Source organism: Caretta caretta, chromosome 2 (assembly GCF_965140235.1).
Source record: "Caretta caretta isolate rCarCar2 chromosome 2, rCarCar1.hap1, whole genome shotgun sequence".
NCBI classification, from domain to species: Eukaryota; Metazoa; Chordata; order Testudines; family Cheloniidae; genus Caretta; species Caretta caretta.
In genome coordinates this window covers 180,744,036-181,032,393 of record NC_134207.1, presented here as the reverse complement: position 1 = coordinate 181,032,393, position 288,358 = coordinate 180,744,036, and the positions used below count along the sequence as shown (strand labels likewise).

The 288,358-nt window shown below is 41.5% G+C and overlaps 2 protein-coding genes across 6 annotated transcripts; one reads left to right on the top strand and one right to left on the bottom strand.

The window, feature by feature from the left end:
- Positions 1–48,761: 48,761 nt before the first annotated feature.
- Positions 48,762–145,934, bottom strand: HERPUD2 (HERPUD family member 2). Of its 4 annotated transcripts, none has more exons than XM_048839073.2 (9): positions 145,828–145,934; positions 76,469–76,821; positions 68,307–68,384; positions 64,162–64,275; positions 61,194–61,351; positions 53,285–53,407; positions 51,707–52,030; positions 50,155–50,272; positions 48,762–49,695 (listed from the first exon to the last, which is right to left on the bottom strand). In XM_048839073.2, the coding sequence occupies exons 2-9, from the start codon at positions 76,613–76,615 to the stop codon at positions 49,534–49,536; spliced, it is 1,224 nt and encodes a 407-aa protein (XP_048695030.2). In that variant the 5' UTR covers positions 76,616–76,821; positions 145,828–145,934; the 3' UTR covers positions 48,762–49,533. The 4 variants fall into 4 exon arrangements, with proteins under 4 accessions (XP_048695030.2, XP_048695031.2, XP_048695029.2 ...); XM_048839074.2 differs by lacking the exon at positions 145,828–145,934 and adding an exon at positions 145,734–145,752; XM_048839072.2 differs by lacking the exon at positions 145,828–145,934 and adding an exon at positions 77,058–77,161.
- Positions 145,935–165,990: 20,056 nt separating this feature from the next.
- Positions 165,991–270,109, top strand: SEPTIN7 (septin 7). Of its 2 annotated transcripts, XM_048837215.2 has the most exons (13): positions 165,991–166,093; positions 219,004–219,110; positions 230,801–230,901; positions 231,787–231,921; positions 237,703–237,820; positions 239,467–239,559; positions 247,233–247,329; positions 251,181–251,232; positions 253,797–253,922; positions 261,332–261,352; positions 264,280–264,415; positions 268,383–268,522; positions 269,094–270,109. In XM_048837215.2, the coding sequence occupies exons 1-13, from the start codon at positions 166,084–166,086 to the stop codon at positions 269,131–269,133; spliced, it is 1,176 nt and encodes a 391-aa protein (XP_048693172.2). In that variant the 5' UTR covers positions 165,991–166,083; the 3' UTR covers positions 269,134–270,109. The 2 variants fall into 2 exon arrangements, with proteins under 2 accessions (XP_048693172.2, XP_074981723.1); XM_075125622.1 differs by lacking the exon at positions 261,332–261,352.
- Positions 270,110–288,358: the final 18,249 nt, after the last annotated feature.

Genomic DNA, 288,358 nt, shown 5'->3' with positions numbered 1-288,358 from the left:
GGGGGGGTACATTAATAGTTTAAACATGCACAAGGGTCTGTCCACAAATTACATAATACATTAGGGGATTGGTGGGTCCCTCATTTAGCATGTTTGTTTCAGTGTTATAAGGGGGGAGGTCTCGAAAATCACCAGAAAAATGTGCTACGTAATTTATGGACAGCCCCCAAACACACTGCATGAGGAGTGCAGAGGAGAAGAGAGTCATGCAGCAAAATCGGATGGTGATATGAAGAGCTGAGTGGGACTGACTAGGTGATGCTCCAGGGAGGTGGAATCAAAGGTCCACAAAATTAGGCACCAGGAACTAGGAAAGGAAGACCCCACTAAAGCTCTAAAGCTAAAACTAGGATCTTGGTAACAGCCAATGCCATCTTTTTTTTTTTTTTTCGTTTTTTTTTAAATGGAACCTTAAATAGAAACGCGGATTTTGAGCCGAAGTAGCATCTAGATTGATGTCCATTCATCCTGCCAACGCTGACCTACTGTGAACCTACAACTCACACGACACTCACAGTGTTTGGCCTTTAGGGAAAGATCAGGCTGCACTGAAATGGTGTTGACCATTTAGTTGGTGGCAGTCTGTTCTTTGAGGGTCTGACTCCACTGCAAAAAGAAGGTGTGTTCTTAACTCAGGTGAGCTACCCAACATTAGCCAACTCAGGTTAAAATGGCGGTGAAGGAAGCCAGGGCAACTTGACTTTTAACGCACATTAGCAACTCCAGTAAAAGCCTGTGAGGGCACTTGGGATTGGACTCATGCTGCTAGCCCCAGTTAAAAGCCAAGTTGCCATGTCTTCACTGCTATTTGAATCTGGGTTAGTGAACCTGAGTTAACACCAGACCTTTTTTTGGAAGTGTAGACATAGCTTGAGTCAGCACTGAACCAAACCACCACAGCCTTCCCTCCAAGCTGGGTACTCGGCAGCACTAACTGCTGAAATGAGACATAAAACTGTACCTCACCCCTGGTGGTCATTAAAGATCACATGACACATTTGTAAGTATGGAATATGTTAATCCTGGCATCCTAGACAAATTGTACATTGGCTGGTTATATTTTGTCTACTTTAGTTCCCTCTTTATTTTTAACCGAATACAGAATTCTTCACTTTTTGGCCTAAACTGTTGTGTAATGAGCTACTAAACAGCTGCTGTGTTTCACCCCAGCAGTGGCTGCATCGTTTCCCCTATATACAGTATATAATACATACAATGTTTCCAAAGTGTGTGTTGGGCTGAAAGACATTATATAAATAAACAGAATTCTCCTGCCCGGTATAGCCACCACCACAAACAAAACCACATATTGAAAATACAAAGCTCCAACCTGAAATAAAGAAATGGAGAGACAAAAATCTGTTTTCTTGTGATGCAAAGTAAGAGTAAGAGATTATGGTAGGACCATAATGGAATGCAGTAAGATAAAATTGTTAAGTTTTCATTTTTATTTTATGTTTATGATATGTTTTATTTTGGGGAAAAGCCAGTCTTGGAAGGGTTGGAAAAGTCAAGTTAAATTAATTCTTCCATAGTTTGTGCATAAGGGAAACTGATATTGTCTATAGAACTACTGCAATCCTGGGATGAGCTCAGGGCCATTAAAACTAGGTGATAAGGAAGGGACAGCAGCTCAAAACCAATAAATCTCCCCTCCAGATGGCATTTTATCTAAGAGTGCCAAAAGAAGCTAGACAGGAAATTTGTGGACTTATAGTAGCTATCATGGAAAACTCATTAAGAGTAAGTGAGTTTCCAAAAGACTAAAAGCGAGTTAATCTGGTGCCTGTGATTAAAAACGAACCTCAGCACTTCAGCTCCATCAGCCCTAGTGTTTATAAAATAATTTAATCCAGATTGAGGAACTGGATGGGGGAGTATCTGTGAAGGACATACTGCAGCTAGCCTGGGTTTTATAAAAGTTCCTAAATTGCACTCTACACTTGATGATGATGACGACAAACCAGACAACAATGCTTCTTTGAATGTCCAGAAACTGTTCCCACTCATCACATTTATGGGTATGCTAAACACTTCAAAGATTTGAGGTGAAATCTGACAATGGATAAAAAAACCGCTAAAGCACAAAAAACTCCCTTTGCAGCAGGGATTGCCCAGCCTTATGATGATGATGTGTGTACAGCACCTTGCACAGCGGGGCCTTGATCCTTGATTGAGGCCTCTGAAAACTATAATAAATAAATAAAATTAAAATAAAAAAATAATAAATAATAATAATTAACTGAAAGAACATCAGAAATCTGCAAAGCCCAGATCCAGCAAGGTATTTAAGCACTGCTCACTAATCTCATTGACTTTAATGGAACTACTCATATGCTTAAAGTTATGCACATGCTTAAGTATCTTGCTGGATCAGGGCTGGAATGGAGCCGGGGTGATTGTTACAGGGGTGTAAGTGAGAATACAAGTGTATGTAAGATTGTGTATGTGATTGCATATGTGTGACTGTGAGCTTTGGTATGTATTGACTCAGAATATCTCTGGCTCAGTTCCACTACTGTAAAATAGAGATCATAATACCTCCATACCTTACAGGTTGCTCTGAGGTAGGGTGACCAGATGTCCCGATTTTATAGGGACAGTCCCGATATTTGGGGCTTTTTCTTATATAGGTGCCTATTACCCCCCACCACCGTCCTGATTTTTCACCCTGGCTATCTGGTCACCCTACTCTGAGGATAAATATATTAGCTTTTGTGGTGCATCCAAATATTACTGTAATGGAATCTGCGTAAGTATCCAGATCTAGCTAAGAAGAACAGTCATTTGGCTGTTCTCGGTTCCAGTGAACACTGGCTTTTACACGTCTAAAAAGTCAGCCTAAGAACAGACACCTATCAGGGATGATCTAGATATACATGGTCCTACCTCAGCACAGGGGCCTGGACTAGATTACCTCGCGAGGTCCCTTTCAGCCCTACCTTGCTGTGATTCGCTATGTTGCCACACTGAAGCCATGTACTGTATATCTGAAACAAGGCAGAAGCCATGTGTTTAGCCTTTGGGTATCCTATAAACAGCATGTTGAACAGAGGTTTATTTTTCAAAAGTGCAGTGACAAATATTCATTGCTTCCAATCATCCAGCATTGCAACACTGATTTTCTCTGGAACAAAATAATACCCAATATTTATAATCTTCTATCTCATTTTAAAACGTTCAAAGCTGCAGTTAACAATATTTGTCAGGTACTTTTGCAACTGGCTCTATAAAATATTTGTGCAACAAGGACCTTATCTTTGGCAGAAGCAGCATATTTTGCCCCTAAAACAAGTATTTAACTAATGCTCAGGAATGCCCTTCTGTAATCTGTGCTCAGTTACGTTGATGTATTACTAATGAAATTGTAGCTCTCTGAGAAAGTAATGAATGTAAAAATGGAGCTGGAATCAGAATCCTATAATGCAAGAAATACTGCTTGGTCAGCTGGACGCAGAAGGTGCATCAGTGACTTGAGCAGGAACCATAATGATAATGACTTACATTATATTTACATAGTGCCTTTCACCCAGAAACAGCTTTCTAAACTTTACAGACTCTCAACCCAGCCCTGTGTGGGGCTGAGTACTGGATGCAAGATGCTGAGCAGCCACAACTTCCAGGGGGAATATGTGCATGATCAATGAATAGTAAGAGCTATTTTGACTAATCAGTTCCTGGCAGTGAAATCTAATTCATCACATAAAACCCTGGTGTTTGGGCTCTAATATGGATGAGTGGCTGAGGAAGTGAAATCCACTCCCTGATGCAGGGCCAGGTATTGGGCGCAGCACACTCCCCAGTTGTGTAAGTTACTGGTACCACTGGATCTCCATAAACATGGGTCCATGCCCCCTCCCTTATCCTACCCTGACCTACTCACAACAGGCCCTTCAGGGAGAGACTTTTTGCCTGCTACATGTAGGTGGTTCCAGACACCCCCGTGTACACACTCAACCAGCAGACCTAGCATAGGCCTCATAAGGGGCATATGGCGCAGAGGCCTTTGCAGTGTCCCACCATGCTGAGCTGAATTTCACCCAAAGTGAGTAACAAATTTAACAAATGACTTGAAAATAAGCATGTCGATCACATGTGGAAATTCATGACAAAAATAAACGCAGATTTCCTTCCTCAGGTGATTACAGCACAGCTTAAACTGCTCAGGGGTTGTTGTTTATTTAATAGGAGCACCTGAAATGCAGAAGCTTGGAAATATTGTTAGCTAAATAAAGACAAACAGGACGGCTGATACTCACTTCAAATCTAGTTCCTTGATTTGTGCAGAGCCGGCTCAGGAACAATTATGGCCCAGGGAATTTTGAATAATGGCTGGTGATCTGGGATTCAGATCATGTTGGGAGGCAAAGTCTTTTAATTTCTCGATGGTAATAGACCAAGTGTTTTCTACATTGTAATACAGCTAATAGCAGGAGACTAAAAAGCTAAGAGAGAAGCAGTGCTTACTGAGGTTTTCTTACATTATACAGAGTGTTGTCAAGGAAAGTTTTCTGGTACTCTAGAGATCACTGAAGCTTTTTTTCAAGCCCTAATCTTCTTTTATTTTCCATGCATGAGGGGTCAGACTGAATTGATAGATCTGTTATCACATGCAAAGGGTCTGGCTTACAGTTATTGACTGATAACTCTCTGATTGCCCTTTTCCTATGCACTCGTTGCAACAGCTGAGATCAGATGCGGGGCTCTTGCTTACAGAACCTAGCTTTGACTGTCTGGAATCTGGTGGAAGGAGGTTTGCTACAGAGTGCCCAGCGTTCTGGAACTGACTTCTCATCCCTTTTTCTTCCCCTCAGGCCAACAGAACCTGAGTTAGATGATATTTAAGGCAGATTATCAGGCCCATGTAAAGACTTGTATCCCGAGGTGAGAATTTAATAAAGTTATTGTTTGTCAATAATCTATGTCCATTACTTTAATTCCTGTGCCTGCTCCCAGAAACCAATGATGGAGGCATATTACTAATAAGAAAAGGTGCATAAGGCTTGTATTGCTTTGCATTCAGAAGGCGACCTAAATAATACCTCCAGCAGCAAGGCAATGTGCAGGTGCATGAAAGTACATTAGCAGAAAGTGTATCCTGAGCACAAAAAAGCAAACCATTTAATGTTGCTTTATGTCAAGGCAGCCAGGGAATGGTTGTCAGTGTAGAGCCCTTGAGACAGTAAATTGAATTGGCCATTCTGCAAATACTAATGGGAGCTCAATGTTAAGTTAAACAACACCCTGGGAATAAGTGATGTTGAGAAGCAGGCTGTTAACAAGAAGAGGGGATGGGGGTGCTTTCCCACTTTGAATGTTCTCTAGCAGGTTCCTTCCAGTCTCAGGGGATTAGTGCAATAAAAGGAAAGGACAAGGATTTGTTAGGGACCTTTCAGGTGGCTAATGTATGGAAACAATGCAGATTGCTGGGGTCCTATTTGCAGATTAATCACTGATGCTGCTCTTGCTATTGAAGAGGGAGATGGCACAGAGTTCCACAAAGCTTAAATTATATATAGAAGCTCTTACACTTAATTTACATACAGAAGAGACAAGGATAAACCTTCATTCAAAATATCACAAAAAGTGACAGTGATGTAGCATTTCAGTTATATTTTTCATGAATACAACCCTATTTGTAATAGAACCCTAACTCAAAGAGGAAACAAAACACAATGGAAATCACAAAATGTAACAAAACAAAACAAAAAGACATATGTTTGTTACATTATATGTACACGTACATGTGCCCCCACAGCTCTGCTTCTATACTTCCACTCTTGGCCTGAAGTATCAGACTCAGCCCTGGTCTACACTAGGACTTTAGGTCGAATTTAGCAGCTTTAAATCGATGTAAACCTGCACCTGTCCACACGATGAAGCCCTTTATTTCGACTTAAAGGGCTCTTAAAATCGATTTCCTTACTCCACCCCTGACAAGTGGATTAGCGCTTAAATCGGCCTTGCCGGATCGAATTTGGGGTACTGTGGACACAATTCGACGGTATTGGCCTCCAGGAGCTATCCCAGAGTGCTCCATTGTGACTGCTCTGAACAGCACTCTCAACTCAGATGCACGATTGTTTGTTGTTGCTCTGACGCAGGGAGGGGCGACTGATGACACGGCTTACAGGGTTGGCTTACAGGGAGCTAAAATCAACAAAGCGGGTGGCTTTACATCAAGGAGTATTTCAGGCAGGACTTCACGAAGGGTTCCAATAAAAAATGGTGCACCTAAGTTATTGTTCTTATTGGAACAAGGAGGTTAGTTTGGCCTCTGATTGATACATGGCTAGATTTACCTCGCTGCACCTTCCCTGTGAGTGACTGCAGTGTGACTTAGAGGAATGAGTCCCCTAGACGGGGGAGGAGGCAAATGAGTACAAAACAAATCTGGTCTATTTCTTGTTTTGATCCACTCCATCTTTCTTTTACATCTTTGGCTGGCAGCAGACGGTGCAGAAGGACTGCATGCCATCCACATCTCATGGCTGCTCGGCAGAAGATGGTGCAATAGGACTGCTAGCAATCCGTATCGCCTGCCTGCTCACCATAAGACGGTTCAATAGGACTGACTGCAGGACTAAAGAGAATGACCTGGTCAAGTCACTCCAAATTTAGTCCCTGTGCCCATGTCTGTCCAGGCGCTCCCGGCCGACGTGGCCAGGAGCACCTCGGACATGACAATGACAGCTACCAGTCGTATTGCACCGTCCGCTGCCACAAGGCAATGGGTTGCTGCTACTGTGTTGCAATGCAGTACCGCGTCTGCCAGCACCCAGGAGACATACAGTGACAGTTACCTGAGAGGGCTCCATGCTTGCCGTGGTATGGCGTCTGCACAGGTAACTCAGGAAAAAAGGCGCGAAACGATTGTCTGCCCTTGCTTTCACGGAGGGAGGGGGGGAACAGGGGCCTGACGATATGTACCCAGAACCACCTGTGACAATGTTTTAGCCCCATCAGGCATTGGGATCTCAACCCAGAATTCCAATGGGCAGCGGAGACTGCGGGAACTGTGGGATAGCTACCCACAGTGCAACGCTCCGGAAGTCGACTCTAGCCTCGGTACTGTGGAAGCGCTCCGCCGAGTTAATGCACTTAATGCACTTAGAGCATTTTCTGCGGGGACACACACACTCGAATATATAAAACCGATTTCTAAAAAAACGCCTTCTATAAATTCGACCTAATTTCATAGTGTAGACATACCCTCAGAGACTTACTGTCTGAACAGAGAGCTCTTCAGCACCACAGAGTCATTGCTAAGGACCATTGCCTAGCTGAAGACAATTCCAAGCAGTCAGGGATAAAAAACCTAATGTCTAACTGTTCTTATTTACAAAATGCATTTCCTCACCTGCGTTAATAATGCTACCTTTGACTATAAAAAATTAAGTCAATGTTTCTGGCCTGATCCCATTGGAACCAATGGCAAAACTCCCATAAACTTCCACAGGAACAGGTTAGGCTCACTACATTGTTTCTCTCAGTTTCACTTTCTGGTTCTCATGCAAGGCATTGTGTCTGGGGTCATAGCTCTGCAGGGAGAATTATTTTAATTGAATTATTTTTAAAAAACACAACTATTCATGTTAGATTTTGCAAAAAGACCTATTTTTTACAAACTCTAAACTGAAGGCCTATAACTAGCTCACATTGACCCTTTAACTCACGTGCAAACACAGGACCCAATCCTGTAAGCACTTGGAATGCAGACCTTTAAGTGCTCAGCATGGGAATTCCTCATACAGCCAGCTTGCTGGATAAGAGTCAACAGGAAGAAGCGTTTTCTAATGCAACATGTTTACGTGTTACTGTGCATTTTTAAAATCTTGGCCTTTGAAATATTCTAAACACACTGGCACTGCTGAGCCATCACCCGAGCATGGAATGATGTTCGGATTTGCTCTTCTTCTGTCTCCGTCGCGATGGATGGAGATGGGAACCTCAGGGCACACTCAGACCAAAGGTCACAAGAAGGGATACAATGGACAGTTATTGAAGGGAGGCTGTAGAGGTAGGGGGTTGTACTGGGATAACAGATCCTCTCCTTTCTAGGTGGTGAGTATTAATTTGAACCATGTCAGGAGTGAGCAGAAGTAGATCCCATCTGATTACTGTTCAGTGGCCCAGAAGTAATGACTTGGAGATATCAGGCCAGTTCTTCCTATACAAAGCACTCCATTATGGCACCATCTTTGTTGGATGCCTCAGCGGAGAATGAATAAGGATTGAGAATGAACCACCCTCTTAGCATTGAGACAGGCTGGGAAAATGGTGGGAGAAAGCTTGTACTATAACCACCGCCCATGTTGCCCTAGTAATGTGGATAAAGGACTTGAATCTCTAGTTCTGTCCCTTTGGAGACCATCGCCGCATCCCAAGGAAGGTGTCCTTGATATTTTAATGTGGTTTCTTGGGGGATTACATTTTGGAACCTGGCCAATGGCCAGTTTTATTTTTTCACATCCAAAAATTCAGTTCACAGCTTGATTTGTTGATTCGATACTATGTGAGTTCTTTCTAGAACAGTTTATGCCTCATCCCAAGTCAGTTTTCATTTTTTTACTGCGAACTTTTCATTGCCTTACAGATAAGGCTTTGCACTCTAGCAAAGTTAAGCTGTACTCACATAATCATCTTCTTGCCTTTCCATTCACAGCCCTCTGTGTAATTCTCTCATGTATTAATAGCATCTGCAAGATATTCAGACTCACAGTTTTTAGAGAGCAGTTGCAGGTCTGTTACAATACGATCAAATGATTCATTTGCCTTGGGGGCACTATCCTGCTTCTGTTGATATCAATGGGGGCTTTGCCATTGACACCAATGGGAGCAGATGCAGACCCTCTGTTCACAAGTGTTTAACACATGATGCTCAAACATGATATTGTTCTCACTAGTGAGTGCATTATCAGCACTCCCCCATCTTTATTCACCACTGTGTTGTAGCTCACGCAGATCCATTCTGCTGAATGTGAAGCTCTCTCTGTTGTACCCATATGTTTGTAGAACTGCCTGTACCAATTCTCTCCAGTTCTTCAAAATATTCTCTTCCCTCATTGATGGGTGAATTGCATCCATTTTTCTGTTGGTCATTGAACACCAGGTAATATATACCCAAAGCATAGAAATACTTGTCAGTTTAGATATCTTTATTCTCCTGTTTCTTATTAAGATAGCAGTGAATAGCAACAACACACAATGGGCCAAATTCATCCCACGAGTAACTTCATTGATATTAACTGTGCTACCCTAGACATGAATTTATCCCTCTCTCCTGAGTAGTAAGGTTCCATAGATGATTATTAGATGTATCCTTAAAATTGTTCCACTTTATTTTCCCTGGTTCACAAGTAGGGCCTGATTCTTCACTACCTTGTATTATTTAGACATTTATACCTTTGCAAAGTGAGTGCAGAATGCTACCGTTCTGATTCAATTGCATTTTATATACACACTGCACTCACTCTGCACAGGCGTACATGATTATATAGAGGCAAAGCAGTGGAGAATCAAGTCCCTAATAGTTTCCTGTGGCTAGGATGTTTTCCAAGCTCGTCTTGAATCCCCAGGAAATCCTCTCCCTTACTCACTTACCTTCCAGCTGCTGCAATGTTACAATTGTCCTTCCAGTCACACAGACATGTTTCTCTTTAGCCTCACCAGTGCTACTCCTTCGCCACCCAGAGCGATTAAACAACTGTTCCCGTCCAAGGGCGGGTCTACACATACAGTGCTGCAGCTGAGCAGTTGGACCTGTGTAGCTGTAGCACTTAGTGAAGACTCTACCTACGCCGATGGGAGAGTTTCCCCCATCAGCATAGGTACTCCACCTCCCCGAGAGGCAGTAGCCATGGCGACAGGAGAAGAGAGTAATTTAAAGTAATGTTGTGTTTGTGCAGTTGGGCACATGGAAGTCTCCTCTAAAATTCATCATTCATTCTCCCTCCCTCCTAAAGGAAAGGAAACAGATTTAAATTTGTCTTCCCTTCAAAGTGCCACAGCCCTAATATAAACCAAAGTTCATGACTTTCTGTGCATGTGAAAGGTGGCATGTGGTGGTCATGGGGAAATCACTACCCTATTGAAATCAGTGGTAAAATTCCCATTGACTTGAACAGGGCCAGTGTTTCACCTCAGGAATACAAGGGAGGGGCTCGTCCTATGTCATCTTCAGTAGAAGAAAGACGTGTCTGGTTCTGAAATAAGGAGGTTGATCTAAAATAGCATAGACATCGGCCACAATGCAATTTTAATCAACAGAGAAGCATGAGCTGCTCCAGGATTAAGAAAGTTCCATAATTCAGAAACTAGTCTCTATCCATTTCTATTGCATCTGTCACCACAGTCTTTAGACCCCAATCATTGCAGTCACAATCACTGGCAAGCTATAAAACCTGAAAGCAGAGCCAAGCCCAACGGTCTGGTTCACCTCTACGTGTCCAAACATCAGCTAGCACTTCAAAGCTATCTCTAGGCATGTAAAATACACTGAGTGAGACACGAGAACACAGTGATTGCCAAGGAATAATGACAGTAATTATTTTCACTGGCTTGGTCCTCCTTGGCTTGTCCACATCTATAGGCCTCGAGATAAATCAGACCCAGGCAATGAACTGGCCCACCTTTAGTGGCTCCATTACACAGCCAACACATCTCATTGTATATCTGCCTCGACTTGGTGGTGCCAGGATCTATGTCTGTAGTGACCACACACATCACAGAGCTACAGCAGATGCTGCCAGCACCATCTTAATGAACCTCACAGCCCATCACAGAGACTTGCAAGTTCACGGGGAGAAAACTACCATTTCAAACCAACCAGTGAAACATAAAAGAAAAGAAAAATATTCCCGAGATTGGAAGCTCTTAGCAGGTAGCCACAATTCTCCCTTTCATATTTTCATTACCCTGGCTTGTCTCTCTCCCCTTAGCTTAGTCAATTAGGCTTATCTGTTGCTATCTGCTTTGTAATTAACAGACTGGTACCTGGTGGTTTAAAAACCTACTCATCTTGCTGGTTTAGTGCTTCAGAAGGGTTTAGATTGAAAAGACTATGTACATCTGGGTTGAATTCCACAAACATCTTCACATATCCTGAGCTGAGAAGAGCAGTCACGTATTGGATAAAGCTGGCGTCTGAAGGTTTAGAGCTTTCTGGTTAGTAGCTTAGTGAGATTTAACTTTTGCATTTCACTGTAACTTTCACTGAACATTGACTTCTGGGCTTATGCTTTCTGATGTCCTTGATGTTTCTTTTCCTCGTTGTTATTACTATGCCACTGAACAGCTTTCGCTACAGATCTGACATCAGCCTCTCCGAGTCTACCTCCCTCCCTCTTCATCTCCACACGGAGGGGGTAGCATGAATTTAAACTTAAGATGATCAAATTCTTCTTTGGCATCATTTTCTAAGAGCCGCTTGCTCCTGCATTACAAATGTGCTGCCCTTTAAATGACGTTGCCTGCCTCCCTCCGAGTGTGGTACCACTGGATGTACAGCGCTGCACTTGCTGGGTTTTGCTGGGTCTCCGATACCTTTTTGACCAGGTTTACAAGTTTCTGTTCCTGTTGTGAAATCTTATCGGTGTGTGTAGGGTTGTGTGACTAGGTTATTGTGGTGGGTGATAGCAGAAACTGAGAGATTCATGCAATGGTCTCAGTCAGCGGGGTAATGGAGGGTATGTGGAATATATCCAGTGTGGGCCAGATTCTGACATTTAGACAGAGGCACTTACTGAGGGCTATGTGCCACTGCAGAGACCACAGCAATGACCACATATAAATGACTAGACCAGGGAAGGGCAAAGCTTTTGGCCTGAGGGCCACATCAGGCTTCCAAAACTGTATGGAGGGCCAGGTAGGGAAGGCTGTGCCTCCCCAAACAGCCTGGCCCCTGCCCCCTATCCGCCCCCTCCCACTTCCTGCCCCCTGACTTCCCTCCTCAGAACCCTCCACCCATCCAAACCCCCCCCCCACTCCTTGTCCCCTGACCACCCCCTCCCGGGACCCCCTGCCCCTAACCACCCCCCCAGACACCACCCCCTATCCAACCCCCCTGCTCCCTGTCCCCTGACTGCCCCGACCCCCATCCACAACCCCACCCCCTGACAGGCCCCCTGGGACTCCCACACCTGTCCAACCCCCCCATCCCCTGACCGCTCCCCTCCCCCGAGAACCTCTACCCCATCCAACTGGCCCCTGCCCCTGCCTGCCCCCCAGGACCCCCTGCCCCTTATCTATCCCCCTCACCCAAGCTCCCCTTCCCCTTACCATGCCGCTCAGAGCACCAGGACGGGCAGCCACACCGCCTGGCCAGAGCCAGCCATGCCGCCGTGCTGCCCAGCAGGAGCTCGCCGCCCAGAGCACTGGCGGCAAGGCGAGCTGAGGCTGCGGGGAAGGGGGAATAGAAGGAGAGGGGCCGGGGACTAGCCTCCTCAGCCAGGAGCTCAAGAGCTGGGCAGGACGGTCCCGCAGGCCGTAGTTTGCCCACCTCTGGACTAGACAGACAAAGGAGACAAAGGCACAGTGCCTCCAAAGCTCCCTGGTGCACAGCGAGAGTGTCCCTGCTGCACTGCAGCTTAGGAGGGTGCAGCAGGCTGCGCTGGCTGGTTCAGAGTGCATGCGAGTCATGGCCCACCTCCCTCCTGCTCCCTTTGGACTGGCCAGCACCCCAGGAGACACTAGCAGGGACTTAACTGTGCCTCCTCTCAGCATGCAGGGTACAAGAAGGGAGAATCTCCCAGCATTCTTCCCCCAACCCATTGGTCACCTACACAAGGAGCAGGCAGAATCTAAGCCTTTGTACTTCTGAAGAGAGAGAGAGAGAGAGAGAGAGAGAGAGAGAGAATCTGTCAATTTTTGGCCTCTGTGAATACTGAAAGTGGCTGATGTGGTCTATCTACAAGTCTCCCTGTTTACCAGATCTGTGAACGGCAAGAAGTATGACACATCGGAATGTCCAGAATGGCCCCATTTTGCTAGGCACTGTAGAAATACAGAAGAATGGACAATTGCACCCTAAAGAACTTACAGTCTCTAAATAGACAAATCAGAGAAAAAGTGGGAAGGGACACCACAGGCCACAAAGGCAAAGTGCCTTCCCCAGGGTCATGCAGCAGTTCAATGGCATTGCCAGGTATCCTGACTTGTTGGTTAGTGCCCTAAGCACTAGACGACACTGCCTCCCTCTGATGAAAAATGTGCTGGTGGGTGATCTTTAAAAAAAATAATAACCCCAGAGAAAGAGCTGTATTCAAGAAAAAGAACTTGGCCCTAACTGGGTGGTATCCATCTTAATGGCAATTCTTTCCAGTAGGGTAATGAGTTGTTTTAGTTTTTTTAAACAACGGCTAAGAAGAATTTGCAGAGTTTGCTCTGAAATTACTTTTTGCCAGAACTCATGTCAGCATATTTTTAGCAAGAAAAAAATACTTTCCGCTTATTCAGCTAAATATATATATCTATTTACTCTGCTTAACACAGCCAGGACGGCACGGGCAAATGTTCAGGACGGTGTCTGGGGAATCAGGCACGCAGCCCTCACTCTAACAGCCTAACAGGAGATCTGGCACTTGGTATTTGCTCTCCCACCATTAATCTCTGTGTAAAATCAAATGCAAACATGGCACTCGAACATGGCATGAAACAGCCCATTGAAAGGTCTCCTGATTTCTCTGGAATGGAAATAGTGCTTTGTGGTTTGACAGCTTCCCCTTTAGCAAACACCCGCCATGCCAAGCCTCTTCTCGCTTCCGCAAATCCTCCTTTAAAATCCCCGAGGCCTCACTCTCCAGATGTCAAGGAAAGTCCAGTTCTTCAGGGAAATATTGTCATCTTGCTGGTACTACCCACAAGGGTGAATGTCTGGCTCATAGAAAACCGGGGTGATAGGTCTGCTAGAGAACAGGGCACAGCAACAATTTGAGGAGTAAAATTCTGCTGTCTTGTTTCAATCCTTTTGGCTGAGGCCCTGGGTGCACAAAGGGAGGAAGGTGCAAATCCATCTTCCCTGTCCTTTTGCACCAGATCTAGGAGCAAACCGTAATCTTAGCCCAGTGCTTTCTTAGTCAGATTAGGCAACTGGCCCCAAGCACAGAGGAAAGCATGCTGTAGCCCCCTGATGGAGTAGGGAAGCACAAGCACTCCCCCAGAGCACAAGCCAGCTCTAGGGACACTTTGTGGAAAATTCTATCCATTGTATTTATTTTTTTTTTGTTCTGAGATAAATGAATCTTCAGTTTTGTTTGTGGTGGACGTTGCTACCTCAGGTAATAAGCAACAAAGAAGTATGTATCCTGTTGGGTAATGTTTTAAGTCTGCTTTGCTCCTCAGAAGTAGCGTTCTAAATCTGACTGTAGACTATCTGCTGCCTTTTGTGTTCAGTCTGAGAGATAGGTGTAAAGATGTTTGCAGAGTAGACATTGAAATGCACCATAATCACAAATCCACCATTCCTTTTTTCCTGAGGTAGATCCCACCTTTGGTTGTCCCTGGTTTTCTCGCTCCCCAAGTCTTCAAAGGGTCTACTTTGTAGTGTTCCTCCCTTTCTCAAGGAGATCTGGATTCAGCTCCCTTCGAAAGCCCATCAGCATTTCTTCTTGAGCTAGCCAAGGAGGAGGAGGCAGCATGGCCAAGTAGACAGAGTGCTGGACTGAGGACACTGGAAATGAGTTCTAGCCCTGGCACTGCCCCGACCTGCTATGCAGCCTTGGGCAAATCACTTTGCCTCAGTTTCCCTTCTCAACCTATGTCTGCCTTTGCCATTTAGACTGTCATCTCCTGAGGGACTGTGTCCTAAGGAATGTCTACAGGGCAGCTGGAAGCGTGCTTCCCAGCATGCATAGACAGACATCCACTGGCTGTGCTCAAGCTAGTGTGCTAAAAATAAAAACCACAATAGCACGGGCAGTGGTTCAAGCAAGTCATCTGAGTAAACACCTGCCCGGATCCCTGGGTACGTACTCAGGTGGCTACCCAAGCCACTATCCCGGCAACACTGCTATTGTAAGGACACTAGCTCCAGCAGAGCTAGCATGTGTCTGTCTACCTGTGCTGGGAAGCACACTCCCAGCTGCGGCACATATGTACCCTTACTGTGTGTTTGTACAGTTCCGAGCACAATGGAACCCCAATTTCAGTTGAGGCCTCTCGGTTACTGCAATAAAAAGAATAATAATTAGGGAGCCAGGCGAGGTGTTGCTTTTTCACCCCATTTCCCCAGCTTGCTGCCTTTCTGGGAACAAGGATCCCCCTTAGGTCTGAGTATTGGGTTGGTATTATATTTGCAGTATTGCCCAGTCAGCCATTTGTAAATCCTAGTTCAGACAGGTTGCTGCATTGTACTTTGGAAAGGTCTAAATACCGTCATTTCAGGGAAGCAATAGTGCAATACACTTTTGGGAAAACCAGTGGTGGTGGCAGCCAAGTGTTCCAACTGGGAAAAGCTCAGGCACGACTGTGATCTGGCAGGTGTGTCTGCCTAACACTTTCCTTCAAGGACTTAACATGTCTAGTGTGTTGTGTCACTTACTTCAAATAAGAAGACTCCAACATTTATGCAACACTGCATGAATGGGACACTCTAAAAAAAAAACAAAAAAAAAAACCCTGTCTTCCTGGCTAAATCAACAAGCTACTCGTCTGGCTAGGACTTTTTCATTTATATAAATGAAAGAATATTTTTCCATTTCTGTGATTCCCTCCATTAAATTCATTCTTAACACACTGCAAACAATAGGAGAATACTTTAAGCAGAAACCCCGCTTCAGAAGCCACATTCCAGTGGCATTGAAAAATCACTTTCTTGTGGTAGAAATAGAATCCTGCTCTCAGAGATGTAAAGAAGTTTTTTTCTTTGCCATAGTTTTTAAAGTGGTTGAGATCTTGTATGCTACAGAACTGGTCTTATTTTAGATTCTGATGTACCTCATGAGCTGTAAATCTTTGTTCTTAAACAATTTAATCTCTGGCTTTAATCTTTCATCTGCTTGATAGAAGTGGTTTCATGGGGCCAGGCTGAAGGCCAGAAAGGAATACTGCAAAATGAAGATTTTCCCCCAGCCCCACACTAAATTTGATATTTCTCTCTCTCGGCAGTTGTCCTTGCTTGCTTTTGATCTTCTTTACTCATCACTGACTCTAGGACTTTCTTTCTCTTCCTTCTTTCCTCTCTCTCTTTTCCTTTCATATTCATTGTGTTTCCTTCCTCCGTATATAGTTAGTGGCTGTATTCTTGCTGTAAGAAGGGAGACAAACTACAAGGGAGCGTGAGCTCGGTAAACTGGAGACATTTAGTTCAATCAGTTAAATACAGGAAAAGAAACTCCCTCAGTAAAATGCAGTTGGCTCACTTTGGTGCTTTATTAACTCTATGTGCTTTCTGCTCTGCGGCTGCAGTCCAGCAAAGCTCTTTAGCACCTGCTTAAACTTTAAGCACATGTAGTCCTACTGACTTGACTTCCCTGGGAGGCACATTAGAGTTGGGGACTTGCTGTAGGGCTCCCTCCAGTAGCACCTCCCTCAGCAGGCTTATTTTGATCCCAAAGGGAGATCTTTGTTCTTCTCTTTCTATTTCCAACTGGTTCACTTCCATACAACTGACTCCATCTAGTCCAAGGAGCCTCTGTTCACCACAGAGCCCTTGAGGCTTTCTGCAGCCCAGTCCAAAAGAATACAAGGGGATGGCTTGCTCCAGCCAGTCTCTCTCTCCTCCAAAGAAACAAACCGAAGTGTCAAAAAACCAGTCTATCACCACTGAACACCTCCTGTTCCAGACCCGAACACCTGCCGTGTCCTTCAGCTTGATAGCCTCAAGCCCTTTCTTCAGGGGCCTCTTCATAGAGGAATGGTGATTCCTCCTGTTGTCACTTCCTGGTCCTGTACCAACCCTTTCCCTGTTCTCCACAAGCAAAAGTTTTATACACGCCCCCATCACAGTGACCTTGGGCAAATCAGAACCTCTCTGTCTCTCAGTCTGCCTATTTGTGAATTAGTGTATTAGAGTAGTACCTACCTAGAGTATCTCACAGGCTGTTATGGGGCTTAATTTATGTTTTTAAAGCACTTTGAAAATCTCAGATGAAAGGCACAGAAGTGAAGATGTAAGCACTGAAGGTGGTGGTGGATTTTCTATCTCCTGAAGTCTTCAGATCAAGACTGCATGCATTTCTGGAAGGTATGCTTTAGTCATACACAAATTGTTGAGCTCAATACAGGAGTAACTGGATGAAATTCTCTGGCCTGTGTCATATAGGAGATAATAGAATCATAGACTATCAGGGTTGAAAGGGACCTCAGAAGGTCATCTAGTCCAAGCCCCTGCTCAAAGCAGGACCAATCCCCAACTAAATCATCCCAGCCAGGGCTTTGCCAAGCCTGACCTTAAAAACCTCAAAGGAAGGAGATTCTACCACCTCCCTAGGTAACCCATTCCAGTGCTTCACCACCCTCCTAGTGAAAAAGTTTTTCCTAATATCCAACCTAAACCTCCCCCACTGCAACTTGAGACCATTCATTACTCCTTGTTCTGTCATCTGCTACCACTGAGAACAGTCTAGATCCATCCTTTTGGAACCCCCTTTCAGGTAGTTGAAAGCAGCTATCAAATCCCCCCCTCATTCTTCTCTTCCGCATACTAAACAATCCCAGTTCCCTCAGCCTCTCCTCATAAGTCATGTACTCCAGCCACCTAATCATTTTTGTTGCCCTCCGTTGTACTCTTTCCAATTTTTCCACATCCTTCTTGTAGTGTGGGGCCCAAAACTGAACACAATACTCCAGATGAGGCCGCACCAATGCCGAATAGAGGGGAACGATCACTTGATCTGCTGGCAATGCTCCTACTTATACAGCTCAAAACGCTGTTAGCCTTCTTGGCAACAAGGGCACACTGTTGACTCATATCCAGCTTCTCATCCACTGTAACCCCTCAGTCCTTTTCTGCAGAACTGCTGCCTAGCCACTCGGTCCCTAGTCTGCAGCAGCGTATGGGATTCTTCTGTCCTAAGTGCAGGACTCTGCACTTGTCCTTGTTGAACCTCATCAGATTTCTTTTGGCCTAATCCTCTAATTTGTCTAGGTCCCTCTGTATCCTATCCCTACCCTCCAGAGAACCTACCACTCCTCCCAGTTTAGTGTCATCTGCTAACTTGCTGAGAGTGCAATCCACACCATCCTCCAGATCATTTATGAAGATATTGAACAAAACTGGCCCCAGGACTGACCCTTGGGGCACCCCACTTGATACCAGCTGCCAACTAGACATGGAGCCATTGATCATTACCAATGAACTCAATGATCTAGCCAGCTTTCTATCCACCTTATAGTCCATTCATTCAGCCCATACTTCTTTAACTTGCTGGCAAGAATACTGTGGGACACCGTATCAAAAGCTTTGCTAAAGTCAAGGAATAACATGTCCACTGCTTTCCCCTCATCCACAGAGCCAGTTATCTCATCACAGAAGGCAATTAGGTTAGTCAGGCATGACTTGCCCTTGGTGAATCCATGCTGACTGTTCCTGATCATTTTCCTCTCCTCGAAGTGTCGTATGCCGACATAAGTTAGTTCTACTTCATTTTGTAGTGTAGACATGCCCTTAGGCATCTATCTCTGTGGAGGGGCAGGGCTTAGCACACACCCCTCTCGTCAGCATCTTCCATTCACTAGTTTAGATGCCTCCCCACTTAGCATGCTTGTTTTTGTGAATCCCATTTTTGGCACCTCTCTCTCCCCATACATTGTATAGAAAGTCTACACATCCTGCCCCAGGCTTTGTGGATCCTATTGTTGTTCCAGTGATTTTCTAAGCAAATCCTAAATCCCTTTGTAGCTTCAGGTCTCAGAGCCAAGGAGGCTGACTGAGGTCTGCTTCTTTCAGTGTCTGAGTCTAAGGCTATGTCTACACCACCACGGTAAGTTGACCTATGCTACGCAACTCCAGCTACATGAATAACATAGCTGGAGTAGACGTTCCTTAAGTCGAGATACCGCAGGGGCTACACCAGGGGGGTCCATGGGAGAAAATCTCCCACCAACTTACTTTACTCTTCTCGTTGCGGGTGGAGTACAGGGGTCGACTGTAGAGCAATCTGCAGTCGATTTGGCAGGTCTTCACTAGACCCTCTCGATCGACCACTGGTGGATCGATCTCAGGGCGTCGATCCCTGCCATAGTGTAGACCTGCCCTATGTGATTAGCACTGCATAGCATGAGCCTCTACATAAGGTAACAAAACCCATGCCAAATGGCTGTTGTCAGAGCATCTTAAACGTACAGCTCCCCACAACAAAGATCCCATGACACTTTTCATAAAAGCAGGGGATTGCCCCACTCTCTTTGGCCAATGTTTCCTCTCACCAAACTCATGAGTACCATGCAGCGCACTAGCTTGGGTGCCACTCTTCACCCAAGGGGAGGTGGCTGCATTTTAGTGGTGGACAAAATTATCCCTGCCTGAACACAGGGCTCCATCCCGTCACTACCAAGCTTCAGTTCAGGAAAGCATCCCTATTCAACAGAGCACTTGAGGACAAGCTTAAGTGCTTTCCTGAGTCAGAGCGCTAGTGCTTACTATCATGAGCAGTCTGAAGTCAATGGGAGTACTCACAGCCTCATACTACTAACCACTGTGAGCCTCACAGCCTCATACTACTAACCACTATATTTGGTAGTGAAGTTAGGTCCATATGCCCCAGATCAGCAAGGTGAACCCTGGGGATAATCTGACTGATTTTAAAAATCTCACCCATTGTTAGTAAAATAAAATAATCTCCTTAAACATAAATAGCTGACTTTTGAATGCTCTAGAATCGGGAACCTAAACAGGAACAATAGCTAGCAAGCACCTCCAGCCCTCGAGAAAATGAAGGGTTATTATATTTCTGAGGCGTGCATTATGCCGTTCATGGTACTATATTATTGCAAACAGAAGTCACAAGTGAGATATTCATTCTGCTCGATCTATTGATTTCTTTGGTCCTGTATGCAGTGAAGGACATTCAAAACTGCAGATTGTGTGTGTTTTAAGGGAAGTGCAGTCCTAAAAAGGTCAAAAAAGTAATTGGGAGGTAATACAATTGTGTGAGATTATATTAAAGCCTACAGTTATTCAGTTTATTACATTTTGTTGTGAGCCACTGAACTGACTATCTATCTAGGTTGAAGTTGATTCAGTTAAGTTTAGGAATACATGAAATGTTCATTGTCTAGTACTCTCTTTGGCTTCTGTTACCTAGGTCAGAGTTCAAGTCACTTTGTAACTTAAAATCTTGCATGCACAGCTGTACTAAGCCATTTCGAGGGAAAGCAGAAGTAACACATGAGAGCTGAAATAGCACCCAAACCGCTACCACAATATAACCGCTCTTTGGAAAAAAATGTCAATTTTTAAATGAATCAACTGAATAAGTTATTAGGAGTTTGGCTTAACATCCAATATTACCCTTTTTTGACTTTACTATCTTTCATTTGATGCTCAGGTATTTTTCGTTCCATTTATCCGCATTTCACTTAAGGATCTTGTCCTTGGGTCCTGGTTCAAAATATTCTCGATGAAACCCAAAAGCAGATAAAACGTGTTTGATTTTAAGCTCCATTGCAAACTTGAATATCAGCCCAGGTTCATTTAACATTTTCAGACCTCAGTTTCAAATGAGCCTGGATCCACTTTTGAGTGACTCTCAGCCAAGTATTGAGCAAATCTGCAACGATTTATGGTTTCATGTCAAAATCATCTGTTACTCATGGTTTCACATGCTCTCCAGGAATAAACCAGGTGAAACTTGGTTGTTTCATCTGAATTTGGTTTTGAGTATGGGATTTGTCTGAAACCAAAAGACAAGTTCAGTAAGCGCAAAGCCATGCATGTCAAAACAAGAGAGTTTCATACAGTTCTTGCATGAATCTCAAGCCAATAAAGAAACCAGCATCAATTCACAGACACCTGGCTTTTTTTTTTTTGTAGGGGCCTCTGCATCTTTATCTTACACTGCAGTCCATAGATTTTTCTTTACTAGGACCCTATCTACATTAGATGAAAAGGTAGTGCCACAAACCATTCGTTGGAACGGGCTCAAGCTTGCAACGGTTGTACAGAGCCTTGCATTCAAACAACTCCTTCCTGGGTGTTTTACATGCATTAGGTCTGTTGGTCAGTTGGAATTCCCTGGGACAAGCCCAGGTTTAGCTGAAGCACTGCGCTCTGCAACAGTTGCTCCTCAGCGTGAGCAGAAAGAGAATCATAGAATATCAGGGTTGGAAGGGACCTCAGGAGGTCATCTAGTCCAACCCCCTGCTCAAAGCAGGGCCAATCCCCAATTTTTGCCCCAGATCCCAAATGGCCCCCTTAAGGACTGAACTCACAACCCTGGGTTTAGCAGGCCAATCCTCAAACCACTGAGCTATCCCTCCCCCCTTGTGGGGAAGGCTTGTGCTAGGCTGGTTCATCCTAATTCCAAGCTATCTGAGACAGGGCATTGTGAACACTCTGTACCAGACATCCCTCAGCACTCTGTGCCTTCTGCTCCAGGTATCTCAGTTGACAGTTCTACCTTTCAGAGGGGCTACCGTGTTAGTCTGTATCAGCAAAAACAACGAGGAGTCCTTGTGGCACCTTAGAGACTAACAAATTTATTTGGGCATAAGCTTTCGTAGGCTGTGAAGCGCAGCTGGGCCCCACTTGCTTCTGCCCCTGCTGCCCTCACAAACCAGTCAGGGATGCCTCAGGTTGATGCAATCACCAGTGTACTTTATTTATATCTATTTCCCATCACCACCACCACCACCTTACTATCTATAGATAGGATTTTGCAGCCAGGCTTCACAAGCAGCAGACCAGAGCCACCAGTCCCTCTGACCTCTCCCTTTCTCTGGCTTCCTTCTTGACAGCCTTTATCTAGCCCCTGGCTAACAAGGCCAGCAGCTGTTCCCAGTTTGCCATTCAGGCCTGGGCTTACTAAGCCAGCTCCAATTCCCCTTTCTCCATTGGAGCTGGCATGACAGACCCCTGGCTCAGAGTTTCTTAGCCAGCACCCTGTCAAAATTAACAAGAGATTTCCTATTGGTATCTAATGCCCAGTAGTTGTTACACATAATCAGATTACACATTTGATCATCAGCATTGACTTGTGAGACAGCAGAACTCCAGTGTCTATTGTTTCTTACAATGTCTGCTCCAAATGAAAGCCTCTGATCAAGTTGTAGCTGGCCTGCAGTCGGTGTGATGCCCTGCATGAGATCTGGAGTGATAGTGGGGTCCAGATGGGACTCACACCTTTACAGCTACCACCTAACAGGTCTACACCGTGGCGGTGAGGAAGCTTTCCAAACTGGGTAATGAGTACAGTGTTAAGCAGTACTACAATTGGGTCACCAGGTGAGAACAGTCTGGTACAATCACTGTCCAACAGTAACTTTATGAAGGTGAGGACTGAGATGTTATGCATTATAATGAACATATATTGCCATCTCTCCAAAGTAGCCTAGTTTACTTTGATTCAGATTTATCCAGATATCACCAGGTAATACTTTCCCATTGCAATGATGCCTTTCCACAGCAACCGAGGACAAGAGCTTACCTTGGAGAAGACAATTAGGAGATTCCGCTACACTTACGGTACGGGTAAAAAAAGAACTGATGTTATTGCCATTTAGCTAACATGGCCTAAATCAGTGGTGTGCAGTCAGCGGCCCATTAGGGTAATCTGCTGGCGGGCCACAAGGCTGTTTGTTCACATTGGCTGTCCGCAGGCCCGGCCGCTCCGCAGCTCCCAGTGGCTGTGGTTTGGGACATGCTGGCTGCTGCTTCCTGCAGCTCTCATTGGCGGGGAACAGCAAACGGCAGCCACTGGGAGCTGTGGGTGGCCGTGCCTGCGGATGGTCAATATAAACAAACTGTCTCACGGCCCGCCAGCAAATTACCCTGACGGGCTGCAGATTGCCCACCACTGGCCTAAGAATTGTTTTAGTAGGAAAAAAGATAAACAATAGTCCCAGCAAGTGCTACTCCCAGTGGCGGATTAGCCACTGGGCCAATGGGGCCCATGCTCAGGGGCTCTGGCCAATTGGGGGGCCCCAGAAAAATGGGCACTCCTGTACCCCAACGTGCTCTGCCCACCTGGCTCTCCAACCGGGGAGGTGCGGGATTTACCCTAGGGAGTGGCAAGAGCTCCAGATGGGCGGAGTGAGACAAGCCCCCACGCCCTGACCCGCTCCCCAGCAGGAGTGCTGAGTAGGGGAGGGGTGGGACAAGCCCCCGTGCCCTGACCCCATTTCCCTGGCAGGAGCACCAGGGCAGGGGGAACTGTAGGTGGAAGAGGTGGGGTGGGGTATCCACTTGCTCTGGCCCAGGGCCCCACAAAACCCTGGCTACTCCACAGGTATAAGAATTTCACCAAAACTCATTTAAACTAAACCAGGCTTCATGTGATGAGATCTCTTATCACCCATGAGTGAGAAGTGAAAACTTTTGCTGACAATATCTGCAACAACAAAAATGTTAGCCTCATCTTCTTTACCAATGGTGATTTACAAGCCTGGGTCGACATTCTCATTGCCACACACAGCGATCAACCCAGTGTATAGATTTGTGCCAAGGCTGAGCGCCAATACCTGAAGAAGACTTCTCAGTTCCTTGCACAATGGGAGGTCAAAGCCAAATGAAACTGGGGCTGTAGTTCAATAAATAAAGCTGGGTTGTTCTGATATAGGTTACTGGAACCAAAATTCCAACGCTGCTGACTAAGATCAACTTAATATGCTCAGTGTTGCCAAACCAAAACACTAGATGTGCGCTCCCCTGAACCTCAGAGGTGAACTACATGCAAACTCACATCCACATCAATATTTTGCAACTATCACCTACCTTTATAGTAGGCCTGACCAAAATCCTGTCTTCAATCACCCACAAACTTTGGGGTGTTGAGGATATAGATCTAAAATTTGCAGCTTGAGCCATCTTGCTTTGCCTTTCAATTTGGAAAGCAAAGATACCAAATTGTAAATGTAATTCCTTTGAGCCTCTACACAGTCATTATTTTTGCGTGTGCAGAGAATAATATAAGGTGCATTATTAGCCCTCATTATTAGAAGAATCCTTAAGCTACTTCATGAGAAGGGACAGGAGGGCGAATGAGAGCTAGGTGAGTACTGTACATATAACACTATACTGTACTGTTCCCTATTGGCCTCTTCCCTTTAAAGAGAGCCACTGCCAAGGTACAATCCTTTCTCTCAAAGATCAGTCATAGCTTTTCCTTCCCAAAACAGAGAAATCAGTCATCTGTTTGGTGTGCAAACAAATTCTCCTAGTGTGGCCACAAGCTGAGCTAACACAAGAAACATTTCCTATTGCCCGACTTTTGCAAATGACGAGCTTTGTCCCAGGGCATTGTATTTAGTTTCAGTCTCAAGCTGTGAATCAGCCTGGGGCTGGGAATCCCACCCTGGCCTTGGTATGAAGGAAGCCGTGTTGAAAGCTCAGCATTTGGCTCCAAGAGAAAGGGTTATTTTTGAGGACTAAACATTTAGCTGTAAAATGTATAAACTGTGTAAAGGACTTCATTCAGTGGTATGTGTTAAAGTAAGAGAATAACATTCAACATTTCTCAGTATCTGCATATAGATATATATCATGTCTTTAGTTAATGACGAGAAGGAATGGTAACAATCACTACGGAGTGTCTAGCACTGAAAAAGAGAGGCCCATCTTTTAATATAGCTCTATAGCAAGAATGTTGTGTTTGCTGAAATGTTGCACATATCCCGTTGAAAAGAAAAGAACTCGTAACCAAACAAACACATTAAGGAGATGTTCTGGCACTGAACAGCTACAGCTGTGAAGCATTTACACATTCTGTACTTCTGAAGTACCCTGTTTAACTTACATTTCATTTATAAAATACCCACATACATTCCATGTCAAATATCCACCTTCCCAGCCCATTAATGCTGGTCTAAGATATGAAAGTATATGGCCAAGATTTACAAAAGTGACTTGTGATTTTTGGATGCCTAACTTGAGAAACCTTAAAGGAGCCTGGTCTTCACAAAGCGTTGAGCACCCACCCTCTGAAAATCAAGCCCTTTTAAAGGGACGTCTACACTGCACACTTCTTACAGTGGCATGTAGAGTACACACCTGGGTAGCCCCCCAGCATGGATATAAATAGCAATGTAGACAGTGCAGCACAGCTTAGGCAAGTTAAGACACAGCTGAAGCCTGTGGGTATGTACCCGAGTATATGCCCACCTGTCTCTCTACACTGCTATTTTTAGCAGTGTAGTGTTCCACTGCCTCCTCCAAGAGGCAAAGATTCTGGCAGCAGCAGCTGGGAAAGGCTTTGGCTGGGGGAGGCAGTGGAAAAAGGCTCCAGCAGCTCTCCTCTGTCAAAGCCGTTCAATGACACATGCAGCTACACCCCGCAGTGTGGCTGCAGCTTGCTTTTCACTGTGACTTGTAGCTATACGTACCTATGCCCCACCGCCACTGGTATGTAGTGTAGACGCAGCCTAAAATGTCTCAAGTTACACATCCAGAATCACTCGTGACTTTGGATAATCTTGGCCATATGTGTCATAGCCATTTGCATCACTGCACGTTGCATGCACTGGGCACATTCCATGGCACAGTGAAGCAGAGAATATTCTACTTTTCGTGTCCTCTTAGATTGCCTCCAGGTACAAAATCATTTCAGATTATCTGAATACTGAGAATCTCAGGGGTGAGGGAAGCCATTTTGAAAACATCATTAACCTTAATTGGTCGAATTTGCAAGGCCGTACACTTAACATGACAGCATTTTTCTGTTTGTCTCCAGCATGGAGGGAGACTGGAGGGAGAGCAGGGGACGATGGTATGGGGGAAGGGGATATGAGGGTGGGGGGACACAGAGCCCCTGGGAGGAAGAGGGGAGAATGGGGGAGTAAGGGGCATGGACAGTCCCTAGGATGGGGGGCGGAATGGGAGACAATGGTATGGGGGAAAGTGGCACACACAGAGATCCTGCAATGGTGGGAATGGAGAGCATCTGGAGAGGGAGAAATGCGGGGGTGGGGACACAGAACCCTTAGCATGGGAGAAGGGGGAAATAGGGAGAGGAGGAGGAGGAATGAGGAGGAAGGTGGCACACAGGGAGTTTGTGGGAAGGACTGGAGGGATGCAAGGAATCTCTGGTGCATGCAGTGTACTCGGCCTACAGAAGCAATGCAGTGACCCTCTAGTAATATGGGGCTCAGGCCTGCAGGCATATTTCTTGCTCAGGCAAAAGTCCCCATTTGGAATCTGAGGTACTTCCCTAACGCTACTGAGCACTGAAACCTTCTTCTTCTTCTTCTTCTTCTTCTTCTTCGCTTTCATACAAACGTGAACACTCTGGACCTGATTCTCATTTTCATTAAGGCCCCTTTGCCCCTCTCTGACAGCCTACAGGAGCCTTAAAGGGGAAGTCAGTTACAATTACATTCCTGTTAAGGCCCTTTCACAAAGCCAGAGCAGCATAACAGGGCTTTAGTGCAAAGTGGAATCAGTCCCCCTGTTACTTACAAAATATTTTAACCAATGCCCGAAATATGGGGAAAAAATAGTTTAAATGTAAACACTTTTTTTTTTAAATTTCAGAAGCCACACTCAGGAAATTAAGTTTGATCTGCATTACATCTTACGTGTATTTGTTATATTGTCTTGCAAGATTTTCAGGGCAGGTCCTCATTTTATTCTACATTTTGTAAAGCATCATAGATTAAATTTTCAAAAGCACGGCAGTGACATAGGAGCCTAAATCCCATTTTCAAAGGTGGCACTTGGGGCCTGATATTTAAAAGTATTTAGGAACCTAAAGATGCAGATGGACACAGAATGGGATTGTCAGATGTGCCTACGTGAATTAGAAGCTTAACAGCCATTGATTTCAATAGGACTTCATATTAATGTATTCATTTTTTACTTGAAATATCCAATCTGCCAACCTAATACTATTGCATTCTGGGGAAAATAGGGGAGCTCTCCTGCAGTTAACTTCATGTTTGTGAATTCCTAAGCATAATACCCAATGACTGTGTACTCTAGTGTGCATATTCTTTATAGGGCAAAAGTAATGAGTTCAAACCCTCTGGGGATGTGATTCTAGGAGAAAGTCTTCACATCTTTTATTTTCTCAGCAGCCAATACAGGCCTACATTTTCAGCAGTTCATTATCATCATTCCCCAGTACTCTGTGTTTTACTGAAGTATTTGAACAACCTTTGCTTCAAGAAGCAAAACATACTGTAGAACTGATGATTTCCACGAGGTTCTGCATGTGTCAGCCTTATTATGAATTAAGCACCTTGTCTGAGCTTTGTGGCTGAAATTCTCAAAGCTGCCTAAGGGAAAAAAAATGCATGGGAATTGGACAGCCAAATCCCCCAGCTGGCTTTGAAAATCTCAATCTATAGCCCTATTTTTTTAAATCATGTTTTCCTGCCAGGTCTCTTACTAGTTTGACTGCCTGAATTCTGCCCTCTTTCTTTCAAAACAGCTTTACTTCCCTCCCCCTCAAGCTGTTTATGCCAATCCCCGTCAACTCTTCTTTACCTTCACTTCTCTCCTTAAACCCCTTCCCAGCAGCCCAGCTTGCCAGGGATCATAGCAAACTTCTCAAAATCAAATTAAGAGGATCTATCAAAAGACAGCACTTTCTCCCCATTTTTCTTTCCCTTCTTCTGCGCTCTCAATGGCCCCCTTCAGTGAAATGCTTAAACACATGCTTAAAAGTTAAACATGTACTTAAGTCCATCCCTATCATCACAATACTTAAACATTCAATTAACTTTAAGTGTGTGCTTATGCCTCACTGTAGTCAATGGAATTTAAGCTTAACTGTGCTGCTGCCCTGGGGGCAACGGGACAACTTGTGTATAAATGTAAGCATATGTGGAACCAGGATCTATGTTTGTAAAGCCATGTGTAAATGTACAGAGAATTTATCACTATGGCCCTGATTCAGGGAGATACTTAAGAAAATGCCCATAGAATTCAATAGGGCTACTACACACGTACTTAACAGCATCTGATCCTGCACTACTGAAATAAATGGAAATTTTGCAATTCACTTCAATGGGACCAAGAGCAGGGCCAAAGTTAGTACTCAAGGCCCAGATTTTTAAAGGTATTTAGGCACTGTTATGCTCTTTATTACAATACCTACCTGATTTAGGAGCCTAAATCTCATTTTCAAAAGAAATTTAAGCATCAACGGAATTTAGACTCCTAAATGCCTAATCCCTTTTAAAAATGAGATTTAGGCTCCTAAATCAGCTAGGCATTGCAATGCTGAGCACAGCAATGCCTAAATACCTTTAAAATTCTAGGCCCAACTGCCTTGCTGAATCAAGGGCTAGGTTATGGTATTTAATAATAACAAATTAGAAAAATATTGGCACTCTCCAGCAGCCAAATGCCACCAAATTAACCGAGTGGGAGAATTTTAAAAGGAAATTATTTAAATTAGTTCGGCCTGATCCTACAGACACTGATGCATAGGACTAAACTTTGCCCATCCATGAGAGAACAGACATGACTAAAATGGTGTATTGTCCCAGGATAGCACAATACACAGCAAGAAGTTACATTTCACCCATATTTTAATATGTATGGTAGTTACTCAGGATCATTCATGGAAAAAAAGACATTTGCCAAAAGTACATTACTTCCTGGTTGCAAATATAAAACTGAATTTTAAAAAAGAGAGAGAAAAAGAAATGAAAGTGATAAATTGACCAATTTATTTGACTTGAATTTTCTCTTCATATGGGAAACAAATGACTATTTACATATTGTAAAGTCAAGTGTCTAGCCACCAAGGTAATGTCATCAAAAAGTCATCAGAAGAAAAATTTTATTATTTAAAAACATTTTTTCCTTCTGTGGTTTCTGCTTCTTAAAAACTAAATAAACATTAAAGCAGCAGCCACATTCCATCTATTGGGAGTTTGGGGGAGGTTGTGAGCCTGCTCGTTTAAAGTGTGAAAACTCTAGCCTTGGTAAACAGCATGCACAGGCCCACAGGGAGAGACTCACAGAACTAAACAATCCCCACATGCCTTGATTAAGATATGGCATTGTAGGATAGGAAGACTTTTGCAATGCACCTCAGCTGCAGCAGAAGGGAAGTGAGCACTTCTGAGCATTCCATCAGGCAATATGGAAGATGGCCACTTCCTCGTTACATATGTTACAAAATGTGTGATAATACTGGTTAGGTGATCACCACCAGATGAGAATCCTGTAATCAGGGCATGTAAAGCTACACACATCTCAATAATTTACTGGCCAAGGCAGTTGTTTTGTCATGGTACGTATTTGTACAAGGTGATGGTTTTATTCTACAGGGCCTCTATCTTGATAGGTACTGAACACCGCCGATTTCTTTTGACTCTAGTGGGAGCTAGAGGTCCTTAGCATTTCATAGGATCAAGTCCTAGATGACTTGGGACCTGCTTGCTTGAAAGACCTCCTCTCTCCGTGCTACCCTGCCACAGTTGTAGTCAACTGAGAGATGCTGAAGGTGGACTCCCCTCCATTTAACAGGCAGGGGGAGGGTGGTAGAGCATACCATATGAGAGGCCCTCAGGTGGGGAACAAGCCTCCCCTGCTGGCCCAAAAAATCAGGGTTCATTGCACACTGAAAAGCACATCTCTTTCTGCCACCATTTGAAGATGATGGTGCCTGGCCAGACTGCCGATGGAGGATAGAATTTTGGTGGAGAAAGTCCATCCAAGTGCGTTATGGCACGGGTGGAGCTTTTCTGGCGATTTGCTGTGGTTACGTTACATTGTTGTGTTAAATAACATCAAAGGCAACCAAAGGAGCAGGCTGACACCCTTTAAAAATTATAAACAGAGAACAATATTAATAAAATACAGTCACAGGATAGCACCATGGGAAACTCCTGTGCTGAAAGGAGCAAGATTAGTGATTCAGCAGTAGTTGGCTCTCTTGCCTCTGGTTCAGGATTGAGCCATTAATCTAGCACAGTGCTAAAGGAACTGTGTTGCTGCAGGTACCAATTTTCAGGTGAAAAGTAGAACTAAGGCCATGTTTACTGGTAGTTGTTGTAGATCCTTTTACAAGACAGCTCTTATAAGAGGAAAGATGTTAACTTGATGATCTTGGACAAATGGTAATTAAGTTACACTGATCTAACCCCCCCCCCCGCCCCTTGCAGTTTTACTTGGATAAATTCAACTGGCTTTTTCCACTTCCAATATTGGTTAGGTACTGAGTGCAAAAGAGGCACTGTCTCTCAGAACAGGAGCTAGTCTACAGTGGCTGTTGCTCAATTTTAAGCCCAGTTTAACTTGCATAAAACACTGTATCCCTCTTGATGTTTTGCTAAATCTTTGCTTTCAGACACACGCTTCCATTTTCAATGGATATGACCCAACATTGAGGCATCATTCCTCCAAAGGATCTTGTGTTGTATAGGTTCATATGAGACAAGGCAGCCTCACTCCCCATCTGGGTTGCCAATCCATTGTTCCTGGCTGCCACCAGTAAGCTAATGTAAATAATTTACCCAGCCTGATCCCATCATAATAGAGATTTTACCACCATGGACGTGTGAACATCTCAGATTTTAGCCGGGGCACCTCACGTGATACAAAATGAAAAATAAAGACACAAGCATTCCATTCATACCAAGCATTCTCCCAACAGCACATTTAAACAAATCTAACTATTCAAGGGACAGAGCAGAACTGGAGACTGTCTGCTTCCATTTAAATCTGTCCCTGAATGATGTCCATGAGTTAGCAGGGAGAATTACAAGGAAAGGAACAAATAAACAAGAAGAGAAGTAAAAATAAAAAGAAAACCAGACATTTTAAACAATCAGACTCCTAGACGGTTCCCAGGCTAGCATACATACATTAAAATATTCTCTTCATGAGCATACCACTGTTAGCAATTCAAAGAAGTGTAACATATCCATGAATGAAGACACAAATACTACAGCATCAGCTAATTGCAGACATGCAATACTGGAACCAGAACTCAAGTCTTCTCTTCCAGTAAACGAAAACCAAATACCCCAGAACTCTAACACTTGAGCTTTAGCTGCCATTAGCAATAGGTCTTATTTCACTTGCCAGGCCCAACTGTCCAGAAGGCAAAACAGCAGAGCTGGTTGGAAACTGCATAGTGTAGTCTTTGAAATTCTCTCTCCATATATATATAGCATCTAAACAGCTGCAGAGAGGTTACTTACCAGTACCTTTTGTCCTTAGTGAGTCTTTTCTGTGCATTCACTCCTGTGGGATAGGATACCCTTGGTGAAAAGCTGCACAACTGCCTCGAAATGCTGTGTCCACATGAGAGATCTCATGTGACAGTGACACCATTGCTTAAGGGAGTTCAATCCAAATCACCTCAGTTTTTTCTCCCTAAATTGAAGGGTCCTGATCTAAAACTCTGAGATATGGGAGAAAGTGGACATGCCCACTTGTAGAGAATAGCAGGCAGTGCTCCACCAGAAGGATGAGGGGGGAGGGGTTCTTCACTAAATATGGACTGTAGCACCTCTCTGCTAAACTGAGCTTCAGAGCATGATGCTAAAGTCAAGGAGCTGTGCCTGATGGAAGTGTGCACTGTCCTCCAAGTCACTGCTTTGCATATCTTCACCGGGGAACCCTCCTGATGCATGTCATAGAAGTTGTAATAGCTGTTGAGGAGTGGGTCTTTAAACCGCAGGGTACTGGCTTTCCAGTTTAGATGTAACAATGTTCTATATATCTCCTAATCCAGTAAGAGAGTCTCTGTTTGGTAGCAGGTTCTACCAGACATCTCTCCCCACATGCTACAAATAACCAATTAGATCTTCTAAAGGCCTTGGTCTTTAACGGGAAGAACAGTGTGACCTCTTTACATCTAAAATATGGAGACAAGTTTCCCAATGGGTGGGAATATTCAGGGTTTTTATGATCACCCTCTCCTTTCGAGCTGTGATCACTTGAACAGGAACAGGGGCTGAGGAAGAACATAGGGAGGGAAATACATTGAGAGAGGTGGAAATCTCAGATCAGTTAGACATGAAACTGGGATGAAGCTTCATAGTGACTTTGTTCTTTTGGATAGCAATATAAGATGGAATGGTCATCAAAGCACTAAGCCCACTGACCCTTCTAGCCATGTAATTGCTGTGAGGAAGGCTGTTTTGATTGACAAATGCTTGAGAGAGGCTCGAGCAAGAGGCTCATCAGCTAGGTCCATCAGCTTTATTAGGACAAGATTTATTTCCCATGGAGATGGAGCGCTCCACGGGGTGGACATGCATTTATACTGTCCTTACTGAACCTGAAGGCTGCAGGTGAGTTTGTCCTCAACATAACTATGATGATCAGATACTGCTGCCATATAGACCTTTAGGGAGGGTAAGGCTAAGCCCTGAGACTGAAGGTGCTCTAGGACTGCTACTGGAAAAAGCGATAACACGAAAGAATTAATCTGAAAAGCTAGTTAGCAGAGCATGCCAGAAACACACTGGGGCAAAAAAGTAGCGTGCAGCAAACAGCAGTGCTGCAGAGTGTCATAACAAATGCACTCCTTCATTACCAATCCTTTACCAGGGGCCTGGATACTAAACAGTATCCATTTTTGTCTATAATATTTCAGAGTGCAGCCTTTCCTGCATTGCGCTAGGATGGCCTGAACTCTCTGAGAGCAGAAACAGTCTTAGTTTAGTTAGTTAGCAGATCAGTTCTCCTCCCTTGCTCTTGAGACAGGAGGTCTGGGGGGGAAAGACAGCAGATACGGTGGCTCCTTGGCCAGCTGTAGGAAATCTAGTTATCAGCACTGATGAGGCCACATTGAAGCTGTTAATACAATCCTGCCTCTTTCTAATCTGATCTTCCTTATGACTCTAGATATCAGGTGAATGGGACGGAAGGTGTATAGAGGACATTGCCTCCAGTCCAGCAGTAAAACATCTGAGATGGCTTTGGTTTGAATGCTCTTGACTAACTTCCCATTTGGTGTTTTATTCAGCCACAAATAGTCTATTACTGGATGGCCCCACTTGGAAAATAGTGCATTGGACACTGCTGGTGTTGATCCTGAGATCTCCTGCTGAGCGAGTTTGCCTTAACATTCTCTTCCCCAGCAAGGTGAAGAGCTACTGGGTGGATTTGGTTCTGGATGCATCAGAGCCAAAATTTTCTTAACTCAGCAGTTAAGGACTGGGAGCTTGTTGACGTAGTACATTGCTGTGGTGTTGTCTGTAAGCATCTGCACTATATACTGCGGCAGGGATGGGCGAAAGGCCTTGAGGGCCCCCACTATAACAGCCCTGAGCCCAGTATGTTGGACTTAGCTGCCCTTTGAGACTTTGGAAATCTCCTCCTAGGTACCTAATTTTAAGTGCCCAAATTTGAAAACTTTTGATGATGAACTTTTGATGAAAGTGCCCTGATATTAATTAACAGTGATGAAGAAATGCAAAGCCTCCTGCGGCTACAAAATAGGGAAAACACCCAAAACCAATGACAGCAGGTTAAGTGATTTCCATATCCAGCACAAATCCAATTTTGCCTGAACCTCTTGACCCATGCAGTATAAAAATTGTGTCCAAGTTTAATATAGGAATTTTAGAGCTTGCGTGTAATGTGTGTATTTTATATCTATCTAGAAAATATTAAACAAAGTCAATATAATGAAAAGCTTTCCCCTGTCTCTCTCCTGAAACTCCTCTTCAGCTTAACCCAATTTTCTAAGTCACTTAGAGGCCTTTAAACAAAATGAAATCCTAATGATGTCGCTGCCATGAATAATTAATTGTACTTGTACAATCTCCCAAACAAAATCCATTCTCATTAGGTTAGAGGTTTTCTCAAGACACATGAGTTCATTATGGCATTTATACATCCTTCTTGTCTCCTATGTTTCTTTGTCTTTTCTTATCTATGTCTGAGATCAAGGATTCCATCACTCCTACAACCCTCCAAGAAGAGGTGCACATGCCCAGTTTGGCAATCTTTGAGAAACTGCACTTCAGCTGATAGCTTTTTCCTCTGTGGAACTGGCTATATTTTCAGGGCAAGGACTCTAAACACCAGGTGGTATAGCTATCAGAGGCCACTGGTACTTCTTTCTGTCTGGCTTTGTAGGTATTTCACAATCAACTTGTTTCAAACCTCTGGAAACTCTTATAAATTTGCCACATATCAGCTTGGGGAGTGATGTTTTTAGTTTTATGCCAAATTTTGTTGAAATGAGCTTAAGTATTTTTAAGTTACAGGAGTGCAAAAAAGTAAAGTTTAATATTCATTTTTTGGTGCATATTTCCATATTATTCACACAGATTCTCACTGATAATATTGATGCCATTTATAGTAGTCAAGCTAAGGATGGAGGATCACCCCCAAAGAAATGGGCACAACTCCAAAGGCAGTGGGATCTGCCTCTGCTTAGACCGGAGCTGGATTTTGCTCACAGGCTGAGGAACCAGAGCATCCCTCATAATTGACATGATAGGTCATTAGTCCCTGTCTAAGCAAAAGACCTGTGTCACAATCAGGGTCCAGACACTCGGAGGGGAGAACAGGGGTGCAAACACTAAAGAATAAGCAATTGAATCAACTGATTGTATACAATGTTACTGTATATAAAAATACATTGAGTAAAGTCTTTATGAAAGCTTGTAATATTCTGAACTTGGTCATTATGAGATAGGTATAGACTGGTCATGAAATTATGTATTTGTTTATAGAGAAGACTGTGCTCATAACCTGTACTACACTTTCAAATACACCTCACAGCAGGGAGGGGACCCTCCCAAGCCAGGTGTTTACACAAAACCAGACATAAGAAATGATCCATTTTACAATCCAGGAAAAGGCAACAGTGGACAATTAAAGTTAATGGCTAAACATTGAGGAACAAGAGGCAACATGGGGGGATGCAGGCTCACGTGTCCTCCCCCACCCCAGATTTCTACCAGAGTTTGCCAGCCCTGCTCGGTCACATGGTGCGGCTGGGCCCCCTCCCTGCAAAGCAGCTGCTGGAGCCTGGGGAGAGGCGGGAGCAACAGCTGGGAGCTGCAGGGAGGGACTGCTGCTTTCCAAGGGGTGAGGGAGTGTGACTCAAGCTGTTCCAGGGCAGCCAAATCTTTAAATTGTGCCCCACCACTATCAGCAGGTACCGGTCCTTTCTCTTGAGGGAACTAGGGATATCCCCCTTTCAATAGCTATGGCGACTGAAGGGGAAAAAAAACTCAAAATCCTATTTAAAATGGAAGGGGTTTGAAGTGAAAGGCATCCAGCAATGGAGGGACAGTGACGTGGCAGGTTGTGTCTGTGAAATGATGGATCCCCTCTGTGGTAGGGGGTATTCTAGGAAACTGTTCGGAGGCTATAGGTCACTTGTATTAGAAAAGGGATTTTATCTAATTTGAAAGTGTAAAGCCTGAAGTTGTGTCTTTGTTTGTTTTCTGGGTCATGTGTTCAGGTTTTCTATTCCTTACTATTTTATCTTTGAACCTGTGATTTGCCTATTACATAACCCTTTTATTTTTACCCCAAGCAGGTCTCTGTTGTGCAAGCCATGTGAAGTGTTTGTGCCAAAGTGAACGGACAGTTGAGGTGCTGGTTTCACTTCTTTGGGGGTGATGAACCAGAATGGAAAAGTCTGAGTAGTTAATAACTCAGGTAGGACCAGAGGTAGACTTACCATGAAACAAACAGGACGGTGGCATGGGGCCCCCAATGACGGGGGGGCCCCCAAAATGCAGGACAAATCTCATCTGACATCCTGCCCCTGAGTCCCAGCTGGCGGAACCCTCTGCTGTTGCCTTTCACTTGTAGTGATCTACGTGAGATGTGTTTGGTGCTGTCAGTCTGGTTCCCAGTTGGCAGGTTTCCACATCAAGAGGGGGAAAAAAATCACAATTCAAGCCCTTGCTAGTAGTCTTAGCAGAGATGCTAGTGATTTAATTGGGGTAAAAACTGGACCTCCCTCTCACTTCTAGAAGTGGCCCCTTGAGCTCAAACTCAGGGCATATTGGGGAAGCTTGCATTGCTGCTGCCACTGCTATGCCTGTTCTGTGGACTAAGATCTTCACCTTTCAAGGCTGTGAATCCAGGAACTTTCACAAACTAGATTCTCTCTCTCTCTCAGAAATATTTGGTAATATTTCAACTTGCTCAAGCACTGAGGCTGGGATTTTCCAAGCAGCCTAAGGGGGTATGTGCCCCTGGCACATAACCTCAACTTTATGTAACATACTATTGGTGCTGGGAATCAGGGATTCATCATTTTATTACTGTCTATTCAATTTCTCTGCCTCTTTCTTTTTCCTGCAGCCACATGGAATTGTAGCTATTGTGCAAACATCTTTCAGGAGTTAGATGTTCATGCCGGACTTGGACCCTTGTATGTTTTGTATTATTCTGAACTGCATCTTAAGTATAGGACAAAGAGCAGCATGGGTACAAATAGGAAAGAAGAAGGTTGTGCATGGTTCTTGAGAGCAAATGTATTTCCCTTTTTATTTGATAACTCTTAATATCAATGTTTACTTTATCATCCAAGTAACTTCTCCCCCTAAACAAAGTGTTGTGTGGTGTTGCTCATGTAGAATAACTGATGGATTTCACACACACCCCTTTCCCGCCCATATTGGTGGCTGCATTTCACTGGTGAAGGGGGGAATTCATATATTCTATTGTATTCAGGTTCTTATACTGCTCTCATCTTCACAGTGTCTGAGCGCTTTCCGGAAATGCATTAAGGGACATGACTATACGCCTCCCACACAGTATTGCAATAAAAATCATGGGATGGTTTCCTTAGAGGCTGTTTCTTCTCTTATAGTTCCAAAGTTCAGTTTAGGAACTTGGAGGGTGTAGTTTCTAGACTTCAAACTGTTCTGTATAATATTCTATGTTTCTGTCCATTTCAGAGGAAATTTGTGTGGACAACGGGCAAGGGTAGGCAGAACTATAAAAATGAACAACAAAAACCAAACCAAACCAAACGAGGGTCTGATCCTCAGCTGGTCCAATGGGCACAGTTTTATCGATTACGACCAGCCAAAGATCTGGCCCACAGTCATCTATCCATATGCCTGTTAAAGGTATATACTGTTATCTCTCGGCTGTCTCTGACTATGTGGGACCATTTCTGTGGCTAGACTGTGTTTCCACTGTATCCTGTTATATCTGATTTATGAGAGGTCAAACACACATTATGAGAAATAGATCCAAATTTCCTTCCATCCTTCAGTGTCCTGATACCTCCTCCCTTCTTGTTACTGTAATTTAATAACCTCTTATGTGTTAAATTTGAAAACCTGAATTATTGCTGCATTGGTTAATGCTCATGACGCTACTAATGCTTGTGTTTCTAATTTCCTCCCTCCTCCACTATACTAAGCATCCCTGTTTGATCTCTGCTAGGCTGACTAGTACAGTATGAAGGTAGGCAGTTATAGAAACAGGTTCAGATTATTTTGATGATGATACTTTAGGGGAACTTTTGGGGGATGGAGGCATTTTCTTTAGGCTTTATTTGTCCCACTTTATTGCCTGTATACAAGCATTCTAACATATCTGACATCTGCACAGGAACAAATACAATTTAGTGTTTCTGGGGAAAAGGGAAGTGTGTCTTGTTTTCTTTTGCTTTTTTCTTTTCAGTCAAGTTGAAGAAATGTAGCTAGATCACTCTGCAATAGTCTAGCCATCTTCCCCTTGAATCATTTTTATAGGGTAAGAATTACCTTCTGTTCTTTCATTCCAGCTGCCTAGTTGTGGCATTTCTTTCTTTGCCTAGAACAAGACTGTGGCACACCTAGCTCCTATTGGTGCATTCATATTGACTTAACGTGGATAATGATACTGCCCACCTTTGTAAAGTGCATTGAGAAAGACTGCTGAAAAGCACTATATCAGAGCTAGGTATCATGATGTATATCCAAGTTCCATGAATGCAATGATTGTAACCTGGGGAAATCTCTGCCCCTGTTTCCTTCCCCCCCCCATTTAGTAGCACAGCAGTTTGAGTGCTAGGCCTCTCCTGAGCTGGGCTCGCGGATGTTTCCACATTGTCCTGAATTTTATTGTTAGGGATTTGGTAAGATGGAATGCTACTGCCGGAGCTGGGGCTAAAAAAACCACATCACATAAAACATCAGACTAAACTCTATCTATGATCCCAGATGAGTGTCGATTTTTATCCACTTGTCCTGATTCAACAAGGCACTTAAGCACATGAATAGTCCCATTGACTTAAAATGTATCTCAAAGAGATTTGCTTGAATCCACAAACCCCAGGAAATAGTGAAATTCCACCTCAGACTGCACCAACTTGTGTGCAGCTGTACTCACCACTTAAACCCTTAAATGGCACAGAAATCCTTGCACAATACTAATTCACTGTGGTGAATTTAACCCTTTGTCCTGAAGCTTACACCGAGGTGCCTTGGTACTAATGTACACATATGTGCAGTTAGTCACTGTTCTCTGAACCCTGCTCTACTTAAACACAAATGTGTGAAGCTAGCTTGAGGAGTCATTATAGTGAATTTCTTGGGCTTAATTCAAATCTGTGAGTTTCTTTTAATTAGTTTGTGTTCAACTCCCAATTCTAAAACATTAACTGTCACTGGAATCATGGATGATGATGTCTCAAACCAATATAGTTTTGATTTTAATGGGTTCTTTCAAGTTTTTCCATTGATTTATGTCAACTACAAAGGATTATGAAGTGTTTTATATATAAACTATATATATGAGAAATCCTTGACTCATTGATGTCATGCAGTTTCACTTTAAAAAACAAACAAACAAACCCAAACATAGCAGCTGTTTGAGCCAATGGATCTACCCATCTGCTTAAAGCTAAGACTGTGTTTCAGAGCTTTGCAAGGCCTGTGGCTTAAAAGTGCACTGCAACACTACAAAGAATTTGTAACTGAAACCACAGGCGAAATTTAAAAAGGCAAAACAATTTCCAAAGATGGATACGTTCAGGATCCAGAAAATAACTCCCTACTCTTGTGAAAAGTCCCATTAGATTTTTAATGGGTGTCGGTGATCAGGACTTCAATTTTATGTCTCTTCTGAAAGACTGAGGTAGTAACAGTTGCTCAAGGGGGTCGAATCATTTCAGTGGTCCTCCATTCCTTAGCTCATTGTCACAGTAAAAAAAACAGCAACTCCATTGGACTATCTTGCATGGTTGAAGGCTATAACCTGGTGATGAGAACACTGTTAGGCCTCATCTACCCTACCGTTCTTTACCATGTTTAAATCGAGTTGTGACCTTTTGGGAATCATCTAGACCAGGAAGGGGTTCTGTCAGCACCTGCCCTGTAACCTTGAGTGCTCTTATGCTATGCAGCTTTGGTTCAGAGCCATGACACCAGTAGCCTCCCAAAAGCACTAGGTCTCACCCTGGCTTCTACCAGGCTGGTTACTCTTTGGAGAGTGCCCCCAAAAGCCCTTCCAGTCCCAGAACCTCCCCAAATCTGTCCTTCCCAGTGGTGGATTTAGAGTTAGTGGGGCCCTTTGCACAGCTTCATTTTTTGAGGCCCCCCTTGGGACTCAGCCAAGAAACAGAACATTCTCTCTCATCTCCCACCCCTGATTTTTCATTCTTTTTTTCTTCCTCATCGTCCTATATTATAAGTAATAGGAAGTAAATGAAAATAAAGTGAGGTACCTTGATTGGGGTAGGGGGTTGGGATGTGGGGGGTCAGGCTCTGGGAGGGAGTTTAGGTGCGGGATCTGGGCTGGGGCAGGAGGTTGGAGTATGGGAGGGGTCAGGGGGCCAGCACTTACCTTGGGAGGCGCTGCAGTTCCCAGCCAATGGGAGCTGCGGAGTCGGTGCTCGGGGTGGGGGCAACGCACAGAGATCCCCCCCCGAGGGGCCCCAGGGACATGCTGGCCGCTTCCGGGTGCGGCACAGAGGGAGGGAGGCAATGCAGGCAGGGAGCTACTTTAGCCCTACGGCTTGCACGTCTTTGCACGCCCCTTCGGGGGAGGGGGACAGTGGGTCTCTGTGCACTGCCTGAAAATATTTTACTCAGACATAATTAACCTGATTAACTCATTGCTACAAGAGAGAGCTGCCAACAGTTTATACATACATTTATATGGATCAGATGATCCATAATGACATTGTATAAAATGCATACATACTTAGGAAAGGGATATAAACCACTGAGCTAGGGACAAACTTCTACATGTCAATCCCCACCGCTCTATTACCAAAAACATTTATGATGAAGGCAGTGGCCCAAGACATGATCCTGGACTTGAATAAGAACATAGGAAAGGCGATACTGAGTCAGACCAGTGGTCCATCTAGCCCGGTATTCCATCTTCTCACAGTGGCCAGTGTCAGATGCTTCAAAAGGAGTGAACAGGGCAACTGTAAGTGATCCAATCCCAGTCATCTAAGTCCTAGCTTCTGGCAGTTGGAGGTTTAAGCACAACCGGACCATGAGATTGACTCCCTGACCATCTTGACTAAGAGCCATTGATGATCTTAGCCTCCATGAACTTATCTGATTCTTTTTTAAACCCAGTTATACTTTTGGCCTTCACAACATCCCAAGTCAATGAATTCCACTGGTTGACTGTGCATAGTGTGAAATACTTCCTATTCGTTTTAAACTTTCTATTAATTTAACTGGGTTACCTCTATTCTTGTAAAAAGAAAAGGAGTACTTGTGGCACCTTAGAGACTAACCAATTTATTTGAGCATGAGCTTTCGTGAGCTACAGCTCACTTCATCAGATGTTTACCGTGGAAACTGCAGCAGACTTTATATACACACAGAGAATATGAAAAAATACCTCCTCCCAGCCCACTGTCCTGCTGGTAATAGCTTATCTAAAGTGATCAACAGGTGGGCCATTTCCAGCACAAATCCAGGTTTTCTCACCCTCCACCCCCCCACACAAATTCACTCTCCTGCTGGTGTTAGCCCATCCAAAGTGACAACTCTTTACATAGTTGCTAAGAGATAAACAGAATTTGTCACTTTCTCCACACCCTTCATGATTGTATAGACTATCATAACCTTCCTTAGTCATCCCTCTTCTAAACTGAACCCCTAAACCTCTTCTAAACTGAACCCCTAATCATTTTCATTGCCCTTCTCAGCACCTTTTCCAATTCTAACACATCTTTTTTGAGGTGGGGTGACCAGAACTGAACACAGTATACTCAAGGTGTGGGCATTGCATGGATTTATATCGGGGAATTATGATATTTTTTGTTTCATCCTCCCTCCCTTTCCTAATAGTGTTAGCTTTTTTAACAGCCACTGCACATTGAGCAGATGTTTTCAGAGAGCTAGCCATAATGACTCAGAGATCTTTCTTGCATAGTAACAGTTAATTTAGACCCCATTATTAGCGGGGATTATTTTTTCCAAAGTGCATTACACTTTGCATTTATCAAGTCAGAATTTTATCTGTCATTTTGTCACCCAGTTTTGTGAGATGCCTTTGTAACTCTTCACAGTCACCTTTGGATTTAACCATCTTGAGTAGTTTTTTTATCATTTGCAAATTTTGCCATCTCACTGTTCACCCCCTTTCCAGATCATTTATGAATATGATGAAAGCACAGGTCCTAGTACAGATACTTAGGGGACCCCCCCTGCTATTTACCTCTCTCCATTGTGAAAACTGACCACTTACTCCTATCCTCTGCTTCATATCTTACTCAGTTACTGATATATGAGAGGACCTTCCCATTGATCATGACAGCTTGGTTTGATTAAGACTTTTTGGCAAGGAACCTTTGTCAAAGGCTTTCTGAAAGTCCAATTACACTATGGTGACCAGATCACTCTGGTCCACATACTTATTGACACCCTCAAAGAATTCTAATAGATTGGTAAGCCATGATTTCTCTTTACAAAAGCCATGTTGACTCTTCTCTTGCATATCATGTTCATTTATGTGTCTGACAATTTTGTTCTTTACTATAGTTTCAACCAATTTGCCTGCTACAGAAGTTAGGTTTACTGGCTTGTAATTGCCAGGATCACTTCTGGATCCTTTAAAAAAAAAAAAAAGTCAGCATTATATTATCTATCCTCCAGACATCTGGTACGGAGGCGGATTTAAACAATAGGTTACATACCAGAGGTCAGAAGTTCTGCAATTTCACACTGGAGTTCCTTCAGAACTCTTGGGTGAATACCATCTGGACCTGGTAACTTAGAACTGTTTAATTTATCAATTTGTTCCAAGCCTTCAGTTTACAGGCAGTCCAAGAATGGAAATAACTTGGTAACACAAAACTGAACTGTCCTGGACAAGACTTTGTGTAATAGAGCTAAATTTTAAAATGACATATTACTGAAGGCACACAGAGCCCAAACTAGATTTTTAGCATGCCTGGCAAAAAACAAAAATCATCCAGCCCTACCCCTCACACCTACCTTCATCGCATTCTGTTGGTATTTAAACAAGCACTATCCTCCCCAGCTGTAATTTAGACACACATTCTCTCTCTCTCTCTCTCTCTCTCAAGAGCAAGCATTCTCATATGAGAGTGTAAAATGGAATTTGTGCGATCTAGACTTGGGTGCAGTTGTAGTACCATCTAGTGGGAGATATGAGAAATGCTACTGCCCTCATTCAGTTCCACCAGATGGAATTCATATTTACATTCTTTCGGTGAATGAAGTTTGCTGAATTTCATACATGCACTTGTCTCCACTACATTTTAGGCCACTGGTTGAGACAGCCTGGTAAAACCCGCAACGTAAGCACGATTTGTATCAGTGAAGCTTACTACTATTAGAAACCAGATTAAGCTGCTCCAGTACAAATCATGCTGCACTCATATAAATTAAGTCTTTTCTAGGAGTTTACACCTCTGGCAAAAACCCAGTGTAGACAAAGTCTATGAGTTTATATTTCAGCTAGTCTTAGTGAAATTCTATGTCTACCATCCTTCCCCCCTTTTACTCCTCCAGCACCCTTTTTAACGGTTTGCGGGCAACCCTGGCTTATCTGGGGAAAAAGACAGCAGCTATCAACTGTGCCTATACTTCCCACCCAGTGGTGACCACAGTGTAGGATGAAAATCCAAGCAAAGTTCGGCATAAATAACCTCTATAAGTCTCAGCTTCATGATTCAACACACTGATGCCAATGTGTAGTAGCAAAAGTACACTAGCAGCCCAGGACCAGATTTTGATTGATCCCCACATAACTACATCTTTTTTAAAATGTGCACATTTACACGTAATAGAGATGTTTGTCTGTGTTGACTAATAACATTTCAACAAAGTGCAAAGCTTTGAAATAAGTGTAAGTTGATGCTTTAGGAAGGAAGAACAACAGTTACGTGTTTTCTCTTTTACAAGTCCAAAAATCACACAAGGTTGTCTATATTTTTTTATTTCTAGACTGTTTTCTTCCTGGACACTACTGTGTTTGACCTTCATATCTTCATACTAGTTTCCAAAAAAAAAAGTTTCAAGTTTAATCCATCTCAGCCCGATAAGATGAGACATCAGTATGGGGAAGCTCACACTACTAGAGTCCTTGCTATTACATATTAGTTTTGTGGATGGATCAATAAAGTATGTCAGCCTCCAGAATGGTCCAACCAGCATCCTTCAGGAGCAGTGACTGGCTGAGATTCTGCAAATGAACAAATCCAATGATGAGCAGTAAACTGCCTTAAACCTGAAAACCACTCAGATGACAATGGTTGGACAAGAGAAATAACAGCATCTAGAGGCTGGCTGCTAATACAGAATACTGCTGTGCAACAGAACTTTTTGGCACAGAGATCACAATTGGAGACATTTTATTGCCCATTGTATTGGAGGTGTGCTGCAATGTACTGGAATAAAGCATGTACCAATGACGTGATCAAGGCTAGTAGTGTCCCTGAAATAGCTAGGGGTTTTGAATGATGCTAGTGTAAGTGACAGAACTTGCGTCCCACATACCCCCCAGGTCAGAGTTTTAGAACTGATTTCTCACTCTGCTGTGGTGGACTGCAGCAGCTTCTTCCTTGCTGATCAGGCATGCTTCATGCCAGAACACTTTAAAATTCTAGCTTTCTAGGAAAGCAAGGGCAGATACCATTTCTTCAACATAGCAGGAAAATAAAGAGTGATTTCTGTGACAACTGCAGTTCTTAGGAACTTTGCATACAAACAGCAGTTTCCCTACTGAAGCGGTGATGGCTGAGGAGCTCACTAGATTGCTACTGTTGTTTTCAGTAAGTCTTGCAACACTCGGAAAGTTCCAGAAGAGTGGAAGAAAGCTCATGTGTCAATATTTTAAAAGGATATAAGGTAATTATAGGCCTGCCATTGACATTAATCCCAGGCAAGTTAATGGAGCGGCTGATATGAGACTCAATTAATAAAGAATTAAAGGAGGACAATATAATTAATGACAATCAACATGGTATATGGAAAATAGATCCTGTCAAATTAACCTGATACCTTTTTTTTAATAAGATTAGAAGTGTGTTTGAGAAAGCTAATAGTGAATAAGGTCTTAAAAAAACCCTCAAAATGTAACTGTGAATGGGGAATCAGCATCAAGCACATGCGTTTCTAATGGGTTCCCACAAAGATCAGTTCTTGGCCCAACACTAACGTTGTTAATCACCTAGAAGAAAACAAAATCACGACTGATAAAGTTTGCAGGTAACAATAATTGGGGGAATGGCAGATAATGAAGAGGACAGGTCACAGGGTGCAAGCAATGTGTGTTTTAATACAGTTTAATGTAAATGTGGAATTATAGGCCATCCTTACAGGATGGGGGACTCAATCCTGGGATACTGTGACTGAAAAAGATTTGAGGATGAAGGTGGATAATCAGTTGAACATGAGCTCCCATGGCAATGCTGTGGCCAAAAGGACTAACACCATCCTTGGATGCATAAACAAGAGAATCTCAAGTAGGAGCAGAGAGGTTATTTTACCTCAGTATTTGGCACTGGTGTAATCACTGCTGGAATACCCTGTCCAGCTCCGGTTTCCACAATTCAAGAAGGATGTTGATAAACTGGGGATGGTTCAGAAGAAGCAACACAAGACTGATAAGGATTAGAAAATATGCCTTACAGGGATGGACTCAAAAGAACTCAATCTATTTATCTTAACAGGAAGAAGGTTAAGGGGTGACTTGATTACAGTCTATATGCAGCCACATGAGGAACAAACATTTGATAATGGGCGCTTCAATCTAGCAGACAAGGTATAAAGAGTCAATGGCTAGAAGTTGAAGCCAGACAAATTCAGATTGGAAATAAGGCATAATTACCTTCATTGTTAAAAAATTAACTATTGGAACAAGTTATGGTCTTGGTGGAGTCTCCATCACTAGCAAAGAACTTGGATGTTCTTTTCTGAAATTATTTTGAGGAAGTTCTATGGTCTGTGTTATACAGAAGGACAGACTAGAAACAAGATAATCACAATGGCCCCTGCATTAACGTTGGCATCTATCCATCTACAATCGTGTTTGAGTATGCTTTTGTGAGACTGAAGGAGATCTCCATTGATGGTAATATATACATGAAGTACACTCTACAGCCACTGCTGCTTGTTGTGTGTCAGAATGTGTTATCTGAGGAGAGAGCACTGCATGGAGCGACGGGGTGCTCAGGCTGGACACGGCCCATTTCCCCAGCCAACTGGGAGCTTATTGACTATTACTGATCATGCTATCTAGGTGAACATGAAGAGGGATGCACTATATATTTTGTTCATGCAGATACTTAAAATGGAGGAGGAAGAGCGAGATCTCCATGTTCCTGTGCACTGGCCTTCTTTTAAGTCAATTGATAACATAATTTAGTTATTGCTGAATGAACTAAAATGCCCAGCTGAAGTGTTTCCACAGATTATACCCTGGGAAAGTGAACACAAAGTATGTATTTAGACTGCACACATTGGTCTTCAAGGGGAGGGGCAAATGATGTTCAGTGATGCTGGTGGCTTGCATCTGCCAGATTACTAGTGGTGATTGTTCTTGCTAATGTCCTCACAGAGTCCAAAGATATTTAAGATGGCATAGTCTCGTGTTACTGCCTCAAACATTTTAGCCAGAATTTTATTTTCTCGAGCAGTTGTACATGACACTGTGAAGTAGGGTTGTTTTTAAGAGGTGTAACGGTGTCCTCTCAGGGTATGTCTACATACCAAAGAAAACCCTGTGGCTCGCCCGTGGCGGCTAACTTGGGCTGATAGGGCTGGGGCCATGGGGTGGGAGGTCCCTAGAGCTCAGGCTCCAGCCCAAGCCTGGAAGTCTACCCAGCAATGAAACAGCCCGACAGCCTGAGCTTCATGAGCCTGAGTTGTCTGGCATGGGCCAGCCACAAGGCTTTCTTTGCTGTGTCGACATACCTTAAGTGTTCCATCCTGTCAGCCGACCTGAAAAATCGGGGGGGGGGGGGGGGGGGCTGACATTTTGTCTATTATATAAAACATTGGTGTGTAATGCATGTAAGTGTTAAACTGTATGTGCACACTGATATTGGGATAAAATTCTGTGCTGCCTTACAACATATCCTTTGACTTCAATGAGGTTGTTTGGGATGTAAAGTAGTGCAAAACTTGGTGATGCCGTGTATTTTGTGTTTTTGAGACCAGCTCCTAAAACAGAATAGACTATAAGAAATGTGAATAATTAAGTAGTTTATTAGTCTTCAGTTTTTCTATTATTTCCATTTCTCTATTCCATTCTGCCATTCCCCACTATTTATTTATATTCCATTTTCTGTTTATTCCTTCCCCTCCTCTTCCTCCTTTATCAAATGTGTCCTGCAACCCACCAATACCAGGTAATTGATCCTTCATTGACTATAGTCATCACCAATGGCTCTCTCCTCTCAACTGGTATTGAAAATTTTCTGTTGTGCATATCTCCCCAATCACTTGCCCATTCTCTTTCTTGTCTCTATCCTCTTTATTTTCCTCCCCTTTACCTCACCCTCAGCTCCCCATCTTTTACCTTCTTTGTGCACTCCCCTCTAGCTCTCCACACTTCTTTCCCAACTCTCCTCCTCCTCTTTCCAGTACCCCTCTGGCTTTCATTTTCCTTCTCATATCTATTTCCCTCCCTCGCCTCCTGTCACCCTCCAAGTTAGTTTTTCTTCCTCCCCTCCTTTTCCCTGCAAAACCCAAAGTTGCTCCTTTCCATGATCCACCTCACTCATCATCAGATTCTCCTGCTTCATTTGCCAGTCTCCAGTGTTCTTACCTTCCCCACATTCAAATCTCTTCTTTGCTTGTCCGGCTACAATCAAACCAACTCTTCTGTAGTGGCTGCCACTATTACTAGCACAGGGCCAGAATCACCGTGGGAGTGGTCCTCTCAATCCCATCTGTCAGCAGCAGAGAGCTGCCAGTACTTGCTTGCTGCAGCAAGAAAAAGGAGGTCTCCAAGCAGGGAGCAGCTACTGTCGGCATGCCACCATGTTGTAAGCACTGCAGATGTTAGACATAGAGCTTGTAAGATAGCAGGGAAGACTAACTGCAGGGGCAACAGGTAAGGAGGGTACAAGCTGGAGATTTGGGTGCCTCTGTAATGTAGTGCTGTAGGCTATCACAAATTAGTCCTACAATGTCTAGGGTTGCCACTGAGAGTCCTATCATTGTATTCAAGATCAGTGTGTTTGCAAACATTAATTTTACATCCATTAGGTGAGATTCAGGTACCTGTCAACTTGCCAAGGCAGCCATCGCTTGGGTAGAGAGTTTGGACACCTCTATGCTATTGCATAACAAGGACGTAAACCAAAGGGAGTTATGACTTCTGTCTCATTGAAAACAAGGGAACAAAACAGCCTACTTAAAAGTCAACCTATTATTTCTACAACAGGCAGTAAAAGAAATATTTTGAAGCCTTTAAGAGGGCATTACAAATGCTACAGCATTAAGAACATATGGGTATTTATGTACTGAGGGCTGATATTCATGGCTGGCTATTTTCTAGTTTACGGGCAGCTCCTTTTTACTCGTTTGTATCAGTTAGGCTGGTTTTAACATGTCAGAAGGGTCTTGAACCTTAGACAGGCACTTTATGTATTGTATAAATCCAAATAAATATAATAGTTATTTTAAGGCTTAAATACTTCCTTACTGAAGAGCTTTCAATAGTTAATACTGATGAGGGCAGGCCATTTTAAAGCCTTGTTTTTCACTTGTTCATAAATTCTCCTAACTTTGTCCTTTGGGTTGAAACTTAATGTTTGGGCAGAGCCAAGATAGGAATTCCTTATTTTATTTTATTATTAAGTGAGCATCATCTGTTCAGCCATTTCTGAAGTAATCAAGTACAAAACATACAAGAGTTGTGGGAATCCAAAAATAAAGTGTTAAATTTAACTGTGTAGTTCAACTATTAATTGGGTAAGGAAAGAGTTACTTCCTGACTTTAATGCATACAGTAAGGGATTGTGCCACGGATGTGTAATGCATTATTTCTCTCATTTAAAGGCTACTTACCATCTTTAGTTTTATCCCAAAAAGAATGCAAAACATTTTGTTTCTGCTATATTGAAATAAATAGTTTAAAAGTACAGAATCATAAAATTGATAAATTATCTACCACATTACCTCTGCCATTATAAATATATACCTTTATTCACTATGTGCAATATGGCTGTTGTAACCATATAATTTCAATTTTGTGATTCATGTGCTCTCATCCCTAATGATGTGTACATGTAGGGTTTTTGCACTTAAAAGGTTGTATTTCTAGGAATAAGCATCCATAAGGGTTACTGTAACTTGGTTTTTATTAAAAAACTAATTACATATGTCTATTTTCCAGTACATCTTTTTTTAAAAAAAGTACTGTATGTATCAAACATTGATGATGTACTTTATCACTGTTAATTTTCTTTGAAGAGCTGTCTAAAAAAGAAAATCACCCCAAAATGTATTGAAACTGGCTATATAGCCTCAAGATATTTAAACTTTCTAGCTTCTTACATGAGAGGTTTAGTACTTTATGGCATAAGAAAAAACATACCATTAGCAGGTAATGCTTTGTCCGAATAGAATTCTTTTGGGGATGCCATAAACACAAAACTCAGACAAGGGATTTATATAGTGATTAAGACTATTAGGAAGACTCACAGTTAAGTTAAATTTACCAGGAGGATAAATCTCATTTTTAAAAAGGTTTTCGTTGTTGACATTTATACTTTAACAGCTCTTCAAAGGAATAATCATGCACACAACCTACAAACTTCTTGTCTCAGTGTAATGTACAACTAAAATTAAGATAAAACATGGAAGACCAGTATTTTTACATTTAATCTTCTTTCGAAAAAAGAAGAACTTAAAAAAAATTAGTAGTCCACTTGTGCTTAAAATATTCATATGCATGAGAAAGCCAAAAGGGAAAAAAATACACATTTTTGTGCACCATGATCAAAAAGTTATTATAAATCTTTTGAAATTGCACTGTATTTAAAATACCCCCTAGATTCAGCTCCCTCTTCTATGTACAGCTGCTAATGCTGCCTGGCACAGTTCCTCTTGAGCCTAATTGCCAACCTGTGGAGGTCCTTCAGGGATAAGCGATGTGAAGAAGGTGGTGATGAAGGACCAAGCTGAAGCCATGAATCCAGGATGCTGCTCTGTATTGCCATCTTCACCTGCATCTTCTCCACTCTCTTCATCAATCCCATCGTCCATAAGACGCTCCTTTTAAAACAGAAGTTGTCTAAATGGTTTAATTGCTTTAATAAAGAGGCAGAATATATTAATGGAAATATTTTCCTACATAAAGTAACCCTATTAACAGGGCAATTCCCTGTGAAGGATCTACTAGCATAAACATACAACCCATTCAACAGTGAAGTAAATAACTAGCAATTCTCTATTAAATACTATAGACGAAGATGAGGGCAGTATTGATCTGGTTTCTCATAATAAGGCTTTAATCATTAAACATTTAAAAACAAACTCATTTCCTTTCTGCCCATCCCACGTATTAAGGTTACTTTTTTGTTAAAAAAAAAAAAAGAAAGCGAAGTGCATTTCTATCCTCATTCCCTTCTGATTCAAGCTGAATTTTGTACTACTATTCAGTTACAAATACAGATTATCTGAAGGTGAGCGAATACAGGAAAACATGGAACATCCAAGTTGACATTCACCTACCATCTCCTCAAGGTCAGGGTTATTTACATTTTGTTCATCACGGTTCACTTCTGCATTGTTATTGGCTGCCTGTTGCTGGCCTCCCTCTTGCCTAAAGGGGAACCATCCAGCTTGGTGTCTATTTAATAAAATGAACAATTAAAAGCCTTGTCTCTCTAAATTGTAAACTTGCTTATGAAATTTCTACAATGGGAAAATAACTGCTATCTACATGACCAAGTCTCATTAAACTTACTTGCAGATTAAGAACAGATAATCCATTCTTCATCTTGATTAGACTGTTGGGGGAATACTGGAGTCTGAGCATTATTTCTAAGTAACAAAACTAACTGAACAGATCCCTGTTAGCCCAAATAAAGAATAAAATGCTTCTTAGAACAGCTAATACCTATGTTATTTTAGGTAAGCACTGAAAAATTCTGCTCAGTTTTTTTTTTTCCTACTTGCCTGTCCAAAATAAACACAACAACAACCGCAACCACCACCACGATAATTTATTGATGTCAGTGATCATGGTAATGTGCAAGTGAATATTTTGTTCATGAGCTACTCAGTTTTAATGATGTTTCTGACAGGCAGTTTTAAGTCATTATAATTAAGGCTATCCTTGTGGGGGAAAAGCCGATTGAAAATTTAACCAACAGCTGTTAGCACAATGACGTAGCAGAATCAACCATATCTTAAGTTGAGAATTCAAAAATCTTAAATGCAGATCTTTTCAAGTTTAATTCCTTAAAAATTACCTCTTGAAAGTAGCCCAAGATGAATGTGCTATGTAACCATTAAGTATTTCTGGCACTTTCCACTTCCATCCAGATCACACTAAACGCCTTCACCCTGGCTGAGATGGTATTTTTAAATTCATTAAACCTCAGTGTCATTGTTAATGAAATTTGGTAGCAAAAGGCAGTAGCTTCCTTTTTTTTTAAAAAAAAATCTGTATAGTAAAGCTTTTCTTTTCCGGTATCTACAATGCCCCTGAATGTTGTATTCTGGAGTGTCTTCACTGAGCCCATACAAGTTACTGGGAGCATTTAGTAATTATATCTGTGCTTAATTCAAAACTGAGTTCAGCTGTACAGTTCACCTTTAAGATCTCCAACCAGTAACAATATGTAATTTACGCCAATGCAAACACATGCTTTGGAAATCAATTGAATGAAATTCAATTCTTCCTTCACTCACCTCTTAAGTTCTGTTCCCATAATTCTCTGTTTTCCCTGCAACAGTTGATAAGTTGACATCACCAATATCCAAAAAGCAGCATGTTCTAGGTGTGATGCCCGTCAGTTCTTACAGGGAAAAAGGGAATCCAGAACTCAAGAATTCTATATTTTGAGACTACATCTGTTTGAAAGCCAAGTTTCTGTATGTGCCCTGTTAATGATTATCGTTAATTCTTCTCTTTTACAAATTCTTTAGAGTTCACGTTTAAGTTGGAATTCTGTAAAGTGATCCAATATCACACCTTTAAAAGTTAACTTACAATGATAGTCATACACTGATAATCTAAACTACGCTAGCTATTCATAACTGAATATTTTTTACTCACAAATAAACCAGTAGCATGGCTCCCATCACCATGACAAACCGACTGAAGGAAGAATAAAAGTATACAATGCTGAGGAGAATAGCTGCTCTAGAGAATGTGTACATCCAGTCTAACCAGTCTCGATTGAAGTCCTCCTCATTCACCACTGGACCTCCTTGTGCATTCATTTGAACATTCTGGTTTACAGGCCTGTTCTCCTGTGCTGCTACGTTTGGCACTGCTGGGGGCTCATTTGCAGGAACATGCTCTGAATTTACAGGCTGCGCGATGGCTGATCTGACTGGCTCAGTGCTGGATGTCGCCTGGGCTGAAACTGCAGCTTGACTGAAATTTAAAAATATGTTTTCTGAAAAGCTAGCTTTGTATCAGAAGTAATAATATTTAAACCAAAGCTTCCTTCCAGCTCTTTTGTATAGAGAAAAATGCCAGCTGAAGCACCTAGGAAACTTGAGATCTTAACTACAGTATATAAAATATATGCCAAATTCCTCTTCTTTCGATAGTACCTCTGTACAGAGACCTGGCAGCTCTCACTCATCTTTTCCCTTCATTTTATACCAAATATAAACATTCTCAAATAAATTTAGATACATACAAGCAAAAAAACCCCAAAATTAATTCAACTATATTTTCCCTCTTCCTCCAGAAAGAGACGCACAGCATTAGTTTAAGTAAAAGCTCTTTACTTTTTGAGTAAAACATCAACGTTTAGAAAATAATACAAAATTTCATCTTTAAAGAACCTTTTTGTTATCCGGTAATAAGTAGGTCTTCACCAGGGTCTCAGATGATTGTGTGATCTAGTACAGAATCAAAGCTGCAGTATCTGGACACAACAAGGTGAAAGTAGGGGAGATTTGGCCTTTATTATAACCCTCTTCCCAGCTGAGGACACTGCTTCTGTTGGACAAAGACTATGCACACTGCATGCACTCAGTACCAGAGATTATTAGAGTGACACGTGGCATTACCCCTCAGTCAGCAGTTGTGTGCTGTCGCCATAATGTTCCAAGCCCTACCGCCAACTGAGTAAGGTGGGAGAGAGGAGATGATCTACCTCTGGGACCCAAATTCTCATTCAGCATGATGCACCGACATTCAACAGGGCTACTTCCCTTGCTTTTTGGCTTAAAAACCAATGGAATCCATTTTACTTGGCATGAGAGATTTTTCTGGGTCTTGCTAACCTCTACTTGAAGACAAAAAATTTTTAATGATAATTGTGATTTGAGCCTTTTAATAGCTAACCCCATCTCGCAGAAGTGTTACCTGGGCAGTACAAGAGCCCAATGAGTCTAATGTTTGTATCACAACAATTCCAAAGGTGAATGTTAATAAAGATACTTTCAAACAGAAGAATTCCACTCTCAATCATAAAACTTTAAAAGGAATACATTTTTAGAAGCAGGCTAAGTCATTTTTAATTTAATAGTCAAATTAAGTATAAAACAGTAAAACCAGATTAATAAAAGAGGCAAGGCACAGACATTTCAGTCACACAAACAGCAGCTATCTAGTTTTTTTATGGCAGGTTGTCATCGTGGTAGGTGCACTAAGACGATACATGAAATAACTTACTATTGCATGTAGTACTGACGTGCATACATTTGTTGCCACCATATCATCTGTAATGGGCTGAATGCAGGGTACATTGGAAATCCAGTAGAAACACCCTGACCTGGAAACTGGTTGCCTATGTTGCTACAGTGAATTAAAAGCAAAACAAAACAAAAAAACCACCATTCAGACTTTGGCTATTAATAATTACAAATGCATTTATTATTCTAAAATATAGATTACACTGGGTACCTTTTTCTTCATGTGCTCCATGAGACAATTCAATATCAATAAAATTGTGAAGACATCCTTTGGATAAATACCTGATTCTATCATCCATTACTGTGCAAAATGAAGAGCTCTTTGTCAGAGATAAAAGGTCACCACAATTATGTGATCAATCCTCATTTGAATGTACCATTATTTCCATTCTAAAAAACATTTGTTGCATCTAGAAACTCTATCATTACCTACATTGACTAATGGGTTTATGGTCAAATAATCATTGTTAGTTATTTCATTATTAGAAAAACTTCTTAAATCAGAGCTGCTGATCAAACATTGTGTATATATTATAGGGAGGGATTATCTGCACCAGAAGACTTCACATGTTCAGAACCCACTACTACAGGCAATTCAAGGAACTATCAGCGTTTAAAGCCAGAAAGGACTACGAGATGCTCCTGCATATGACAGTCCACCAACACCACGTGCACACTAAACCCAACAACTGAAATTAGACCAAAGTATTACAGTGAGACTGTTACGTGCCACAGGCAGAAAACAAAATGGACTGAGGTGTGCAAATATCCAATGCAATGGCAGGGAATTGATTAAAATGTACTTTAACTCTATTATAGCTTTCTCTTTTGGAAGCAATGATAGAAATATCACCATTCACAACCACCGAATCAGCAAGGATTGACTGGACATAGAAAGCAAGCTACCCTCTCACCCCCAGAGGTGGCCCCTTTGCATCCTGGTTGCAAGATGCTGGAAGAGCATGGTGGGTAACCTTACTCTAACACTGCTCATGCAGTCTCTTTTGTGGATAAAAGAACTTTGTTCCCTAGGGCAGAGGTCTCCAAAGTGGGGTGTGAGCAATACCATCCCTGGGAGTGCGCAGCAGGAGGAGCGCTGCCGGCACAGCGGCAGCAGCGCTCCTGGACCTTCGATTCTTCGGCGGCACCTCGGCTCTCCCTGCTCCATCTCAGGTGGCACACCGGCGGCAACTCTCTCTTTTTTTTTTTTTTTTTTGCTTCCCTAGAGCTGGCCTTGGGGGTGCGCGATTCAAAAAGTTTGGAAATCACTGCCCTAGGGAACCTTTCCCATGCATTAAATTCACATGCAAAAAAATAAAGAAACTCCTAAATGGAAACTCCTAGATTCCAAAGTCTTCCCAAAAAACTCTGGGGTTTCTTATGGCATCTTTCAATCGATTTTTCAGGACAGTATTATAGCATAAAGCAATAGTTTTAAAAAGTTTATTCATATTGCAGTTAGCAACAGTAGAAAATACCGCAAATACACGGCAGGCTACAATTCTGTCCTGGGTAGATCACTGGTTGGAAAAGTGTTACACCAAGAGATCTCACTAGCCCACCCAGGTATTCAGATAGGCAAGGAAAGTCAAATGAGAGGAAGGAGGAGTGGAAGATGCTAAAAACATTATTCTTCCCTGATATGAGAGGAAGGGTACCCGTGTGAACTGATTTGCTGTTAATCTGAGCACAAGGCATCATGCAATTCCCTCACCCTACCACATAGCCCATCTGACAGATTTGTATCAAGTTCTTTACGCTATTATCTAATTTACCCAGAGTGAACAAAAAGCAAATACTGCACAGAGATTGGAAATATATACAAATGTTCTCATTAACCAAATTAACATTCACACAAAACTGAAAATAGCTTTTTTGTTTCTTTATAAATTCCAGAAATTGAACTGGCAGGCTCCGTGACATCAGCAGGGTCAAGTTGTGCCTGTGACAATGGCTTAGCAAATCAGTACTTTTTTCTAAGGATGTCATCTTGTGTCCTGACAAATAAGCTGTCATTTAAGGGTAAAGTAAATATTTACCTTTATGAACGCAAAGATAAGTTCCACATTTTTAAGGTTGTGTCCACTGAGAATGCAAATAAATGAAAACCATATTTCTGAAAGGAGCATAAGCTATCAATATTTTTGAAGGAATTTTTCATCTTTGTTCACTGCCCAAAGCATTCAAGAAAGAAGAGATCATATTATGAAAATGTACAGAGTGGCGTCTCCTTTTGAAATCCCAAGTGAGATGAGTTTGGCACAGGAAGTAAACTTGGGAGAGTGTCATTACTCCCCCCTTCTTCAGAAGAACGGCCCTACAGACCAAAGGTCCATCCAGCCCAGTATCCCATCTTCTGACAGTGGCCAGTGCCAGGTGCCCCAGAGAGAATGAACAGAACAGGTAATCATCAAGTGATCCATCCCCTGTGGTTCATTCCCAGCTTCTTGCAAACAGAGGCTAGGGACACCATCCCTGCCCATCCTGGCTAATAGCCATTGACGGACCTATCCTCCGTGAATTTATTGAGTTCTTTTTGGAACCTAGTTATGGTCTTGGCTTTCAAAACATCCTCTGGCAAGGAGCTCCACAGGTTGACTGTGTGTTGTGTGAAGAAATACTTCCTTTTATTTGTTTTAAACCTGCTGCCTATTAATTTCATTTGGTGACCCCTAGTTCTTGTGTTATGAGAAGTACTAAAACAACACTTCCTTATCTACTTGCTCTACACAAGTCATGATTTTTTAGACCTCAATCATATCTCCCCTTAGCAGTCTCTTTTCCAAGCTGCAAAGTCCCAGTCTTATTAATCTCTCCTCATACGGAAGCCGTTCCATATCCCTAATCATTTTTGTTGTCCTTTTCTGAACCTTTTCCCATTCCAATAAATATAGCTTTTTTGAGATGAAGCGACCACATCTGCACACAGTATTCAAGATGTGGGCGTACCATGGATTTATATAGAAGCAACATGCTATTATCTATCCCTGTCTTAATTATTCCCAGCATTCTGTTCGCTTTTTTGGCTGCCGCTGCACATTGAGTGGATATTTTCAGAGAATTATCCACAATGACTCCAAGATCTCTTTGAGAGGTAACAGCTAATTTAGACCCCGTCGTTTTCTATGTATAGTTCATGTATGGCTCCTCAATTGAACCCCTGGATATCAGTGCTTCCTTGGTATTATGCTGAGACAATTTGTAGGAGTTTAGCAAGTCCCTTTTTTTAATATTTGGTATAGTTTAGTTTTCTTTTAGTTGTGCTCCACTCTCCAGTAATAAGCTCTGAATTTACTCTAGCAAGTTCTTCATTTTTGTGATCTGGAGCACATTTCAAGAAACCAAGCTTGTTTACAGTTTTAAAAATAATAATTTTTTTCCTCCCGCACAGCGGTGCTGCTTGGAAGTGGTGTTTGGAATTTGAGACTCCACTTCATACCACATTCGAAAATTTATGACAGTCTTAAAAAAATCTTGAAGGGAGAGGAAGGAACAGAAAAAGAAGATGGTCACAGTTAAGCCAAGACTACTAGAGACTTTAATAATACAGTGTCCTAAGCTATTTCTGCTTCTCTCACACCAAAACAATTTGCATGCTTTATTATTGATTACTGGAGACTACATTTTCTGAGAGGCAAGATGCACTTTCATACCTAATAATGTCAAACTCGGAGGCCCACTGAGTTTCTCATTTCTTATCACTCAAAGAAATCTTGGCTTCAGAGAAGCACTCTGCAGTGCTAACTTGTCAAGCTATATTTGATATACTTGGAAAACTCAGCAGATGCTAGTATAAAAATAAGTACACAGCCAACACATTTGAAAGCGATCAACAAGGGCATTTGGGGAAAATACATGGGCAATGCTTAGAACTCAAATACACTGCATGGCAGAATGGAAAAACAATATTTAACCAAAAAAGTGACAGTCCCTCCCAAGTAAAGAATTAGTGCACTCTCTCTGGAAGGGAGAGGAAAAGAAGGAGCATGAGAAGCTTCCACTTTTCCCTCAGAATGGAAGGGAGAAGAGGCAGGAAGCAGAGTCGTCCAGGAGTTTGGAAGCAGTGGAAGAGCATAAAAGCAGAGCAGAACAAGCTGGAACTGCCTCTGCTGCTATTCCCACAGCAGAGGAAAAGCAAGCAGAACAGAAGCAGCCACAGAAGAATGGAGTTGTATGAGGCCAAGGAGTACCAGCATGTCCATGAGTGACCGCAGCCTCAGAACATCCCTCCAAAGAGACAAGAAGCCCAAAACTTCTTAAGTGGTTGAGGGTGGGAAGAGAGCCCAGAATTCATTAGTTTGGAGGGACCCAGGTTTAAATTTTGAGTGTAAAGGAAAAACCCAAAATGTACTAAATGAGCTATGTCTGGGAATAAGGTTTTGGAAAAGGTATATTTTTTGCAGGGGAGAATAAGATTAGTGAATGGTGCATAGAGGAGTGGCACTGTTGATTTACTGGTGCGGGAATGAATATGTGGCAATAGGAATACCTTTGGTGGGGAAATGGCACAGGTAGTTTTCACTCTGGCTAGTAGGTTTAGTCTTAGGATACATCAAATATTTTTCGAGCCCTATGTAACTTTTATTCAGAACATGGTATTTGTTCTGAACTATCTTCCCAATATTTCATTTCGTGAAGCAATTGGTGAGCACCAATGGTTGTCCTGGATATAAGGGGGTTCTACCGCAGAGCTGTTAAAACTTGTTTTGTGGAGACTGCTGAATTATTTATTGTCCATAGGTTCGGGCGATATATCAGCCTCAACAGGTTAATTTCAAAGTGGCAATGGAAGGTTAGCACAAACAGTATGTGATCCTTATACAGCAACTCAATTTTTAGTTAACTAACTGCGATAGTCAGTATTATCAATTGAAGTAAAATGGTAGAGAGCATTTATCTGCCTTCTGTTTATTTAACCATTTGCACATGCAAATGTGTGCCTGAAGTTATTTGGCAATGTGAGTCCTGCTGCTGTCACTGTCTTCAGAGCTCAAACCTCATTGCAATAAATTGGTTCAGTTCACAACTTGCAGAGCTGTTTCAGACTAAGACAGCAATGCACCAGGTCATTTTTACACTTTGCAGAGTCCGAGCATCATGAAGGCCAGTTAAATACATCACACTAGCAAGGAGTTTGACAATCCTTTTCTACACCGGAGGTGCACATCTATACAGTATCCTTTGGCTCAGGTTTATGGGGTTCCCCAGCCTCCCCCACACACCATTTCGTCTCCTACATTATTCAGCCAAACTGTCTCTTCCCCAAACTAACAGGAAGCAAAACCACCTCCCCAATGTTGTCAGTGTCACCTCTAATCTTCTAACGTGCTTGGATATCAAAATGACAAATTTCAAATTATCTCCTCTGGTCCTTTTGTATATATTCTATATTTTGCTTTTTGGAAAAAAAATTTCTTTACAAGATGGGAGTTTTCTCCCATCATATAAAATCCCTACAAACCAGGAAAGCAAGTTGCAAATGGAGAGGATGCAAGATGTGTGACTATTTACACATTCCTGACCTAACCTCAAAAGTTGCTTTGAAAAAGCCACACCCCTACCTAAACTTACACACATTATCTGGGGGTTTGTCTACATAGCCCTACACTTCAGACTGCAGGAGTGCAAACTACAGCACACACCCACTGTAACTGCCCCATGTTTATGTCAACACCATTCACATGGGCAGTTACAGCACAGCACTTGGGTGGGGGGGAGGGGGGGGACATTGCAATTCACATCCCTGCAGTCCAAACTGCAGCACGGTGCGGACACAGCCTAAGTGATGGAGTTCAGATTGAGAATGGCTTCAAACAGAGGGTGTGCCTCAGATGAATGAAACTAGAAAGATTCTTTTCTGTGGGAAGAATTTGGATTTCTTAGTAAGTTTTGTAAGAGGCTGCTCGTGACCTACTATGATAAACATCAGAACGCACTTTATTTCTAAGTTGGATTTCCTTGGCCTGTCTGTGTGTGTCTGAAAGGTGACCATTGTGTTGTCCATGTAGTTTGTGTATGCATAGTTTGGAAGAGGATTTTGCAGTGGAGCAAAATACTGTCTATTCAAGAAACCAAAACAGTCTCATTTTAAGTAAGCAACTAGTAAGAAATCTTAAGATTTCCAACATAGTCCTTTTGTAATAAGTGTACAGGGTACTCTTATTTTTAAAGATATGTTGCTCCATTTACCTAAACCAGTTGTTTAGAATTATTAAAGAGCAATATGACTATTTTATTGTCAATTTATTTTGTGACTACAGAGCCACAGAAATAAGGGATTATAGGTGAGAGGGCCTAGCCTAATCGTAAGCGGTCTTTGATAACATGCTACTGCTACATGTACATAGTTATCTATGCTGATGACTCAGCTCTCCCTCTTCGCTCTCCTTCTGTCCAAACTAACATCTCTGCCTGTCTTCCTGACATGAATATAAGCTGATGCTTGGCATCCACAAAAGGGATGGAACAGAGCTTTTAACCGCTCTCACCTTCCTCAGTCCTTCCTCCCTCAGTCACTGTGGACATCATCATCCTCCCTGTCACTCAGAAATGTAATCAATGTACAATCTTAGACTCTGCTCTCTCTAGTAAAAAAAGAGGGGCTAATGGCTGCAAAGTAGCCCAAGACATTAAGAGGGCTTCTGTCTGCAAAAAGACAGCAGATAGGATTGGTACTGGTATGGAATAATCCCTCAGCAATTAGTGGGTCTGGTGTCCAGTAACCCATAGCAAAAGATTTTTTTAAAAATTTGGATCAACTTGACAATGTTCCATTAAATTATTCTTTAGAGAAAACATCAAATAACTTTTTACAGTTCACTTTGACTGACCCCTTAGCCATGTCTCTAGGTTTAAGCATTCCAAGTCACCTGGACTTCGGTATAAGGACTTTAGTGTCAGTCTGCAGGTGAGAGGGACAAATGATCCAGTTCATCATTTATTTAGATTGCACGCTAGTGAAATGTTTATGCCCTGTATGGAAAGTTCATGTGAAAAACTGAATTTATCCAACCTTCCCCCAGACTCCTCCCCCCGCCCAAAAAAAGATTTATAAGACAATCCCCTATGTATGATGAACATACCACAAGTTACCTTGAGAATGAGCTTATTGCTCTACATTGAGCAGTTTCCCTGACAGTCAAGCTAGCCTGATCCAGTTTCCTCAAAGGCAAGTACGTCACTATTTACCCAAGGAATAAATGTTCACAGTGCAACATAATACATAAATTTTCCTACCAAATAACAAAGCAGATCTTTTTCTTCCTAGCAGAACCTGCAAATAGTCTGTTAGGTTATGCTGCACACCAATACAAGACCGCCTCTTATATCTGTTATCCAGGATATCTGTGAATTACTTCTACAGTTCAATCCAATGTGGACCAGGAGCGAGGTGTCAAACTGCTTTTCTGGATGTGTGTATGCCATAAAAAAATTAAGAGTCAACATTGTTCTTGTATGAATTTAATGTTAGGTAATCTTGTTGATTAAAATACCAGCAATGAGGAAAAAACATCAGCTGATCCTTAGTGGATTTATTTGCTTGTGTTTCAACCACAAATGGGGATATCAGTCACACCACCCAAAAGTAAGAGAGCATCAGCAGAAGAGGCAAAGTGTACGAGGGCAGGACAGAAAAGGAAATCGCATGGAAGGCAGCATTGATAATGCTTACCCAGGGACTTACTCTTAGATAAACAATCAAAGAAGATACATAAGATTGATTACAGGAATTCTGAAAATCATAATATTAATTACAAGTCATTCCATCATAGACTATGGAGTAACCATAATTTCAACTAAAAACCTAAAAAGTGAAAAGGAGGTATCTACAGCAAAAAATATAAACAGCACTATAACATGATTTTGAGGATTACTTCAAATTCACTTACCCTTGCATTAAATATGGGAACTGGTGACTTTGCACAGGATTGCTTTGTGCTTGTGGAAGGTTACGATGCCTCACTCCATCTGAGCTAGAGTTTATAGATGTAGATAAAGATTCTTGGCTTGTGGGTGATGGAGTTGTCGATCCAGAATGTTCTGAATTCTTAAAATAAAATAGTTTCCTTTAATATTTTCACCACACTTATGGGGGACTCAGTATTTCTATATTTGCATTAAAGGCATGTTCTTAAGTGTGCTGTGTGAAGTCTCATTAATTATATATGGTGTATACACATGCAACAAGAAACTTTCTCCTTTTAAAAATAGGAGCCATGAGTAGGCCAGATTTTCAAAAAAAGCATGCAACTGCCCATCTAGGCACAGAAGTAGGAAGCCAGGTTTACAAAAATGCTTAGAATCCAGCAGCTCCCAAAGAAAAAAAAATTTAAATGGGAGATGGGTAACGAGCGCTTTTTTTTGGGTTGGTCTGGCTCATAATAAATCAACACTTAACGATTCTAATCAAACGTTTAACAGTGAAAGGAGATACTAGTGGACATCACTAACAGAAGTAGTTGTTGTCAGTGTCTCTCATTGTTTAAAAACAACTGCACAACCCAATTTTGTAGGTCATGCCTGTCCTTTAAGTGCCCCCTGCTGGCTGAGCAGGGTACTGTAGGAGTTCTCTGCCTCAATTTCCTTCCTGCAGACACCTCAGTAACTCCACGCAAAGACACCAGTCAGTTCTGGCATGGGTGGCAGGTATAACAGGCCAGTGGAGCACTGATGCTGATGCCCAGCTGCAGATTTGGTGGGGGAAGTTTTTGCTTTATTATGCCCCATGCAGGTTCCAGGGCGGCTGAGAAAGCAGTATCTGCTATTCAACTTCCTGGGTTCATCAGTAATCTCCCTGGACTCCAGAGAGACTGCTGATGAACCCAGGAAGCTGAGTAGCACATACTGCCTCCTCAGCCGCCCCAAAATCTGAATGGGGCATATCTAAAGCTCAGGTTCTTCTTCAGGAAGAGATGCTGCGGCTTTTCCCGGGCAGCTTGGGGTCTGGGGAAGGGGAGGCGTGGCAGGCCTAGGACTCCTCCAGGCAAGTGGGGGGCTGGCTCCTCCAGCCGAGGGAGGGGTGCACTCAGGCCTCCGGCCAGCCCAGAACTTCTCCAGCTGGGCGGGGGGGGGAGAGGGAGAGACTACTCGGGGCTCCTCTGGGTGGGGGGGAAGCGGGGGAGACATGGGTGGAAGGGGTGGAGCCGGGGGCTAGCTTCCCCCAAGGGGGGCTCTACCTGCTGACCATGAGTTCTAGTGATGTGGCTTAGCCCTCTGGCAAAGTCACAAACAAGTGTAAACCCTTCTGGGGTATCAAAAGTCCAACTGAAGAGAGCCAACAAAGAAGAAGATTCTTCTACCATTTGGGGGCTTCTCTTCAGCCTGCTCCCTGAGCTCTAGTTCCTAGCCCCTTCCAGGGCTACTTCTGAAAGACTTTCTGGCTCTAGGATAGAGCACTTGGCCCCCAAGTTCCCTGGAGTATGCAATCTTCCACAGATGCTAACTCAGAGCCTTCCACAGGATCCTGCCTGCTCCCTGTGATTCTACACCAGAGTGATCTCTCTGTCCTCTTATGAGGCCCAGCTGTCCATTAAGCTATCACCTGACCCCTTATTCCTGCCCTCTCAAGCTGGGAAGCAACTAATTATGGCGAGCCAGCCAGTCACCCTGACACTTTCAGAAATGAAGATCAGACTGCAGGGTGGCAAATGTTCTAGTATAACCAGCCTCCTGCACTAGAATTTGGTTAATACATACATAATTATATTAGCTTTCATAAACTCCAACTCCTAATATTAGCTTTTAAAGAACAGTGTTTAAATATTAGAAAAACCCATCCAAACTAAACTAGCTCTGAAGAACAGAAATTAGAACAAGGTCAACGTGCCACAGATGTCAGTATGGAAACAAACATCTATACAACCCCATCTGTCTGCAACAAAAAGCATGCAAGAGATAGTTTTACCTACTAGAGTGACAACTGAAGAACGGAAGAAAGAAAGAATGATGGATAAAGTCCCTCTGCTTTCTGATGGATACTTTTTCTACTAGATTAGGAATTTGGCACTGTGTACTAACATGATTTAAAATAATTACTCTGCAGACAAGCATACAGGTAGTTTATAAAGCAAAGCAATAAGAGTGGAAGCCAATTATTTCAAAAACTATAATATAAACCTAGACTTTTTGAAAAGAAATATTTACAAAATCCCTCTGAAAAATTCACTGCACTCAAGTATTGCCCAGAGGTTGGCTTAAGGTATTCAGCTACATGAGGAAGTCCCAATCTGTACGCTGTCTAGTGCGGGTGTGTCAAAGAGGGGACAAACTTGGCCTTCCAGTGAGGTGAGAATAAAGCAGACAGCTGATCACTGCCAAAGTGCTGTTTTTGCTTACTGATAGTTAATCAGCAGAACACAGGTGACATGTGCATATGTCCCAGCTAACCCTCAACAGCCTCCTGGAGAGCAGTCACATTTCCACCTAAGGAGAGGAGGCAGGAGGCTCACCATAATGAAGGAAAAGACGACTCTTAGAACCATTTTTACCTGCTATTCTATCACAGCCAAATACAGTTAAGAAAACCCCCACTTTCAGGCTCCAGGGAAGGATTTTTTAAATATAAAATACATAGCAGTTTTGAAGTCACAAATTTCATCTTCTAATGAAGACTACAGAGATTTCAGCATTGTTACAGTTACCAGAACAGGGTTCATGTTTTTTTCTATTACAATTTTAATATTTGAAGCACTGCCTTTGAGTTTAACTGTACAAAACAGTTTACATAAGGTTGTTTTTACACAATATTTTGCACTTTCATTGTATTGCTACCAGGTTTTAAAAACTAATGGGAAGTGCTGACAAAAAAGACCACGATCAAATGAGAATCTCCACTCCATATACCAAAAAACAACTCACTGAGCTGCTGCTGGATGTCGATGCTCCATGACACACAGAACTGGTGCTTGGTTTTGGAGAACTTGGGGGGGTCCGTGAAGTACATACTAGATGAACCATATGATATTCATCTTGCTAAAATTAAAGAAATTAAAGAGTTTAAACAACAGTATTTCAGAAATTTCTAGGTTAAATGGGATTAAAAACCTACTTTCAAAGTAAACTCACAATTAATAGGGCAGCATGATGCAGAATCTAGTAGCCATACACATCTATAACTTAAGCCCACTATGACAGAGTTCCACGTTTTGGATAAAGTATTTTCTTACCAATTCACTGTATCACTATGCACAATAGCGTACGTTCTGGCATAAAGACGTCTCTTATCCCTGCCTCTAGAACTGCAGCATGGTACAATGGGTATGATACCAGACTCGGAAACAGGAGACCGCATTTTGTTTCTAGCTTTGCCACTAACTCATGGTGACAAGTCATTTACTGTTCTGTGCCTTAGTTTTCCCATCTGTAAAATAGAAAATATGCTCTTAAATGGCTTTGAGATGTGTGAACGAGTGCTAAGTATAATTATTGCAGTCAAACAGCAAATACTCAGTACTTACGTAGTATTGTTCAAAGTGCTATACAAGCCTTAGTTCTGACCTACATGAGGTACAGAAAGTATCTCCATTTTATTTGGGGAAACTGAGGAAAAGAGCTATAGTGACTTGCCCAAAACCATGAGTCACTGGCAGAGTCAGACTTGGAAGTCAACAGTTCTTGATTTGAGCACAGAGTTGGATTCTTCAAGAGCATGCTGTTTCTCAAACAGGGATGTGATAAAGACTGCTCAATTTGCAGGTATCTATTTTATTCCATAGGAAAGAAACCACTAGAAATAAATAGCTTAAATGGCTATGGCCATGGCTATTTCAGATGTGCTGTGACTAGATTCAAATTGCACTGTGGGGTTCTCTCAGTATTCACATACAATAGCCTGCTACAATTCTGAAGTCATGCTGCAGCGCACACCCTGGCACAAATAAAATGTGCCATTATAATAATAGTTATCAGGATAAGTTTAGAAATATTTTATTTTTTAGACAAGGCTAAAGCTTAGAACGTTAACCCTAAATAGCCACATTTAATTCTTCAAAACAGCCAACAGAAAGGTTGCTTTTGCATCACATTCTCCATTACCACTTTTTTTTTCCTTTCCCAATCAAGCAAACATAACCACCCTGATGCTAAACCACCACCAAACACCACTCCCGCTCTAGAGAGACAAGGTTGGTGAGATAATATCTTTTTATTGGACCAGCTTCTGTTGGTGAGGGAAACAAGATTTCAAGCTTACACAGAGCTCTCCTTCAGGTCAAAAAGAGCTCTGTGTAAGCTTGAAATCTTGTCTCCCTCACCAACAGAAGCTGGTCCAATAAAAAGATATTAACTCACCTACCTTGTCTCTCTAATATTCTGGGACTGACACAGCTACACCACCACTGCATACTCCCACTCTAGTCAGCTCCATTCCTAGCCCCAGGCTCCTCTCTTGCTTCTACTCCCTAGCAGGTAGGTTCCTTCCCCTGCTATTCAGATGTATCACATTCAAAGAGCAGTGGAACTTGACCAACTTACAAAAATAATCTCCATATTGACTAATAAGGTTCCTCCCATACAGGTGCAACTTACAGAATGCTTGACATTATAGCATGTTCTTTCAAGCTTAGTATCTGCATGGCACTGACCAATGGCATTACCATCACATGTGTTATACACAACTGTACACAGGTTTTCAGTGTACATGCTCAAGAAGTTCCTAGACATCTCAACATGTGCGTAAATACTATTTTGGACAACTGATGACACTCCATGTCAAGAGAGCAAAATGTCAGAGACAAAAATTTCTGTAGATATTCATCAAATCCTTAGCTGATATCAGAACAGATGGCTAGTCAAAGTATTAGAGACCACGAGCTAAAGATTCGTTTCTTCAAAATCTAAAGCAATTGATGGCACAAAGATTTTGGGAAGAAGAATATGGTGAACAATAAAGAATATTTCACTTACCTTCTATCACAGCTTTTATTTCCCTTCCTTCCCCTCCACCCCCTCGCATTACAATCTTTTCTTAATTAGACTGATAAAGATGCCCCCAACTCAGTTCTGGGGTCATTCAGGGATACAAAATTCTCTAAGTAAAACAATTTGATGTACAGTAGCTGAAGACTGTTATGAAAACCTTTGTAGAATCAGGTCCACAGGGTTAGCAGGGTTTATTTATATGGGCTCTTCCTCCAGTAGATACGCATGGCTTGAATTTGTGTATCAGAGAAAACAGGTTATATAAACTCATCTATGCTTATCACAAAAATCCATAAGCCATGGAGCTACTGTAGATTTTCAGGGCACGGAAAGAACTGTATTTGTCTAAACTGATTCAGGCCTTTAGTTGTTACTAGTCAGCAATCACAGAAAATAAGGTTTTTGCACAAAGAGTAAATGCTACAAATTTTATGAAATGAGAAAAAAATGGATTTACTGCCAGTAAAAATAATTCCACATACAGTTTTCCACTGACCCTAGTCATAATCTACTTAAGTTTGGTGGTATTGGATCAGATACAAGTGATGTGTGCATTTCAAAATTACCTTAAATCAGGAGAGAAACAACACTATGAAGCTGTTGAGATTTGTTTATGGTTTTCCATCTCATCTTCAAGTAATATGACATCACACTGATTTAAAGGTTTAACAGTTGAACACACATTATTTGACTATTCATTGACCAGTTTTTTTGTTTTGTTTTGTATTTTAAAAACCAGCTTCAAACCGACTGAATGGCTCTTCGGTTGCATTTTCATAGCGCTTCTTATCAGTAGATCAAGGAATTTTACAAATGAGGTAAGCATTATTATCCCTGTCAGACAGAGAAACTTTTTTTCTGCATATCAGGCATATCCTTTTAAACTGCAAGGGTTGATAAATACATTGATTCAATACTTTAAAGAATTCCAGGAACAGAAGTTAGTTCATCCTCACTGATGTTCAGGTATTGCATATTAAATGGTTTGCATGTTTTTATTACACAAGAGTGTATTTCTTTATCCCAACAAAATAGCTTCAGGTGAAATCTTTACTGCTTTCTATGCATCCTAACCTCAGGAATGAGACTAAACTAAATGTATTATGGTTTCTACCACAGGCAAAATTCAGAGATTTTATTTAGAGTTCTGGTACAAAATAATCTCTCTAGCACATCATTCTGCTCAGTGCACTAATCCTACACTATTCTCATTTGATCAAGTACCTCCTGCCTGATGGTACTGAAACAGGCTATTCTCTCCAGACCAAGGACTACAAATTTTCTACGTTTAGATACTAAGTACTAAGACACACTATGTTTTTTGTCTTTGAGGCCTGAGTTCAAATTCAGTTTAGCCAGAGGAGCCTAAAATTAAACTAGTAAAACTAAATCAATCTGTAAGGTGAACCAGCAGAGAGAGAAAAAGGTGCACCAACCAAGTTAGTACTATCAAGCCATCACACGCAAAACAAAACCAGCAGCAGTTAAAAATGTTTAAAGGTTAAAACCAGGATAGGAGTCAGGATACTATGCAGAAAGACTTGTTAAAAGGGACAGATACACATTTCTACATATGAACAGCCATGTACTACTGTCAATTTAAACAAAGAACTCCCATTTTTGTCCAAGAGTTCTGCTGTGGATTGAGGGAAGCATATGACCCTATAAATATAATTGTTTTCAGATCCATACAAAACTCAGCATTGTGGTGAACGTATGCAGGATCCATGCTTCAAAGTTGCTGCAATTAAACTTATGCCATCACGCAACAGCGAAGTTAGCACTTGGGCCAGTTGTTAAAAAACAATCATTCTATTCCTCATGCTACTAGCTAAGAATTAATGCAAAATATTTTACCCTCTCCCACCAAACCTCTCGCAGTCCTTCAAAAAGCTCTACTCCCCTGCAGAGAGACATGAACTTTCAAATTAATTTCCCTGAACATATTTAGACTACATGTAATAAAATGCTCAATCTCAATATAAGAATGAAAAGTTGAAAGTTAAACAACGCAAGTTTAGAGTCCTATTTCCCCAAACAATGGTTTTACTTAAAATATCATATGGTGTTGATGTAAAGCTTACTTTTCTGAGAATATCTTTCAGCTGCAGATGATCAGGAAGCAGTCTGCCAGAATACACCAGTCTCTGATCCTTTGTAGACTACAAGATGGGACAAAGAGAGGAATTTAGCTTTTTTTCCAGCTGTACAGATTTACAGCTGGAAACATTTGTAGATGAAAAAAATCCCTTGCAAATTCCCACCACCTACTGTTAGTCTGCAAAACACATTTCAGTGGTTTTGTAATTTCAGCTGTTACGGAAAATTGCTGATAGTGCATAACAAAAGGTGGGGGGATCCAGGTGTGGGATGAGAGGGTTCTGTGTTGGGCAATCTGGGTATGGGTGGCTCAGTGGGGGGGGGGGGGGATCTGGGTGTGGGGGAGATCTGGATGCACAGGGGCTTGGGTGGGGGGGGGGGTTTCTACCTGCAATGGTAATGGTACTCTGCAGGAGGGTCCAGATGAAAGTGGGTGGGGCTCAGCAGGGGGGTCCGGGTGTGGGGAGCTCAGTGAAGGATCTGGTGCAGCTGGTTTGGGCTCAGTGGGGTGGGGATCCAGGTGCAGCTGGTTGGGGATCGGGGTGGCTCATGGGGTAGTCCAGGTGCAGGGGGAGTGAGGCTCATCAGGCGGTTCTGAGTGGAGGGGTGTGAGGCTCAGCAGGGGAGTCTGGATATGAGAGGATCTGGATGCACAGAGGTCAGGTGGATGGGGGAGCAGCTCTCTCTATAGGGATCACTCCCCCTGCAGCTGAGGAGCGATGGGTGCAGGAAGCACCGGGGTGGGTTGGTGGGGAGGTTTGCAGAGTTTCCTACAGCTGGGAGAGAAATCTGGGGGTGGGTCTAACATGGCCCCAGATGCTGTGCAGGGGAAGAGGGAGTCCCATCCTCCCCAGCCCAGCCGGGACTAGCAGCTGAGCCTGGCACAGGGCAGGAGCCACCAGCCAGGTCTTTCCTAGTCCTGTGCCCTTCCCCACAGTGATTTCTCTCTCTGCTGGCTGCCCTGGGCACCTGAAACACTGCTGGCGATGGTAGCATGACCGCTCTTGTGCCTTCCCTTTGTTTCCCTGCAGAAAAGTGACTTTCTGACTGGGAAACAAAGAAATCTGTGGGGGACAAATTCTGTGCATGTGCAGAATTTCCCCAGGAGTAGAAAGTATATGTGGGAGACCAAGTTACACTACTACAGCACCCAATGTGATTTTTATATGTCACCATTGGTATCAGGCACTTTATGCAGAAAAAGACTCCCTTTGGTCTTACCTTTGCTGGTAGGATCAAACTGTTTTAACTGAATTACTAAATCACGCTATAGCCTTGGTGAAGTTCACAGTATGGTTCCATTTACAAGGGCAAAACACAACTAGTTTTAACAGTTTCAGGATACCACTACATCCCTGAACAGCTTTTCTAGTTTAGATGGGCCCTGAAGCCTTATCTACAGTGGGATTTTTTTTTTTTAAATCCCCACCTTTGCTAACTTCACTTGAACAAGCACAAGCAACATGAAGAATCCTGGGGTAGAAAAGTTTATAACTGGCAAAGTTTTTCAGCACAACTAACTCAATATGGAGCAAGCCTTGCTGACATGATGCTTGATATAAACCACTCCCCTCCCCATCAGCTGAACCTGTTATCAGTGTAAACATTGCTTAAGATTCTGCATTTCTTTCCCCCTTCTCTTAATATGCAGCTAAGTAAACAGTATCATATACAGGACCAAAGATCCTGCTGAGATCCAGATTTCTAATGCAAAATATTATTTTAAATCCTTTGAGACCATCTTTATATGTCACAATGCAGCAGAAGGCAATACACTTTTTTTGTTTGTTTGCTTGCAATTACCTTTTATAGGCTCCCCTGTAATTTAGCAAACTGTACTCCGGATACTACACCGGTACAATTTTTCTTCTGGAATAAGCCACATCATGACAAATATTTAGAACAACACTGGGCAAAGAATTAGAAAATGTACTGTAGTGTACAGTCCTGCCCTATATTACCTTAAAAAAAAGTTTCCTTCCAACTCCAATTTCTGATGTACCACATTCAATACAGTCACACTAGAAGGTCATAGCGGCGTATCAAATATAAGCTGCCTCAAAAAAAGAAACCCATCGGTGACAGAGAAGAAAGGCAAAGTTTATTGTAGGGGCTATGGGTGGAGAACATTAGACATAAACGTACAAAACTAGCTATGTCCTAGTGCTACTTAGAAGTACAACCCAAACATGGAAACTGTACTGAAAAATAATGACAAAACAAGTCCTAAGTGCTCTCATCATATTGTAGAGTCCACTTTAGGTTACTAGCAGAAGACAGTGAGTTATATTGCCCAGTTGGTTATTGGCAAACGTGAGCAACTTTTTCCTGTATTGTAGCACACTGACTACATTCTTTCCACATTTCACTGCTAAGACTAATTTCTTTTCAGAAAACATTCATAATTTGTTAGTTTTACTCTCCATGCTTACAGTGCCCTTGGCTTTGACCCATCTTATTTAATTAACATTGTTTTAAATAGAGCTGAAAGAAAGGTGTTTGTTGTATAAGAACTTCAGTGAACATAGCATCCTATTGTTACAAAACTTCGGCTTTCCACATCACAGAAACAAGAATCACAGGAACAGAGTTAACTACCACAGCAAAGATAGTACAAGAGACCATATTTTTGTACTTACAAGATTTAAAAGTTCTTTGGAAACTGACAAAAATCATGTCACAAGAAAAATACCACAGAGGATTTTTAAAGAACCCAGAGGGCTTACCTCATAAGATTATAATGCAACATTTAAAAAAGTAATTAGTCCTAAGTATACAGTATATAGCTTGGGGGGTGAGGGGGCTGAAATCCCTTAAAATGGATAGCAAGCCAGTACAAGTTGCTTTCTATGTTTTTTTTTTTTTTTCCCTATGAGGTAGTCTCTCCTGCATGATCAAATACAGGTGCCCTGCTTTGGTAACTTTATATAAGAAGTTCTAATACATTAAAATTTGTTTTACATCATCTAGTTATCAACTGCCTGCTCAAAAGCTATATAATTAACAAACAATAATTCTCTGGCATAATCCTTAAACTGAATAGATTCTTAAGAACGAAACACCTAGAATATTTCTGTCTAATAAAAATCCAATAAATCCCCATGCACAAACTTAAACACATAACCGCACTTCTAATCAGCCTATGACAGTAAAAAACATTTACATCTTGAGAATGACATGAATATTTGCTAATCTGAAGTCTTCTAGTTCAGTAATTCCTAGTGTGGTTTATTCCTTTCTAGTTTTGCTTCTCCAAAAGACATGCAAATATTTTTGCTGAGTTTATTTATACTAACAAAAAGTAATATCTGGAGCACTATTACAGAGCTCAATTTCTCAACAATACTGTCTACTTTATATAAGTAACATACGGCAAAACCATTTCTGCACTATATGGTCAGAGTTATTTATGGCTAAGAGTAGAGACAATTCTGAGGATAACATCTATACAGAATTTGGTAATGGACTAAGTTTTCTAAAGGAAATTCCTCTGTTTCACATTGAGCATCTCTTTCGTGGGTGGTAGAAATTCATGTTTTTGACACACAACTATGGTTTTTCCCATCCCATTTTTCCACAGAAATTTAAATTAAAGTCCTTCAAGTGTGACTATTAAGAAAATATTGTCATCAACCTAATTTAAGCTTTGCCCCGTATACTCATAATTCATTTACTCCAAAAACAAGGTTAATTCACTCGAAAACTGCATTAACATGAAGTTAAGCTTGTCAACATCCATTCCTAAATAAACAGTAAAAAAAGAAGATGCCAAGTTTGGATTCTTTCATGAACCTTAGAAATAACCTTTTTCATACACAAGATATCAGTACTCAAATACAAAAGAAGATAGATGCATGCACTGTGATGGTTTGAACCTAGGATCTACGATACCAGAATAACCTTTTGAAAGCAAAAAGAAAAGGAGTACTTGTGACACCTTAGAGACGAACCAATTTATTTGAGCATAAGCTTTCGTGAGAGCACAACTCAGTTTTTTTAAAAGTATTTACACCTACGAGTAAACTTATCTATTTGGGAAGTTGTAATTCAAGTGACCTGCCTATAAAAACTGCACTAGTTTAAATCTGTTTAAAATGTACACTCACAAATCAATTTAATCCTCACTTAAATCCCTTTATCTTAATTCAGTGAATTAACAATGCAGTCTAGACTGATTTTAGTAACGGTTTAACTGGTTTAAAGCACTTAAATTAGGAGTTTGCACTGATTTAACTGGGACCTTTTTATAATAATATAAATTAGTATAACTGCTCTAATACAGACAACACCTGAGTCTTCAAAATTCTGGGGTCCTTTGCATCATAAGTGGGTTACTGACAATCTCTTGCTCTTCGCTTCCCATTATGCTACCATATGAAAAAATACCCAACAGTTAAAACATGAATTAGAAATGATATATTAAACTTATGACAAGAGGCAATACTCCTGATCGTGAATCAATGTTGGTTAGTCTCACATTTGTTACTTTTATTTTGAAAGAATTTTTATTTATAAAATTATTACAATGGCTGGTAAACCTAAGCAGGGGGCAACATATTTATCATTTTTAATATGCCATAAGTGTATGAATTAGCTAGTGGTATAACAATGATCTACGAGGGTCATATAAAAACATCTTGAAAAGTTTATAGTTGATCAGTAAGTGATGGCAATTGATTTCTCCTTTCCATCACTAATTGAAATTTAGAGAGAAAAATGTTATGCCGAAAAGCAGCACTTGTGAACTGGTGCATTATTACAAATATTAAATTATTTTATTTCTAAATCTTGTTTTTCAAACTTCTACAGTCACTAAAGTCCAAGAAAACAGTATCAAGCATTTTTATTTTACAAAGTTTTAGTAGTGCAAAAATTTAAATTGAACTTGGGAAAAAAAAGTTAACTTCCAGAATTTATTAGTAAATTAAACCTTTCCAAGCCTACATATAGCTATGATAAGTTTGAACAGTTTTACCCAACTTTTATTAGGGGGGTGGAGAAGAGAAACAGCCTCTAAAACCCAAATACTTTCCATGCTGTTTTATAGGACACCACAGATTTTTTTTTTTTAAAAGGCTCCTTTAATCTGTGACCATCAATCACAGCCAAAAACATATGCAGTAAATCCCACTCCAACTGACACTTGAACTTGCTGAATTAGTTAACAGTAACTGTATATAAGGTACAATGAAATTCTCAACACAAAAAAGCAAAACTGATTAAATTAGCATTCTCCCCATCCTCTTCAACCCAGCAGGGAAACATATTTAATAGGTCAGGTAAAATTTAGGCCTGGTCTACACCTAAAACTTAGGTTGACCTAGATATGCCACTCATCGGAGTAAAAAAAATCATCAAAGCCCTGAGATGTAGCTAAGCCAACCTAAGCCCCGGTGTAAACACTGCTAGGTTGACAGAATTCTTCGATTAACCTAGCTGCTGCATCTCGAGGCGGTGAACTTTACTACAGAAACAGAAAAAGCCCTTTCATCCCTGTGCTAAGGCCGGATCTACACTTAAAAATTAGGTTGACCTAGCTATGTCATCCAGGGCTGTGAAAAATTTCACACCTTGAGCACCATCGTCAGGTCAGCCTAACCTCTGGTGGTGTAGATGTGGTTAGATCAATGGAAGGATTCTTCCATCAACCTAGCTATACCACCTCTCTAAGAGGTGGATTATCTACAGAACAGAAAAACCTCTTCTGTGGCTGGAGGAAGTGTCTACATTTAGGGCAGGTCTACACTATGGCGATGGACGCTCTGAGATTGATCCACCGGTGGTTGATTTAGCAGGTCTAGTAAAGACCCGCCAAATCGACTGCAGATTGCTCTCCAGTCGACCCCTGTACTCTACCCCCGAGGAGAAGAGTAAGGTAAATTGACAGATTTTTCCCCTGTCGACCCCCCACGGTGTAGACCCCGCAGTAACTCGACCTAAGGTACATTGACTCCAGCTATGTTATTCACATACAATGCTGCAGCTGTAGAGTAGACATAGCTTAAGTCTCCTGGTAACCAGAGACCCATTGAGAAGGAATTTATTACTCAACTAGAATAAATTTTTTTCACTAATTTGCTCCGTCCCCTAAAAAAGTAATGATACAATGCATATATATTCTCTTATGCATTAGAGTTGTTTCCTAAAGACTAATTCAAGTCTCTGCCTATGTGAGATCCGGGGAAGATTTGTTGAACTGGTGTGTGAATACACATTTTAGGAAAGTGTTTTCTATTGATGAAAAAGTTGTAACCAATCAAAGGTATTTTTTCATTTCCTTTAAAATGGACATGCTCCTTTCATACATTTTATCTATTAATTATACTTTCACAAGTTTTACCCTCAGAGTACTTACTCCTCCAACAGATGTCAGTGTAGCTTTATCAGTCACAATATAATCATGTTGTAAGCTAGATAAAAAATGATCTGCACATGCCTGACAAAGCATACACAACAGTTCTATTTTCCTTCCAACTTTAATTCCTTCTCAAAAAATTTAGACCCTCTTTTCAAACATGAAACTACAACAATTTTACCACTAAAGAAAAATCCTACAATTGCACTTTTTGAAGGAGACTGATAAAGCAGCTGACCATTTTATTACACTAGCTCTATGCTAGCCATTTGCAATACACACTCATCCTTTGTTCTATTCTTTCCCTAGTATTACAGTAGCACCCAGATGCTCCAATCAGGCCTAGGACCCCATTGTGCTGGTGCTATACGAAGATGAAATAAAACTGTTCATGCCTCAGAAATTTAATCTATATAAGTTTCATAGATTCACAGAGTTTAAGGCCAGAAGGGACCATCAGATCATCTAGTCTGACCTCGTGTATATATAACAGGCCCTTAAATTTCACCCAGTACTGAATCCTTTAACCTGTTTTCTACAGGTTTCAGAGGAACAGCCGTGTTAGTCTGTATTCGCAAAAAGAAAAGGAGTACTTGTGGCACCTTAGAGACTAACCAATTTATTTGAGCATGACGAAAGCTCATGCTCAAATAAATTGGTTAGTCTCTAAGGTGCCACAAGTACTCCTTTTCTTTTTGCTGTTTTCTACAGCATCCAGTCTTGATCTGAAATCATTAAGACATGGAGAATCCAAAACTTCCCTTTGTATTTTTTTTCACTCATTTAATCATCCTCACTTAAAAAATATGTATGCCTTATTTCTAATTTGAATTTATCTGGTTCTTCTTATTCTTTTCTCTGCTAGATAAAAAGAGCCCTTCAGTATCCTGTACTTTTTTCCCAGGAAAATACTTATACAGTGTAATCAATTCACATCTCAATGTGCCTAAGAACCAAATACACGACTTCCTGCACATTTTAAATGGAAACTGAATAGCAAACAAGAATCATTCTGGATGTATTAAGAATGCACTTAATGTATTTGAACCACCAATTTTTGTTTTTTCCTTAGCCTTATAGGCGCTACAGTTCTTTCATTGTGCAAATTTGGAATCTAACAACATTCCAAGTTCTTTCAATCTGCAAGTCACAAAATTTCTTCAGAAGACAGCAATAAATAATTCTTAGTTATAATACTTTCCATTTTTACTATCAGGACAACCATCATCCACTTTTGCCCAACAGTATTTGCAAGAACTGAGAACACAGCAATGGTCTTCAGTGTTCAGAAGAGCGGATTTCTAAACCAAGATTGGAGGAAAGGGGAGAGAAGTTTTACGCTCTTTTTAAGCTTTGTCTTCACATTGTTAAGCATTCTTGCAGCCCATCCCTTCCATAAATATACTATATCTTATGTGAAACTTAGCAGTACCCCCCCCCCAAAAAAACACCCACCTCAGAGGCCTTCTGTTTACTGAAGTTTAGCCAAAAACATATACTGCTCTAGTTAGCCTAGAGAACTAACTAACTAAATGCACTGTGCTCTGCTTAGACCATGAAAAAGGAGAAAGATATTGAATACGCTTCCCGTTTCCCCAAAACATAAAGACAACTGCAAACATTACTCGGCTTACCAATTCTTCAAGGCAGGGACTTTTTGTATGTGTGCCATACCAAGGACGATGGGGCCCTCATCAGGGCCCCTAGAAGTTGCTGTAATACAAAACCCATAGTACCGGGGCAGGCAGCGTGGCCCTGGGCAGGCTGCTGCGGGGCAAGGCAGCGACTTACCGGCTTACTAGGGTAGACTTTGGAGAGGTGAGTTTTCAGTTTGCCCACGGTCCAGTCCAGGAAGCAGCTAATGGTCTGGTCGGTGTATTTCTGGTTGGGCGCTTTGATGATGAGGGTCACCGGGTGACCCACCAGGCTTTGGTCCATGCTGCTCGCACGGGCTCGCTCTCTCTCCCCGCGGGGCGAAGCCGCTGAAGCTCGACGGCCGGGGCCGGAGGATCAGTGTCCGGGGGCGAGTTTCACAAGGAGGCTTCGGCCGCCCATCCCCGCGGTCTCGGCGGGAGCCGCCCCGGCAGTACAGGGAAAGGGGAAGTAGACGGGACCCCGACGAGCCACGCCAGGGCGGTGTCCGCCTGCGGAGGGGGAAAGAGGGGGCGAGTTAGGGGCGTCACACACCGACCCCCCTCCCCCACGCAACAAGGGCCGCGACCCTCCTCCCCCCCGGGGGCCGGTAACCGGAGCAGACCGGGGAGCCCAGTGACTGGGAGCCCAACCCTCGGGCGAGGCATGGTCACACTCAACGACCCCTGGGGCGAGGCCTACACCCCGCCTCCCCGGCGGCAGCAGAAGGGCCCTGACCCGCCCATACCGAGCCCGGCGGCGGCTCGGCTCGTCCCGGAGCTGTTCTGCTGGCGTAAAATGGAGACCGGAAGTGGTTCGCCTCCCTTCGCCTGCGGCGCCCCGTGCGCGGCGCCAGGGGGCGCTGGAGGGCTGGCGGCGAAGGGAGCGTGCGCACTCCCCCCGCGCGGAGAGACCGCGGCAGTCCTCCAGGCCCGCTCTTGGCCAAGCCGCGGCCGCATCAGCACTGTTGGGGCCGGGAAACCCGGTCACTGCGTCTTGGCGCCAAGGAGACGGGCGCCCCCTGCTGTTGAGTGGCAGCAGGGCTTCAGAGGGGCTGTTCACACAGGCTGCATCCAAGGCCTCTGAGAACTGAGAAGGAGCAGCGGGGCACCTTCACTGGAGCTTTCTGAAGTGGTATCTGCTCTGGGACCGGGATGAGGGAAAAGCCCCCTGCTCGCTCCAGCCCCCAGAGCTCCATGGTGTCTGCAACAAGTGTTTGGCCTTTGGCTAGTGCTCCGCGCCGGGGGCGGCTAGGTACTATCATCATACAAACAACAGCAAAGGCGTCGAATACAACAGAGTGTGTGTCAGGGGAGCAAACTGCAGCTCTGTGTGCTCTAGAGACATTTGCACCAGCAAAGTTGTGTCCACCTAATTATTATGCCAATGCAAATTTATCTAAGGCACAGTGGGCAGGCTGTGCTTATATGACCAATGTATCAAATGAAAGTTTACCAGGGTCCCTATTACACTAGTTGAAACCTTGCTTTGCATCCTTGTGACTACTTTGATGTAGTTATACCGTTGCACATTTTGCTCATGTATACAGGGTTTGTGACACGATGCGAGTTGTCAGCAAACCTCATTGTCAGTATGCCATTGAACAAAATAACTTCAAGAATAGACTATATCAGGGGTTCTCAAACTTCCTTGCACCACAATCGCCTTTTGACAACACAAGTTACTACACAATCCCAGGAGGTGGTCCAAAGCCTACGCCCACTTGAGTCCTGCCACCCCAGGCCGGGGGGGAGGTGCAAAGTCCAAGCCCCACCACCCTGGGTGGGAGGGCCAAACCCAAAGCCTTCAGCCCCAGGAGGTGGGGCCTGTAACCTGAGCCTTGCCACCCAGAGCTGAAGCCATCAGGCTTTGGCCCTGGGCAGTGGGGCTCGGGCTTCGGTCCTGGGCCTAGGCAAGTCTAACACCAGGCCTGGTGACCCCACTAAAATAGGGTCCCAACCCACTTTAAGGTCCTGACCCACAGTTTGAGAAGCCCTTGACTATATTAAAGGGTGTATTTTTCAAATAAATTAAAAGAATTTTACCTGTCATAGTGTGATACAATGTACCCATATCCACAGCCTACCCCCTATTATAATAATCTTTGTACAAAGTATGCCTTTTGAGGTATTATTTGAAAACTCATAATTTGCTGGTCATTATTTTCCTGGTAAAATGTATGTGACAATATTGTAGTTGAAGTTATAAGATTTCACTCTATGGTGTTATTAACACATGTTCTAAACTGAGGTTGGCAAACAGGTCTGTCTCAAACAAGGAAAGGAATGCGTGTGCTGCTTAAGTTGCATTTAAGCAGTAAACTGAGTCATCAAGCAGAAAGGGAAACAAAGGAAGCTCAACCTTGTGTGGAAAAAGCAGCAGAGAACTTCCTTTGTCTCCTGGTACCTAGCTGGAAACGTTTTTCAAGAAGGGCACTGAAAATACAAAAAAGGAGGGACAAACACCCCAGTGCACCCCCACTCTGCCCATTGATAGCACTTGAAGCGACAAAGAATCATTCATTGGATCTTGGAAGAAGGGATCCTGACCTAAGAAGTATGGTTAGTAAGACTGCTGAAAGCATATGCCGAGAAAGCTTTGCTTTGACTTTTACATAGTTTGTTAAGTTAGGCACAAGTTGTGTTTTTTCTTTATTTTCCTTGTAAACATTTCTGACACTGATGCCTCATTACTTATATTCACTTGAAATCTCTCTGTAGTTAATAAACTTGTTTTATTTAATCCAGTGTGTTTAAATTTAAGTGTTTTGGAAACTCCATTTGGGGTGGCAAGTTGTGTACATATTATTTCTATTAAAGAAATAATGGACTTTATATAAACTTGTCCAGGAGAGGGCTTGGCAGTACAGGACATACATTTTGGGGGGGATGTTGGGGTCACCCTGCAGTATAACCGAGGCTGGAGAGAGCCAGAGTGCAATCCAAGTGTGGCTGGCAAGCTGCAGTTACACACAGACACTCAGGGTGTGGCTTGCATGGTGGAAGGTTGTTTGTAAATGGCCCAGATGGGAACTCCTTCAGGAAAGCATCATATGGCACCCAAGGTTACAGGGCAGGAGTGACATAGCTGCTCATTAGTCTAGATTGTATCCTGGTATGTCACACAGACTTGTACAGCTCCCATCACTGTAACACATGATCAGTTCACAGTCTAATATAGTTAGCTTCACCGCATCTCTGTGAGCGGGGGATAACTATCATCCCTTTACTGATGAGGAACGGAGGCAGACAGAGGGTGACTTGCCAGAGGTCTCACAGGAAATGTATAGTACAGCAGGGACTTTAACCCTCATTTCCCTAGTCCCAGCCTAGTGTCATAACAACTGGACCATCTTTTCCATTTCATTATTAAAAACATTAAAAATGGAATAGTTTTTATGACCACCTGTTACTGTTGTAAAGGAACTCTACAGTAAGAGACAACCTGACTGACTAGACAGGAAAACAGTAAATTGTCTATAGGCAAAAGTGCTGTCAAATACATATTATAAACTAAGAAAAAAAGAGTTTTGTTAACTTTTTGGAGTTATAGTAACCTTCACTGTAACTACAGAAGGTCCAAAATTTTCAACCAATATTTTCAATTGGCAGTGTCACTTTAATGCAAAGGAATTACACCTTTGATGAATCTCAACAGTATAAACAAGGACTGTAACACAGAAAGGTTTGCTGGCATAGAGGTGAGCTTCAGAAACTACAGTGCATACAGAAAGAGGTAAGAAAGGACCTCATCAAATAATGCAAAACACTAAAGGCCCCATTCTCCCATTGAAATCAAACCAGGATCAAACCACCATGGCTTTGAAGTTTTGCCAAAGAAAAGCAAATACAGATACAACCTTATTTTTGACATTCATTGACTTTCGACTATTTATTAGTACAATCTTAATGTTTAATACTGTGTTTCATATGGATTTGAAATTTGTTGTCTATAGTGCACATTGACCTTGTCTTCATTTATCATGCAGCTCATTAGGTCATAATGGGGGCTATAAGATATCTTAATGGTATTTTCAATTTTAAATATTTTCAAAGCATGACCTTTATTTGTACATCTGCAATCATTTGCACTTGCAATATTAAATATACTATCACCAGTGAACGTAATTTACAAGCAACATTCAAGCATTTGTGCACAAAAGGTATAGTACGCAAAGACCACTTGCTAGTTATGTATGTGCAAAGATGCATGCACAAAAATAAAAGACAAATTTTGGCTTAAACCTTTTTTAATATGGACACATTGTTTGAAGATTGGCCACTCCACATACATATTACAGGCTGAGAACTTGAGATTTAGGGTGGTTAAAATGCCTTCTGAGCCACTACTAGAGAACAGGAAACTCTCCACATAACTCCCCTGGAAATTGTACACTTTGATTGCCCAATCCTTCAGAGAGCTGAGTGCTGGCAGACCTCTGTGACAGCACAGAGCCCCACTGGATCAGGGTCCACTTATGGAGAACTCAGTGCAGAACTGGGGCATAGGACATCAGTCAATAAAATAGCCTAAATATGAATGTACATGCCAGGCAACATGCTATCAATATACATGATGTAGTATTATGAAGGTATATGTCAAAAGGCTATTTGATATTTTCATATACTATGAATTTACATAATTGTTCTTAATATGGATTTGTACTTGACAAATCTAAAGTCATGTTGAACTTTTGGGTAAATATGTAATGTCTTATGACATTACTGTGGTCCAAAGGGAAACATATCCATTTAAAACACTTTTAAAATCTTAAATGGATAATGTAAACACTTTTCTTTTAATATAGAGAATAGAAAATTTCTACATTAACTAAATTACAACATATCCATTTGCACAAAATGAGAAAATCAAGAAGTTATTCCAGATTGAGTCTCTTTTCTATTCCATGTTTCCTTATACCCCTCTCATAGATTTCACATTCTGACAATTTGTGGACCATGTTGTGGCTTTATTACTGTACCTAAGAGTAAGTCAGGTTTCTCTCAAGAGGACTTTTTAAAAACCTAGACCACAGGCAACGACAACAAGGACGCTCCTGCACCTACCTCACAGCAAATGCGTTGTGAAAATAAAGGTCAAAAATCACTGAAGGAATTTGTGTTCTAGTCTTGATCTCATACATGAGACACTTGATTCTTTCCAGGACACTTTGAGTAACAGATCAAGGAATTTACATTTTGGTTAGTAATTTGAAAAAACTAAAGGTGACTTCCATGGGTGGAAAAATGACTGTATCCTTTTTTGCTTCTTTACGTTGGATAAAGAAAGACTGAAAGGTTTAGGCTTTAAAAAAATAAAAAAAGTGAAAGGTGGTGTTCTGCTGGGTTTTTACAAATTCAGGTCTCATCTGCTCAGAAAGGGTCTGTCATAAATATAAAGGGAAGGGTAAACCCCTTTGAAATCCCTCCTGGCCAGGAGAAAGCTCCTCTCACCTGTAAAGGGTTAAGAAGCTAAAGGTAACCTCGCTGGCACCTGACCAAAATGACCAATGAGGAGACAAGATACTTTCAAAAGCTAGGAGGAGGGAGAGAAACAGAGGGTCTGTGTCTGTCTGTATGCTGCCCTTGCCAGGGACAGAACAGGAATGGAGTCTTAGAACTTTTAGTAAGTAATCTAGCTAGGTATGTGTTAGATTATGATTTCTTTAAATGGCTGAGAAAAGAATTGTGCTGAATAGAATAACTATTTCTGTCTGTGTATCTTTTTTGTAACTTAAGGTTTTGCCTAGAGGGGTTCTCTATGTTTTTGAATCTAATTACCCTGTAAGATATCTACCATCCTGATTTTACAGGGGGGATTTCTTTATTTCTATTTACTTCTATTTTTATCTTGTAAAAAACTGAATGCTTTTTCATTGTTCTCAGATCCAAGGGTTTGGGTCTGTGGTCACCTATGCAAATTGGTGAGGCTTTTTATCCAACATTTCCCAGGAAAGGGGGGGTGCAAGTGTTGGGAGGATTGTTCATTGTTCTTAAGATCCAAGGGTCTGGGTCTGTAGTCACCTAGGCAAATTGGTGAGGCTTTTTACCAAACCTTGTCCAGGAAGTGGGGTGCAAGGTTTTGGGAAGTATTTTGGGGGGAAAGACGCGTCCAAACAGCTCTTCCCCAGTAACCAGTATTAGTTTGGTGGTGGTAGCGGCCATTCCAAGGATAACGGGTGTAATTTTGTACCTTGGGGAAGTTTTGACCTAAGCTGGTAAAGATAAGCTTAGGAGGTTTTTCATGCAGGTCCCCACATCTGTACCCTAGAGTTCAGAGTGGGGGAGGAACCTTGACAGGGTCTATAGCAGTGGTTCTCAATCTTATTTGATTGCTCCCCCCTTCTTTTTGGCTTAAGTAGTTTGCCCCTTTCCGCTCCGCCACACAGCTATATATACAAACAACAAAAATCATGCAACTCTAAATATTAAAAATAGTAAGGCATTGACTCAAACAGAGCTATTTAAGTATATAGTCATGTACATTTAAGTGAGATACTGCTTACTGGCATCACACTGTTGTGTGGAGCAGAACAATTCCACAAATTGCATGAATGAGCCAACAATCCATTGTAATAAGAGACAAAGCAAAACGCAATTGTGGTCCATGCTTACAATTAAATGTTCACACTGCATTGTAGCAAACGGATTAATGTACAGATGGCAACGACTTTGTTTTATGCTATTCAAGCTTAACAGAAATCCATCAAAATGCACAGCGCCATCTAAGGACCTGATGTGTCTGGAGGAATAGCTTTGCTAGTTATTCACTGCTGGGAGTAAAATGTGTGCAGTAAGGTTTTTACCCCTTAACCTTCTCATATCCGCCCAGAATACATTTTCCACCCCCTCAGTTTGAGAACCTCTGGTCTATAGCATTGCCTACAATAAGGAATTTTACACAGGTGCATACAAGAATTCCCTACTGTAAGCAAGGCAGTAGACCCTTCCAGAGCAGACAACACCTGATTTTCTTTTTTTAAAACAAAAGCCTTTCAGGCCTTATTTATCCAACATAAAGCAGCAACAAAAAGTACACAAAGCAATTTTTCCATCTATGGAGGTCACATTTAAGTCAGAGCCCTTGGGTAGAAAAAGCTCTGGTGGCTTCCAGTGTTTTTATCACCACATTAGTAGGATAGACTAACAAGTTCGGCTACTTATCTGAATCCACCAACATGCCCAGAGGAAATAAAACTTGACAATCCTGATCTTTCTATGATAAAACAGAATACAAACAAAAAAAAACAAGCTGAAATGAACCCTTATTTAAATAAATGTTAAGAAAAGACTCTCTCAGTCCTTCAATTAGAAAGCTAAAAAAGGACAAATCCCCATATTTTTCATTTTCAGATCACCTTTAAGAAAATTATTAGGGCCCCAATTCTGCAATAGGTAGCATGAAGACAGACTGCAGCACACATGTGGAGTTCCAGTTGGGTACAAGGGGCTTTGTGTGGTTGCAACATTCCACCCAAGTGCTAAACATTGCAGGATCAGGACTATAGTCTCTTACTGTGCATGAAGACACTTTTACTGCTTTGGGGTCCAATCCTTAAGACACCTAGTATTGGATGTAGCACTTACTACCATGAGTAGTTACATTGATGCTCTGCAACAAGTTTTTGCAAGATTTAAAAAGTAAGTCTCACTAGAAAAAAAATGCATCATATGGAGAAGGATTGAAATCATAATCTTTGTGCCCAAGGACTTCATGCCATCTGGCTAACAGCACAGGGATACATAAGGGTTACAGAAATCCCTTGTCACACTCTGTTCTCCCCCCGCTTCCAGGGGAATGGCAGTCCACTGTTCAGCCACTTCCTCAGTGGCGAATGGGGGCAGGGTCCCAGGCCCGCCCATTACTCCTTGTCCCAGCCCAGGAACCCTGAAGATGGCAGCCATGTGCTGCGTTCCCTCCAACCTCATAGTCTACTTCTCTGGGCCACTTCCCCGCAGCCCCAGCACCTTCTCCACCCTTGTCTCAGGGCTTCAGCATGCCCACAGTCAGTCATGAGCTTGCTCTCGCTCCCCTGATCCTGCACAAGCTCTGCCCAAGTTGCTAGCTGCCCTCTGCCTGCAAGGCAGCCAGTCCTCCACCCTCCTCAAACTCCAGGGAGTGATTGACCTGTTCTGTCCTGCGGCTCTTCTTATATGGGCCTGTTCGGCCCTGATTGGCTGCTCCTCATAGCCCTCTCCAACTGGCTGTCTCCTGCACAGTCTCCCTAATGTCCTCCCCAAATGGCTACCTGTTGTGCAGCCTCTCTTTGTGGGCTAGTGTGGGGCAGATGCTCCATCACAGCAGGTTATTCCATAATTGTCTAGCATGGAGTTTCTTGCCCCTTCTTTCGAAGCTGGACATTGTCAGAGCAAGATTCTGGACTAAATGGTCTATTGCATTATAGTAATTCCTATGGACCCAATTGAGCACTTACATCACAATGCATGATTCTTAATAATGTATTTGCATAGTAATAGCCTACGTTTGGCCTTTGGGCTTATCATGTATTTAGAAAAAGAAATATAAATTTTTTCAGAATAGCACCACTCCGATTGTAGGTGTTAGGTCTGATGGCTTTCCAGACTAGAGAGTGATTGTGAAAAGGTAGACACTGTCTAGCTTCTCTTTTTAGAGCGGAGTTTTACACTCCTATTTATTATTATTTATACGACTGCCCCCCGGAAGATTGCTGAGTTCCATATAGACAGAACAGATACGTCTCTGTACAGAAGAGTTTATAGTTTGAAGCCCTGTTTCTGCAAGTGTGAGTGTGCCATTGTGCCTGTGTGGAGCCCCATTTGACTCAAAGCAGTAACTTCACACATGAAAAGTCCCACTGAGTTCAATGGGTCCACTTGCATATAAGTGTTTGCAGGATCAGCACCTGACAGGTCTGGAAACAGATATATTCTTGTGTAGTTATAATCTGTGGTTTTAACACAATAGCCGAAAAATTATGTCTGGCTGATGTGGTGCCATTTTTGAGTGGAAATAAACTACTTTTACTGATCAACTTTATGTCCTGCTCCTGACTTCTTCTGTCTGATATTTTTCTAGGACAGAAACCTGTGTCAGCCCAGCACATACACTGTGGTAGATACGTGAACTCCCCAGCGTGTGAGGATATTCCTGTAGCCCAGGGGTACGCAACCTATGGCACACATGCCAAAGGCAGCACGCGAGCTGATTTTCACGCTGCCTGGGTCCTGGCCACCGGTCTGGGGGGCTCTGCATTTTAATTTAATTTTAAATGAAGCTTCTTAAACATTTTAAAAATCTTATTTACTTTACATACAATAATAGTTTAGTTATATATTAAAGACTTAAAGAATGAGACTTTCTAAAAATGTTAAAATGTATTACTGGCACGTGAAACCTTAAATTAGAGTGAATAAATGAAGACTCGGCACACCACTTCTGAAAGGTTGCCGACCCCTGCTGTAGCCTTTTAGAATAGCATGTTATTTGTCTTTAGTATTCAACACTTACTTTCAAGTCAATTTAAAAAGTCCTCAAAGATTAAAGCATTAACAATGAAGTGAGTTTCATCAAACTTTTAATCATATTACAACTGTTGCTCATATGGTATGGAAGATCACATAGTATTCTGAGAACCCCTGATGGAGGCTCATGGTCATCTGCAACACCAGGGCATGATAAGATATGTTAGCTATGAATATCTTTGCTTTTCATAATTTTAGAAAGAGCCCACAGGCTTCAATATATTTTCTGTAAGCGATGGAGATCACACACCGTAAAAAGGAAACCCAATCTCTGCCAAAGTTGTCACAAAGAAAGATGCAATTTTCTGACAGCGACACTTCAAAGTCAAATGTCAAGCATATAATTTGGATGCCCTAATTCCAGTGAAGTTTTTTTCTTTTACAAGTGAATTTAGGTCTCTCAAAATGTAGTAACATCTGCAATCTAAAGTGACAGCACTAGCAGCTGCAGTCTATCTACAGCGTAATTACAGCACACACAGTACAGCAGGTTTCCCAACACGAACGGTCTAGAACTGAGAAGGTACATTAGGCTCCATGCACCATACAGTTAAAACCATGATTCTGTAATCAGTTAGAAGGTGCATTCAGCTTAATTGGTTACTCTGGACAGTTTGTATCCACTTAGCAGTTTTTCTAACAGCACAACTGTGTTTTTGCATTCATACCTAGCATTCGGCCTGTTTTCAGGAGTGCATTCTGGAATACAACTGTCTGAATTAAGAACTAGGGGGATATTTTTTTCAGAGCCCAAATCCACACAGTTTCTGCCTAGCAGTATGTGATTTTTAGTAACCATTTAGTATTATAGAGACCTTCCTGACATTCTCCAGCTTCTAGGGGCTGCTGTAATAAAAACTACAATAGTTGATCAGTGTACACTCTCTTCACATTTTCAAGGCTCTCTTCATATGCTTAAGGACTAGAAACTTTATTTTTAAATGAAAGATTCTGCAGAACAGATCTGTGGCAACAGGTGCATCCCATGGCAAATTCTATAGCAGAGAATATATGGGCCGTGCTGAACCTGGAATCAACGCTCCATTCATAACTACCACTCTCATCCCCATTCATGCTACGAACAGCTCTCAAACAAACACAGTAAAAAACCTTGCACCATTCCTGAGTCAGGCCTCATGTTGCCACACTGCTTAGTCGGCTTATCTTTACTCTTGTTCTCCATCAGCTCATCCAGTTTGGCTTCCCTGCTGTCCACAAGATGAACTGGTTCAGCGGTGAGTCTAGATGCAAGCATCCAGTCTAGCCCTTTCAAGAAAGGAACAGACTAGCCACTGATTTCAGGAAACCTTGTTTAAGTCCTTCACTTTATGGTATTGCACTTCCATGGACTACACAACAGTTCAGTTGATTATGCACTTCATGACACACCTTTGATTGTATCTGGCTGAATCTGAATCTCCTCCTTGGACCATTTGTTTCAGCTTTTCCACTGTCAACAGGTGGGAGTTGTGGTTGCTTAGAAGCTTTTAATGTGCAGCTATCCAGACAATGGTATGTTTGCAAACGGGGTGAAAGAATTATCAAACACTTACCGGTATGGGGGCCCAGCTCTGGGGCCACGGAAGGGGCGGGGCCTTGGGCGGAAGGGGCAGGGCTGGGAGTCAGCCTCCCCCAGCCAGCCCATCTGCGCTGCCTAGCCCACCCCACCCAGGGCTCTGAAGGCAATTTAAAAGGGCCTGGGCCTCCAGCCGCTTCTGCAGTAGTGGCAGCCGGGAGCCCCGGGCCCTTTTAAATAGCCAGCCCCGGGGCAGCTGCCCCTTTTGCCTGCTCCTGTCAGCAGCCCGGGAGTGAGGGGGCAAAAGGGGCAATGATGTTAAAGCTGGGGGGGTTGAGCTGAGGGGTTCGGAGTATGGAAGGGGGTTCCAGGCTAGGGCAGGGAGTGAGGACTCCAGATGGGGGTGCAGGCTCTGATGTGGGGCCAGGGATGAGGGATTTGGGATGCAGAAGGGGACTCCAGGCTGGGGCTGAGGGGTTCGGAGTGCAGGAAAGGAGCTCTGGGTTGAGGCAGGGTGTTGGGGTGTGGGGGTGTGTGAGGGCTCCGGCTGGGGGTGCGGGCTCTGGGGTGGGGCTGGCGATGAGGGGTTTGGGGTGTAGGAGAGTGCTCCGGGCTGGGACCGAGGAATTCGGAGGGGGACCGGGGCTGGGGTAGGGGCACGGCGGATGAGGGCTCCGGTTGGGGATGCGGGCTCTGGGGTGGGGCTGGGGATGAGGGGTTTGGGGCATAGGAGGGTGCTCCAGGCTGGGACTAGGGGTTCGGAGGGTGGGATCACGGCTGGGGCAGGGGATTGGGGCACAGGGAGGGGGCCTCAGGGGTGCAGGCTCCAGGTGATGCTTACCTCAAGCAGCCCCCGGAAGCAGCAGCATGTCCCCCCTCTGGCTCCTACACGGAGGCGTGGCCAGGTAGCTCTGCGCGCTGCCCCATTCGTAGGCGCTGCTCCTGCAGTTCCCATTGGCCGCGGTGCTTGGGGGGGGGGGCAGCATGCAGCGACCCCTGGGTGCCCTTGCACATAGGAGCTGGAGTGGGGACATGACAGCTGCTTCCCGGGAGCCACGCAGAGGCTAGCAGGGAGTCTGCCAGCCCCGCTGTGCGGAGCCGCCAACTGGACAGTCAACAGCCCAGTCAGCACTGCTGACCAGAGCCGCCGGGATCTCTTTTTGACTGGGTGTTCCGGTTGAAAACCGGACACCTGGTCATGCTACCCTGTGGGTCTCTTCTATTCCTTGTTCATCTTCTACAACATTAGCCCCAGAAGTGACTCCCTGGACACCTGTCTCCTTAGTCCTGGAGCCCACCCCAGGAGTTAGTTCTACTCCTGGGGCTCAGCTCACCAGCTCTGAACTACTGGGCCTTCCGCCTGCAGGGGAATCCTCCCTCCTGCACAGTCTTCACTCAGTTGTGTTCAGCTCTGTTTAAGTAGTCATCCGCAGCTAGGGTCAGTCACTCTAACTCCATTACACCTAGGTGGGGATCACTAATTTCCCATAAATGGCTAGATCATGGGCAAGGCTGAGGGGTAACTGCTAAGTTGTGGGCAGGGCAGAGCCCAGACTGCTTTCTAGGGTAAGCCACCCTATGACACATGAATATGGTGATCTCAGTTTACTAGTATAGGAACAAGACTGCTAGCTTCTTTTCATATCTAGAACAGTGAGGTAGTGCTGAATTTCAGTCATTAGAATCCAAATTGGATTTTAACCATTATCTGAATTATTTGACCTTTGAACCACTGGATTCAGAACCAGTTTCATTTTCTGTACATTTTTCCTTAATTCTCTTTTCCCTGCCTGATTTAAGATGCTGTGACCTGGAGAGTCCCTCACTGCAAAATGTACATCAGGCCTGACACACTCATTGACCCCAACTCATTGTGGACATAATCTGTATTTAAAAGGTGTTTCATAAGGTGTCGGATACAAACCGGTAACTGGTCATTAATATTATGTATGGGTGGTGTATAAAGAATTATAGGTGTGTGCTGGAAATATGTTTTTGAAAGATGTTTTTCAAGCAGTGCATAAACCCAGCCTGTCCTAGACAAAGGAATGTTATTTTGTGTGTTTTCCTGTGTCTCCAGTGTAAAGTCAGCCAAGTAATACGTCAGGGTACAATGAAATGTACGTCTACATAGGAATTAAACAAAGCCACCATGCTAAACAAGCGGGGGGAAGACTGCTTAATGCTCATGACCGGGGATGGAGCCTGTATCTTCAGGAAGCCTTCCTGGTTCTTCAAAAGAGACAGACTTTGGGAAATATAAGCAGAAAGAGAAAGCCATCTTGGCATCCGTCACCTAGGGGACAGAGGCAGAGGAGCGCCCGCTGAGCTAATGAAAAGTGGATCCTCTTTGCCTGAAAACCAAGAGTAACTGCAACTAACTATAGGTGAGAAACCTGCTCAGACAAAGATTTTAACTTGCTGAATTTAAATTTTAGTCACTAGAAGCGTGTTTTGTTTTACTTGTAACCTATCACTTAAAACTCGTTTTTTTATTAATAAACTCAATTGCTTTACTACAAAACCATCTTAGTGCTGTGTATTAAACTGATGTATGATGTCCTCAGCTAAACTAACAGACTGTCTCTTTGGAGGCAGTGAACTTAATAACTTCTGTGAGTATCCAGGGAGGAGGACTGGATACTGCAGAAAGACATCTGCTAGGGAACTCGGAAATTGGGGTTCACTGATTGTTACCTACAAGGCAAGGTTTAGACTGGCAGTGTCCTGAAGAGTTTTCTGGCAGGGCAGGACAGACAAGCTGGTGTGTCAGGATGCTGGCACATAGCTTAGCAGCAGCAAAGTTCATTCCTGCTGAGGCAGAGAAGTAACACAATGACTCTTGGTTCCGGGCAACCTGAGCAAGATATCACAACTACTGTGAATGACACTGTATTTTAATATCAGATCAGGTTTTTTAAAAAACTGTTTTCATATAGAGATGCAGAATCGGAGTACTGAAAATCAATGTTTCATTGGCTACAACTTTACACAGGAAACGGAGATTGAAAAAATGATAAATCCATAAACTTGCTGGGCTTAATCGTGTTATCCGCTAGATGTCTCTATTGCTTCACAACATTTGGAGGAGAAAATTTCCTTCAAATATTTTTATTGCCAGGAAGGGAAGAGAGAGAGGTTTCTCACAGCTTAAACAGCAATTGACATCTCATGAAAACCCTTGAATTTTAAGATTTAGAAACAGTTCTGCTTATACTCAAGATTATTTCTGTATTTTTCCTTCCCTTATTCTTTATTGCAGAGAATATTTGCAAGAATTCAGGACTTTTGGTGAGTAGGTTGTCTGCTTCTCCTGAATATTCCTCACCTGCAATTATAATTTATTCTTGATATCATCATAATTTTCAAAGCAACGAGTTGTGAAAACATAAATAAGCCATTATGGAGCGAACTGGCTGTCTCAATGAATTAGGAATGGGCTATGAGGCCTTCCATCTCTATGTTGCGGGCTCAGATCCAACCCAAGTCAGTAGTCACTGTAAGTGGTTACTGCTGATTCTTCTCTGGTGGTCGATGTAAAATGAGTTTGGTGGTCTCAGTCCAATTTGCAGTGCACAAGTGTCCACATCACAAAAACTGCCACTACAATTGTTTCCTTCATTAGCCTCAACAGAAAGGGTGAGAACTGAATGGGCATTTTGAGAGTAAATTATTCTCTCCTTCCAAGAAATAGTCACTCCAAATTGGGGTTGAGAGATGTTGTCAGGGCAGCCTGGGGAAGCTTGCCGTGTTATGTTGTATCTAGCCTGTACATAAATGAAGAACTTCCGTTACCAAGGTAGTCCATTCAGCAGCTCTCACAAGCATTAAATGCACACAAAAATGTATATCCTAAAAATACAGGCCAATATGATGCAAGAAGAGCACAGTAGCTGATTAATTTGTAATAAGTACAAATAAATGTACTAGATGTAATGAAGAAAAAAAGATTGCTTTATTTTTGCAATTGATATCAATTATTTGTAGTATGAGAATGTGTAGCAGATTTATGTGCTAAGAATTATTTAACCTTGCCAGAGGCTCACTGACCATATATGAGTGGGTTTATATTCAGAAGGAATGACAGGAAGGGTGAATTAGAGGATATTGGACTGTAGACTCAATACAGGGGAAGCAGCATGTAAGACCTGATCCACAGCCCATTGAAGACAGTGGGAGTGTTTTCATTGGCTTCAATGGGCTTTGGATGAGCAGAGTTCCTGACTGTCACGTATCACAATAATCATACAATGCATAGCCCCATCATGCTTGCCTGGATCTTCAGCCAGATCCTCAGCATCCAGTTGAGCTGCAGGAAGGGATTTGCCTGTAGTTTTGTCTTTTGATCGCTAGGGGCAGCTGCTGCACCCTTGAGCATGTAACTCTCCCTGCTGGATGAGGGCCAGGCCTCTGCAGCAGCGGGAGGCCCCAAGCTACCACCCTTGTAGCCAGCTGCACCAAACCCCTCACAGCAAACACCCAGCTACCCTAGTTACCCAAACAGCCCCCAGCATCTTCTGTTCCCCAGTAGTCACAGCACCCTCTGTTCCTCCCCAGCACTCTACCACTAGAATCTCTACGCCCAAGAGCCCTTTTCCCTCAGTACCTGCAACACCCTCCACCACCACCCATAAGTCCCCTGCCACCCAGCAGCCCTAGTACTCACCTACACCAACCGCAGTACCAACAGCCCCAGCAAATACTCACCCAGCTACCCTCTCTCAGGCACCTGGCACACCAACCCACCCAGCCCAGCCAGTGCTCCAATGTTTTGTGCTGCTCTCTGCCCTGCCCCTCCCACTGCTTGGAGTAGAGTGTATTGTTCATAAGCTGAAGTTTTTGGTTATAAGCAAATTGTTTGCAAATATGCACATTAGTTCATTAAACCACTTGGCAGCTATGGCTCAAGCCCACAGTGGGTATAAGGAAAAGAGCAGAAATAAAAGGATCAAAGGAACTGTAGCATCTAAACAGTTTTCAAATTTTCCATGTCAATAAAAAATGACTACAAAAATATGACTGCACAGCTCAAAGAAATGAATGACCAAGCTGTGGAACAAGAGAGAAACAGAGAAGGATTTATACTATGAAGGCTCCACACTGGGCTCTGTGGATAGTAATTTCTGTAAAAGGACTGAGCTAATGAGACAAGAATTTGTCTTCAAAGGGGAACATTTAAGAGTGATGATAGCACAGAAGGTTTGTAACTCAAAGGAAATGAGGAGCCAAGAGGGAAATTCAGCCTCTCAGAGCTGTGCATGCTTGAATAAATGGTATTAGAGAACTTGTAAGGAGAGATGCTTAAAAGAAAGCATGACCCATTTTGCTGTGTAAGACATTCTGATAGCTCACATGGAGATGTATTTCATGCCCTATGTAAATGATGGCCTGTATTTGAAAATACAGTTGGAAACAGAATGTCTGAACCTGCTTCTGGAAGCCACCGTATTCCAGAAAACTAACATAATTTGTAGTATCAGCATCTAAAGCTATAATGTAAGACCAGTTTCTCATGCTTTGATGCTTACCTAGTTGGGGTGGGGGGGAGAACACCTTTATTCTTATTTTAAAATTTAAGTTATTGATTTCAGTTAATTAAGATAATCTTGTTGGGGCACTGACCAGGAATTGATAACAGTATAATCCTCGCTCATCCAAATCACTGGCTCAAATAAGGTTCAGATAAGTAGTGATCAAAAGGTGTTAACATCTAACAGCTCTTTAGCTGCCTGTGTCTCAGTACAGTTTTTAGTAAAAAGGTGCCAATGTCACAAAATCCACCAATCACAATTAGCCCTTGCTAGCAGTGCCAGAACAGAGGCCAACGAATCAAGGAACATGGAGAATGAACAACTTGCTCTCTTATCCTGAATAGTTCACCTCTGTGGGTAAAGTAGAGGCATGTTACTAGGAGGTAGAATCTTGGAGGATTGCTGCCCATGTAGTCCCTTGTCCTTCGGTTAAAAGATTATTGTCATTCCAGGTGTATGTTCCAGAGCACACTGCATCACAAAAATCATATATTGTTTGAAGTAGCAGGTTCTGGGGTTCAGCAGAAAGGCTGCCAGAAGTATCATTCCTCTCCTGCTGCCATTTTAACACAGGAGTGTATGTGTGCTAGGGGTGGATAATTCAGGTATTTATATCACAGAGGGAATTTTTGGCAAGGAAATATTTAAGAAGCTGTTGGAAACACTGAAACTCATCCTCTTGAAATCTAAAGCAGAAAGAGGCACCACAGCCCCTCTGGTTAAGGGATGCAAAGGTTAGTAAAAGCAGTAAGCAGTAAGCTTTTAAAAATATAAATAATGTAGTATAAATAAGCTGGTAAGGAGAAAGATTGGGACATTTGTGAAAATAAGCAAAAGTAAGTTAAAAGGATAATTAGAGGACTACAGAGCATTGAATTCCAGACAACATTTCAACTAACAAAGAGCCCTAAAATATGTTTTTATTGGAAGCAGACCAAAAACAACTAAGAATTGGTCCATGGGAGCATAACTGGTTTGACTGTCACAGCTATTTAAGAGCTGTGCAATGCTGAAAACCAGGGTATGACACTCACACAACTAAAATAAGACTGCTACATCCACAAGCAGCTAACAACAAATGTAGCAAAAGGTTTGATTAACCAGTGAGAGTTTGTTCTTGAAACCCTGACTGCAGAGTTTTGGCACCTGGAGTTTACATGGAACCAGTCAGAACTGGAATTAACGATCTATAGTTTGCTCCTGCAGTTTAAATGAAACTCAGATTAATCTTTGTCTCTTATTAATGTAAGCTCTCATTCTAATTCACTTCAAGACTCTCAAGTCAGTTACGAACATACAACAAACTACCGGTACTATGAATTCAGACACAAAAATTATTTGTTGAGAAATATCAAACAGGACCATCTTTCACCAGTACAAATAAAGCAATAGCAGAAGAGAAAATGGTCATGACTTCATATTAATTTTAGCATGTCTAAGAATAAAGTGCACCTAATGTAAGGTAATACCAAATACAGGATTCTTCTTTCATTAGTTATTATTAACATAGAAGATCAATACTTTGCAATCATGTGTGTGTGATCCCAGCCCGTCCTTCAGTGCCAAGCAGCAGAAGGGTCCCCCATACTGTAATTCACATCTGGCCTGACACACTCATTGCCCCCAACAAACTGTTGTCATAATATATATCTCAATGGTTTCATGTAAGATATCATAAGTAAAGTGGTGACACGCTGGTCCCAAAAATCATTGTATGATGTATGTATAGAACATATACAAAGAAATATAGATGTTTGCTGGAAATATGTTCTTAAAATGTGTTTGGAAGACAGAGCATGAACCCAGCCTGACCTAGACAAAGGTATGTGTCTGGTGAGAGGGGCCGGACACTGCAGAGAGGCATCTCTGGGGAACCTGGGAACTGACTGTTACCTGCAAGGCAAGGTTTGGACAGAGTCCTCCAGAGTTTGCTGGCAAGGCAGACAAGCTGGTGTATAAGGGAGCTGACATGACTTAGCAGCAGCAAAACCTTCACTTGCTGAAGCTGAGAGGAGTAACACAGGAGCTCACAATTCTGGGTACCCCAAGCCGGATGTCACAGAGTGCTATGAATCTTAACAGACTGGACAAATTCCCAGGTGCATCTTAGAACTAGTGACGTTTACGATATTAATACTTACTGCTCTTCAGATAGCAGTTGTTCAGAAGAATGTGCACAGACTTGCTGCTCATAAATATTTGCCCTGTTCTCAATAGAGAAGTTCATAATTCCTGGCTTTGGGGGCCCTGTAACATGGGGGGGACACATACTGTAAGACTATTCAAGTGTAGTGGACATCCACCTGTTTTATGCTGGCTCCATTATAAAACATATTTCTGTGGGCGAGGCAAGCATCAGGAATATTTGGATGGCAACTGCAAGTGTACCAGCAGGAACCCTGGGGCACAGTATGTCTGTTGCAGTGCAGGATGCAAAGACTGCCAGAGGAGAAGACAGACAGTATGAAGGAGCAGAACAAAGAGTGAGACCAGACCAACTGGTTAATAGCAAAAGACTGCACCAATAGAACTTTCACTTTTCTCTTAAAACTAAGGCAAGGAAACTGTGCAAAAAACAATGTTCACTGCAAAATTATGACAGAGCATTTAAATTCCTAGAACCAAGGCTGAATTTGTAGTGCTGGCAGTAACATTAATTATTTTTTAACTTGTAAATTGAGAAAATTGAAATTATAATAAATGTTAAAATAATAACATCCAATTTATAAAATAATTTAATGCCTATCCTGCACTCAAAGTGCCTTTTAGAGAAATGCGGATAATGAAGTGCATATACAAACTGAGCAGTTCATCCCCCTCCAGAAATAAGAAAGAATCAACCCTGTCACAATTTACAAACTTATCCCCCTCTCACACACACAATTTACAGCTTATCCTCTCCAAAAATATGACAATCAACCTCTACAATTTAAAAAACAAAACAAAACATCATCCCTGAGCATACCGTTCCCCAGCCATCTCTGAAAAGCCTGAGAAAACAGATGAACTCTGTAGCATAACCTTGAAGGTCAACAAACTCTGACTATTAGAGACCTGGGCTATTTTGGAGTCAGATAGACAAACTTGGAACCTCATGATGTGAGTTTTAGACATTCACTTTTCCAGCAATAACTGTACTTTAATAAACTTATGGGACAGTTCAGTGCTATGTTAAATCTAAACATACACACTCATTTAATATTTCCTAATTACAATTCTACTCAGTAGCAAGCAGACTGAAATCCCTATGATCATTATACTAGCTGTTTTGCAGGCTTCCTTTATCTACATAAACATTTCCTGTTCTGCTTTCTCATCCTCCCCCAGAGCCCAATAATGGCTTCCGATTATAATTTTTTACCGTTTCTTTTACTTGAGTCCAACTTGTTTGTACACTGGTGACAAGCCTGACTATGACATTTCTTTGTTTAGACAGTATGTCCCTCCCTAACCTAATGGACATGTTTCCTCCTGTGTGGCTGAGTTTATCCTTTTTATAAACTACATATCCTGACATTTAACATTCTTGTCTGCTTCTTGACTTAACCAGTTCTCAGACACCTCAGTTTATAGTATATTATATTGCTGTGAGGAATGCTCATAAATGTTATATAAAAAAACCCACTGGGCTTTAAAATTAAAATTATTTCTCTTTTTACTACTTTGTTTTTTCAGACTATTATTAGAGTATTTCAACAAAATCTGCTTCCCAACAGGTTCTCCACAAGTAATTTTATATCCTCTTCCTGTTAGCAGCTTCCCATTTATTATTTAATTCATTTTTACAGTTTTGTATATTATTATTCATATAGCACCGTAGATATGCTTTATGCAGTATTATGTGCTTTATAAATATTCATAACTATTTATATAGCACCATGCATATGTAGAGAGCACTTCACAAACACTTAGAAAGACAAAGCCCCTACACTAAAGAGCTTGAAAACTAAATCAGAAAAATACAGTTCAAATGGCACAAGATCAAGTGCAAGAATGAATCATTATAGTGTCTGAGTGGAAGTCACTGTGGAATATCAAGCGAAGAGGTGGGGTTTACGGAGGTGGTTGGTTGATGCACAGAATAAGGGAGACAGTGCCAAGCTTGGAGGATGGTGTGAAAAAGGTATAAAGTTAAGAGTAGAATGAGACAATGGAAGCACAAAGAGGAGAGAATTGAATGAGCGTGGGCTGGTGCTGGGGGGGGGGGGGAGAAAATATGATTAGTTCTCATTGTTAATTGTAGAAGTCCACCTAACATTGCTAGTGGCTATGAACATCTCTTCTTAGCCAATTGTTTTCCTACCCAACACATGTATCTACAAATTGCTTACTATAGCAATACACTGGTTGTATGGGTGCATACCTTCTGATAGCCCAAGGATGGAGTTGGGATGATGTCTGGTAAGCATGCAGATTCTTTTAGTGTTTTTAATATGTTTTCTCTATAATGTTGTCACCTTAACAATAAAGGTGCTTGCTTATAAACAGTTATGTGGTAACATATAACTGAAGGCAATTCACTGTTCAGAGCCTCTGGAGAGAAAGTAAAGTGCAAATGTTGGCCTTTTAGGCAGTCTGGCTTGCTGGGGACATCACCGTGGAGGCAGGAAACTGTGCAGCCTGGAAAAACCCCAGTCAAGAGAGATGGACAGAGAGAAATGTGGGTATCTCCCAAAGAGAAGTGATGGCTGAGAAGCCGGGAACCTAGAGTGGGTGCCCTTGATGTACCACAGAGGGGGAATACAGGTGCAGTTGCCCTGAACTGTGACACCCATAATCCTGATCTAGTAGTAACAATTGATACCCACAAACATTGTCAGCTCCTTCTCACACTCAGTATTAGCCATTCTCCTTACCGATCTTGACCTTATTAGCCACTTCTAAGATCTTTGTTCCTTGTTATTTACCTTCCAGCCTATCTGCAAGATTTATGAAATAACCACTAACTACCATTGTCCCTCTCCTCCTTCCAAGTTTTACAGTCTCTTCTTCTTCCATGCTATGACCCAAGAATTCCTCAAAGCCAATTGGCAAGGAGATTACAGGAATGTCCTGATTTTGGTATGAAGGTTCTGGCTCAGCAACAAATGTCACATGAGGTCTTAAATCAAAGCCAGGTCACACTAGTCATTAATACCATTGTGAAATGTACATACAGATACTGTGGGAGGAGATGCGTATATAAACAGAAAATATGTTTTAAAGTCTGTATCAAGCACAGAGTTGGCAAACCGGTTTTCTGTCATACAAGGGATGTTTATTCATCTGTCTCTGTTGAAATGTAAATTAAGTATTGTCTCATTCACAATGGGTCTTTCATCACCCATCTAAGATGAATGCAGATGAAGGATTGTAAGAATTTCAGCAAGGAATGAGCAAGTATAGAAACACAGCAAGGGAAGAGAACCTTATTTTGAGATACATTTCAAAGGGTTTCTGGACTATATCTGGGAAACAAAGAAGGCACCCCATTATCTGGCACCTAGGAAGTAAATGGCCAGTGTATTTACATTCATGAAAACAGGATCACAATCAGCCATGGTTGAAGATACTGCAAAAGGCTTTGGATGAGATAACAGGTTAACCTCCTGCCGAAAGAAATTTAAATTTAGTCTCCAGAAAGCATGCTATGATTTTGTTTTATATATTTTTGTTTCCATTATCCTTACTCACTATCTTTTGAATCTCTGGTAAATAGATATATTTATAGTGAAACAAAGATAAGTTTAAGTGCTGTGATATTAAGCAAGGTACTGATCCTGAGTTGAATCATGCAAGCTGGTGTGTACACTGTTCCCTTGGGGACAGCCAATCTGGTATTTCTGTGAGTGTTCAGTGGATAAAGGGCTGGACACTGCAAGGGAATGTTTCAAAGGGACTCAAAGGTACCCCTATTGTTAACCTGAAAGGCAAAGTAAGGGCTGGCATAGCCCAGAAGAGAATGCTTGGGTGGCAAACAAGCTGGCAGTGTTAGGAGATAACACCTAGTTAAGCACAAGCAAGTCTCCATCTTGCTGGAGATAGGGTGATAACAAGTTTCAGAGGAACAGCCGTGTTAGTCTGTATTCGCAAAAAGAAAAGGAGTACTTGTGGCACCTTAGAGACTAACCAATTTATTTGAGCATGAGCTTTCGTGAGCCACAGCTCACTTCATCAGATGTGTACCGTGGAAACTGCAGCAGACTTTATATACACACAGAGAATATGAAACAATACCTCCTCCCACCCCACTGTCCTGCTGGTAATAGCTTATCTAAAGTGATCAACAGGTGGGCCATTTCCAGCACAAATCCAGGTTTTCTCACCCTCCACCCCCCCACACAAATTCACTCTCCTGCTGGTGCTAGCCCATCCAAAGTGACAACTCTTTACATAATCAAGTCGGGCTATTTCCTGCATAGATCCAGGTTTTCTCACTTCCCCCCCACCCCCATACACACACAAACTCACTCTCCTGCTGGTAATAGCTCATCTAAACTGACCACTCTCCAAGTTTAAATCCAAGTTAAACCAGAATATCTGGGGGGGGGGAGTAGGAAAAAACAAGAGGAAACAGGCTACCTTGCATAATGACTTAGCCACTCCCAGTCTCTATTTAAGCCTAAATTAATAGTATCCAATTTGCAAATGAATTCCAATTCCCTGACCACACCCGTGTTCCAATCTGCCCTGGAGGAAAATTCCTTCCTGACCCCAAATATGGCAATCAGATCACTTGTTAGAGTGTTTGCCAGAAGCTGGGAATGGGCAACAAGGGATGGATTACTTGATGATTACCTGTTCTGTTCATTCCCTCTGTGTTATTATTTTAGTTTATTATCCATTTATTGTGTGATGTTATGATTAATCAACATGTTATACCATATATATTCATTGTATGTTAATTAGAGTTAATTTGTAGTTATAAAAGTATAAGATAGATCAATATTTTGGAGAACCAAGTAGTAGACATGAGTGAAATAAGATGAAATGCAAGAACCTGTAAGCTGAGGCCTGCAAGGCTTTAGCTTAGCTATTTTGGGCCTTGGAGACAAGAAATGATGGTGTAAATCAGTGACCGAGAAATAACCTGAAAGATTATGGGAAAAGAGGTACCAAATGGTAATATTGTGAAAGTATAGCTGGGAAGATTAAATTTCAATTATAAAATGCCGTGACAGTAAATATTGTCTCCAACACGTGCCTTAACCACAAGATAAAGGTGGTACCTCAATGTTAATGACAACCTACACAGTCTATAGAATTCGGGGTCCCTTGTGTTTCTAGTGGACACAGACCAATAAGACATTTTCATGTACATGCACAGAATGTAGGTATAGACAGACTCACAGTATAAAAAAAGGTGCCCAGAGCAGGAAAATTGAGCTTCCTATGAGAAACTCCAGCAGGAATCACTCCTGTATGGATGATCAATCCATGAAAAGGCAACAGACTCCAACATCATCTAGGAGGATGTGAGTATGTCTGTAGGTACATGATACTTATCTTTAGGAATTGTATATGCTGTGACATTTATAACTTTGTTGGTAAACTTAATAAAACTGCTAAGAGATAGATGCTCTTGTAATTGTATGTGTTTTTTGTCTATGGTTTCATTGGTGTTCCAATGGGTTCTAGATCCAGAACAAACAGAATAACTCTGGCCTGGTCTACACTACAGGGTTAGGTCGAATTTAGCTGCGTTAGGTTGATTTAAAAATGACTGCATCCACACAACCAACCCTGTTCCGTCGACCTAAAGGGCTCTTAAAATCGACTTCTGTATTCCTCCCCGATGAGGAGGAGTAGCACTAAAATCGACCTTGCTGGGTCAAATTTGGGGTAGTGCGGATGAAAATCGACAGTAATGGCCTCCAGGACCTATCCCACAATGCTCCATTGTGACTGCTGTGGACAGCACTTTGAACTCCGATGCACTAGTCAGGTACACAGGAAAAGCCCCAGGAACTTTTGAATTTCATTTCCTGTTTGGTAAGCGTGGCAAACTCAGCAGCACTCAGCAGCACAGGGGACCATGCAGTCCCCCCAGAATCCTCCTCCAATCATCTCCATCCCTGAGGTTATCGCAGATTAGAAGGCGAAAAAAACCGCACTCACGATGACATGTTTTCCGAGCTCATGCGGTCCTCCCGCACTGATAAGGCACAGCTTAATGCATGGAGGCATTCAGTGGCAGAGGCCAGGAAAGAATTAAGTGAGCGTGAAGAGCAGAGATAGGACGCAATGCTGAGGCTAATGGAGGAGCAAACAGACATGATGAAGCATCTGTTGGGGGAGCAAATGGACATGATGAAGCGTTCGTTGGAGCTGCAGGAAAGCCAACAAGAGCATAGACCCCCGCTGCATCCACTGTATAACCACCTACCCTCCTCCTCATGTTTCATGGTCTCCTCACCCAGATGCCCAAGAACATGGAGGGGGAGGCTCCAGGCACCCAGCCACTCCACTCCAGAGGATGGCCCAAGCAACAGAAGGCTGTCATTCAAACAGTTTGATTTTTAGTGTGGCTACAATAAGCAATGTGGCCTTGTCCTTCCCTCCTCCCCCACCCCACCCCACCCGGGCTACCTTGTCCATTATCTCATTTTTTTCTTAATTAATAAAGAATGCATGGTTTCAAAACAATAGTTACTTTATTTCAAAGGGGGGGAGGGTGGTTGGTTTACAGGGAATTAAAATCAACAAAGGGGGTGGGTTTGCATCAAGAAGAAACACGAACAACTGTCACACCGTAGTCTGGCCAGTCATGAAACTGGTTTTCAAAGCCTTTGTGATATGCAGCGCGCCTTGCTGTGCTCTTCTAATTGCCCTGGTGCCTGACTGCTCAAAATCGGATGCCAGGCAATTTGCCTCAACCTCCCACCCTGCCATAAAAGTCTCCCCCTTACTCTCACAGATATTATGGAGCACACAGCAAGCAGCAATAACAATAGGAATGTTGGTTGCGCTGAGGTCTGACATAGTCAGCAAACAGTGCCAGCGAGCTTTTAAACATCCAAATGCACATTCTACCACCATTCTGCACTTGCTCAGCCGATAGTTGAACTGCTCCTTACTACTGTCCAGGCTTCATGAGCCATGGGAGCAAGGGGTAGGCTGGGGTAGGTGTGACCGCATGGTGCTGCCGGCTGGGAGAGCAGCCTGAGGCAGAAGCCTCCAGCTCGCATGGACTGAATCTCCATGAGATGAAACTTAAAGAAGAGAATGACCTGGAGTCTCTAGCTCCCATTCGGTGTTCTAAGAGGAGAATAGCCATGTCTGTCCAGGCGCCCCTGATCGATCTCACCGAGGTCTGCCAGGAGCACCCAGGAGACGTACAACGGCTATCAGTCCTACTGCACCATCTGCCACGAAGGCAAGGAGCTGCTGCTGTGTAGCAATGCAGTACCGCATCTGCCAGCAGCACCCAAGAGATGTACAGTGACGGTGAGCTGAGCGGGCTCCATGCTTGCCATGGTATGGCGTCTGCAGGGGTAACCCAGAAAAAAAGGAGTGAAACAATTGTCTGCAATTGCTTTCACAGAGGAAGGGAGGAAGGGGAGACTGACGACATGTACCCAAAACCACCCGCAACAATGTTTTTTCCCTATCAGGCATTGGGAGCTTAACCCAGAATTCCAATGGGCAGTGGAGACTGCAGGAACTGTGGGATAGCTACCCACAGTGCACCGCTCTGTAAGTTGATGCTAGCCACGGTAGTGAGGACGCACTCCGCCGACTTAATGCACTTAGTGTGGACACATGCAATCGACTGTATAAAATCGGTTTCTAAAAATCGACTTCTATAAAAACGACCTAATTTCGTAGTGTAGACATACCCTCTGTTGAACTTGAGACTGTAGCCGCCAGAGCTGAACCCACAGGAGTATAATTAACATTAAATAGAATAAAAGGCTACACCTCTGAAGCACCTGGCATTGGCCATTGTCGGAAGACAGGATACTGGGCTAGATGGATCTTTGTTTTGACCTAGTATGGCCGTTTTTATGTTCCTAAACCATCCCAGAAACTTGCTAGCAATGACAAAACATTGTTAGCACAGTTTCGGAAGTAGAACAACAGGGCTCAGTGTCATTTCATATGCAGTTCTGTTGCTCCAGTCATCATGGCATCTAGGAACCAAATAGAAATATACATTTTCAGCATCATCCTGGTAGGACACTACTGCTCCACCCTCAGTGGGATTGAATTGCATAGGTCTTTTCTGTGGAGGAATAACTGGTTAGAATAGTTCTAAAAGAGGAGATATCTATCAGTCAACATGTCACTCCTCCTATTGAGGGAAGGTCTATGTAAAAAGTATGTGTCTTGAACTAAAAGAGGCAAGGAATAAAGTGATCCTATTCTTCTGCAGTAAGGGTTTCCATAGCCAAATGCTCTTCACCAAAAATGGCTTGTCCTCTGCTCATATGAGCTTCATCCTGGATACTGCCAATTCCATTACCCCCTTTGTTTCATAGTATTCTTGGAGTGCAGTAGAGGGAAATACAGTATCTAACTCAAGCTGTGAAAAGGAGTATCATGATCCTAATTTAGATCAGGTACTGAATGGGGAGACACTGCAGTGCAAAGAGCAATGTTGTGATACACTCCTGCTTGCCTGTTCACATAGCAGATGAGCAGCTGTGTACTGGAGCAGCTTCCATGATCAGTCCTAGGTATAATGCATTTCAGCATTCCATCACAGAAATAAAGGCATGAATTGGTGTGATCAGTCCTAGGTATAATGCATTTCAGCATTCCATCACAGAAATAAAGGCATGAATTGGTGTGGACAGTTCTGCATCCAAGAGGAGCAGGTGAAATCTTCCAGTTAGGTTAAGATGGAAAAGGGTAACTGGCAAGTACTGTAACCTGGGTATCTGGGCACAGGGCTGAATTAAATGTAAGTGAAGACTGCACACACCTTAACAACTGATGGATGGAGGGGCCAGTCATGATTTCTGATAGATTTCCTAAACGTTTCCTTCTGCTTATCAGAGTTATCTATACCTCACTAAGGTTCAGCCTGATCTGGCTATTTTTTATTCAGATGTTCATTATTCCCAGACATTGAAGTAGCTGGGGGACTGCGTTGTCTGATATAAATGATAACGATTCTCATATCTGTGTGTTATTGAAATTTGAGCCCATATCACCACATGAAATCCCCTAGAGCAGTGATTCTGAACGACCAGTCCGTGGACCAGCGCCAGTCCCTGAGATTTCCCTGACACAGTTTAGGAAGGCAGCAAGCCGGTCCCTGATATCAAAAAGGTTGAGAAACATTGTGCTAGAGGACTACAGCAGATACAAAAATACAGGGTGGGAGACAAAGCTGTAGGTGATGTGAAGTAGCTGTCCATTATGACTACGGCTATGTTTTAGTCATGGGTATTTTTAGTAAAAGTCATGGACAGGTCACGAGCAGTAAACAGAAATTCACGGCCCGTGACGTGTCCATGACTTTTACTATATACCCCTGACTAAAACTTGGGGGGGGGGGGCAGGGACTTGGGAGGGCGGCCCTGGGGCACCGCAGGTGCTGGGGGTGGAGGCATGGCCTGGGGGGCGTCGCGGGTGCTGGAAGTGGAGGCACAGCCGGGGGGGACGGGGGCGCCACGAGTGCTTGGGGGAGGAGTGTTGGGGGGGCTGTCTCCCTGCCAGGCTCCCGGGTAGCGGCAACCCCAACTCCTAGCTCCACATGCTGCCTCTGCTCCACCCTAAGCCCCGGTTCTGCAGCTCCCATTGGCTGGGAACCATGGTGCCTGTGGGTGGAGGCAGCACATGGAGCCAGGAGCTGAGGGAGGGGAGTTCCTGTCACCCTTCCTGGGAGCCCCTCCCCCAGTAAGCACCACCCCACACCCGAACACCAAAACTCCTGCTGCTGGGTGACTGCCCCAGTAGCGGCTGGTACGCCTGGCCCAGGGGCTGCCTGAGTTGCTCAGGCAGCCCCCGGACCAGGTGCACCAGCCACTGGAGAAGTCAAAAGAAAAGGCGTATTTGTGGCACCTTACAGAAGGTGTTTGTTTGTTTACTGTGTAGTAGGTTCGAGGAGATCATCCACTAGTTCATCTAGTGCTGTCTGTATATACCACACAGTGGTCCAAAGCCCAACTAGGAAGGATTCAGGATAATGGTGAAAGTCTAAAGACAAGTGTTGCTGGAGCTAGTTAGCTACTATATTTTGAATACTCTGAAAAATATCAGAGAAATTCTTGGGGGTCCATTAATGTTTTGAGTATCATCTAGACTATCTCTGTGGAAAGAAAGGACGCTGCTTCTTTTTTATTCCATGACTATTTTACTACTTCTCCTCATATACTAGTAGTTATTTTGCTGCTTTATATTTCTCCCTTCTTTTCATAAGAATCTTATGTTGAATTTAAATTCCTGGATTTCCCATTCTGCCATTTTTCTTCCAAAGAGCACTATCCATGGACAGATTAAAAAACAACTAAAAACACATCATCACGCAATAAGCATGTTAAAAACAGCTGAGTAAAGCTAAGCAGATTGCAAATTCAGAGCGGTAAATAAAATATGCAGTAAACTCTGAAGAATGAGAACAAAGACATCAGTACGACAAATGCTATGAGAAGAGCAAAATAAACATTCAAAACACAACTTACAAGAAAAGTAAACATGCACTAAATATAATCAGAAAGGAAATGTCAGGCTGTGGCCATCCACACTTATTGAAAACACATGTGACAAATCAACATGTGCAAAATGCAGTTTTAAAAGTTACTTAGTGTATTTTTTATCTCCAGAATCTTCTTTCAGAATAGAATTTTCTTCCTCTCCTTTACAATCAGTGTGCTTTTTAAAAGCTGTTACACTCAGCTTCCCCAATCAAATCAACACTTACCTTGAAGTTTGTTTTAACATTTTCTCTGCTGAGGTAATGTACATTCTTACTAGGGCTAATTGGAAGGAGAAAGTTGTAGACCACATAAATGCTTAACATCTTTTATGCGTGCAACTCAGAGGGGTAAAAACTGCACACAGTTAATAAGCAATAGTTAATACAGTGAAAAGTTTCAGAGTAACAGCCGTGTTAGTCTGTATTCGCAAAAAGAAAAGGAGTACTTGGGGCACCTTAGAGACTAACCAATTTATTTGAGCATAAGCTTTCGTGAGCTACAGCTCACTTACAGTATGCATCCGATGAAGTGAGCTGTAGCTCACGAAAGCTTATGCTCAAATAAATTGGTTAGTCTCTAAGGTGCCACAAGTACTCCTTTTCTTCTTACAGTGAAAAGATCACTGACCAAAACATAGCATCCAATATACTGATTATATATCTATATATATCTGGAGCAACAGGCATTTTAAAGGTGAACACTTTTGTTATAATAAACTAAGATCTCAAAAAAAGAAAAGGAGTACTTGTGGCACCTTAGAGACTAACCAATTTATTTGAGCATGAGCTTTTGTGAGCTACAGCTCACTTCATCGGATGCATACTGTGGAAACTGCAGAAGACATTATATACACAGAGACCATGAAACAATACCTCCTCCCACCCCACTCTCCTGCTGGTAATAGCTTATCTAAAGTGATCATCAAGTTGGGCCATTTCCAGCACAAATCCAGGTTTTCTCACCCTCCGCCCCCCCCACACAAACTCACTCTCCTGCTGGTAATAGCCCATCCAAAGTGACCACTCTCTTTAAAATGACAGGTTTCAGAGTAACAGCCGTAGTCTCTAAGGTGCCACAAGTACTCCTTTTCTCTTTAAAATGTGTATGATAATCAAGGTGGGCCATTTCCAGCACAAATCCAGGTTTTCTCACCCCCTCTCCCCCATACACACACAAACTCACTCTCCTGCTGGTAATAGCTCATCCAAAGTGACCACTCTCCCTACAATGTGCATGATAATCAAGGTGGGTCATTTCCAGCACAAATCCAGGTTTAATGAGTAACAGAGTACATTTCAAAGAAGTTTAATTATAGTTTGTATAATTTTAAATCCACTACTGATTTGAGATCTCAATTTTTTGTAAATCTTATGAAGAATTGTCACTTGGTTCCTTACTCTGCAGGCCAGTGAGTACGGCCTTGCACAGAAGCAGTTGCACAGCCTGTGTGGGAGAGAGGCGGGGGAACAGAACATTAGCACCACACATCCATATCTAGAAACCTACTGTGACTGCCTGAAGGCACAGCAGAGACTACCATCTATATGCTGACAACTCTCAGATCTACCTCTCCACTGTCTGTTTCTGGCCAAACTAAAATGTCGGCCTGTCTCTCTGATATCTCCTCCTGGATGTCTAGCCATCAGCTCAAGCTCAGCATGGCTAGAGCAGAGTTTTTAATCTTTCCTCACAACCCAAGCTCTCCCTTCAATCTCCTTTCTTGATCACTGCAAACACCATCACCATCTTGCCTGTCACTCACGCCTGTACCCCAGGCACCATCTTCAACTTGGATCTCTCTCTAGGTGTCAGCCCTCGGCGGTGGGGGGCTCAGGCTTCAGCCCCATGCCGCAGGGACCAGGCTTCTGTAATTTATTGTTTATTGCCTACTAGCTGCCCATGACTTTTATTAAAAATATCCAGGACAAAATCTTAACCTTACTCATGACTTTGACCATGTTACCCCTTTCTTTGCATCCCTCTTCTTTATTGTATCAAACATAAACTGCTTGTCTTCATTTTCAAGGCTCTTCACAGTCTATCCCTACCCAAGCATCTCTCATTCACTACTGAGATATTGGCTCCTACCTCCGATTGGCCAATGATGCCAGTCTCTATTACCCACTTGTTAAATATGCAAACAAGCACCTTCAGGCTTTCCCCGGGCTGGGGGGAAAAGGTGCCTCTCCCTCGGCCACAGCAGGTTCGGGGCCAGGCAGGGTCGGGTCTGGGGGAGGGGCACCTGTCCCCCGGCCACGGCAGGTTCGGGGATGGACTGGGTCAGGGCTGGAACATCTCTCCCCCCAGCTGCAGCAGGGCTCGGCTGGGTCGGGGCTGGGGAAAAGGCGCCTGCCCCCTGGCCGTGGCAGGTTTGGGGCCAGGCTGGTTCGGGGCCGGGGGAGCGCCTGTCCCCCGGCCACAGCAGGCTCGGAGCTGGGCTGGGTCGGGACCGGGTCCGGGACACCTGTCCCCCAGCTGTGGCAGGTCTGGGGTGGGGCTGGGTCAGGGTCGGGGGAGAGGCCGCTCGGCTTAGAGGGAATTTAGCCTACCATGCTGACCAATATTGTCTGATGGCTTCCTTGTACTCCCTCACCTGCATGTCTCCATCTGTTGTCTCTTGTCTTATACAGGGGGTCCCCTGTATACAGTGGGGTTGCATTCTTGAAAAGGGCAATGGATACTGAAACATATATTGGGGAATTTTTCCCCATAAGAAATAATGGAATAAGGGGGAAGGGGGATGTGTTCACAACTTCACCACACTCGCCAATGTTTCACCTAAACAGTGTACCTTTTTACCATGACAGATTATATAGTATATATTTTATAAATAAAAATTGAATAAAATAATGTAGAACCCTACTAACATATAGAACATTTTAATAAAGTAAATACAGTACAGTAATACAGTATAAAACAGTGTCAACTACGCTAAACTTAGGTAGAGGTGGTGGCTGGTTTTTCCTGGGCTGGCTTTTCTGTGGCTGGCTTTTTGGTTGCAGAAGTCTTAAAAAAAGATGTTATCGATATCTGCTCTCCTGCATGAATCTTTGAATGACAGATCTCCCTGTAGCAAACGACTGCATCATTGAGAGCTCTGGACACTTTGGCAGACTGTTCATGAAAAGGATCACCACTTTGTATGATTTCTGTCATCATATCCAGCAATTCAAAGAAACGGGAGAGATTCTTTGTCATCAGAGTCCTGGCTTCCTGTCCTACATCATCATTGTCCTTGCTTTCTTTGGATATCCTTTGTTGGTCCAGCTCAATCAGTTCCTCATTTGTCAGTTGCTCAGCGTGAGACTCCAACAACTCCTATACATCATCCTCCTCCATCCCCTCGAAGCCGACATCCTTTGCCAACTTGACAATTTCTTGCTTGAGAGAAGGAACGGCATCAAATCCCATGAAGCTGTGGACCGCCTCTGGCCATGCATGGCACCAAACGCCGTTCATACATTGCGAAGTGACCTCTTCCCACAACGCGTCAATATTTTCCACGACGTTCAAGATGTTGTAGGACTTCCAAAACTCCTTTACACTGGGCTTTCCTTCACCTGCCATTTCCTTAATCAGCGTGGAGAACATCCTCCGTAGGTAATAAGCCTTGAATGTGGCCATTACACCCTGGTCCATAGGCTGCAGCAACAATGTGGTATTGGGTGGCAAAAATAGGACCCTGACGTTCGGGCAGAGGGCTTTGTAGTCCAGTTCGTGGGCACTTGTGTTATCCAGCAGAAGGAGAATCTTAAAGGCCAAATTTTCCTTCTGACAGTAAGCCTTAAATTCAGGGACAGCATGGTCTACAAACCACTCATGGAAAACACTGTGTCATGCAGGCCTTTCTGTTCTACTTCCAAATTATGGAGAGACAAGACTTGACATAGCCTCTCACTGATCTTGGGTTTTCACTGTGGTAGACTAAGGTCTTCAACTTGTAATCGCCTTCTGCATTTCCCCCAAGCTATTTTTGAGGCTTTGAATCCAGGAGCAGTCTTCTCGTCATGAGAAATATAAGTCCTCGTTGGCATCTTCTTCCAGTAAAGGCCCATCTCGTTGATGTTAAAAAACTTGTTTTGGAGAGTAGCCACCTTCCGAAACCATTGTGTTTAGCTGCGTAGGAAACATTTCAGCTGCCTCTTCATCTGCACTAGCCATGTCTCCTGAGAATTTTACATTATGTAGATTGGCACGTTTCTGAAATCTGTGGAACCACCCACGGCTAGCATTGAAGGTCTCCTTTTCTGCTGTTGAGCTCTCTCCCTCTCTTTCCTTTAAATTGTTATACAGGCTTTTGGCCTTCTCCTGAATCAAGCTTAAACTCACAGACGTTTTCTTTTCATGGAGGTCATCAATCCAATCAGCCAGCAAACATTCTATCTTCTCCATCGTACTGCTTCTCTGTTTCGTTATCTTCATTGATGACAATTTTGTAGCACTTCTGTGCTTTCACAAATTCGATCAGCACTCTTAAAAATTGAGCATACTGTCAAAGCAGGCAAACCAAGAATACGAGCAACATCAGCTGCACGCTCACCTCTTTCAATACGCTTTATAACATCTAATTTCACTTCTAATGTTACACGCTTACTTTGCCTCGTAGACACAGGCCCACTCTTAACAATTTGAACACATTTTGCACTCATGATTGGTACAGACAGTACTGTATTCAGGGCTGCCCTGCCTCTTCCCACCCCCCTCCATCCACACCCTGCGTCTTCCCACCCAGTTCCCCACCAAGTGCCCCATCCCCGCTCCTCCCTCTCCCCACCATGCCTCCTGAATGCTGCATAACAGCTGATCGCAGCAGGCAGTAGGCACTGGGAGGGAGGGGAAGGAGTTGATTGGAGGCCCTGTGAGCTGCTGGGGGACGCAAGTACAGTATTGTACATTAGGGGAACGTGTTCCAATTCAGGTCAGTCCTGGTCCGTGCAAACAATGGATATGCGGATCAGGACCAACGTGAATCGGAACACGTTCCCCTATTGATGAGCGGATGATATCTGAAACAACATATAAGGGGGAGATGTTTACCAGGGACCCCCTGTACTTAGATTGTAAGCTCTTTGGAACAGGGACCGTCTTTTTATTCTGTGTTTGTACAGTGCCTAGCACAGTAGGGTACTGGTGCATAACTAGGGCTCATAGGAACTATGGTCAGATAAATAATAAATAAGAATAAGAAGGGATTGGAACTCAGGAGATCTGGATTCAATTCTTGACTTACTGCAAACTTCCTGTGTGTTCCTGGGCAAGGCACTTAACTCATCTGGGCTTCATTTTCTCACCTGTAAAATGGGGATGATATTTACCTACTTTGTAGGAGTGCTGTAAATCTTAATTTCTTAATAGGCATAAAGCACTTTGAGTTTCTCAGAAATGCACAGCAATTTCAAAAGAACTGTGTTAAACAAATTGTCAAGGCTGATTCCCTACTCTGGCACTTTGAGTGCAGAAGGTGGGGGCTCGCAAGGATTCTAAAAATTAATACTAGCTACTTCAGGCTGGTATTAAACTCCCACGGTTACAGCTTTTCTCTGACCTTGGGTGGGTAAATACTGCCACCACTCAAGTGCAAAAAAACCCCTTCGGACCCAGGAAGGTACACTTGGGAATTCCTCCCTGTGGGGTACCCTCAAGCCCTTTCACCCTGCCCCTCCTCCAGGGAAGAGCTGAGAAAGAAAACAAAGGAAATCAGCTGTTGCCACCAGCTATTTAAACAAACATATGCACAAACCTCTTACGACAATCCTGTTCTTAAAAAAGGCGAATTTTATTAAAAAACAAAGAAAGAAAATACATCTGGAACTTAGGCTATTGCTGATTTAAAAAGAGGAAATATAATAATTAAGCAATCAAGAATGGTTTTCTTGAGGTCCAGTTTAAAGGTTATAAGCAAAACAAAAGCACCTTGGGTTAGCACAGAGGAGTCCACAATCCATAAAGAAATAAAAGAGATAAACCTAATCGCGCCTTCCTAGACATTTCCTGATCTACTTACATATCTGGGGTTTCAAATAAGTAGTTCTAGGTATGATTTGATGGTTTTTCATACCCGGCTTAAAGCTTCTTACAGCATAGTTTCAGCCCTGTCCCTGCTCTCCGGGAAAACAACCACAGACAGACAAAGGGAAAGTTTTTTCCACAATTTTAAAAAGTTCTAGCCCTCCCATTGGCTCTTTTGGTCAGGTGGCCCCTCCCTTCCTTTTACCTATGGGCTTTTTTAACCCTTTACACGTAAAGCAACAGGGATTTTATAGCTAACTGGTTGGGTGGGTGTCCATAAAAGGGGGCTACCCCCTTCCCCACTCCATTTATCACACAAATGCAGACTTTTGAGCATTAACTCAACAATGGGTTGTGGGAATGAAGGTGGTGATACGTCTGGCAAATTTTTTATTGTTATAGGATGTGGAGGACAGTGAAAAAACACACTTTTTGGCATCATCCCAGCAACATTCAGTGTGCACATCACTGATCAGCAGTGAATATTAAGACAAAGAGTGCAGTGATTGGGAAGCATGCAGCATTCTCATACTGTTTCCACTTACTAGGTGACACTTTTATAATAAAGTGACTGAAAATCCTATGACTGGAAAAATATTTGGCAACTAAAGAGTAAATTTGGGATTTTTTTGGAGGGGAACTGGGGTTTTATGGGATCTCAGGTAAGGAAATTTCCATGTTATACTATGGATTTTTTTGGAGGGGTGAGGAAGACAGTTTGTTCATGCTATTTGTGGTCAATTTGGATTGTGTTTTTAATCATTTGTCAAATGTGCTGTCTCTGGGAGGAGCAATTGTTTATGTTTTGTACGTTGAAACTGAAATAACGTTCAGTTCCGGAAGAAGGGGCAATAACTGGCACATTTGCAGGATATGTATGCTGTTACAATCTCACTACCCTAAAACAATGAGTTTTTCACAAGGAACCAGTAATAGAAGAAGTGGGGGAGAGGAGATTCAGAATGCAGAGAGCTACATGCTCTGTCACAGTCCCATCCAATTTTTACAAGGATGCAACAGTGAATCATTCTGACTATTTTTAACTTGAGAAAGCAATTCACTCATATTTTATATTTTCTACATTGCACAAGAAAGAAACTGTAATTTTGGGAGACAGAAAAAAAAAAGAGGACTTTTCCAGTGGCAAATCTTTTATGTGCCTTGCTACTGGCTCCAGAGAATGATAAAGAGTTATTGGAAATGGGGAGCTGGATAAACCTGTTTCACACCACCTTCAACACTCATGTCCTCATTTTCAGTGCCAGAGCAACTTAAAGGGAAGGTGGCATAGTTCCTATATATAGCAAAAAAACATTATGCTGGCTGGTGCAAAAATAATTCTGTAATGTGATGTGATGTCGTCAGAGAATCAGAGGCTTCCATTTCTCGAAGGCAAATGTCTTACACCCAGCTCTCACATCATTTTAACCAGTGGGGTTGGGGCAGGAAAATGAGGTAAAGTGAAATGTAGTTCAAGTTCTTGCCAAGGGGTGGAAAGGTTCAAACACAACAAACGCCTCAGCTAGAAAATATAAACTTCTAAAAGACAAATTGAAAGTGGCAAATTATTACCTTATGTTCTGGTTTTAATCTTTAATTATAGGATGGATTTCTAATGATGGGGGACATTTCTGGATAAAACTGTTGTGGATGGGAGGAAACACTCCCAGTAATTACAGACTCTTTCACTTTGGTGACAGCTGTTGCAAAACTGCTTCAGAAAATACCATCATAGTGTTTGTTTTTGTGGAAAAAAACAATACTTCACAGTTGTTACAGTTTGCAATTTAATGGAAACAACCAGAGTATATTAGCACTTCTATACTGCAGGATCTTTAGTACCTGTTAGGAGCAAGACCAAATTGTAGAGGGTGAGCTATTGTACAGCACCTAGCACAATGGCACTGCAATCCTGACTGTAACAGCACAAACAATTAATAATAATAGTTGATAATTCTATGATTCTATGATTTGTGTAAATAAGCAAGATGTAGAAGTAGTAATTGTGTTAAAGAAGAGAAAGAACACGAACACAAACACAAATACAAAGTTGTACAAAAACATCATATAGGACTCAGGGGCGACAGAAGGTCCTTAAAAGTTGGGGTGCCACAGTCACCCGAACCATGGCCCCACGCCATGTGCCACCCCTTCCCCGAGTCTCCACCCTCACCCCGCCCATTCCCCCTGAGTCCCTGTCCCCAACTTGCTCCTCTCCTCCCCTTGATCCCCACCCCCAAATCACTCACCCTTATGGCCAGTAAAAAATAATGGGGCTATGGCCCCCTGGCCCGCTCTGTTCCAGTGCCCCTGGTAGGACTAAGTCAAATCAGAACAAACCCTCCTCTCTCTCTTTCAAGATGATTGCTACCACTAATGGAGCTGAACATTTCTTACACTTCCTAATTACACAGACCATGCCACTAAAAGGAACAAGAAAATGGTTCTCAAGTTAAGAATGTTTTTCCTTTGTGAGTTATACTGCTTAAAACTACCACATGAAAGGAAGTTGAAAATATCTTTTCTACACTACCCTCCCCCCCAAAAAAAATCTCAGTTAAAAGAACATTATTACATTAACAAAGACAAGTACTTCAAAGTTAGGAGATGCTAGAATTAAGGTTGCCTGTGTAACCTTAACATGGTCCTCTTGTGTGTATGCATTTTGATACAGACTTTAATTTCATGATCACATGTAACCTTAAAAATGTTCTTTTAATGTGGTTGTGTGTGTGCAGTTTCCTCAGTTTTTAAAAAAGCAAATTGAAAAAAAACAGAAATTCCATCATGTGGCATCATACTGACACCCTCACAGGTCATCACCAGAGCTGGAATCTTTTGATCCACCACACAGACTTCTGTCACTCAGGCTAACAGAATAATTGATGGAATTAGCAGGTTGTCATCATCTATGTTGAATAGCATTAGAAGGGGATGCGTTTCACAGATATTTGTTGACAACAAAGGAATGGTGAGACTCACAAATCTTGGGTTCCAGTCCAGGCTCTGGAGGGGAGTGTGCTCTTCTGTCCATTCCCTCCACAAGCATGATTCCTTCTGCCCTGTCCCCATCCCAATCCTGTCTCTTCTCCACTTGTCCCAATCTCCTCATCTAGCCAGTTCAAGTTTCCATTCCTCAGGCTTCCCCGTCCCAGTCTCCTTGCTCTGCAAATCCTAGTCTCAACCCTCTGCATGCCCCCCATCCTAGTCCCATTCTCCAGTCCAATCCCACTTTCCTTGCCCAGCCATTCCAATTCCCCATCCCCAATTCTTTGTCCCCTGTCAAGGTTCCTTCCCCACTCTGAACTCTAGGGTACTGATGTGGGGACCTGCATGAAAACCCCCTAAGCTTATTTTTACCAGCTTAGGTTAAAACTTCCCCAAGGTACAAACTATTTTACCTTTTGTCCCTGGACGTTATTGCTGCCACCACCAATCGTCTAACAAATACATAACAGGGAAAGAGCCCACTTGGAAATGTCTTACCCCCCAAGCCCTACACCCCCTTTCCTGGGGAAGGCTTGATAAAAATCCTCACCAATTTGCATAGGTGAACACAGACCCAAACCCTTGGATCTTAAGAACAATGAAAAAGCAATCAGGTTCTTAAAAGAAGAAAAGAAGAAGTAAAAGAATCACCTCTGTAAAATCAGGATGGTAAATATCTTACAGGGTAATCAGATTCAAAACATAGAGAATCCCTCTAGGCAAAACCTTAAGTTACAAAAAGACACAAAAACATGAATATACATTCCATTCAGCACAACTTATTTTATCAGCCATTTAAACAAAACAGAATCCAACGCATATCTAACTAGATTGCTTACTGACTTTTTACAGGAGTTCTGACCTGCATTCCTGCTTTGGTCCCGGCAAAAGCATCACACAGACAGAGAGAACCCTTTGTTTCCCCCCCTCCAGCTTTGAAAGTATCTTGTCTCCTCATTGGTCATTTTGGTCAGGTGTCAGCGGGGTTATCTTAGCTTCTTAATCCTTTACAGGTGAAAGGGTTTTTCCTCTGGCCAGGAGGGATTTAAAGGTGTTTACCCTTCCCTTTATATTTATGACATCCCCAATCTCCCTACCCAACCTATGCCAGTTCCCCTCCTTCCTGGCTCTTCATCCAATATGTCTCTCCCCAGCCTTGGCCTCCAGTCACCCCCCTCACATTCCCCATCCCCTCTGGCTCCCAGTTCCAATCTCCCTCCCCAACTCCTTATCCAATCTCAGAGTTGTTCTCTCCACAACCCCAGTTCCTTGTCCCACTCTCTTTGCCCAGCCAGCCCCAGTTCTTCCCCCACACCCTGGATCCTTCTCAAATGTTTCCCCTTCCCCCTCACCTCCTTCTCCCCACACGACTGGCTCTCATTCCCAGTCACCCCTTGACACCTCACCCAGTCTCAGTCTCCCTCTACCTACAGGTTCCCAGTCCCAGTCTCTTTGACAAGCAAGTCCCACTATCCCTACCAGCCTCCAGTTCCAGGCTCCTTGTCCCAATCTACTCCCCTCACTTTCCCCTTGTATGTCAAGTTCTGGTCCCCTCTGCATTTGAATCAGGCAGCTTCATCTTCCATGCTGCCTGGGCCCACCTGTGGGGAGAGAGGGGCAGAAGGGCGGTCACTGCAAGCTCCTTGTTCTCTGTGCAAGTGCTCAGACCTGTACTCAACTCCAGGCCCAGCATGGCTCACAGCAGCCCTGAACTGCAATTGCAGGGAGTGATGCTTAGCCCCAGGCTGGAACAAAGCTCAGTGTGGACACACTCTTCAAGGAATCTAGCTGTTAAAATACAAGAAGTCTCTGAACATGTGCAAGCTGAGATTTATCAAAGGTTTATAACTTTGCCACATTCGGGCTGATTTAAAGGGGATGGTAAAAGGCATATATCTGGCACAAAGGCCACCATCCTGCCACATTTCAAGTCCCTCCTCCAAAGCATGGGGGCACTAGAGCTTTTCAAAGAAAAGGTTGACAGAATTTTTAACGTGGCCAAAACAATGGGCATGGCAACACTTGTGAGTTAGAGTGCATGAAAGCAGCACCGGGCACCCTAACTCATGATGCGTCCACACTGGCAAGGCATGTAGAGCACTCTGACTTCACGGCTAGAGAGCTCCTGGTACTCCACCTCGGTGAGTGGAATAATGTTTGATGTGCCTCCGCTGGAGCGCTGCAGCACCAGTGTGGACGCCCTGGTCTGTTAATGCGCTTTGATCGGCCTCCAGAAGTGTCCCACAATGCCTGTTCTAGCCACTCTGGTCATCACTTTGAACTCTACTGCCCTGCCCTCAGGTGACCAACCGTCAGACCCGCCCTTTAAATGCTCTGGGAATTTTGAAAATCCCCTTCCTGTTGCTCAGCCAGGCGTGGAGTGCTCTCAGCGAATCTTTCCAGGTGACCATGCCTCCACGCAATCCCCAGTATGGAGCAATGGCGAGGTGCTGGACCTCATTAGTGTTTGCAGGGAGAAAGTTGTCCAGTCCCAGCTGAACTCCAGCCACAGGAATTACAGTATCTTCAGGCAGATATCAAGGGACATGATGGAAAGGGACCATGACTGGGATGCTCTGCAGTGCAGGGTTCAAGTGAAGGAGGTGCGGAATGTCTTCTGCAAAGCCCGCAAGGCAAACAGCCACTCCAGTGCTGCCCCCACGACCTGCCGTTTTTACAAAGAGCTGGACGTGACACTTGGGGGCGACCTCACCTCCACTCCGAGTACCACCATGGACACTTCAGAGTACAGTCCAACAAGGCAGGAGGAGGAGGAGCAAAGCGGGAGTGAGCATGCTGAGGAGGAGGAAGACACCCCGGCATCCCTAGATGCATGCAGCCAGGAGCTGTTCTCAAGCCAGGAGGAAGGTAGTCAGTTGCGGCGGCTGGTGCTTGGGGAAGGACAAACACTGGAGGAGGTTCCTGGTAAGCAGCTTTTATTTTGGGAAGTTATTCGGTGCGGGCTCTTGGGGCAAGGACGGTTAGGGCTGCATGCATGCCTAGATGTGGAATAGGGCATTGATGTGCTCTCTCACATCGTGGTAATCGGCTTCAGTGATCTCTTCAAAGGTCTCATTCAGAACTTGGGCAATGCGCTTGCACAGGTTTCGTGGGAGAGCCACTGTGGTCCTTGTCCCAGTCAGGCTAACATGTCCACGCCACTGTGCCGTGAGGGGTGAGGGGACCACTGCTGCACACAGGCAAGCTGCATATGGGCCAGGGCGGAAGCCACATTGTAGTAGAAGACCCTCCCTTGTTTCCCAGGTCACCCTCAGCAGCAAGATTTCTTCCAGGACGAACTCCTGTGGAAAATGTGGGGACAGTGTTCAGTATAGGAGCCCCCTGCAGCTGTTGGCTCTCCCCAAAACACAGAAATCCAGAGGACAGTACAGCCATGAAAGAATCAGTCCTCCTTGACCCTGTGCTTACTCACCATTTTGGGGATCCCGTGGGTTATGTGCGCTCGCTTTGGGACAGGCAAATTATGCTATTGTGTAGACTGTGCTTGCCCTTAAGTATGGGGGAATCATTGTTCTGTCTGTGTGAACAATGCTGCCTCTGTTAAGTGTTGCATTTTGCCTTTACAGATGCAACCTTGAGATCTCAGCTGTCCATGTGATTACCAGCCGAGGAGCTGCAAAGAATCAGGAAGAAGCCACGTAGAAGCAAAGAAGACATGCTGCATGAAGTCATGCAGCACTCCCTTAATGAAAATCAAAAAGTGCAGGAGTGGCGGGAGAGTGAAAGGAGGGTCCGCCAGCAGAATGCAGCTTGCTGGCACCAAAGCACAGAGCGGCTGACAAGCATCATGGAGCGCCAAGCGGACTCGATCCAGGCGCTCGTAGCCATGCAGGCAGAGCACTACCGCCCCCGCCCCCCCCACTGCAGCCCTTGTCCCAAAACTCTTTCCCTTGTGCCCCCATGTCACCTCCAACCCACTTTCCCCAACATCTGGGTTCTTATTGCCACCAGCTGTAGCTTCACCCCCCCAGCCCTGAAAACTACGACCCTTACCCACTGCACTCAACCCCCCATCACCATGCAGTACAGCCATCCTGAAGTGCAGTACTCATTGCACAGCACTCCAAACAGGAAGACTGAGTATGATAACAGGACATACGCAAACCTGTGATTGTACCGTTCCCCACCCCACCCCTTTGTGTTTCCCAAGCAGTTGTGTTTCTTTTCAGTAAGTGCATTTTCTTTTCATTACATGGATTTTTTTGCTTTGAAAACATTTTTTATTATTGATTAACGTAAAAGATACCTTAGCCCAGGAAACCAACAGGCACTGCAAGTCAGTGTATCATACACAGCAAACACAGATTCCTACTAACATTGGAACCATTGCACTTCACCCCCGTGCAGGGCACCACACATTACTGGTGGCTTTCAGCATCAAATTGCTCCCTCAAGGCATCCCTAATCCTTGCAGCCCCGCACTAGGCCCCTCTAATAGCCCTGCTCTCTGGCTCTTCAAATTCAGCCTCCACGAATTGAATCTCAAAGTTTCATGCCTGAGTGAATCTTTCACCCTTCCTACACAAATGTTATGGAGGGTAAAGCACGCAGATAAAACCGCAGGGATGCTGTTATTGGCCAGGTCCAGCTTCCCATACAGAGAGCACCAGTGGCCCTTTAAACGGCCAAAAGCACACTCCACAGTCATTTTGCACTGGCTCAGCCTGTTGTTGAACCGCTGCTTCCTGCTGTCAAGGCTCCCTGTGTAGGGTTCCATGAGCCACGGCATTAAAGGGTAAGCGGGGTCTCCAAGGATCACAATGGGCATTTTGACTTCCCCTACGTGATCTTCTGGTCTGGGAAAAAAGTCCTGGCTTCCAGATTTCTGAACAGGCCAGCGTTCCGAAAGATGCGTGTGTCATGCTCCATTCCAGGCCAGCCTACGTTAATGTCAATGAAATGCCCACAGTGATCCACAAGCGCCTGGAGAACCATAGAGAAATAGCCCTTCCAATTAACGTACTCGGAGGCTAGGTGGGCTGGTGCCAGAATTGGAATATGCATCCCATCTATTGCCCCTCCGCAGTTAGGGAAACCCATTTTTGCAAAGCCAGCCGTTACCCGGAGTCACGGTTCTTCAGAGCAGGATGCGATTAATTGCCCTGCAAACTTGCATCAACATGATTCCAGCAGTCAACCTCCCCACTCGAAACTGGTTAGCGACCAATCGGTAGCTGTCTGGAGTTGCCAGCTTCCAGATTGCAATAGCCACCCGCTTCTCCACCATCAGGGCAGCTCTCAATCTCATGTCCTTGTGCCTCAGGGTGGGGGCGAGCTCCTCACACAGTCCCATGAAAGTGGCTTTTCTCATCTGAAAGTTCTGCAGCCACTGCTCATCATCCCAGACTTGCATGACAATGTGATCCCACCACTCAGTGCTTGTTTCCCCGAGCACAAAAGTACCGTTTTACAGTGGTGAGCATGTCTGTGAATGCCACAAGCAATCTCGTGTCGTATGCATTACTCGCGTCTATCTCATCGTCAGAGTCGTAACTGTCACTTTGTATCATAAGGAATAACTCGACTGCCAAACCTGATGTGCTGGCGAGGCTCGTTAGCATATTCCTCAGCAGTTCGGGCTCCATTCCTGCAGACCGAAAGGGAAGACAGAGCGCGCAGTAAAAAAAATGTTGTGGATGGAAGCAGAGGGATTGCTGGGATGGGAACCGATGCATCACAGGGCATTGGGACAGGACCCAGAATGCCCCGCATCCCTCGCACCCTTCCCACAAACCACAGCGCCAGAATGGGAAGAGGTGCTCTGTGGGATAGCTACGCACAATGCACTGCTCCCAATACCACTGCAAGTGCCGCAAATGTGGACACGCCAGCGCGCTTGCAGCTGTCAGGGTGGACAGACTGCAGCGCTTTCCCTGCTGCACTCTACGGAAGGCTGGTTTAACTCAAAACGCTCTACATTTGTAAGTGTAGCCATGCTAATGTATGTTTCCTAGCCTCATTCTTGTAAACAGCCAGTGTTTAATTTATGACAGGGCTTGCCAAGCCTGAGCCCCGGCACCTCTAGGCTTACCTTGCTGCATCAATTATGAATGTAAAGAATTGCTTAAGCTCTGGCACCTCTTTCATTACAAATTAAGCACTGTAAAAAGCTGAACAGTTTGTAAACAAACCTCAGCCTGGTGCAGACACCTAGCAAGGAAAATTTGGCCCAAAACAGTTAAAGTTCAACAAAGTTATGGACAACTGAAAACGGGGTTTTATAATCTTAATAATAGGCAGTGCTACCAACCCCGCTTATAAGCACAGCTACAAATCTCAGACAAAAATTGGTAAAAAGCAAACACCAACTGGAATATCAGCAATGAAAAACTAACAAGGTACTGTAGGAATCAACTTTTTGCAAAACACCTGTCCTACAAATAAAGGGCATATCAAGGACATTAAAGGAGAATGGAAGGTCTGGTGGTTAAAGCACTGGACTGAGATCCCATAAATTTGGGTTTAGTTCCTAGCTCTGCCACAGACTCCCTATGTGACCTTAGGCAAGTCACTTGATCTTTCTCTGCCTTAGTTTCTCCATCTAGAAAATGTGGATAATAATTCCTTCTTTTCCCCAAGCGTTGTTTATCTTGTCTATTTGTACTGTAAATTCTTTTGGGGGCAGTAGCTGTCTCTTACTATGTGTATGTACAACACCTAGCACAATGGGGCCCTGACCTTGAGTGGATTATCTAAATATTACAAATAAATAATCTCAAGCATTTAAATTAAAATATTCCAAATCCACAGGTCACTTTATTTGTCCTTGCAACAAGGAGGACAGTGCACAATGGAAGAAATAAATGGACATATATTACTTCAGTAAAACTAGCCAGAAATTGAAAACAAAATGATTATTGTTCATCATAAAACAGGACAAAACACACACCTTTAGGGGAACATATAGGGAAACCAAATTTCAATTTGACAATTTTGGTCATAAAAACTAGATATCAAAACTTCTTAATAAACAATCAACATTTGAAAGCAGAATGATCCAATTATTTTTACTTCAAAAAAGGAATCTCAATATGCTGTATCTACATTTGACTTTTCATGCTCAAATTCCCTTTCTTGCAACTTCACCAGTGGTAGTAATAACAAAAACACTAGCATGGGTGCTAGCATTTTAACTACTGTGCTGTCTAATCCTGCACAGAGCAGGTCTAGGTAATGCTGGTTAAAATGCCATCTGCCACAGGTGTGTCTTTTCTATACTCTTGCTATTGCCAGAGGGAAATGTGAGAAGAAAAAAGTCTCAAATAGACTTAGCCAATAGACATGTAGATTTTATTAAGAGCAATCTACAAAGAAACTGTTCTTTTGATAACCTATTGTATACTGACCTTTGTTTTAGCCTCCGCCCCATTGTAATTCTGAAAGATTTTGCCTTCTGTCTTTGTAATCTGGGAATGAGATATGTAGGAGAGGCATTACAACCACACTTGTACCTGTCTTTAATTTTACATCTTTCTCCTTTGAGCTCTTTAATTAGCTAATAAAGAAAGCTGAATCTGCACCCTGACAGAGTTTGTTCTACTTTTTTTCTGCACTTTGCTTTGGGCCTAGGAAAGAATTTACCAGATATCATTTTGTATAGTTATGCCTAATAAAGAGGCAACTATGGGTATGTCTACATGACAAAATTAGGTCAATTTTATAGAAATCGATTTTTAGAATTCGATTTTATACAGTCAATAGCATATGTCCACACTAAGCGCATTAAGTCGGCGGAGTGCGTCCTCACTACCATGCTAGCATCGACTTACAGAGGAGTGCACTGTGGGTAGTTCCCGCAGTCTCCGCTGCACACTGGAATTCTGGATTAAGCTCCCAATGCCTGATGGGGCAAACACATTGTCGCGGGTGGTTTTGTCAGTCGCCCCTCTCTCCATGAAAGCAATGGCAGACAATCATTTCACGCCTTTTTTCCTGGGTTACCCATGCAAATGCCATACCATGGCTAGCTTCCGCTGCAACTCTGCTCTCCTGGTACTCTGCAGCAGACGGTGCAGTAGGACTGGGAGCAGTCCTTTTTGGACATGTAGCTTGGCCGGGGGTTCTGAGAATGTCTTCCCTGCCCGGCTCCTAGCAACCTCCAGGGCATGGTGTACGGCTCCACCGCTTCCGCTGCAACTCTGCTCTCCTGCGAGCTGGAAGCTTCTGCCTCAGGCTGCTCTCCAAGCTGGGAGCACCACGCGGTCACACCTACCCCAGCCTACCCCTTGCTCCCATGGCTCATGAAGCCTGGACAGTAGTAAGAAGCAGTACAACTATAGGCAGAGCAAACGCAGAATGGTGGTAGAATGTGCCTTTGGACGTTTAAAAGCTCGCGGGCGCAGTTGGTCAGACCTCAGTGCAACCAACATTCCCATTGTTATTGCTGCTTGCTGTGTGCTCCATAATATCTGTGAGAGTAAGGGGGAGACGTTTATGGAGGGGTGGGAGGTTGAGGCAAATCACTTGGCATCCGTTTTTGAGCAGCCAGACACCAGGGTGACATCAAGGCACGCTGCGCATCAGAGAGGCTTTGAAAATCAGTTTCATGACTGGCCAGGATGCGGTGTGACAGTTGTGTTTCTCCTTGATGCAAACCCACCCCCTTTGTTGATTTTAATTCCTTGTAAGCCAACCACCCTCCCCCCTTCGAAATAAAGTAACTATTGTTTTGAAACCATGCATTCTTTCTTTATTAATCTAAAAAAATGAGATAATGGACAAGGTAGCCCGGGTGGTGTGGGGGAGGAGGGAAGGACAAGGCCATATTGTTTATTGTAGCCACACTAAAAATCAAACTGTTTGAATGACAGCCTTCCGTTGCTTGGGCCATCCTCTGGAGTGGAGTGGCTGGGTGCCTGGAGCCTCTCCCCCATGCGTTCTTGGGCATCTGGGTGAGGAGGCTATGGAACATGAGGAGGAGGGTAGGCGGTTATACAGTGGATGCAGCAGGGGTCTGTGCTCTTGTTGGCTTTTCTGCAGCTCCAACAGACGCTTCATCATGTCCATTGGCTTCACCAACAGATGCTTCATCATGTCTGTTTGCTCCCCCATTAGCCTCAGCATCGCATCCTGCCTCTGCTTTTTGCGCTCACTTAATTGTTTCCTGGCCTCTGCCACTGAATGCCTCCATGCATTACCAGGGATCGGCAACCTTTGGCATGTAAGGGTAACGCCAGGGTAAGCCGCCTGGCGGGCCGGGCCTGTTTGTTTACCTGCCGGTCTCAGGTTCGGCCGATCGCAGCTCCCACTGGCCTCAGTTCGCCGTTCCAGGCCAATGGGGGCTGCGGGAAACGGCGTGGGCTGAGGAATGCGCTGGCCGCTGCTTCCCGCAGCCCCCATTGGCCTGTAGCGGGAAAACCACGGCCAGTGGGAGCCATGATCGGCCGAACCTGCGGACGCAGCAGGTAAACAAACCAGCCCGGCCTGCCAGGGGGCTTTCCCTGGCGGGTCGCGTGCCAAAGATTGCCAATCCCTGCATTAAGCTGTGCCCTATCAGTGCAGGAGGACTGCATGAGCTCGGAAAACATGTCATTGCTAGTGTGGTTTTTTCACCTTTTAATCTGCGATAACCTCAGGGATGGAAATGAAACATAGAAACATTCTACGCTCTATGATTCTGGGGGGAATGCATGGTCACCTGTGTTGCTGAGTGCTGCTGAGTTCGCCATGCTGACCAAACAGAAAATGAAATTCAAAAGTTCCCGCGGCTTTTCCTGTGTACCTGGCTAGTGCATCGGAGTTCAAAGTGCTGTCCAGAGCGGTCACTATGGAGCAGTCTGGGATAGCTCCCGGAGGCCAATAATGTCGAATTGCATCCACACTACCCCAAATTTGACCGAGTGAGGTCGATTTTAGCCCTAATCCCCTAGCTAGGGAGGAGTACAGAAATCGACTTTAAGAGCCCTTTAAATCGACAAAACAGGCTTGGTCGTGTGGACGGGTGCAGGGTTAAATCAACCTAATGCTGCTAAATTCGACCTAAACTCGTAGTGTAGACCAGGGCTATAACTCTTTGGGAGTGGTTAACTCACTTCAATATTTAAATGATTAGTGCTCCTTATCCTACGAAATCCTTTCCTCCTATTCTCCATGTGTTTCTCATCTTGAGATGAATCACCGAAAGTGTGCTGCTCCCTTAAATTCCAAATTAATAGCCTTTTAAGGTGGCTGGTGAATTAGATTCCAGGCAGAGTAATACAATCTAGAGGCCAGAGAAGGCAAGGATCTTGTTTCTGTAAAGAAACTGGTTGTGGGAGAAAAACTCAGAGTGGTTGCTGATTTGAGCGAAGAACAGGACTTGCATGTTGTAACTCAGTAAAGATACTTTACCGAGCTTTGGTTGTAATGTGGCTTTACTGGACTAGAGGAAATGGGAATATACCTATTCTGAGCCTGATAAGCTTCTCTAATACAAGACATATGCATCTAATTGAAGTATTGAAATACAGTGGAAAGAAAGAAAATAATATCCAAATGTATGTTTTCCTATTGAACATATAAGAGAATTTTTTAAGAGTACTTTATCCAGTACCATACACAGATAACATCAGTCTTTAGAAATAAGGCATATATAATATGCAATGAAAACAAAGTTTATATGAAGATCAGAAATTCCCTCAAGACAGAGTAAAATAATTTAGTTGGGGTATGCAGCTGGTCTTGACAATTTCAGAGAAGAAGCTGTAATATAACATAGCCTACAGTTCTATTGCTTTTCTTGGGGAAGTTACTGCTAATTATAAGGTAATTCCACAGAAATGAAATACTATCCCCATTGTCTCTAAAAAGATGCAAGGGGGGTTTCAGTGAAAGCCATAAATTCTCTAGCTAAAGCTCAGGAAGGTGCTAATATTTGATTAGTGTGCCCTGTTCTATTATTCTCATAGGAATATTATGGGAAGATATGAACAAAATAGAAATGAAATCAAGGGCCAAGTTTTTCTCATCTTTTCTGTACAAACAGTGTCATTGAATTCAAGGGCCATATTTATACCAGCCAGTTTTCTCTTCAAATTTCCTAGCACTGGAAACAGTGAACTACTGTGTCAACTAGACTTGCTCTAGACAGGGTTAGACTGCGTAGTGGTAAAATGCTGGTGCTTTATCTTAAAGCAAAATATTGCTGCCACCCGTGGAGTTGCCCCACCAAGAGCTACTGTGGGAAGTTTCAGGGGGAAAAGTCTACTTAAGGCAAGGCCATGGAGATACTTATGTGGATAAAGTGACTTCCCCCCAACTCCCTCCCCGCCCACAGGATCTGGCCCCGCAGTGTCCAAGTGAAGAATATTGTATTATGTCCTATATACATAGACAGAATTTGGATTCTGATGTTTGCTTTTTTTTTAAATCTAGAATTCTGCCTAAAATCACAGAATGATGGGAAAGAAAACTGAAAGCACCTGGTAAACTAATGAAGGGGATCCTAAAGGTAGCATGTAGTCCTTATACAGTTGGATCCTACTATAGCCAATAAAATGGATTTCAGAGGGTGAAGAGGGGATGGTTCTGGATGTAGCAAAAACAACATGTTCCTGCAGCTGCCAAAAACCAAGTCTTTGATTTAAAACTATACCTGATTACCATAAAGACAGATCTTACTGCTGACTTTTCATTTTCTTGCTATGTTTGATTTAAATTTAGACGTCAGCATCTTTGTTATATACTGAACTTATGAATGATCCCATCCATCTTGTAGCCTTAAACTTTGGCCGAGCAAACAATTACCTTTGCTGGCAATCACTGAGGGAACACTGGAAGGCAGACGCCTAGCTGATGAGTCATTTTTCCACAATTTGGTTGCTTTATCATTTTCTGGTGCAGCTGGTGAGAAGATGTTTTCTGTTGAGTGAAGTTAACAGGCACATTTCCCTGCTTGGTAGCAGCAATGAACTACAAGGATTTCCTGAGGAGTAACTTCCCTATGTAATACGTGAGGTTTTTCACGTCACAGAGGAGGTCACAGAGGATAATCATACCAGTCCTTTCTATCCTCAAAATCTATTAAGGCATAGACACTTACAGGCCTGTTCCTAGTGCTCTTGCTTCTGGAGTCATCTAATTACATTACCAGCTCAGATTTCCTGTAAGAAAGAAAAGTTTCTAGCTCTCACAGTTGCAAAGAAAAGCCTGAAAAATGTGACCTGAGTGTAACTAATGCAGACATCTGCAGACAGCCTGAAACAATAGCTCTGAGAGAGGTGAACTGCCCCAGGCATCACCATCAGGCCCATCCAGAGAAATGTGGGGCTACAGTTCATCATGTTAGCTGGATCCCCATCCCCTCCCATTTTACTTTATTTACACAGACATTACAGATGTTCTGAGGGCCCACCTCAGCATGGGGCCCTGATACAATTGTTCCCCACTCTTACCTCTCTCCATCAGCCCTAAATGGGATGTTAAAATCAAGGCCCTCTGCTCTTGGAGGGCCTGCCAGCCTCACCCCAGCAGAGGACTCTGTGTGTAGTAGGAGAAAAGTGTAGTGGGTTTGGCCCACCATTCCACGCAGGTGTACCCTGGATGCTTGGCTAAGTACTGGGAGGGCTGCCGGTTGCCACCTACACCTTCTGAAGATGAGAAAGCGCCCCTGCTGGGGCTTCTGGGGGGAAAAAAGGGGCCCTATGCTGTTTCCCCTGCCTCTTTGGAAAGGGATGGGCTCCCTACCACTGCATCTCCAAGTGGGGGTTGGAACTGTGGGGTTAGGGGCTGAGCTGTGTGATTGCAATCAACCAGGATCCCCATGTTGTTGTGTGCATAGGGCCGCAGGTTGCCTTAACCTGGCCCTGCACATGTCATGTCCTCACTCTTTACTTATCTTCCATGGCTTTCCAGTGCCCGCTACTCATTTCCTATTTCTCCTCTTGAGGACCTGATATTTCTTCCCCCTTCCCCCCCCCCCCATATCCTCTGTGGGGCTTACAAAATGAAGTGTGTACTGTTTGAAGTACGGGACAAGCTGGTCTAGACCCTTCCAAAAGTAAAGGGCCTCACCCTGAACTAAGGGAAGGAACCACTAAGGCCAGGATTCAGTTGTTTACGGGGGATAACAAAAGAGAAAAAACAGGAATAGGAATTAAGTCAAAGGTAAAAAATCAGGGAACCATAAGTAGACACCGAGCAGAGAACCCCAGACAGCACCCAGCACTCTTCAAAGACGTCTAAAGAGTCAGTGGTTATTGCCTTAAGGAAGTCTGCCCAGAGGTGTAAGCAGACAAGGGACTAGAAATAGACCCAGAGTCATAGAGTACCCCGCATCCAGCTTCCTACTGCTGGAGTGATGGCTGGCCATCTTGGCCAGTGCCAGGAGGCTGACAAGGAGGTCTGTGACTTTGCAGAGCCATGGATGCGGTGTGCAAAAATCAGGAGGTGCAGGGAAAAGTGCTGGAATGGGGGCTGCAACCTCTGTAGATGTGAACCAGGGTCTCCCTCTTGCAGCAGAAAGGGTAGGTATTGGGGGAGTTAGTGAACTGCGGCAGGTATACGTCCATGCTTACGGCTCCAGGGAGGAGCCGCCAACTGATATCCCCTGTGGGCCGTGGAACCACAGCAGAGTACAGACTGGCCCAGTGGGGTTCCTTGCCCTCCGCTGGTCACAGCAGATTCTGCCATTTAACACTGGGGTGGAACACGAGGGGAAAAGAAGTGGATGGTGTGAAGCACGAGTGTGTACAGATATTCTCTGGGCGTGGTTCAGAGACTGACTGGCTGGATGTTATTCAGCCAGTTCAGATGATATGTTGGGGGCGATAGAGGAGCCTAATGACAAGTTCCAGAGGGCCAGGAGTGAGGGTTGGATGGGGAGCACCCTCCCTCCCCTTCAGGACCTGTTTGCGGAAAGTGAGAGAAGCAGGAGGCAAGGCTGCCCTCATCTCCTTGAACACACAACAAGTGACACATAGGGTGGGCAGCCCCATGCACTGGCTGAGCATCACTGGGTCCACACAGTCCCTCTGATCATAGTCCAGGAGGTCTCCCAAGTCTGGTGGAACCAGCCAGGACCATCCTCAGGTGCACCAAGGGGAACTCCACCACTGGCACACAGAGATTGGGGTTGTGTAGTGTCCTCCACCCAGATATAAGTGAAGGTGATGGAGGCCTGCTGGTGCTTGTGCCAGATGTCCACCAGGGAGTGATGATTAACAATCTCCCTTAGGACTTTCGTGGTGGCCTGGTACTTCTCTATTCCAAGGCAGTCCTGTGTGTCCAGGGCGGTGGTAAAATTCTCACCCAGGGCCACTGCATGAAATGTGTATGGGAAGGGGCAGTGAGATTTCTCTGAAATCAAAGCAGGAAGGTTATAAATATTCCAGTGAGGCTTAATTTTTAAAGCTTTGTATCAGGATGATAATGAAATAACTATAGTTAGGAGATGAAAAACCTCACGTATTACATATCATAACACATATCATAAAATTACATATTACCTCACGTATTACATATCATAACACATATCATAAAATTTCACCAAGTGATTCCTGAATGAAGGCTATATCAGCTGCCTTGCATTGATACCAACCATCAGCAAAGTAAGTGTCTGTATTAATTGGTTTAATGTTATTTACTTAATATTAATGTGTGCTTACAGCCTTTCTATTGTATCTTTTAATTAACAGGAGCAGGTGAAGCCCAATGGGTGTGGGTAGAGAACGGTCTCAAAATACCTTGTTAAATAAATGCAACTTACTGTTAGATAAAAATGTTTTACTGTACAAAGTTAAACATTTATTTTTCAAGAAGATGCTCTGAGTTCTGCTTTATTCCGTGTGGAGACAACGAGGCGGGATGCCAGGCAGAGCCAAGAGTAGCAAAATATCTCCTCAGCTGCTCTTGGACCTGCTCACAGTAGGGAGGGGGGCAGCAGGTGGAACAGAGAGCAGGCCAACCTCTCATCTTCCTCTTTTTAAACTATTTGTATTAGAGTATCGTTCAAAGTCCCAAATCAGTGTTGGGGTCCCATTGTGCTGGACACTATTCAAACAAATTATAGTCCCTGACGCAAACAGTTTACAGTGTAACTAAGAGCTTGCAGTCTAAGGCCCTGATCCTACAATGAGCTCTGCATAAGAAAACCCTTGCATGCAATGGAGTTAACTGTAGAACTGGAGCCTATCACTGAATTGATGAGAGAGCAGGGAGACTGAGAGATGATGAAGCCAGTGCATCGAGCAGAAATGAAATAGAGGGGGAAAAGCCTTGATTAGCAACACCACCATCGCTGCACTTTTACTGAGAAACGAGCAAGAAATTCCCTTATGAAAACATACTTATTATTGGCCAAAACTTCCCCGACTTTTTTGATAGTAAGTCAGGAAGTGATAAAGCTTGTCAGACAAAATGACTAACTTGTTATTTTTTCAGTATCAAAAGTGTATTTTTGGTCATTACTGTTGGAGAAAAACATTGTGGCCTAATCTGTTTTTACTATTGTAAATCCATCAGTGATACACAACAAATGGAATTTATGTATATAAAGATTCATTTCTTAAGAATTTTATTTCAGTCTAGGCCTGTGCTTTACCTATAAGTATCTTATTACTACTTAGCACTCATTTGGCACTTTACTTCTTCCATGCTCAGTACAAACATTAGATTATTTTGTAACAAGTTTTCCAATCAAGTAAACATAGAAAAATGCAGAATTTTAATAAGCATTACTTTCATGCTGAGTGTCAGCAGGAGAGGTTCACAACCCAAACCACCACAGCACACACAACGTAGTTCCCTTTATAGCTTATCCCCTTTTTAGTGGATCTTTTATTTCATTTCCTCAGGCCCAGATCCACAAAAGGACTTAGGCATTGCAATGCTCAGGATTGCAGTGTCTAACTTTTAGGCACCTAGAAAAATCACTGGAACAACACTGTGATCCATACAGCCTGAGTTAGGGACCTAGTCTCCCTATACAATGAATGGGGAGAGAGAAGCACCTTAAAATGTGAACCACAAAAGTCTAAGCTAATCAATATGAGATGCTGACAAGAGGGGTATGTGCTAAGCTTCTCTCCTCTCACAGAGGTTGACACCATGTCCAGGCTGCAGGGAGGTGCCTATCTCTGCTTGACAATCCAGAGGAACCTGTCTCGTGTTGTCAGGCAGCTTAGGCACTTAAGTAATATCTTACAGGAATGACTTAGGGCTGGTTTACACTGGAAACTTACACTGGCATAACTATGTCGTTCAGAGGTGTGAAAATTCCACTCCCCAGCAACATAGTTCAGCCACCCTAACCCCAGGTGTAGACAGCACTAGGTTGACAGAAGAATTCTACCATCAGCCTAGCTACCACCTCTCAGGGAATTGGGAGAACTCCTCCTGTTGACATAGGTAGTGTCTATATTGAAGCACTACAGTAGTACAGCTGCAGTATTTCAAGTGTAGACAATCTTTAGGTGCCACACAAAATAGCCAGAGGAAGAGATGTCACTGCTTCCCCCCTTATAACATTTAGCCTAGTGAGTAAAGCACACACCTGGAATATGGGAGACCTCATTTCAATTCCCCCTCTGGCAGAGGGGGAAAAGGGATTTGATCAGGGGCCTCTCACTTCTCAGGAGTGTACTAACCACTGAGCTATGGAACATTCTGACACAGTGCTTCCTCTCACCCTCTCTTGTTGAAGCTGTTCCACTGTGGCTAACTAATTAAAGAGCAACTGGAGTAAGTAAACTGGAGCCTGGAGTTACCACAAAGGTGCCCTAACCACCAAGCAACAGTCATTCTCTCTAAGTCTAGAGTTCAGGTGTCTAAGGACCTTAATGGATCCTACCCTCAGTGACTAAACTCAAAGGGCTGTACTTTTGTCGAAAGAGATCAAAAATCTCAGTATGAGCCTGACTTCCTATCAAAACTTCCTGTTCTTCCCTTTTTAGATGGACTCTGTCTTATCTCCGTTGAGTGTGAGCTAATGAGACCCACCTGGTATGGCTGCCTGGGTGAGTCAGCAGACTAATAATCCTGCAACTCCTCACAGCTGTTCATGCTTCTCCCAGATAGAAGTAGGGAAATGGTGGTGCAGGCTTAATAAATTCCTTCCCATGGTGCCCTAGAGTCTAGGCACCTTGTCATGCTGAGATGTTATCAAAAATTACTGATTTTGTAAATAAACTATGAGCAATATCCAACTGGACAAATTAGGAATTGTTGTATCCCACACTTCTAGTAGGTACAATGCCTAAATAAAACAAATGTTTTCAATTTGTTGTTTGATGTGATTTAACACATTGTGATTCAATAAAGTCTTAGAATGGTCGCATTTTCAAATTCACTGTAGAATGTATTGCATTTGGATACAGAAAAAAATTCAAGTGTAGAGCCTCAGCTCCATGTTCATTGTAAGAGGCCACGCACTACTATCACAACAGATTACACTCCATTCTGTTAAAAACTGTCATTTTTGCAGCAGCATGCATTTATGCAACAAGACATCAGTAGCTAATGCATTTGCCAGAGACATTAACCTGAACAGACACTTTCTTTATAGCTACGGTAATTATGAATAATATGGAAAGGTTTTTAGCCAATCACAGCCTAGAAAAATCAAATGCTGTTCTCTTGCAAATGACACAGAATTTTTTTTACTGACAGTACAGTCATATCATTCCATTGCTATACCAACCAGTCCCTTACTGAAAGTAAAATCCACGCACACATAGGGCCTTTAAAAGACCCTCCACATTGTGCAAGCACTGCTTTGGCCCTTCACGGGGCAAGTAAGGTGGAGGTCATGTATAATGACCCTATAAGAGGGCTTCTTCTCTATCTACTTGCCACATAGGGGGCCTGTGGTGGGCTACTCGATCTTTGGTCATATAGCTCGAATAGTCCAAAATCCCTTCGTAGGGATTTATAAAGGCTATAGCTACTCTATCAGCCCAATCACACTGGGGTGGTGGTGCAATCCACCAGTTGGTAGGGGAATGAATTCTGTCCCCCCTCTTCTCAGCAACAGCACGGTTCCCACCCAGCAACAAAGCCTATTTATTAACTCTATGTCCCACCCCAAAAGGGACCACAGAAAGTCCACTAAAGCAGCATCACCCAATTTTCAAATTCTCACAAGACAAGAATTTTTTTAATACTATGGTTTGTCTTGTCCATCACACAACAGGAACAATGCTCATGGTGTTGATTTTCATTCACAGTAAACAACTTCTGCTGTTACCAAACGTCTTAGCTTCCCTTCGTATTTAGTTATCCCATAAGCCATTTATTTACGTATGTAGTTATGATTCATATACCAGTATATTGCTGCCAAGACAATCCCATTGCAGTGGGGATATTTACAGAAATTTTAAATATTATAGACAAATATAGTAAACAGTCAGAAATAATTTTGATATGAAATGGAAACTCATTGACTTTCAAAGTGGAATTATCAATACTGAACTTCTTGAACAGCTGATAGATAGGACAACAAATAGAACAATATAATTTTGAATTACAGGTAGAACTATGCTGCAATTCTTTTCGACATTAAAAACAATCAAAGCAAATTTTCAGAAGAAATATTCACTGCTGGCGTGAATGTTTGCTTTCTGGCCCCACCTTTAATTAGGGGTTTCCATTCTCAAAAAGAGCTGGCGCAACAACTCAAACCAAAGATATGTTCAGAAAGTAGAACACACATCTAAATTGAATAATAAAGTGTGATGCCCATTCATTTATTCCTGTCACACTGATTCAGTTAAGATAACTGAAGTCTCAGAAATGGTATGGATGCCACAACACTAGCTTCAAAACCCATGACACTGAAAATCATCCAACCATTCACTCATTTTAGTAGAAAAGACCTGGTTTTGTTTAGCAGCTTTTACAATGAAGGTATTCTAAAGCACTTTATAAAGTAGTGAGTTAGCTACTAATAATGCTGTCAATATATAACCAAACATAACAGGCTTCATACATAGCTTGCACAGAGCGTTGGGCATCACATTACAAACCGTTTTACTGAAAGATGGAATGTTGGCTAGGATGTATAACATATAATATAAACATCACACGTGTAGGAAGAGCATGTTGTCAATTAACCCCTAAATAACATATAACAATCTTGTGACCCAGAGAAGTAGAGAAAACAATGTGAAACTGTCTTCTTTTGTAAAGCTCATGTTTATTTATAGCACTATATAAATAAAAATGAACCAAAACCATGCATTTTTGAAACCAAAACACAAAAAATGTATTTTATACTTCAACAAGAGTTGAAAAAAAATGATGCAGAAGCTTGTCACTATAAAGAGTATGTAATTTCTTCAAAAACTGTCTTCACTGTAGGTTTGTGTTAATATGTAAAATTTTTATTTGGAAGGCTAAGAAGGTGTCTTGGGTTTTTCTGATGTATCTGCTATGAAAACTGCAAAAAGAAAAGGAGTACTTGTGGCACCTTAGAGACTAACAAATTTATTTGAGCATAAGCTTTCATGAGCTACAGCTTACTTCATCCACTACATGCATCCGATGAAGTGAGCTGTAGCTCACAAAAGCTTGTGCTCAAATAAATTTGTTAGTCTCTAAGGTGCCATAAGTACTCCTTTTCTTTTTGCGGATACAGATTAACATGGCTGCTACTCTGAAACCTGCTATGAAAACCGGTTCTTGAAATATGCCAGGTTTATAGGTAGGATAAATCATCAAAAAGATCAAGAATTCCAAATTCTGCTTAACTAATTCCTTTTAAGTTTCAGAGTAGCAGCCGTGTTAGTCTGTAACCGCAAACACAAAAGGAGTACTTGTGGCACCTTAGAGACTAACAAATTTATTTGAGCACTTGCCCCATAACCTCAGCCGTGCAGAACACAATGCCATCCACAGCCTCAGAAACAACTCTGACATCATAATCAAAAAGGCTGACAAAGGAGGTGCTGTCATCATCATGAATAGGTCAGAATATGAACAAGAGGCTGCTAGGCAGCTCTCCAACACCACATTCTACAAGCCATTACCCTCTGATCCCACTGGGGGTTACCAAAAGAAACTACACCATTTGCTCAAGAAACTCCCTGAAAAAGCACAGGAACAAATCCGCACAGACACACCCCTAGAACCCCGAGCAGGGGTATTCTATCTGCTACCCAAGATCCATAAACCTGGAAATCCTGGACGCCCCATCATCTCAGGCATTAGCACCCCGACAGCAAGATTGTCTAACTATGTAAACTCCCTCCTCAGGCCCTACGCTACCAGCTCTCCCAGCTACCTTCGAGACACCACTGACTTCCTGAGGAAACTACAATCCATCGGTGATCTTCATGAAAACACCATCCTAGCCACTACGGATGTAGAAGCCCTCTATCCCAACATTCACACAAAGATGGACTACAAGCTGTCAGGAACAGTATCCCTGATAATGTCACAGCAAACCTGGTGGCTGAACTTTGTGACTTTGTCCTCACCCATAACTATTTCACATTTGGGGACAATGTATACCTTCAAATCAGCGGCACTGCTCTGGGTACCCGCATGGCCCCACACTATGCCAACATTTTTATGGATGACTTAGAACAACGCTTCCTCAGCTCTCATCCCCTAACGCCCCTACTCGTGCTACATTAATGACATCTTCATCATCTGGGCCCATGAAAAAGAAGCCCTTGAGGAATTCCACCATGATTTCAACAATTTCCATCCCACCATCAACCACAGCCTGGACCAGTCCACACAAGAAATCCACTTCCTGGACACTACAGTGCTAATAAGCGATGGTCACATAAACAACACCCTATACCGGAAACCTGCTGACCGCTATACTTACCTACATGCCTCCAGCTTTCATCCAGACCACAACACACGATCCATTGTCTACAGCCAAGCTCTATGATACAACCGCATTTGCTCCAACCCCTCAGACAGAGACAAACACCTACAAGATCTCTATCACGCATTCTTACAACTACAATACCCACCTGCTAAGTGAAGAAACAGATTGACAGAGCCAGAAGAGTACCCACAAGTTACCTACTACAGGACAGGCCCAACAAAGAAAATAACAGAACGCCACTAGCCATCACCTTCAGCCCCCAACTAAAACCTCTCCAGCGCATCATCAAGGATCTGCAACCTATCCTGAAGGACAACCCATCACTCTCAAATATCTTGGGAGACAGGCCAGTCCCTGCTTACAGACAGCCCCCCAACCTGAAGCAAATACTCACCAGCAACCACACACCACACAACAAAACCACTAACCCAGGAACCTATCCTTGCAACAAAGTCCGTTGCCAACTGTTTCCACATATCTATTCAGGGGACACCATCATAGGGCCTAATCACATCAGCCACACTATCAGAGGCTCGTTCACCTGCACACCTACCAATGTGATAATATGCCATCATGTGCCAGCAATGCCCCTCTGCCATGTACATTGGCCAAACTGGACAGTCTCTACGTAAAAGAATAAATGGACACAAATCAGAGTCAAGAATTATAACATTCAAAAACCAGTCGGAAAACACTTCAATCTCTCTAGTCATCGATTAGAGACCTAAAAGTGGCAATTCTTCAACAAAAAAACTTCAAAACCAGACTCCAATGAGAGACTGCTGAACTGGAATTAATTTGCAAAGTGGACATCATTACATTAGGCTTGAATAAAGACTGGGAGTGGATGGGTCATTACAAAGTAAAACTATTTCCTCATGTTTATTCCCCCACCCCCCACTGTTCCTCACACATTCTTGTCAACTGCTGGAAATGGCCCATGTTGATTATCACTACAAAAGGTTTTTTTTCTCTCCTGCTGGTAATCATTCTCGTTACAGTGTGAATGGTAACACCCATTGTTTCATGTTCTCTGTGTATATAAAATCTCCCCACTGTATTTTCCACTGCATGCATCTGATGAAGTGAGCTGTAGCTCACGAAAGCTTATGCTCAAATAAATTTGTTAGTCTCTAAGGTGCCACAAGTACTCCTTTCCTTTTAAGTTGTATTTCTACTTCAAATAGTGCTCAGTCATCACGGCAATATTACTAAGTGTTATTTTTCTTATGCAGAATAGTAGTCAAAGCATTGCAATCCACAATATGAATACAGAGAATTAATCCGAGTGTAAATTTCAATCTCCTGTTTGATAAATGTTTAATTTTCTAATATGTTCTTCCATGTGTTATGTATCTATAGTTTTTCTAACTTAATTCAGGTGTAATGATTTACTTTTTGCATACTAGATTCATGTATTTAGCTATTCACTGTGTTCTAAGTAAATGCAAACCCAGTTTTGTGCAGATGTTTGCTAATAATAAGCAAAGGTGACTATAGAACTGAGAGATAGTGCTCCCACTGAAACCAAATCCAAAACTCACACTGACTTCAACAGATTGGATTAAAATAAACCTAGATTTCTGTTGAACAAGCCTACAACAATATATACATATGGTATGAAGGATGTGGTGGCTCCCTCGATTTTTATATTGTATATGATTGCTATAAGGGATACATGGTAGCTATAGAGCATTGGGAGCTGAATAACATAGGTTTGTTTGATTTAATAGTATGCTGTTACAAAAGCAGTGCAGAGGGACAGGCAATGCATACAGACAAGCCACCTCCTGACAAATAGCAGGGAGAGTCAGAGACTGTAAATAATTAACACACTTTGTTCTACAACTTTTTCTTTTTAAATGGGGTAAAAAACTGTCTAAAATTTGCACAGAAAAAAAGAAAAATGTAAGAAAGCCTTTTCTGTTATGGGAAGCTGGGCTCTTTTTTAAATAACAAATGTTGATCAATAAAGAAGTGGCCATCAATCCATGTGTATTTTACTTGTTTTTATTCTACAAGATGCAGTGCATCCTTACTAGGGTGCTAAGTGTTCTCTAATATAACTATTCACTAAGCTTCTGCTCTCCTCAGGCCTTGATCTTGCAAAATGATCAGTATGGAAAGACCCATATGCCTGTGAGACTGTGCAGGGATAAGGGTTCGTATGTGCAGATTGACTTGCAGGACTGAGTATTAATGATTACATATCTGGGTACCCAGAGAGCCTCTTAAGGTTTTATTTAAGATTGACCATCCTGAGTGGGATTTACTGATTCACAAATAAACAAACACAAAACTGGAACTACAGGAGATGTGCTCCCTCGCCAAATCTCAATCACATTTCTTTTTGTCACTCTTCTACACCCTCGCTCCCTGGCCTGAATATTGGTTGCTTTTTTAGATTCTAACTCCCCTTTGGGTATAGAATTTGTCATATTATTAGTCAACAAAGTGTCTGGCACTTTGTAAGTAAGTATTAGTTGCATTTTGCAAATAGTTTATTGTTACTATAAAACAAGCATTCTACCATATTTCCCAAACCACATGTTCTTCACAAGGAGCAAAATAGCGTAAAGTAATGAATTACTTCCATGAAGGCTATATCTCATCTCATTTAATGAAGTACACATTATTTCTAAGGATACAAGACCAAGGGTTAAACTCTTTTCTAGATTCTACTGATATGTATTCTCCACTACTACACAAAGCACACATTTTCCTCTCCTAGACAATAAGTGTATGTGTACGCCTCTCACAAAAATCGCATCATTGGGTCATAATCTATCAAAGCCTCTTTCTTTAGATAATTGAAGTAATGGATGTATACCAGTACAATACAGTAAACACTACAAAACAAGAGATGCTGTATTTTTCCAATGCCTATTATTCAATGGAAGCTTGTGTTAATGTATTTTTTCAATATTTTAAAAGTATTTGTTGACATATATGGCATCTCACTGTTTTTAGCATTGCATTCATATTTTTGGAAACACAACATATGGTGAGATTTTTAAAAAGGCTCTGAGAAGCATATAACATCTTAACTAATTTGCATATTTATAGAATAGTGTTATGAGCGGTACCCAATGCCAGGAGCCTGCAGGGACGGTGGTGACAAGCGTATGAAGGACACTGTATACTTTGCTTTTGAGATTGTAGCTTATTTGCCATTTCATGACTGCTCTGTTGACCTCAACAGCATCAACTGAAACAGAAAAGCTATACAAACATAAACCCTGATCCTGCAAACCCTTATTCACACAAGTGGTCCTATTGATTTAATGGGACTACTCACTAGAGGCAGGATATGAAGGATTGGGCACCAGGGGCCCAATCATGAATGGTTCAAAGTACCTTTTATTATTATGATTCATTTGTTTGTAATACTGCAGTATCTAGGAGCCTTAGTTATGGATCAGGACCCTATTGTGCTAGGCACTGTACAGAAGCAGAACAAAAAGATGGGCCCTGCTCCGAAAAGCTTAAAATCTAAGTACAGTAAAAGCTTTGTTATCCGGCATGCTGGAGGAATGGGGGGTGCCAATAAGTAAAAAATTCCGGTTAACTAAGAGGGAGGGAGTTTGGGTGTGGGAGGGTGTGACGTTGCACCCCATAAGACTTTATGGAAATATGCTTATGAATGTATATATGACATAACTGGAATGTTTTATGCTACATATGCCATGTAACATATCTATATAAAGATTATGATCTACTGAATATATTCATCCTATTTGTATGCATGTGTAAATGTTATATTTGAAGTTATGAATATTGACTGTTTACTTGTTTGAATTTAAATAGCCTTAGTAAGGCATTTGGTCAGTGTCTTTAGAAAGGAATTTGCAAGTTAAGTGCCCAATCAAGAAGCACTTAACGACAATGGATCTTGGAAGGATCCAATCCACATAAGAAGTCTACATGAGGACGTTCAAGGTAGCATGTGAACCATGGCTGCTTCCTGTAAGTTCTGAGTCATGCATGGACATGGATTTGTGACTCCAAAACTCCATCTTGTAGCTGGAATTCTACACAGGGGAAGGGAGGGTATCCACCCACAAGAGAAAATCTATTTAAACCCATGGGAGACCCCTCCATTTGGTCTTCAGCTGGCTCAAGAGATAGCCTCTCCACCCCAAAGGATAGTAGCTGCAGGGGGTGTGAGTGATTGCTGGACCCAGACTAGAAGGAGACTAGTCTGTAAAAGGAAGCTTACTGGAACTCCTCTGAGGGTGAGGTTTTATCTGTATTCAGTTTTTTTACTGTATTAGGCATAGACTTCCAGGTTTTATTTTATTTTACTTGGTAATTCACTTTGTTCTGTCTGTGACTACTTGGAACCACTTTCTGTATTTAATAAAATCACTTTTTAACTTATTAATTAACCCAGAGTATGTATTAATACCTGGGGCCGGGGGGGGGGGGCAAACAGCTGTGCATATCTATCTATCAGTGTTATAGAGGGCAAACAATTTATGCGTTTACCCTGTATAAGCTTTATACAAGGTAAAACGGATTTATTTGGGGTTTGGACCCCATTGGGAGTTGGGCATCTGAGTGTTAAAGACAGGAACACTTCTTGAGCTGCTTTTAGTTAAGCCTACAGCTGTTAGGGGACGTGGTTCAGACCTGGGTCTCTGTTTGTGGACAGCAAGCCTGTCTGGCACAGCCAGGCAGGGTTCTGGAGTCCCAAGCTGGCAAGGAAGGCAGGGGCAGAAATAGTCTTGGCACATCAGTTGGCAGCCCCCAGGGGGTTTCTGTGATCCGATCCGACCCGTCACAGAGGGGGCTCAGGGCTGGGGGTTGAGGCGTGGCAGGAAGTGCGGGGCATGGGCTCTGGGAGGGAGTTTGGGTGAGGGGGGGAGCTCGGGGCAGGGGGTTGGGGTGTAGGAGGGGGCTCGGGGTGCCAGATACGGGCGGCGCTCGCCTCAAGCGGCTCCCTAGAAGCAGCAACATGTCTCTGATGCTCCTAGGCGGAGGCATAGCCAGGCGGCTCTGCGCACTGCCTCCACTTTCAGGCACCACCCTCACAGCTCCCATTGGCCATGGTTAGTTGCCAATGGGAGCTGCGGAGCCAGTGCTTGTGGTGGAGCAGGGCAGGGGCAGTTCACAGATCCCCCATGGCTGTTCCTCTGCCTAGGAGCAGCAGGGATATGTCACTGCTTTCAGGGAGACATGTGGAGCCAGGTATGGAACCTGTCGGCCTCGCACCAACCGGACTTTTAATGGGTATCAGAAATGCAGGTTTCTAGAGCTTTCCTGTTGGTAAAGTGCCAGATAACACAGCTTTTACTGTATAAGACAAGAGACAACAGATGGATACAGACAAATAGATGGGAAAGTGCAAGGAAACTATGAGACAATATTGATCAGCATGATAGGTTGTGGTCTCAGTACACCAGTAGCCTAACTGTTGTCAAGATGTTTTTTGTAGGCATCACAGCAAATGAGAGGTTTAAGGAGGGATTTGGAGGAGGACAATGTGCCTCCTATTTAGGTGCTGAGCATTCTCAACCCAGCTTCTAGCAAGAGGTGCTGGTCACTTTACAAACAAATTGCAGGGTTTTTTTAAATTAATCAATTTATACAGCAGCCTTGAAATTTCCTTCCCAAGTTAATTTTTCCTAATTCTAGTAGTGTAGTAGTGAAGGCCCAGATCCACAAAGGTACTTAGGCCGGATCCACAAAGGTGTTGCAACACTGAGCATTGCAGCACATAACTAGAAATCATAGGAACAACCCTGCAATCCACAAAGCCTGAATTAGGCACCTAAGTTCCTATACAATCAATGGGAAGACATAGGCGCCTTACAATATGATCCACAAAAGCCAGAATACTAGGTGGGGAGCTGCCTAAACTAGCCAAAGGGAGAGACCAGTGAATGGGGCATGTCCTAAACCCCATCCCTCTCACAGACTAGGTGACTAAGTCTGGGCAGCAGGGAGTTGTCTATCTCTGCTTAGCGATCCACAACTGGGAACCTGCCATATGGAGTCATATGGGTTAGGTACCAAAGGTGTTTCTTGTGGGAATGAATTAGGCACCTGCCTCCCTCCACACAAAACAGCCACTGGAGGAGGAGTTGGTGATGCCATTGCCCACCTTATAACTTTTAAGCCAGGGGTTAGAGCACTCACCTGGGATGTGGGAGACCCACATCCAAATCCCCCCTCAGCCACAGGGAGAGAAAGGATTTGAACAAGGGTTCCCCAGCTCTCAGGAGAGTGCACTTCCCACAAGTCTGTGGGATATTCTGAGATGGGGCTTCTTCAATCTCTCAGGCTGCAGCTGTTCCTTTTTGGATTAAATAATTAAGAGTCATTGGAGCAGACGGACTGGACCCTAGGTCTCCCACCTCACAAGAATGACTGAAGTGCCTAACTCCAGGAGAGGGGTTTCCCGCTACGGTTCCCAAGCAGAGAGAGCGGCTTCCCTGCAGCCTTGACTCAAATACCTATCTCCTGGAGAGGGGAAGGGTTTAGGACACGGGGTTTAGGACACGCCTTTTGTCAGCCTCTCCCATATGTGAACAGGTGGCAGATACAATGGGCTAAACCTCTCCTGGCGCAGCTGCTGCCTCCCTGACACCAGATGCCTGGGCCATGGTGGCCCTGCCTGCGCTCTGCCTTTTCCCGTCCCTGCTCCACCCCTTCCCTGAGGCCCCCACCATCCACCACTGCCTGGCTGAGTCCCTCCTCTCCTCTCCTCCACTCCACCCTCCCTCTCTGGAGGTCCCTGCCGCTCACTGTGTTCCTCCTCTCCTCCGTGCCCCCTCTTCAAGTCCCTCCTCTTCTCCAACCTCTCCCTGTGAGGTGTCCCCCACCCCCTACGTCCCTCCTTTCCCGTGCAGGCCTCATGGAGGGAGTGTGTGGAGAAGAGGAAGGATGCAGTGAGCAGTGGGGGGGGGACGTGGAGGAGAGGAGGGATATGGAGAGCGCAAGTGACAGGGTCCTCACAGGGGAGGGGAGATGGAGGAATTCCGGGAATGGTGGGTGGTGAAGGCCTTGTGGGGGTGGAGGAGAGGAGGGACACAGGGAGTGGCAGGCGGTGAGGGCCTTGTGGGGGAGGGAGGGAGGAGAGGAGGAACACTCTGAGCTGCGGAGGGAGGGGGGCTGAGAGGGGAGAGAGCCAAGCTGGAGTGGGGTGGAACCTGTGGCAGAGCAGGAGTGGAGTGTGGGTGGGGCCGCAGGCAGAAGAGTCGGGGCTGTGAGCTAGCCTCCAGCAGGGGAAGCTTCACCCGCTGCCCATGCTTATGTGGCTCCCCCCCAGCATACTGGCTTTGTTGATCACATTCTTCATAGCCTGTCTCTCCTCAGTTCATTGTTTATGGAGCCTATGAGCCTAACTCAAGTTTTGTGGATCACAGAGTTGTTTGTGATCCACAGAGTTAGGCATTACAACACTGTGTTGCAATGCCTAAGTCCCTTTGTGGATCCAGGCCAAAGTCCTTACCCTGAGAAAAAAAGAGTAAATTGCCCTAAAAATTAACATTACAGCATTTATTATACTGGACACAGAATGCCTCAGACATCAGCATTTTTTGTTCTTTCTTCTCAAAATGTACTATTTTTTTTTTACCGACCTTCCTAATTATGCTCCTAATTATTGTATGAAAAGAGAAAAAAAAAATGCTATTTGCAGCCCTTAAGAATCTGTCATTAACCTCTCACAAAAACCAAATGAGATTTAATGAGATTGGGTTCAGTCTTGCTTCAGATTAAGTTAGTGGCAATTTTGCCTCTGATTTCAGAGAGAGCAGGATGATGTATCCATTCCACTACTTTTTTTTCACCAGTTAATCTATCAAGCAATTTCTCACTTAAAAGACCTACTCTGAAACAATTTATTCTCTTTTTAGAACATCTCCCAATAAATTACCTATTTTAGATATGGTATGCAATGTGATATTACTGAAAAGACCATGGAAAAATGAAGTACAACAGCTTGAAACCCTTACAAGAGAAAAATAATTCTATTTTTCTTGTTTTGTCTTATTGTTTGTTCCACTGTGTTGTACTTTTTATGGATTAGTTGTTGGTGTATACTGTGTGTGCAACAAACAACTATTATGGCTATCAAATGTTGTTTTTATTTATTTATTTATTTTATCAATTGACCACAAAAGCCATGTACTTATAATTTAATGTCATGGACATTGCCATCCAAAACAACTACAGTGAAAAGGATTGTTTCTTCTCATCTATTAAGAAAGATACAAACTTATAGTAGGCAATATCGGGCAGCCTTGTGGCCAAAGATAATAAGAGTCTCTCTATCTCTCTTGGGCATCTCAGAACCACATAATATTGTAACCGTTCCAGCTCTTGAAGCAGGATAGAACCACAAAGAATGGTGATGCATATCTTCTCTAATATAAGTCTAAAAAGTATGTGCCGTCAGTGCTTTCACAAGAAGTGTTTGCTCTCTATGTTATCATAATAAAAGTAACTACCTACCAACTAGATGTATTTTTATACAGAGTTTAGGAAAGAAATAAAATTGGGTAGACAATATGTTTCATCTATGTCTCTCTCTCTCATTGCTCATTTATACCTTCTAACAACACTACTAATCAGAGAATACCCATAAGTATCCCTATGCCTTCTACAACAATGTATGATACTGAGACGTCACTACTAGACATAAAACTAGCTCCTTCTGTACCAACAGTAACAGTTCTGCACTTAAAAATTCATTCTCAAAATGGCAGGAAATCAACTGCATTCAGACATAACACCATAAGACTTGTTAAAACTATGAATATTCCCTCCTTTCTGCTAGCTCTTTCCCCGCTACAGTAGAGTACTGATAATTAACGTGATGAGAACTGGCAAGCACAGACCTCTATAACATTATGTGGAGCACAAAGAAAGCACTTAGATTGTAAACTCCTTAGGGCAGAGACCATCTTTTTAGTCCATGTTTGTACACCGCCTGGCACAATAATAATATAATAGTTTGAAATTGCACACCACACATATAAACATCTAGGCCCAGATTTTCAAAGCGGCGTATGTTCCTAACTTCCATGAAATCAATGGAAGTTATAAACCTAAATACCTTTGAGGATCTGGGCCTTCGAGCCTTCAGCGTTGGCACTGAAAGACACGATTTTGAAAGGTTCCAAGGCTTTTTTGGCCCAAATATAAAAAATGCAATATTCTCAACTCTGAGCTTAGTGTTTGAATGAGATATGGAATTAGTTTGTCTGCCTTTACTGGTGTTCATTCTTCTCAGATACTGCTACTCCGTCCTTGCAAGTGATGGCATTTACCTCTGACTCATAATAATATTTCTGAAGAGCCAATTTACTGTCTTTGGAATGCACCAGACTGAACTAAACAGCACATATTATCAGAACATTTCCAAAGGAGCAGATGGAATACACCTTGAGTCTCCTGCAAAGGTTTTATCTTCCTTCTGAAAACTGCCACATACAAGCACGGTTTTACTTTGTTTTTTAAAGATTTCATTCACTCCTGGGACACAGGATTCAAATTAATACTTGCTGACAGCAGGAAAGGTTGGCCATTATTTACACTTCAGGAATTTGACAGAGGAAGATTGATAATTAAATATCCACAACCTCCACTTCTTAGACAGCTTCATTTAGTTCTTTCAAATCTCTTTTGTTTGTATTTACAATTATAGTTGAAGAAGTTCACGTGGACTTAATTAGGAAAGTCATTTTGACAAAAAATAAAATAGCCGGACAATAACTTAGTTTCTCATGACACTTTTCATAAGATGAGAGGTTTGCCCAAATGTTCTTGGGCAAGATTCCCACTTCCTACCCTTCACAGTGTGGAGCGCTCTAGCTGTGTATTTGATTGCAGCTCTCCACCCCAGAAGCAGCTGCTTTCCAGCAGGGCAGAATGTTCAGTTTGTAGAGTGCAAGAAGCGCTCTACATGAATGTAAAATACACAGTATGGAGCAAGGCATGTACAGGAGCCGATGGTTTGTTATTGGGCCACATGGTTGGGGGCAGGCAGGCGTGTTTGCACTTTGATACTAAAGCGAAGGTCTCCCCAGACTGAGGACGGACACGGGTGAGCAAGAGATTACCCCTGGGCCCAAACATCTCCTTGAAGAAAATCACACACAGCACAGAGAGGGAGCCGCTCGCTCCTTGACACTCCCCGCGCAGCAGCAGCCTGAGCCAGTCCGCGCTGGGCAGGGCAAGCGCAGGTGCGAAGGCGAGTGCACCAAGATTTGGAATATGGAATTAGCACCAGGAGCCCGTCCCGCCAACGCCGCCCGGCAGCCGCCTACTTCACTTCACTTCACCTCCCCGTCCCGTCCACCCTCCCGCCTCCTCCTCGCTGCCCGCGCTTTTCCGCAGCCTCGGCCTCTTTTACGCTAATTCCGTAAATCGGTGACATCAGTTTACGGGGCTTGTGGGGGACTAGAAAACGTATCGCAGCACAGTTTTCGTTAGCTTCTATACGGCGTAGAGAGTAACGACCCTACCAGAATACCCGTGGAAAGCGTTAGAGTAGCCGCCTTGCGCAGCCCTGCTTGTCAGCCATCTTTGATTTGGGCAAGGCTCTTCCCCCCCCAATACCTTGCTATCACCGTGGCTCAGTCCGAAGGGAGGGGGATTTCCTCCTGACGCTGAGCCCAGCGAACATCGCAGATACAAGACAGTACAGCGTCTCATCGGCCGCATTTGCCCGGATTCAAAATGGCCCCCGGGCACGTCCACGGGGCGGGGCAATAGTCAAATCTCTCGAGAGTGTCCGGGATCTCAGGCCGCAAGGCCGGAAGCTGCTGCGTACGAGGAGAGGCGTGGGGAAAGCGCAAGTCCGCCTGTTCGCGTGCGTAGGGGCGGTGTGGTACAGGGTGGCTACGCTGCGGAATCGGCGTAGGGGACGTTAACGAATCGGCGGGGCGGAGGCAGCGGCAGCGGCAGCGGCAGCAGCAGTAGCTGGGGGTTGGCTGGTGGGGGGAGGGGGCAGCTCGGTCAGTGCCGCCGCGGCTGAGGTGGAGGAACGTCAACAGCAGCAGATCCGCCGCCAGCGCCATGGGTGAGTGTCCAGCCCGGGGCCCGCCCTGCGCTCGGAGCCGGGACAGTGACAGTTGGAGCGGGGGGGCGGCGGCGTTTCCTGGGGGCGGCGGCGGCTCGGGGTCTCCATGACGGGCAGGGGGGACGGTGGGTCTCTCTGCCGCCCGCGAGGCTGTAACGCCGGGCATGGCCCAGCCGCCGCCCCCTTCCAGTCCGAGGCGCCGGAGCCACCCCGCCCCAGAGACCTCGCTCGCAGCCAGCGCTCCAGGCGCAGCCCGCCGCGGGACCCCGCCCCGCTGCATCCTCAGAGCTGATGGCTCCAGCCCCCCCCCCCCCCCCTTCCCGGACTGGGCCTGGCTCCAGCCCCCCCCCCCCCCCACTCCCCGGACTGGGCCTGGCTCCAGCCCCCCCCCCCCCCCACTCCCCGGACTGGCTCCAACGCGCGCCCCCACCCCCCACTTCCTGCATTGTAATTTTTTTTTTAAACCGGTGCAAAATCGGAAATGCTTGAGAGATTTTTTTTTTTTACCCCCTCCCCTCTAGTTTGCGCCCAAATTTGGGAGGGAGGAATTTGCAGCAGGAATTAAAGCAGGAGAAATATGCAGGAGAGAGGCGGGTGGGACTGAAATCATAGAGCGGGGGGGGGGGGCAGGAAATGAAAGTGTGTTTGGTAGCGTGAGATACGAGAGAAATTGCAGCATGTTTCCCCTCTTAGTTACTGTGAGCTGTGGGTGTTTTATAAAGCTTTTTCATAGTCAATGTATATACACGTTTTTAACCTCTTTCTTCCCACCCCACCCCCAAAGCCCCCTCCTGTATTGTGAATGAGAGCTCAGTTTCACTTGAGTTATCCAGTCACACCCCAAAAGAGCTTGCGGTATTGTTAGACTTCTGGGTCTCATGATGTATTTGATTTTTCGTTGTAATTGAAGTGATAGTAAATGAGTTGCTCAGTATTCATTTACTACTAGTCCACCTATGTACCTTTTGTCCCTTGGAAGATTTTTTTAAAATAAATGTAAGACACACAACTTCTATTTTATTAATTTTTTAAAAAGAAACCTACGGAAGAGCTATGGACTAAGCCTTAACTAATTTTTTAAGACAGATGACCAAATAATTGTTGTGACAGGATATTCAAAACTTAATAGGCAACTTTGGGGGAAGTATTAGTTACTTTAAGATACTGTGACTTTATGTTGCAATAGGACTTCAGTCCATAGGAAAGTAAGGTAAAAGTATGTAAAGTGTAACATTTACATATCTTTGGATGTAGCTTTGGGCATGTTTCCTTGTGAAGACCCAGTAACACAGCAGAGGCTCAGGGGAGTAATGTCTTATCTGAGAATACTTGTTTATAATTTGTTCTTTATTATTGTCATTTATAATCTCCATCTGAGAGGCACTGTGATATATAGGTTCTCAATTATTTAATGCTTTGTACCCGAAAAGTTAAGTTCACAGAGGAGATGTATGCTTTTGTACATTGAAAGGTCTAAGCTCTGTATTAATGTGTTTAGTGAAACCCCTGTCCAATTAAAACAAAAAAACAAGCCTGAAATATCAGTATTGGCTGTGTATATATGTGTACTCAGCACTTTGAAAATTGGATACACCTCTTCATTTCGCTGAAGGTAGTTAATACCTCTTTCCACGGTATGCATCCAATGAAGTGAGCTGTAGCTCACGAAAGCTCATGCTCAAATAAATTGGTTAGTCTCTAAGGTGCCACAAGTCCTCCTTTTCTTTTTGCGAATACAGACTAACACGGCTGTTACTCTGAATACCTCTTTAAACTCTGTAACAATGCCTTATTGGTACTAAAGTACCAGAATGTTGGCTGAATTATATAAACTGATTTTTTCACTGGGGGCTATGAAGCTAGGATTATCATAAGAATAACAGACACCAATTGGATCACTGTGGTGGTTCCTAGATGACAGTACTTGTTCAAGGAGATTTAAATTTATTTTAAGGTATCTTAACTTAGCATGTTTGATATTCAGCCCTTTTCTCCCTACATTTCCTCTCTCTTCCCAGTTAACCCTGAATTAGAGTCTAGCTGGAGTATAATATTTAAGTTAAAGAAAATCAGTAAATTGTCAGATGAGAGAGACAATATATTAGATTAACTGTTATCATAGTGAGGTGGCTTTTTTTAAAGTGCAGACATAGTACTTTATTCTAGGGAAGAAGGGAAACGTAACACTTCCCTGTAACTTGGAACTTCTCCCTCTCCCTTAAAACATATGTAGGTGGGATTTACAGCATTTACTTGCTGAAAGTATTAGTGAATGAATGGGATAGTTGTCTTTTGCACTTCTTTTGTGCATATGTGAAGTACTGTGTTAAGCATTTTTGGAGTAACTTTTCCATGTCTCCTTATCCTGTAACACTTTTGCATCACACTTTAGTATAAAATTGATAAGCAGATTGGGGCTGATAGCATTGAAATCCAAAGCAGAGCAGCATTTGTTTTCTAGCTTAAAGCAATATTATCTGCATTTTTGTAGCAGACACTTTAACAACCAGCACCAATAAATGAAAGTTCTGTGTGAATACAGGCTTTGAAAATGACTAAAAAATAACAGTTACAGAATCATCCAGATGTTGCATTTAGGGGTTGATAGGATATTTTAGGACCTCACTTTGAAATATCAGTATCCACTTAGACCATGTCAGAATCTATTGCTTCTGCCTGAGTGAATCTTTATAATCCCTGAAACGGACAAATTAACTACCTTTTAGCTCATCCTGTTATTGGGGTAACTGTAGGCATGTCTTCTTTTGGTCAAATTGAAATAGATCAGTAATTTTTGGATTGGTCACTTTAAACTGATCACCCAATGTAGGTGTCCCCAAAGGTAACTTCATTTTTGGATGCATGTAACTTGTTACTCAATTTATGCACTGCTACTGTAAACATGCAGGTGTTCTGTGATAAGATTCAAGCATGTAATATGCTTAATATTGCTTGTTAATATAAAACAAAAGTGTTAAATTTATATCTGCTAATGTAAAAGAGAAGACTGGGAGTTCATCCTCTTAGGACTGAGACGGACACAGCAGAACTCTAAACTATGTTCTGATAAAACACCACAGCATTTTCTTCAGTTTACCCACAAAACCAAATAACTTGTCGTCTTTTAGAACTTCTCTCACTTAAAATGGTGCTTTAGATGTTTTCTTTAAATGATTTTAATGGACCATCTTCAAAGAGTATACAAAAACATCCATCAGACATTAAATTCTAAATAAAGAAAAACAAGTGTTTTCTTGGTAGTCCCGAATTTGGATTTTGACTGAAAACTTTGTTCGGATCATGCATTGTAGGAAAAAAGTTGTGTGTTATCTTTAAAACTGGCATACAGCTGTTGAGTTGATAGTTTCTATTACCTGCTCTGGTTGGGGTCAGACTTGTCCTTTGTCGGTTGGGCAGATTATTAATAGAGTAACTGAGGTTATGTAAACCATATGGTCATAATGTTACAGAAATAATTGAATGCTTTAGTTCAAAAGGAGCAGCAGATCCATGGTTACTGTACCTGTGAGGTCTGAATGGGATGATAGATGTTTAGTAAGTTTTGTTGTAATCACTCCTGCAAGTGCCTACTCACAGAACTAACTATAGGATGAGGCTTGTAGCTTGATGTGATTGGGATAGTAGTTATTCTGGTATACATTTTTTTTTTTATTTAAATTTATTATAGGGCTTATGTCCACTTAACCCATTGAGAATACACAGTCATGTGCATGTTAGAGATGTTCCTGACTTTGAAATTTGGTTTATTCACTCATGAATAGCACAAGCTATCTGCAAGTGTTTTCTCTGTAAGTAGTGGTATTTTAGTCATGACTTGAATAGCTTGCCTGAGCAGTGTTTAAATTAGTAATTGAATTTTGAGTGGTGTTCAACTGTGGGCTACTGTATAAATTGTACTTACCTAGTGGTCTGCGGATACCTAGCCAAATGTGGCTACAAAAAGGTGTTGTGGGCGAGGAGGAGTGTCAGCATAGGTGATGTGAAGCTTTTTCACAATGGCAAGGACTAGAAACTTAATTTTAATGAAAGCTTAAATTCTGTAGAATCTGATAGTTTTGGTAATCTCTCTTCTTCTTCCAGCTCTCCTGGAGAGCTTCCCATTTGCCAGTGGTGAGTTGATCAGTAAATTTTTTTAACCCCTGTTTTAATCACAGTTTTAAGAGTACTGTTTTTAATGTCTTGTACCAGGATGGGGGAAGCTTTTTTTTTTTTTTGGTAGGGGATTTTTTGCATTACTAATCAAATTTTTTCTGGTTTCAGAGTAGCAGCCGTGTTAGTCTGTATCCGCAAAAAGAAAAGGAGGACTTGTGGCACCTTAGAGACTAACCAATTTATTTGAGCATAAGCTTTCGTGAGCTACAGCTCACTTCATCGGATGCATTTCTGTGTTTTGTAGCTTCACTTTCAGAGATAAGTGCAGCTGCTTTGTAAAACCTATTTTACTGCATTGGTCAAGTATGGATAGGAGAAAAATTGCTGTTTAGGGTACTCTTAGCTATCCCTAAGAATAGAGCATGTAGATACCATGCTGCTAAACATAGAAAATAGCACTTCTCAAGAGGAAAGTGGCCAGTTTGTCTGTAGTATATAAAAGAATGAATCTTGTTCTGACTCACATCCTGGCACTTAGATAACATTCTAGAACCAGATTACCCTGCATACAACATAGTTTTTATCGTGCCACCGTCGCCCAGTTTTTTCATACTGACACATTCTCTTCTTGGCTGTCACTACTATATCCCATTTGAAAGTCTGATAGAATCAGCTTGAGATCCCTGGATACTGGAAGACTAACATTCAGATCACATGCTTGACAGAACACGTTGGTGCTGTCAGAAAGACCAATACTCTGCATATTTTAGCCTCTTTAAATCACTTTATTCACATGGGGGGAGGAAGGGAATGAGAATACGGACTTGAGTTTGTTTCCTAGTAGTTTAGTTTTGACTCATTTCAAGTTTCTTTTTCTAAATTTTCTCCTGAGGAAAATGGCACTGTTGTTTCTTAAAGTGACAAAATGTTAAGGGCAAAAGTTTTTAGTGTATAGATGATTGCAATCAGTTTTGAAAAATATTGTCGTAAAACAGATAATGGCCTCAGGTACCATGGAGAATGATTTATATCTAGATGGGGAAAGTTTTGCATCTAAACAATAAAAATGTGCTTTGGTGAGACCAATACTGGAATATTACATCCAGTTTTGCTGTCAGCATTTATAAAAGGATGTTGAAAAATTGAAGAGCATTCAGGGAAGAGCCCAAAATGATTCAAGGGCTGGAAAAAATGCCCCACAATCAGACTACAGGGAGCTCAGTCTCTTTATCAAAGAGATCAAGGTCACTTAATTAGTGTTTAAGTACCTTGATGGAGAAAAAATACTGGGTACTAAAGCGCTCTTCAGTCTGGTAGAGAAAGGCATAATGAGAACCAGTACATGGAAAAGAGAGAGAAACTAGAAATAAACCACAAATTTTTGAGCGTGATTAACTATTGGAACTAACTCCCAGTGGAAGAGTGGATTCTTCATTTTGAAATTATCAAATCAAGACTGGATGCCTTTCTGGAAAGTGTTTTTTAGTCATGATGAAATTTTATGGCTTGTTATACAGAAGGTCAGACTAGATGATCTAATAGTCACCTCTGACCTTAAAATGTATGAAATATTACCTTTTCCCCATGCTGCTTTCGCTAGTCATTCCTTATTTATAACTTTTTAAAACGTAATTGATACAGACACAGAAGTAAACATTTTTAATAATTAAAAATATCTGACGTAATGAGCAAGGGTCACAATTATCAAGAGCATTCAAGAACAACACTAAAGTCCCTGTAGGGCATCAGAAGAAAACCTAATATACCAGTGTTTGATTTGTTGTGATCTTCTAGCATCTATCTTTCTGTCCTTCTACAAGGACTTTCAGAAAGTTTTAGTATTCTCTTCCTGAACTTTCAAATCAGCTATATTTGTTTTCCATTTTTTCCACTCTTAACCTCTAGGAGATTCCACCCTAAGTACCTAACATTAGTTCTAATCCTGAATAATTACAGAAATGGGTTCCACAGTGGAATCCAGAGAAACTTGGGGGTTGCAACAAACAGCTTTTGGAGTTTGTGGTCCATCTGCAAAGTGATCTCACAAACTGCAGCTACTAAGAGAGGTGGTTACTTGGAGTGCAACAAATGACTTAAGTACTTAGTACTTGGACTTTTTGGGTCTTATCTGTTTCTTTTTTTGGGAGGTATTATAAAACCAAAAATTAAAGTTCAGTTGGCCCCCTTTAAGCCAAATGAGTGCAATATAATAAGCAACAGTGAAATAAAGTCCTATTTTGGGCTGCCACACTGCTGAATATATACACTTTCCTATACATTAATTAGCCTGAAAATTGGTAGCAGTCTAGGGATTTCAGGAGTGAGTGTCTTTGACCCATAGTCCCCCAGGGGCAGAATAATTAATTGCCTTGGCAGAAGGCTCTGGGCAAAAGAGGTTTTTGCTGTTGGTGTAGTCACAAAACTTCACTTTCATTCTACCGTGTTAAACGTGGGTGAATGCTTTTCACAAAACAATCACTGTATATTTGACATATCGATCCTCATTCTCAAAGGAACCTGCACAGCATTTTCAAAAGATAAGATTGGGAGCTTAAATTCATACCTTCGCTGGACACCGAGTCATGGATTGAATAGGCACTGGATTTATGGCTTATTACAACAATCTATAAGCCACTGTCTCCCCCCCACCCTCCCAGCTGCTTTCCCCTGCCTTCCTTTCCTCCCATGACTGGAGGGGTGTTAACTTCACCTTGAGTGAAATATGTGTTAACCACTTATGCTAAATATTCTTTTCCACCTTGTATTTATCTGTGACACTGAGTATGTTTCCCAGACCTGAAGAAGAGCTCTGTGTAAGCACAAAAGCTTGTCTCTCACCAACAGTAGTTGGGTCAATAAAAGATATTAGCTCGCCCACCTTGTCTCTCTAATGTTAAACATTAAGGCTATGTCTACACCAGCACTTTTGTTGGTAAAACTTTTGTTGGCTGAGATGTTTAAAAAAAAAAAAATACCCAACTGCCCCTGACCAAGATAAGCTTCACCGATGTGAACAGAGCTGTCAGCGTGGACAGTGCTGTGGGCGGGAGATGCTTTTCCACTGACATAGCTACTCTCACTTCTTGAGGGCAGTTTAATTATGCTGATAGGAGAGCTTTCTCCTGTTGGCGTAGAGTGGCTATATGGGAGACCTTACACTGGCGCAGCTGCAGCAGTACAGGTGTACCACTGTAAGCTCTGTAGTGTATACATAGCCTAAGACTTTTGAAAGACAAAATATACTCTCACAAGCTTCAGTGAGTACTGTTGGTGGTTAAGCAGGTAACACTCTTCAGTCTGGCAGTACTGAACCTGTGGCCTATCATGACATGGCAGTATGCTACTGGAGATGCTGTTTTTTGAATAAGATGTAAAACTGAGATCCTGATAAACTGGCATCTACTAAAGATTCCCTGCGTTTTTCATAAGTGGAGTGTTAATCCTGGGCAGTTTGCCTAGCTAAATTCACCTTGTAGTTGTAGTTGATCTGTCCTAAATTTTTTGTGTAGTTTTGTCTACTGTTAAATAGCTGCTACAGAAGTTGGTGCTTTTCAGTGATGGATAAAGCTTAAATCATTTGGAGAGCCTCTGGAATGAAAGATTCTGTAAATGTATATTTAATTTTTGATTTTTAAAGTATTAGGGTATGGTAGAATTCTGAGTTAAGGCTCAAACATTTGGGCTCCAAATGCAGGCTTAAAAAGAACTAATTTTTAATTGGAACACTGGAAATTTCCAAAGTGGAAAGGGGCTCGGAAACCCATCTTGATTTTTCTGTCTCTGAAAATGCAAATAATACTTATTAATTTAGGAGCTAAATTCAGATACTCTTTAATAAAGCAAAGGGAAAAAAACACTGAGATTTATATTTGTTGCCTTTTGGAGGCTTTGCCAAGGAATGTGAAATCAGGATTTGAAAAATCTACTGTCACTAGGCAAGTGAGAATTATTCCCTGGAAAATGAGAGAAATTACACAGTTAACCTCTGCCGGATATAAGCTTGCATTTAAAAATATGTATCTCTGCATTTATGGTTGAGGAAAACCTTACGAGAACAATTTGTACATTAATGAAGGAACGTCTTCCTAAATTGCCAGCAGATAGTTCTGGTGATGGCTTTTGTTTTTAGTTGTACCAAGTACTGGGTTTCACTATTACTATTCAAAATCTTCTGGCATCCGCAAAAGTGTCAAGAATTTGTAAGTTTCAAGCTGCTGTTACTGATATGTAAAGCAGAGGCAAGCAATACATTTTATCACTGGAGGAGGGAGTATAGTAGAAATCTCTCCAGTCTCTTCTCAGAAGAGACAGGAAGCTGTCTTCTTTCATACAGCTCAAGAGTCATCTTCAAACTCTTTTCATCATCAAACATCTGATGAAGTGAGCTGTAGCTCACGAAAGCTCATGCTCAAATAAATTGGTTAGTCTCTAAGGTGCCACAAGTACTCCTTTTCTTTTTGCGAATACAGACTAACACGGCTGTTCCTCTGAAACCTGTCATCTTCAAACTTGCCATCTGTTAGGGTGGTTTGACTGGAGACTCCCAAGTGGGAGCGAGCAACAGAAATCCCAGCATTCTCCCAGTTCCTAGTAGCTAGTGGCAAAAGAGTTGGGCTATTGATCAGGGAGTTGCCCCAGGACTTTGCTTGTGTAGTGCCTCCTTTTCTTGTCTTTGTATTTACCTTCAGGTACTGGGTTAGGTATCTGGTGATTTTATTTATTATTCACGTGAACAGTTCTTTTGAGATGTTCTGCTAGAATTCTAAAAGCAGCAAATCTTTACACATCTGAAATGCTCAATAAGTGATCTGTACACACTACTATTTGGTTATTTAACTTTAAAGTAGACTGTTCTAACGTTTGAGTGTTCTTGGTCATTACAGAGTTCTTAAATTTTTATTAACCAAACGAATGGTTCACAGCTATGAGTTGGTCTTGGGCAAGCTTTGAAAATGACTGCAATGATGATCCTGTAGAGAAAACCTCAGTTGGCAGGCTGATGCTTTGGTCTACCTGAATGGTTCTTTTTGTAGTATTGCAGCTTTAGTCCTCTCACTCGATTCAGCTTTTCCATGTGGAGCAATTGAGCTGCTAGTAATCAGTGCGCTGTTGAATGAATTCTTTTTTTCTCACCATCTGGAGTAGTAACAATTGCAACTAAAGTCAATTTTTAGCCCCAGAGTGAACAGCATCAGAAATGGGCTAAATTTTAGTGGTTTGCAGCTTCCAGTACATAAATTATGTAGTTGTATGATCACTATATTTGCAATCATTGTCTAACAGTACATTTTATCATTTAGTTTAGTCTAGTTTGGGTTGTTAGTGTGGATTATGCATCCGTTGAATCTTGTAGACTACTTCCCTCCCATTTATACTGGCAAACATCTTTGACATCTACAGCAGTTGTTTATGTTGAAAATGTTACGTTCACTAAAATTTCTTATTTAGCTGTCTTGTAATTCTCCAATGGAAAACAAGAAGTACCAACATGATGTGACCAGCCAGCTCTGTGCTCGAGACCATTAGTGGTCCACAGACCATAGTTCAAGTGCATTTGGTCAAACTTTTCCAATTCATTGCTTAACTTCGGTGTTTTTAATTGACATCACTCTTAAAATTATTACTAATTCACAATCTCTCCTTTCTTCTAATAACCATCCACCAAATATTTTGATAAAACTGGAAGTCTTCAGATGTTCAGGGGATAGCTTCCAGTCGAACTCAGAATTAAGTCTAGATTACTTTCCAGTAAATGTAGAAACTTTCAAAATGCTGCTAATCCAATTGACATGTAACAAAGCATTTTTTTACTGGTAGATCCTGACAAATAGATATTCTAATGGAAACAGTTTTTTAAAGCAATATTTAAAAGTAAAAACTAAATGTTCAGAAGGTTGTGATTTTTGGCTTTAGCTTTAGTATCTAAAATGTGTTGTACATAGTGAAGAATAGGGGTTGTTGGAAACGCAGCCTGCCTCAAACAGAGAGTTTCTTACTTAAACTCAGGTAGGATTAGTTCGTATAAGCCACAGTGTTAAAAGCACCCAGAACTGGTACGGGGAAAATAAGAGGAAAGATAAAGAATTAGGTGTTTTCAACTTTGGGAACCACTGGTGTCCAAAACATGGGGGAGGGGGTCAGAATAAATAGACCTCTTTAAAGAGCTCTTCAGTGATCTAAAATGAGAATTCATCATGTTTACAGCAAGTATAAAAATGATCCATTCTTAAAATTATAGAAAAGAAAATTAGGACTACTTTAAATATCAAAAGCAAAATAATGTTCAAGAGTAAGTGGGCTGAACTCTCTAACAGTAGCTTCTCCCAGAGTTAAATGTTTGCAGAAGGAATTTGAAGGTCTACCAATATGTCAGTTGTGCCTATATTTGAAACATTTGGTCCTTATTTTAGTGGATAAAGCCTTTAAAGAGGCTACAGAGTACAGGAATATTTTTTAAGAAAGATACTGATCCTCTGCTGAGCTGTAGTAGATGTCAGGGCCTTGTATGGTGGCTTCCAGTCGGAAGAGAAATACACAACATGGAGTCTGGGTATATTGTCAGTGAAGTTTGTTTGGTTTTTTTACACTAACATACAGTCTTGGAACAGCAGTGGTCACAAGCAGCACGCATGCAATTCCTCCCTTTCAACTCAGACACCATTGCCTGGCTTACAGCGAGCTTCTCTTCCTCAAGAATTCTCTCTAATTAGAGAGTTTAAGATGGAAAACACTCTTACTGCTTGCTACAGCTCTTCCTAGAAATTTGCAAGAGACAGTCACATCGAAGACTAAAACTTGCTTACAGTCTTAAGAATTCGTAAGGTAATAACACTATCTGATGACACTTGCTATAAAGGATGAATTAATCAAACTGCATATTCTGAAGGGAAAATATTTTTCTACTCACCTTGTGTAGATATGGAAAATATATTTTAAAACAGCCTAGGTGAATTTTGGAACAAACTATCTTATTTGGGAAAAATCACCTTTTTCTTTTTGAAGGGATTGTTAGCTTATAATCCAGTTGATGTCATAAAAGGAGTTGAAAGCATTTGCATATACTGTTTGCTCCCAAATTGCCTCATCTGTTTTTGTTCTAATCACATGTTCCACACAACCTGAAGAAACTGAATTTGACAGTACTTGTGTGTATGCACCAATTGAACCCGTGAGAAACTTATCTTTCAGTTATAGTAGTTTGAGATGTCACTTGTGAAAATTGGAAGAGACATTTTAAAGTTGATTTCTTTTTTGTTAATTTTAGGGGTAAAATAATTAGCTAGCTTTTGCAGCTTCAGCTTAATGCTGGTAGTTGCCTGACCGTCTGCCAGAATATCTGCTGTAGGTGAAGAGGTGGGAAGAAGGCATAAAATGCAAATGTCTATTGGATAAACTATTTGAAATACAATTAATATTTACGGACTTGCGCTGTTTCGAATGTTGACAAACAACATACTACTTTGCCTCACTCTCCTTATATTCTTCCCTGTTTCTGTACTGAGCTCTCTCCCAATATCATGCTGCTTTTCTGTTCTCTTGTTGGTCTGCTTTTGAGACCTCAACATTTTCACTCTTTTTACGGAGAAGTAAGTAAAATGATTTATTCTAGAATCTTAATCCTTAAATTATTCTTCTGTCTCTTCAGAGAGAGGTGTTCTTGTAACATCCACTTGTACAAGGGTGGAAGACACAACACGAGAACAGGAATCTCTAAGACGTGCATGAAATATTTGGAGGGGTTTGATTTTTTTTAAAGCTGTTGAATATTGCTTCAATGAGCAGTTTTGTACCAAACTCAATTTGTCCACTTCTAATAAAGAGAAACTTCTGTTCCAGCTTAGTTTCCTTTATTAATTTATTTTGACAAACAGCTGGTTTATCAGTATTGGTGAGCAATACCCATGGATGATCACTGTCTGGCATTGCAGCAAGAGGAGCAGCAGTGAGTCGCTATGCTCCTCATAGCTTCCGAGTTTCCAGCTCTCCTTCCAAATTTAACTGGGCATAGATGACTGTTGAGTTGACAGTGCATGAGATGGGTAGGTTTGAGACTCAGTCAGCTGGACTCCGGGCATACTGTAGAAATTTCAGTAGAAATCTGCAGTTGTTCTCTTCTGAGGTGCTTTCAATCAGTTCAGGTGGAAAAGTTAGCTTAATTTTCTTGTGGGATAGAGCCTTAAATTTTCTTTTTTTAAGGCCAAATTATCCTACTTTCTTAAAAGCCTTATTTCTGCTGGCTGCAGCTGACTCCCACTGGTGAGAGTAGCTGTGCTGGTTTCCTTTCTGTCAGTGCTAAACCTTTGCTACCCTGTTCATAACAGTTATTCATTATTGACTTAGCAGATGTTTCTACCTTCAACTCTGAATATTGAAAGGAAAAATTCTTCCTGTTTGCAGAAGTTTTGGATAAGCATAATTTGATAAAACAGAATAAATTGTTTTCCCTTTTATGCTATTTCTACTATGCGCTTGTTCAGGGTGAGTTTTTTTTATGTGAATTTGGCCAGTTTTTGTAGTTCTCATAAAAACAAGATTGATAGTGCTGCTTGAAAGCAGATGCTAGGGCCTTGCACAGGCCTGTTATACACCTTGGTATTAAATGACCCCATTCGAGTACTCCATACCTAATATCACTATAACAGAAATTGCCAGTTGCAGAGCATGCGTGCAGGTATTTACCTGGTCACTTTGCTTCTGGGATGTCTCAGGAGTGTAGGATGATAGTGACAGGAAGAAATAGTATTATACACCCTATTAACAGCAGTATATTTTTCTAGTTTTTAATGTTTAGGAAAATTATAACAAACTTTAGAGTAAAAACTCTTTATTAATAGTCTTCAGAGGTGTTTTGACTTTTGTCAGAAACTTAATCCCCAATGAAGCCTTGAGATTCCAGCAAGTGTGGGAGACTTCAAGGGTCCACCAAAATCTTTGAACACTGTAAAAATTGTAACTCTTTAAATATACCATAAGTTAACAAACTACTTGTTTCAATTGTGGTTTATTGATTTAACCTAACATAGCATGCCAGCAGAAGTCACTTTTAACCTAAAACTAGAAATTCTACTTATTGACCCTATTCACAGCATCTTGGGCCAGTAGCCAGCTGAGTAAAAACATAGAGGCAAATAAACTGAATGTGGGATAGGGTTCTGAGGGGGAGCTGTTTAAACTTCTTTACTGGGGGAAAAATAGATAACAGCAAGTGCAGTTCCTTAAAGTGCCAAACTACAAGGGTTTTTTCAAAACAACCTTTATACAAAGAAAAGCCTGCATTCCATTTATCTGGATTTCTTACAAGAGCAAGTTACCAATTTGGCACATTACATTCTATAAAATGTTCCCAAATGTGCATAAGGTTGCCTAATGCTTTCTATTTTCAAACTCTGCTTTCAGCTGCTTATAACTATGCCAAATGTCAACTGTTTGGGCTGAATTTTCCATGATAGGTGTCTGACTCAGGCTGAACTTTTTGGGAAAGTTTCTGTAAAAATGATACAGTACAGCCATTTCTTAGACTAAAGCCAAGGAAATTTTTTTGCCCACATTAGTGACAGAATAAGACTTTTTTCTTTTTTAAAAAAGAAGTTCTTCCACATTTTGGGAAGGGTATTGGGAGTCACCAGGGTGCTAAAGATGTTCCTTTTGCTAATCCCATGAATGCCTACATGCCAAGTTGCAAGCCTCTGAAAAATATGAAGTTCACAATGCTCAATGGAGATGTGTTAGAGACTGGCAGCTAAAGTCTCAAAAGATTCTCAGCACTGCGCATGCTACCTCTCCAAACAGCTGCTGTGTGTCAGTCAGACTGTGCATTTACTAACACCTGCAGAGCGACGCAGTATGCTTTGTTTTGGGGCAGCAGGAGCTGAGCAGGACTTTATCTGCAATTTCTCGTTTTAGCAGCTGGTAGGTATGGGGACCATTGTGGTACCAGGCAGCAGAACTGAGAGCAAGGAGGACTTTCTCGTTTGCTCCTGCTGCTGGTCGCCAGGCAGTGTGGAAGAGGAAGCAGCTGACCATGAATGAATTGTGTGTGAGAAGGCGGGTGGGGTGGCTGAAACACAACTGGCAGTGGGTGGATGGGAGCAGAGAGGTACAGACAGGCTTGAGGGATGGTACAAAAGAGTATATAACCAGTAAAGAACACTTCCCTCCAGAAAGTACAGTTGAATCCAGGTTCGTCATGTAGGCAGGTGTCTGGGAAAGCCACTAGCAAATTGTCTCATCCCCCCTCTAGTCACTGGCTCACTTGGAGGGCGCTACAAGTTACTCATTTAGTTCAAGTAGTCCCAAACCTGCTGCTTAATTCATGTGGGAGTCAGTATGGTTCTGCACGATAGGTGTGTTTTTGCCTACTTTATTTTTTAAAAAATGAAGAAATATAAAAACTGCATTTAAAAAAAAATTACAGTTGCCAAGCCAAGTCCTCAAAGGTTAGGAAATACCAGAATTGTGGTTGCTCATGCAGCTTCAGTTTGGCCTCCATGTAAATGTGTATTCCGATCGTCTTTAATTATATGATCAAATACTATTGTTTCCTCATACAGTGAATGGCACGGCTGGTGCACTGAGCATGATTTAATTTAGGCTTTTGTAGTGAATAAAGGTGTTGTCTGTAGGACCCCTACCTCATTTGTTGCAGAGGTATGCTGTGGACAGGGCAAGGAATGGCAGGAAGAGAAAGGATGCTCTTGTGGTCAAGGTACTTAAATGCCACCCTGGAGAAAAAGATTCTATTTGTGCCTCTGCCACAGAGTTGCTATGTGATGCTAGTTAGGACACTTGCCAAAATTTTCACTTGTGGCCACTAATTGTGTTCTTCATTTTCTGGGCACCTAATTCAAGACACCTGGGGCTAGATTTACAGAAGTGCTGAGTGCACAAACTGCAGATGGAGTTAATCGGAGCTATTCATTGAACATAAGAAATATGAGAAAAATACTAAGTATTCTGAAAAATCAGGCCGTAGGTATCTTAAATTGGGAACTCAAAAGTAATGGGCACTTTTGATAATTTTAGCCTTAATCACTATGCCTCCGTTCTCCCACTGTAAAATGTGGTGGTATCAATTCATTTTTCAGGGATTTTGTGAAGATATTGTTTGTATAGCACTTGGATACTAGTCAGAAAAGATCATGGGGAAATTAATAATGTTGTGTCCATGGTTTGGATGGTGTTTGCTAAAAAGGCCTGGGTCGCACATTGAATGAGAAACAAATTTGAAGAGCCCATCTATCCTGTTCACTCAAAGAGGTATTGGTAGTGTTGGAAAAAGTATTATGTGATCGTGGACTAAGACTGCATTGTAATCATAGGCTCCAGGAAGCCAAATTATGATTGTACAGATTTAGTATAGTCTGTACTATGAAGGAACAAACATCTGTTTTTTTTAAAAATCAAATTATAAGCAATTCTGTAGACTATTAAAGTGATTGTTGATCAAATGTAAGTAACTTTATATTTTTCCTCCCCTTCCTTTGTGTTCTGCTGCATGCTGCTGGACCTGTCATTGCAATGCTTGGAATTCATCACTTTTTACTGTTACCCTTGGATGTACTCTCTCAATATCTGGAACACTGGAATGATGGAAATATGTTGTTTACAAAGTAGCTGTGAGTATCATTACTTTTACAATTACTCTTAGACTAAAAAACAGTGTTGATTTGTTAGAGTAAGCGTTGAACTAAAACTTTACAGAATACAGTTGGATGAAAATCAAGCTAAGGATAAAGTTAAGCTACTGTAGGTATTTAAAACTTGATGTTCTGGGCTGGTATAATGATTCACAGTGTGGAAGTAAATCAATGAAATAATAGCAAAAACAGCTTTTAAAAAACATTTGAGGAATTTAAAAGCTAATAATTTAGTAAATTGATGGAAAATAGAAAGTCATAAAAAGCAGAATGGGATTAATCATGATTTAAATCAGCAAGCAGGAAACCTTGATTTAAATTTGATTTTTATCACTTAACATTTGGTTATTTTCCTGAAGAGCAGTTCATTCTCCTTGTGTTTAATCATTAAGATGTTGATTTATAATGAACATTGTACTAAATTTGCTAACCAGGAGTATATGCTGCATCTGTACGCTTATTTAAGCAATTATATAGTGAAATCAAAGTTCCTCCAAGCCAATGGCTCATCAGGCTGATGCAGTTTAAGGCACGTCAGTTTCATTGCCAGCGGTACACAAGACAGTGATGTGGCCAGCCTCACCGCCTTTGACTGCCCTAATCCCATGGTCAGGTGCCCATTTTACAACTGGGTGAACTGGAAGTGACCTTCCAGTGTGAGAACGAGCAATATGCGAATCCATGACGTTGAGGATTGTAGTTGAGCACCTTAACCACTCAGTCATTGCGCCTCAATCAGTTATATAGCTTAACATGCATTTATTCAGATAGTTATTTTTGTTTTATTATGTTAGAAAATGGTGAATGATGCATTTCTTTAGTAATTTTTACTCAGCATTTGTCATACTGCATTTGGATTGAAATTGGAATTCAATAAAAATGCACAAAACCAGCATTTTAAAGTTTTTGTTAAATAAAACTACCTTAATGTACAGGACACCTAAGAAATTTAGGAAAAAAGTACCAAGACATGTTTTGCATTTAAAACGCACTACATTTACAGATATTAGTGATCTATTTAGGTGCCTAATCTGCTTGGGTAGTTTTGGAAATGCCATTAGATACCTATATACCTTCGCAAATCTGGTCCTGTGTCAGTTAGGTTTTTAGAACTGGTAGATCTCATCCTCTCACCTAGTTTGTAATTCATAGTTTGGAAGAGGAAAACTTCTCAACTTTGAAATAGTTGAGGTGAAGGAAATTCTTTGCATCTCCAACTAATTTGAAACCAAAAATAATGAATGCAAAAGCTTTACTACACAACTAACAAAGTATTTACATTTGGAAAAATATAAATATCGACATTCACTCCATTTTAAAGACTGAAAATAATATTTAATGCAGCCAATGATGGTGTGCTATACCTATAAAGCTTGAGTTAACCTCAAAAGTTAGGCATTCCCTTCCTCCATTCTTTGTGTAATGAAAAAAGCAGCATTTAATTCATAATTTAATTCATTCATTAAAAGCTGTTTAATTCATTAAAAAGAAAGGTTTCATTGATGCAGCATATCTTTAAATGATTGTAATAGGTTATGAACAGGTTTATTTTTAAAAAACTCTTTATCCACCCTAATTAAAAAGACAACACAGCATCTAAGCAAAGCTTGTAGAGTAACTGGCTTTTTAAAGTAATTTATTCCTCCAGAGGTTCAGGATGTGTATGAGGTAAGTTTTTTTTGTTGTTACAGGAATGATTATCACAGCAACACTTCTACTGAGTGTAGACAGTACTACTGAAAAGATACAAGTGTGAAATGCACTATAGTAAAGCTTTTAACTTATGTTCTCTTTTAAATATATTTATAAAAAGCATTTTCCTAAAATAAAATCTGATGATAATACCTACTGCTTTAACCACTTCAGTTTACAAAAACCAAAACACACCCATAATGTTGTTTTACAAAATGTCTGCAGCACATGCACTGAGGCATTCTTCCAGCAACTAAAGATTTTTAGCCTAGGGTCTTACTGCAAAAGCCTGGCAATGCTAATAACCTATAACTGCTCTGAACTACATTAATTTGCAACTGTTGGTAAAAATATTGTGCACGGTATACTTGCAAGATAATGTAGATTTGGGCTAAATCCTATTGTTTCACGCAATTTAATTGTAGATTTATAGCTCAAAAGGGGAAAGGGAAACTGAAAAAATAACCCTTGCAGCATGACCTGAAATCAACAGATCTGGGTTCCCTTGGATCAAATGGGGAAGTGGGATCCAGTATTTGAGGACCTGTCACTGAAAAATCCATCACGAGCTTCTTCCTATTTAAATCTGGAAGTTCTGTGCTTGAATACTCTGAAACACTGCACATATTCCCTTTACTAGTTGTTGTTCTCAGGTATTGAAGACAATATTACTCTCTGACCCACTGGTGATTCAGAAAAGCGGTAGTCGGTAATAGTCCAGTATAGGTTGGTTTTTAATTTTTCTTAATTATTTTGGGGCAGCACAGGATTCCTCCACTCTCTATGGGAAATTACTGTTCCACCTAGGGTTTCTTCATAGCAACAGGGCTGTCAAAGACTTTTTCCACTGTGTGGCATGTAGAAGCTATATTTACCCTGGTCCCAGTGGGAGCGGGGATCAAGCAACTTCTCCTCTACAGTATAGCATAGGGGTGGACGCAGCAGCTTACCATCAAAGTGTAATACCCCAGCACAGAGTGATGAAACAGGCTCTCAGCCTGTGTGCGCCCCCCCTCAACCCTCCCAATGAGAGAAACAGTTTAAAACCATTGCCATAAAGGAATAAACTAAACTTTCTATCCATTAAAAACAAGCCCTACCCCGCACACATCTGAAATGGACAATCCTAAGGTTCTCTTAAAGCAATAGCAGGAGGTAGCACATGATGCTACTGCTTACCAGCAATGTGGGTATTACTGGGTCTAGATAAGTGGTTCTTAACCTTTTTACGATTGTGGGCCTCCTGTGCAGCTCTCTCTGTTACATGGGCCGCATCCATACAATATATAATTAACCTGTATGGCCCTGAGGATGTCTCATGGGCCACAGCTGTGTGCTGATTGGGCTGCAAGTGGCCTGTGGATTGAAAACCACTGTTCTAGTTTGAAGAAGGGGTAGGATTAAGCACCTGCAAAAGCCTTTATTAATGAGTGACAAAATAGGCACTGACAACACCCACATCCTTCCAAACTCTCCCCACAAAAGGCATCCTTCTGAACTATTAGTGAGGAAAAGGAGACTCGTGTCACTTCTACGGTAGGTTTTTTTTGCACCAGTATAATCACACTGAACTAGCTGCACTAGTGACGATTCCATGTAGAAGTGGTGCACTAGTGTGACTTGTCTCCGTTTCAGATTGGGTTAAGTTGTGCAAGCAAAAGGGCATGTCTATACTAGGAGTGCTTTCCTTGTTTATAGGAATACAGGTAAAGTATATCAGCAAAGTGCTGGTATTATGGATGCAGATATACTGATGCAAAGTGCAGTTTTGCCAGTATCAAACCACCCCCCGCAAGCAAATATTTTGTACCATTAAAAGTGCATCTTTTCTGGTACAACTGCATCCACAGTAGGGACTTCTGTTGACACAGTTATTTCAGTCAGGGATCACACCTCTTCACACTCTGTCAACATAGCGTGCTGGCAGAAGTCTATAGTGCTGACGTGGCCTAAGTCACTTTTTACATTGTTGCAATGCCATGCATACTTGGAGTTTGCACCAGTACCAGCCCAATGGTACAACTATACTTATGCAAAATCCCATTGTAGACAATGGCTGGCTATCCCCCACTCCAGTTTTCTGCCTGTTGCTGCAGTTTACTAAATTGTCTACAATTTAATGAATAAACATCTTGACTTAATCAGGAGTGGCATAACAGTTGTACAGATGTTAAAAGCTAACAAAGATTAGTCTGAAGTGTATTAGAAAATTACAAGCATTTCTTTTGACTATTTAAATGTCTTTTGTTTTTGTATTAGCAACAGAAGAACCTTGAAGGATATGTGGGGTTTGCAAATCTCCCAAATCAAGTTTACAGAAAGTCAGTGAAGAGAGGGTTTGAATTCACACTCATGGTAGTAGGTGAGTTGTTTTCTTTATGCATTTAATTGGTGATTCACCTTCACTAAAAGAATTTGGAGTAACTGAAGTTTTAGCTTTTAATGTGTTTGCCTCATTTGTGTAAGCTAGTTAGAACATATATTTACTTACCATTTTTGTTTTTTAAAATGTTATACAATTCTAATGTGTGTTTTTAGGGCATACAGTTCAGTTGGACATTCATTTTTTGTCTTCTGTTACATAAGCAGATGAATAGGGATAGAAAATGGGGAAGATAAAGAGCCTTCAGCAGAGAGGGGGTGTTGTGCTAGCCTATGGAGAAACATTAATGTAGATCTACTGAAAAGTGACTGCAAAAATGATGTAGTGGAAGTCATTGAGGTCTAGAGCTCAGCATCGTGTTCAATCTACAAGTAAAAATGTTTTGTAGTTGTCAATGGAACAGTTTCAGCTGGGGATCTGAAAGTCTAGTTCAGGGATCAGCAATGTTTGGCACGCAGCCTGCCAGGGTAAGCCCCCTGGCGAGCCGAGCCGGTTTGTTTGCAGCTCCCAATGGCCGTGGTTCGCAGGTAATCAGCCGAACCTACGGACGTGGCAGATAAACTGGCTCGGCCTGCCAGGGGGCTTACCGTGGCAGGCTGCATGCCAAAGTTTGCTGATCCCTGGTCTGGTTGGATTTTTCCTTCTTGCACATCAGTAATCAGGACCCTGTGTATCGTGTGTTTGTGGCACCAAAATTTTCTTACAGAATCCAAGCCTTCATGTAAAGAAACATTTATAGTTTGCATGATGGCAAACAAAAACAAATACTGTATAAGCAGATGTAGTGTTTTTTCCAGTGACTTCAGAGATCTTGAAACAACCATAGATGTGTGACTAATCCTGCTCATTACACTGGGATGTTAAAATTAATGGTGGTTGTTAGGCATACGAGTTAACTTTGTGTTGGTCACTTTAGATGAATGTTTCTGCTAATGAGTTTATCCCATAATGCTAAATTACTATCCATGCTGTTTGGGTGTCAAACTTTCATTTTCCCTCTGACTACATGTATGATGTAGCTGTGTGATCAAAGTGAAAAATCTGCAGTTTCTTGGAAACTAAATATGAGGCTAGTGTAGGGGTCTGCAAACTTTTTGGCCTGAGGGCCTCATCGGGGTTCAAAAACTGTATGGAGGGCCAAGTAGGGAAGGCTGCGCCTCCCCAAACCCTAACCCTATTTGCCCTCTCCCACTTCCCGCCCCCTGACGGCCCCCCTCAGGACCGCTGACCGCCCCTCTTGGGACCCCCTGCCACTAACTGTCCCCCTGGGATCCCACCCCCTATCCAATCTCCCCTGCTCCCTGACTGCTCCGACCCCTATCCACGCTCCCACCCTCTAAAGCCCCTTTCGGAATGTGGCCCTGCGAACATGAGCGGAGGACTAAGGAGGGGCAGCTGCGCAGCTGGAGAGAAGCGGCAGTTTCCCCTTCAAAGCGCCTCTTCTCTCTGGCCAGCTGTGCGGCTGCCCGGTGCTCCTCCTGGGTCGTTTGCCGCACTCCTGCCACCCGCACCGCCCACCTTCTCCCCTGAGGCTGCAGGTGAGCCTCCCTTCCTGCTCTCCCCTGCCCACACAGTGCGGCCCTCTCTTGTGCTGGCGGCATGGTGTGCTGAGGCTGCGGGGGAAGGGCGACAGCAGGGGAGGAGCCGGGGGCTAGCCTCCCTGGCTGGGAGCTCAATGGCCAGGCAGGATGGTCCCACGGGCTATAGTTTGCCCACCTCTGGGCTAGTATAAAGCGGGGGTTTTCAGTGCAGATGCATTGAAAGGAGTGCTAAAAAAATATTGGTGGTTAGTTAGGGAAACTTTAATCAATTGCAAATCCAATTTTTAGGAGGTTGACCTGAAAACTAAGAAGTGAAGCCTTGCAATTACTGGCTTTGTTTTTAGTATCAAATCTTAGTACTTCCTAGTATGGACTCACATTCCTTTCTGGCAAATGATCAGAACTTCCATTGGCAGGAAGTTAATACATTATTGTACACAGAGCATAAGTGCTCTCTGAACATTTGAATTATTTCCTTGATGAGAGGTCATTTTAAAATAATTATCAGTTGTTTCATAGACTTAATTTAGTCTGAATGTCAGAAGTTAGTCTTTGATTGGATGAACGTATTCCTTATAACAATAGGTCTGTATTTAATGTGTAATAGTACACAAATCCATATGTCACAGCTACAACATATTTTCCACTTTTTCTGCCATGTTTGACTCAATGTAGTAGAAGACCATTAGAGCCTTTTAAAAGAGAGACTGCTGAAACAGAATGTGTTTTAATTTTTTTAATAATAGAATAGGAGGTTTTTAGACAAGTGGTAGTAGAAAGGTAAAGCTCCCCCCCAACAGTTCTAGTCACAAATAAAATTAGGAATACTTAACTGCTTTAAGAAGTATAGTAACAATTGTGAAATGTATTAAGCCTTTTAAATAGAATGAGGTGGAGAGGAATTCATTCTGACATTTCCAGGCAATGCATTTGGAAAGCTTTTGATTTGAGAGCAATTCCTCTGGATCTTCCAAATATGAAGGATTCCAAGTATCTGTTTTAAACATATTGATTATGAATCCATTGCAACATCTCATTTTGTTTTATAACTCAACTATGACAGACTCCAATAATCTTGAAATACGGATTGTCTAGTACAGGGGAGCACTGACTTTTTGAAGCATCTAGTCACTACCACAATGTAAATGATTACTAGTAAAGAAGAAAATCTATCCATGGAATATGTTGGACTAATATGAGATTCTGAAACTTGAGCAACTCGCATATATTTAGATTCGTTTGTGACCAAGTGTTAGCTGATACATTTGGAAAAGATATTGTATATGCTGCATAATGTTGTCTTATTGTTTAGAATGGCCCTCTGGAAGCTTACCTAAAATATTTCCTAACTTTTTCCTCCCTCATGAATGCATGCTGATTTGTTACAGTGGGGTTGCACATAAGTGCTGGCCTGCTGGCTATATTTTATTTATAGGTGCTTCAAAGTCAGTGTATTATCCATTTGTTCTTGAGTGAAAAACGCAATGTGGACTTGCCAAACAGACACAAAGATATAAAGTAGGTTGTTTGGGGCTTACAAACCTTGAGTGTCTAATGACAGGAGAGTGAGGGCTTTAGTCCCAATCAGCAGGACGTACTTGACTGGGTAGATGTAAATTGGGAGGGACGTGGCTTGGGACACTGGTGTATTTCAGCTAGGAGAGTGGGTTTAATCATTGGGCATCTTGGTGTTTAAAAAAAAAAAATTTCAAACTCTGTAAGTGTGGAATCAGTTTCTTTAAGGTTACAGAAACTATTGCATTAAAATATGTAACTGTGCAGTAACTGAGAATAACTTCATCCCACAAATGGTAATGTTTACTATGAAGTATATATGATTAGAAAGTAGGGTCTGTGTAAGCTTTTCATATTCTATTGTTTTTAGTAACATTTTAAAATTAAAGTAGAATTATTATATACTTTCAAGAAGTCACTAATTTTTTAAATTGTATTTGGCCTTTGTTAACATTAATATCTAGGTGGTTGACAAGTTATTTGAAACTTACCTGTATTTTCCCAATAAGTACAATTGCATTTGTTTCCTTTTAGAGTAGCTCTAAAAACATTTAATTGTAAGCTAGACAAAAGTAAGCCAAATTGTTCTCCGTAATTTACCACTTGCATTTGAAATTTGTTCTGAAGTTAAAGCATCTGCGTGGAAAACTAGAAAAAAAAAATTGAGGTGATCTCTGTGCTATCCTGTTCCAATCCTGCAAGGTTATGTAACTGAAATGATGTTACATTTCAGTTCAGTGTGGAACAACAAAAGTAATTAGACATCCATCATTTATCCCTTAGGCCTAAGACTTAAAGCATATTAAAAACAGAAATGTAAACTCATAATCAAATTAATGTTCTGTGCTGGATGTCTTTGAAATCAAGGTTTATAAATACTGTTTCAGAAGGGTTACGTCTAATGTCAGGAATAAAAGCATTCCACAAACTGAGGCACACAGGTGTAATATCTGAACAATACCCGTCGTCTCTGCAGACCCCAATCTTCAGAAGTCCCATATGCTTTCAATAGTCCACAAGCTAAACCCTAAAAAAAGAAGTCCATTGGTATCACTAGGTGGGCAAAATCTCATCCTGAGTTTTGGATAGTTCCATGTCAATAGATGATAAAATTATGGTGGACCTTCCTGCAGAGTAGATTAGTGATAGAACTGAGCCTATTTTTTTTGTTGGAAAAATTCCTTATATGCAAATTTTTGTTATATAATTTAAATGAAAGGAAACTTACTTTGATTATATTTTATTTGACATTGTTCATTAATAAGAAAAGTATTTTGGTATCATGTTAGACATTATATATTTTGTAGATTTAGATTTGAAATTAATTAAACCACTTCTAAATGCCACACAATGTTTTTTTAAGCTTTTTCAATGCTACTAACGTTGTATATTCTACCATAACATTGAGTGACATATCAAGCCTACAAAATGGGTAACTTATTAACAATTCAGTGTTCCACATCTGACTGGAATGTCGTCATCTGAATTGTCCTCCATACTAACTTTCATATCCTTCTCATTCGTGTTCTCATTTATTTGTAGCCTACATGCTGGAGAGCATTTGAGTCTATTTGCAAGGCACTGGAAAACAGGGAGTTTTTATTCTATATTGCATTTACAAGCTATCAGCTGCAAAACTACCTTGGGACAGGTGGGTCTTTCATTCATTCTGTTATCAGTTCACCCTCCTCCATGACCCAGCCATGCCCTGTTTCAGGGCTGAGTATGACAGGATACTTCTCTAGCTCCTGCACCAGACAGCAGCCTGGTAATTGGCATATAAAACGTGAAGTTAGTGGAAGTCTTTCCATGGAGGTAGCTAGCCAGATTCAGCATCTCCCTTCTTAGTATGGACCAGCTGGTATCTTAACTCATTCCCCTCTGTGATATTTGACCAAGCTGCATATGTTCTATAGGTGAATTTTTGAAGAAGAGAGAGATCTGCAGACAAGACCCAGCGTTGCCCTAGCTCTGCCAGTGCTCTCTGAAAGAGTCTCTTCTCTGGTGATCAGCTTTAGGCCAGTCACCTCCCGCACATTCTGCAAAATGTGCTAACGGAATCACATCCAGTGAATGCATGCATTCCTAACATGGGTGTTCAGACATTCTAGTGTGTCTAGGTTGCTTGCTTCTATATACTTCATGCACTTTTTTTGATACCACATCTTATGTAGATTTTGCTGATGTCCCTGAAGAGAGGAAGAGTAAGAATTACCACATCAGTGTCCTCAGATACAATAACAACTCATTCATGATTCTTTGATGAACACTTTGCATGTAGCATAATCAGAGTGTGTCTCTCTTTTAGTGAAGACTATAAATTCAGAAGGTTTGCTGCCCCTTCTCTGGTTAAACTTGTTACAATCTTTCTTGCATGTCACACTGTTTTCTCATCTAGTTTCTCCAGGAAATGGCGCTTTTTCAATTCGTCACATAAGAACTTGATGAGAGCAGTCTTGCTGGTATAACTTCCAAGGACGCTGGGCCTCCGTTGTTGGATCTTGTAACCAGATATGTTGTTCAGTAGTCCTCCAGGGCCAGACCTTCTGTTTTTCCTCCCTGAATTTTTAATAGAGTTGTTATTGTACACATCAAAGATAATATCTGTGCTGTTGTTGTCACTTCCAGTCTTCAAGACTGACAGACTTGCTCTGACAGATCACTATATGTTTTGTTCTCAACATTTATTTTTCTGTACAAGAGCCATTCCATTTATGATGCAGGCAGAATGACTAGTTATTGTCAGCTGTTACTCTTTTTTCCCCCTCAAGATTCCTTGCCAAGGCTGCTTTGTCTTCCTCATGGTGCTGTCAAAGTTGGAGAGCCCAGGGCAGTGGTACTAAGGGGTGTTGCAACACTTCCTTCATGTCCAGATTTCTCCTTGCTGCTACCAAAAGCATATGGCCAAAAAACCCTTGTGATCCGCCTTTAATATAACCTTCTCTGAGGTTTTTCTTTTACTGTATTTCTGTATCATTGCATGTCTTCAGTTTTTGCTTTGGCAGACTGTCATAGATGTTCTGGGTTGGCTGCACTGTTTCTAGCCAGTTACATGTCAATGCTATGTATGCACCTTCTCCTTTCTCGTTTGCATGTAACAGATCCTCTCAAATGGCTGCAGGAGCTACAGTTATCAGTGGAGACAGCCTGATTCATTTGCCTCTGAACAGGGATTGACCCCGTCTTCTCCAGTGTATCCGTCCGTGACTGCACATCTTTTTCATTTCTCTGTATGCCTGATGGTTTTGCATGAGATATGCCAGGTGTCTAGACCTGGATCATTTGTCTTAGTTTCCTCAGACAAGTACTTCTGCACCCTGCCCCAGCTGTAAGACTGAATCCTTTGGTTTCGCCCACTGTCTGTGTGCACTTATTGACAGTCTCTTCAATGGCTTGATCCACAGTGGTTTGATAACCTCATCTGTATCGAGAAGCCTCCATTTTTTAAAAATTATCATACACGTCAGGATGTTCTATTTCAGCCATGTCATTTCTGTGTAGTATACTAACAGATATCTTGCATAATTCTGCTTGTCTTAAGCAAAGCAGTAGGGTGTCATTGCTCTTACCATTGCTAGGTGAAGAAGCCAGTCACCTTCTCTGGATGCACAAATAGGCCCAAGAGCCACCTCAACTATATCAGTGTAGTTCATCCAAATCTTGCCATTTTCATGCTTCAATAAGTTCAGGTGTGTGTTGAAAGCTGAAAGATGATCAAACATCTGTCCTGTGTTTAGACATCATTCAGCTGTTGCCGTGTAGTGTTGCTGCACAACTTTTCCATCTGGATTATTGTCATTGAGGCTTTAAGTGAACCGGGTGGTGTTCATACAGATATAAAAGCAGGGCCTTGTACACTGATTTATGTAGTCTGTCAGCTCAGTTGTACTTTTGTCCCTCCAGTACACTGCTGATGGAACCTTCAGCAGTAATACTGCACTCAACCTTGGGACCAACATCCTGGAATCTTTTCCCAATGATCAGAGACATACTGCATATGTGTGAAATGTTCCCATTCTGATTATGGACTTGAGTTTGTCATCCTTCCACAGTACTTCTGCAGCTTTGGCATACAGTGCCTGCTGAGGCACACGTTTATATCTTTCAAGTCAAATTTTTCCAGTGTTTTCAGTCTTCAGGATTTCATACACCATAGACATCTCCATTGCTGGCACATTACTGGTTCCCAAATATCCAACACTGATCTGAGTCTCACTGTGCATGCATGGATGTTAAGCCAGTCCAGGAGCTGACCATCTGGTCACTTACATTTGTTTGCCTGATCAGAGACCATACTTGGTTCTTAATTGGAGCATTGTGAATGGGCTCCTCATAGTTTGTGCCCACTGGTTCCATCCCAGGATGGCCAGCTTGGTTACAGATGTTATCAGGAGGAAGCATTAGTGGTGGAGGGAGTGATGCTGTGATTTTTGTTTTAGTTTTGTTTTATTTTATACTTTCTCTGCATGTGTAAGCTTATTGGATTGTCCAGTAGTTGGTACCTGAGGCTGCACTGCAATACCATTTATTCTGTGTGATGTCCCTGCACTACTGAGTGTCTCCAAGTCCGTTGATGTTATATTCCAAAGGTGGGGATGCAGGACAGAACATTGGATGGTATTGCCACATTAGCCAGTTTCTGTAGACGAATGGCAATGTCCATTTTCCTCCAGCCAACTATAGGATATCCCATAACCTAGTTGGTTAAGTATCTCGTTGCCTGTGAGGTATTTCACTTACCCTGGTAACAGGGTTTGCTTGGCAGGTTTCTGCACACCTCCACCAATGGCATATATATGTAATCTTAGGGGAAAGGATGGTATGAGTCTTTGAATTTATGAACATGGTGTGCTCTTTTGTGTTCCCTGTTAAATCCATTTTGAAGTCTGTAATATTCTGGCATTGGGGTGTAATCATTTTCAAGCCTCACTGGTTGTGGAGGCCATGGTGGATTATTTTTGGATATTTTCAGATTTAACCAATAACCATGGCACATGGCTTCAAGACCTGATCAGGGTCTTCTGAGAAAAGTGTATCCAGCTCAAAGACCATTCTTAGATTCTCTGAGACTTAGGCCTGGTCTACATGGGGAGTGAGGGGGGAGATCGATCTAAGATACGCAACTTCAGCTACAAGAATAGCGTAACTGAAGTCGACATATCTTAGATAGACTTAGAATCACTTACTTCGCGTCCTCGCGGTGTGGGATTGACGGCCGCCGCTCCCTCATTGACTCCGCTTCCGCCTCTCGCCGTGGTGGAGTTCCAGAGTCGACGGCAGAGCGATCTCCAATAGACGGATCGCTATCCGACGGGTAGTGTAGACATGGCCTTGAACAGGTTGTCTGGTATCACCACAAGTTTGCCATTTTCTAATATAATCTACAGGCTGTTACTGAATTCTGCTTCCAGTTTTCTCCGACTGTTTGTAGCATGATTTCTTTTTCCTCCCAGTGGCTAAAGTAGATCTGAGTGGACATGTAGGCTCTAAAGTTTTTTACATTGTTTTATTTTTGAATACAATTACTTTTTGTACATAATTCTACATTTGTAAGTTCAATTTTCATGATAGAGATTGCACTACGGTACTTGTATTAGGTGAATTGAAAAATACTATCTTTTGTTCTTTACAGTGAAAATACTTGTAATAAAAATATAAAGTGAGCACTGTACACTTTGTATTCAGTGTTGTAATAGAAATCAATATATTTGAAAATGTAGAAAAACATCCAAAATATTTAATAAATTTCAATTGGTATTCTATTGTTTAACAGTACGTAATTTTTTAACTCAAAAAAATTAAACCTGATTGATCGCATGAGTTAACTGCGATTAATCAACAGCCCTAATTGCAGTATATTTTCCTTTTAGTTGTACCTATGATGAGCAACAAAATCTTGGCTTCATAGTTCTTTCCAGTGCTAGAAACACCTTTTGCTTAGAAAGAAAAGGAGTACTTGTGGCACCTTACACGGCTGCTACTCTGAAACCTTCTGCTTAGAGTTTCATTATGACTTTTGTCTTGTCCTCTGGTTTAGTTATATGTACAGATTATAAATGTTAGATGTTCAGACTTGGTGAGTTTGGATGGCTTGTGGCTAGGGCTCTTACATATCTTTGCAGCTACAAGCATATGTGTTGTAAATTGCTTTCTGCGTACAGTCATGTGACTTGCTGCAAGTGCTTTCTCTGCAGTTCCTGTTTCCTGAATAGGTTTTCTGTAGCTTTTGTCTAATGACTCTAAACACTCACTTCAAATCTCATCCTATGTATCTGCCTCTTGTATTACTTTGCATTTGTGTTTATCCTAGCTCTGTAGATAATTTTTGGGTTCTAGTTTGTGGGAAAGATGATGTACCCCATACTGTGGGTATTGAATATACTTAAAAATTAAATGAAGTTCAAAGTCACAAACTTAAATTTGACTATTTTAGGCTTGGACTCTGCACATGTTCTTTTGTATAAGGCTTGAAAAGAGCCAAAGTACAATCTTGATTTTAAAAACAGCACATTTGTAATTTAAAGTGTCTTTTTAATGGAAGATGCATAGTTGCTGTAAATTTAGTTAGGTTCTTCCGGTACCTGTCCATATTTTGGTTAGAATTGCCCTCTTGAAGCTACACACCAAGGTGAACAATTTCTTAATGGAAGCCAGCAAGTGTTATCAAAGGAGCTATTATACCAAGAAATGAGTATAGCAAAGGTCTTAAGCTGAGCCCAATTAATAAGAATTTTAACTTGTCTATTTAAATTTGGTTCAGCTTGTCATTTCAACACTGATCAGGCTTTAGCTTGGCTAGTCACCTTCAGGGTGTTTTAAATAAAACATCTTTAAATTGCTGAAATATTCTTTTAAAATTAGCTGTTGATTATTCATTTCATAGTATTTTAAAAAATTTACATTGAAATTAATTCACTTTCCATGCCTGTCTACACCAAATCTCTAACACTTGACCACTTTAAAATACTTTTAAAAACCAGGTTTTAAAATGGTTCTGCTAACTGTGTTAAAGGCCCAGTGTGAAGAGCTTAATTGAGCTTGTTTGAGAATAAGTGGATGGGAAATAGTTATCTAGGACTGAAAGTTTTTGGTCTTCCTATTTGTGCTGTTGTAGCAGCTTTAGTCCTGGGGCAGGATCCTGTTGTGCTAGGTGCTTTACAAACGCACACAACAAAGAGTCACTGCCACAGCCTACACCTAGGCTCATGTGATCGGGACTTTTGCTTGATACATCAGAGCTGGAAGAAATGGAGGATTGAGATGCTTCTGCTGGTTTTCTGCTACTGTTGTGTTGCTGATGCCCACATAGAATTATTCTAAGTCTAGAAACAAAACCATTAAAAACATTTCTGGGGATGGTCAGGGGGATTAATCATGTGGGAAAATAGTCTATGAAGAGGATAGTAGTGGACAGGGCACTGGATTGGGGGTTCTGTTCCCACCTCTGCCACTGACCTGCTGTGACTTTGGGCAAGTCACTCCACTTCTGTCTTCCTTGGGGTTTGTCTCACCACCCATCACTATAGTATCTGAGCATCCCTCCATGCTCTTCTCCCCTCCCATCCTTTCTCTGTTTTTCTGGTGTAGACTAGGGGCGGGCAAAGTTCTCGGCCTGAGGGCTGCATTGGGTTTCGGAAATTGTATGGAGAGCTGGTTAGGGGAGGCTGTGCCTCCCCAAACAGCCAGGCGTGGCCCAGCCCCCGTCCCGCTTCTTGCCCCCCCGCTCCCTGTCCCCTGACTGCCCCTGGAACCCCCACCCCTGACTGCCCCCGCAGGACCCCTGCCCCATCAAACTGCCCCTTCTCCCTGTCCCCAGAACCTCTGCCCCTGAGTACCCCCTGCCACCCCATCCAACCCCCCGACTCCTCCCCCCCGACCCATTCAACCGCCTTGTTCCCTGCCCTCTGACCGACACCTATCCACACCCCTGACCACCCCCCCGAACTCCCCTGTCCTCTATCCAATCCCCCCCCCCCCCGCCCCATTATTGCGCTCCCTGGGGCACTGGTGGCCAGCGGTGCTACAGCTGCGCTGCCCGGCTGGAGCCAGCCATGCCACCGTACAGGTCAGAGCACTGGGTCAAGCTGAGTGCTGCAACTGTGCTGCCCCAGGAGCTCACAGCCCCACCGCCCAGAGCATTGCACCAGCGCAGTGAGCTGAGGCTGCAGGGAAAGGGAACAGCAGGGGAGGGGCCGGGGGCAAGCCTCAGGAGCTCAGGGGCCTGGCAGAACGGTCCCACGGGCTGTAGTTTGCTCACCTCTGGTTTAGACTGTAAAGTTTAGACTTTTTGGTCTAGACTGGTTTAGACTCTTTAGGGCAAGGATTCTTAGTATATGTACATGCCTAACACAATGGGACTCTTGATTGGAGGCCTCTGGACCCTACTGCAATAAAAATAAAAGCAAAAATTTAAATATTTACATACAAGTTTTATTGAATATATAAGGAAGGTATCAGAACTGATTCCATATTTTCTTGCTTGAGAACACTTTATTTTAGTTACATTAGTCCCTGCACCACTGTGTTGTTACCTTGCCCCTTGTCTACGTAGGGCATTAAATTTGCACTGTGACACCCACTAGTTGGTGCACAGTATTAAGTTGTAATAATTGCATGCACATGACTCGGCTGTGCCCTCGTGTGTACACAGTAGAGCTGGGGCACACTAAGCACATGTCATTCTGGGACCGTATCCTATGGGCCTTTGCTTTGATGCTGAACAGTGTGTATTCTGGATTTTTTTCTCACTGCATGCTGTGGCATATATAGTGGAAGTCAGATGGAAGCTAGTGGAATTCTAGATCTTGGGGTCAATTTTTATATTTTAAAAATCCCATGACTCTGCTCTCTCCATCCCATGCTGGTCAGGGACACAACCCTATGCTCCAGGTGTCCCTAAACCTCTGACTGCCAGAAGCTGTGACTGAATGATAAGGAAGGGATCATTTGGTAACTGCTCTGTTCTGCTCATGATCTTTGAAGCATAAGGCACGACCAATGTTGGAAGACAGGAGAGTGGGCTAGATGCACCATTGGTCTGATCCAGTGTGACCACGCTTATTCTTCTCTTTTCGGTGGGGAGAGGGGAACTACTGCCATTTTTTGAATTGCTGTCAGCAAGCAGGACCAAACAATGCTCTGCGCTGCTGTGTTTTTGCAACTGTAAATAAGCAGAGTCTGTTTGGGCTTTGAGTTCTTGGAGCCAAGTGCCTTTGGTTTTGAACTTTACCCACTGCACTACCAAGCAGATGAGGCAGTAGCAGCAGCAGAGGGAGGAAAAGGAGGATAATACCATGCAACTGCTACTGCAGGAGCCATTTGTGTATCAGCTTCAAACAGTGCAGCACTGTTTCTAGGCTCAGAAAATTAGCATTAATTGGTGGGAAAGGATCATTCATCAGACCTGGGGTGATCAGCTGTTGCGAGAGAACTTCAGGAAGGTGAAGACAACCTTTCTTGAGATGTGTGCTGAACTAGCCCTGGAGCTGTAATGGTAGCATGCCAACATGCAGTGCCCCATATCTGTGGAGAAGTGGGTCATCCTTGCCATCTGGAAGCTGGCCACTCCCGAATGTTACTGGTCTGTAGCCATGCCCATGTGTGATGCCATGTATTAGGACTCTGTGTTCCTCAGATGTGGCTACCATGGCCTCATGAGGCCACCAGAGGCTTTTCTAGTGGCCACAACCTTCTGGGCTGTGTTTGGGGGAAGGGGACAAAGTAGCAGCCCTTCCCTCTCCCTGTTCCTGGATGCACAGCCTTGGTGTTGGTTGCTGGGACCACCAGCAAGGGTCACAAAGTGGGGCACAAATTGGGAGTTCCCCGCCTTCCCAGGGGCAGTGGGGCTCAGGCTTTGGGCTTCAGCTCTGGGGTGGGAGGCTCTGGCCGAGGGACTTCAGACTTCATCCCCAGGCATCAGCTGTGCAGCGGCAGGCCCCAGGCTCTGGATGCAAGGCTTTGGGCTCTAGCCGCGGGGCTCCAGGCTCCAGCCCTCTGCTGACTCCCCAGATCCACCATCCAGAGCTTAATTTGTCCCCAGGCTTGTCAGGGCTGAGTAAGTCTGCTGTGAAAAGTGATATTAACAAACATACAAGTATCACTTTTCACAGCAGACTTACTAGTTAGCAACAAATGAATTACAATGATTTGGTCATGTATATATGCATATTTATTTGTTTTTCCTAAAGCTAATTACGTATTTTTAGGGGAAAGTGTGAGAGCAGCCACTAACAAGAGTTGGTGGCTGTAAAGTGTGGCCACCAATTTTTTTTCCTTAGAACCCCTGCATTAGGTACTGTTGCACTGAGTTTTAAAGGTTGCTATTGATTTTTTGCATGCAGGGAGGCCATAAATTGCATTAGGGCACTCTGTGTGTGTACTTTATGCTGTTTGGGTGTGCAGTGGTGCCTGGCAGACTGTCTGGTGCTGGGAATTGTGTTACTGGTCTGCCTTTGCAGTTTTGATGTGCCTTGGAATGTACTTATATGAGGTTGGAGAGGTTAGTGGAGGGAACCTGGGGTGAGCTGAAAAGTAATCCCCTTAACATCCTCTTTGCGCCGTCCTGACTTTTGATGACATTACATTGATGCAAGTGACTAGGAGGCGGAGAATGGCCTTATTTAAAAAGGCAAACTGCAGACGAGAGATGCTGTGAAGTTATTCATCAAGCTGGTACTCCCTGAAATGCAGCAGGAGTGAATTGTGAGCTATACTAAGGCAGTGACTGTGCAGCTATCCCACATAATGTCTATACCAAAATCAAGCAATTTCTCAGTCTTAGGTTCTTTATCTTCTCTGCAGATGTGCTGAAAGTGCAGAGAAAGATAGGGTTCTGCACTGGTTATTTAAAGCCTTAACTGCACCCAGTCTTTCTATGTAAGTCTCTGAAAAGCCATTAAGAGCTGTATGGCTCTTCTATCCTTAAAGTGAACATCTTTTCATGTACAAATGGGTGCTACAGGGCATGTATGCTTCAGCTGTAGCCTTAGTCTCTTTATGGGCAATCAATGTCCATGTCTACTTCATGTAAACTGAGAATACTAACCAAACTTTTCCTGTAACTACTGCCTCAATAAACAGTTGAATTTAGCGCAACTAAATGTTTTTTCATTATTCAAATGTGCTGCAAGTGGGCAGGTGGGGTAGAGGTTGCAGCTGTGCCTTGGTGCCATATACCCTCTGGAGCAGGTGAATAATTTTTTGGGACATGGGGATGACATTTGGCAAGCAGGAGAGATGCAGGGAGGTGAAAGGGAAATAGGTACATAGATGGGTATGTGTCCTCCATGGCAGGGGCTTATAAACAATTGATTGTTGGGGCTTCAGCATGAGACAGAAGCTGATTGCCCAGCTATTCAAGACGCCATTGTGAAAATATCTGCTGGGGGCAGGAAGTGAATCAAGGTGGGACAGCATGGACCCAAGGGAGGCAGGAATTGGGGACCTTTCCTAGGTCTATACTCAGAAGTTAAGCCAAGCCGGCTACGGCTGAAAAGCGCACGCTCCTGAGTGACCGAACCCCTGGCACAGACTGCACTAGCGATGGTAGTGGAAGAACCTCTTCTGTCATCATAGTGCAGTGGTTCTCAAACTTTTGTACTGGTGACTCCTTTCACGTAGAAAGCCTCTGATTGCGACCCCCCCCACACACACTAAATTAAACACACATATTTAACACCATTATAAATACTGGAGGCAAAGCATGGTTTGGGGTGGAGGCTCGCAACGCCCCCTGTAATAACTTCGCGACCACCTGAGGGGTCCCGACCCCCAGTTTGAGAACCCTGCCATAGTGGGTGTCTACACCCTGAGGCGCGAGGGCAGCACCGCTGTAGTGTTTCAAGTGTAGACAACCCCTTAGTCTCCAAGCTCATATCTGCCAAAGATGGCTGCAGTAGTGGGGCACCTGGAAGAGAAGTTAGCACAGTAAATAGTAAAGTTAGATACTTGTACACTGAGGTTCCCTTGATAGGATCTGCTTCTTAAATCCTGAGCTGGGTTTCTCGCTGGGAATTGGGCTTGATTCCTGCACAGCAGGCCTCAGTGTCCTTAATCCCAAAGAGATCCTGGCTTTTGAGGGAGAGATGTTCATTGCTCTCTTCATATTCCACTTCTGACTCTTGCTACTCATCCTCAGGGGAGGTGGGGGTAATGGGTTGCAGGGTCCACAACCCCCCTAGGTTCTGTAGTGATGTAATTGCTCACAATTCTGTCAGCGCCTCAGCAAAAAGACCGATTATATTTCCGTTGCCAGACTATTTCCTGATATTCCTGGCTTTAGTATAAAAACTTCCTGTACCTTTGTAGGTTTTGCTTGCTGGGGAATTTCAAAGGCTATTACACCTATGTCTTGTGGATGAAGCACACTTTTTTCCAGCAATGACCTCAGTAGCACATTAAAATTGATAGCCCCTGGTCACTGTCAGCATCTCAGTAGGACAAGAGTATAAGGACACATCATTCGTGAGCACAAGTACGTTGGTCAAGACAAGCAAAAGGACAGGAGGAAGCTAGAGTCCAAAATAGACTTACAGTAGTGACTCTACTATATTGACTAGTAGAGATGCAGTTTAGTCGTCTTCTCTCTGTGCTTGGGAGGACTGTGAAGGTACCACATACCCTTGGAAGGACCCTGTTTTGCTTTAGTTACATTTGACTAAAGGAACACCATTGCCTTTTTGCAGTAGGTAGTGCTGTGGTATAGATTCTCTGTGAGGGGGAAGAACAAATGAACTTGGAAGACATCCCTATCTGAAAAAGGAAGTAGTAAGGAACTTAGCCTCCTTTCTGCTACTGTGAATTTTTCCTTAAGTCCTCTTTCATTCTGTTTGGGAGTTCTGGGGAAAGAGAATTGTGCAAAATCCAAAGGATGGTGCAAGAAGAGAATTTTAGGATGTTTGAGTTTCAGGTGTCAGTCAAATGTCCTAGTTAATTGGATTAGTAGTCCATATAAACTCAAGATTGTCTCCATTTCTTCTCGCCAGGCTGACTATTTTAAAAAGTGAATGTGCTACTTGAAAGAATGGACTTCCCTTTTCACTTTGTTCCACCGCGTTCTATTTTAAAATCCCAGCTCACTTCCCTGTCACCACCTACACTGCAGCTCTGTTGCTACATCTGTGAAAGCTTAGACATACCCTAATGCAAAAATTTCAGTATTCAAATTCGGAAATATTTAAAGACTGAAAACAAAAGGTATACGTTAACAATATAACAAAAGCATTTAAAAATACATTCATAAAATATTTTCCTAACAGAAGAAATGAGTAATCTTTTACTGTTTTCTAAACCTGAGGTTTTATATTTCATAGCATCACTAAAATACATGCTGGCTTTCTATATGTTGCTGCAGTAAAGGATTAGGTATATTGCCTAATTATAAAAATAAACAGCCTCATTCTGCCCACAGTTATATCTTCTGGATCTGTGCATGTATATTTGGTCCTTGACTTTTCCGTGTAAGTAGTAAACATAAGTTAAAGACTTCCTGCATCTTCATGTCAGACTTCATCTGACTTCTATCGTCCCCTTGCCTTGATTGAGATTCGTTTAGGTAAAAACTGTTAATTGACATTCGTTCAATAGTTAGTAGTTTTTCTTGATTCTTATCTTTTTAGGCTTCTCTGGTGTGGGTGGAAACTTCCTGCATTTTCAGTCATCCAGATGTAGGCAAAAAAATTGAATGAAGTGAAGTGAATCTACTCTAACAGCTGTGCCTAAAGAGAAAATGTTTAGCCTGCATAGGAGAAAATAACATTCATTTAGATTTTGTAGTTTTGAGGGAATGAGACATTTTTCTTTAGTTCCTAAAACCAGTTTTTTTAACTCTCCATTTTAAGATGGAAGTGTGGCTTTAGTGTGGCTTGAAATAGATTTGATTTCAATGCTCAGTGTTTCATTACTTTCAGGTAACTTCCTATAAATGTTATAGTTGGGCTTTAGTGCTTTCTCAAAACTTTCTTTAATAGACTTGCATTTTTAACTTTTATACTGATATCAGACTTATAAGGAAGTGTATATAAAGAGTGAACTACAGTATCTCTTCTTGCTAACACATCATCAGAGTAAGGAGGCAAAAATCTGTGGTAAACTCCCTGTCATCTGGACGCAAATTTATGTATCCTGTGTCCTAATTCTAGATAACTACAGTGACCTTGAAGTATATAGCTGTGTGTAAGTATTGTGTATAAATATTGTATGGATCACTTAAGGGGAAGATAAAAAAGGGGTTTTAAAAGTTTGGGTGTGATATTAAACTCCCCCTAACTGATATAACTACTACTTTTTTAATATAACTTCTTTTGAGATCATACAGTATTTCCAATTTTCTAAATTTTAAATATACCTTTTTGTCAGGCTTCTTAGCAATGGGTTTGCAATACATAAATTGACACTAACCTTCATGGCTGCAAACTAATGGTAGTTAATTGAAATGTTGGCAGCAAGCTACTTGTAATTCACTTGGTTTTCAGTTCAGGTAGAAAACAAGTCAAAGTGTTCTCCTTTTTAAAACCCGTTTTGTTGCTTTGTCCACTTGACTTGTCAACTCTGACTACATTCATTCTCAGTGGCCTCATGAGAAGCAGCATAAATTGCCTCACCTTTTTGCAGATTTTGAATTGGAGAACTGATTCAGGGAGAGTCACAGAAAGCGATGTCATAAAATATTAAACCCTACATAATGTGGTTAAGTGGTGTTTGTTATCTTTCTCGACGCGCCCCAATATTTAACACAACTAGTTTTGTACTTTTACCTATAAAATTGTAGTTTGAACATCAGCAATGTTACTAAACAATACCTGCTGTCTTCAGTGCAGTAGTTTATACTGAACCACTTTCCCCTATGTAAGTATATGATTTTCTACATGGTCCTCCTGAGCTAGCTCACTAATGAATCATTGAGTGAACTATTAGATGAAATAACATGAGAAAGGAGGATATGTTGTCTATACTGGTTGCTAATGAACACACTGTGCTTTTGGTTGCTATGATAAAACAATTATTTGAATCTGGCATCAGTTCCTTTTGGATACATGGTTACAGATGCTTTATTTCAATGTCCGTTAATGTCAGCAACCACAGTGTGTTTTTTTGATCCATGTTTGGCTAGTGAATAGTTGATGCATTTCATACTGTACAGCTCCATGACTGAAGGCCAAGGTTTCTTTCCAAATTGTTTTAAAGATTTTTTTTCACCTTTCTCTTTTCCAAAACTGAACAACCTACCAAGTAACTATAGCACAGCCAGACATAATAATATCTAATGGAAAGCCATTCCCCATATGTAACCGATTGATCACATCATTTCAAGCATCAATGGGAGGTACTCAGACACCAAATTGATTAATCTGGAATACTGTGTGCAGATGTGGTCTCATCTCAAAAAAGATATTTATTGGAATTGGAAAAGGTTCAGAAAAGGACAACAAAAATGCTTAGGGGTATGGAACAGCTTCCGTATGAGGAGAGTTTAATAAGACTGGGACTTTTCAGCTTGGAAAAGAGACACCTAAGGGGAGATATGATTGAGGTCTATAAAATCATGACTGGTGTGGAGAAAGTGGTGTTTACTACTTCTCATAACACAAGAACTAGGGATCACCAAATGAAATGAATAGGCAGCAGGTTTAAAACAAATAGAAGGAAGTATTTCTTCACACCATGCACAGTCAACCTGTGGAACTCCTTTCCAGAGGATGTTGTGAAGGCCAAGACCATAACAGGGTTCAAAAAAGAACTAGATAAATTCATGGTGGATAGGTCCATCAATGGCTATTAGCCAGGATAGGCAGGGATGGTGTCCCTAGCCTCTGTTTGCCAGAAGCTGGGAATGAGCAACAGGGATGGATCACTTGATTACCTGGTCATTGCCTCTGGGGCACCTGGCACTGGCCACTGTCGGGAGGCAGGATACTGGGCTAGATGGACCTTTGGTCTGACCTAGTAGGGCCGTTCTTACGTTTTTAATGCAGTATCCCTGCTTGAGAACCACTGGGATATGTGTACCCCTAGGGGTACACAGAGGTTTTCCGGGGGGGGGGGGGGTGGTGGTGGTACATGAACTCATCTAGATCAATCAACCTGGGTGTTGTGACCTTCCCCTCCCGCCCCGGGGGGTTGCAAGTGCAGGTCTGGCATTAGGGGGTGGCAAGCAGGGCAGTTGCCCAGGGCCCCATGAAGCTAAGTTACCCCCCTTCAGATTCCTGGAAGGGGTACAGTGGTCTGGAAAGTTTGAGAACCACTAGTCTATAAACAACATACATCTTAAAGCAGATGCTTAACTAGGAGGTGTCTTTTATGGGTTTATTTTCTGTTTGTGCCACTTGCTGGCTGGTTGCACACCAGAAACATTCTTGTGCTTCTTGTTCCTATTTGCCAAACTCCAGAGTCTGATGTTGCTGTCACATTTTACCCACAAACATTCATGGGTCTGAAAGCCGATTTTGTAGTCCCCTTTCTTAAAGGGCTAGGAAACAATCTTGTTGCAGATTTGATAGAAACTTTATATCCCCTTGCAGTGTCAAGGAATGTTAATAAACAAAACTGAATAGTTAGAATAGATCGGGGTAGGCAACCTATGGCACATGTGCCAAAGGCAGCACACGAGCTGATTTTCAGTGGCACTCACACTGCCCAGGTCCTGGCCACTGGTCCGGGGGGCTCTGCATTTTAATTTAATTTTAAATGAAGCTTCTTAAACATTTTAAAAACCTTATTTACTTTACATACAACAATAGTTTAGTTTTATATATTAAAGATTTACAGAAAGAGACCTAAAAACATTAAAATGTATTACTAGCACGCGAAACCTTAAATTAGAGCGAATAAATGAAGACTCGGCACACCACTTCTGAAAGGTTGCCAACCCGTAGAATAGATTATTCTGTATCCTGGTTTGATATTCATGGAGGGACTGTTTGTGATCTAACCTTTCCGTTGTAGTAAAGTCACGTTGACCTCTTAAATATGACCTATGCCTCTGATTCAATAAACAGATGCTTCTCCCCTATGTAACACTGGCAATGCAAATTGATCTAAACTGTGAACCCATTCAGTGCTCTCGTTGAATATCGCTCATCTGCCCTGCTTTCTCTTCTCTCCTACATAGGTTAGCTCACATAGAAAGAAACTAATATCTCTATCTTGGTGTCCCTTCAGTATGCTGCAGGAACGTGAATTTTTCTCATTTCAATGCTTCTGGATAGTCTTCTCAATATATTGGGGTTTGAGCATAAATACTGGCACCTTAGATTACAGTAGGAAGTCTGATATCTACGTTAAGGAATATCCCAGATAGGTCCTGGGAAACTACAAGTTTTTAGTCTTAAATCCTTTTTTAGAAGAATATACATGTCACCTTTAATTTGTTTAGTAATTTTTCCATTTCCCTTCATGACCCCCTCTGTCTCTTTGGTTGCATTATGCAGAGGGAGAAAACATTCTCTCAAAACATGCAGATTTCCCAGCAGTTGGGAAGAACCTTGCTCCAGTCTCGCTATAGCTGCTGGCTGCTTTCTTGCTTTTCTCGACATCTCCTTTCTCCATGTTCATCTCTTGCCAACTTACCCCTTGGCCCATCTTCTTTGCAGCAGATAATTCTGCAACACTTGTATCCTTGACAGTTCTTTTTAAATGAATTCTTGCAAATATCTGCTGACTCATCCCTTGATAAATAGGAGTGTGTATATATATATACGCTTTATTGGGTGAAGTTACTCCATGTGTAATAGTGTCTTAATTTTAGGTTACTGGAAACAAGATTTCTAATAATTTGTGAGCTTGAATGTAGTAAGTCAGTTTGGCTTCTTTTGATGAGTTTAAAGTTTAGCCTTCCTCCTTACTTTGACAATATTTCATGGGCCAAATTCACTTGCTGTATGTCAGCATAGCTCCGAAGGAGTCACTAACACTATTCCAATTTACATAATTAAGGATCTGACCCTAAATATCCATCTGTCATGATTTTGATAAAATTGTGCTGTGAGGCACATGACTGAATGCTCTTCGCCAGGCTATTAGAGAGACAATCTGGGTGAGGGAATATCTGGTATTGGACCAACTACTGGTGATGGAAAGAGACAAGCTTTCGAGCTACACAGAGGTTATCTTCAGGTCTGGGAAAGGAAAGGTACTTTCCCAGGTGTAGCTCAAAAGCTTGTCTCTTTCAGCAAAAGAAGTTGGTCCAGTAAAAGATGTTACCTCACCCACCTTCTCTCTCTAACATCATAGGACGAACGAACATGGCTGCAGCAACACTGCAGACTTCACAAGGACAGACTGTTCTTCAGAAGAGTGAAAAAAGTATAGGACCTGGGACAATTTATTAAACCAACAGAACTTTTCAGAAAGACAAATTATAGGATAGAATTAAACAAGTAAAACACAAAGTATGGTTTCAGAGTAGCAGCCATGTTAGTCTGTATACGCAAAAAGAAAAGGAGGACTTGTGGCACTTTAGAGACTAACAAATTTATTTGAGCATAAGCTTTCGCGAGCTACAACTCACTTCATCGGATGCATTCGGTGGAAAATGAGTGCATCCGATGAATTGAGCTGTAGCTTGCGGAAGCTTATGCTCAGATAAATTTGTTAGTCTCTAAGGTGCCACAAGTCCTCCTTTTCTTTTTACAGAAAGTATGGTAAGTCATTTTAAGAGCATGTGCTAGTCATAGCAGGTACATTTGCATGCTTGTGGTTTTTACTTACGTGTGCACGTGGAACAGGGCTGTGTTTCATATCTGGTGACAACCTACTTATTTGAAAAGAATCTGAAGCATTCCCAGATCTCCACTCTCTAATTGTGAACTGAAATGCTTTTTAAAAATAGTTGCAATCTCCAAACATTAAACGAATACCTGGGTAGACAGGAATATTTTAAATTTGTGTACCAGTGCCGGAGTGCAGGCTCTCTTTCTAGTCCTGATGACATGAACTTCAACAGTGTTTTTTTTTTTTTTTTTCAAAAGACTATTTGAAAACATTCACAGACATGATTATAGAACAAGACTTGGTAGTGTCTTATTCCGCTTTCAAGTACCACTTTCAAGTGGTAAACTGTCAAATGAACCAGTGTTCAAAGTATTTCAACTGCAATACAGACCCTTCACCTCCCTAGAGAAGAGAGTTAAGAGTGGAGTTTGTAAGACTGCAATGAAAAACTACCTGAAATAAAAAGGGGGTTGGTTTGGGTTCAGAGTATCATTGGTAATTTACATCAAACTAGCCAAGTGTTCAGGTCAAGTGGCTTTTGTTGTAATGATAAACTTGATGGCGAACAATATGTATTAGAAAAGTATAGTAGACCTTTCAGTAACCTGGCTTGTTCTAATCTTCAGAAACTTAATAAAGGCACAAGATATTCAGGATTGAAATTTATAATGGTCTTCAAGAGGCCTGGAATAGCAAAATAATTTGTTGCTCTAAGCTTGGACAATCCACATACAGGAACTGACTGTTTTCTCCCCCTAGTCAAATTTGTTGTCATTAGGTGGGTTATAACACTTGTATTTCACTGGTCCTGAATATATGACCAGACTTTTAAATGATCAGAACAGTCTATAATCCTGGGATGAATACAGTGATCACAGGAACATTCTGGGGTCTTCTCCAGAAAGATTTAAGGGATTCTGATTTAAGGTTTGGTCAGTCACGATTTTCTTTCACGTGTAAATCTCAGAGGCCTGGAGAGGATATGAATAATGAATTGAAAAGAACTTCCAACCTTATTTACAGGTTTTTCCCATTCTGAGTTTCTGTTAGAACTGATCACACCCTTCCGCACAGGATTATTTATTATGAGATTTTTAAATCTTGAATTTGACTTGGAAGTCAGTGCTTTCTCACCCTTCTACTAGTTTTACAGAACTGAACCAGAATGTTGCAGCACGTTTCCTGTTACTCACATCTCTTATCTTTTGTCAGTATATTCCTGATTCAGCAGTTGCATTCGATGTTCATAGGTGTGGAGCTGTTTTTCCAGAAGACATTAAGCAGCCCACTCCCAATGCCCTTTGACCACTTCAGCTATTATCCTGAAGTATAAACAGCAGACTTGAAAGTCAAAAGTTTTCATTGGCCATTATGATAGATTCTACAAATAAGGATTTGAAGAGGAACTTTAAATTGAGTTTGCTTTTTAAAATCTTCACTGAGACTGTCACTTTAGTTTTTGGTGGGTTTTTTTGGTGGGTTTGTTTTTTTTTTTGTTTTTTTAAATAATGCCACCTACCCTTTATCTTAGTATATTTTCCTCCTCTCCTCAGCTCACCGACTTATGATACACTGTAATGAAATTCTTTTTAAGGAGACTTCATTGTTAAGCTTTTAAGGCTTGGTCTACGCTACCAACTTGTGTTGGTATAACTCTGTCGCTCAGGAATGTGGTAAATCCATACTCCTGAGTGATACAGATTTACTGTCCTACCACCTCTTTAGACAGTGTTATGTCAACGGGAGGGTATCTCCCATTGACATAACTATTCCCCCCCCCCCTTTGGGGAAGCGCTCCCATCAGTATGGGTAGGGTCTTCACTAAGTGCTACAATGGCACAGCTGCCCTGGTGCAGCTGCACTGCTGCAGCCATGTAAGTGTGGACAAGCCCTTAGAATCACAGTGGCAGAACATAATATCAGAAAATCTCCAGATTTACCTAAAACAGGGATAGTCAATTGTATTTTGTTAAGGTCCAGATTTCTTGGTCAATGTATAGTCAAGGTCCAGACTCCAGAAAAACATTTTTCGTACTGCAATAGCAATAATTATAAGTAAATAAAAATTTCTTGGTCCATTCAAAAGCATCTGGCAGTCCAGATTTGGCCTGTGATCCACCTATTGACTAGCCCTGACCTAAAGTGTTAAGAATTTCCATTGTATTCCATTTTTCTGTGAATTGTTTTAGCTTTTGAATAACCTCTCTTCCCTTTCCTTGCTCACAGCTCTGAATTATGAAGTTTTTCTATTGACACATCAAATTTTTCATTATTCATCATTCTGAAAGTCCCAAGGACAATTCACATAGTATGATCTTCTCTATATTGAAAGAAATACAGCTTGAAACAATGCTAACCACTGAGTATAAAACTTTGCCAGCTAACACAATTTAGCAAATGCAGAACTCAGTCTAGAAACACAACTTGTGTCCTGCCACAATGATTTGTGGGGTGTTCAGACCAGCACATACAAATGTTAGCTAACTTAAAGTAACAGACAGTCAACTAAAGTAAACCTAGTGTAGACAGAGATGCTTACTATAGTCTGTCTCTTCTCCTCCTGCCTCTTGCGAATGGATAGAATACAAATGGAAAACTATTGTCACATGGCAGTCTCAAAATAATAAATGCAAAATGCTCAAGAAAACACTATGATAAAGGGGCTCATGTCTTGGGAATGCCCAAGACTGTTAAACTTCTGGATTGAAACAGAATTATTTCAAGGATATGTTCTCTCTCTTTTCTCCCTTCTCAGGGTAGAGGAATGTTCTAATTAGCTGAAGCTGAACAAAAATATCTGTTCTAGTGACGGCGGCCAGTGATGGATTTCATCAATACATTTGACAAGAATTAAAAATTGAATTTATTACTTTACCGTACACATTACATCCATTATTAAATTTTCCTTCATTATTAGATTAACTGATTCATTTGATTAAAGATGGACCAAATAGGGTGAACTGGTTGAAAATAAATCATTAACATAATTCATTAGGCTGTGCTTCTGTAATGTGTAACTTTTATGCAGTTGAATTTAGATTTCTCTTTTTACTGCTCACTGTATGTATTCACAATGTCACCAGTTGTGTATCTTTAATAAAGTTACTAAAAATAGCTGTGAACCCATAAAAGCAATGAAATGGAGTTGAGGCTAAAATCTGGTCTGATAATCCAGTCTTAAATTATCACAGTTTTTCCTACTTAATACAGGTATCTGTGTATGTGATCCTGTGTACTATATGTGCTATTGCACTGTGGTGTGAATTAAGGATAGCGTCCTTATGAAATGGTGAACCCACAAAAGCAATGAAATTTGGAGTTGAGGCTAAAATCTGGTCTGATAATCCAGTCTTAAATTATCACAGTTTTTCCTACTTAATACAGGGATCTGTGTATGTGATCCTGTGTACCATATGTGCTATTGCACTGTGGTGTGAATTAAGGATAGCTTCTGCTGAGGTTTTTATCCTCAACTCTGTCTTCTGACATAAGCCCTCAGAAGCAATTAAATTCAAATGTTAAGATAATTGAGGGGAGTTGGCTCAGGAGGGCATTTTGCAACTGTTGCTAAGCATGCTTTTTTTAAAAAAGGAGTCTTAAGGCTTAACTTGTAACTTACTAGAAGAAACTAATTTTAGAAGTACATGTAATAGAAAGTTGTAAAGTGTCTGCATAAGCATAGTTGATTAGAGTAATTACAATGCATTTTATACCACTGTACAATTAGAGAAGATGAAAGTGTACCTGTCTAAAACACAGAAAACTATGTAACCAATTTGCTTCTAACAGTAAGCCAACTCTGCCACAGAGGCTTTGCATATACTGGCTAGACAAAGTGATACATCTTTTTAAAGATCTGTATTTATATGGCTTTTTGCTAGAAAGATACTTGTTATCTGCAGTGTTTGTTACAAGTAAGATACTCTTAGAGCCTGTTTAAAATGTTGTTGCAACTACTCTTGAAAGCATATGTGCTTATCAGTGTGTTTTGAGATATGGTAGACGTGATTATCCTTTATACTGTATTTGGAAAGAAAATGAAATCCTATTTTTTTGCTATATCCACTTAGCCGATTAATAGCTAAAGTAACATGGAAGAGAGGGAGGAATGCTAGAAAAATAGCAGCACTCCTGATTCTCATCTTGTAGCTTCAATTCATATTTGTCTATTGGTGCCAGTCTGCAGAGGTGTGACATTTCCATACCCATTATTACTACTTTAATATAAGATACAGGGTGTGTCAGATGTGCCTAAGAACTCTAGCAAAAAAATTGGGATTAATCGTATGTTTCCTGTACAGTGTTTTTATGCAAGTTCAAGAGCCTTTATTTTGAACTTTCATATGTTGGATACAAGAATCAAAAGGAAAATCCAAGTAGAGAGGTAGGCAGGGCAAATGAGTGAGGCATCTAGCAGAATTGAAGAAAAAGACACCAACAAATAGAGAATGCTATGGGAAGGGAAGTGGCATTAAAAGTAGAAAAAATAAAAAGGAAAGTCCAGAAATCCAGGAGAGGACCAACTTTAAGGTTATAAAAAAAAGTAATATAAATTTGTGAATAGCTGAAGAAGTGTGGGCATTGTGCTCCTAGGCAGCTTCCATTGTGTATCCCTGTGCTCCGGAGTTGTATTACTGTTAGTGGCTTTTCTGGATAACTCAACAAGCAGTAAACTTTGATTTACATCTATTTTAATCATGTTTTGCATTCAGATGTTTTAGTTATTTTCCTAAAGAAAGGTTGATTTTCACTGGTTGGTAACCATTAACGCATGATGATTTTCCACCAAATATAGCCTTTGCACTAAATCGGGTGCTTTTTTTCTAACCAGGAGAATACATTTATCTGCATTTAAGCAATTATGCAACTTACATTATTCAGATTTTTACTTTTAGTGATAGTGAATGCTGCATTTCTTTATTTTTTTATTTGTGTAAAGCTATAATTGGATGGATATTCAAACAATTAAAAATTCACAAAGCATTTTAGTTATTAAATAACTGGCAAATGTGTTGCACAAGTATGTTTATCAATATTTTACATTTAAATCTCATTTTAAGTTATGGAAGCATTATCTGTAATTAAGGCTACGATTTAGTCACGGATATTTTTAGTAAACGTCACAGACAGTAACCAGAAAGTCATGGCCAGTGACCTGTCCATGACGTTTACTAAAAATACCCCTGACTAAATATTACCTGGGAGGGATGTACAGTGCTCCAGTGGACACTGCTGCTCGGGTGTGGGGGTGCCTGGGGTCCTGCCACCACTGCTGCTTTCTGGGGGAGGGCAGAGGGAGGCACGGCCCTGCTACTACTGCTCCGAGCCAGGGGAGCAGTCCGGGGCCCCACCACTGTTCCTGGACCGTTGCTCCGGGGAAGTGCCTGGGACTAGCTGCTGGGGTGACCCTGGGGTCAGCCGCTGCAGCTGTGGAAGTCATGGAGGTCCTGGAAAGTCACAGAATCCGTGACCTCTGGGAAAGATTCGCAGCCTTATCTGTAATTAGTGAATGGATTATTTCTGGCCACAGTGTCCCTCAAGATTTTAGAACTAATAGATCTCATCCTCTCACACCCAGCTTTTATTCATAGATTTTCAGCTTGTTCAGCTCCCCATTGGCTTCTTAACTTTGAATGAATTAGTCATTAAACTGAAATAGTTGAATAAACTGAAATGAAGAAAATATTCTCTCTTTATATGCAGAAGAGGCTACTGCTATCAAAATCAGGTTCAACACTTCAACAAATTCTGATTGTAGGTGCTTAGCCAGTGACTTCCACCAGTTCAGTGGTTTGACTTTAAAACTTTGACAACAAACATACACTGTTACATATTTTATTCTTTAATTTAAAAGGTCTAAAAGATGAGTAAGTTTAGGGCTTAACATTGTCATAATTTCAATTTTAATTTTAAATAGACTTAATTTTTAAAAATTAAACCTAATTTTAATTTAAATAAACTGATTTAAAATAACTGATCTTTTAAAAATCAGATTTATCCACCCTGTATTGACCAGTGCTGGCCTAAAACTTTGTACAGTGTAAACAAACTGGTACTGGATAATGGTTTGAAATGGGATCTGTTTTTTGGTAAGTAAATTTTAAAGGAAAAATAATGTTCATTTTCATGTGAATGGTACTAACTTGGGCAATCAGACCTTTTGTACTGTTTACATAGTAGCTTTGTTCAACCAAATTGCTACTTTTTCTAGTACAGACCACATTTTCTGCTGGCTGTTCCATGGACCCCCATTTTCCTCACAATATAACATTTGTTTTGTAATTACATCAGCATTTCTGTGGAAAAGTAGTAGAATTATATTAGGTTTTTTAATGATTTGGTAGTTGTAAATAAGCTCTTGTCATTACATGACCAACCAGCTCTCCATGGGTCCTCAGTAACTGTGCCATAGATCAGTCTGAAAATCTCCAGGGTAGCTCATTTAATGTTTTCTTGAAGCTCACTTGACACATACTTTGTTTTACGTTTACACCATTTCTTTATTGCTCATGGACATGCAAGATTTTTGTCCAGTGTACCTATCTATTGCAAGAAGAAAAAATATTGTTTGCTGTAGTCTGGTACTTGTATGAATCCTGAACTTGTGCCAAAAAAGCACAACTAGACTGATGTGCCAGCAAAAGGGTATTTTGATTTTTGTAATCTAAAATCTTCTACCTGGACTAGAAATAATTTACACCATTTGAAAACTGGGACTTCATTAACTGTTTGTGATGTTGGACTTTAGTAATTTCGTTGTGTAGCTTTCTCTTGACCATGTGAAATTTCTGTGTGTCAATTTCCCTTTCAAGAAATTCTAAAGGTATAAGCTTGGAATCAAAACTTTCAAAGAGCACAAGACATTATGTTCCAACTCTAACGGTTTGTAAAGAATGCTAAAATATTCCTGAACCAACAGGCTGGAAAACATCAATGCAGTTAAGGGTTTTTTGGGGTTTGGGTTTTTCTTCTTGCTTTTTGGACAGCTAGTCTCAAGAACTTCAAGTAAATCAGAAACCTACCCAGATACAGGGGTGCATTGAATTAAAACAGTGATTTTAATCATGTTTTAAATGAGCAAGCAGAAAACCTTGGTTTAAATGGTCTATTTTAATTTTCTTTTGCATTTGTACTTTTTAGTTATTTCCCTAAAGCAGTGGCTCTCAACCAGGGGTCCGGGGGGCCATGAGCAGGTTTCAGGGGGTCCGCCAAGCATAGCTGGCATTAGACTTGCTAGGGCCCAGGGCAGAAAGTGGAAGTCCCACCACATGGGACTGCAGCCTGGGGCCCCGAGCCCCACCACCCAGGGCTTGAGCAAGTTAGCTCTGCAATGTTCCCTGTGGTGTGAGGGGTCCTGGGCAATTGCCCTTCTTGCTACCCCCTAACACCAGCCCTGGTTTTTATGTGCAGAAACAGTTGTTGTGGCCCAACTGGGCTGTGGAGTTTTTATAGCATGTTGGGGGGCCTCAAAAGAAAAAGGTTGAGAACCACTTCCCTAAAGAAAGGTTGATACTCAGTGGTTGATATAAGTTGGTACTGCTTGTTGATAACAGGAAGATACATTATCACTACCCATTTTTTTTAAACAATTGTAGCCTATCATATACTGGTCAGATTCTTAATTTTTACGTTTTAGAAAATGATGAATGATTTTCTTCAGTAAATTAACTGAAATTTACTACATTTGAATGAAAATTGGAGTTCAATTAATGCACAGACAACAAATAAAAAATTAAATCTACCTTAAATGTGCTGGATACTTTTTTCCTTGCGTAAGTCACAATATGTTTTGCATTTAAAAATAATTGAAGTGTTATCTGTAGTTAGTGAATTGAACTGATCATTTCTGGTCACTATGATCTTCAAGATTTTACAAGAAGTAGATCTCATCTTTGCACCGCATTTTTATTCATAGAAAAAGCAGGAAAGCTCTTCCTTTTCCAACTCCTAGCTGGTTTCTCAAATTTGAATGAAAATCATTGAACTAAACCAGTTGAGTAAACAAATGAAGAAAATATTTTCTTCTGTACCTGCGGAAGAGGCTACTGCTGTCCAAAAGGTGGTTTAGCCCTTCAGCAAACTCCTGGTTTCACATGGTTTGTTGGTTAATGACTTCCCACTATTTCAGTGGTTTGACTTTCTTTGAAACTTTGGCAGCAAACATGTGCTGCTTGAATATTATGTAATTTAACTGATTTTAATAAATTGTAGTGAACATAGGTCTTAACATGATTTGTCATACTTTCAAATTTAATTTGAAATAGCTTTCTTTTAAAGCAAGATGTATTAACTGATTTAAATAAATCCAGATTTATCTTTTTAATTCTATTTATCCAACCTGGCCAGGAAAGACATGGACACTGGAACCACTGAATAGGTCCCTAATAAGAATATGTGCAGCTGGAACGGCTTGACTGAACATTTGGCAGTAGAGACTTTGTCTTCCATAGTCTGTAGTTAATTCTTAACCTTCTGATGATTAGAAATCTGCTGCAACTCCCAAGCCTTTGGTTGGGTCCAGTGGCAGGGAGGGAATGATTGAAGGGACAAGTTAAAGCTATGCTATAGAAAAGGGGTGTTTTTGCGGGGGCGGGGCGGAGGATAGAGAGAAAATAAGGGTGGACATAGATGGAAGAGGGAGCATGGAGAGAGGAAGGTCAGTTGAAAACTCTGGGAGGAAAAATAATGATCTTACTGGGAAAAGGAGTGAAGACAGGAAGAGAAAGTTACAGAGGCAAAGGATAAAGTAGCTTGGTAAAATACTTGACAAAAATATTTTATAGATATTTATAAAATTTACTCAAGACTGCTTTGTGGTGTTCAACCAACTGCCTAGCCAACCAGTATTAATCAGCAAATGTATTACATTAATAGCAGAATTAGTCAAATATATTGAGCCAGTACTTTTCTGTAATTTGACCAGCCTTATGAAGTAGCATTTTAAAAATGTGTTAAATAAAAAGCTGATATGCAATAAATAGTTGCAATTTAAAGAAATGTGGTAGTACAGCAAGGGGTTGTGGCTTTGGGGTGGGGTAGAAAGGAGGTATAGCAGCTCTGATAGCACTGGTGTTTTTATTCCTTGCTAGCTGTAGTTAGTCCTTAGGCTAGTAAGAACTGCATAAAATTTTCCTGCCTTGAAATCTTTATAAACTAAGGGCATGGCTACACTTGTGAGTTACAGCACAATAAAGGAGCCCCAGGCACACTAGCTCACTACCTGACCACACTGGCAAGGCACGTAGAGCGCTCTGCTGGTACCCCACCTTGGCGAGTGGAATATCGTTTGCTGCGCCCTCGCTGGAGCGCCGCAGCACCAGTGTGGATGAGGTGTTGCTTTACTGCACTCTGATCAGCCTCCAGAAACGTCCCATAATCCCCTTAAGTCAAGTGGCCACTCTTGACATTGTTTGGAATCGGTTGTAGGAATGCGGAAATGCCCTTTGAAAGCTCCGTTTCTGACAGCCGGCTGCTTATCTGCTCTGAGACAAAGCAACCATTCATGTGGAATGCTGTGTGAGAGAGAGCAAGAGGCGAGGGGGGTCTGCTGCTGTCTGAACTTACAAGACAGCATGCTGACATGCTCTGAGCCCCCCAAAAACTCACCCTCTCTCCCCCCACATACACACAACACATTCCACCCCACCCCCCATCTGTGAAAAGCACATTGCAGCCACTTGCATGCTGGGATAGCTGTCCATAATGCACTGCTCCCAGTGCTGCTGCAAGTGCTGCAAATGTGGCCACACCAGTACTCTTGAAGCTGTCCGTGTGGACAGACTGCAGTGCTTTCCCTACTGCGCTCTACGAAGGCTGGTTTAACTCAAAGCACTCTACATCTGCAACTGTAGCCATGCCCTAACTCACCGAACCAAAACAATAGATTCACTAGTGTCTCAAGTGAGTGCAAAATCATTTCCTTTCCTTCTATCCCTTCTCCAGTCTCTTCCCGAGTTATCCTCTTCTGTTTTAGTCTTTGTTCTTTTGGAAGGGAATCTACAGAACAAGTTCAGTGAATGTGAAGTTCTTCTTTACTATTGTGCATAAAATTTCATTTATCTTTTTAGAACTTTGTTTTTCTCTGAATGATTAAATACTTTAACTCACAGATCTCATACCTAGAAACTAGGATATTAGAATACATGTTCTTAGTTGTAGAACTTCAGTTGTACAGTGAGAAGTTGTAAGACAGCAGCCTCTATTTTTTGTGTGTAAAATACCTTTTATTTCCAGAAGAATAAGGCTGTCTGTTGATTTGGTAGCTATAGGCAACCAGAATTTCTGGAGCTATACTATAAATTAAAAAAAAAAAAAAAAAAAAGAAATTCTGTAGAGCTCTCAACTCAGTAAACTGAAATTACTATAGAGATCCTCTAATTGGCATGTGATTGTAAAAGTTTGAGCTCTTAGCACTCCCCCGGTCATGAGCTTGAGACCTCTCAGTAGCACAGAAAAGGAAAGTTATGAAGTCGTAGCTCCAACAGAAAGGTGAAAATACTGTACACAGTGATGCCAATGCTACATTTAAGTTGGCATGCTAGAATTAATGCAGTTTTTCATTCTTTTCCCCTCTCCTGCAATTTTTAAAGTTTCTAGAATAGTTTGGGAATAGTGCTAGCCTTTTCATGCACAATATTTGTTTATGGCATACCAGTTATAAAAAGTCAATTTCCCAGTAAACTCACATATTACACTGAACACTTCACTAATTCTATCTATAATAAAATAAGGTCTGGTCTATACTGAAAACTTACATCAGCATAGCTACATCTTTCAGGGTGTGGAAAAATCCACAAGCCTGAGACAACACAGCTATGCTGCCCTAACTCCCAATGTAGACTGCACTAGGTACTGCATCTCTGAGATGGATTAAGTACAGCAACAGGAGAACCTCTGCCATCTCTGTAGTGAGTGTCTACACTGAAGAACTGCAGCAGCACAGCTGTAGTATTTTAAGTGCAGACTTGCCATAAGATTTTATTTTTTTTATACACCCATTCACCTTTCTTAAACTGAATCTTCAGACATATTCCTTCTAATTCAGATGTTTTGTTTGATGGACTTTTAACTGTGGCAATACTTGTGATTCAACTTAAATTCTGTCCTAGGATTTATAATCTACCATTAAAGTAAAATTGCAGTGGAATATAATAGCTTCTATTTTCTCTTGATTCTGTGTACAGTTACTAAACTAAAATTCCTTATGAATATAAATATGAAGCAACAAAGCATCCATATTGTCTGGTTGCTTACATGTATCCAGACTGGAAAATCAGTGTCACAGTCAGCAATGCAGAGTCTGTGGTATTTCTACAGATGCTCTTTAGTAAAACTATTCCCCCCCCCCCCCCCCGGCTTAGTCCCTGATCTGTGCAAATAGACCCTTGCTCCTGTACAGATCCTCACTGAGACTTCTCACAGGTGCAAAATTCCACCCATGTGGCTCAGCTTGCAGGATCAGAGTCTGAGGACATCACTGCACTGTAGGCACTACTGTGGAAACAACTACGGTGCTGCTGCTGTAGCGCCATAGTATAGCTTCCATTTTCTCCAGCAATGGAAGGGGGGTTTCCATCGATGTAAGTAATCCACCTCCCCAAACAGTGACAGCTAGGTTGATAGAAAAATTCTTCTGTTAACATAGCTGCATTTGCCCTGGGAGTTCAGTTAGCTTAACTACTGTGCTCTGGGAAGGGGTGATGAATTTGTCAACTTAACTTTCAAGTGCATGTACGTCTCACGCTGTTTCATAACTAATAAGATGTAGAGAGAGAGTGCTCTTGTTTCTGTTTCTGGTTATGTCTCTGATATTGCTGCCTTAATAAATATTATCAGATTGTATTTCATGTTGGCATTGTCACTTAAACTCCCAGGAGCTAGCTGTCTAGTTCATATCGAAGGATACTCTGAAATCTGTCACGTACTTGTAAACATTATCTAGTAACTTTCTTAAATATTTTCACTAAATGGTGTAAGGCAACATGCATGTTAAAGTATATGTAATAAAAGCTTTGTTCCTAATTTATGCAGTTGCTCATTTCTTAAAATGTTTGGTTATGATTTTTAAGTTGTCTTTGGAAAGTGAGGACCTGCTGATGTTAAAAGGCAGAGACATAAACATTGGAGTGAAAAATGGAATATCTAAAAGGCAAAAGCAACTTTTTATTTGTAGTTCGCTCCTAAGTATTCTGTCCTTGTCAGGGTATCCTGCCTTGGGGAGGAGGGATGTCTTCATCTCTCATAAAACATCTGTTAAGCCTTGTGCAGGAGAAGTTTTTGTAAATAGAAGTTTTCCCTTGTGACTTCTATTCAGTTGTCTATATCCTGCTTGGCCTTTTGAAATTAGGCAAAATCCTGCAGGGTGGATGTTCTGCCTTTATAAACATCTTCTTTAGAACTTTTAGATTAGTGGTTTTCTCCCTTCTGTGAACTACACCTTTGGTTATTGAGTGTATGATCTTGAAGGCTTAAGTGCAACTCCTTGTCCCACCCTAACCTTGGTCATAATTTACTATATAGGTAGATTCTGCCATTCAATTGGTAATTTTGTCAAACATGTTTTCTGAGATTCATATCAACCAAAGGAGGATTCCATAAAATATGTACAAAATTTAGTTATGCAGAGCCATAATATTCTGATACATTTATAATTCCTCGACAGCATATCTGAGCACAATTATTCTAAAGACTTTTCTCACACTTGCCTTCTGGCACATTGAGACAGTTGGGTCAGTTTTTAAATTTGCCACACCTGCAAGGATGTTGGCCTGACATGAATAAAAGATAGTCAAACTCTTTCAGTTCAGATCAAATTATCATATTAATTAGGTGGGAAAGACTTAAGTTATCCATCCTCTGAAAGAGCAGAACATAATGTTGTTCTCTTCCTCCTCCTTCTCAAGTCAGTCCAAGTTAAGAACCACTGGAAAGAACTGATTACTGTAGCAACATACACAATAGTTTCTAAACCCATGTGTTCCTGGCAGTTAGTTTAAATTTGTGTATTCTCTTATTGTATCCAGTTATCTACATAACCGTACAAAAAATTGACCCAGACCTTTCATGTAAACAAAACTTGGCTTGACATATAAAACCTTGTGAGCATGTGCTTTGACTACTGCTGGGTAAGTCAGAAACTGCTACTTTGGTGGCTAAATTTGATAGTTTGAATATTCAAAGAAATGCAGTACAAGGTACACTAAATTACAAAGAAATGGAATTTTATTTACAATGACTAGGTTGTTACAATTAGCTATTTAAAATAAGTTTTTTTCCCTTTTCTACACTGAACTTAAAACTGACTGTGTGAGTACTATATGCATTTATAGAATGTAGCTGTGACTTGTCTAACTGATTCAGCAATTGCTCTAACAATTTTGGTTCACCTTTCAGAATAGAATTCCCAGCACATCTTTTTCTCAGAGCTTATCAGGAGGTAAAACAATGTAATAAAATGTCTGCTTTTCAGTATTTTATAAATTGCAGCTGTGCATATTGTGAATAGTATGTGGAATACAAGCAATTTCTTATTGCATAAATATTTTTTCTTGGTGCTTTTGTTTGAGAATTAAGAATGTTACCAGTTTAACGCTTGTGTATTTTTCAATTTAAGTAGAACTTTTTAGCTGATATGTTCTGATCCCTGTGTTGGGAGTCCAAGGTTTCAAAGTCTGCCTCCTTCATTGACTTATAGCAACTTAATTTTTAGTGGAGAGGAGAGTCTGCTGACCGCCCTTGCCTTGGCTCTGGCGAGTGAGAGCAGCTTCAGACAGTCTGAGGGAAAAGTATTGGCTTGGAAGCCCTACTCCGCTGTTGCTGAAACAAAGATGCTGCAGCAGGTCAAAGAGAGCAGGAATACAAAGACTAGCAATAGGAGACATGTACAAGGGGATAGGAGCCCCAAACAGTTAATGTGGGCTGGGGAAAAGATGGACAGACCAAACTTTGGGGAGTTGGTGGGTGAGGGTTGTGCAGAGATCCACTCTCCCTTGGTCAAAAAAGGGCATTAAAGCTTTCTAATGAGATGAGTTCATTATTTTTTCGTCTCTGTGATCTACTGGAGACTTAAAGGTCTTACTATTAATATTAAAAATTCAGGTCCTTTCTACTCTATCTTGAAAGACTCTTCAGATGATTGGAGAACTGTAGGAATAGTGAATCAGTGATCATGCAAGTAGACCCCATTAGGGATGAAAAATTATTATTTTAACTCTTTAAAAGGTGGTCTTTTCTAGTTAACACCTGTTGAACACAATTAACTGAAACCGGATAAAAGATGTCTCTAAAGATTCCGCTCTCCCTCCTCCCCCCTTTCCATTAGGAACTGAGAGCTCAGTCTTCCACCTTGTCACACATAGTTCTAAAACTATTAGAAGCCTTTTTATACCTGTTTGTACTTGCCATGAAACCCATGTTAGCATCCTGCTAGCAAGAACAATATTCTGAACAAGCAACGTTCCAGTTCGTGTAGATAGGACCTTAGTGATAGTTGTCAACTTTTCTTAAATAGGAAATAATACTGTAAGAGCAAAGTTTTGCCATTTCTGTCATGTTTTGCAATAGGAAGTAATCTATAACTTGTCGCAAGACCATGTTTGTCAATATTTAACTCCTTGAAAAGTTAAAAAGAATGTGAGTTCTGGTAAACAGACTTCAGAATCTTCCATTTGTAGAGTGATTCTAATTCTTAAAATCCCAAAGTGCCTTACCAATGTAATTAACTGCATGCAGTCATTCAGCTATCTTGGGAGTAAAATACCATTTCAATAGTAATGCGCAACACTACATAGGAAATCAAGATGATTAGCTATAGTAATCTTTTGAAACCAAAAGGAGGAATTTTATGAGGATAGAGCAGTTACCTTAACTGGAAAGTGGGCTGGATATGAGTTAACCTTCTTTCTCTTGAATTATTAATGATTTCAATGATTCAAGACCTCTACCAGTCTCTTATGATTGACTCAGCCTCCCAGTATCCCCATACCCCCAAGGCCAAGATGGTCACTGGTTTCTTGTCAACTTCAGAGGAAGTGTCATCTACTGAACCTCTTCCTCTGGCTCTTAAAGTTGTCCCACCCAAGTATTGACTTGGCCTGATTCCTGCTTGTCTTGTAAGCTCTCAAGAGGTCACAACACTAAATGATAACTATAGGATAAACCACTTAAACTATTTAATTTGAGGGAGATAACTAGTCTGAGTATCCCATAGTTTCATGTAACTGACATAAACTGCTAGATTGAACTTGATTAAAATAGTTCCTTGAGCATTTCTCAGTGAATAATTCATTGGCTTGTCAATTAGAATTCTCACAGGTCTGTCAGCAGTAACAGACAGCAGCTCTTTCGGCTCTTAATAAACTGGTAATACAATTATAGTTTTCATATGGAAACACTTGCTACACAATAGCATTTAGGCATGTAGTGTAGACAGGTGTTTTGTTTGCTTTTTCCTTATGCAAAACCAGCAGTACTTCTGCTTTTTCCTTACTGTGGGTTGTGGGTCTTTAATATTCCCTATTTGTTCCTGTTCATGCCATTAAAGATGGCCATTGTAGCACAGTGAGTTCTCTTGGGAAATATGGAAAATCCAGAATAGAATCTGCAACTGTTCCAAATGTTCGCTCATTACAGACCAGTATGGGAATAGAACCCCATGGTATGCAAGACAAATAAATTGGTCCTCACAAGAATAAGTGTATATGAAATTCATAGTTTAAGTCTGACCAGTACAAAAAAGATTAGTGACTTGAAGAAAAAGCGAAACTGTGTCCTCATTTTTACTTGTACAAATTCATTTACTTCAGTATCGTAGCATTTGTATGACTAAGGGCAAATTTGGCATGATGTTACCCTATTTTGGTAAAGCTTTTTGCAGCAGCAAAATAGACGGATGGTTTTTTCTTAAACAAAAACTCCAAAGTGTGTCTCCACATGTATTTTCTGGAAATGCAGTCAGCCCGGTATTGTGACTGGGACTATAGAAGGAGCGTCATACAGGAGCTGAACTTCAGTGCTAATGGTAATGGAAAGACTGGATTTAAAGGGACACTGAATTTAAATCTTAAATTGACTACTCTTGACAATTTCTGATAGAACACTCTTTTAAATAGTGTGCATTTAGCAAGATTGGTCAATCAATAAGCATGTTAATTACATACTGCTGTTTAGGAAAGCTTTTACACATAGAGGCAGGCAATGATGGTGATAGGGTGTTAGGGCTTGGCTACACTTGCGAGTTACAACGCAATAAAGGAGCCCCGGGCACACTAGCTCACTACCCGTCCAATCTGGCAAGGCACATAGAGCGCTCTGACTCCGCGGCTACAGCGCTGCTGGTACTCCACCTCGCCGAGTGGAGTAACGTTTGCTGCCCTCGCTGGAGCACCACGGAGCCAGTGTGGACGAGGTGTTGCTTTACTGCGCTCTGATCAGCCTCCAGAAACGTCCCATAATCCCCTTTAAGTCAAGTGGTCACTCTTGACATTGTTTGGAATTGGCTGTAGGAATGCGGAAATGCCCTTTGAAAGCTCCATTTCTGACAGCCGGCTGCTTATCTGCTCCGAGATAAAGCAACCATTCGTGTGGAATGCTGTGTGTGAGAGAGCAAGAGGCTGGGGGGGAGGAAGGGGGGTCTGCTGCTATCTGAACTGACAAGACAGCATGCTGACATGCTCTGAGCCCCCCAAAAACTCACCCTCTCCCCCCACATACATACAACACACTCCCTGTCACACTCCACCCCACCCCCCATTTGAAAAGCACATTGCAGCCACTTGCATGCTGGGATAGCTGTCCATAATGCACCGCTCCCGGTGCTGCTGCAAGTGCTGCAAATGTGGCCACACCAGTACGCTTGAAGCTGTCCGTGTGGACAGACTGCAGTGCTTTCCCTACTGCGCTCTACGAAGGCTGGTTTAACTCAAAGCACTCTACATCTGCAAGTGTAGCCATGCCCTTATTTACACTCTAAAATAAAGGCTGGGGAGGAAATTATAGCAGTCAGGTGACTCTGAAGGAAAGAGCTCCTCTTTGTCTTCCAGCAGTTAAAAGGATTGGGAGTGTGGGTGTGGCTAGGTATTTCTCAAATTTATCACACCTAATAGCCAGCTGTTTGATTGAAACACAGCACTCGCAAGCAAGATATTAATTTAGCACTGCGGTAGAAACTGCAGCTCTCCCTAGCAGATTGTTATATTGTGGATAGGCTTCTCATCAGAGTGTTGCCCTGTGACCTTGCTAGTGAAAGACTCCTATTCTACTTAATCTGTCTCTGGCTAATAAGCGTCATTCAGCAGGATTTTTAAAAATGACCAATTTACTTTCTTACATCTGTAAATCATTCTTACTTTATTACCTGAACCACATCTGAAGCAATTTAGATGCAACTTGTTTAGTTCCAAATAGAGGAACCATTTTCTTTTCTTTCTGTCCAGTCGCAATGGTTTCTAAGCTAACAGAAAATCAAGCTTAGCGTGTAACTAAAGTCAATACTATAGGTGTGCATGAAACTCTCCATTCAGAGTCACATGTAGTTTACGTTGACTTAAAATGTACGTTTAAAGGAGGCCACATAGCATTAGGATTCAGATTTATGGCGAGTATATTTTTGGAAGGGTTATTCTAGAGAAGTCAAAAGGCTTATTGATGTATTTTATAATGTCAATTTAATGTAGCTGAGAGGAAAACATTTTGCCTAAAACCTTTTTCCACAGCATTCCAAATGATTTTCTGTGGGATCATTTAACCTTAGCATAATTGTATACCAAGATAAGTAGTGCTACTCTGTGTGTAACAACCAGTTTAGAGCACTGTCAATTGTCTGTTGCATGTCTTAGACCAGGCCTACACTAAAGTTCAGTCGATACAGCTACGTTGCTGAGGGGGGTGAAAAGTCCACAGCCCCCTGAGCAATGTAGTTAAGTCAGCCTAACCTTTGGTGTAGAAAGTGCTTGGACTCCATGCTTTTTTTTTTAAAGGGATGAGTTTTCATGTCTAAGTCTGTGGAGTATCTAGCACGACAAGGCCAAATCCTGATTGGGGCCCTCTAGGCAAGAATGAGAGAAGACCGGGAGCATGCTGAGAAGTTAAGGGAGTGTAAGGACTGATTGGACAGAGAATGGCATATGCAAGAAAGGATGTTTGATGTAATGTAGAAAGAGTAGTGCTTATGTCTAACACCCCAACCTAACTCTGTCCTGCAGCCTCTTGAGACCATAGGATACTGGGAACCCCCTTTCTCTCCCCTAACTGCAAGGGACAGACAGTTCCCATGCCATTTCACCCCCAAGACAAGAACAGCTACATTCCCACCTGCATGTTTTTGTGCCCCCCATTTGCACAAACTTGTTCATGCTATACTTTGGGTATTTCTTCACCATTTTAGTTTTTAAGTTTGCACTAGCTTGTCAAATACATTATTTACAACTGCACATGGTTGAAAAATTTCATTGTTACAGCTCTAACACATTCCTAAAAAAATTCAACTCACCAAGCATGTGTATTATGTTGTATTCAGCTAAATTAATTTCATTTGTTACAGTATATTCATTTCCCTGTCCTATATCGTGCTCTTAGTACAAGCAAAAGGCTTTCCTTCTGGTTTCCTGTCCTATGGTGCCTCTATTAAATGTCCCTATTTCTGGCTGTCAGTGCTCCAGGGTCTCTTCACCTCCAATTCCCACCCAGTGCTGAGGTTCTCTCCTTTGCATTCTGATGTCTTGCAAAACACAGCAAGTGCCAATAGCACCAGGAAGATCTCTCGGAAGCCTCCAGTCTTGTCAGGAGACAACTCCACTTTTCTTTGTTTTGCAAATATACCTGCCGCAGTCCTGCTGCAACTACACAAGGTATAGTTAAACAGCTCCCATCTTTTATCCAAGCTTCAAGTAAGTTTTAATACGCTAGGAAGCAGATGGTAACCTGGGCCTTCCAGAATAACAGCTGGAACCACACCATTGTCTATGGTTAGTTTTGTGAACAAAAGTAACATTTTTTTGTTGTTGTTGCACAAAATGGAATGATCCTGGCATCGTGCACCTTACCAAACCAGTGCATGTTAGTTTTAGTGAACCTGATCAACCAGGACTTGCGTGAAAATGGAGGAATACTTGTTTGTTTTGGCTAGCTCAGACCTGCAGCGGATGGTGACAAACAATTGCCCCTATACAATTTGGGGAAAACAGGTGTTCAAAGAAGTCAGTAACTGAGTTTGAGGATCTGGGGTAACAGCCCCAACAGTTGATCTACCAACACCAAACTAAACAGCTACTGGTGGTAGCCATGCAGGGTAGTAAGCTACCAGATGGCAGCATCCACGTGCTTCTCCACTTCGAGGGGGTGTCTCACGATGGGCCATACTGCAGCTCCAGGGTGAGGTCTGCAGATTTCCAGGAAAGTGGCCTTCCACATCCTGAAGTTCTGCAGTCACTGCTGGTCACCTTGGATTGGCAGCACTCCCTTGAAAATGGTGCTGGCTAACATACATATATAACTATTTCCCATATATCCATGGGATTTTGACCCCCAAGTCCCTGAATTCCAGTAGGTATCCCACAATCCACAACAATAAACTCATAATGCATTGAGCCTAGCACCAGAATATTACATTTTGGGATACTTGCCCAGAATGCTATGCACTTATTTTGAAAGAGTCCAGTGCTGTATGAATGCTGTGATTCACAAGGGAAGTAGCCAAAGCATGGCAAAGTAGCCTGGATACATTCTGTTATATCTGTATAATTATAGCAAGAGACTGTCTAACTTTCCCATGTTTACAAAGTCTAGGTTTTACTGCTGCTTTCTCTTTAATGTCACGAATAACCAAAAGGACATAGTATTCATGGACCACTGTATTTCTTCAGGTTTTCACAGCTGTCAGACAGTAGTAGTGTTGAGTGTACAATATGGACCTTCATCTATGACTTATAATTTCATTTGATTTACAAATTGTAAATTCAGATTCAGCCATCTTGAATCTTTCTGCATTCTTTTGGAATGACTGAATGTACAGGAAAGACTGTAAAGTAATTGTAAATTCTAGTCTTTTTTTTTTATATTTTTACATCCCTGTAACCAGGAGACATAGGAAGGGTGCCCTAGAATTGAGGAGGACTTCGTGACCACATCTCTTGTCGCTGCTGTTCTCTCTAATTCACTCTGTGCAGGCAATTAAAGTATCTGCATTCAATACTACCATTTGCACAGGGAAAAGGAAGTTTGAACTCTGCTGCTTACTCTTTTTAGGTTCCTAATTCCTTCAACTCAGGCAGCAGTTGTCCCAGATCAGATAAGCTCTTAAACCTCTTGGAAGGGCCCCTCCTTCTGTATTTTTACCCTTTTTTGTATTGATTTACTCTTTTTCCATTTGGCCCTTCCCTTCTCTTTTCCAGCTCCCATAGATAAGCTTTTATTGAATTTATTCTCTCTGCATTACTGCTGGTGAAAAGCCAAGAGTAGGATCGTAGGGACAATGCTTACTAAGGGATTTTTCTATATAGATAATACAGAATGCTAAGGTAGTGATTATCCCATATCCAGTTTAAAACCTGAAATACTTCACAGGTAAGTTTTGGGGTTTTTTTTAAGTTTTTACTTGCTTACAGATTAGCATTGGCTAAAACTAAAGGTTGACACCTTTTTTGTGCACTAGACAAATAGTGTTCATATGCCATTGAAACATGGCACTTGAGCCAAGAATAAAGTAAAGAGAAATCACCTAAGGCTTCAGTTTCCCTTCTTCTTTGGAAGACTGAAGTTTTCTGTATGGAAAAGCCTTGCCTGGTTTGCCTCAGATGTTACATAAAATATTCTATTCCAGCCTAAGATTACATCTGCAAAACTTCAGACAGATTGGTTAGTTTGGCAAAGGTATATGTCAAAATTGGTCTGTAAAATGAAAGTCCTGTTTCAGTCTTTACTATGGAGAGAGCAATATCCGTTTTTAAAACGCTATCCTAATGGCTGCTAAAGAGATTTCGCTAACCAACCCTCACCGCTTCATGGATTCTCTGAATTATTTAAATGGTATTTATGGTTACAGTGACTTCCAAGTTTCTAACAGCAGCCTTGATTTGAATTTGAAGTTAAATTTTGTGCTCTGGAAGAGGTTGATAGAACTGTTCAGTGTGCACTGAATGTCAGAACCTTGATGTTGGCAATGTGGCTGCCCATAGGCAAAAGCAAAGTTCATCTGCCGTCGGCTTCCCTGCTGTTGTGTTGTACCAGAAAACTGTTCATGGAATCCTGGCTCCAGCCAAAGTGATTTCTCTGAAACTGTTAATTTAAGAACAAAGATCACTAAATGAAGGTTTAGATTGTTCTTGCCCTTTTTATATATTTTTATAGAATGTTAATCTAAAATGCTGCAAGACTTTTTACAAGTCCCTGTGTTCTGTATGGAACTATGTATGGGGGAAACTCTAAAATGTGGCACTGCCTGATCCTTTGTTGTTTGTAGTCACATTATTTAAGTCCAAATTATCTTACTCAAATTTACCAGTACAGTGACATCAACATATGTATTCCTGTGTCTTTTAAAATGTATTTGTGAACATGAATGAATCTCTGTGGAGAGGTTCCAGAATAAGTCTTGGAATGGAAAGGGTCTTGCAGTCTTACCCTGCTGTCCCCTATAATGGCTTGATTTGCTTACCATAGCACCATTTACCACCTGTGTGAGGTGGCTTGTTCTATCCTGTCTTTTGGTACCTATTCAGTCTCTTCTGCTTCTCATCTACTTTAGAACCTATACCAAAAAATTAATGTAGCATCTCCTACTGAACTTTTACCTATGCGTGCAGCTTTATTCCTGTGTAAAACTACCTGCTGTGTGCTGCAGCTGCGTCAGAGCCATTATTCAGGACATCAGGCATTTCCATACAGCTGCAGGTACTGTGTGCATATATGTACGGTGAGTTGTGTAAGGATGAAAAGACACGAAATACATAATTTTTTATACAGTCTGACAGGCTGATATAATTTTTTTTCCTGTGGCTTATAAGTACCAGTTTTATATTGATGGGGAATCTCTCATGTAAAAACATTGTCTAATGGAAAAATTATCCACAAAAAACTAAGAAAATATAGTGACACCTGCCAAAAATGGAATACATACAGCTGATTTTAAAGACACGTAAGCAGAAAGTGTATTCGGTGGATTTGTATTGCTTCGTAATAGCACCAAATACACACCATACCAAAACTATGAAATGCACTAAGCAACATTATCTGCTTTACAGCATTGAGAAAAGAGATTTATGTAAGTGAGCTGTTCCTACCATCCCTATAATTTTAAAACATTTTACTAAAAAACAATCTAACTAAAATTCAGCTAGGTCTAAAAACAGTTCTCTGTTCAAAATGTGGTGGTGTGCTTTGATAAAATTGCACATATTGTGGAAAATGAGTGTAACTTTGCTCTGTAGCATTCATAATAAACTTTTCTCTTCAGTGGGTTAGTATTATAAAATGGTGGCCACTGTGAAATAAAAGCTAATAAGTTAAACGTTAAATACTGCAATGGACAGGAGGAATTTAAATATTTTTGAACCTGTATTTCCAATCATTCTAGACTGGACAGTGTGGTTCAAATTAGTCACTATTTTTAGTGGGACTACCTAATTTATACCTTTTTAAAAAATCAAACCCTAATTTATTTTATATTTTGATTATAGAAGCTTAAATGCCAGTGCTTGCAAAAACAAAACACCCTTTTTATGGGGATGAGTAGCTCCGAGCCAATTTTCTAGTACTACTTGGAACTGAAAAAGCAATTTTAATGTCATTCATATATTAGAATTTTAAGACCAACTGTACAGCAAGTAATGTCATACAAAATCAGTATAGCATATAGTCAATGAATTAAACTGGTTACTGATCTCAAACAATAACTTTTAGTGGGGAATCATTAAATGAATTTCTTGTGGAATTTGCGGGATTCAGTTCTTTGGCCCAACACTATTTAATACGAATGAAATGGTCAAAAAATGTATATTTGCTAATAGTTGGCAGATGACACATTGGAGTAGGGTTAATGATACATCACTTAAGGTATGTCTGTACTACCCGCCGGATCGGCAGGTAGCAATCGATCACTCCAGTGGGGGTCGATTTATCGCGTCTAGTGTAGACGCGATAAATTGACCCCGAGCGCTCTCCCGTCGACTCCTGTACTCCGCTGATGCGAGAGGCGCAGGCAGAGTTGACGGGGACTGGTAGCAGTCAACCAACCGCAGTGAAAACACTGCGGTGAGTAGGTCTAAGTACATCAACTTCAGCTACATTATTCGCGTAGCTGAAGTTGCATTACTTAGATCGATCCCCCCCACCCCCCCAGTGTAGACCAGGCCTTAGTGATCTGCTTCACTTTATAAGGTGGATGCAATCAAATGTGTTTTATTATGGTCAAATTCAAGGTCTTATATCTGAGCATAAAGAATATAGGCCATGCTTACAGGACAGAGAACTATAGAAAGCAGTGACTCATATGAAGGTCTTAGGAGTGATGGGGATTAACCAACAGAACATATGTTCCCTATGTGATACTGTAGCCAAAAGGCCTTATGTGACGTATAAACTAAGGTATGGGTATGGAGGTTATATTACTGCTGTATACTGCACCACTGGTGGGAACCCTACTGAAGTATTGTGTCCAGTTCTTGTATCCATGCTGCCACAAGAATGTTGAAAAATTGGGGAGAGTTCAGAGAAGTCATAAAAATGACTTCACAGTGAGACTTAAAGTGTGCAATCAGTTTAACTTTTTGAAGGGAAATTTTAAAAATTACTTGATTAAGCTATAAGGACCTACCCAAGGAGAAGATATAGTAGGAGAGAGCTGTAATATAGCAGATTAAGGCAAAACAAAAATTCAAAGACTGGAAGTTGAAGCTGACATTCAAATGTGAATTTATATACACACGCAACAGCGTACTCATTGGAACTACTTACCAGTAGATGTGGTGTATTCTCCACTTGAAATTTCTAAGGGCATGTCTACATGAGCACTCAAAGTTAAGATGAATCTGTTAAAGTCAGTGAGCATAAATTAAAGCGTGTAAACTCTCTTCTCCCTTTCTCCCCTAAGATGCTTTCATTCAGTAATAATCTCCCAAGGAGGATTAAGTTATATTAAGGATTAACTTTCTTTAAGTTATAGTGATCTAAGTTCTCTTGGTTTACTACAGTAGTTCTCAAACTTTTGTCCCGGTGTCCGCTTTCACATAACAAGCCTCTGAGTGTGACCCTCCCTCCCTCCCCCGGCCCCCCACACTTATAAGTTAAAAACACCTTTTAATATATTTAACACCATTATAAATGCTGGAGGCAAAGCAGGGTTTGAGGTGGAGGCTGACAGCTTGCGACCCCCTGAGGGGTTCCAATCTCCAGTTAGAGAACCCCTCGTTTACTATGATTGAGGTATTTGAAGACCATTGAAAAGTCTTAGAACACAATTTCAAAAATCTCAATAGTGACTCCTGTTTTGTCAAACTTAAGTTGTACTCCCTTCTGTATGCAAAACTGAATCTTTCTGAAGTCTGACATTGAGTTTACAATGTCAGTCATTTAAAAAAAAAAAAAAGTCAATAGCACTAATCCGGTAGTAAACAGTGAGTGGCCATGTCATAAATATAAAGGGAAGGGTAACCACCTTTCTATATACAGTACTATAAAATCCCTCCTGGCCAGAGGCAAAATCCTTTCACCCATAAAGGGTTAAGAATCTAAGGTAACCTAGCTGGCACCTGACCCAAAATGACCCATGAGAGGACAAGATACTTTCACATCTTGAGGGGGGGGAACAAAGTGTTGGTCGGTCTCTGTGTGATGCTTTTGCCGAGAACAGATCAGGAATGCAGCCTTACAACTCCTGTTAAGTTAGTAAGTAATCTAGCTAGAAATGTGTTAGGTTTTCTTTTTGTTAATGGCTGGTAAAATAAGCTGCACTGGATGGAATGTATGTTCCTGGTTTTTTGTCTTTTTTGTAACTTAAGGTTTTGCCTAGAGGGATTCTCCGTTTTGAATCTGATTACCGTGTAAGGTATTTACTATCCTGATTTTACAGAGGTGATTCTTTACTTTTTCTTTAATTAAAATTCTTCTTTGAAGAACCTGATTGCTTTTTCATTGTTTTTAAAATCCAAGGGTTTGGGTCTGTGTTCACCTGTACAAATTGGTGAGGATTCTTATCAAGCCTTCCCCAGGAAAGGGGGTGTAGGGCTTGGGGGGATATTTTGGGGGAAGACGTCTCCAAGTGGGCTCTTTCCCTGTTCTTTGTTTAACACACTTGGTCGTGGCAGCATACGGTTCAAGGACAAGGCAAAGTTTGTACCTTGGGGAAGTTTTAACCTTAACTGGTAAGAATAAGCTTAGGGGGTCTTTCATGCAGGTCCCCACATCTGTACCCTAGAATTCAGAGTGGGGAAGGAACTTTAACAGGCTATAACAAATGTTCTAAGTTTTACTAGAAATTGGACTGAGACTGGCTTTCATGAAAGGCTGCAATACTGAATAAAATTCCAAGGTGTACTGAAACTATTTTGTAAAGTAGGGAAATAACGGCTGGAATTCTCAGTAGTGCTCAGAGCTGAACTAACTGATCCCATTGAAGGCAATGGGAGTTTTACCACTGACTAAAATAGAGGCATAGTTAGGACAACACCAAGGCCATGTCTAAACTACCGGCTAAATTGGCACCGCTGCGATACATGCATCGGTGTCGATTTAGTGGGTCTGGTGAAGACTCGCTAAGTTGATGGGAAGGCGTCTCTCGTTGACACAGTGCAGCGTAGACATCGCTGTAAGTCGACCTAAGGTACATCAACTTCAGTTGCATAACTTGCATAATGGAACTAACATAACTGAGATCAATTTACAGTGTTAGTGTAGACCAGCCCTGTATGCATTTGAAAATCCCAGCCAGCATTTTTAGTGTAACCTAGAATATTCAAGATTTAAGTCATAAAAAGAATATTACCTTGTTTCTAGCCACTAATGTAGCAGAGCATCAGCTAGCCATGGCAAAAACCATTGCACCTTAACTGGTCTGTCTCGATTTTAATGAAAACAAAAAACCCCTTCCAGAATAAAAAATTCTGGGTGAAATTTCACATCTTAACTGTATAACCTCTTTCCTGACATCGCTGTAGTTTCTCTTTTTACTATACTTTCATGTTCTTGGATCCTTTGTTTTCTACTTAAAATAACAATGTTGCTTCCCTTTCATGGAGGGACTTCCCAATGAGCAGTATTGAAGAAGGCAAGTGGTGTTGAGTGGTGAGCGGGAGAGTATATATTATGGGTGGACTAGCTGGTAGCTTGCAGACTAAACATGCTTCTAACTCTTGTATTGATTCTCTTTAATTGCTGGGGAAGCAGGGTGGTCTACTGTACTTTTTTCTCATCACAGAGAGGGGCTGATGATGTAATCAGAATCCCTAAATGAAAGGGGTGGTACGAGGAAGTAAGCAGTCAGAAATACAATTGTCAGTGATTCCAAGCCTGTGACAAAGTTGTCAGATGTTAATGGTCTTCCTTTATCATGTATTCTTGTAATCTCTTCCTAATTTATTCCATTATTATTTTTTTTATTTTTATTTTTTGTCTTTATCCATTCTGCTTTGTGGCCAGGGCTAGCTAACTCTATTATTCACGCCTTTCCCTGGCTCCTCTCTCTACCCAAGTCTACCATCTAGTGAAGAACAAAGGTATATAGAAAAACTGGGTGGTGCACAAATGATGTCAGCCTACTTATTTTTCCAGCAGCTTCAACTCAAGAAACCTTTTACTCAGCCCTGCTCCAGTAATGGAAAGACCAGACCTGCAGGGACCTAAAGCTTTAGTAACTGAGGAGCGGAAGTTCAGAGAACGTTACCATATATAGGGTGAGCTTGTGGTGTCCCATCAGATCCCTTAAAACTTCAGAATCTTATTTCCACATGTTCAGTCTCACGTTGACCTAGCAAGCCAAGGCAAATAGCTTAGCAAAGATTTCTGTTGAATGTTCCCATTTAAAAAAAAGCTGTTGAGGCATTTAGAACAGCAGTACATTTTGACTAACCTTAAAAAAATATATGATTGACTCTGAAGGGATCCCAGAATATAGCATACCAACATCTTTCTGCAACCCATGCAATCTCTGATATTTGTTAAAGAACAAAGCATTTTGAGATTCTTCCAGTGAACTAGAGGTATAACATTCAAAGTAGTTATACATCAGAAAGTGAAGTGGTGCTCTTTTGTAGAGAGAAGCCAAAAGGTAGAACAGAACTCCTCAACTTTCCTTGTATACATGATTGTATGTTATACAAAGAGCAACATTCTGACTTCAGCTCAAATTTTGATCACAGCTTCAGATTTGGCGATCAGAGCCCACCTGTTTGTTGCAAAATGAGTAAGAAAGAATTTGAGCAACTTATTCTTGTACTAAAAACCTTATAAGTGGAAGGGTACAAGTACGTGTCTAGTAGACGATACTTACTTGCAAGCACAGTAGTTACCAGAACAGTGCTGCATGCACAACAAACTTGACCACCCCCCCGAAAAAACACAAAAAAACCCTGTCTCATCGCTATCTTCAGTGATTTAGCCTATCATTAAGACTTGCTTTGCCTGCCAGACTTCAGTTTTTATGGATAGTTTACGAACTTCACTGTAATGTTAGCTCTAAATAGAACTTGAGTTTTGCCCCTAACCCAAATCCTGTCTCCACACACAGATCTATAGCTCAAATTAAGTGGTGCTTTAATAAACTTGAGCTAGTTGATCCATCAGGGGCTGTGGGCTGAAGCTCAAGTTACTACTTCTCAGCTGCTAATCCAGTCACTGGGTAGCACGACTATAGGTTCAGTGTGGCCAATCTGTAATTTGTGTGGCCTGTCTATGTGCTGAGATAATGTGACCTATACGGGTTGTGATTTCTAAAGGGCACTAAAGTGTTGGACATTAATTGGTCTGTATAGACCCTGCTGGTGCACACTAAATATTCCCGAGTGTGCTTTCAATGCTATTTCAAACAGTAGTACTTTAATGCACGCTAGGGAACCTGTAGTACACACCAGTAGGGTCTATACCAGGAATAATCAATTATTTGTTGTCAAGGTCCAGAGTCCTGAGGGGAAAAAACAAAGAACCAATGATAATTAAATTAAAAAAATGTCAGGGGCCATTCAAAATTGGCAGTCTGGATTTGGCCCACAGTCTGCCTGTTGACTACCCCGGTCTATATGGATCAACTAATGCATAACATGTAGGTGTGCTTTAGAAATCACACCCCATAGGGCACATTGCTGCTCTGTAAAGGCAAGTGCTCACTCAAGTTAGCTTAAGATAGTGAACTCTGCAGGGCCAGATTAAGGCATAAACTAACTAAACTACAGTTTAGGGCCTCACAATATGAGGGGCCTCTAAAAAAGAAAAAACTGACTCCATTTCACATTTTATCAAAATTGGTTGATAAAAATAAAGGAGATATGGGGGAAAAAGATTCTAATCAGAGACATTTTCATTCAGATATGACAAAAGTATATACATCTGACTACACAAATACCCTTACCATATCCTTACCCTTCACTAATTGTTTATCATTGATAGGCAGGAGGCCAGGGCTGAGGGGGGGGGAAAAAAGGCAGCGTTTTGTTGGCCAGTTGCTACTGGTAAAATTCTGACCATGCCTTCGTAACTTATTTAAATAAATAAATAATCTCACTGCCGATGACATTGGGTAAAATGTGAGGTCGGAGACAGCAGTGTTGTGAAGCAATCCTGCCAAGCTTATACTCATATGGGACTTGTTGCAGGAGTGATGTCATGTATAGCATCCCCCTTGGCAGGTAATAGCCAGAAGGCAGCCATCTTTTCTTTATGGTCCAGCATGCTAAGTCGTATATTGCCTTTACTCCTGATTTTCTTCATTTTCTTAAGTGTTAGTGGGTTCGTTCTTCTTTTGATCCGTACATATGTACAATTGTATATTTTAGTGTGCATGCTGCTTTCTGCTTCATGCGCTATCCAGGCTTCATGTGACTGAGTTTGCAGGTGATCATCCTATGGGCTGGGGTCAAGTGGAACTTGACAAATATAAATTTGTGGCGGTTTCCCTCCCTTCAGTTTCGGGAACCTTCACAGTAAATATCAGAGTGCTGATGAAAAGATAGAGGGTTTTGAGAAAAGGAAGGAAGGGGTGTGTGTGTGTGTGTATGTGTGTATGTATATATACACCAAAATATTCTGAGTACTTGGTGAGCAAATTATTTCAGACTGTGTGCACATATGATATATAGGCTATTAAAGCCTATAATAGTCATTATATTTGCTTGAATATAGGTTAGTCTTTCTCACTTTCTCAATGCCTGTCTAGAGATTACCAGTCTGTTTTCTGGTAAATTCTTCCTCTCTTTCACGCAGATAGCTTGCTGTCACTCTGTGTGTCCAAGGTGTTTACTCGAGAATAATTAGTGGGGGAGAGAGAAGCGAATGCGAAGAGACATGTCTGCCTAGAAAATGCTGCAAGACAAGCTATCTGCCCTGAGCATTCTGTGAATCAAAAGTGACAAACTCTGTAGTTTATCATTTGAGGACATCATCAATTACTCTACTTTCCAAAAATCACTAAAGAAAATGTTTTAAATTTCAGTGTTAAAATTAATGTGATGTGAAAACAGACATACTGCAGGTTGTCTTTACTTCCATTAAGTAAGCTGATCTGTGTAATTGTAACTGCTTTTGTGCTGCTGTAGATATAAAGTTTTCATATCTACTAATTAAGAAATCATAGATGAAAATGTTAATTTCAAACTATTTTATAATGCAAACAGACATATTGCAAGACGTGATTTAGTTAGATTATTATTCTTTGCCTTTGTATATATGCAAATATAAAGCTTTCATGTTTATATATTCAATGTCCTTTTTGTGAAAATAATTTTTTTTAATGGTATGGGGCCTCTTACACTTGACATAGGTTAAGGCCTCAGAATGTCATAATCTGGCCCTGGATCTCTGGCTACTCCACTCAGACTAGCCTAACTTGCTGTGAAGACAAGCCCTTGTCTGCTGCAATTCATAACAGTAATAAGCAATAACGTGAGCTTTTGTTTTGATGATTTTCATACTCAGTTACTTGCAATATTCTAGGATTTTTTGCCAAGAATATTTTACTCTGAAATTTTTCTAGGATGGCTTTGTAAATCAACCGGCAGTTACTGTAAAGAGAGAAGTGCAGCTGGTTACTCCTCCCTTAAAGAAAGTGGTTTGAAAGTCATCAGTGGTTTGAATCCAGTCTTTATTGGCTTAGGAGCAAATTTCTCTGTCATCACCTTTGCTTCAGTACCCCCCTTGAGTAGCACAGTGTAACAAGACTTGAAGCATGCCGCAAACCTGACTAACACACGCTTTTTTTTCTGTTCACATACCAGTGAGTGAATGTTGTAATAGTTTCTTAAGTGGTTAGTTTTAATTTTTTGGCTGTTGTAAAGACAAGGACTTAATTTATAAACTATTTTAGTGGTTGATGTACCTCATACCCTGCTTCTGTAGATCTATAAATAGGCAGAATTTTTATGGGGTTTGTAATTTTGTTTGAATTGGCAATTACTTCTAAAATAGTTAGCAGTGCCTGCGTTATTGTCACTTATGAGCAAATTGCAAAAATAATTCCCATGCAAACCCTGTACATTTGGAACTCCACTCTAATTACTTAGAACCGCAAGAGCTACACCAAAATAACAATCTCTTGTTATAATAAACCCATTGCATAAAATTTTAAATAAGGTAGTTCCACTAGTACACTATACTTCCAGTTCTGAATAGGTAGCCTGTTTAGAATTTTACATGGCAACGTCGTGTGTGTGTATTTTGTGACTGGGGCAAAGACTGGGGAGGAAAAGTAGCAAAGTGCATTCAGCACTTAATGACTGTCATGGGATTCAATGTGAAAAGTAGATGCTTGTAAACTTAGCAATGAAAGTCTCATTTTGCAGTGTAAAATAGCTGTTTGTTTCCTCTGAGCATATGTTTGTAGCTAGGAAAGGTTTTTTTACATACCAAATTTTAAAATGTGAGATTATAAAAAGTACATACTTTATGTGATGATTTTAATTGTATGGCCTAATACTTTACCCTTTCTTCTAGGTGAATCTGGATTGGGAAAATCAACATTAATCAACTCATTATTCTTAACAGACTTGTATTCCCCAGACTATCCAGGTCCTTCGCATAGAATTAAAAAGACTGTACAGGTATGTGTGTAGCTTGTTTTTTTGTCTTGTAATTTGCAAACTGACAATAGTTTAAGATAGTGTTTTGAAGTTAGTGTCCCAAAGAGAAACCTAGCTTGTACAATAAGCTTGTTCATATTTCTATCTATATTTTTTCTTTACAATCAATCAATAACTTGCATGTATAAATAAGCTATTTTTCTATTGTGTGGTTGCCGCCATTGCCAGTGATGTGGTTTAAATCTCTCAGCTATCTGACTGGTGGCCACCAATCTCACTGTAGGTCCCTGATCCTTCAGTCATTCCAGTTGTTTCTGTTCAGAGGCAGGAAAATCTTTGTAGAAGTGAAGCTATTGCTTTGTAAATACATGGCTTTTTCAGTATAGATTCAATAAACGCTTTAGGTTCTTGTTTTTATTAATCTCCAAAGTTAAATGTCCTAAATGCCTTTCCTATTTTCCAGTTGCTTTTTTAAAAAGCCCTCTGTCTTCTGACCTCTCCGCATTCCAAATTCCAAACCATCCAGCCCAATCCTTTTCTCCTCTTTGTGCCATCAGAGTGCTGTTGTCTTGTTAAGATGATAATCTTGGACAAACTGAAATTGCAGTCATTCTTACAAAACTATTCAAGAAGCTATGTTCCTCTGTATCTTATTACACCAAAATGTTACAGTGCTGTAGAATTTAGTGTTGATGAAATGTGGGAGCTGGGGTGAAACACTCGTTGTAGAATTCAGGTGCAGTGTACAAAACATGATAGGCATACATGTTGAAAAGCAAGACACCTTTTTAACAGTAACTAAAAGACTTTTTGCATTGTTGTGGAAAAAGTTAAATATATGCCAAAAGATCTAACTGACCAAGGCAGGATAGTCAGAGCCTTTTTAAGGGGAACTGAACGCTTCTTCAAATGCGTTGCGTTGAATTAAGTTATACAGTCCCGTTCTTCAATTTATATCCTTTCTTGTAATAGTTTTGGCCATATAAATTGTGTAAGGTTTCATACTGTTTTGTTTAAGGGCTTGTCATGCTGTAATAGAATCCCAGATAACAAAGTGCAGTTAGCAAATTTAAAAACTGGGAAGTTATATTCAGGCAGAAGAAACGTTACCAGTGAGTGAGTAAATTTAAATATTTCAGACCAAAGATGATGACCAAAAATTCCTAATTTTTGTATGCTGTTTTCTTTGTATTATATTGCTAGTGATTGATCATGCTTTAAAGTGATACCATAATTTAAATCACATTTGTCTTTGAATTTTATCAACTCTTAAAAATAACATTTAGGTTTACTAGATCTGAAAGACTAATGCAAGACAAATGTCAGCTAGTGTGTTTACACCAATAATCAAATTCTAATGATGTAACATGAATTTAAATTATGTAATGTGTGTAATATAAGAATATGCTTAAAACCATGATTGGCTAATACTAGTAGTCTTGAAAAGAAACAGGATGATGTATTCATATCTTATAGTGCTAATTAAAACCTTTCTATTCCCTCAATAACTAGGGAGGATGTTAAACAGTGACTTCTGATTTAAAAAAAAAGATTAGGAGGACTGGATAACTTACGCTAACAAGAGTAGCTCTCTGATCCACTAATTTTGAGTTAACAAATCTTGGAACACTGGGGAAGTTCCAGAGGATTGGGAAAAAAGTTCATGTTATGCCAGTATTTAAAAGGAGACATGTAAATGAGATGTCCCCAGTAATTTTAGGCCAGTTAGTATGACCCCAATCTTAGGAAAATATCTTGGAAAAGCTAATAGTGCTTGACAATCATGAGGCAGGTTATTGGTAATAGCTTTTTACTTGCAATATTACTTCTAGGATTTTTTGCCAGTCTTTTACTCTGAATTCTAGGATGGCTTTGTAAATCAACCAGCAGTTACTGTAAAGAGAGCAGTGCAGCTGCTTCCTCCTCCCTTAGAGAAAGTATGTCATCAGTGGTTTGTCAGACATATAGATGAACATAATTTGTTGAGGAAGAGTCAACATGGTTTTAGTAAAGGGAAATCATGCCTCACCAATCTACTAGAATTCTTTGTGGGGGTCAACAAGCATGTGGACCAAAGGGACCCAGTGGATATAGTATACTTAAATTTTCAGAAAGCCTTTGACAAGGTCCCACATCAAAGGCTCTTACGCAAAGTAAGCTGCCACAGGATAAGAAGAAAGGTGCTTTCGTGGATTGGTAACTGGTTAAAAGATAGGAAACAAAGGGTAGGTATAAATGTCAGTTTTCAGAATGGAGAAAGGTAAATAGTGGTGTCCCCCAGGGGTCTGTTCTGGGACCAGTCCTATTTAACATATTCCTAAATGATATGGAAAAAGGGGTAAACAGTGAGGTAGCAAAATTTGCAGATGATACAAAATTACTAAAGATAGTTAAGACCCAGGCAAACTGCGAAGAGCTACAAAAGGATCTCTCAAAATTGGGTGACTGGGCAAGAAAATGGTAGATGAAATTTAATGTTGATAAATGCCAAGTAATGCACATTGGAAAGCATAATCCCAACTACACATGTAAAATGATGGGGTCTAAATTAGCTGTTAATTCTCTGAAAACATCCACTCAATGTGCAGCGGCCGTCAAAAAAACAAACAGAATGCTGAGAATAATTAAGAAAGGGATAGATAATAGGACAGAAAATATCATGTTGCCTCTATATAAATCCATGGTATGCCCACATCTTGAATACTGTGTGAAGTAGTGGTCGCCCCATCTCAAAAAAGATATATTGGAATCAGAAACGATTTAGAAAAGGGCAACAAAAATGATTAGAGGTATGGAATGGCTTCTGTATGAGGAGAGATTAATAAGACTTGGACTTTTCAGCTTGGAAAAGAGACAGCTAAGGGGAGATATGATTGAGGTCTATAAAACCATGACTGGTGTAGAGAAAGTGGTGTTTAATACTTCTCAGAACACAAGAACTAGGGGGTCACCAAATGAAATGAATAGGCAGCAGGTTTAAAACAAATAGAAGGAAGTATTTCTTCACACAGTGCACAGTCAACCTGTGGAACTCCTTTCCAGAGGATATTGTGAAGGCCAAGACCATAACAGGGTTCAAAAAAGAACTAGATAAATTAATGAAGGATAGGTCCATCAATGGCTATTAGCGCGGATGGGCAGGAACGGTATCCCTAGCCTGTGTTTGCCAGAAGCTGGCAGTGAACGATGGGATGGATCACTTGATGTTTCCCTGTTCTGTTCATTCCCTCTGGGGCACCTGGCACTGGCCAGTTGGAAGACAGGATACTGGGCTGGATGGACCTTTGGTCTGACCCAGTAGGGCCATTCTTATGTTCTTATGATGCAATTTGTAAAGAATTAAAGGAGGGTAGTATAATTTATGCCAGTCAAGGTGACCTTGGAAAATAGATCTTGTCAAACTAGATATTATTTTTTGAGATCACAAATCTGGTTGGTAAAGATACTGTTGACATAATATATCTAGAATTCTGTAAAGACTTCAGGCTTGTCTACACAGAGTAGCAATGCAGCCTGCAAGCATGTAATTTTTAAAGCACGCTAACATGCCCATGTTTGAAACAGCACTATGTTAAAGTGCACTAGTGAACCTTTAGCATGCACAGCACAGTCTACATGGACCAATTAATGTGAAACATGTTAATGCGTTTCCAAAATTATATTTTTATATGGCATGTTACCCCACCATGTAGACAAGCCCTTAGTCCCCTAGGATATGCTGCGTAAAAAGCACTATACAAAATCAATGTATCCCATATTAAATGGATTAAATACGGATTAGCTCACCTTAAAGTAATTGTAAATGGACGTGTTTCTTGGACCAAGGTTATTTGGTATATTTATCAGCAATGTGGAAAATAGTATAAAAAAGCTGCAAATTTTACCAGTAATTAATGCACAAATTGGCACAGTGGTGAATAATGAGGACAGGTCAGTTATTAAAATACATCTTGATCAGCTGGTAAAGTGGGCTCACTTGAACAGTGTACATGTTAATACAATGGAGTCGCATCTTACGCGGGGGTTAGGTTCTAAAGTCAGTGTAAAGCGAAAATCACGTATAGTCAAAATTACCGTTGAAAATCCCTTAAATCGCCCATAAACTACAGTATACTGTACATGGTTGTGTACACTGTACAACCCTGTACAGTAATATGTATTAATATATACAGTAATGTACAGTATATAATAGAGTATATATGTAAAATATAATTTTACAGTACTGTATTTTTAATTACAGGGGTAATTACAGAGGGTCGTCAGGGCTTGATATTGATCCAGGAGACGGAGGTGACGGAGAGCTTGGGTGATGGAGAGTGAGTCATAGACTAAGTGGTTGGCTCTGGTTCAGCTCAGGAAGTTGATTGCATAGGCTCATCTGCTGCTGCTTGTTTTTCCTTGAAAAACATGGTGATTGGCAACTGTCACTGTTGTCTCTTGAGCTGCGCAAACATTTATTGATACGGTCTCAAATCGTCCATAATACTATGTGTGATTTTGAGGCCTCGTTCCATAGAGGGATCATATTCAGAAATTAAATCATTCAAGTGTTTCGCTGCTTGGAACACTTCAGCAAATTTATGAAGATTCCAACTTGCTAGCTCTTCCTGGTCGTCGTCGTCATCTTCGTCTTCTGTAGACGATTTTATCAGTTCCTCTTACACTTGGTTAGTCAATGTTCTCTATGGCTCTCAATTAAATGTTCAATTTCTTCCTTAAGGATGTCAACGAAGCCATCACCACCCACTTGCCTGGCCACCTGAACAATACGTTTCACTTCTTTGTCAATGGTTGGGAAACCCTTAAAATCATTCACACATTCTTTCCATAGGTTTCGCCGAAATGTATTGACTGTTTCAGGCTTGTTTGCGTCCAGTGATATAAGTGATGCATTCAGCAATGTTGAAGGACTTCCAACACTCCATCACATTAAGATTGGGATCAGCATCCGTAGCGCTACATATCCGTGAGAATGTAAGCCTCGTGTACGTGGCCTTGAAACAGTGAATCACACCTTGGTCGAGAGATTGGAGGATGGAGGTGGTTTTGGGGGGGAGAAAGAAGACTTCACCGTCATTATGCGCAAAGCGGAGTGCCTTGGCATGGCCAGGAGCATTGTCTACAATCAGCAACACTTTAAAGTCAAGTCCTTTCTCTTCGAGGTATCGCTTGACCTCCGGAATGAAACACTTGTGGAACCAATCCAGAAATAATGCTGCCGTCACCCAAGCGTTTTTGATTGCCAGAACACAGGCAGGAGATTTTTGTTCTTTCCTTTTAGGGCTTGGGGATTTGCAGCCCTGTAGAGCAAGCCCAGCTTTATTAAATGCCTAGCCGCATTGCCACAAAACAACTGTTTCTAAAACTGTTAAGCCAACCTTGGCTGGCTTTGAATTCCTTCTCATCAGAAGGCTGTCCCTCTTCGGTGGGAGGTTTGAACAGCGCATAGAGGCTAAGAGCCTTTTCTCGCAGTGTGTTGCCATAGATAGGCACACATTTTACGGTTCATGTCTTCCAGCCATAAATTCAATGCCTTTTCAGTCTTCACTAAAGTCTTATCATGCATCTGGCTCGTCACCCTTAGCAGTTATTGGAGCACTTGATACCACAGCTTGACGAATTTCTCTCTCTCGAATCTTGATGGCACTGATGCTAGATTCGTTGCGGCCATATTTACGCGCCACGTTGGAGACCGATATACCGTCTCTCAAGTCCAACACAGCCAGTTTTTCCTCCAGCGTTAGAACAGATCACTGTTTCTTCTTTTAAGCACCAGATGAAGTAGTTGGCTTGCGTTTAGGGGCCATGTTGTACGAAAAATACTTATCTTTAAACACTAGAATCACACTCGGCACAGCGAGATGCTCACACTATGAGAGGCACGCGGAAACTGAGACCAACTGAGAGAATAGCAGATTCACGTCTCCCATCTCACGCTCACTCACGCTCATTGAGTGGAATGGTCGGTGGAATCACCCTCACTATTTACAGGTGATGGTGGTGGTTTTTGCCAAGCGTGTATAGTTGAATTTGCGTAAGTTAAATGCACTTATGATGTGACTCACCTGTACAGCCAAATGCAATGTCATGCATTTAGGAACCAAAATAGGTTATGCTTACAAGATGGGAAACAGTATGCTGGAATGCAGTGGCAATGAAAAGGACTCTGAGTTAATCATGGATAGTCAACTGAACACCAGCTCCCATTGCAAAGCTGTACCTAAGAGAGCAAACACAATCCTTGAATGTATAAACAGAGGAATATGAAGGATGGGTAGGGAGGTGGTATTACCTCTGAATACAGCATTAGTGAGACAGTTATTGGAATACAATGGCCCGGTCTGGTGTTCATGCTTCATAAAGGATGTTGACACACTGGAAAGGGTTTAAAAAAGAATGATTCAGGATCTGGAAAACACATATTTATAATGAGACTGAAGTCCAATTTTATTTTTTTCAAGAGAAGATTAAGATGACTTGGTCACTGTCTACAAGTACATACATGGAGTACAGATTTTCGTACATGGCTCTTTTAATCTAGCAGAACAAATTATAATGAAATCCTGTGGTTGGAAGCTGAAGCTAGATAAATTCAGACAAAATAAGGTGCAAATTTGTAACCGTGAGGGTAATTAACTATTGGAACGTGGCAAGGTGGATTCTCAATCACTTCAAGTCTTTAAATCAAGATTGGATATCTTTCTAAAAGATATGCTGTAGCGCAAAACAGAATTTATGGGCTTGATCCAGAAATTACTGGATGAGATTCTTTTGTCCTGTTATGCAGGAGGTCAGACTAGATTGTCAAAATGGTCCCTTTTGGCCTTAAAATCTGCTAACCTTATACATGAAAACTATGCTGTTTCCTTGCTCCACCAATAAGAATTCAGTGAAATCAAGTATCTTGTAGTTGAAGAGGGTTCTAACTTGATTTATGTTCATACAAATTGAAACACAAATGGAAACTGGATATGGTTTGGAAGTAATTAGTCCTCACTACAGTACCACACTTGTTTAACTTTGTTCAGTCTCTGTTCATACGTTTAAATTAGGAGTCATTAGGATGACAAATTTATATTGTAATGGTATGAAGGGCATTCATCCATTTAGGAGTCATTGCTACCCTTATCTGGCAGTCTGCTTTTTCATGTACAACTATCTTGTGATGGCTGAAAAATCAAGTATTGTCTCTTAATTCAAATGTCATGTAGGTAAATAGTGGAAAATATTAGAATTGTAACCTTGAATGTTCTATCTATTAGACTCCTGTGGCTGATATTTAATTGTGATTCCAATTCAAATATTATCTAGGTAGAGAAGGTTCTTGATCTATTAATATCATGTCACCAGCATGTGTCCATATTCATGCTTATGTTGGGTGCTCTTGGGGCAGATTTAAATAGTGAATTGAAATTCAGCATGTTTAGGGGCTCTACGGTTTATCATTCCCAGTTAATACCTATACCTGAGCCTTGTTCGTGTGGATTGAAACATTCTTAGTAGAAGTTATACTTTTTTTCCTGCTCCTCTGTATCATGTAAAAAACATTTATTGAGTAGGAGTTAAGGTGATTAAAATAGAGAAGTTTAACTGCATAAGTATGAACTGTAATTTTGGCAGTGCTTGATAATCATGAGGCAGATTATGGGTGATAGTTTTATTTTAAAAAAAATGAAAAATAAGTTTCATTCTAAGGATTCTTTTAAACAAACACAAAGATTTCCAGTTTCCACTTTGCAACTTACATCAGTCAAGACTTTGGCAATGTTTTTCAGAGATTATGCAGAGTGTTTTCAGGTAGGTGAATTCAAAAGAAGCTATTAAGTAAGCGAGCTTATGTGAAATACACTTCATTTGATCATCAGTTAAATATTTTAAATGGTGTGTATGATATAGGAATGCTTGATCCAATAGTAATACAGTAGACGCTCATTAGTAGCAACATATCAGTGCCCTTTTGCTATGTTGCTCCTAAGGCCACGTCTACACTACCCACCGGATCGGCGGGTAGCGATCAATCCCCGATCGCTCTCCTGTCGACTCCAGAACTCCACCAGGGTGAGAGGCGGCAGCAGAGTCGACGGGGGAGCAGCGGCCATGGATCCCGCGCTGCAAGGACGCTAAGTAAGTGGTTCTAAGTCTATCTAAGATACGTCGACTTCAGCTATGCTATTCTCGTAGCTGAAGTTGCGTACCTTAGATTGATTTCTCTGCCCCCCATCCTCCCGCACCCCCAGTGTAGACCAGGCCTCAGTGGCTGTTGCTGTTATGGGGAGTGTTGACAATTCACAGTAGGGAAAGTGTTCCCAGGGCAAATGCTTCTCGTAAGCAGTGGTTGCTCTTACAAAGTGTTGCCGCAAATAAGCGTCTACTGAGACTAAGACTTGTATTCAGTTTGATAGGTTCCAGTGTAATAATGTAAAAAGACCAATCTGACCTGCTTAACTAAAGTGCATGGGAAAATGGTCATTTGGAATGGATTTGTTAAGAAAAGTTTTAAATTCCAGGACTTGAACTAATTTGTTTTCCGTGAATCTCTTGGGAATACTTGTAAAACCAGATGATAGGATACAGTTGGATTCTAACTGTGAATGACACTAGTTTACAGTTGTCTGGATTGGTTCCAGATATAGCTGCGTTCTGAGATTTTGGCCATGTATGGACACAAATTCACTTAGTTCACAAAAGAAAAATAACTTAAACAGGCTGCATGGCACAAGTTCTTAATATCGATCTCTAATTGACATTAAGAAAAGTAACCTGATTTATTGTGCTGTGGAGGACAAGGTTTGAGTATCCCACCAGTGTACAGAATTTCAATATTCCAAGGTTTCAAAAATTGTGTAAGGCAGGATGTAGAAAAGATACACAAGTCCAATTTCTGAATAGAACTCGGAAGGCTTATATATTAGTAATAAGTGTAAAATTTACTTTTGGATAGGCACTGGCTGCTGCAGAGTGGATTTGGAAAATATGTAACTTAAGCACTGTGGATATTGTTAGGGCCACTCATCATGTTTGCAAAGATGTTTGTTAAGCCTACTCAGGATTTTAGTTTGAAAATCCTTTTCAGTATTGGAAGGGAAATGTATAATTCACCCCATCAACAAAAGCTACTCTTTTTAAGCAACAGGAAACCTCAGACAAATGAAGAGTGAACGATTGTACACTGATTTTCATGTAACATTTAATAGTGTTCTGAAGATAAATCCCAACTAATCCAGAACCATTTGCAAAATATGTGTACAGTCTGCAGGGTCCTAAGCAAGCACTCAGTGATTGGGCCTTGTCTGGTTCCACCTTTGGAGGGTGGGGTGGGAGAATCCAGGCTTGTGTACCTCCTCTCAATTCATTTGTCAGGGTATCAGACCACACACTGTGGAATCTATGTAGGGTTCCAAGCAATAGTGTTTGTTGCTTGCACTTAAGGCTAGCCGTGCCAGTGATATTTTTTTCTGTTTAGGCACAAGTGAGGGTATCTAAAATCAATCCTTTTGGTAGCCAATATGATTCAGGTGTGGAGAAGGTTATGTTTATTGCATACATTAATTCACACTTTTTCTGATATTTCACATTTTTGAAGGTGCAGAGGAGACTAAAAAGTCATTCTTAGGATTAAACATTGAATCTTCCTCAGCAACTTGGCTTTCTTTGCTCTTATTTGAATGATGTTCAGTGTCTTATCTCAGCAAGACTGTTTCATTTTCTTATTATTTCTACAAAGTTTATATTCTAGATTTATTGTTTTATTAAAGGTGCTTATCCATTTGTTAGTGACTCATTTTAAGTTGGATCATGTGGCAAATAGTTGCAAGTGTCTTGCAGCTGACTTCAAGTGTGGTGATTTCACTGTGTTCTGCAATTAGCTATGTATGTGTAAGAAACAGCTTTGCATCACTGACATACTCTGTACCCTAAAATAGCAAAATTGTATTATATCATGTGATTGGTCAGGAAGTCCATCCAAATAACTAAAATTGTTTGTAAAAGTTAGGGCTTTTAGTCATGTCTGTCACTGAGGCTTTTGTGAAAGTGGTACTCCACTTGAAAGTTGTCATAAGAACTAAAATTGAAAGGGCCCCAGACTGGGGAGTAGTTTATACAGAAAACAGATATATAGGAATAGTGTTCTAAAACTGTAGCCTTTGTGTGCTCACTCAAATGAACATGACTGGAGGACTGCATGGTTTACAAGATTGGTAATAAGGTACTGAGCTTCTTAACGTTAGGACATCTCTTTGAGTCTAGGTCTAGGAAACAGTGATCATTTAACTAGCTAGATCTTAATTGGTTGTCTTAGTCAACATCAGGAAAACCACCACCAAACTTCTTGGCACTTTGAGAGGCTAAAGAGTTAATGTGCGTGAAAAAACTTTCATTCCTATAGTTAGTCACTGATGTTACATAGCTAAATAAGTCCTGGAGCAAAGTCCTGCTAGCCATGCTACTCCATGAAGTAGGGAACATTGCTCTTTGGAAAGTGCTGTGCATATTATGTGCATTCCTTCAGTTGCCACCTTAAGGTGGCAGAGGATTGAACAGTGCTGCTGCATTCTTGGAATATGATTGATGCCCCAAGGAAAGGTGGTTGTGAGGACTTGAGCCTCTCATTTTACCATAGGGTATAAAAACAATCTGCATAGACTACTGCAAAAAGACAGAGACAAAGACCAAAATTAATAATCTTGTTTCCTTTGGTTTTGTCTAACCGTGATAAGCCTTCATGAAAAAGGGGGTTCACATTTTAGCTTCAAATTTAATGCAAAGTTGGTGGCTAGTACAGATAACGTCATGGTGGGATGAGGGACTTTGCGTACATAACCAAAACCTGATTGGATGATGATGTAGTACAGATATTGGCAAAACTAGCTCCAGCTGTGTTTTTAAAAAGCTATATGTCTCTGTCCAAGAAACCAACACTAATGTTGGCAATCTTGCTAACTATTCATAAGGATCAATATATGTTTAGGGAAAGGAAAGCGGGGAAGCTTATTTGCTTTTAAAATGAAAAATAAAATCCTAAACACTTATAGTGGAAGACTTTGCGTTCTGGGACTGATTTTTACTAAACACTAAATTTTCTAAAACAATTATACTTTTAAACAAAATGCATAGAAATAGTAGGGATCACAGGCTTTATTCAGTTTTTTTTAAAAAGGATAGTCACTTCCTTTAAAGGGAGTAAAGTGGAGTAATTTCTTAGTATGATCTTCGACATGTATGGATATAGGAATATGTATACTGACTTACTACATCTTGTTGCATGGACTGTGCAAGCTTTGGGATCTTTTTGCTAAATTTCTATCAGTATTGGTCACTTTGTTTTTCTAAAACTGCATAAAATTGGAACTTATTAAAATAATGCTGCCAACCAGTGAAAATATTAGATAGTGTTATCAGCTATTGAAAATATTAAGCTCCTCTCCACATACTTTACAAATAGATTTTCTAACATTGATAGTATCCAGTTTTCCACACTTTGTCTTAAAGCTTAAATAAAAAGTCAGATGACATAGGCAGAATGAGTCTTTGCAGCTTCCATTCTGAACTGTGAAGTTCCCCAAGTCTGTAATTGTTCATGTATAATTTGTATTCTAATGGCTATCTAGACACATTGAGTCTGTGGGTTTTTTGCATTGAAATAAGTGACATAAAATCATTGTTGTTTTTATAATTACTATATGAGAATTTAAATCCTTTTAATCTTATAGGTTGAACAGTCAAAAGTTTTAATCAAAGAAGGTGGTGTTCAGTTACTACTCACAATAGTTGACACACCAGGATTTGGAGATGCAGTGGATAATAGCAATTGGTAAGAAATTACTTTCTTATGATCTCCCAAAGTAAATTTGAATAATATTGTCCTTGTGATCATTTAGTATCAAAACTCATTTTTAAAGATGCCAGTTTTTCTTTTAAATCATAAGGTTTACTTCTTTAAACTTTTATACATTTGTATGGGCAATATTTCTCTATTAGCCAGAAATTTTATTTTAAAAGCTGATATGCCTTTTGCTATTTTAATTTGGTTAAAATGCTTTCAGCTTCTCTCTAACTAGCTCGAATGTGAACAGAATCTTCAGCCTTTTGTGCATTATCATTGCTCCCAAGAAGCTGAAACTAATTATTTCTATGATATCACAGGATTAGAATCCTTTGATATCCCGCAAAGAGTATTCCTTTAGTTACTGTTCGTAAGTGTTCAGTTTAATACCATTACAGTGGGTAGTTGTGTTTAAAGGGCTTTTCAGTGGGCATGTGGACTGTTGTCTTAAAGCTATGGTGCTGTTTCTTTTTTTAACATTTAATCCTTTATTCTTTCCCTTAGCATATTTGAGTTTATATTGTAATAACAATTCATATTTACTTGCAATGCACATAATTACAGTTCGAAATTCTGTTGACTATAAGAGCAGCTCTTAATCTAAGTTTCTAGGATTTAGGAATGTATTGGTTAACATTTCAAGTTAAAAGTAAAGTTTTGTTATTTTAAAGTGGTTTAGACTATAATTTGTCCATTTCTCCTCCTACATTTAAATACCTCAGTATTTTTAAACTAGATACTCTAGCAATACTATACATACACTGACTGCTGAAAACAGATAAACAGTATGTGTATCTCATAAATTGATGTTTAATGCATATGTGATATATATATAACTGGTCTTACAGGTTTTTATTTATGTACACTCTGTAGTTGGCAGCCTGTTATTGACTACATTGACAGTAAGTTTGAAGACTACCTGAATGCAGAATCTCGTGTGAATCGACGTCAGATGCCAGATAATAGGGTGCAGTGTTGTTTATACTTCATTGCTCCTTCAGGACATGGGTTAGTATCTTAATACTTTAATGTGCCTTTCCCCCCTAATTCTATCTCAAATGCACCTTCAAACTTTTGCATTCCTAAAATATGCAAAATTCCAGGTCAGGATTATTCAACATATAGTCTGCAGGCTATGGTTAATTTCATGGGATAATTTAATTTGTCTTCTCAAACACTAACAAACCCAGACTTGTAGTAAATCAGAATACCAAGAAATAGGATTAGTTACCAAGAAAAAGTTGTCAGTTTATCCCATTTGTGAACATTCGTATGTCTTTCATTCCCCTAATGCCACTTCTGTATTAGTTATCACGCAATTTATTAAAAATTTGAACTGTAGAAGATGCTCCCAGAACTCAGCCAACAAATTTTAAACTTTCTTTGAACTCAGATGATAACTCAAAAGGGAGGGGAAATGTACCTATATATTTAAGTAGCTCATTTGCCATACATTCATATTGGAACTTAGCATGGCTTTTGTTCAGTGAATTGAAAACTCCTGATACTGAAATTCTACTTTAATTCACAGATTTCACTATTATGCAAACTTTCATCCACTCCATCTCACTTCTAACTTGGTCAGACTTCTCTCTAGTGGGGGAGACAGAAAATTGCACTTTTGAAGTGCTTGATCTTGGGCCATGTTGATCTGATATTGGAGGTGTACAGCAATTTATTGTGGTATTACAACTTTGATTAATTTGTGAGTGACTTTCTCTGCTTGTTACATTTGTACCTTAAAAACTAGAAATGGAAAGCAAGGGCCACCCTGCAAAGTAGTAACCAAGGCTGGTGGAAGCCAGGGTGGGGCTGTAGATAGGCTGCTGAAGTCAGAGCTGCTGAACCAGTGTTGTCTAGCACACAGATACTCAGGGTGTGACTTGCATACTGGCAGGCTAGTTGTGAGTACCTTAGATTGGAAGCTCCAATAGCAAAGCATTGTGAGGCACCCATGGTTATGGGGCAGGGTTACAACACAGCCCTTTGCTGATCTGGATCGTGCCCCAAAATACCATTGAATCACGAACACTTAAGTGTACTCAGGGAATATAAAGTGACCGAGGCCTAGTTACCATTTTTTTCTTTTTTTTCTTTTAAAGATGTTTCCTTATCTGTAAAGAATATTACTCATTTCCTACCTGTTTTTTATGGTGTTACATGGTCTGATCTTGTCTCCAGGGCTCACTGTGGCCTATATAATTGTCATTGTCAAGTGAAACACATCTTTCTCTCTATTCTGAATAAAATAAAACTCCATTTACAATGGGCAAAAATATGTGTAGAGTAGGTGTCTTTTCTTTGCCCTCTTGGTTTTAAAATTCTTAAATATTTTCATAAAATAAAATTGAACTGAAGTGTTAACACTTGTATGTTCATGAAAAATAATCACATTAAATCCAGAAAGACTGCCGCAATCACTGAAAAATACACATAAGGACAGCAAACTCCTTTCCACTGAAGACCACGCACACCCTCAGCAATAGCTTGAGAAATTAAGTGAACCTGATAGCATGCCCAGTAGATTAACAAACTGGTTTGTAGTCACCCAGAATTGGGATTGAGTTCCAGGATTGGATCTCTCATGGAAAAGTCCCTGGCATTATCCCCTCCCTTTTTATTTATGAGGCTGTTAGCTCCAGTACTTCTGTTTACAACAGCAGATGACATTGTAAAATACTTCTCTGCTTCAGTATTTCCCCCCCTCCGATTTGTGTTAGTTTTTGAAGCTTTTGGCCCGGACATGGTAAAATGGGATCACATCGCCAAATAGATTTTCTTAACAAATTTAATATGCATTGTTTTTGATGCTTAATGGAAGTTTTGATTTTTAACTATAGTTGAAAAGTTAACACTTACCACTAGCTACTGTATATGTGGAATTAAGTATCTTTCCACAAGAGTTTATTGGATTACAGCTTCGAATCCTTATAAATATTATTTAAAGAAATTCAGGTGCATGTAGCATTTTAGAAAATTTTAGCCTTTGCCAGCTCGTCTGGGTTCAATAGCACTGAATAAATAAGATTCCAGTATTTGTCTATGGGAACAAACAATCTCTATTTCTCATAGATTTTAAAAGTACAAGATGAGTTGAAGTGTACACCGCCTTTTGCTGATTTGAATCCAGTTTCCCCAGCTGCTTAAGTGAAATAAACTGAATAAATCCACTCATGGTGGACCTCTTCATGCAATTGCCAGTCTTGTTAACTGTCTTGGCCCTTCAGATAACTTAATCAGCATGGAAGCTGAACAGAATTCTCAGCCATAGGATTTGTCCTTTAGACCAGGAGTAGGTTATTTTGGTGGAATGCGGAAGCTTGTGTTGCCCCTGCAAATGTAGTATCCATTCATAGATATTAAGGTCAGAAGGGACCATTATGATCATCTAGTCTGACCTCCTGCATAATGCAGGCCACAGAATCTCACCCACCCCTTCCTGCGATAAACCTCTCACCTATATCTGAGCTATTGAAGTCCTCAAATCATGGTTTAAAGACTTCAAGGAGAAGAGAATCCTCCAGCAAGTGACCCGTGACCCATGCTACAGAGGAAGGCGGAAAACCTCCAGTTCTGGCAATCTGGCCTAAACAGTCCTGTACTAAATTCAAGTGTGGGGGAGAAATTTAAATGAGAAGCAAGTATAAATATAAACAAAGTCAAATCTGTTGACAATGGCCTGATCTAATCCAGTATAAACTTTTTTTATAATGTAGCTTTTTATTGAAGTCATATCTGTACATGTTATATCAGAGAAGCACATTTCCAAGATACATTCCTGGAGTATTAGTCTTGGAGGTCTAGCTGTTTTGTCATAATGCCTCAACTCTATATTTGTCTAATACATTTTACATTTAAAATATTAGAATATTAAAGCACAGAATCTAAGAAATAAATGAAAGTAACAAACTTTATTCCCTATTGATACCCAAATGGTTATTCTATTTTATCGAACAATCATCTAGGTGAAGAATGTGCCACTGTACTGTTGACATTTGACACTCAAAGTTCTTCGCTCTTTTCAGAATATTGAATTAAATGTAGGTCAGTTTCAGTTTAAACTGGGAAACAGTTGTAACTGTAGAGTACATTTTAAGTAAATCTTGCAATTTGTGCTCTGTTCCAAATAAATAAGAGGAGAGAACCATTCAAGTGGCCTAATGTTGTTGTTGGCAGGCAAGAGAACAGACTCTGAATTTGAGCTGCTATTCTCTAAGCGAAAGGGGGTTGACCGCACTGCTAGGTATCTCTTGTCAAAGGGGAGATAGATTCACTTCTGTTGCTTTCTTATCAAACTTAGCCCTTACGCCAGAGGTCCCCAAACTATGGGGAGTGTGGAGGAACATTTGGGGGAGCCCGAGCTAGCCCTCATGGGGGACAGGGAGGGAGCACAACCCAGCCCCACTCTGCTCTGGCCATGGCCCCAGCTCTGCAACTGGCCCCAGCCTTGGCCCCTGACCACAGCTCCATAACCAGCCTCGGTCCCTGATTGTGGCCTCGTTGAGGCCCTGGTCCCAGCCCCTGGCCACAGCTGTGGCCCCAGCCTTGCCCCCCTTTAACCTTGTCCATGTTCTCCTACCCATCCCCCAGGAGCCGCCCACCCTGCTCCTGACTGCAGCTTCGGTGTGGGAGGGTCAGACAAGGGTAAGGGGGGGTGTGACCCCAAAAATTTTGGGAACCACAGCCTTAGGCTATAGGGGTGGCCTTGACAAGTTCTGAACAGAGGTCAGCTCCATGGGAAACTGCTGCACCATGAAGTTTATTTGTATAGAGATAGGAATTGGCTTTCTTTTCAGATCATGTTCTTGATGGGTCATATCAAACATAACATAAGAATGGCCATACTGGGTCAGACCAAAGGTCCATCTAGCCCAATATCCTATCTTCTGACAGTGGCCAACACCAGAGGGAATGAAAAGAACAGGTAATCATCAAGTGATCCATTCCGTTGCCCATTCTGAGCTTCTGGCAATCAGAGGCTAGGGACACCATCCCTGCCCATCCTGGCTAATAGCCATTGTCGGAGCTATCCTCCATGAATTTATCTAGTTCTTTTTTTGACTGTGTGTTTTGTGAAGAAATACTTCCCTTTGTTTTAAACCTGCTGCCTATTAATTTCATTTGGTGACTCCTAGTTCTTGTGTTATGAGAAGGAACAAATAACACTTCCTTATTTACTTCCTCCATACCAGTCATGATTTTATAGACCTCTGTCATATCCCCCCTTAGTCATCTCTTTTCCAAGCTGAAAAGTCCTAGTCTTATTAATCTCTCCTAATATGGAAGCTGTTCCAAATCCCTAATTATTTTTGTTTCTTTTTTTTTGAACCTTTCCAATTCCAATATATCTTTTTTGAGATGTGGCAACCACAAAGGGTGATTTACTGCATGGAGAGTCATAATCTCAGGGCTTAGGAAGTTGGAAAAGTGTGCTTAACAAGGTTAGCTGCTTCATGGGTCAGCTGCATCTGAATTTCTCTCACATTATGGTGGTTCAGAACACTAAAGTGCTTTTACAACAAACTGTATTGGGAACGTCCGGTTGTTTCACAGGATTGATGGAAGGTTTAGCACTATACAGCAAATTATCTAATTGTGCATCGTTATGGTAGGCAAGGTTTAAGAAGTTTGAGTATTTAGATTATTTAGGTCTTTTGGTTTAAAGAATGGTGAATGGCATTAATGAATTCCTGCCATGATAAAATTAGGAAAAAATGCACGAGAATAAAGTGTAGGAAGACTGCCAATTTTTAGAGCTCTGGGGAAAACTTACAGTTTTTGTACAATAGAACTGCTTTACCCTGAACAAACAGAAATGCTAAACAAAGTTGTAAATCATGTCTGAAGTGTCCCATGTCCATCACTAACAAGATCATCTCTTCCTATGATTGTAGTCTTGATGATGGTCTTACCATCAGGTATGGAGAAACAAATGAAAATGAGTTTGATATCATCCTGGTGGATACTTGTCCATATTACATAACCATAGTTGGTGGTCTCCCTGTTTGAGGGGCCCAGGCTTGGAATAAACAAAGGTATTTCTGAATGTCAAATCTGAAGATTTTTGGTAGTGCTATGTAAGGAAGCTTGCTTTTTATTTTAGTCAGTCCTGTGGCTTCTCAGTCTGTCAAAAGAAATAACTTGAAAATTATTTTCCAAAGAATAAAATTGAACACTTTAAAATTTACAGACCTGGAGTTCATGCTCCAGTTAATCTCTCCTGTAGCATTATCAAGAAACCTATAGCCCACATTATATAAATGTTCAGTGGTATTCCACCTTCTTCTTGTCTCCAGAACTTTCTTTCAAGCATCATATTATTAAAGTGAACAATATCCTATTGCTACTGTTAAAGATACTTATGCAGTAACAAGAGCACTCATCCATTTTACTTCCAGTAAGTCAGCGTTTCCAAAGCGCAGGCAGGACTGCCTATCGGGCGCATATGAGCTGTACGTTGAAAGAGTTTAGCCTTAAACACTACATGAGAGTTGAAGTGGATTAAAATTGGTTGCATTTTCCTCAAGGAGGGGAGTTTTCGAAAGAATGGGCGACGGGGGATGGATCACTTGATGAATACCTGTTCTGTTCATTCCCTCTGGGGCACCTGGCATTGGCCACTGTCAGAAGACAGGATACTGGACTAGATGGACCTTTTGTCTGACCCAGTATGGCTGTTCTTACAGTCTTAAGTTTGATAAATGCTATGGAAAACAGCATATTTTTTTAGGGGATCTAATGTTCAGTGCTTAAAGAATTTAAATTACAAGAACTTAATTTGTTTTTCAGACTTAAGCCTTTGGATATTGAGTTTATGAAGCGCCTGCATGAAAAAGTCAATATCATTCCACTTATTGCCAAAGCAGACACACTTACACCTGAGGAATGCCAACAATTTAAAAAACAGGTGAGTTGAAAGACTCATCTATATTTACAACATAGCCTGATTTAGCGCTTTGGTTTCCATGTGGCTAGTTTTAATTTTTCATACAGTTAAGATTAAACCCCGAAGCAGTACCTCAAAGCTGCAAAACTGAGTAACATATACCACTAGTTTTGAATATATTGGTGGAACGATCTTATCCTTGGGGGAGAAATATTAAAAGTGCTGTGGGATTCTTGATGAGTGAAATATGTTCACTGAATTTGTGTCTTTTAACAGCGACAGCATGAAAGAGAGCTTTCAAAGTTGAGATAGTTATAGAACGAAGTGTGAAATAATGCCTGTTTTACCAGTCTCATTAGTTATATGGAAATGGTAACAAATTAAGTGCATGAAACCATCAAGACTAAAGAAGAGCAAGTAGTTAGCTAAAGGACATTATATGTGATAGTTAGTCTTAACCTTCTTATCAGAACTCCAGTATTTAAATTTTAAAGGTAGTGATATTGTAATATAGGTGTGGCTGCAAAATTGTTCTAAATGCATTAGATTTGTAGAGTGGGCTTAAGATTCATCTCCTCAGTGGCTACAGAGTGAATAATCGCAGTGGCATAATTTGTTCTTTTTGGGGGAGTGTGGGGAGACAGGATGGGAAAGTGAAGAGGCAAGGGTTTTTTTGTACTGTTTCTAGTGCAAGTTTCTAGAGGATCTAGCTTCTGAAAAGACAGTTGTAATATAAGTTAGGTAGACAGCATGGTGAAAAAATTGGGTTTGGGACTATAAAGGGAATGCAACTCCTGGTCTCGATGGGAGAGCAGACATGAATTCCATTTTGTGATATTTCTCTGATGTAAAACTTCATGTACAAGGATAGGAGGAACGTGGCAGAATGTTGTTGCTTATTGGTAATAAGTATGCAACTTGTTTAATATGTTGTATATTTTTGTTGCCATTCTTCAATTTCTCCTGAAAATAAAACCTTGCACTAGAGTTGCATACTAGAAACCTCTCTCAAGCTGCAAAATGATATACCAAACACTACATCCTCTAGCCAATGTCTGTCTTGAAATGGTATAGCCCTTTCCTGTTCCAAAATTCTGGACAACTGAAATCAGATTTATTAAAAATAACTTGCAAATAGGTAATTTAGAAATTAGGAGAGTGAGTGTCTTAATTTTTTAAGACACTCAGCTGCTCTTAAATTTTCACTAACATTTTCATTTTTGTTCTATGCTTGCCACTGGAGTCAGTCCACCTGCCTCAAATTCTGCAGAGAGGGACAGGCAGGTGATACTGCTTCAAGCAGTGCCAATTCAGCTGAGCTGGAGGTGAACAGAAGTAGGAGTGACAACAGTAACTACAGTAGAACTTGAAGAACAGTTTATTTAGATTATGTGCAATAAATGGAAAATTCCAAGGTTAAATTTCAGGCAAGTTTCCAAAAGTTAGATTATTGGGAGATTTGCTGACCGTACTACACCTATCTTTCACATACACTAGCAGTCATCTGAGGCATTAACTTCATTGCAGAAGTCAGTTTAAAAAAGAGAATTCCCCAATGCCAAATGGAGGGAGTAGAATGACCAGGTAACAGCAAGTAAATAATGCATGCTTCAGTAATAATTTTACTGATTGTTTGACTGTTAGTAACTCAGTGTTTTCTCTTTTAGATTATGAAAGAAATCCAAGAGCACAAAATTAAAATATACGAATTTCCAGAAACAGATGATGAAGAAGAGAATAAGCTGGTTAAAAAGATAAAGGTAGATAATTTTTGTGTTTTGCAACATATTGTTCACAACTAGATAATTTCATTTTAGGGGTGAGGGAATATCTTGCCCTTTTTGAGGGCTCCAGGACTAGCTGCTCCAAGAAGCAGTCATTAATGGTGTCCAGGAATTTTATCTCTGCATCCCATCCTGAGCCCACATGTTCTCAGACAACATGGGGATAGCTGAAAGTCACCATTATTATTAGGTTTTCTGTTTTTGTAGCCTCTAATTTCCCTGAGCATTTCACAGTCACCAGTATAGTGACTGGTAGCATACTCCTACTGCTATACTCTTATTATTCAATCATGGAATTTCTATCCATAGAAATTCTTTGATACTGTTTGATTCATTTAAGATATTTACTCTGCTGACTTACACGTATACTGCCACTCCCCAACCTACTCTGCCATTCCTGTATATTTTGTAGCCTGGTATTACTGTGTCCCATTGGTGATCATTATTGCACCAAGTTCTTATGTTGCCTGTTATATCAATATCCTCATTTAATAGCAGGCATTCAAGTTCACCTATCTTAGTATTTAGACTCAACCATAGCACTTATAAATTTGTCAGTCTTTAGTTGTCTGCCTTCATGTGATGTGATGGAATGGGACTTTTGTTTGACTGCTTCTCTTCAGTTCCTACCTGTATTTACTTAAGTTATATCCTCTCCTCTTTATTAGAATATAGAGTATCCCCTTTAATAAATCCTCCACTACAGGATGTGTCTGTCTGAACCATGTGCTTCTCTGCACCTGTGATCATTCCTCCGATCCTTAGTTTAAAAACTCCTCTGTGATTTTTTAAATTTTATATGCTTTAAAAAGTCTGGTTCTGTGGTGGTTTAGGTGTAGCCCATCTTTCCTATGTAGGCTCCTCCTTTCCCAAAAGGTTCCCCAGTTCCTGATAAACCTAAACCCCTCCTCTGAACACCATCATCTCATCCGTTCATTGATACCCTGCAGTTCAGCCTGTCTGTCTCTGCGTGTGGAACTGAAAGCGTTCCCGAGACTGCTACCAAGAAGCCTAAGGCTATGTCTACACTAGAGAGCATACGGTGTCACATCTGTACTGATGCAACTGCACCACTGTAAGACCTCTTGTATAGCTGCTCTGTGCTGACAGGAGAGAGCCCTCCTGTCAACATAATTTAATCCATCCTCAACGAGTGTACCACGACCACCAGCTCCTCCCCAGTACTGCACATAAGTCTGTCTAAATGTCTTGAGATCTATAACCTTCATGCTCATCAGGCAATTCACCATGCATTTCTCCTGGACATCATAAACCCAACTATATGTTTATAATAATCAAATCCCCCATTACTATTGCCTGACCCTTCCTAATAACAGGGATCCCCGCCCCTGGAGAGGTATCCTCAGTGCGAGAGGATGCCATGGCATCATCTGGAAGAAGGGTTCCAACTAAGGGATCATTTCTCTCCACTCCAGCTTGATGTTCTCCTTCCTCAAGACTTTCATCCTCCTCAGCAACATAAAGGCTGTCAGACTGGGATGGGACTGTTCTGCTGTGTCCCGGAAAGTCTCGTCTGTCTACCATTTTGTCTCTCTCTGTCTCCAGTTCAGTCACTCTGGTTTCAAGAGCCCGTACTCTGTCTCTGAGGGCCATGAGTTGCTTGCACCAAATGCACAAACATGCCACCTCCCCACAAGGCAGGTAAACATACATGCTGCATTCAGTGCAATAAACTGGATAGCTCCCTGACTCTGTTGCTCGACTTCTGCCTTGATTATTTTTAATCTTGCAGGGTTGGTTGGTTGTTCTCTGTGTGTATATTTTTTTTGAGTGGGGTGATTATTGGCCTAAGTTAGAGAATATTTATTAGGTGTCTCTGGCTCTCTCGCTCCCTCTCTGAACTCTCTCGCAAAAGTCCCCTGTTCACTAGCTCATCTGCACCTGTGATCATTCCTCCGATCCTTAGTTTAAAAACTCCTCTGTGACTTTTTAAATTTTATATGCTTTAAAAAGTCTGGTTCTGTGGTGGTTTAGGTGTAGCCCATCTTTCCTATGTAGGCTCCTCCTTTCCCAAAAGGTTCCCCAGTTCCTGATAAACCTAAACCCCTCCTCTGAACACCATCATCTCATCCGTTCATTAATACCCTGCAGTTCAGCCTGTCTGTCTCTGCGTGTGGAACTGAAAGCGTTCCCGAGACTGCTACCAAGAAGCCTAAGGCTATGTCTACACTAGAGAGCATACGGTGTCACATCTGTACAATTACAAGCTGGCTTTTTAAACCCCTGTTCTCCCTGAGTTAGCCCTGCCCCCTTGTCAAGAGATTCTAAGTATAAAAGGATGGCAGGCTAGAAACTTTTTAGGAAACTCTCAGCCTAGGCTCAACACACAGACCAAACTATAAACTTCAATCAAGCAGGCATATGGCAAGCAAGCACACAACAAACTCACCCCAAGGATCACGTACTCACTCCTCCTTCACCTGGAGAACTCCCTCACTGAACTCCCCTGTTTGCTGCTCCTGTTCACTAGCTCCTCTGCTTGCGAGCTGGCTTTTTAAACTCCTGTTCTCCCTAAATTAGACCCACCTCCTTGTCAAGGGATGCTAAAGGTAGTAGGGAACGAAGGATGCTGGCTAGAACCTTGTTAGGAAGTTCTTACCCTTGCTTAGCAGGCCACTAAACTCAGGCCCCATCCTCCCCAAATAGACCACACAGAAACTTCACTCAAGCCTGTAGATGGCAATTTTGTTGGAATTAATGACTTTTTCCTTTTTCTGGAGACCATTTTAATGAGCTTTTGAATAATCTAACACCCTGCTTAAAAGTAGGGCTGTCAAGTGATTAAAAAAATTAATCGTGCTGTTAAACTATAATAGAATACCATTTATTTAAAATTTTTTGGATGTTTTCCACATTTTCAAATATATTGATTTCAGTTTCAGTGCAGAATACAAAGTGCACAGTGCTCACTTTATTTTTAAATATTTGCACTGTAAAAATAAAACAGTATTTTTCAATTCACTTAATATGAGTACTGTAGTGCAATCTCTTTATAATGAAAGTTGAACTTACAAATTTAGAATTATGCACAAAAATTACTGCATTCAAAAATAAAACGTCAAACTTTAGAACCTACATGTCCACTCAGTCCTATTTCGTGTTCAGCCAGTTGCTCAGACAAGTTTGTTTACATGTGCTGGAAACAATGCTGCCCGCTTCTTGTTTACAATGTCACCTGAAAGTGAGAACAAATGTTCTCATGGCACTGTTGGAGCCGGTGTCACAATATATTTACATGCCAGATGCTCTAAAGATTTGTATGTCCCTTCATGCTTCAACCACCATTCCAGAGGACATGCATCCATGATGATGATGGGTTCTGCTCGATAACCATCCAAAACGGTGCAGACTGACGCATGTTCATTTTCTCCATCTGAGTCAGCTGTCACCAGCAGAAGGTTGATTTTCTATTTTGGTGGTTCGGTTTCTGTAGTTCCTGCATTGGACTGTTGCTCTTTTAAGACTTCTGAAAGCATGGGGGGGAAGGGATGAGCATTGGTCTGCTAAACCCAGGGTTGTGAGTTCAATCCTTGAGGGGGCCATTTAGGGATCTGGGGAAAAAATTGGGGATTGGTCCTGCTTTGAGCAGGGGGTTGGACTAGATGACCTCCTGAGGTCCCTTCCAACCCTGATATTCTATGATTCATGCTCCACACCTCGTCCCTCTCAGATTTTGGAAGGCACTTCCGATTCTTAAACCTTGGGTCAAGTGCTGCAGCTATCTTTAGAAATCTCACATTACATTCTTTGCATTTCGTCAAATCTGCAGTGAAAGTGTTCTTCAAACAAACAACATGCTGGGTCATCATCCAAGACTGCTTTAACATGAAATATATGGCAGAATGCGAGTAAAACATAGAGCAGGGGACATACAGTTCTCCCCCAAGGAGTTCAGTCACAAATTTAATTGACGCATTATTTTTTTAACGAGCATCATCAGCATGGAAATGTAAACAGACTTGTTTGTCTTAGCAATTGGCTGAAAAAGAAGTAGGACTGAGTGGACTTGTAGGCTCTAAAGTTTTACATTGTTTTGTTTTTGAGTGCAGTTATGTAACCCAAAAAAAAAAAAAATCTACATTTGCACTTTCACAATAAAGAGATTGCACTACAGTACTTTTATGAGGTGAATTGAAAAATACTGTTTTGTTTAACTTTTACAGTGCAAATATTTTAATAACAATATAAAGTGCCTTTTATGATGAGATTACTGGTTCTGTGGATGAAGGGAAAGCAGTGGATGTATTGTTTCTTGATTTTAGCAAAGCTTTTGACACTGTCTCCCACAGTATTCTTGTCAGCAAGTTAAGGAAGTATGGGCTGGATGAATGCACTATAAGGTGGGTAGAAAGCTGGCTAGATTGTCGGGCTCAACGGGTAGTGATCAATGGCTCTATGTCTAGTTGGCAGCCGGTATCAAGTGGAGTGCCCCAAGGGTTGGTCCTGGGGCCAGTTTTGTTCAATATCTTCATAAATGATCTGGAGGATGGTGTGGATTGCACTCTCAGCAAATTTGCGGATGATACTAAACTGGGAAGAGTGGTAGATACGCTGGAGGGGAGGGATAGGATACAGAAGGACCTAGACAAATTGGAGGATTGGGCCAAAAGAAATCTGATGAGGTTCAATAAGGATAAGTGCAGGGTCCTGCACTTAGGATGGAAGAATCCAATGCACCGCTACAGACTAGGGACCGAATGGCTAGGCAGCAGTTCTGCGGAAAAGGACCTAGGGGTGACAGTGGACGAGAAGCTGGATATGAGTCAGCAGTGTGCCCTTGTTGCCAAGAAGGCCAATGGCATTTTGGGATGGATAAGTAGGGGCATAGCGAGCAGATCGAGGGACGTGATCGTTCCCCTCTATTCGACATTGGTGAGGCCTCATCTGGAGTACTGTGTCCAGTTTTGGGCCTCACACTACAAGAAGGATGTGGATAAATTGGAGAGAGTCCAGCGAAGGGCAACAAAAATGATTAGGGGTCTGGAACACATGACTTATGAGGAGAGGCTGAGGGAGCTGGGATTGTTTAGCCTGCAGAAGAGAAGAATGAGGGGGGATTTGATAGCTGCTTTCAACTACCTGAAAGGGGGTTCCAAAGAGGATGGCTCTAGACTGTTCTCAATGGTAGCAGATGACAGAACGAGGAGTAATGGTCTCAAGTTGCAGTGGGGGAGGTTTAGATTGGATATTAGGAAAAACTTTTTCACTAAGAGGGTGGTGAAACACTGGAATGCGTTACCTAGGGAGGTGGTAGAATCTCCTTCCTTAGAGGTTTTTAAGGTCAGGCTTGACAAAGCCCTGGCTGGGATGATTTAACTGGGAATTGGTCCTGCTTCGAGCGGGGGGTTGGACTAGATGACCTTCAGGGGTCCCTTCCAACCCTGATATTCTGTGACTGTACACTTTCTATTCTGTGTTGTAATTGAAATCAATATATTTGAAAATGTAGAAAAACATTCAAAATATTTAATAAATTTCAATTGGTATTCTGTTCTTTAACAGTGTAATTAAAACAGCAATTCATCATGAGTCATTTTTTAATCGCGATTAATTTTTTAGTTAATCACGTGAGTTACTGCGATTAATTAACAACCCTACTTAAAAATAAATTTTAGAATGAAAACTATAGTCAATATACATTTAACTCTTATATGACGGTTTATTACCTCCTTATCCTTCCAATCTGTCACCATTGTTCATTTCATCCACCTGTACATTTGTGAACTATGGCTGTAGTCTATCTTGTCTGTACTGTGGGTAGCATAGTGGGTCCTTGAACTTTGTTTGGGGGTCCTGAGTGCTGCCATAATACAAATTTATTTAAAAGCATTTCCTGTAGAATGTAGTAACTATATCCTGTGCTAAATCCCTTCTTTAAAAATATTAATCAGTGGTAGAGAACACTTCAGTAACACTCTTGTGTTTTGAACCAGTGCTGTAGAATAATTGATAGGGTTTTATTTTTTTAAATAAGGAATAAACTTGGAGGCCCAAAGCATAGGTATGCAGCAGCACAGGGTATGCTTACTACTGAGTTAAATAGAAGCACCCTCTAGTGATTGGTATGCTAAAACTGCAATTGAGGAGAAAAGCAGCAGAAAACCGAAAAGGGCCCTCAAAGTGTGAAAAGCTCAAACTTTTAAACAATTGAAAACCCTTGGTCCTTCTCTCATACTTCATTCCATCATATTTTGTTTCCCTCAGTCACTTTCCCCAGATGTATTTCTTTTTATTCCCAATGGTTTAACAAGGTTCTTCTTCCTAGAAAAGATGTAATATTTTTGTTTGCATTGTGTATTGAAAACAATTGGAATGGGGAAGACCTAGGGTTCTCCCAGGATAAACACAAACAGATATAGGAGTTGATCTGGTGATGAATCTTGCTAGCCTGTAGAGCAGGGGTGGGCAAACTTTTGGCCCAAGGGCCACATTGGGATTCCAAAACTGTATGGAGGGCAGGAAAGGGAAGGCTGTGCCTCCCCAAACAGCCTGACCCCTGCGCCCATCCGTCCCTTCCCACTTCCTGCCCCGATTGCCCCCCTCAGAACTCCGGACCCATCCAATACCACACCCCCCCCGCTCCTTGTCCCCTGACGGCCCCCTCCTGGGACCCCCCGCCCCTAACTGCCCCTGGGACCCTGCCTCCTATCCAATCTCCCCTGCTCCCTGTCCCCTGACTGCTCCGACCCCTATCCACCCCCCTGCCCCCCAACAGGCCCCTCGGGACTCCCACCCCTATCCAACCCCCCCATTCCCTGTCCCCTGACTGCACCCCCAACCCATCCTCCCCCCCCCCCCCCCCCGGGACTCCCACGTCTATCCAACTGCCCCCCCCCCCGCCCCTTTACCATGCCACTCAGAGCAGCAGGAGCTTGCAGCCACACCGCCGCACTGCCCGGCAGGAGTGGCGGGCCAGAGCGCTGGTGGCACGGCAAGGTGAGGCTGCAGGGGAGGGGAACAGCAGGGGCTAGCCTCCCCGGTTGGGAGCTCAGGGACCAGGCAGGACAGTCCCACAGGCCGGATGTGGCCTGCGGGCTGTAGTTTGCCCACCTCTGCTGTAGAGTGAAAAGCAGAATAGAGATAGGGAAGAGATGGGGTTAACTTTGTAAGATGTTGCTTTCAAGTAATTGACAGCTTTTCTTGTGTGTAAATTTGAGTTCTGCATCAGCCAAGGCAGCCATTTTTGATGACAATAAACTCAAAAGTTATGAGTACAAGATTCAGTCAAAGCAAACATTATAGTAGCCATTAAGAATAGCGAATTGCATAATCACTGTAAAGGTTGAGAAATAACCAGTGATCAAAACCCTTTACTCAGACTGGCTGACAATCCTTGTTAATCAGTACATGGTTTACATGCTCTATGGCCTATAAAAATAGCTGTGTGGTTATTTTTAAATCAGACTTACAGACCAATCAGAATACAGGGAATTTCAAAGCTGGATAAATCTCCTGTAACTGGTACATATCAGTAATAGTACAAGCTTCCCTGAACTTTTGGTGAGCTGGATTACAGAATAATAAAACCCTACTTTGTTTTGTATTAAGTTTATACTTATGCTTTATTTCAATATCTTTAGGCAGAAGACACACATTGGTACTGAAAAATCATACTGTTTATCTTTTAGGACCGTTTACCTCTTGCTGTGGTAGGAAGTAATACGATCATTGAAGTCAATGGCAAGAGAGTCAGAGGAAGGCAATATCCTTGGGGTGTTGCAGAAGGTAAACTTTTTTCCAGTATTTGTAGCTTTTTTATTGTAATGTAAGTGCATTGGATTATAAATAAATCTGCAGTCTTTGCTTCAAACATTTTAACTTACATTAAAGTATTTGCAACTGAAAACTTAATAAAACCTGCAGATTTTGTTCAGCAGTGCTACAATTTGTGTAAATCATCCTTTTTCCAGCCTCAGAACAAATGCAGTCTTGCCAAAGTTAAATGTTTTATAAAAGATATACTTAAGTTTTTTTCTTGTGAATCATCTGTTCAAGACCCATGGAGGTATCTTCCAGTGAACTGTAATTAAACTGCAGTATCTTACTTTAATTTCAGTTCATACTTCATTACATAAACAAGATTATGCTTGATGTTCAGCTGTTTACTAGTGCTCATAATATTTCCACTTCAGTGTTGCAGAAATGTCCATATGGTTTATTACATAAACAATCAGTTTCCTAGTCTCTTGTTTCCAGGGGCTTTTGCATTAGGGATGTTTGTTTGATCATCTAGGCTAGAATAAATACAATTTAAAATTCCTGGCAGATCATCTTATTTTCACTAGACTATAATAAATTGTTGTTTTTCCTAAAGCCATTGACCTTAGAGTTGAGCATACTGAAAGTTTTCGTCTCGCATTGAGTTCAAAGATACATTTTCATTTAACAACCCAAATGCCATTCTCCGCTATGTAAAGTCTAATTAAAGTTTGATATTTGCTTTTTGTACCCGTTGTAAGTGGAAATAGGTATAGTTTGCTGCTTTAGTATAGATTTGAAGATAACTGTTTTTATGAGATAACGATTATTATTTAATATTATTTGCCTGCTACATACCATTCATTACCTCTTTGCATGCATGATAAATATGGTACATGAAAACCCAAACACCGAGCCTTCAACAGCTGCCTTTGCGAAGTGAAGTTTTATTTTATTTTTGGTTTGCATATGTATGCACCCAACTCCAACATACGTTGGAGTGACCACCATAGATTGTTTTACATTGTGTTTACCACAATAATTCTTATCTATAAACTTTATGAAGCAAATTTTTTTAAAGCAGCTTAACTGTGAACCAAGTTAATGCAGCACTAAACAAAACAGCATATTTTACAAATATGTTAAAGGAAGTGCTGTAGTTCTTTGAAGTGCATGTCTGACAGGAAATGGGTTTTGGTGTAGAGTATAAACCAGCTGCAGTAGAACATTGGGAGGGGGCAGGGGCAGGCTCTTGGTTTAGACATTTGAAATATTAAATGGTGCTACCGTTTTTACTTTAAAAACAAACTTTTATAACTCTATACTTTATTGGGAGTATGATTTCACATGTTATGTAAATGGAATGTCAAAGAAGAAATTAAAATTATTTGGAGTAAAATAACTGCAGAGTATAGCTGTTGCATGAATTTGTATTAGAGGGTCACAAGCCTTGTTGCTTTTCTAGGCTGAGCTTAGATAGCACACACCAGGGGCTCCTTGCATTCCTCCATTCCCCTCCGCAAGCTCCCTGCTCCTAATGCCAGGACTCTGTGATCCCCTTTCCCATATGCCAGGGGCTCTGTCTCCCATGTCCCCTTCTCCATACCATTGTCTCCCATTCTTCCCCCATTCCTCCTACTATTCTTACTACTTATCTTTCAGTCTGGTGGAGAAATCATTCACAGTGTCTTTCACAGTTCTTTGATCTATAAGCAAATACATTGGGTCGAGTGCATGGCCTTGATTTGCTCAGCCACTGTGTATTTAAATACATACTAAATAAAAGTGAAACAAGGAACTTGATGTCTTACAAAGATCATCAGTGGGGTGCAATTTTGCAGAATATTCTTTTGCAGTGAACTGTTCTCAGTAAAGTTATGTTTATGTCCTGGTCTTTGATGATAATGTCTGCTCAGTTAGTCTGACCACAGTGCAAGTGTAGAATTAACCTGAATCCATTAAATGTGCAGATCCGAGTGGTGGTTTGGGGGGTGGGGGGAAGAGGGCGAGCATCAATAACAACTCTGATCTGATTCAGTGTTTGCTAATGATTCTGGGACCATTAACAGCGGACACTCAGGTCATTATGTAGATCTGCTGGAATTCCAGTCCTGTTGGAATTCTCCCATGGTTTACATTGCCATCCCATCTATAAACACAAACTCACCAGATATTGTATTCTGTAAATAAAGCTACACTTCAGATTCACAAGCAAAGAACTACATGTAATTTCCATTTTAGTCACTTATCAGTCTCATACACTTGAGCAGTGATGTAATGGCCTACATCTTCTGGGTTAGTGTTCATCTGTATAAATGTATAGTTAACAGGCTCTTGATTTTCAAACTCTGTGTAAATTAGCAATTAAAATAGAACCACCAATTTTAGCATGAAATTCAGTGGGTATTTGTGTACTTTAATTTAATTTCTCTTTGGAAATCAGGAGTGCATTGGTATATTTGGGATTTTAGTAAACTGGCAAATTTTTGAAAGGGGATTTGCTGTCAATATATTGTACTACATTTTTCTTTTACTGTAGGATTCTTTGTCCGATTACATAGTTCCTTTTTAATTTAAGAACTTTTGATTAATTGGGTGTAATTAAAAATTGATTTGGTCTTTCTGAAGTAAATATACATAAAACACCCAATATTTTAAAAACAGGATTTTCCTGATCCTGGTAGACTTTGTTCTCAGGAGAGCTAACTTGGTGGGTGTGATGGCACCTGGCTTGATGTGTTGGAGCCTTATTTGGGGAAGAAGTTGGCAAATCAGGACACTGGGGACTAGGAAAATGAGTTTAGTCAGTTATGTGCTGATTGCCTTACCCTTGCTCTCTGGCGAAGTCAACATATAGTCTTAAAGTTCCTGGATTGTTCAAATACCTTTACTCGTATGTAAATATTTTAAAAGTGATGAATAAAACTGTTCATTTGTGTCTGCTTCCAGTACTATGAAGTTCAGGTATTTTAGCTTCCAAAAATTAACTACTGTATCTGTTCAATTGGTAGAATTTACCTGGTACCAAATTTGATGTCACTTCACTTGTAAAATTGATTTTGTATTTTTATGTGGTAACATGGCAATCCAAAATTTATAATATATCCTATATGGAATTTGTCTCAGATACATAGTATAGAGTTCAGTGGCTCTTTGCAAACATATATGTGGATGTCTGTTCCAGAATCGTGATTAAATGCAATTGGGATTATTGCTTTCTAGTTGCATGGAGACACTGTCAACTTGAAATCTAATCAGCTTTTTAAGTGTAATTTAAAGTACTACATTTGTCCCTGAATTACCCTACCAGTTTATTTTACAATCATATTTTCTTATGATATATCTTAAATGTTTTTCTCTCTGTTGCACTGAGACTTACACAAGTTGGGAGACTTCGCCATGTAGAGGAAGCCATTATTTAGTTAGTTTCATTGAGTGTACACTAAAATTTAGAACTCTCATCTTTGTTATAGTAATCTTAGATGCTATTTGTAACAATATAGTTGAAAAAATTAACACACTTTTTAAAAATTTGGTGTCACTTTAAATTTACCTGTTTCATTTGGAAATTATTCTTCACTCTCTTCCCTGAGCTTTTGAAATGTTATGTACTGTCCAACAACTACTACATTTCAGTGGTAGGTTGAGTGATATGTTTTGCATATGTGTCTGTTAAGCTTTTTTATGTAATCTGGAATGAAAAGTATAAAATTCGCTCTGGGAAAAAAATATGGGGGCACTGTAGAGAAACAGGAGGTTTATACATAGGAAAACATTAATACTCAAATATATTCAATCTCAACATCTCCCTCTACCTTATGTATGGCACAAGTTTTAGTTACACTGTCTTAACTTACAGTTTACTTTCTTCCCCACAGTTGAAAATGGTGAACACTGTGACTTCACAATTCTAAGGAACATGTTGATAAGGTAAGTAGTTTATGTGGAACATTGCACACCTATTGTGAAAGGAGTTGAGTTGAATATAAGAGAAGGAAACTTATGTTCTCTACCTCCTTATATTGTATGTCCTTTTTTAAGGACATCTTTCACTCCTCTGCAAATGTTGAATATTGATCTGCTTTCTGCTTCAAGTAAAAGTGCAGAATATTTACTTTATAATTCCAAGACCTCTTGCTTCATTATACAAGAATAATAGTCTCATAACATGTCATAACTTGTTCATCAATCACAATCAATGAAATGCGGCTATCTGACACAGCCTCCAGAATATATTTTTTCCTCTCTAATTGGCAATGGAAGTTTTGTCTTTGTCCCTTAAATATTTATAAGATTATTTGAATAGGTCAAGATTGAGCAGCTAGTGCTCCTGTCATTAAATAGTGTGGATTAGAACTTGCTGGACCAATAACCTTGTTTCTGTCGTAACATCAATGACAGTGAAATATGCAGGAAATGAAAACAGAAATGCAGAGGGACAAAATAGAAGCCCTCTTAGTACAATAATACCTTTCAACTTTTTAAAAGTTTGCTAAAATGTAACAAGCCTATGGGAAAGAATGGCAGTAAGGGAAATTTGGATTAAAAGCAAGCTTTTCTATTGCTTTTCCGGTTTTTTTCCAATTAAAGTACAAGGCCTAAGTTCTGTCACCTGTGACTCAAAATATGCAACTCCTGCTGAAGTTACTAGAAATTGTGGATGTGTGTGAGGGCAGACTTTGAACCATAGTAAGTTAGTCTTGAACAAGAGTTTGATAATTGCTTAATACTTCTATACTGTCTTACTACAGAGAGTACTTGTGGAATAAACTGGTTGCTTTTTAACATATTAGTCCTTTGTTCCAAAGTAAAACCTTAGTCATGCAATATGACAAGGAATAATTTAAAAAAAAGTAGGCCACTCCCAAATTTCTTCTAACCCAACAAAACCCAGTACAATACAAATTCAACCATGCTGTCCTAGAAGAACAAAGTTTAATTAGCATGAAGTTGAGCAAAGGAAAAGTTAGACTTGACAGTAAACCAAAGACTGATTATAAAATTTTCAGGGGAAATAATGGAAGATATGTAAAGGGATTGACTCAAAAAGGCTCTGCAAAGTATTAGCTACATTTAACACAAAGATCTTGTAATGGAGAGGGCTGGACTAGGTAGTTTTTTCTAATTCCTGTGGGGTGTGGTTTTTTTGTTTTTGTTTTTGTTTTTTTTATTGTATGTAACGTACGTCGACATAGTCTTGGGCATAATTTTGTTTAAACAAATCCTGAGCAAGTGGTAATGTTGATGTATTGCCTGCCCACTCTGTGTGTGGTTATTTTTTTCCTGAAAATTGATAAACCAACAGACAATTGAAGTTCTGTTTGTACTGATGTAATACTGTCTAGGCATTTAGTGTCCTAGTTCCAGGATGGGTGTTTTCCAAAGTAGGATTTGATGTATTCCCTGTGTTAAAAGGTGATTGAGTCTCTCTGCCTTTTTTATCATGGGCAATTTTAGATTTATTTCCCAATCTCTTGTAACAATTCCTGTTTGGCAGCTTAGCTTCACTCCAGAGGATTTTCTTTGAGCTGCTGAATGGATATTGTGGATAGTTGGTACTTGACCTTTACCTTGGACACACAACAAGTACTACTTCTAAGCTTGAAATGTGGAAGCTCAAGTCAAGTTTGTGCTTGGAACTCTAACTTATTGCCTGACAAATGTTTAGATGGGTCTAATGCAGCATTATTACAAGACTATAGAGCTATATTTCATATTGGTCCTCCTCATTTACAAGTTCACCTACAAAATATATTATATTTGTAAAACTTGTAATATTAACGTTTGGAATGCTGCAGTTCTTGGAGTAGTGTTCCTGTGGGTGCTCCACTTCAGGTGTGCCAGAGCCTTTGATTGGAGATTTTTGGTAGAAGTGTCCAGCCTGCACATGTGCCCCACACATCCTCGTGCTCCCCACAGAACCGCAGCCAATGGGAGCTGCAGGGGCGGAGCCTGTGGGTAGCTCACGGCGGAGCCTCCCCGACCCCTCCACTGCCTAGGAGCTGCAGGACCATGCTAGTGGGAGTCCCCCACCCCAAGGTAAGCATCCCCTACCCCTAGCCCTGAGCACCCTACCACACACCCAAACTGCTGCTGCTGGCCCAAAATCTCTGCTATCAAAAATCTATATTCAAAGGCACAGGCACACCAGAACTGGAGCACCCATCAGGTGATGCATTTCGAAGAACTCTAGTTACTTTACAAGGTAAGTAAGCTCTCGATTTTGAAATGCTATTCTGTGCAAAATATGCTGTCCTTTCTGTGACCCTACCATCATTCATTAAGTTTGAAATGAAGGCATTTATATTGTTGCTCCCATGAACAAGAATATTAAAAAAAAAAAAGTTCTCCAATTCTCATTGTTTCGATAGGACAGAATAAATTTGATTGGATTATTAAATCTGCAAAATGAAGGTGATCTAATCTGATTTTCAGATCATGTTTGATATTCATGAAGAATGAACTCTGCTGATAGCCTGTACTTCTATTGACAGAACTCACATGCAGGACCTGAAGGATGTCACTAACAACGTACACTATGAGAACTACAGGAGCAGAAAACTGGCAGCTGTTACGTACAATGGAGTTGACAACAACAAAAACAAAGGGCAGCTAACTAAGTAAGTGCTTGTTAAATTTGTATCAACATTTGATGTCACCATTCTATATTTTCTACTTAATTTCAGTCATTTACCTCAAGTTATGAAGGCCTCATCTAAACACAATAGAGCACTAAAATTATTTAGTCAACATGTTTGCTAAACCTATACAACTGCTGTGTGTAAACAAGCAAGAAGTTTAATGTTCATTGTGATTCTTCAAAGCACATTAATCATTTGAGAGTTTTTGGACATCAAGGTTTCTATTTCTGGGCACAACTTGTTCTTGGCTTTTGTGGTTTCTCTTGCTGATGGTGCTGCTCAGTGCTTTGTTTTTGCGGAAGAGTGGATTTAATTATCTTTGTGTTTAGTAACTTTAAGAATAAAATCACACATTCTCTTCCCCATCTTCAGTGGACTCTGCTCAGTATTTTTCAAAGCCTCTCATCGTGGTAGAAAGCTTGTTAGTAACACACAGCAATCTTTCCATCTCCATACCTTTGTGAGAGGGAAGCTGCTAGGGCAGTATTTCAACCCCAGCTGGTGCAGGAACAAAGAACTAAAAACTTTGGTCCCTTTTATGGTTGCACTTTGCATGCTATTCTAGTTAATTTTAAATTATGGAAGCATAAAATATAAATTTTGTTTATTCTTCCTATTCTGTTTATATAACAAATAAGTTGACTATTTTCAAGAATTGTTAGATATCAGTATACATTTTAAAATTTTGTATATTCATCTATGTAATAGTGAAGACATAATGTGTCTGAGGGAGCTAGTGTAAATTATTTCAGGTATTTGTTTTAAAAAATTATTCTTGAGGCAAGTTAGTCATGAATGGTATAATTATTTCCTTGATAGACTGAGAATAGCATTCCAATATAGTATCCGAGTGCAGGGGTGCTATACAGTGACTGTCTCGCAATTGTACAGCTATTTCTCAGCGAGGGGTATCCCTGATCTCTGGCAGGGGCAGGTCGCAATCTGATTTGTATGGCTATTTCACACTAAGGGCTTGTCCACACTAAAATTTTTACTGTTTGAATATGGTTCTGAAGGAATGAGTTAGCTGGCACAATGCTAAACTTGTGCCCCCTGCTACATTGACTGCCATGTAATAGAATCATGTCACCAAATCAGCTTTTCACAACCAAGTTCAAACACAGTAAAATTTTGGAGTGAAGAGAATTCCAAAGTAGAACCATATCTGTACTTTGACTAGTCACGTTGTTACACACACAACAGTTTCTCACCTTGCCCAACCTGTTGTCACAACGTCCTGCTCCACATCCTTTGAGGCTCTTGAGTGCTCACAGAGAGAGATTTAAAATTTCTTTTTAAAGTTTGTCTGCATTGCTGACAATAGCATAGCATGGTTGATTGAGCAGGCAAGAGTCCAATAATACCTCCTCTTCTCATCCCTCAGATCCCTCAGGTAATTTTAGTGAGAAAATACCTCATGGGGTAGAGTGATTATGAAGAGAATTGGGGAAGAAGGGAGAGATGTAAAAGTTTGATTGGATATTTGAATTGGGCATGTAGCAGGGTGAGAGGAGAAAAGAATATAGTTAAGTGCAAAACCTTGAGGGTGCTTTCTCTTTGAAGTGGTAATAATATCGTGGACTGATAAGTTCTGCCTTCTCCATGGGATTTATAAAGCTCCTTAGATTGTGGATGACATGTAAAGTTGCAACAAAAACAAAAGAAACTGATCACACTTATTTTGTTACGTAATTTTGGAGTTAATACCATTGCTTTTACAATAAGGGTCAAGTAAGGGAAAAACACTGCATGTGCTTTGACTTCCAAAGTTTTACTTTTGTTGATCTCACACCTTTACCCTTACTTCAATTTTGTCCCTCATCGGCAGATTTCTACTTGTCCGTGCCTCCAAACCCAAACTCTCTCCATATGTTATGTAGTCCGAACACTGTAAATCCTTAAAATGCAATATACAATTGCATTCTTTGTTCTTAATATTGAAAACTTCTTTGTGTGCTGCTTGCTACCTATTTTGTGTACAATATTCAGAGGTTCCAAAACCAATGTTACGTTTCCTGCACTTATCATTTATCACTAAGGCTGCGAGTCTGTTGCGGATTCCGTGACTTTCCAGGACTTCTACAGTGGCAGGTGCGGCTGGGGCAGGCTCAGGCCACCACCCCCAGCAGCAGCAGGAGTTTGAGTGTGGGAGGGGGCTCAGGGCTGAGGCAGGGGGTTGGGGTACGGGATGGGGTGATGGCTCTGGGCAGCGCTTATCTCCGGGGGGACGTGCCAGCTGCTTCTGGGAACCGCACAAAGCCAGGTAAGGAGCCTGCCAGCTGCCCCCTCCCTCCCAGAAGCAGCAGGGGTCCCAGGTGCACGCACACACGCACCCCCCAGCACCCAAGTTTTGGTCAGGGGTATATAGTAACAAGTCATGGGCTGGTCGCAGGCCGTGAATTTTTGTTTACTGCCCATGACCTGTCCATGACTTTTACTAAAAATACCCATGACTAAAACATAGCCTTATTTATCACTTAGACTTTTGTATTCAGAGCAAGTGTTGCTTATGCTTTTAGTTCTCATGAGTGTCTCGATTAGTACTGATGTTGTGGTCTTCTCTTTCAGAAGCATAGCTCATTATCTTACCTCCTGCCACCAAAACCATCCCAGTAACTTTACTACAGTCCCACCTGGTTTGGCCTTTGGGGCTGGATGTATTTATTAAAGTAAAAGATGCCCTTCGGAACATATTTCTCTGTAGCAAATCTCTTCAGTTTAGGATTCTGTTAAGAATCATAGCACTTCATTAGTGCATAGCTGAGGTAAATAGAGAGTAAATTTATATGCTAGTTGGCAGCTTGAGCCCTCAGTTCCATTCATCATGGAGCTACTGTTATGTACAAATATCTGAGTCAGTCCTTGGAGACAACCAAAAAGATTTTCTTGCAGATTTTGAAAGAACTAATGATTGAACCCAGATCCTAGACTAGAGGCCCATAACCTTTCAGCACCCCAGTTCCTTCCTTATTAAGTTTTAGTCTCACTCAGATTCCTGCCTCCTTTTTCAAATAGAGAAAACTGAGTTTGCTTACTGTCGTTTTGCCTCCTACCTCTCCAGTATCTTATAAGTACACACACACCACTACTTCGCGTCAAATTGTTTGCTCCTGTTGTAAATTCTTACCTTGCCCTTTTTTGAAAAACACAAACATTTCAGATTTTTATATTAATTAAAAATCGGTTGTCACTGTTCTCACTGAACAGTTGCCTCAACCATATGAACTTTTGAGCCACAGCATCTGTGTTATAAGTATTGTCATGCTACAAATTGAAACACTGACCATCTTTAAGGGTCTATATTTGTATCCAATAACTCTTTAATAAAGGAAAAGAAGAGCAAAGAGAATGGAGTCAAATTATATACGGTTTTTATGAAACTGTACACTTCAGTAACAGTTTAATAGAGTATTTTCCTTTATTTTGGGGCACTTTTAGAATTATGGACAGTCATCAGTAAGAGTACAAGATGTATAGATTTGTAGGTTAGAGCAGTAACCATACATTCCAAGGGATTGATTTGAAAAGAATGTAATTAATGCAACACAGCTGTTTAATGCAGATTAACTTTCTGGAGCTACTTGGGTTTACAGCATAACTCCTGTTTGACTCTGACAGCACAGACATTGGATTCCTTGCTCATTCTCACAGGCAGGATAACCGGTCACCACCCACATTCTCCCACTCTAGAGCTGCCTCACTGTGCTTTTCTAGTTTTGATTCCTGCCAGATTTAGAGCAACATATAGGAAGATGATCTCTGTAGCCACATCTGGCTGCCATGTGTATTCTTTCATAGAAAGGGGGGAAAGAAAACAAATACACTTCATTTGTGCCTCCCCTCAGGAGTCTTAGACTTATTTTTGCTCTCACCAAGAAACCTCTATTCTCTGTGGCTGATGTGATTTCTGGGGCTGTGACAGACAAAACCAACCTTTCAGATTTCCTAAGGGTGGGATAATAGCTCACCTGTGAAGATAGAGGCAGGAGTGGACTGAGGCAATGCTTGAGCCATTTTTCTTGTGCTGTGACCGACAAAAGCAGTCCCTTCTTTCTGCAAAGTGTCTGACACCTAGAGTTTGTGGTTCTGGCTTACTTCAGAACTTTTGTGGCTGTCTAGGGAAGGACTTGAAGTGGGTGAGCCCATTCATAAAACTTCAGAAACCTTGCATTCACCTTGCTAGTGATTAATCAGAGATTTACTGACATCAATGGAGCATGACATCAAAAGTACCTATGGGTCATATTTGACAGCTGTCAATTTGGCCTGGCCTCTATCCTAAGGCTAGCATGTGTTCTCATTTCATTTATATAGATAGGTAGATAGAAACAGAAATAATAGTTACACACTTTGGAGGGCTGCTGTACCCATTTATATAGATGGTCACGGCAGCAGGCTTCCAAAATTTGGTGGTGATTTCTTGGACAGCTGGTTCGCTTGGGCATACTCTCAGCACCAGGCACCCAAGTGGTATGGGAAACACTTGTTAGATTCACTAGATTGAAGAGAACCATATAGAGTCATAAAAGCACCCTAATTCCATCTCCAGAACTCATATGTATTCAAGTCTGCCAGGGTGGGGCACTCATATAGATGCCTTCCCAGCTCAAAGAACTTAGTCCACAAGGGAAATTAAAGTTCACATAAACACCCAGGAAACTGTGGGCCATCTGATTAGCCAATTTAGCATTCAGAGGACACATTTGGGAAAAGCCCATCCTAAATATGATGGCATAGTGGTAGTTGTATACTTGAACCACCAGGGTGGCACAAGAAATTTAATCAGATCATCTTAAAGTACAGATGGTACTTCTGGTTAAAATACGGTTGGTTAAGCCAATTGGATTCTTCCAGGAGAGAGTTGATGTATTCCAGCAGATTCTTCAAGAATTGGGGAATCCTCACTGTAGACTTGTCCAAAACAAAATTAAGTTTCCTGTTTTGGGGAGCAGGTACCTAGACCTATTAATGTTGTGTGTACCATACACGTTTCAATGGCTTTATCATTTCCTCCCCCTCATATGGAGGGTCTGAAAGAAAAAAAACTGCTCTCCATAAGACGTTTTTAGTGTTAATTGCTCTGATTGGGCAAGATGATAGGCATACAGACCTGCTGATGCTTGCCCAAGTGCTAACAATTCCTCTGTTAAAATCAAGATCACCGTCAGCAGGGCCCAGTAATGCCTCCAGACTCCCATGTGGTCCATAATTGGTTTACATTAGGGCATTCGTGAATTTAGGCATCTCCAATAGGGTGACCTGACCCAGACTGTGATGCACTGGAAGGGATTTTTGTCCTGACCAAATTATCAGGTCCTGTGTCCAGGAAGCATACGAAGCCTCAGGTTGCCCATCCATTGAGACTTAATGCTCTCTCAACTACAGCATGGCTAACTCCTGGCCTGGGTCAAGGAGATGTCAGTTGGCATGCTTTGCAAAGTTTCCACATGGCATTCCCTGCACTCTTTAACATGCTATGTCAGGTAAATGTGCAGGTGTCTGCGAATGCAGCCTTTGACAGGAGGGAAACCATTGTCTAAGTTGCCATGATTGAGCCTGGTAAGGTGGGAATGTAGTTAGCATCTGATTCGGGCTCTGTTTTAGGTAGACAGGTTTGTCCAAAAACATTTAAATGTGCTCCAAGAGAAAGAGAGTGGATTTGCAACATTTTGTTTGTCCATTTTCTCTTGCATTTTACTAGCTCACCAAAATGCATGTTCTGTATCCATATTGCACACTAACTTCTTACTCTGTTAGCAGATGTCAAACATTTTGTATTAAATGTTGTTTGTTGGGGACACACACACTCTCTCTCTATATATATATATATTTTCTCTCTCTCTCTCTCTCTCTCTCTCTCTGCCTGCTCCTGGTGGTAATATCAACATATTAATTAACCTTTGCAGCTCTGTTCCTTGAGTAAAAATGTTAGTTCATTTTTTTGAACAAAATACAGTGATTGACTATGAAAACAGAATTAGTAATGTGTGCTACAAGATATATTCTGTATTGTCCAAATGCACCAAAACAAAACAATTTTTCTTGCCTTTTGACTCGCTTGAATTCCTTCCTTGCTTGGCTGATATTATAATCAGCTGTTCTACAAATAACACATTAGCTTAAGAGAAATCCAAAGCATGTTTTTTCCATGATTACGTAGCCTTTTTGTATTTTAGGTTTAGTGTCTGATTCCTTCACATTTTCAACATCATCCCATCTCTAAAAAATATTATGTCAAAGGGTAACCTTCAGGTATATGGATAACTTGTCTCTTCACACTATGCAAATAGTGTAACTGTACACGTGCACTGTGTGGCATGTATTAAAATTGAAACCAAAAATTCTTAATTTGAGAAGTCCTATATTCACTTTTTGATGTGAAATAAACATTTTCAGTGAGGTTAAAAATAAACCATGTTTTTATTATCAAAAGGTATTTATTTGTATCAATGACATAAAGATAAGCCTTATCTGGCTGCAGATATGTTCAATAAACTGTCACACAGAGTAACAAAATATGCAACGTGTAGATCCTTTTAACTGCTTCTTAGCATAGACTGCTTCTAACTCCTTTTGACTATGTTCCTAGGATGTTAATAACCTTGCCACACACTCAAGATTCTACGCTTCCTATAGACAGAACAGGAAATCCTAGGGAGCAGTCCTAATAGTATGAATGGCTTCATACTTTGTTGCAAATTATTTAATGTAAAAATACCAGTTCCTGAAGGCTGATCTTTTCTTCTGATTTTACTACTGTCAGTGAGATGCTAACACAACACAAGCTCAAATTAAGATGCCATACTCCATGTAAACTTAATTACATTGTATGCTTTTTAGTGCTGTTGAGCATAGCCTCCTGTGAGACCTCTGCTGGCCAGTAAAGTTAAGTGCTGTTTCTATAGCACCTGAACAGTCTTTCTCTTTAAATATAACATCCATCATTCACTTTGAATATAATGACCTTCATTAGGTGACAAATTTTATAAGGCAAATAAGCCTAGAGATGGATTGGTTTGATTTCAGAAAGCTTACTTAGAGCAAGTAGTTAAGTTAATGTCACTAAAATATGTAAAATCACTTTAAAAGCATGCGTACTTTAGTCACACCACTGTAGGTAAAAACTGTCTTTGAAATATCTCTGCACATCAAATCTGCATTAATATTTACATGGTGTAGTGATTTACTAACTGAGTTTTGAAATAAACATAACCAGCTTTAACTAACAGTCTTTCATTTTACTGTGGAAAATTTGGTTTTTTTTGGGGGGGAAACAAATTTTAATTAGCTTTAGGAATCTATAATGAATTATGCTTTTTTAATTACTGCTTTTTAGTTTTTGTGGTTTTATTTAAGCATGCTAAGCCTCTGTATTTTTTGTTTTTTAGATTTGACACAGTTGAAGGCATGTAAGTGGTTGTTTAAATTTTTCCAAAGACTTCAGACAAAACCTCTTTAAACACATAAGACCTTTAATGTTAAGTGTTTCAAAATTTAAGTTTTCCTGTTGTTCAGCTTCTGGCATCTGTTTTTACTTTAGTGCTTTTTGTTCTAAAACTGCTCTAACATTTTAGATTAAAAGTTATAAATATTTTCAGTGACAAATATTCTTCATAGAACACTCCCACTTACTTTTGAAAGATTTTGGTCAAATTCCATGAGAATAACAAAGACTACAAGAGCACTATAATGGTTGACGATATATGTAAATTATGTAATTCACCCAGATTGGCTCTGCAGTTTCTCATTAGTTCCAGAGTAATAGTTATATTAGTGCTTATTGAGAATTTGTGGAATTTTCATAACTTGTCTCTAGATTTACAGCTGTTTAAGGAGGGGTTAAACTGGCAAACTTGTTAGTGTAGTCAAATTCGTTTGACTATGGTTTTATCATACAAATGGCTTGCAGAGGTTCTACTTTTTGTATACATAGAATAACAACTCTAAGGTTTAGAGAGAGCTTAACATTACACATGTATATTATTTTATATGGGGAGAGTGGGAGTGTTCCTGATGCTTTCTTGCACTTCCCTTTTCCTTCTTGCTTAAACCTCATTGATTTCTCTAGACATTGCTTATCAGAATGAGAACTGTGTACAGATCCACTCGTAAAGAACTCCATACTGGATATTAGCCTGCTAACTTACTAAACTCTCCAGGAAAGCTAAAACTTGACATTTTGGGGGAAATCTGAATAATTTCCTTGAAAATATGACTTGGTAGACCTATCTAAATTCTTAGGTTCTGGTGCTGTTGGGGAGCCAGTTCTGTTCCCATTTGAAGTCAATAGGGGTCTTGGCAGTGACTTCAGTGGCAGTAGGACCTAGGCCTCTAGGTCAATAGTTCTTTACATAGAATTGACACTTTAAAACTTTGTATCTCTCTCAAAGAGAGGTATGTTAATGTCTTCAGGAAGTTAAATTTTGTAATGTTTTGACAATGTGTTTATTTACACAGAAACACTACTACTCAAATTCTCTAAAACATTACAACGGATGTTGCACACTCCTCTCATAAATTAGTTTTATGTATTATGGTACTGGGCTTGTAATCGAACAATACACCAACTTACATGCTATTTTCATCAACAAAAGGTACAGATGCTAACAGTCAACCTTTGCAGTAAAAGTAAATCCTGCATTTAGAGTAGGATCAGTTTCCATTTGAAATCTAGTATTCTGCTAACATTTGGTCTGCTGCTCTAAATTTTGCAAATCAGTTCAGATACATCTCAAAAATACCTAAAATTGTCACCTTTTGAAGCACATTTTGAAAATGATGGAATATAAAAACTGTTCAGTTGGCCTTGATTTCATAGGATGCATTTCATTTTCACTTCATTAGTGGCAATTTCATATAACTGAGTTATATGTATAAAATGAGCTATGAATAGTCAAAACAATTCTGACATATTTGACACACACTCCATTGCACTGACTACACATTTTAAACCCGGTTTCCCTCTTCTAAAAGAATGCTTGCAAGTTTTGAATTGAAAGGGGCACTGCATATTAGAAATGCTTTACTCTACCTCAGATACTTTTAGGAGAATTCTGAAAGCATAAAACACATTCAAGCACAAAAAGCAAATACTTTATTTTTGATGTAATCACACCTAGCAACTCCAAATAGTTTGCTTTCTTAGATGAAGGTTGGACTATCTTAGATGGATAGACATTCCCTGCTCGTTTATCATTTTTGTTTTGTGTGTGTACGTAAGTATCCGAGAGTGATGATATAATAAATATATACATACATCTGTTTGCATTATTACATCCATATGCTAGTTAAAGCTCATTTTTTTCAAATGTTTTTGAAAAACTTACACGTTCAGGCTGAAATTAATTTGTTCCAGTTGTTCTTAATGTTTGAGTACCAAAAAAAAAATTCTTTCAAGGGACTGACTGTATACATTATCTAACCATTAACCATAAAAGAGTAAAATGAGTGGGATATATAATGAGTCTATGCTGGATTTTACAGAACATCGAAGACTATAACATTTGAATTAGGAACATTTTACAAAGCAAAATATCCCATGCTAATAACACTTTCACAACTATATCTGAAGTCCAACTGCTCAAAAACCTCTCAAAATTGCTGTGTATTCAAAAGAATCAGCACAGGAAAAGATTGTATTTACCACAAAGCTGAAATTATGAACTTAGATTTATTTGATAATTCCCTTAGAAATTAATATTGAAAAATCAGTTTCTCTCTACCTGCAACACTTTCTTTTTCTCTTGCTCTGTTCTAGTTTAAGGCCATCTTTCCATTTTTGTGTGCACAAGTATTTTGGTGATTGGACGGGCTGTAGTGTTGGAAGATCACTAGGAAAATGCCACTTTTATTTTTGAATTTTCGTTACTGAATTTTCCATGATTTGACTTTCCCCAAACACTGTGGTTCTCAACCTGTTTACCACTATGGGCTGCATCCAATACTACCTCTGTTGCCCTGAAGATGTCACATGGGCCGCAGCTCTGTGCTGTTTGGGCCGAAAGCAGCCCGTGGGCCACAGGTTTAGAATCACTGCTCTAGCGGTTCTGTTCAAGGTAGAAAGTAAAGAATTCTCAACATATGACTGCATTATATTTAACTTTAATTTAAATATAAAAAATGTAAGATGTTTACACTATGAAATAAATTCTCTTTTCATAGTTTAACATTGGTTTGATCGAACATATGCAGTTTTCTGAAATTATGAAAATTTAACGTAAGATAAAGACACATGCAGACACATTGGTCCTTTTTTTTTTTTTTTTGCTTGCCTTGCTTTTCAGTGTGATCTTGTATTGCAAAAAAGATTGATTAACCTGCTCTGGGTTTATGGCAGGAGTCCTCTGGCACAGATGGAAGAAGAGAGAAGAGAGCATGTGGCCAAAATGAAAAAAATGGAGATGGAAATGGAGCAGGTCTTTGAGATGAAGGTCAAAGAAAAAGTTCAGAAACTGAAGGACTCTGAAGCTGAGGTAACCAAAATGTGTATTAAGTGCCAATAACATGCTCAGTGCTGACCAATGGGGAGGGAGTCCTTTCCTCAAGGACACTGTAACATACACATGTTCTGGAGGTTCCCTCATGGCTCCATAGTTAAGAATATAACCTTACATTAGAATTTAAATGAAACTCTCACTAATAATTACCCAAGTTACACTATTTAAATAAAGGAGGCAAGCATGTATTTTCAAGGTAACTTTCACATTTAAACGTCCCCTAATTTCACTTCCGTAATCATAGCATGCTAAAAATCTCTCTTCTAGTCTCATGTCTTTCTTTGATGCCCTAAAATGTTACTTTAGACCCGTGGTTCCCAAACTGGGGTTCCCGAACCCCTGGGGGTTTGCAGAACGTTACGGGGGTTCGCCACAAAAATGTCACTAATGGCGCCAGAGGACCCCGAGCATTGGAGGCAGCAGGTGCACCCGGTTGCAGGGCAGACAGTCCGAGCCCCAGGGAGAGCGGGGCCGGGGAGTTGGGGCTGGCAGCCCGAGACCTGTCCCTGTGAGCAGGGGAGCTGGCAGCCCAAGCCCCAGGGAGAGTGGGGCCAGGCAGTTGGGGCTGGCATCCTGAGCCCCAGCAGTCAGCGGGACCTGCAGCCCGAGCTCAATTGACCAGGGCAATCAACAGGGTCCAGCAGCAGGAGCCCCATGGAGAGCGGAGGAAATTTAAACTTAAATCCCTGGAAATATTCATTTTTAGGAGGGGGGTTCACGAGATTTCACAATTTAGTGAAAGGGCTTCGTGGGCTGTTAAAGTTTGGGAACCACTGCTTTAGACTTTAGCTAATTTATGCACTATATAATGTGAATCTGTTATCAATAATAAAGCCCTTTCTTGAAATCCTTCAACTACTCTGCCTGTAATGCCTGTAACAAATCAACCAGTTCATGATGGTTAGCTTAAGGAGTAGACAGGTATGGCTTGCAACTGTTTCAAGTTTTGTAACTTTTAAAAATTGCAAATCTCTATAAAAATTGTATAATCTGACTCACCTCTCTTGTCCCTTTGTATGTCAGTTGTCTTGGATTGTAAACTCTTCAGAGCAGGTTGGGCTAGTCTGTCATACAACGGCTTCGCCAATATAGCTATACCAGCAAATCCAGCTCCCGGAGACACAGCATATACTGGCATACTGACTGTTTTGCCAGTATAAGCTGTGCCTAGACAGATGTTTTTGCCGATATAGCTATCTGTCTCTTAGGGGGCATGTTTTTTTTTTTAACCACACAGCTTACTGACACAGCTATGCTGGCAAAACTTTGTAGTGTAGACCTGGGCCATTACAGTTTATACAGTTCTTAACACAGTGGGGTTCTGATCCTGGTTGGGACCTATGGGCACAATTGTAAAACAAATCAAACAAGTGGATTTTGTAGCTCTGCTAGGGAGGCAGCTTCTCAAAAGAGCCTGGTGCAACAACCATGGCTGCAAATTAAAAAAATCTTTGCAGACGTACAGGAAGCTTGGAATAATAGAAGCACTAACAGAACCCCTGCCAGTCACTCTGGGAGGAGCCATGGAGGCAGGCGGGACAATGGGAGAGAAGTGAACAGTGATAGCCTGCTACTCTTCACTGTCCAGCCCTGCTGCTCTCCCCCATTACCTAAACTCTCTTCTATTACATAACCAGTCCACTAAAGTCTGCTTCCATAACCTCTCTTGAACCATATTGCCTTCCCAGTGTATGCGTTCTGCTCCCTTTTGAAGTTGTAAACATCTACAAAATTAAGTTGTACAAGTTCAAAGACAGCAGAGGGGGTATAGACAGGGAGATTTGAATTGGGTTCAGGGAGTATGTCTGAGTACTTTAGGATGAGTGTGCTATGGGTCTGGTGCATGAAAACATGTCTTTCAGGACACAGGTCATGGAGGGAAGGGGTGTAGAAGAACTGGAGCATGAAGAAAACTGTACTGGACGTGTGTGGAAGAGGTTGGAGGGTTACAGAGAACATGGGCTGACATAAAAGGAGACAAACATAAGAGTGACAAGGGGTGTATGCTTTATTCATGTTAAACTTTTCACACATTGTTACACTTTCAACATGGATAAAAGCACAGACCCACCTACAGATCACCACAAAGTCTTCAGAGGAGAGAGCCATGCAGAGATTGTCTGTTTTACTATGTTGGACTTTCAAAGGCCTTATTAGAACATATATTATTATATCACAGTTACATTTTAACTTTTGCTAATAGTCCTGGAAATCCCCCCAACAACATTTTTAACATAGTTATGGTTGCTTGTCATGTAAAATCAAGAAAATCACCTGTTACATCAGTATTGATATGTAAACCAACCACAATTTGCATTTTACCACCTATACCATAATATCCAGATGTTCCTGGCCTCTGTTTTACATACAGCTGCCCACAACACACGTGTCTAATTCCTAATAGGCATATTCAAAACACAACCTTAACCTTAACTTTTATTTCAGTTTGGGAAGAATTCATGTCATGTTACTTAGATATGCTTTTACATTCGGTCAACAAAGATATCTTAACTTAAAGATTTTGAATTGTGAGAGGCGTGTGCACTCTAGATGGCTCTGTTGATAGTACATTAGCAAACATAACTTTGTTCAAGTGTTGCATGTGGGATATAATATAGCTTAAAGATCAAGGCTGCAATGCTTTATTTAAATGAAGTTCTGAAGCACCTCTGTTTTCAGTGAGATTGAATGCTGAGAGATTGTTTGGCAAACAAATAGAGGAAGGGAGTTCTGAAGTGAAATCAAGTGTGAAGGCAAGACGAGACAAATGCAAGGGGCATTCAGGAAGGAGGCTTGAGAGGAGCACAGACAGCAGGTGAAGGGTAGGAGAAAATCAGAGCAGCAATGTAAATATAGATTGGGTTGTGCACAGCTTTGAAAGTAAGAATTAAAAGCTTGTATCTGATATCAAAGGGGAGCGGAAACCAGTGAAGGGAGTCAGGCCTGGTCTACACTTATTATTTAGGTTGACATAGCTACAGTGCTAGGAGGTGTGAAAAATTCTCACCTCTGAGACCCATAGCTTTGCCAACCTAGTCCCCAGTGTAAACACAGCTAGGTGAATGGAAAAATGTTTGTTGACATAGCCAATGTCACTGGAGGAGGTGGAGTTTCTACAGCGATGGAGAAACCCCTGTTTTGCGTGTAGGCTCAGTCTGTACTGTGGGGTTAGTATGCGGGGGAGTATGGTGGACTTTTTAATTGAGAGGGGAGTGGAGGGAAAGGGAAGATGAATAGCGATTGCCAGTGACGTGTCCAGAGGATGTCAGTCAATTAGGCCCTATTTAAACTAGGTGGAAAAGTGGTGTTTTAAAGCATGTTAGCTAACACATTTTAACATGGTTTTTAAATACCACATGGCAGCTAGTAGAGAGAGGTTTTAACACCTTGACCCTATGCTTTCCCCACCTCCAGAGAGACATTATAGAACAGGTGATTAGTCAGAAAATCCTGAGGAGGGGAGTGGTCTGCTTCAAAAGCTGTAGATCTAGCATGAAACTGAAGAGACTCTTCTATTGATTGTGATTGGCTAGGTGGCTGGTTGGCTATGATCAATGCTTAATGCTGTTTTAATCCTCTTGTTGCGTTGTGCTCCTCCTGTCTGTTGTCTCCAGTTGTTTGTTTCTAGTCTTCTGCTTGGCTTGTAAACTCTCTGTGCCAGGGCCCATCACTTTTATGATTGTATAATGGGATTGTGGCTTTGAGGCATTAGAGCATTGTAGATTATAAAGGCAGGAGGTAGAGTCCACATGCTCAAGAAGTTTGGAGGGAAGATGGGTTAGAAGTGGTAAAGAGTGGAATCAACAGTTTTGGTCTCTAACTCGGGTCCTCACTTTGTTACAGTAGCTGATGTGGCACACTGTACAGTACAACTCCTAATCTTGTTTCTAATGTTGCAGTGTTTGTGCAGTTTCTGACTATGTACTGTGCCTCAATTTCTTAGCTCCAACGACGCCATGAGCAAATGAAAAAGAATTTGGAGGCGCAGCACAAAGAATTAGAGGAAAAGCGCCGCCAGTTTGAGGATGAGAAAGCAAACTGGGAAACTCAACAGCGTATTTTGGAACAACAGAATTCTTCCAGGTAAGTAGGATTTTTGCTAAAGTTGTTTGTATCTAATGTTCCACATGTTCTGTAATAATAATTATTAAAAGAAAATTTGATCATCTTAATACATCTGTACACAGCTTGACCATCAAAATTTTTGCTTGGCCAGCTCAAAATGTCACACTGCTTTTTGGTATATATGAACATATTTTGGAAACGGGGAGAACCCTAGCTTCCATAGTAGGCACACATGTTCAGTACTTCCTAAATACAACTAACCTCAACAGGTACCATTCATCACTGTAGGAAAACTTTATTAGAATTTGAAGGCTGATTTAATTTTACTTACATTTCTTCGGCTTTTATTTAAGGGCTGGGAACACAAACATCTGACTGAAAGTGATCAGATCTTCCATTTCCTGGAAGTAGGAGTGTAATGACAAAATTATTGCTATGTCAGTGCTGTGCGCATAGTATGCCAAGGAAAATTCCTTCCTGTGTCTAAACTAGGACAGCTGAAAATTATGTATATATTTTTAAAATATGCAATGTGCTGAATTGTTCGTCCATAAAATGTTTTTATTTTAAAATGTTTTTATTTTCTTAGAACCTTGGAAAAGAACAAGAAGAAAGGGAAGATCTTTTAAATACATCTATTGACCACCAGTTCTGTATTAGTTGCCAATATGCCAGCCTGGACATCAGTGTTCGTTGGATCCGTTTGACCAATTTTGCACCAGTTGTATCCATAACGATGGATTTAACAGCATGACAAATTTTTTGTTAATTTTGATGGAGATTGAGATGCCTTGACTTGTCTAGGATGTTGTGTACTTGGAAAAATAACAGCTCTAAGTACCCTTTCCTTTTTTCTTTTTAAAACAGATGTCATTTAACGCAAAAGAAAACATTTTACTGTTGTACAATCATGTTCTGGTGGTTTTTTGTTTACAGGATATTCCAAAATACAAGGACTCTGGAAGGTTTTCAGTGAGGATAAATTGCCATAATATGATACAAACTATGCTTCTCTATTATAATACAAGAATTCCATTCAGTGCAGCATATACAATAATGTAATTTAGTCTAACACAGTTGACCCTATTTTTTGACACTTCCATTGTTTAAAAATACACATGGAAAAACAAACTTATAGGCTTACAGTGCACCTCAAGCTTTTTATAACAACCCTTCTTTGTTTTGGATTCTTTAAATATATACTATCCTCATTTACTAACTTCTTTAGCCAGAAGAATTTCATTACTGCTTCATTTTTGTAATAACATTTAATTTAGATATTTTTCCATATATTGGCCCTGCTAAATAGAATGTAGCTTCTTTCATATGGTAGGAACCAGTGAGTAAATCTTTCCTTTAACTCCCTTTTTACATTTTATGGTAAGTAGCAGGAAAATGCATTTATAGGTCATTTTTAGGCAAAATTGTGGAGTTAACTACCAACCTGTTTCTACCTGTGTGCAGTCTTTCTTTATTTTACTAGAAATGGGAATCATGGCCTCTTGAGAAAGTCACCATTTTGCATTTAGCTGTATTCATATACTAAATTTCTGTATTTTTGTTTGTATTGTAAAAAGTCACATAATAAACAATGTTGTGATGTAATCTGATGATGTGTGATACGCTTTCAAGGAATTGCATAACAAAGTACTCACTATGGGAAATATTTCAATGTAACCATGCTTAGATATAAAAATTAACTTTGCATTTAGTCTGTCTAGATATCAGGTTCCCAGTTTAAGGGGTGGACAAGTGTATTCAATCTGTGGGTTATTGACCTAATAAATCACATTTAGGTTGCTGAGTACTATACATGATAGATTGTGCCCTGAAACTGCAAACTAAAAGCTTCTTATCCAGAAGAGGGCACCAACTTTTCATGCATTTTTGTATGGTCCAAAACAGTAAGGTGTTCAGACACCTTTTCTGATATTTTCCATGGGTATGTCTCCATTACTCCATCCAGAAGTTTGAAGTGTTCATGGTTATTAATGGTACTATGAGATGGTTGTAGCCTCTGGGATTTCTCCTCTGTTTGTTAAAAATGTAAGCAAGTCAAACTGAAAACTGAACTTGGTAGCTGGAAAGGTGGCATGTAGCTTGTAAAATGCTTGAACTTTACACAGGAGAGTGTACTAAGCTTTATTTGCCATTATAGAAGCAAAAGAATTGAAAGATTTGTGTTGACATTTTAAAAAAACAAAAACAAAATGGCAGCATATTTCCCAAATTATTCTACATTGCAGGAAACAGTTGTTACCTGAAGGGACTTTTTTAATGAGGGAAGAGAATCCTAAAGACAGTTTGCTTAACCAGACACGTTACTGTGAACTGATTTTAGTCCTGATTTGGGATAAGAAGTTTTCCATTGCTAGCTGCAGAGCCTCACTAAGAGTATTTTTTCATGTGACATTCTGACTACTGCATTCCTCTTAACCAGAATGATTAGAAAACTCATGACACACACACTGAAATGTATTTGCAAATGGTTTAATTACAACTGACCTTTTGCCTCCAATTTGACTTCCATGCATTTTACTGAAAATGAACATGTGTAGCCAGCAATGAGACTGGTAAACCAATTTCCAGTTTATTGTATTGATTTAATACATTTTTATTTATCCATGTTAATTGCTTGCACAAAGGTCACTTGTATTATCCAGTAGTCATTTTGCCTTTTATTCCAGTTTGGTTTTGGACAGGATTCCCCCTTTCTTGGTGTCAGTGGCACTCACTCAGATAGCCACACCCAGAACAGGGCTCAAGAATCCATTTGAATTTGAGTTATTTTTATTATTCACTTTGAACATGACAGGTGACTTCTTGCAATGTTAACATTTAGAATCCTGTTCTCTGCAAAATGGGTGTAGCTTTCCTTTAAGCAATCTGAATTGCAAGACCCTTTGTATTGTAATACATGTAAAGCTTCTTCATGCTGTCCCAATTTTTCCCCCAAGACACACTTTGTAGAATATGAGCCTCTTCTGATGCGTGTATTGCCAAAAAAAGAATCTGAATTATAGAGGACTAGTAACTTTGACTGTTGCTCTGTTTGAATATTGCTCTTAAAGCTTGTCAGCTGCTGGGAAATTCCAACATTTGAACATTTCCTTTTGTCCCGAATCGGAAAGAAAATCATATCCCGCAAAAATGAAAGGAAATGATAAAACAAACGTATTGAAGTGTTTTGTGTTGACTACATTATAAAGATGAAACAAAGCTCTTCAATCTGTCAAATCAGCATTTTCCAAAAGAAAATTGTTCCACTGGAAAATTTTCAACCAGTTCCAATTGCTATCTTTCCAAAAATATGGGTTAATACATGTGTCTAAACTTGTCCTGCAACTTTCCCAAAATTGGTATGGTTTGACCAAAAGTTGGAGATTCTCGTCTGGTACACCATATGCTGATATTCTTCTTTGCCTATCAGGAGCAAATTTCTTCAATATCTAGTACTAGATGTGGCTTTTCATTAAATACATTGTAATATTTTGAATTATTTAGTTTATATTAAAACTATCCATTTTATTTACTAACAACTTCAGAACAAGTAGACTCGTTTAAAATAGAGCAGGTTTTTTGTGGCACTGGACACGCATCTTGTTTTACTGATTGGCATGCCATTAACTTTTGCCACACTTACTCAGAAACAATAAAATAAAGTATTATTGAGGAATTCTGAACACTAGATAGCTTTTCATAATATTTTCCCCATTCTTTATAAGAAGTCAGCAGATCGCATCAGTGGCTAAAGTGTTTGGCTCTTTATTCATTGTAAAACAGCTTTTAAAAACTGGTTTTTATTCAGAATTGTTTATTTTAATTGATTTTTTTAACTTATAAAATCATTTGGTTTAAAATTTAAATTTGAACTTACAACCAGCCTTCTCCTAAACTTAAGTCTGGGAATCTTACTCAACATCCAGCTAAATAAATCTATCAAACTGGGAGGTGGGAGGAAATTGTGTTGGAAGGACTGGTAGATGTTTGTTTATATATATATATATATATATATATATATATATAGCTGCAAGTCTTGTTGCAGTATATGACGTGGCCTGTGCTATTAGTTAATACTTTAAATACAACTGGATAAAATTAATCTAATTAGAAAAACTTCCTGGGTCTGAATCTGGGAATAACTAGATTACAAATTTGTGGTTCCCTCCCATATCTTCAACTGATAAATTAAGCAATCCAATATAGAAATCTTCTTTGATGTCCAAGATTTTTAGTTATGCATCCTAGGTAATCGATTGCTCTGCCTAGTTTGTTTCCCATGTGAAATATTCAGGGGTGAAAGTAACATAGAAGATGTACCAGGGACGGGCATCAGCCTCCCCCAGCCAGCCCTTCTGCGCTGCCTGGCCTGCGCCATCCAGGGCTCCGGCGGCAATTTAAAGGGCCCATGGCTCCAGCTACTGCCATGGGCCCTTTTAAATTGCTGGGGCCTGCTGCCCCTTTTGCACACTGGGCTCAGACTGTGGAGCTAAACATTTCTGCGTAGATGTTGGGGTTCAGGCCCCCCTACCCTGACAGGGTCCCAGAACTTGGGTTCCACCTGAGCCCAAACAGCTACAGAATTTTTTCAGCCCCAGATCCTGCAAGCCTGAGTCAGCTGACTGAAGCCAGCCATGGGGTGTGTTATCCCTGTGTGTGTGAAGTCTGAGCGTTGAGTGCTTCTGAAATGTTGCCTCTTACTGTTTTTCTCCTAACGCAGCACTGCCATTCCTCTCATGAAATATTCAGCTTTGGCTCTGGGCATCTTCTCCTACTCCTTTAACTAGTTGCAGATCAAAACATTCTTTTTAGAAGTCTGGCTTATATGCCAGTGTTTGACATGCTCTGTGAAAATGACTTGAGGGGCATATTTAGAGTGCAGAAAAGATTTTTTTTTTTCTTCCCCAAAACTTTTGAATGATTTGAATAGAGTGAGACAAACACCTGATGGTTCTGGAACCAACATTATTCCCACGATTATTTGATTTGCGCAGTCCTTGGCAAAGCTATGGACTAAATAACTTTATCCAAGTGAAAAGGAGTACTTGTGGCACCTTAGAGACTAACCAATTTATTTGAGCATGAGCTTTCGTGAGCTACAGCTCACTTCATCAGAACATCTGATGAAGTGAGCTGTAGCTCACGAAAGCTCATGCTCAAATAAATTGGTTAGTCTCTAAGGTGCCACAAGTACTCCTTTTCTTTTTGCGAATACAGACTAACACGGCTGTTCCTCTGAAACCTGTCTTTATCCAAGTGAGACAGCACAGGCTGCTGCTCAACAGGTGGTCCTCTTTACAAACTTCAGCTCGAACGACCAATGAAATCACAGAAGCTTCGCAGCACACCAGGAGGTGGCCTAAGCACCTTTCTTCTCCCCCCCCTCCCCAGTCCCCTTGTATGGCACTGAGCTTTCTCTTCTTGTTTCAGAGATTGCTCTAGGTTAAATTCTCCCGGGGGGCCTCCAGACGGGGAGATGGTTTTGGAGAAGTATCATGAAGACTATTTGCTGACAAATGTGAAAAAGCCAGGAGGAAAACTCAGATGTTCCTGTAGTGGCAAGGCAATATAACTCTAGTTCTCTGCCGTCTTCACCTATTATGCCGTACCTCTGAACTGCCATCCTTAGTGGTCTGAGGTAGTGAAAAGGCTGGCTTCTCTCCAGCACATGGTTTTATGAGGGAGTACGCCTTTTTAGTTTGCCTGTGGTAAGTAGGCCAAAATGATACCTGAGGTGCAGTTGCCTTAGGGGCTCCTGTTCTTCCTGCTTTTCTGTTAACTTTTCCAAGCATGCTAGCTCTAATCTTTGTAGCAGCTAAAGCCTAGGAGGAGGCTAGTGAAATCGAATGCACAGTTGCAATGGTGACAAAAAACATAGTTCAGGTATGAGCTGGAGGAATCTTTTGGCTGCTCTCAGGAGCCTCTGGTTGAAAATCTTATCACTAAATGGATGGGAGCTCTCGAGTAATTTGCCTCATACTGGATGGCGTTTATTCCTTCCTTTGGCTACTGCTGAAGCATTCCTTTTTCAGAGAGGACTTATCCCTGTGGCTCATCAAATACTGCTGAAGAGCACATTTGGGTTTTGGCATAGAGCAGTTGATAACAGTGGAAGGATGGTTGTTTTCAGAGCTTAGACCAGGGGTGGGAAAACTACAGCTTGACAGCTGTTTTAATGCAGCGCTTGATCTCCTGCTGGGGAGCGGGATCTGGGGTTGCTCTATGTGGCTCCCGGAAGCAGCAGCATGGCCCTCCTCCAGCTCCTACATGTAGGGGTAGTCAGGGGGCTCTGCTCTGCATGCTGCTCCTGCCCCAAGCACTGCCCCCACAGCTCCCATTGGCCGGGAACTGCGCCCAATGGGAGCTGCAGGGGCGGTGCTTGTGGATGGGGCAGCGTGCAGAGCCTCCTGGCGGTGCCTCCATACAGGAGCATCCCTGAACCTCCCCTCGCGTCCCAACCCCCTGACGCTCTCCAAACCCCTTGGTCCAAGCCCAGAGCACCCTCCTGCACCCCAAACCTCTCATCCCCAGCTCCACCCCAAGCCTGCACCTCCAGCCGGAGCCCTCAGCCCCGCCCCAGCCCTGATCCCTCTCCCATCCTCCGAACCCCTAGGTCCCAGCCCAGAGTATCCTCGTGTACCCCAAAGCCCTCATCCCCCTCCCATCCTCCAAACCCGTTGGTCCCAGCCCAGAGCACCCTCCTACACCCCAAATTCCTCATCCCCAGCCCCCACCCCCACCCCCAGAGCCCTCACCCCCCCCAATCCCAGGCTGGAGCCCCCTTCCGCATCCTGAACTCATTTCTGGCCCTGCCCTGGAGCCTGCACCCCCAACCAGAGCCCTCACCCCCAACCCCAATTTTGTGAGCATTCAGGGCCAGCCATGCAACTTCTATTCCCAGATGTGACCCTCGGGCCAAAAAGTTTGCCCACCCCTGACCTAGAGCAGTGGTCTCCAAACGGGGGGGTGCGCACCCCAGGGGGTGCACAAGATGACCCCAGGGGCTGCGCGGCAGCAGTAGCAGCACCGGACAGCACTCCACTGTTTTTTTTCTTCAGCGGCAACTCTGCATGGCCTGGGCTGGTGTTCCCCTCCGGCGGCCCGCCTGCGGCAGGTCTTCCGGTCTTCCGTCGGCGGCACGTCTGCAGCAGGTCACCCTGGGGGTGCACGAGCCAAAAACGTTTGGAGACCCACTGGCCTAGAGGATGCTACCCAACACCCCAAATGCCTCACTCCCCAGCCTGTACTTCAGATTTTCCAAACTTTTCTACACTAGCAATACTCAATATGATTTGGGGAGCAAATTATGAATGTTTCCTGCAAATGTGCCAAGTGGTACTGGTTTCCACCTTAGCTGTGGGTTGAGATTTTGCTGAAATGCAAAGACAATGTAATAGCCTCTGCCTTCCTCTTTGCAACAAGAGCAGCCCTGGGATCCTGACTTTATCACAGGCTAATGTAGAAAAACATTGTGGAGATTCCATGTAGGATATTGGTAGCACATCACTGATTTATTTGCAGACAGGAAGGATAGATTTCTGGTTATGCCCCTGGACTGGGACTTGTGGTTATGGGATCCAGTTCCTAGCTCACCACAAAATTTTTATGTGATCTTGGGTTAGTCACTTAAGCCCAGATGCTCCATTCTCTTCAGTGAGAGTTAGGCACCTAAATACTTGGAAGACCTGGGCCTTAATCTCTCTGAGCACCAATTTCCTATCTGAAACAGGACAAAGCCACCTACCTCAGAAGATAAATGCATTAATATTTTTAAAGTGCTAAGATACTCTGATGGAGGGACCCACATAAGCACATAGATCTATTTTACTTTTCCTAGTTTCAGCTTTGTCATTTATATGTATATGTGTCCCTGCTTACTATGACGTATAAAGCTCACTTTTGTGCTTGTTTGCTTAGAGTGGAGTTTTTCCTTGGCTGATCTTTAATGTTCATCCAGGCGTTTTGTCTCCTTCACAAATTGTAAGTGTGCTAATTGAATGCTATGTCTGGGCACTTGAGATGGCAGAGGACAGCTGAGTAATTCTGCCATTTCATTTGCTGCATGTGCCTGGTCAAGTATGACTTAAGCAAAAACACATTAAGTTGTGGACTGAGCTTGCTTCACTGGAGAAACACCATTTATAGGTTAGTGAAATTTTTCCTGGTTGCTTAAAGAGACAGTCAAGTAATTAAGCTCTAATTTGTTTGGTTAATAGATTTACAAAATCTTAAAACAAATTTTTTAAATAAAACTTTTAAAGTATTCCCTTGCAGTGTTGGAAATCCCAGCACAACAGCCTGGTGCTTCTATATGAAACCCAGAAAGTGAAACTGAGTAAACAGGACTGGCTTCACTTTCCAAGCTGAGACCATACAAAAAGGAAACAAATGTGAACTCTGGAAAGAACATTAGAATTTTTTTTTTGATTCTAAGGAAATATCAGAGATCTTTAAATTGTAGTAATATAGGCTTCAATCATCAGCATGGGTAGAACTTGGGGACCTTCTCTTCCAAACCCCAACTTCAACCACTCGGAGCTAAAGGAAAGCTTCCTTTAGTTACAGCATTAAAACTGGCTGCATTTTTTCAAACTTTTTTCATGGATTTTTTTTTTCAAAAATAGTTTTCAAAATTAGAGTCTTTTTAGAAAAAAAATGAAAAACGGGTCAATTTCTAACCCTGGAAGAATCGGAAATAATGATGCAATTTCACTAATAATTTTGTTCAGCTTTTGACCAGCTCCGTCACAGTGGATTAATGTTTTTTGAGAGTCAACCACTAGAAAGTGACAACCACAAAATAATTTCAGCTAGTTGAGAGCAATGGCCCAGATATATATACACACACACACACATGCGACTAGATTTCATATTGCTTCCAAAGGGTTCTGGTTCTCAGGCCTTTGGAGTTCACAGGAGCTCATACCTAACATTTGTGCATTAATGGCAATAAATTAGTAGCCACAGACTTCTAACTCAGGGCCCCTCTTACTTAGTGTGATTCTACCCTAAAAAGTGATTGAAAAAACAGATTGTGAGGTACTATAGTCACTGTGTGTGGCTGATTTTCTGTATTCCATTTGCTCCATTTGTAAGTAAAAAGGTGATTTTTCTAACTGCAAGCCCCACAAACTCACCTGGATTCTGGGCAATCTCTTTCTCATCCGGGATGTTTGTGTTGTAATGATGGAATACCACAGCTCAGATCCTTGCATCACTACTCAGGCCAGCAATCCAATGTACATGTGGGCCAGTGAGGTCTATGTTCATGTGACATCTTCAATTTTACAGGTGTCTTCCAATTTTTTTTTCCAAACAAGTCTCAGATTTTCTGTTGTGGCATGTTTCTTATGGATTGTTGACCTTCTTTGAGCATACACTAGTCACCTACTTTGTATTTTCTAAAAACTGCATTACTCACAAGAGAATGGCACTAAATATGACATTAGAAGTGAGTGTTAAGAGGAGCAGGCAATGCAGCTCAGGCAGAGACAAACATTTCTGGGACCACGTAAGTAGAGAGCTAACATCCTTCCAGGTTGATCAGTGGGTAGACAGCGTTCCCTTTTTGCAAAAAGAGGTGGAAAGTTCCTCAAGACACTCGCAAGGAGGACACAGATGCTGTGCAATGCAGAGAAGGCCATTACAAACCTCACCATTTTCCCTTCCAAGAAGAAGGTGCATTTCTTTGACCTTGCCTTCTCTAGCATGAGCATACAGCAACAGGTATGTTTTTAAAAAAATTACCAGCACAGGACATTCCACTGCACACTTTTCTCCTACTGGAGAGAGGATGAGAAACAACGTGTGGCAGGTGTTTAGTCACATGAATGCACTATTGGTGATGAGCGTGGTGTCAAAACCTGAATAGAATAGCATAGTATTCGCTGTTAGGTCTGGGAGCAATGTATAGTAGGAGAGAAACCATCAATTTGTTACAAATTCATAATAATTAGATGTGACTAATTGAAACACTTGCCAATAGCAGCCCAACAATTGCACATATAATTGTCTTTCCAGGCAAATTATTCTGTAAAAAGCCATGGTTAGTAGATAGCTGTCGGTATTTAAACAGAAGGCGGCATGGACTGTTCGCTCCTCCTTTCCGCTGAAGAAGTTTCAGGTTTAATCTGTGATCTTCTAAATTGCTCACTAGCAATGCAGAGGATGCGTTCGGCCACCTACTCCAGAAGGAAGGTCTTTTATTTAATAATGTAGAAAAATAAAGCGGTTGGAATGGAAGTGTATTGTGTACAGGCAACAGCTCCAATTCAGATTAATGTACATTAGGTGGACAGTCTTTCTTTCGAGTCCTTCCCCTACCCCCAATCACATGAATATCACTTCAGCAATATATTTGTGTGGCCACTGATGGCATTTATGGGCACCTAGAAAACATCTGATTACATCTGTTTTCTTCAAGCATCAGTGGCGGTGGAATGTATATAGAGATGTTTCCTTTAGGTGGCGAACTGGAGTAGGGAAAGAAGCAGAACAAGATCTCATTGAATGCAATTGTTTGTGCATATACAGGTTAGCAGTTTTCTCAAACAAGCCATTCGATCAAATGGTTGAAATGTCCAGCTAATCAAATGACTACTTAACTTTGGAGGGCAAGTGACTGAATAAGATTGTGATTAAAACCAGGGTGCCTCAACAGCTATATATGAAATTGGGCAATTGGTCAAACTACAGAGTAGTGATTCTTGTATTATAAAAATGAGTCCAGTGGCACCTTAAAGACTAACAGATTTATTTGGGCATAAGCTTTTGTGGGTAAAAAACCACTTCTTCAGATACATGGAGTGAAAATTACAGATGCAGGCATTATATAATGACACATGAAGAGAAGGGAGTTACCTCATAAGTGGAGAACCAGTGTTGACAGGGCCAATTCGATCAGAGTGGATGTAGTCCACTGCCAATAATAGATGAGGAGGTTTCAATACCGGAAACCTACTGCCCGCTATACTAACCTACATACCTCCAGCTTCCATCCAGGACACATCACATGATCCATTGTCTACAGCCAAGTCCTAAAATACAACCGAATTTGCTCCAATCCCTCAGACAGAGACAAACACCTACAAGATCTTTATCAAGCGTTCTTAAAACTACAATACCCACCTGGGGAAGTGAGGAAACAGATTGACAGAGCGAGACAGGTACCCAGAAATCACCTACTACAGGACAGGCCCAACAAGAAAAATAACAGAACACCCCTGGCCATCACATACAGCCCCCAGCTAAAACCTCTCCAACACATTATCAACTATCTACAACCTATCCTGGAAAACGATCCCTCACTCTCACAGACCTTGGGGCGGGGGGAGCAGGCCAGTCCTCGCTTATAGACAGCCCCACAACCTGAAGCAAATACTCACCAGCAACTACGTACAGCACCACAGAAACACTAACCCAGGAACCAATCCCTGTAGCAAACCTCACTGCCTATTCTGTCCCCATACCTATTCTAGCAACACCATCAGAAGACCCAACCACCTCAGCCACACTATCAGAGACTCATTCACCTGCACATCTACTAATGTGATATATGCCGTGTGCCAGCAAAGCCCCTCGGCCACGTACGTTTGCCAAACTGGACAATCCCTATGTAAAAGAATAAATGGACACACATCGGACATCAGGAACGGTAACACATGAAAGCCAGTGGGAGAACACTTCAATCTTCCTGGACGTTCTAGAACAGATTTAAAAGTAGCTATACTTGAACAAAAAACTTCAGAAACAGACTTCAAAGAGAAACAGCAGAACTAAAATTCGTTTGCAAATTTAACACCCTTAATTTGGGCTTGAATAAGGGCTGGGAGTGGCTGGCTCAATACAAAAGCAGCTTTGCTGCTCCTGGAATTGACACCTTCTCATCTATTATTGGGAGTGGACTACATCCACCCTGATCGAATTGTCCCTGTCAACACTGATTCTCCACTTGGGAGGTAACTCCCTTCTCTTCATGTGTCATTATATAATGCCTGCATCTGTAATTTTCACTCCATGCATCTGAAGAAGTGGGGTTTTTTATCCACAAAAGCTTATGCTCAAATAAATCTGTTAATCTTTAAGGTGCCACCAGCCTCCTTGTTATTTTTGTGGATACAGACTAACACGGCTACCCCCAATACTTGTATTATAAAATGATCCATTTGATCCTGAGAGGATCATTCCCTTCAGATAGATCCAAGAGATTTCCTATGGCTGCATCTAAATCCCTGTCCTGTGCCGTTCCCTAGGTCTCAGTACTCATCCTTCTTCAATGCTGATCTATCCATTCAGAAATCATGAAACGCCATGTACCCCTGCACCATCAGTATGCAGATCACACTCAACTACCCATCACTCCCTGCTAACGCAGCCTCTGCTGTCGCTAAGATTCCCCAATACCTGGATGGCGTGAGCAGATCACTGAAAAGCAGTTGGCTCGTGTTCAGTCCGGGAAAGATAGGAGTGATATTGGTGAGGAAGGGGAAATGCTTAGAGGACCGTGGCCATATTCTAACCTCCCCATCATCCAACAGCATCAGACCACAGAGTGTCAAAGTGGTATAAAGCCCAGTGCTCCTGGACAAACAGAAGAGGAAAGCTGGCTTCAAACTTTGTCTGCACCCTTTCCTCCGAGACATGGACTGTCACTCATACTTTTGTCACCTCCAGGCTGGACTCCTGCTAATCATTCTACTTGTGGTTGAATGTAAACCACCAAATAGAGACTGTATCTGGGACACCACTCATCAGCTCATCTTATGCACCAGACAGCTCCCTGTGAGCTCATTAGATGGGTGCTCACCAAACTCCGCTTGCTCCTCATTCATTTCCAGACTATTCAAAGTGCTGGTCTAATTTGAGATGTCATTGATGGATTGAAGACAGGCTATTTCAAAACACAACCATCTGCTATGCTTCCCAGAGAGAAATGGAGTGAGACAGGCCCAGGGTGTAAAGACTCTCAGGTGCAGGGGAAAGTGTGATCTCAGCTGTGGAACTCCTTGCCAAAGAAGATTGGACTGAGGCCAAATCAGCTTAAAAAATTAAAACAAGGCCCCGTGGGTTTTTTTGTTTAAACCTTTCCTTTACCAGTTTCTTCTTTCGGACAAAGAACAACAATACTGTACCCAGAGAGGCCTTCTGGCAGTTTTGGTGCTTTTCCATCTAATTATGTTTGGCATTTGGGTACAAAGGCGCTTACCTCTCTAACCCCACACACAGAAATCTCGCATGTGCTGAGCAAGAGCAAGCGGAAAGAATTATGGCGTAACATCAGATTGAAAATGTTGGTCATGTTAAAGAGGGGAGACAAAATAGCTGTACCCATACCAGGTCTAGACAGAAGCCCAGGAGAGTCCAGAAAAATCCTTGATATTTTCCTGACCATTAATTAACAAAACAAAAAACAAAACACTACCACAACACAACAATAGCACAACACAAAAAAAGATGTAGGATAATGTTTTTGGATTTATATAATGACTTTCCCAGGAAGCTCTTAAAGCATTTTATAGATACTAATTAACTGATCCCCTAGGAAGTAGGTATTATTCCCATCATACAGATGAGGGAAAGTCACAGCCATGTTCAGCTGCCAAGATCACACAGTGGAAGACCTGGAAATAGATCACAGAACTCCTTGCTCCCATGCGCTAAGCATTAATCAGTGCTCCATATTGAGAAGGAAGGTTTCTTGTAACCAGCTCAACAAAAATCTGTATGAAAAATTAGGCAAATACTGGGATGATTGTACTGTCACAGAGTAGTTAAGTGACCTTCTTCTAGTAGTTAGGATTCTCAGATCCCAAGAAGTGAAAAACAAACAGGTCTAAATGCTAGAGAAGGAATCTAACAGCCTCGAGAACGTGACTGCTTCTAAAAGATGGAATGGAAACCAGGAATGCCACTCAAACTTCTGTTGCTCTAACAGGTAAGAGGATCGTGAAAGAAAACCACTCTGCATTTGAAGTTACTGGATGTCTGTTGCGTCTATTGGAGTACAATGCAGAATAATATAGTTATTCCTTTGGTGAGTTAATTCAATGAGTGCTTTCTGAGGTGTTGGACTAAGTGATGGCAAGTTTCAGCCTATGGATAAAATGACTGGTTTGAGAGTGACTCCAATGTAGAGAGAGAATTCATAATGCTGTGGTGTGGGATACAAAATGTTACTAGTATGGATTGGGGCTGGTTGCATTACTCATGAGCTAGATATGGAAGTCATCCCAAATGTGAATTAAAAAAAAAAATACCTGTAGCATTTGTTTCTTGTTTGTGTGACATTTCACTTGAAACTATATAAAAATGTGAGGAATTTTTAAAAAATGTTGTTGGAATGCCTGTCCTCCTCTGCTACTCCCAAATCTAAAGCCCAGCTCCTCCCAGGAGTGCAACTGCACAGGCCTTAATGTAACCCATACATTTTAGAAGTTCCTGTTTAAAAAATGGCCTAAAATATTTGATGGTGTCCCAATAACAAGGTCTGAGATATCCCACTTTACAAGGATTGGCTTTTTAGATTGCAATATATTGGACCATAAACCTGGCACGAGTCCAAAACTGAATGATGCTCAACCAGAACCTTGGATCAGTGTGAACTGGGAAGACATTCCATGCCAGAGGTGAGGAGGGAGAAGGGGGGGTGGGGGCGTATTTTTTTAAAATGGCAGCTGTTTGAAGCTGCTCAGAGGCTTAGAATTATGGCATGACACTCCCGGCAGAGAGCGATTAATGGTAGAGTGCAGACAAGGGGGTTGGAAATTGGGAGGAACTGTTACAGGGAATATCATTTCTAAAAAAAATCAAGGAGATCACCCGTTAAGTTCCTCCTCCTGCTACCTTCACATTACATCTGTTATTTGTCTTAGGTATACTCAACTGTCACTGTCGCAACACACATGCGTCTTCTGTGACTCTCTCCCGCAAATGCGCATTGTTAACGCTGACAGTGGGCATTAAAGAAAGAAGAATATTAGTGCTAAGCTCTTTGATTTTTTTTTCTCATCAGTATAAAAACGTGAAGTTATTTTTCTATAATACTGTGATCTTTAACATTCTTGGCTCAGTGTTCTATATTTGTTCTGAAGCAGTTGTATAATTTGATAAAATAACGATGTAATATTTGCTTTGTGAAAATCTATGTAGCTAGGTTTGCAGACTACACAGAAGTTGACAAATAAGCGGGGTTTTGATGCTTGCGAAAAATATGCTTTAAAATTAGTGGTGTTTGGATATTGGTGGATAACGTTCAGGGGTCGAGTTAAATTTGCACCAAACTCAGAAGAAAGAAAAGATAATGAGGCAAGTGGATCTGATCGAGGAAGGGGCTGCATCCAAATGAAGTCAGATTAGAAAGCGTGGCTACAACATCAGAATCATCCCTGTGGCACTGCAGAGACAATACAGAGAATGTTAGCCTTGTAACTTCTGGAAGTTACAGCAAAGAATAGGAAGTATCTATTTAGAGGGAACAGAGAATTATTGTTTTATTATGTGTGAGTAATTGTCTGCCTGTATCCATAATACATCCCACTACCACAGGGACCAGCAGACTACTGAAAGTTCAGGAGCTCTTATCTAATATAGTTCTGCCAGTTGCTATTTTAAGTCAAAAGGTGGTTATATGCCGTGATACTGTTCAGATGAAATTAAAGAATCAAAGGACCCTACATAAATGTTTCTGCTATTACTTTTTACTGTTATGTTCTTGTAATTAACAGCAGACAGAAACTAATGCATTAATGTTCATAGCTTTGGGGTTTGGTTCATATTACTCTGTGACACATCTTCCATTTGCCTTTTAAAATCCGTACTCCACATTAAAGTTGTTTTTAGAAATATCTGATGTGTGTTTCTTCGTGCTCTCTCTATTCCTAGCCTAGCAGTGGAACTTACACCTTTGTATATATGGTCACATTTACGTAGACTTCTAATTTCCTAGGACAGGAAGATTCACATTCCTGACGAACTGTCAACAGCTCCTTCCTACTTTGTTGTGAGAAAACTGAACTATTTCAGCATGTGAACCACCCCGCATTGTTCTCCTGTAATCATACGCATAACAAATAACCTTACCACCAACACTAGTTAAAACAGTAAAGTTTTGTAAGACTGCACAACTACTCCAGCTAGTGGCACTGGAGAATATTAATACTGAACTAAACTTCTGGTGTGAAATAATGCCCTCCTCTTCCTGCCCCGCCCCACTTTCCCCAACCAAAGTCAATAGTAAAGCTCTCATTAACTTTGATGAGGCCCGGATTTCACATGTCATGGCAAAACTCATTTTGGCCGTGACAGATTATAGCTATAACTTTTAAATGTGATTTTCATGTTCATATACCTACCAGTGAGAGATAGTAAAGACAACTCACTGGGTGAAATGTGAAGCCTTTGCAACACTGACATGTTCTAAAGAGATTATGAGGAAAGTTGTGCAAAATTTCAGAAAGGGAGCATTTAAAAATGTTCCCACTGCAAAAGCTACTCCCTATTTTCCCCCAGAAAAATTGCATCCGATGAAGTGAGCTATAGCTCACAAAAGCTTATGCTCAAATAAATTGGTTAGTCTCTAAGGTGCCACAAGTACTCCTTTTCTTTTTGCGAAGACAGACTAACACGGCTGCTACTCTGAAATCAGTTGTTCTATAAAGTCACAGTGCAAAATCTGGAGACTAAATCAATACTTAAACTCTGAAACAAAGGATATTTAGCACTGCTTTAAGTTCCAGTCTCAACACAAGTTTAACTATAGAATTATTACCAATGTCTTCATAGTAATGAATTGCTCTGTGTATGTGTTTATAGTTTTGTGCATATATATGTAACACAGACAGACCCTGGTCAGGAGCATCGAACCTGGGACGTCTGGAGCTTAGTGCATGAGCCTCTAACACAAGAGGTAAAAGCCAACTGACTCTTCGCTAAAGCTGTAGAGCAGACTCCTTTAACTCCCTCGCTAAGTGGTCTCGGTGCCACTAGAGGAGACCGAATACCATACCCAGGAAGTGTGTGGGTTACATATACACAGATACTTTGTTTTATATGGTATGTAAAAGGCTGTGACCAATTGTACGGTATGAATGGGGAAGATGGAAAAAAACCATATTCTGTCAGCACTGTTTTTCAAAAATGATATAATTTTGATGTTTCTTAGCACCTGGCTTTACCCATAACTGGCCCTGCTATCCCTCGTAAAAGCAGCCTGCTCTTTTTATCTGGCCTGCTGGATCGATTGGCCTTCACCTGCACCTAGCCCTTCTGGGGACAAGAGGACCAACTCACTGGGTCTACAGCTGATCAGAGGAGGTCTCTCTAGGCAGTCCCTGGAGGACTAAACTCACTGTTCTTACCTTCCAAACAAGCATCTTCTTAAGCCGGGGTGTGCCAAGGCAGTGCGGCCTCTGGCATGACCCAGTCACATATATATTGTAGGTGCTGTGTACTATTAATAATTATCGAACTTTTCATCGGGAAAGTTTGACTTAGCAACCAAACCTTTTTGGTATAGTTTGTCCTAAACTGTGCCAGTGTATAGAGGTGACTGATTCAGCTGTAGTGATATCCGGAGGGAGAGATGGCCTTTAAAAGAAAGTTGGGAAATCTTCAGATCAGGGAAATCTCACATTCTTCTTCGAGTGATTGCTTAGATCGATTCCAATTTGGTGCGTGCGCACCACGGGCACAGTCATCTGAAAGTTTTTCCCCTAGTAGCACCCGTTGGGTCGGCTGTGGAGCCTCCTGGAGTGGCGCCTTCATGGTGCTCATTATACGACCCTGCCAACCCGGCCCCTCCTCAGTTCCTTCTTACCGCCAGTGACAGTCATCGGAACTGTGGCGTCTTGCCACATTTCCCTAGCTTCTATTTGGACTGTTTGTATTGTGTTGTTCTTAGTTATTGTAGTTCTAGTTAGTAGTTAGTTAGCTGTTGGGCTGGGGGGTTTACCCTCCACCCTGACTGCGTTCTCCTTGGGGGACTTACATACCTAAGTCCCAGGGGTTCAAGCCCAGCAAGTTCTGCAACAAGCCCATGCCAACGGGCGACCCCCACAACGCTTGCTTAAAATGTCTGGGGGAAACGCACCAAATGGACATGTGCAGGATTGTTAAAGGAGTTCGCCCCAGGACAAAAAAGGGAGTGAGGCTTTTGCCTCAAGCAGCTCCTTATGGAGGCGGCACCTAGACCGCAACCCACATCAGTGCAGCAAGACCCGGCACCGAGCCCATTGGTGCACAGCACCCTGGCGGCAGTGGTAGAAACGGCACTGTGGAAAGACTCTGGAAGAGATCCACGGCTCCAGCGCCAAAACCAGCAGGATCAAGCTGGCACCGGTCCCATTACCCAGCGCAGAAGTGGCACCGGAATCAGGAGAGGAGTGGATCTCTGACCCAGAGACCCACCCCTTTGGAGCCAGCCAATGGGGCACGTCCCAGAGAGGAGCACCCAGGGCTGAAAACTTTGGAGCTGGGACCATCGAGTCCGGTGCCATTTGACTCCCTGAGCCAAGTCATTGAGGAGGTGGAATTGCCATCCACCCCAGACACCTCTGAGGCGGCGAGGGACCTCATCGCCATGACAGCATTGTGGTCCCCGGTCCTACAAGTCAAGCCTCTGGTACCGCAAAGCGTGGCACTGTCTCGAGGCAAACCGGCAATGCTCCGTCACTCAGCACCACCAGTGGAATGAAGTTGACGTTGATCCTCACGCTGATCCCCTAGGGGAAAAACTTTTCGATGACTGAGCATGCGGCTCGCATACACCTAATTGGAATGGATAAAAGCAACACACCGCGAAGAACCACAGTTACGATCAGGTGAGTAACTGTTTTTTGTAGCTGATTGCATTATGATTGGCTTTAAAGTCAATCTATTTTGACACATGCACAAAGGGGAACAAGTAGGAGCTGAAGTAATAGGGTGGGGGAAAGTGTCTTTAATGTTGATTAAGGTGGGGAAAGGGGGGAGGGGAACACTTCTTGTGAAAACAAGTTTAAAGGAAAAATTCTGTCCTCAAGTGCATATGCACAACTTCCATTCTGTTCAGCATGCGGTAGTCAATTGGATCTGATCAAGGCAGAATTCATCTGAAACAGTTCTTTCATCTGTGGGTAGATGTAGCCCTGTGTGTAATTATTGTAGCCACAATTGATTATAAGCAGGTGCTTTTTATATGATTTAGTTTTTATTTTGTATAAAATTTTCTATAATAACTATCTCTAAAAATGCTTGAGAGCGGTCTAAAATTGCAGAGATGAATAATAGCAGAGAGAGAGTGAAATTAAAGGATAAGATGATCAGGTTGTAAGGTATTTTGGGCTGGGACCATACGTCAGATTTACATAGGTATTTAGCTGCTGAAAGATGCAAATTGGTGCCTAGTAGGAGTTCTAAAAGCACCTAAACAGTTTGATGCTTAACTCCCATTGAAAGTCAGCTATTATGCCAACTGTCGATGGCTCAAGGACCTAACATGGGAGGCTGGGATCAACACCTGTAAGGGTCTCCTGATATGCCTTCTTTTTTCCAGTCATGTCCCTACACTGGTAATGAGCAGGGATGGCTCTGTGCTACTGGAAGATGTTTTACATTGGGATGGTCCTCCTGGGGCTTGTTATACATGTTATTAGAGTCCGAATCTGCTGACAGTAAGGCTAAAGCAATGCACCGGAGAACCAGGGCCTTTACCCTCAGAAGCTGTGTTTCTGTTCCCTGTAACAACTTGTCAGGGGACAGACTGGGATTTGTTTTCTGCACATCCAGCAGTCCTGTGCTGTGCCATTAAGGGAAGACATGCTGAGTTCTCACTGTTGCCTGTTTCAGATAAAGGGAGCGTTGTCAAGGATATTAACTTCC

What these genes read in the sequence shown, in the direction of transcription:
- HERPUD2 (XM_048839073.2), bottom strand. Translation starts at nt 76,615, where the DNA reads ATGGACCAAAGCCTGGTGGGTCACCCGGTGACCCTCATCATCAAAGCG. An exon ending in TGAAAGATATTCTCAGAAAA is followed by an intron (nt 64,276 to 68,306) that starts GTAAGCTTTACA and finishes CTTTAATTTTAG; the next exon opens with CAAGATGAATATCATATGGT. An exon ending in CGACATCCAGCAGCAGCTCA is followed by an intron (nt 61,352 to 64,161) that starts GTGAGTTGTTTT and finishes TTTTATTTTAAG; the next exon opens with AATTCAGAACATTCTGGATC.
- SEPTIN7 (XM_048837215.2), top strand. An exon ending in GCCAACAATTTAAAAAACAG is followed by an intron (nt 237,821 to 239,466) that starts GTGAGTTGAAAG and finishes TTTCTCTTTTAG; the next exon opens with ATTATGAAAGAAATCCAAGA. An exon ending in AACAAAGGGCAGCTAACTAA is followed by an intron (nt 253,923 to 261,331) that starts GTAAGTGCTTGT and finishes TTTGTTTTTTAG; the next exon opens with ATTTGACACAGTTGAAGGCA.